This window comes from Eumetopias jubatus, unplaced genomic scaffold (genome assembly GCF_037043125.1).
Source record: "Eumetopias jubatus isolate StellerSeaLion01/CBP00866 unplaced genomic scaffold, mEumJub1_p1.0 scaffold_4, whole genome shotgun sequence".
Lineage (NCBI taxonomy): Eukaryota > Metazoa > Chordata > Mammalia > Carnivora > Otariidae > Eumetopias > Eumetopias jubatus.
The window spans coordinates 142,386,416-142,630,208 of NW_028274810.1; the positions used below are offsets into that span (position 1 = coordinate 142,386,416).

The 243,793-nt window shown below is 39.1% G+C and overlaps 2 protein-coding genes and 1 long non-coding RNA gene across 8 annotated transcripts; 2 read left to right on the plus strand and 1 right to left on the minus strand.

Moving 5' to 3' along the window:
• The first annotated feature begins 18,365 nt into the window (after nt 1–18,365).
• Nucleotides 18,366–150,732, plus strand: UBR5 (ubiquitin protein ligase E3 component n-recognin 5). Of its 2 annotated transcripts, none has more exons than XM_088022771.1 (59): nt 18,366–18,461; nt 58,401–58,445; nt 58,819–58,900; nt 59,360–59,436; nt 60,407–60,526; nt 71,189–71,378; nt 71,576–71,735; nt 72,537–72,686; nt 74,533–74,744; nt 85,053–85,169; nt 85,250–85,360; nt 86,192–86,346; nt 87,135–87,252; nt 90,481–90,665; nt 92,999–93,108; nt 93,953–94,065; nt 95,425–95,568; nt 95,665–95,776; nt 96,020–96,174; nt 96,425–96,622; nt 100,864–101,074; nt 102,047–102,173; nt 106,146–106,297; nt 106,729–106,824; nt 107,165–107,288; nt 110,797–110,894; nt 111,712–111,860; nt 112,373–112,464; nt 113,571–113,717; nt 113,814–113,932; nt 114,011–114,137; nt 114,227–114,356; nt 115,452–115,612; nt 115,734–115,973; nt 120,169–120,292; nt 120,883–120,994; nt 122,015–122,146; nt 122,546–122,803; nt 123,368–123,636; nt 123,794–124,005; nt 126,958–127,188; nt 127,644–127,717; nt 128,917–129,089; nt 129,191–129,304; nt 130,294–130,514; nt 131,780–131,900; nt 131,993–132,097; nt 134,781–135,024; nt 136,495–136,606; nt 137,372–137,516; nt 138,361–138,491; nt 140,091–140,151; nt 142,348–142,523; nt 142,746–142,830; nt 144,052–144,207; nt 144,680–144,793; nt 145,544–145,688; nt 146,898–146,983; nt 150,122–150,732. In XM_088022771.1, the coding sequence occupies exons 1-59, from the start codon at nt 18,400–18,402 to the stop codon at nt 150,332–150,334; spliced, it is 8,403 nt and encodes a 2,800-aa protein (XP_087878897.1). In that variant the 5' UTR covers nt 18,366–18,399; the 3' UTR covers nt 150,335–150,732. The 2 variants fall into 2 exon arrangements, with proteins under 2 accessions (XP_087878897.1, XP_027966454.1); XM_028110653.2 differs by having other exon boundaries at nt 131,993–132,091.
• Nucleotides 71,526–195,056, minus strand: LOC114214842 (uncharacterized). 2 transcript variants are annotated; one of them, XR_003610489.2, is made up of 4 exons: nt 194,872–195,056; nt 93,934–95,734; nt 83,735–83,898; nt 71,526–72,723 (listed from the first exon to the last, which is right to left on the minus strand). It is a non-coding gene; the product is annotated as an uncharacterized LOC114214842 (long non-coding RNA). The 2 variants fall into 2 exon arrangements; XR_003610492.2 differs by lacking the exon at nt 71,526–72,723 and adding an exon at nt 81,537–81,815.
• On the plus strand, nt 194,835–231,803 carry RRM2B (ribonucleotide reductase regulatory TP53 inducible subunit M2B). Of its 4 annotated transcripts, none has more exons than XM_028110710.2 (10): nt 194,835–194,954; nt 195,480–195,555; nt 205,243–205,398; nt 210,710–210,826; nt 211,595–211,728; nt 212,353–212,447; nt 216,150–216,283; nt 220,649–220,753; nt 222,473–222,586; nt 229,041–231,803. In XM_028110710.2, the coding sequence occupies exons 2-10, from the start codon at nt 195,508–195,510 to the stop codon at nt 229,191–229,193; spliced, it is 1,056 nt and encodes a 351-aa protein (XP_027966511.1). In that variant the 5' UTR covers nt 194,835–194,954; nt 195,480–195,507; the 3' UTR covers nt 229,194–231,803. The 4 variants fall into 4 exon arrangements, with proteins under 4 accessions (XP_027966511.1, XP_027966515.1, XP_027966483.1 ...); XM_028110682.2 differs by lacking the exon at nt 194,835–194,954 and adding an exon at nt 199,808–199,946 and having other exon boundaries at nt 195,369–195,555; XM_028110701.2 differs by lacking the exon at nt 194,835–194,954 and adding an exon at nt 203,580–203,643 and having other exon boundaries at nt 195,369–195,555.
• Nucleotides 231,804–243,793: the final 11,990 nt, after the last annotated feature.

Here is a 243,793-nt window from a genome sequence, read left to right on the forward strand (position 1 = left end):
TTGAAGACCCACTCTGGATGCATTGTTTCTTCTCATCTTGGGCCTGGACTTGTCCATGATCACTGGCCAGTGTGGGTAGGGGATTCCTTCCAGATCTGCCCTGGTGCAATTGCCTTTCTCCTCTCTGGGAACACTGTCCATTTTCTTCTCTCCTGGTTTAGGAGTCATTCATTCAATTTCTTTTTTTTTTTTTAAGATTTTATTTATTTTAGAGTGAGAGAGGAAGAGCACAAGCTGGGGGGAGGGCCGGGGGGAGAGGGAGAAAGAGAGAATCTCAAGCAGACTCTGCACTGAGGGCAGAGCCCCACGCGGGGCTTCATCTCACAACCCTGAGATCACGACCTGAACTGAAACCAAGAGTCCCATGCTTAACCGACTGAGCCACCCAGGCGCCCCCGTTCAATTTCTATTATTATCCTGGTTACCCTTAAGTCTTTAGTTAAGCATGTGTAATTTGACAAAGTTTAAGTTAATCTACATTGCCACATCTGTACCCTCTCTCAAACCAGACTAGGACTGTAGAGTGACTTTGCCCTTCTAAACATACTTTTTTGTAGTCCCTTCCATAAGGTCCTCTTGGTGGGGAGCTCTCTCTTATGCCTGAAAATGTCTCTATTTCATTGTTTCTCTACCATGGTAGGTTGGCAGTTATTTTCTCTTGGTGCTTTGAAAATATTATTCCATGAGTTTCTAGTTTCTCCTGTTGCTTTTGCTGTCAGCCTAAGTGTTGCTCTTATGTGGGTAACCTGTTCTCTCGCTCTCACTCTCTCTGGTGTTGTGATGTTGTGAAATTTCCTGCGACGAGTCAAGGTGTGAATGTAATTGTTATTTATTCTGCTTGGGACTCGGTGTGAATATTGAATTTTCTATTGTAATGTCACCTTCAGGCTTTTACCAGGAGAGCCCCTGTGCAACGCGGGCTGAAGACATGCTTTTCAGAGGTTATGTGCGGGAGTGAGTGTGTGTGTGTGTTTGCTTCTGCTAGAGGGCTAGGAGAATCATTGGCCTAGAACCACATTATGTGTTAATATCTTAGCCTGAAGATTTGTAAATCACAAAAGTAGAATACAGTGGAGCCCTGAACTCGTGTGAGGATTAAGCCATGGAGACAAATAACCAGCTCTGACTCTTTTTTATTTCCACCGGGAGCCTGGACTGAAACAGACATGCTTCCTTGTGGTCTCCCTAGGAAGGTGGGTGGATAATTTCTAGTTCTTCCCCTCCTCAAGGACTTAACGCTTCAAGGGGTGTAGCTGCAGGCCCGGCTCTCAGTTCCAACTCTCTGCCCACTCTACTGTCCCCTTGTGGCCAGAAAACCCCGAGTGCCCTGATGACCTGTATAGGGGCAGACACCGCCATCCAAACTGCTGTGGTTGCAACCCTGGCCCTCATCTCGCCAGTTTTCAGTCCCGTCTTTCATTTGGACCTTTGGATTTCGCTTGCTTTCTTAGCAAGTTGCTTTCTCAACTACACATTTAAAGGGATGTTTGTTGTGTTTTATCTAGGATTTAAAGGAGTTTGTGGGGGTGACTGGGTGGCTCAGTCTGTTAAGTGTCTACCTTAGGCTTGGGTCATGATCCAGGGGTCCTGGGATCCAGCCCCACATCAGGGAGGGGCCTGCTTCTCCCTCTCCCCGACCCCTGCTTGTGCTCTCTGTCAATTAAAAAGGAAGGAAGGAAGGAAGGAGTTTGTGGAGGGAAGGGTTTTATGCTCTGACCCCCTGAAAGTTGTGGAAATGGAAGTTCACGTGGTTCCTCTACACTCTCTTTCTTTTTTTTTTTCTCTTCCTCCATTGGAGCTCTCAGACCAGACAAAGACTCCTGCATCCAGAATGTGGACAAGGAGTTCCAGACTTGGTGTATCATTCTTCTTACACAATAAATCCCACCCCAGTCTCTGGGATTAAATATTTTATTGCGACAGTTCATTAGAGAGCACAGGAAGCTACCCAGGAGAGAAGCTTCCATGGAAAGACCCCAGGTCTTCTCTTTTTATTCTGATTTTTGCAGATTCATTGAGAATGGGGAAAAAAATCTTTTTTTCTAAATTCAAATGATGCCCATTAAGGTAACATCTCATCCACATCTTTGAGATTCCCAGCAGCTGGGGAGGCAAACCCCTTTAATCGGTGGTGTGCTAAAATGAATGGGAGGGCCTAGTTCACCAAGCAACTCTGATTCACTTTCCATTTATTTGGAATGAAATTTCACTGTAACAGCCCGATAGTCTTGTTTGTTAGAGAGGTTTTTTTTGTTTTTGTTTTTGGTTCAGGTCAAGAAACAGTGCCTTAGGGTCTGTTCCTTTCATGTAGATTGATTGGAATGATGCAGATGAACAGTAAAGGAATGGGAGGGGGTGGGGGGAGATTAGGAGCTTTGAATTTGTAAAGTGAGAATCAGAGTTAAGGAAGAGGGAAATGCTGGAGACTTTCTGTGAAGGGGATGGAAAGGAGACAGGTTGAAACCTTAGGAGGAGCAAGCTTTCAGCTGGTGTACTGGTTAGAGGTCTGCCTGAAGTCAGATGGCCCTCTCCAAAGAGGCGATTTAATAAAATGTAATGAAGGGACTATGTAGAAAAACCAACAAGTGTTGGTGAAGCACCTGGGGGAGAGCAGCCCCAGGTTCTCAGCCCCAGTCCGAAGAGGAAAGGAAAGGGAACAGTGACTGAAACCTGGGGAGAGCTGTAGGAGACAGCTGAGCCTGTCAGTCAGGAATGCGCATTCCTCTGAAACCTTGACCTTATAGGGAGGGAGCTGGGGGTGGGGAGATAAATATGGATCATTCTCCATCCTCCAACGCTTTGATCGCCCCTAGCGCCACCACTGACTTAAGACAAATAGAGGCCAGAGGGCAAGGGAGCCCCATTGATGCATCAACAGAAGTCAGCCTCTGAGGATCAGAGCGCTGTGGAGGGTGTGGAGGATCCGGAGACGCAGACAGACCAGGACAAACACAGAAAGCAATAGCACCCTCTGACTGCCTTCCTTTCATTTTTTCTAATCTTGCTTTTTCACAGCTTCTAATGGCTTTTCATGTCAAAATAGTACCTAAATAATTGTGAAAAGTTACCACTTTTGGAGACCCCCTCTTCAGGGGGTAGAAAGGCTGTTTTCCTGTTCCCCACTTGCCCTTCTGAGCTACGCTTGTTCAGGGAAAGGTGACAAAAATCAAGCCCATCCATTAAGGCGGGCACGTGATGTGATGAGCACTGGGTGTTCTACACAACTAATGAATCATTGAACACAACATCAAAAACTAATGATGTACTATATGTTGGCTAACTGAATTAAAAAAAAAAAAAAATCAAGCCCACCCCCTGGCAGGTTTCCAGGATCTCCTAGCAGTCAGAATGGCACAGAACAAAGGCAGCGGGGGTGAGTTACCCTCCTGTGGAGGAAAATATCAGGGCAAATCTACAACTCCACCAACCTTGTTATTTCCCCAGTGGAAATGACAGTCTCCCCAGTCTCCCCTGGCTACCAGGTCTGGTCTACCCTCTCCAGTTTAGCCTCTTCTGTCTTCATTGGGTAGCTATAGAAAAAGCGTAAAAAGAGGAGAAGGAAGAAGTGAAGAAAAGATAGCACGTGGCCTTGGCCCTCTTCCTCTCTTAAGTCATTGAAATGAGACACCGCTGATTTTCCTAATGCATGGGGCCGTGAGCACTTGAACCCGGTCAAGGGAGGGCTCCAGAGCCAACCTTGAATCATTTGTTGATTCAATAACCATGGCCTCTAATATTATTCTCAGCATCTGATGATGACATTACTCATAATGATTGCTATCTTTGTGTGCGAACAGGGCTTGTAGACCAAAGCTAGGCTCATGTTTCTTTTTAGGCTGCGCATACAAAATCTATTTTCTAGTCTGTAGGAACAGCCACTAATTGAAGCATCTGGTGCCATTTGCGAGCCTGCTTTTTTTGCCCTATGGCAGGTGACTTCCCTTCTGTAAAACTAGTCACCCCGTCTCTGTTGACAAAATACGAGGTTGGTCTTTCTGCCCCTGTCACTTCTCAGCTAATCATAAATATGATGTCCCAGTTCTGGTAACAGGGCAAACTACGTAAGCCCTGCCCACAGTAACCAGCGCAGCGTCTTACACATAGGTGCTCAAAAACATCTGTTGAATGAATAAATGAATGTTCTTGAGAACTGCTTTTATGACTCCAAGGTGAAAGGGTATAATAATAATACAGCTGGGAATTTAAAAGCAATATTGGGATAATTAATAACAGTGTCTACCTACAGGGGTTGTTGAAGATTAAATGAATATATGTGAAAATAAAACTTTAAAGCCCTTAACACATGTTAAGTATTGCCATTATATATATTGTCGATAACTAGTCTCTCTAGAAGAAAATAAGATTGACACTCAGAAGATACTCCCCCCACCCTTCACAGTCCTCAATTGCGTGACCTTGGAAAGTTGCTCACAGTTGCTCTCTGAGACTTGTTGTGTCATCTGTAAAGTGGGGATATTAATATTGTTTTTTTCCTTCCATATGAAACTCGGAGGATTGTTGGGAAATGCTTTGGAAGCTGTAAAGCCCAATGTAAACATTGATTTTTGTTTGTCTGGGTGATTAGTACACTGTGATCTAGTGGACAGAATGTCGATGGGATACACATATTACTCCAGAATGACAATAAATGTGAAAATGTACACAGCTCGAAAAGTGTATCTGTCTGGGGCCAAGACCATATGGTTGTTGAAGCGGTGGGCCGCGGGACATCTGGGTGGCTCAGTTGTCAAGCGTCTGCCTTCGGCTCAGGTCATGATCTCAGGGTCCTGGGATCGAGCCCCACATTGGGCTCCCTGCTCAGCGGGGAGCCTGCTTCTCCCTCTGCTTGTGCCTCTCCCTATTTGTGCTCTCTCTCTCTTTCTCTGACAAATAAATAAATAAAATCTTTAAAAGAAAGAAAGAAACTGTGGGCTGCTCAAGCAAGGGTGGACGCCACAGCCTCACTGCCAAAGTGGATGTGCCAGCCAGCCAGACTGCCGGAATTCAACCTGTGGGAAACTCTTCCTCATGGTATCAGGAAACCACTCTCCCATCCAGCTCTTTCCATGACTTCTAATGGATAGCAAAGTGAGAAATTTGCATTCCCTGATGGTTTAAGGGTAACGACACTGGACAGAGAATCAGAAGCTGGGTTCAAGACCCAATTGTACTTTCTGGCTGTGTGATCACAGACAAGTCATTTATCATTGCTTAGCTGGAAAAGGAGAATAATGAAATCTATTGCATAGGACTGTTAGGAGGCTAAAATAAGTTTGTATGTGTAATGTCATTGTGTAGACTGCAAAGCACTGAACAAATGGAAGTATTAGTATTCTTCCCAGACACCGAGGAAGATGTTACTGAGCAGTAAAATTTTCTCACACGTAAATAGCAGAAGTGGAGAGGAAAAAAAGCAAAAGGGCTGGATAATTCACAAACTGGAATAACCAGCTCCTGAATCATATGGACTTGGCTAGGCTGGGTCCAATATAGAGCCCTGGTAGCAACTTCAGTGGTGGGAACATGGGGCTTATGAGGAAAAGCCAAAGAGATGAGACAGATTGGAGGGAACCTGATGATTTCCAAGTACAGGCAAAGCAGGCAGCTGGGCCCCATTCCACAGAAAACAGGGCTTATGGGCAGCGGGGATGAGGACCTGTTGGGTCAGTTGTTGGGAGTTTTCCGTACGTGCAATGGAACGATGGTGCAGGCCAAAGCCAGCACCACAGCTGTTGTGACCAGGATATGTACTCGGCCAGACTGCCCCTTCCAGACCTAAACTGTACTTTAATCCCTACATTGGTTACGTGGGACAACTGACTACAGACTTTCATAACCTTAAATAGAAAACAAAATTTGGAGATAGTCGTCATTCATTCACGCACACACCCATGCATTAATTTTTTTTTTTTTTTAACCCATTGAGCCAATACTGGTGACAGTTACTCACGGGCAGAAAACCCAAGTGAACACGAAAGAGTCATTTCCATGAGGGAGTGCCCTCGCTGCCTACAGAAGGGAGTTAAGGCCACAAATAACAGGGACAGTACATGGTGGGAGGAGAAGTGTGAAGAGTGAATCCTGGAGGTTCAGGGGAGGGAGCAATCCCACCTTCCCATCTGGGAAGAAGTGGCCTTTGGGACTTCGGACTGGGGCTGAGAATGCGGGGGCTGCTCTCCCCCAGGTGCTTCACCAACACTTGTTGGTTTTTCTACATAGTCCCTTCATTACATTTTATTAAATCACCTCTTTTGAGAGGGCCATCTGACTTCAGGCAGACCTCTAACCAGTAAACCAACTGTTCCCTTTCCTTGGCCAGGGACTGAGGATGGGCCACTTTGGGCAGGATATTTGTGGCAGTGGCTACAGCATGAATTTTTGAGTGGAAGTGAGGACTTGATTTTTTTACTCATGGGTTTTATAGACTGTGTGTTTACTCAAAGCATAAATAACTTTGTTAAGACTGGTGATTGTACGTTACACCTCGTTTACAACTATGCTGCTTCTACTCAGTGCTTCGTACATATCCAGAACTCATGTCCCTTCTTTCCACAGTTTCTCCTTGGAGACTCCTCTAACAAGACCCTTCCCCGAGGCTTTTATCTGTCATTCTTGTGTTCAAATCATATCCACTTTGTGAGACCACCTCCCCCCTTTTTTTTCCTGGGGAGAAAGGACTCAGCTGCTTTCTAACACCTGTTTATAAAGCTGAACCACATGCAACTGTTGTTTCTGTAGGTCAAAAATGGTCAAATACTGACAATTTTATATGGTTCAACCTAATGTATTCTCTTGCACTGAATTGGCACTCACTTGGTCCCACTTTATAGTACTTCCCATTATTAGAGTTTAAGTTACCTTGTTTCTTTCTTTCTTGGCTTTCCCTGTGTCTCCCACCCCTACTCCTACCAAATATAAGTACTAAGAGAGTAAGAAAGATACTGTCTTACCTTCACTGTATCCATAGCTCCCAGCAACTGTAGGTTCTTGATATTTGTTTAATGACAAATACCCCAGGGTTTGGGTATTAAACAGATTTTTTTTTTAAGATTTTATTTATTTATTTGTCAGAGAGAGAGAGAGAAAGAGGGGGGGAGAGAGGCAGGCACAGGGAGATGCTGGCTACCCGCTGAGCAGGGAACCAGACATGGGGCTCAATCCCAGGACCCTGGGATCATGACCTCAGGTGAAGGCAGACACTTAACCGGCTGAGCCACCCAGGTACCCCAGGCATTAAACAGATTTTATCTGGCTGTGGGATTGGGTGAGTCTTTCCAGGTCTCACTGAGCTCCAAAAGCTAAGTTGTGGATTATACTAGGTCAGCGGTTCCCAAAGCTGGCTGCTCACCAGAGTGGCCTTGGGAGAGTGTTAAAAATACAGATTCCAAGGCCCACTCCAGACCAAGGGAATCACAATAGTGGGGAGGGGCCCAGAAACCTCAGGTATCTTTGCCTCCCAAGATGACTCTTACATAGCCCCTGAACAGCTGTCTGCCTGCACTTGGGTACTGCCAGACCCCACAGAGTCACGGAGAGAGGTCTGCATCTGCCTTGCTCACTGCCCGGTTCCCAGCACATCGCACAACGTCTAACGCGTGGCAGACTGCAACAATCAATTGTTGAAGGCATGTTGGAGGACTTTTCCATTTCTGAGGGGCATCTTAAGCTGCCAAGGCCCATTAGGTTAGCTGAAAGAGGTCTTACGTGGAATGACCCTGAGAGTTTTTGAAGGTCTCCTTGGGCTCCCAAACTCAAGATGCTCGTATATTTGTGATATTTGTTTAACGACATGTAACACGCCACATGTCATTGGTGGGTCGCACCTCTCTGAGCCTTAGATTCCTCTGTGAAATAAGGGTATTGGGTTAAAAAAAAGACCACTAGGGTCCAATAGGACTTTACCTTGCTTTCCTTAATGACTCTCCTACTTACTAACTCTGTGACTTTGGGCAAGTGACTTACCTCTTGCTAAAGCATCTATAGCCCCATTCTCTCAGCCCTCACTGCAGGATTGTAAGCACCACCCCCTCACTACCCCCAACCCCCACCCCAGCAGAAACCTTGCCCATTCCATGGCAGCCATCCACAATACTTAGTGCTTGGCATGTACTCGTCACTCAGGATATCATTCTTTGGATGAATGATAGAGACTTTTAAAAAATGCAACAAGTAGGTAGAAGCTAGCTTACTTAGTTAGAAATTGTATATATCACCCTGAACTCAGGGCACTCCTAGTGGAATTAAGATATATTAAGATATAATCATTAAAGTGTAGTCAGTGGTTTTTAGTATTTCACAGAGTTGCACAACCATCACCACTATCTAATTCCAGAACATTTCCGCACACATCCCCCAATAACCCCATGTCCATTAGCTGTCATTTTCCCTTTACTCCCCCAGCCCCTGGCAAACACTAATCTACTTTCTGTCTTTATGGTTTGCCTCTTCTGGACGCATCGTATGAATAGAAATGTACTATATTTTTGGCCTTTTGTGTCTGGCTTCTTTCACTTACCATATGTTTTCAAGGTTCATTCATGCTGTGGCATGCATCAGTATTCCACCCCTTTTTATGGTAAATAATATTCCATTGTATTGATATACCACATTGAATGTATCCATTTATCAGTTGAGAGACATTTGGGTTGTTTCCACTTTTTCTCAATTAGGAATAATGGTACTATGACCATTCGTGTACAAGTTTTTATGGGGACCTAAGTTTTCAGTTCTCTTGGGTATACACCTAGGAGTAGTCTTATGACTACCACTCTGGCTTTTTGAGTAACTGTCAAAACTGTCAAAAAACTGTTTTCCAAAGTAGCTGCTCCATTTTGGAATCCCATCAACGGTGTCTGAGGGTTTCAGTTTCTCCCCATCCTCTCGGATGTTCCCCCGTTGTCACTCTCAAAATCTTATTTTCACTGTCCAAGTAGATGAGAAGTGCTATCTCTTTGCGGGTTTGATTTGCATTTCTCTAATGACAAAAGATGTTGAGCATCTTTTCATGTGCTTATTGGCCATTTGTATATTTTCTTTGGAGAAATGTTACTTAAATCCTTGGCCTATTTTTTTTCCTCAAGATTTTAAAACTTTGATTTGGCAGTGTGGTGTATGGTTTATCTGGCTCTGGAGGCTTGACTTCATTTAAGACAACTCAGTGCTCTCGGATAGTCTTTTTCCACTAATCTGAGATTTAATTGTTCACCTTCAAAATCTTTATTTTCCTATATAGGCCAGACTGCGCTCTTTGATGGAGCAATCAGGAGTAAAACACTCTGCCTTTTGTCGGCTGCTTGTTAACATTTCTACACCTTCACAAACCAGTGCTTTACCTTTTCTTATTCATCTTCTTTCATAAACGTTAGCTCATCATCAGCCTTTTCTGCCCCCCCTTCACCTATTTCTAAATTGGATTTTTGTCTTTTGATTGTTGGGTTGTAAGAGTTTTTCATATAATCTAGATGCTGGCCTCATATCAGATACATGATTTGCAAACACTATTTCCCATTCCATGGATTGCCCTCCTACTTTTTTGCTTGGTGTCCTTTGAAGCATAAAAGTGTTAAATTTTGATGAAGTCCAGTTTACCTATTTTTAATAATTGTTTGTGTTTTTGTCCCTAAGGAACAATCGCCTTATCTGAGGTTATGAAGATTCACTCCTGTCTTTTCTTTTAAGACTCTTAAGTCTTTAGCTCTTCTATTTGGGTCTGTGATACATTTTGAGTTAGTGTATCTCTATGGTGGGGGCACCTGGCTGGCTCAGTCAGCAGAGCATGCCGCTCTTGATCTCAGGGTCATGAGTTCACTCTTGATCTCAGGGTCCTGAGGCCAAGTCCCACGTGGAGCATAGAGCTTACTTAAAAATAAATAAATAAATACGTAAGATTAAAACAAAATTTTTTTAAATTCTATATGGTATGAAATAGAGCCATCTTTTTTCTTCTAATTTTTTTGTTTTTATTTTTTATTTTTGCTGGGGGGACAGAGAGAGAGAAAGAGAGAGAGAAAGAATGGTGGGAAGGGGCAGAGGGAGAGGGAGAGAGGGAATCTTAGGCAGGCTCCATGCCCAGCGAGGAGCCTGATGTGGGGCTCGATCTCAGGACCCTGATATCATGACCTGAGCCAGAATCAAGAGTCAGACGCTTATCTGACTGAGCCATCCAGGCGCCCCGAGCCATCTTTCCTTTTATTTATTTACTTAAAGATTTTATTTATTTATTTGTCAGAGAGAGCACAAGCAGGGGGACAGGCAGGCAGGCAGAGGGAGAAGCAGGCTCCCTGCTGAACAAGGAGCCTGACGTGGGACTCCATCCCAGGACCCTGGGATCATGACTGAGCCGAAGGCAGACACTTAACCAACTGAGCCACCCAGGTGTCCCTCATCTTTCCTTTTACAAAATCTTTTTCTATAGTGAAATGTAGCACACATAGAAAAACACACAAAATAAAAATGTATAGCTAAATAGATTACCATAAAATGAACATACTGTAACCAATATCCAGGTCAGGAAATAGAACACTGTTAACATTCCAGAAGGTCCCCTTGTGCTGCTTCCCAATCAATATCCTCCCATCCCCATGAAGTACCTGCTGCCTGTTAAGGTAACCTCTTGTTTGCTTTTCTTAGTTTTACTACCCAAACGAACATCCCCAACCATGTAGCCCACTTTGCTGATTTTTGAAGTTCATATCAGCAGAACTGTACCATCTCTGGCTTTTACTCAACATTATTTTTTTGAGATTCATTCAAGTTTTGCAAGTAACTGTAGCTCATTCATGTTTATTGCTGTACTGTGTTACTTTGTGTGAACAAACCATAATGTTTTATTTTTGATGGTCATTGGAATTGTTAACAGTTTGGAGCTTTTATAAAGTGTGATATTATGAACATTATTTTTCTTGTCTCTTGGCGCACTGTGCATGCACATGTATTGGGTATATACCTTGGAGTGGAATTATTAGACACGTGTATATTTCACCCATGCAGAGAATGACAAACCTTTTTCCAAGGTGATTGTCAGTTTCAGCTCTCACCAGCTGTAAAAAAGAGACCTTGTTCCAAGCTTCCCCCTCACCAATACTTTTTATTGTCAGTTTGTTTGATTATAGCCATCTTGGGGGGTGTTTAGTAGTATCTCATTGTGGTTTTAATTTGCTTTCCCCTGATGACTAATGAGGTTGAGCACCTTTTCATATGTTTATTGCTCATTTGTGTATTTCTTTGGAGGAGTGCCTATTCTAGTGTTTTGCCCATTGAAAAAAATTTCGTTCTCTTTTACTTTACTATGTAATTTCTAAGAATTTTAAAATATATTCTGGATGTGAGTCCTCTGTCAATAATATGTATTGCAAATATCTTCTTTCATTCTGTGGCTTATTTTTTTCAATCTCTTAATGTTGTCTTTTTGATAAACAGAAATTCTTATTTATAATATAATCTAACATAATGATCTTTTCTCTTTTTGATCAGAGCTTATATGTCTAGTTTAGGAAGTCTTCCCCTATCCTAAGGTCATATACATATCCTTTTATATTCTTAGAGATGTTATTATTTGCCATTTATTTATTTTTATTTATTTCTTTTTTTAAGTAGGCTCCACACCCAGCATGAAGCCCAATGCAGAGCCCAGTGCAGGCTTGAACCCACGACCCTGAGATCAAGAACTAAGGGAGATCAAGAGTTGGATGCTTGGGGTGCCTTGGTGGCTCAGTTGTTGGTCAGCTCAGGTCATGATCCCGGGGTCCTGGGATCCAGCCCTGCGTTGGACTCCCTCCTCAGCGGGGAGTCTGCTTCTCCCTCTTCCTCTGTCCCTACCCCTGCTCCTGCTCTGTCAAATAAACAAATAAAATCTTAAAAAAAAAAAAAAGAGTTGGATGCTTTACTGACTGAACCATCCAGGCGCCCCTATTATTTGCCTGATACATTCAGATCTACAATCTACCTGGATTTTTGTGTATGATGTGGGTAAGGGTTAAGTTTAATTTCTTAAAATAATGATATCCAATCATCCTGGCACGACTTATTGCAAACACCTTTCTTTCCCAACTGCCCTGAAGTGCCTATGGTGTTAAAGTTGTGTGTTTATTAACCTTTGGTCTGTGTCTGAGCTGTTTATTATTTCATTGATCTCTTTGTCTCTCCTATACATTTCTGCTTGGGTGGAGGAGCAGTGTCAGAATTTTGATTGAGATGATGCTAAATATATAGATTAGGCAGAATTTACAACTTCACCATATTAGTTGTACTAGCCCATGAGCATGCTACATTCCTCCATTTATTTAGATCATCTTTGACTTCTCTCAAAAATATTTTAAGTTTTCTGTGTAGGGGCATCTGGGTAGCTCAGTCAGTTAAGCATTAGACTCTTGATTTTGGCTCAGGTCAGGATCTTGGGGTTGTGAGATTGAGCCCCACATTGGGCTCTGCACTCAGGGTGGAGTCTGCTTGGGATTCTCTCTCTCCCTCTGCCCCTCCCCCTGCTTGCTCTCTCTAAAAATAAATAAAATCTTTAAAAAAATAAAGTTTTCTGTGTAGAGGTTTTATACATATTTTATTGAATTTGCTCTTAGATATTAGATATTTTTAGTTTTTATATTAAGTGGTATTTTAAATATTTCATTTTCTAATTCTTTTCGGTTTATAAAAAAAGTTGATTTTTGGTGGACATTAACCCTATTTCTGGTTATTTTGCTAAACTTGCTTACTAATTCTAATTTTGTAGACATATTAAAATATGTCTTATGAAAATAATGATGCTTTTATATCTTATTTTCTAAAACCTATTCATATCTTTTTTTTTTCTTAAAGATTTTATTTATTTGTCAGAGAGCACAGAAGCAGGCTCCCCACTGAGCAAGGAGCCTGATGTGGAACTCAATTCCAGGACCCTGGGATCATGACCTGAGCTGAAGGCGGATGCTTAACTGACTGAGCCACCCAGGTGTCCCATAAAACCTACATATCTTTTGAGGGATGAACAATTTTTATTTGGTTCAGATCAGGGGTCTATGAGTCTTGAAGACCTCTGTTCATTTGTTGGTTTTCTTCTCCGTGTTCTCCTTGGCTTGTTGGAGCAACTCCTCCATGTAGTGAATCTTGGTCCCATTCTACTTTTTGTCCTCCAGGGTGGCTGTCAACATCTGGTACTTCTGGCCAGCCTCATAAGTCAGGTGCCTCAAGTAGACAAACTTATGTGTGGGCTTCAGACACACAAATTTGAGGAGAAATAATCACTTGCTCTTTCTTGTTAAATATCTTGAGGTGCTCTAAAGTGGCCTAGCAATGCTTGATCTTGCAGGGTAGCATGCATCACACATTCTACCTGAAGATGTGCTTGGAGACCCAGAAATGGTAGGGACCATGGGATGAGTTGGTGTCTGTGTGCTTGTGGAAGAAGTCCAAAGCTTGGTACCTCTAATTAATTCTGTAGAAGTTGGCAGAAATGTTGTTATCCTTATAGTACATGACCACCACTTTCCACTACCTGCCTGGTCACTCTGGCCTCCAGGTGCCCCTATAGATGGTATTAACCATTGATTACCAGGACTATCCCTCTGCTAACTTTGGCAGCTGCTTTGGAAAATTAACCCATATGCTTTAAAATTGTTTTTCTTGTCTTATTGCACTAGCTAGAACCCTAGTGCAATATTGAAAAGTTGTGGTGAGAACAGACATTTCTTGTTTCCAGTGTTAGGGGGAAATCTGTCAACATTTTGCCATTGCAAAAGATGTTTTCTGTAGGGTTTTCAGAAATACCTTTTATCAAATTAAAGAAGTCTCCTTCTATTCATAGTTTACTAAGGAATTTTCTTCATGAATAGTTATACGATTTTATAACATTCTTTTTCTTACTCCTTTGGAATGATTTATGTCCTTCTTTCTGGTAATATGGTGAATTACATTTGTTGATTTCCATGTTAAATTACCCAACTTATTTATGATCTACTATTCTTGCTATATCCTGTTGAATTTGTTTTGCTAATATTTTTTAATAGACTTTATTTTTTAGAGCAGTTTTAGGTTCACAGAAAAATTGAGAGGATGGTACAGAATTTCTCATATACTCGCTGCCTCCACCCATGTATAGTCTTGTCCATTATCAACATCCCTTACCAGAGTAGTCTGTTTGTTAAAACTTATGAATGTACACTGACACATCATTATCACCCAGGATTCATAGAGTACATTAGGATTCACTCTAGGTGTTGTAAATTCTGTGGGGTTAGACAAATTTATAATGAAATGTGTCCATCATTAGAGCATCATACAGAGTAGTTTTACTACCTTAAAAATTTTTTGTGCTTTGCCTGTCCATCCCTCTCTCTACTAATCTCTGGCAAACACTGATCTTTTTACTGTCTCCACAGTTTTGCCTTTTCCAAAATGTCATATAGTTGGAATCATAGAGTATGTAGCCTTTCAGATTGGCTTCTTTCACTTAGTAATATGCATTTAACATTCCTCCATATCTTTTCATGCTTGGTAGCTCATTTCTTTTTAGTGCTGAGTAATATCCCATTGTGCAGATATATAACAGTTTACTTATGCATTCACCTACTAAAGGATATCTTGGTTGCTTAAAAGTTTTGGCAACTATGAATAAAGCTTCTATAACACCCGTGTGCAGATTTTTGTGTGGACATAAATTTTCAAGTCCTTTGGGTAAATATCAAGAAGTATGATTACTGGATCATATGTTAAGAGTTGAGAAACCATCAAACTGTCTTCTAAGAGGGGCCATACCATTTTACATTCCCATTCCTGTCGCTGTACGTTTTTGCCAGCATTTGGTGTCCGTGTTTTGGATTTTTAAGCCTCATTGTTTTATGCAGTCAACTTTTACATACCTACATATTTTCTTCCCTTTTCATTCTTCTTCATACCTTTATGCCTCTCTGAGCTTATACTGGGGCATCATTTTCCTTCTGCTTAAAGAATACCCTTTAATATGGGTTGACTGTCAAAAAACTCTCCATTTCTTTTTCTTTCTCTTTCCTTCTTTTGGGAATGTCTTTTATTTCATTCTTTGGCCTTAGGAGTATGCTTTACCCACAAGTGGGGAAAGTGTAAAGTGTCAGAGAACTAACCCAGGAACAATCCTCAACCACTGAGGGATGGAGTTGATGGAATAGATACCTCCAGCTTCCTCCCCACTCATTGAGATAATTCTGAGGTGTGTCCCCCCCCCAGTCTGTCAGATGGGCCCCAGTGGGATTGCATTCCAATTGCCCACAGTGTTAAAACATGCATCAGCCCATCTTTCATTAAGCTTCTTCCCATTCCTGTCTCATTTCTCCATTCATTTGTTTTCAAAGGGAGAATGAGTTCACATTATTAGAAGAGAACCCTCCGTCCTCCAGTCTTCTTTTCTAGGCTTGTATTGTACTTTGATACTTCAAAGAGGTTCTGCTTGAACACTGCTTATCTCCATTCTTTATCTGTATTCCCTCCTCCCCTGTCTTTGTGATGGGCTTGCACAACTCCATGCCTTTATTCTTGTTTTTCTCTGTGTAAAGTGTGACCCACCAAAGTGTTGGGGATCTAGAAGAGGAAAATTCTCCCTAACAAGTCAGCCTGGGACAACAAAAAGGTTGCAATTCCAAAATGGTCATCAAAGACCAGATGTTTAGTTTGAATGGGCTGCCTAGAGTGAGAAGACTGGCCTTCAACCAGGGGAGAAAGTCTCAGAACTTGGAAACTAGGAGTGGATAAGTCAAGGGAACAGGGTGGAAGCACAATGAAAAGATGAAGAAAAACAGATTTGGAAGAAAGAAGCAATGGATGGGTGTGGTGTGGAGTTTGTTTGGGGGCAAATATAAAATAAATAAGTTTAAGCTAGATATTCTATTTGCCCTGAACATTCTTTTTTTTTTTTTTAAAGATTTTATTTATTTATTTGACAGAAAGAGACACAGTGAGAGAGGAAACACAAGCAGGGGGAGTGGGAGAGGGAGAAGCAGGCTTCGGAGCGGGTAGCCTGATGCGGGGCTCGATCCCAGGACCCTGGGATCATGACTTGAGCCGAAGGCAGACGCTTAACAACTGAGCCACCCAGGCACCCCTGCCCTGGACATTCTTGAAAGCTCAGTTTAAATGACTTTTCTTAATTGTCTTGGCTTGAATCACTTCCTCTGTTAACTTCCATAGCACTCTTACTGCATCTGTCATATCACATTTTTCCTATGGCTTTGAATAAACTGTTCCTTTTAAATTATTAACTAGATGGCAGCTGTGGTATAGTGGAAAGAGCAGTGTAATCAGAATTAGATGACCTGGGTTTCAGTCTCAGCTTCAACACCTACCTAAAGTGCTTGAGCCTCAGTGTTCTCATCTATATAATGGGGATTATATTAATTACCCCAGAGGATGATTTGGGTATCAAAAGACATAGGTATATCAAGTGGTTCGTAGTGAGCACTGTTGAGCCTTACCTTTTACATTTACATTTACATTTACGTTACCTTACATTTGCTGAGCCTACCGAGTGTTATGAAATGCTCCAGGTGCTTGACAAACATTATCTTATTTAGACTTCACCATAACCCTATGTAGATCTGCAATTACGGAATATTTTACAAATGAGAAAAAAGACATTGTGATAGGCTAAATAATTTAATCAAGGTCACATAGTTAAGTAGCAGAAACAGGACAGAAATCCAGTTCTGTCTGGTTCTACAACCAGCAGTGTCTGTTGGTCTACCCTGCCTCCCTATGGCTTTGGAGGACTAAATACCAGCCTTGAAATCACTTTTTAGTCTAAACTAATCTGGGCCAATTTTGGAGCTGGTGACCTACAAAACTGTTCCATTATCTGTCTCAAGGGGGTACCTACTCCATCCTGATTTATAAATAAATGTTCATCTATTTTGCTCAGAAGAACTTCCTAAGCAAAAGTGTTTACATATGTAATGCATTAACAGAAGAAAAGAGATATTTAACATTAAGAACGTTTCCCAGGACCCCTGATTTAACAAACATCCACACAAACTGGAGAAGCAGCTTAGTTTTCACTCTTTGCCTTGAAAGGGGTACTTAGTTTTTTTGAAGGAGCCATGGAAGGCTTTGAGAAGAAAGCTATGAACTGCTTCCCTAGAAAAAAGTTCCTTAGAAAAAAGATCCATTCAAAAATTTGCCGTTTTGATCCCACTGATCATGAGTTGAAGAACGCCTTTGTAGAAGAGATATATCATCTTTCATTTAAAAGTAGTTAAAAAACCCCATGAATCATTTAAATCAGGAAATTAGTGGAAATTTCCACACTTGGTCTTTGTGCGGGTATATGATGGTGTTGCTGGAGACATGGGGGAGAGTAGGGTGATTAAAGAAGTTGCTGCAAAGTCAGCTCTTTGATCCTACTATAGGACCTTCTGGAAAGGTCCTTACATAACTACCTTACTTCTCCAATAAAAAGCTGTGTATTTCTCGCCCCTTAACTGATTTTGCACTTCCACTTTAAATATAACTGCGGATGAAGGGCAAGAAACAGCAACAAAAACCCCCTAAAGATCCGCAGAATAATTAGGGCTGCCCCAGGGAAATCAGAGCGAGAAGCGCAGGAGCCCCTCTTCCTTCCCACCTCCCCGGGGACACACACTTAGCCTCCCTCCCAGACTTCTTCCCCGCCCCAGCGGGCTCCCCTCCACCTCCTCCTTCCCTAACACGTGCTCTCCGGAACACTCACTCGGGAGCTATCCCACCCCCCGGGGGGGCTGGGCTCGGGGCCGAACGGACCAATCCGCACGCGCCTTACAGCGCCGTGGCCCGACAACGTTGAGCCGCCCAATCGAAAGGGCCTTACCGCCCGTTTCCCGGAGCCCCGCCCCCTCGCAGTCGTGCCCCCGCCCGCCGGTCTCCTCCCTCCTTCTCCTCCTCCCGTTCGCCCCTCCCCCGCCGCTCGGGAGCGGAGCCTGCGAGACGGAGAAACTGGGGCAGAAGTGAAGATGGCGGCGGCGGTGCTGGCGGCGGCGGCGGCTTCTCGCCAGTGACGCGCGGTGCGGGCTCATCTCCCTTCCCACCTCCCTAGTCCGGACCCCGTCCGCCGCCGGGACCACACCGTCCCCGCAGCCCGCCCCTCTCCTCCCTCCCCAGTCGCCCCCTCTCCCGACGCCCGGCCGCCGCTGGCGGCGGCGCGCCCCGGGTCCCGGCCTCGCACTCCTGCGCGCTGTCGCCGGGGGGAGCGGGTGGCGTGTTGATCCGCCTCTGCCCGCCCCGCCGGACCGCGGACACACGCCCGGCAGGGAGGCGGCGGCGGCCCCTGCGCATTTGCTTCCCTCCATTTGGGGACTGGGAGGCGGCGGCGGCGGCGGCAGCGGGTTTTGGGGAGGGGAAGGGGATTCGGGGGGGGTGGGCGAGAGCGGGAGGGGGCCGTCCTCGGGAGGAGGACGAGAAGGAAGCACCATGACGTCCATCCATTTCGTGGTTCACCCGCTGCCGGGCACCGAGGACCAGCTCAATGACAGGTAATAGGGCCGGCGGGCGGGCGGGCGGGGGGAGGGGCGCCTCCCCTCCCCCACGGGGCCGCGCCGGGGCGGGCGCCCGTGTTTACGCGTCGGCCGGCAGGCCAGCGAGGGGGGGGCGTCCTCACTGCCCCCGGCTAGGCCCCTTCCGGGGCAAACTTCTGGTCCCGGGGGTCCGGGGCTGCGGGGGGAGCGCGGTGTAGACGGTGTCCGTGGTGTAGACGGGAAAGCGCGCTGCAACCTCTTTCCTCCCCCCCCCCCACCCGTCTCCCTCCGAGGAGCCGCGTTGAACTCGGCGGAGATGGGGGGGGAATCCGGCTCCCGGGGGGGGGGGGCGGGCTGTAATTACCACCCGGCCCAGGCCCGAGGAATCCATATTAGTCAAAGTTGAATTGAGACAGACAATGCGGATGGGGGATGGTGGAGGTAAAAAGAGAGGGAAGAGGAGAAGCGGGGAGAGGGGCCCCGGGGTAGACCGGGCTCGCCCGGGCCCCCGGGAGCTTGTCCGGTGGGGTGGTCTGGACCTGCCAAGCCTGGAGATCCCAGGGGAGGGGGAGGCTGATTCCCGGCAGATCGTGTTGGGGGGGGGGAAGCGCCATGATTATTGTTATTATTATTAAATTTGAGCTCCTGCAGTGAGGTTTGCCTGCCCGGGAGGGGATGAATTCAGGCGGGGGTGGGGAAGTGGATTGGATTCCCTTTGCTCTCCTTCCGAAACGGGGCTGGTAAGCTCCTTCTCCCAGCCCCTATGGTGGGAGCTTTTTTTGTTTCCTTTTTTATTCTAATGATAGTGTTTTCCTGAGTTGTAATTTGACAGCTGAAAACCGTGCGTAGAGTCAAAGGAAAACTCTTACGTTTGCAGTTCGCAATGCTGCTTTCTTAACAAGCTGTAAATTTCTGGGATGGGTTTGCTATGGGCGGAGGAGGAATTATGATTTTTTTTTTGTCTTTAATAAGAAGGCTATTTTGGCTGTGGATTCCTCCCTTTGCCTCCTCCACCGTTCCCTGCCAGTTTAGGATATTGAATTGCAGGGCCGCATGCTCTCAGGGAACTAAGATAAAGCAGGAAAAGTTCCTTCACTGTTGCAAAACAGACTCGGAGAAGGTTGAGGGAGGCCTCCATTAAAGTAAGTCTTAGAATTTAGGACTCCGATCTACTAATGATGGGCTAAATATTTACAGGGCCAGAAAGTGGGGCATTTTCAGCCTCCCTCTCCCCCAATGATATAGTTGCTTTCTATTTCTTTTGATTATAAATGGCCATCAGGACCCAAGTTTGGAAGTTAGATACGATTTTTGCTAAGTGACCGGGTGACATAAGTTGCATGACGCCGTTTGTCATGCGCTTCCCGGAGGGAGGAAGAGGCCTAACTTGCTGCTAAGATATTGGCCTCGGTCTCCGAGTATCTTAACCGCCTCAGGTGGTGCGGACAGCTGCTCAATGCGAAAGCTGTCCGCTTAGTTTGTGGCAGTGAGTTCAGATTTGTCTAATCTTTGCTTTAGCTGTATTGTATTTAACATGTTCGTGAAACTTTTGAAATACTTTCTGAAAATACTGAAATAAGTTTTGTCATTTTAACATTTTGTTAGGTGATCCTTACTCTGATTTTTATTTCATTAGAGATAGAGATCTCTGAGACTTTAACATAAGGTGTTTTTTTTTTTTTTTGTAAATTTTGGAACTAGGCTCTTGGTGAGGATAACTCTACCCATTCATAGAACCAAGTTAGTAGTGCTTGTCGTGTAACTTAGAACTTAAGAAAATTGCACCAGGCAGGAGAGAGGTGGCCATGTTTTCTATATTAGTCCTACTTTATATATACCAAGAATCCTGACTAGCTTACTCAATTGACTGTGGATGCCAAAACCTATTTTGCCAGTTGTCTTGAGCGCTTTGATTCATTTTTGAACATTCCTTTTACTTCAACTAGTCCTGGGAATTTACAAGAAATGTATCCTTTTTTAAGCTACCTTTTTTCATTCCTAATGTAAACAAGTAATCAGTTTTGGTTTTGATTCTTGTAGTGTCAGTGCACAATATTAAGGATATTTAAACCGTCTTGAGTTTTTATGAAACAGAAGTGGATCTGATTCATATTATAAAATGTGTGTATCGAGGTGGCAGATATTTGAGAAAATAGAAATACTGTAGGTAAAATTTTTGGGACAGAGTTAAGCTGGTAGCAGTAAAGAATGGTCTGTTGAAATTTGTGAGGACAGCATTTGAGACAGCCATGCACCCTGTTTTGATGTAGCTGACTTATGGTGGAGCTGTTCTGTGTCTCCCCTTCAAAGGGAAAGATCCTTTTTGCATACCTCATTGCAGAGTTACAGGATCAACCTATTGCTGCATTGCTTGACAAAAATCTGTGTATAAAACAGACTGACTTTCTGGAGCCTTTTAAATGGAACAAGAAGCCTGGAATATTTTCATCTTCAGATAAAAACTTTACCAAGATTTAGTAAGTTTTGGTAATCGAAAAGGGTTGCCCCTATAGCTTGACTTTTATATGAGAAATGTGTCCGTGCCAGGAATGAAATGATAAATGATACTTTTGGATGAAAAGTGGTGTAAATAAGTAGACTTTATTCTTTACATGAAAAGCAGTAAGATTGGACAGGCAGTATGGTATTGCAAATAAATTGCTGAGTTAAAACATAGGGGGCCTCAAAACATCAATATTTTCTTCTCCAAATAAGTTTTCTTTTTAAAATAGCCACATCCTGTTAAAAGTCAGATATTTTGTTGAGTGTAATGGTGTGATGTCTCAAATATCTAAAATATACTCAGTATGAAAAGTTTGTGTTTTTTTTCCTTTGTGCTTTCAGAGTTGCTAATTCCGTAATAATCTTTGTATATTGGGTTAAAATCTTTAATCATTGCCCTGGGAGACCAAATAATGAATGCAGTTGATGAATATAGGTGGGGGTGGTGGCCAGGGCAGAGGAGAGGAATTCAGAGAGCCTAGGATGTTGGTTGTGGCTTCCCAGAGTGATTAAAAGGTCCTTAGTGCTGAGTGGCTGGCCCTGTGCAAATATTCACTGTGTTGAATTGAAACTATCCCTGCTCAGATACTTTTGTGACGTTTTGATTTTCTTTCTAGTGAATTTCTTGAGTTAGTATTCTGTTCCTGCTTGAATCATTGTCTCAGAGAAACAGCAAAAGGATATCAAGAACATGGGAAGAGCTGGAAGTGCCTGCTCACTAAGATCTGGAAAGTGCCAAAGAAGTCCTGTAGACCAGTCTTTTCACTAATGAGTTGAAAAAAACAGGCCTGGAGCTTTGTGGAATTTATCCAGGGGTACACAGTGAGCTACTGACAGATGAGGTCCACATGATGGGTCCCCCCCCGCCTCTCCCCCCCGGCCCCCCGGTCCAGGTCTCTTTCCACTGTTCCACATGGCCTGTGTTCAGAGATATCCTTGCCTTTTGAGGCATGGCAGCCTTAGAGCAGCCACCTGTCTTAGAGTTTTGATTTCTTCTTCCCCTCACCTCCTCCTTCCACTTAGGCCTTTTGTCAGGGGCCTGACCCTCTTAACCCTTTCCTAGAACTGGCCTAGGAGAGGCCTTTTTAAGGTGATGTGGGTATGCCGTGACTTGTCCCTGGCCTGAATTATTCCTCACGGTGCAGGTTGGTTACAGCAGGAACCAGGTCTCACTGTTTGTCTATATGTGGAATTTTCCCATGAGCTTTGCTTTTTGGCATTGTAATGTGTTGTGCAGTCAAACAGTCTGGGTTGAGATTGTCATATCAAAAGGTTTTTTCTCTAAGGAGCTTCCCCTTTAGGTACTGTAAGGCTCCCAGGTAAGATAATATGGAGAGGAGTTAGAAATTTGGGATATCTAAGTCTGGGTTTGTCTCAGTCCTGCTACTTACTATGTGCTGGTAGGCAAGTCACTTAACCACTTAGAGCCTTACTCCCTTGTCTCCCCCCTGCTCCCCCTCCCCATCTCTAAATCGGGCATAGTACCCATCTCAAGGTTGGTAGGGAACAACTGAGATAGTGGGTAGGAAAACACAAATAATATAATGTGGGTAATGTGGAAAATATGAAGAGATGGTTACTTTTGACTGCTTTTATGTGTTGTCTGATTTTCAAATCAAAAAGCAGGAAATCAAAGAGATTGCTCTAGACTATCCTTACCATTGAGTGCAGAATCCAGACAGTCTTAGATCAGTGGTTCTCAACTGGGTGCAGTTTTGTGTCGTGTGTGTGTCCCCCACCCTGGGTATATTTGGCAGTGTTTGGAGATACTTTTTTGATTGTCACAGCGGGAGCATTGCTACTGGCCTCTAGTGGATAGAGGCCAGGGAAGCTGCTAAACATCCTACAACGCATAGTACAGCTCCCACATGAAAAGAATTATCCTGTCCAAAATTCTAGTTGTGCTGGGGTTGAGAAACTCTGTCCTAGCTTATCTTGAATATATACAGATGTAAAAATAAATGTAAGTGACTTTTGTGAAGAAAAATTCCAGCAATATAAGTTGTTAGTTTCATAATGTGACTATTTAACATTAAAATTATAAAGTCCGTTCCTTGGCAACACTAGCCACATTTCAAGTGCTCTGTAGCCCCATATAGCTAGTGGCCACCATATAGGACAGTGCAGATAACATGTCAGTGTCGTCACTGAAAGTGCTGTTGGACAACAATGATGTAGAAAGTGCTTTTTTGCACAGGGCATGGCATTCAGTAAGTGGTCCTGATTTTTATTAGGAACTGTTGGGTTTTAAAGACTCAGGGATGATATCCTTGCCCTCTCAGTAGGCGCCTGAACACATGCCAGGGATTACATGGAACTGAACCAAGGTTGTGGTGGGTAGATGTTATAATAGTGGAAAGCTGCCTGAAATTTCAGTATGCTACACCAAAAAACACAAGTATTAGTCTGTGTGGGATAGAGCATCACATCACCAAGCCAGAGGGAAATCTCACTGATGATTGAGATTGTTACCCGAGCACAGTAATACTAGAGGACTGTACTGGAAAGGTACAGGCAAGTTTAACTGAAATGACTAAATGAAGCTGATTAAGGAAAGTCAGCTTAAAGACAGGGTATGAAATAGCCAAACAAAAAATTGAAAATCAAAACAAAGCATATCAGTTTTATAAATCAAGAAATCAGGGACTAAATTGTAGGCTTAGGAGTGAACACTTGTGAAGGAAGTTACGCTGTATACGGAAGTGCAACTAGGAATAATGGGGTGAATTTGAAGAAAAATAAGGATTTTTCCCTAGCAGTTAGGTTATTTAGGAACTGGTCTTTAAAGGAAAGTGGAATCACTGAAGGCTGCATCAAATTGCACTGCAGTAGGGGCGCCTGGCTGGCTCAGTCGGTGGAGCATGGGACAGTTGATCTCTGGATTAGAAGTTTGAGCCTCATGTTGGGTATAAGTGTACTTAAAAAAATAAAATCTTTAAAAAATAATTACACTTCAGTAGCTCCTATGGGGTGTAGGAGTGGCTTTGTTTCTTGTCCAGAAGTAATTTGAACTAGTCCATTTATTGCTCTGTATCATCATCTGCATATAGAAACCCTACATTGTCTTTAAAAGAAGCACCAATCAAGTGATTTTTCTTAAATTGTGTGCATATTTAGTTTAAAAGTTCAATCTTGTAGCATGCTTGTATTTCTAGTGGTGTTTAACCTGGTCTTCATCTATCAGAAATCCCTTGTTGTTTTCCTTAAGTGGTGATTGTGTTTTTCTTCTTACCAGGTGTTCTGATTATTGTATGTAGATGGAGAATAATTGAGGGGGAGTGAGTACTTTGATGCTGTGGACAGTGTGCTCTCCCCTTTCTGTGGTTGCTCTTCTGGGGGAGGTATAGGAACTACTTTTTCTCTGCCTCCTGCAGTTTCCGGCAAGGGATGAAGCCAAATTACTGCCACATGTTCCTCCTGATTCCCTGTTAGGTTTCTGTCACTTCTGAAGGGATCCAGAACCAGGACCGGGTATCTTCCATTGGGCAGCTTGGCAGCTCATGATCTGTAGGGCAGAGAGGACATGTGGGCTGATTTTGCTGGCAGCAGCTGCTCATCTTTCTGCCACTTCGGAGAGCTGGAAGCTACTGAAGAATGTGCACAACACCTGCATCCAGAGACAGGAGTCATATGTGGTTAGCAGCCACCCCATACCATTCCAGAACGTTTTTGGTTTCACAAAACTCTTCTTGAGTGGAGGGGCTAGGGCAGTTGGTCTTTTTCTTTTCTTCTCTAGGGCCTCTTGATTCCTCAAAAGACTTTGTAAAAAGCTTTTTCAGCTTTCATGAAGATTTGATCATTTGGTGAATTCTAGGACATTCTTGAGGGGTGATAGCATTGGTTTTTGGGCGTGGTATGTTTAAACCATTTGTTTTTTCTTTGGAATGGAGTTTTTCTGACAACACTGAATTTATAAGAGTAACATAACCTAACCAAATTGTAGTAAAAACATTTACTGTGGCTTTTCTGATTAAGAGGTTCTTTGATTTAAAGTAGTACTTCTTATAGTGTCTAAATGGACCACCATCATCAGGCGCACAAAAGCTTAAGGATTACTGTATAAAAGGTTCTTGTTCACATTCCTTTTATTACAATTAAAATAATTGATGACAGCAGATAGAGCTGTGCTTGCCAGGGCCTCACTGGCCCCAGACTTCCTCTCCCCCTTAGACTACAGGTTCTGTATAGGCTGTTGGCTTGAGAATAGAGTATTTTCCTGCTCCTCGAAGCTAGAGTAATTTTTGTTTTTTCTACAAATGAGATTTTAAAAGTTTGAGTAAAGTTCCATAAATATTAGGTCCTCCCTAGAACTCTTAAGACACTGAGAGGGTAGCTTTTTAATAACACACGTCAGTACTCATAGGGTTACAGTCCAGCTGGGGGAGTGAAGCTGATCCAGACCACTAGCAAACTTTGAAAGACTGGTGCAAGAGGTAGTGGAGTTTAGCCTGTACAAATATTTGCCATGTGTTGCCAGCACAGAGTTGGAAAACTGTGTTAGATTCGTTTTCCTTATTCAGTAAACGTTTGTGTGCTTCTCACCCGCAAACATTGTGCTAACCCAGCAGTGGGTTTCACTTGTTGCACTAACTGTGATTCACCTGTTGCACCAACCCTTTCTGGAACTTTGGGTTGAGAGGCAGTTGGAACATTTTCTGCCTCGTTGGGCAAGTTTGGAGAATAGTGAGGTGATAGATTAGTGGGCCCAGGGAGCGGCATCAGGTGGGTGTGCCATGTATTTTTTTTAACTTTTTTTTTAAAGGATTTTTTAAATTTATTTGCGAGAGAGAGAATGAGAGATAGAGAGCATGAGAGGGAGGAGGATCAGAGGGAGAAGCAGACTCCCCGCCGAGCTGGGAGCCTGATGTGGGACTTGATCCTGGGACTCCAGGACCATGACCTGAGCTGAAGGCAGTTGCTTAACCAAGTGAGCCACCCAGGCGCCCTTTTTTTTAACTGTTTACTTTGAAATGATTATAGACTCACAAGTAGTTGCAAAAATAGTGCAGAGGGCCTGTGTCCCCATAATCTGGCTTACCCTAATGGTAACATCTTGATTTTACCAAGTATTTTTGATATCCTTGCAAAGTGCTAGAGATTTAAAGGAGCATTTCCCCATATGCATTTTTTGAAAATTGCTTATTTCTCTGCTAAGATAACATAGATTAGAAGACACAGATTTAGAGAAGACTTGGTATTCTTAGACGAGTTTGAATTGATGAGATATATTCTAGGTAGTGAGTAAGTTTTTAGTCATTCGGTCTTTGACATGATGGTGAGTGGAATCTAAATTGGGGGCAGTCAGTGGTCAGGGATTTGTTTTTTTTTGTATCTGACGCTAATTGGCTATGTGACCATGAGTCAGTGGTACAACTATTATTTGTAAGTGAACGAATTGGGCCGGATCATGTAGGTTTTCTCTGTTCAGTTTCTATGCTCTTGGGATTGTGCTAAGGAAAGGATTTTTGTATTGTAGAATGGTTCAGCGGGAGAAGGAACTGCATCTACGGTTGTCTATGATTTCTTTCACTTAAATTTCATCGTTGAATGGAAAATGAACAAAAAGTGGGAGAATAAATTTTTACTTTTACTCAACTCAGTAACTATTTTGCCAACTAAATTATATACATTGGGATACAAAGATGATGGCCTCTGCCCTCATGGGGCATTCATTTTACAGGAGAGGCAAACAGGTAACAGGGAATTAAGTGCTACTAGGTAGTATAAATGACAGGGAAACGGAGCTGATAATTAAACCTGGTGCTTATGAAGGGCTTTGAAGACAGGGTTTTGCAGGGTGTGGAGACTGGTTGGTTCATTCTCTTATTTCTGTTCTCTTGAGCGTGACGAATTTTCTTTTAGAGGCGTGGAAGATACTGTCAGCAATCAGGGCTTCACCAGGGGGTGCTGTTGATAATCAGAGTTCTGTGATAATGTGTTGTGTGAGAGCAGTGTGTGAGAGCAGTTTACATATGGACAGTGGGTTTGTTGTTGTTGTTGTTTGTTTTTGTTCCTTTGCTTTTTGTTTGCGAAAGGTACTGTCCAGGCATAAGACAAGAAGGTAGGTCTCAGCGGGGTGTGAAAACAGGTTGCTTCTTCCTAATGCTTAGACTGGCTTATTGTTGGAGTTGGCAAGGAAGGGAGAGGGGATACTTGAAGAGCTTAGGGGGGGTGTCTGTGCTCCTTTCTGCTCACTCGTGTTGCGCAGGCTGGGATTGACCCTGTGACCACCTTGAATACTACCAGGAAAGAGACCCTTAAATGTGCGGCTGTGTGTCCTGATTCCTTCATTGTTATTGTCTTCATTTAAAATACTTAATTTCAGGGGCACCTGGGTGGTTAAGCATCCTACTCTTGATCTCGGCTCAGGTCCTGATCTCAGGGTTGTGAAATCGAGCCCCACTCTGCATCCAGCCCTGAGCTGGGTGTGCAGCCTTCTTGAGATTCTCTTTCCCTCTGTTCCTCCCCCCCTTAATAGATAAAATAAGATATTTAATTTTATATAGTACTCTGCCAGAAATATTTCAAGATTATTTGTGGTTATAGGTATTCATGGGATAGAACTGTTTTAATGGACATGGAATTTCACATCAGATTTAAGAGCCGAAGGTGAGATGAAATAGTCAAAAATATGTGGGGGCACCTGGCTGGTTCAGTCTATAGAACATCCAACTTTTTTTTTTTTTTGAGCATTCAACTTTTGATCCCGGGGTCATGAGTTCGAGCTCCAGTTTGGGTTTAGAGATTACTTAAATACATGTCTGAATTTAGATGTATCTGCTTAATCCTTTAAGTTTTGCACTAAGTTTTCATCTGTCTTCAGGTTTATGATACTGACATTCAATATCAAGTATTAAAATTCCTACAGAATTTGAGCGTGTTACTGTATATCTGTAGGATTTTATGTACCATAGATGGGTCCTGATGGGAAGAGCTGTGAGAACTAAAAAGCTACCAGACTCGGTGTCAGGAGACTTGGTCCTTTTGCTAACTAGTTGTGTAGTCTTGGGCAAGTCATTGCCCTGCAGTGAGTCTTAGTTTATTCATTTATAAGATGGGGGGATGTGTTTGATGTCTGAAAGTTCATTTCAGCTTGGAGTCTCTGTGAACTGTAGGGATGTACCTACTCTTTTATGAGCCGTAGTTGATGTATGTTCCTCAGCTTTGCCACTTTAAGATTTAATTTTTATTTCCTGCCTTAGACCTGCTCTTCTTCCTTCTTGGACTCATTCTAATAGGTATGTAAAAGCAGTGGACATTCTAAATTCTTACCACCTTGTTGGGTTAAGTGGAGGGGAGCTCTTAAAAACCATCTCAACTCTTCTATATCTTTTTAAAATATTTTAAACTGTCAGAGCCAATGTATTTAACTTGACATGAATGAATTCATTGCAGTTATATTATTTTTTAATTATATTTTCCATGTAAACCTAATGGGGAAGTTTCCGTGTGGCAAAAGTTTATTTGAAGTAAGGGGTGATAGCAAAAGCACATTGACAGTGTAACGTCTCCTGGGATTGGGAGTTTTTGTTCCCCTTTGGTTTCCAGTGAGTTGAGACTGTTTTTTTTGGAAGACTATTTAGTAGGTCCCAGTACTGTCAGGTGCTCATCAGGAATTTGTTCAATTTTTCAGGATACCTATTATCATTCTGTATATTAGTCTGTAATAGTTGACGTTAGTTTTTAACTTGAGTAGCCTGCAAGTCTACTTGACATTGACTGCTGAGTCATTTTTGAGATGTTCAGAATTTTACACCACAAGGGGGATTTTAGGGTTTTTCATATTTTACAGCTGATGAAATTGAGGGCGGGGGGGGGGGCCCAAGTGATTAGTTAAGTGGCAAAGACTAGACTCTGCGTAAGTCAGCTTTTTTTTTTTTTATTTTATTTATTTGAGAGAGAGAGACACAGAGAGGGAACACAAGCAGGGGGAGTGGGAGAGGGAAAAGCAGGCTTCCCGCTGAGCAGGGAGCCCGATGCAGGGCTCGATCCCAGGACCCTGGGATCATGACCTGAGCCGAAGGCAGACGCTTAACGACTGAGCCACCCAGGCGTCCCTTTTTTTTCTTTTTAAAGATTTTATTTATTTGAGAGCGTGAGAGAGAGAGAGAGCGCGCACAAGCAGGAGGGAGCAGCAGAGGGAGAGGGAGAAGCATACCTTCCCACTGAGCAGGGAGCCTGTCGCAGGGTTCAAGCCAGGGACCTCGGGATCATGACCTGAGCTGAACGCAGACGCTTAACGAATTGAGCCACCCAGGTGCCCCTGCACTAACTCAGCTTTATTTCTTTTCCTTTTCTTTCTGGAATGGGCGTGGGAAATTACTTGTTTTTCTAATGCATATTTATTACTATATATAAATGCAATTAAATATTGATATATACACTTTGTGTACACACATGCCATTAAAGGAGCAAATTTGGGGGGCTTCTGCTACATTATCAGTTCTAGTCTTGGGTGCACGGTGGTGGAGCTTAGTTGGTGGTACGGTGAAAGAAATTTTGGATTCTTCCCCAGAGGCACATAGCCTGGTCTTGTGAAGAAGGGAAGCTTTCCAGAAGAGTCAAACGGAGGATCGGGATTCTGAGTAGGAGGTAGGCTGAGAGGACCCTGGTCGCCAGAGGTGTGGTGCAGGGCAGGGCGTTGGGGACTGGAAGAGCTTTGTAGGCAGAAGGAACTGCATGTGTGAAGACCCTACGGTGAGAGAGGGCAGTACATTTGAGGAACTGTACGAAGCCCAGAGTGCTTAGAGCAATGAGTACATAGGGTTTCCAATCAGTTGAATAGCTCTTGTAGAAAGGAATACAGTGTTAACTGTCTTCAAAAATGAGCTCGGTATTATCATGAAAAATAAATTTGACGTGCTAGGTTATGTATTGGCTGTAGCTGATTAATTTAGTGGGTTAGACTTAGCAACTGAACCAGCGCAGTAAAGAGTGTGAATTCCATCCCAGTTTAGGACAGTTGCTTGATTTCATGGCTACAAATAGCATCCTTTACCTCCATCCAGCCTAGTTGTTGGAATTTGCTACTGTTAATGAAGATGAACCAGCTTGGATGGGTGGTTCAGTTCGGATGCTTCATTGCTGTTGGGAAAACACTGCAGATGCTACAGATGAGCTAGTAATGTCACTGAGATGAAGAATAATGCATTTTTCTAAGAGAGAAAATAGTCTGTGATCTTAACCATGTTAAGGACAAAAGTTTCATAAGAAGTGCTTGAGGAAAATGACAGTGCACTTGTCTGGGTTATGGATGAATTACTTTTGATGTCTCTGTTTTAGCATTTTATATGCTTCTGTGTGAGTATGTGTTTTTTAAATAATAGAAACAATAAATCCCTAACAAAGTGTTTTAGTTTAGTTAGCTATTCACATGTACTATCACAGATGTACTAACTATGATACCTCAGGTACTAGGAATGCAAAGACCACACACAATAAGCTTGTCTTCAAAGAGGCAACCTCTCAGCATTCCCATGAAACATGAAAAGCATTGAATAAAGAACACTTAATTTCATTAAAAAATTTTTTTTCTCTAAAAACCTCTTAAATGAAATATAATTCTTTGTGTAAAACTGAGGGGTGATTCTATAAATAAATTTATTATTTAAAAATTTTTATTTTGAGCTTTGATATTGAACAGAGTTCTAAATTAGGATTAGATATTTGAGCATAATTTTTTATTTGAGCTTATGGAAATTTGTTCACAGCCTGCCCCCAAAGGAATGGTGTGTAATGAAAGCCTGTTGGATTTTGGACAAGAACTTACCATTTCCATTTTACATTCATAGTTCACCCAGGGAGAAGATAGCTTGTAAAAAACATTGCGGTAAAATTTAAGCACTTATTTTTTTCTAGTAAACTGACAGAATTTTTATCATAACAAATATAAATGAACACTATGAGAAAGCATTTTTAAAAAATGCGACCTAAAGTTTGTCTGATTCATTCATTCATTGTTAGTCAACAAATATTTATTGAGGGCTTGTTTTGGGCCAGACTCTTGAGCTACAACAATGAATATAGGAGGCACAAATTCCTTCCCTTGTGGAGCTTACATTGTAGTGACATGCTTTTTGTGTGTTAATTATTAGGAAACACTTCTTTTAAATGTGAGTTGTTTAATTTCCATGTTACATCTATTTGAAATGTATTCTTATTAAAAATTGTATTCAGGGGCACCTGGGTGGCTCAGTCATTGAGCGTCTGCCTTCGGCTCAGGTCATGATCCCAGCTGGGATGAGTCCCGCATCATGCTCCCTGCTCAGCGGGAGACCTGCTTCTCCCTCTCCCACTCTTCCTGCTTGTGTTCCTGCTCTCGCTGTGTCTCTCTCTGTCAAATAAATAAATAAAATCTTTAAAAAAAAAATTGTATTCAGGGGCACCTGGGTGGCTCAGTCGTTAAGTGTGTCTGCCTTTGGCTCAGGTCAGGATCACAGGGTCCTGGGATGGAGCCCCGCATTGGGCTCCCTTCTCCGTGGGAAGCCTGCCTCTCCCTCTCCCACTCCCCCTACTTGTGTTCCCTCTCTCTCTGTGTCTCTCTCTGTCAAATAAATAAGTAGAATCTTAAAAAAAAAAAAATAGTATTCAGTTAGAAATGATGGGAAAGCCCACTGAATTTAAGTGTTCTTTGTAATATCCCTAAGTGGTTTATTAAACATTTTCATCACTATGCAGGGCCATTCTTTAGACTTGATTTTCTTTTACTTTGAGCCTGTGAATGCCATCTGGGAATGCTGAGATGTGGCCTCTTTGAAGACAGGCTTATTGTGCGTGGTCTTTGCATTCATAGTACCTGAGGTATCATAGTTAGTACATATTTTTATTAGATTAATTTGAACTTCAAAAAACAAAATATTTTAATAAAAATTGAATCTTAAAACTGTATTTTGATCTTTAGAATAAGGAATGAATTAAGTGTATGGATTTTTTTTTTTGCATGTACTATTCCAATAATATTGAAAGATACCATGGTTTAACTTCACTGCCCCCTCCCATATTTCTTTTTTTATTTTTTTAAAAGATTTTATTTATTTATTTTACAGAGAGAGACACAGCGAGAGGAACACAAGCGGGGGGAGTGGGAGAGGGAGAAGCAGGCTTCCCACTGAGCAGGGAGCCCGATGTGCGACTCAATCCTAGGTCCCTGGGATCATGACCTGAGCTGAAGGCAGACGCTTAACGACTGAGTCACCCAGGTGCCTGCCTTCCTTAAATCCTTACATCCTTGACTGTGTGTGCATGTGTGTGTTTTTGGTTAGGTTGATTTCCCCCTCAACATTCTATTATAAACATTTTCAAACTGCAGAAAAATTGAAAGAATAAACAATAAATTACTTGGGGGGCGCCTGGGTGGCTCAGTCGTTAAGCATCTGCCTTTGGCTCAGGTCATGATCACAGGGTCCTGGGATGGAGCCCTGCATCGGGCTCCCTGCTCAGCGGGAAGCCTGCTTCTCCCTCTCCCCTGCTTTGTGTTCCCTCTCGCGCTGTGTCTCTCTCTGTCAAGTAAATAAAATAAATCTTTAAAAAAAGAACAATAAATTACTTGGTTATACTTCTTCTAGATTCAGTAATTGTTACCATTTTGCCAAATTTGCAAAGTGTGTTTGTGTGTGTGTGTGTATATATATATACACACACACAAGATAAATATAAAAACTTTGGACTGTTTGGAAGTTGCAGTCCTCATGATGCTTTATCTTTTAAATACATGTATCTCCTAAAAACCTGGACTTTCTTCTGTACAACCACCATACCATTATCACACCTTAGAAAATGAACAGGAATTCCTTAATACCATCCAATAGCTGGTATATATTCAAGTTTTCCCAACTTGTCTTTTTTTTTTTTTTTAAGAAATCTTACAAAAGATTTTTGACAGAGAGAGACACAGTGAGAGAGGGAACACAAATGGGGGGAGTGGGAGAGGGAGAAGCAGGCTTCCCACTGAGCAGGGAGTTCGATGTGGGGCTCGATCCCAGGACCCTGGGATCATGACCTGAGCCGAAGGCAGACGCTTAACGGCTGAGCCACCCAGGTGCCCCCAACTTGTCTTTAAAATATCTATATATGGGGCGCCTGGGTGGCGCAGTCAGTTGGGCTTCTGCCTTCAGCTCAGGTCATGATCCCAGAGTCCTGGGATTGAGTCCCACATCAGGCTCCTTGCTCAGTGGGAAGCCTGCTGCTCCCCCTGCTTGTGCTCTCAATCTCTCTCTCTCTCTGATAAATAAATAAAATCTTAAAAAAAACTATAATAATTGGGTTTATCAAATCAGAATTCAGTCAAGGTTCACACATTGCATTTGGTTTCATTTGAATTTTGTCTTGGAGTCATTTTTACAAAAATGTTTGCAATTTTTACAAGGGTCACCCTTAGTGATTGAAATATGGAAATCATTCTATTTGAAAGTGCAATTGTTGTTTTTAATTTCATGAACGTTTCATTGGTCTGTATATACAGTTTTCATTTGTCAGTCGTGTATGGGTATTTTGATGAATTTTCTAGTGTTTCTTTTCCTAGACCTCATGAAATCTTGCATCTCTTGGAAGATTTGCAATTTCACTTTGGGTTGGATTTGCATTGGATTACATTGTATTGTCAGATAATATCCCATAATCAGCAACAGCTTGACTCCAAAAGATGTGGAAATGATAGCCAGGTTGTGCAGGGTTGTTTGAGACCATTTTAATAAGAGATAAGTGGTTGGTGAACGTTTTGGTCTTGTCGGTTTTTGTTTCCTTATGCAGTCTCCTGACTGCAGGGCTGAGGAAACGAGAACAGTCTATTGGTATATATTTCATGGTGTGATTGACAGGAGAGCTGGCTTGTCAGTGTTCTGTTAGTTACTAGGGAATATAGAAGTGAGGGGTTTTGTTGATGTTACATAAAAATTGGTTTTTATTTTGAGCAAAGATTTGCTCTTCAGATAAGTCTATGGTTAAATAGATTTGTTAAATAAGCGACTTGTTAAGGAAGTTCGAGGGTGTAGATAACACAAAGTTTTGTTTTTAAACTTAGCACAGTTAAAGGAAACTGGTAAGAAAGGTATCAAAGATGAAGTATAAATGAGGCTTTATTCATAGACCATTGGAACTAGTACCAAAGAAAATGGTGAGGTTGTCTTTGATCTTCTGTTTTTTTATTGCTGTGTCAGAAACCACTCCAAGTTGAATGGTGTAAAGCAACAGTCATTTATTATTTCTGGAGATTGACAGTACTGGGCTGGGGGGTTCTTACTGTAGGTTTCTTATGCAGTGGCAGTCAGGTGGTAGCTGGGAAGACTCAAACGGCTGGGACCTGGAATTGGGCAGGTCCTCCAGCATCTCCAGCTTGGGTAGTCTCTCTGTGTGGTCTCTGCAGCATGGAGGCTTCCACATTGTTAGACTCCTTAGGTGGCATCTCAGAGTTTCAAAAGCATGTGTCCCTGTCCTAAGAGAGAGTGCCAAGCTGGACTGCCTTTTTATACCATGGCTTTAGAAAGTCCTGCAGAGTCACTTTTGCCTCATGCCCTTCTCAAGAAGTAAGTCATAAGGCCTGTATTAAAGGGGAGGGTAATTAGAGTCCATATTTTGGTGGGAGGAGTGTCAAAGGATTTATAGATTTTTTTTTTTTTTTTTAAATCCACCTTGACCATTAAAAAAGATGATAAACAGGGGCACCTGGGTGGCTCAGTCGGTTAAGCATCTGCCTTAGGCTCGGGTCCTGGGATTGAGCCCCATGTTGGGCTCCCTGCTCAGCTTGGAGTCTGCTTCTCCCTCTCCCTCTGTTCTTCCCCCCCCCCCCGCTTGTGCGTTCACTCTCAAATAAATAAAATCATTAAAAAAGATGATAAACTAATACTTATCAGAAGGAGATTTGGATGCCATGAAAGTTTTAGAAAAGATTGATACCATGTATTTGAAAATAGAAAAAATGCAGACTTGAAATTTATGGCACTGGACATAATGCATTTTGTGGTAGTAGTAACAATTAATATAATATTTCCAGACAGAAGTACTGAACTTGACAGTTCAACAGTTTAACATTGCAAAGGCCCCACCCCCACCCCCCTAAAGCATCCAGGTCCGAATCACAAGGAAATCAGTATAATGTGTTCTTTTGACATCACTGGTATTACTCATACAGTCAGGTGGTTGATTGGGTGCCTTATTTAGGAAATAATGAAACATTTGATATGTTCTGAGACTTAAAAGTTTGCCACGTGGGCTAGTGGTTATTAGTTCTTTACTATAACTGTACTCAGGTGCAGGATGTATTTCCTGTGAACCAGAATTTTCTTTGGACAGGAGCTTCTCAGCTTCATCATCCATTTGATTAGTCAGCTTTAGGACTGAATGTTTCCTATTTGCAGAGACCCATCTGCCCTGAAATGACTAGGTTTTGATGATGAGTCTGTTTATTTTAATACTCACTTGTATGCCTACTATGTGCCATCCATTGTACTAGCTATGGTTATGCAGTGGCATTCAAAATAAACCTTAAAACCAGTTCCAGAAGGAGAGTTGCAAACATTTTTGGGGCAGGGTCGTTATGATTGAAATAAAGGCGTTGCTTAACAGTATGATTAATAGGAAGATGATGTCTTTTCGCACGGGAAGTTTGTTAGAAGTGGGCCTTCATATTATTTCATAGCTTTGCCTGAGGTGGTATTTTGATATTATTTGTGGTCAATTTTAAAGGGACGTTAAGTCATGTGTTGTTTTTCTTGGTGTTTTTGCAGTTTTTGTTAGAGTATGTGATGAAATTGCAGCATCTTTTGTGTCAGTGTGAAAAAGAACTCTATTTATTTTGTACATTCAGTACCTTCTGTCATTTTGTCTCTTTCTAATCAAAAGAGGCCTTACTGTTGTCATTAGAAAATGAGGATGCGGGACCGGACGGTTACTAAGGGCCTTCCCAGGTCTAACATTCAAAGCTGGGGAAGAGAGTAGAAGTTCTGGTTGGTAAAGAGGGTGGGAGGTGTCAGCAAAGTGTCTGTTGAGGTTGATTCATATTTTAGACTTCCTAGAAGCAGAGACAAAAAAGCAATGGCTGAAAAATAACATTGCTTATTATGTTATAGCAGAGTGAAACTTTTTCTTAATCATGCTCTGAGAAATTCCCAGTGAATCTTTTTTTTTTTTTAAGATTTTATTTATTTGACAGAGACACAGCGAGAGAGGGAACACAAGCAGTGGGAGTGGGAGAGGGAGAAGCAGGCTCCCCATCGAGCAGGGAGCCCCACGCGGGGCTCGATCCCAAGACCCTGAGATCATGACCTGAGCCGAAGGCAGACGCTTAATGACTGAGCCACCCAGGTGCCCCCCAGTGAATCTTTTTTACGTTTAGAGACATTAAAAAGCCCAGTGGACACCGGGGTTTATATTTGCCATGCAAGTTTTCTTTATGTGATTATATTAGGCACCGGTAAAAACTGAAGTTATAATAAGTCCTTGTTTTGTTGAGGCCCTTCTTTAAGGATTGAAGAGTGTAACTTTCTGGGTTAGAATTCAAATGTTTAGAAGCTGATCCTGTACATCATGAGGTTTGCGTATTTTATTTTATTTTAGGATTTTATTTATTTGAAAGAGAGAGAGCAGGAGCAGGGAGGAGGGGCAGAGGCAGAGGGAGAGGGAGAAGCCGACTCCCCACTGAGCAGGAGCCCGCCCCTGATGCCAGCGGCTGGGGACTCTGAGATCAAGACCTGAGCCAAAGGCACGTGGTTCACTGACTGAGCCACCCAGGTGCCCCTGAGGTTTGCTCATTTTAAACATTCTTTTTAGCGTTGTTATTTCTTACTATGTACAAAGCACTATGGTTTCCAGACATCTCGTTTAGCACTCCGGCAGCACTGTGAAGAAAGTTGAGTTGCCGGAGGTTAAGCATGCTTCCCAGGCTGCACAGCAGGGGAGTGTTAGGTGGGTCTCCAAGCCCAGGACCTTAGTTATTAGTTACTAAGTTGGATCAACAGGCTCTGTGGCTCAGGCTCATGGGTAGTTTTTATGTGAGCTGAAGTTTTAAACGTTCGCAGATAAAAACAAATGTCATGGTAAAGACCTGTGCTGTAGCCTTCAAAAAGCAGTACATTAGCAATTATCTTGTGCCTACAGGAATACATTTTTTTATTGCTTTAAAATGTTGATCTGTTTGTGGAGGACAGGACAGGGTCATCATTGTGTGTCTTTTCTTCCTTCTTGCCTGGGGCTTGTTGGAGGAGAGGGGACCACCGTATGAAGTGATGCATAGTCTCGGTGTTCAGTTGAATGTTGAAACTAGCACCATGGTTCATTCCTGAAGCCAGTATGCCAGTACCTATTCATTAAGCTCTTGCTGCGTCTGTCCTGACATGCTAGTGTGTGGGAGGGTGGGCTTGGGGCCTGCAGTAGCGTCATTGAAGTAGTGACACCGAATTGTTCCTATCCCTTTTGTGGTGTTTGGGTGAGAAAGGTTGTGAACAGTTGGTCTCTGGTTTTGTATAACAGTTTAGTATTTTTAATCTCTGCAGTACCTACAGTGTACTAAATACACAGATGTGCAAAAGTAATCATAGGTCATATCCTTAAGGAGTTTACCTGTATAGTTGGGAAAATAAAATAGATCTGTAAAAAGTAGGATGGCAGTATCGGAGAGAACAGTTCAAAGCAGTAAATGACTAATTGCAAAATTGAATAAATTGATGAGAAATTCTGGAGGAGGTCAAAAGAGGAAGTGCCCACTGGACCATAGTATCTTAATTATACTTTTTTTTTAAAAGATTTTATTTATTTGTCAGAAAGAGAGAGAGAGAAAATGGGTGGAGGGGGGCAGAGGGAGAAGCAGACTCCCTGCAGGACCCTGGGATCATGACCTGAGCCAAAGGCAGACGCTTAACCAAATGAGCCACCCAGGCGCCTTTAATTATACTTTTTGTAGATATTTCATATGTAACTTGGGTAAGATAGAAGTAATTTCAAATGTAATTTGGAGAAGTTGAGATAACCAGGATTTTAACAGATGCCATAGCATCACATGTGTACATACATATGAACTGAGAAGTCCAGTTTTCTCCATGAGCTTCAGTTATGTCTAGTTGGTATTGTTATCCGTCAGGAGATCTTCGGATGTCTTTCAGTGCTTTTTTAAAAAGGGTATGACAGTAGATATTTGGAGTTGCTCTTTGCTGGCTTCATCCAAAGTAGCTGCCCATCAGTTAATAGAGTTCTCCCCAATTTCCTTTTTTACCAGTTCCCATTTAGCAGTTTTTTTTTTTTTTTAATTTGGTCAGAAGTGGTAATGACTGTAATAAGCAGGAGCAGCTAACATTTTGTACCCGACTGTGTACTAAGCATATTGTGTGCTACAATACCCTGTTGGTTCAAATGTGTAAGTAAAATTTGCCATGATAGGAGTAAATTTGTGGTCTAAATTATTTGTTGAGTGTGTCGAGGAACTCAACAGCCCTTTGTGGGTATTTCAGATCCAAAGCTTGATTAAGTTTAAAGGTCAGGCTTTTAAGTCCTGATTGTTGTGGTTAGAGTTTTTCTGGCTTGTCTGCTTTATAGACTGGTCAAGCCAATAACTCACTAAGAGAGTTTAAAAATAAAGAAGTGTAGGGGTCAAGGTGCTCTCTAGACTTGCTAATTTCAGGGAACATTTGCAAGGAACTTCTCTAGTTTTGTAAAGAGACCTTTGTCCCTAGGGTTTGTTTGGTTTGTTTGGCTCTGTTCCTTGCTCTTGTCCCTTACCCCAGGCTCTTGGCTTTGGTGATATTCAGTCGTCTTGAGAGTATTTTTGAGAGTATTTTAAGGCTGTCGAAAAGTTGCACATATACATTTAAACACAAATAGTACCTTTACTTTTCTATCACTTTTGTAGATGAGACCACAATCACTGCTGTGAGGTTGGTTGAACAAGTGAATCTATTTAATTTCTGTGTCTAAAAAGGGAGGAGGATGGAAGTTTTTTTGTTTCTCACTTAGCTGTTTGGGTGACATTTTAAGGAATTTTGGATCTAGTTTTGATAGTTTTAAAGAGGTTTTGTTTTAAAGCTCGTACGTATTCTGTTATTGTGCCATTTTGTTACTTTAGGTGAAAACAAATCAATTTTTGTCTGTATACTGTTCTTGACTAAGTATATAATTTCTGGTTGGGAATAATTTTTCCTGAAAATTTGAAGGCATTCCATCATTGTCACATAGCTTACAGTATTTCTTTTGAGGAGTTCAGTGCCATTTTGACAATCCTTTCTACACACCCCCAAAGCTTTTAGGGTCTTCCCTCGATCTCTGTTGCTGAGAAGTTTCATGCTTGATGTAGGTCTTTTCCCCATTCGCTGTATTTTGGGCCCCAAACAATTGGTAGGTCTCTTTATTCTGGAAGCTTGTATCTGAGCTTCAGTTCCTGGAAATTTTGTTATATTATTTCTTTAATATCTTTTTTCCCCATTTTCTCATTTTTCTTTTTTCCGGGGGCGGGGGGAGAGAACTCCTAGTATTTAGATGTTTGACACCTCCTTTGCTTCTCTGATTTACTTATCTTTTCTCCCCTAATTTCCATTGCTTTGATTTTTTTTGCTTTACATTATGTTGAAGCTTTTTTTCTTCTCTTGGGCCAGTTTCTGCACAGAGGAATCCTGGAAGGTAAGTGTGTGGCTGCAAGCATCTGGGATGGGGGCTGGCTTACTCCTCATTTCCATAAATAGTTTTCACTTCTTCCAGTATGCCCATACCTGCCCAGCTAGATATCCCCAGGCCATTGTTCTGGTTGAATTTCTGTAGTGGGAACAGTTCTGGCAGAGTCTGGAAGGGACAGTCTCCTCATAGGGTGAGGATTTTTATTGCTCCTTATGCAAACTCACAACAGCCTTCCTGTTTGGGTACTCCCAGACTTCATAAGTTCTTGGTGCCTCCAATTAAAATTGCAGAGTTGGTCTGTTCGTTTTGGATCCCCCCCCTCGCCCCCTCCCCACCCCGCAGGCTTTAGGTTTCTGTTTTTGTTTTTTTTTAAGATTTTATTTATTTATTCATAAGAGACAGAGAGGGAGGCAGAGGGAGAAGCAGGCTCCCCGCTGAGCAGGGAACCCCATGCAGGACTCCGTCCCAGGACCCTGGGATCATGACCTGAGCCTAAGGCAGACGCTTCACCGACTGAGCCACCCAGGTGTCCCGTGTCAGTTTTCTCTTATCTGCTGGGTCCTTTGCCACTTCCCTGTCTGCTTTCCAGCTTCCAGAATTTTGTTGGCGTCTCTTGCTGGAATGCACTAGCCTTTTCTTTCTCTTTGTCCTTGTAACTTTAAAATTCATTTGTTGTCCTTTTAGAGGATTCCAGGAGGTAGTGGAAAGAAACAAGTTTAATTAGAAGTCCTATACAAGAAAATGATTCCTCTTTACTCTTAAGTACACTAACTCTCCATACCCAGTGTCTTAGTCTGCTGGTGCCGCTGTAAGGCAATACCCTAGACTGGGGGCCTTAAACAACAACATTGATTACTCACGGCTCTGGAGGCTGGAAGTCTGAGATGAAGGTGTGGTGGTGGTCCAGTTTTGGTCAAGGCCTGCTTCTTGGCTTGTGGACGACTGCCTTTGCATTGTATCCCCACATCGCCAGAGAGCACAGAGTGAGAAGCCCCTCTCTCCTGTCTTCTTATAAGAGCACTAATCCTATCATGAGGATGCACCCTCATGACCTAATTACTACCCAATGGCTCCATCTCCACCTGCCCTCACTTGGGCATTAGAGTTTTACCATATGAATCTGGGGTGGGGGAGGGCACTAATATTCCCTCCATAGCAGCCGGTGTGATTGTTTTAGGGCACTCTCTCTTCAGCTTGTACACATTCCTGTAACCTCTGCTTACACGTCTGTGGTTCTTGGCCGTGGCCCTCTTCGCTCTCAGGAGTGGCTTGAGGTGTGCTGTTGGCTTCCCTGCAACCCTTTGTTCGCCTCCTGGAAATGAATATCCCAGGGTGTGCGGGCTTAATAATTTTTCAAAATGTACTCAAGCCTGACTCTATTTAATTTTGGGAGGCCTCTGTTGGTCTTTGCAGATGTGAAAAAGGTCCTTCAAAATATATTGTAATCAGGGCTTGTTTTCTCTTTTACTACCTTCTTTTGAAATGTTTTCTTATTCTTCATCCGGTGAGGAGCAGGAAGAATGATTTTCTTTTACTATGTCTTCTTTTATTAAGGTTCTCTTCAGACCACTCAACGTTGTTCTATATAGCCTTCATTTTGTGTGATTTCACATCCACACCAGGTAGCCAAGTGCAAGGAGTCTTGTATTTGTGCCCTTTGTATGGGCTGTGTGAACGGTGCCCGCATCTGTGCGGTACATTCATCTTTCTTATTTGTGTTTCCGTCCTGTCAGCTGCCTTCAAGTAGTCTGTTTTGATATTTATTCAGTTTTATTCAGAGAGATTTTGATTCCTAAAAGAGTAATTATTTGAACACAGGAAGGTTGTATATAGTTTGCCTTTGATTCTTGTAGTGGTATGTTGAGTAGCAGATTGCTCTAGCACTATCCACTGTTTAGATGACTTGTAAGAAAAATGAAGTTAAGTCAGATCTTAAAATTCTCTTCTTGGCTTCCTGAAGTGTTTTGGAGAACTTTAATTTTTTTTTAGTTGTGTAAGAGCCAAACAGTTTTTGTTGTTGTTTAATAGATAAATCATCATAAATGTTTTCACTTGAATATGTCCCTTTTGTGATGAATCCCAGCACCCTTTATGGCCTATTTCAAAATCCTGATGCCCCTGAAAGCCCTGGGCGCTGCTTCATGAAATCTTCTCCCCTTCCCCCCTTTTAAAACTAATCTCTACACCCAACATGGGGCTTGAACTCGACCCCAAGATCAAGAGTCACATGCTCTACTAAGCCAGCCTGGAGTTCCCCTCACGAAATCTAACCCCAGATGAATCCTAGTAAATTCTTCTCTTAGTGATTCATGCTTAGAGCACTCCTCTCAGCACCTGGTTATTTTTTATTTGTCTTTCTGTGTGTATAGCTTGTTTTTACAAGTAGATCATAAACTACTTAAGATGTGTGGATTGAATCAGTGGGTTTTCAGTGTTCCTTTTTTCCTCAGGGTTCCCAAGTGGTAGATCTGTTTTCTGTGGCTGTGGTTCCTGGTTAGGGGCAGTACCCCCAAGCATGGAGAAAGCTCCCTCAGGGGGATTGGTTTGGCTCCTGTCCCTCCCTAGGGTATTCTCTAGTGCAGTTTATTTCCTGTACTACTTCACACCAGGCCTTAGACTCTGGGTGTTCAGGAAGCATTGTTGATTGAACGGGACCCTTGGCAGAAGTGTTACGATGGCAGGAATAGAGGCCTGGACAGGTTTTGTCTCACACTCTCCCTCCCATCTGTAAATTGACAATTACAGGTAAATTGATCTCTACAGTCTGCTGTTTTCTCAAATGGAAAATACGGACATTATCACATCAAGGACTTGATATTAAATACAAAAATCTGTATGTGTTTGTTTTCCTGAAATCAAATTAAGTACAATTATGTGCTGGTGCAGTTTCTAAGAAAATTTTCATTCAGAGTCCATGACAATTTAACCAGTCCATGGTTAGAAAGAAATACGTAGATTGTTTTTACTACTTCTTAAATTTTAAATTAACCTTTTTATGAAGTATTGGTAATAGTGGCTTTTCCCCTGAATCTTACTTGGCAGAGTGAAAAGTTGGCAACCTTATCTTTGTCTTTATAATTTTTTTTTTAAGATTTTATTTATGTATTTGTCCAGAGAGAGAGAGAGAGAGCACAAGCAGGGGGAGCAGCAGGCAGAGGCAGAGGGAGAGGGAGAGGGAGAAGCAGGCTTCCCGCTGAGCAGGGAGCCCAATGCGGGACTCGATCCCAGGACTCTGGGATTATGACCTGAGGCCGAAGGCAGCCGCTTAACCGACTGAGCCACCCAGGCGTCCCTGACTTTATAACTTGAAGAAAGTTTTATTTATCTGTTAAATCCAGAAGTCAGAGATAACATATGCTTTATACCTTAAAAAGAAAATCTGTGACACCCCTTTGGGGACAATTTTCTATATATTTATTTGTTAGCTCAAGCTTGTTAATGTATCTTTTCAAAGTTTCTGGCTTTACTAGTATTTTATCTGCTTGAACTATCAGCTTCTGATAGAGGTATGTTAAATTTCTCATGGCAGTTGACCATTTCTCAAACGGTCAGTTTTTACTGGGTATATTTTTGAGGTTATGGTATTAGGAGCATTCGATTTTATGAATGTTAAATGTTCTTGGTGGATTATTCCTTTGATTGTTATATAGTATGTCTCTTCATTCCTGTTTAATACTTTCTTTCCTTTACTCTGATAATTTTTGACTTAATTGTGAAATGAACAATTTGATTAAGTAGATTTATTTCTCCTGCTTGAATTTCATATCTTCTGAGCCTTTTTTCTGCTGCTTTTTTCCCCTTCTGTTAGAGTCCTAGTTTTCTGCATTCCCTTCCCTCTTTCCTCCCTCTTGGTTTGGAAGCCATAGATTGTATTTCTGTTCTTTTAGTGGTTACCATTAAAATTTTCAAGTGCAACATTTTCGAACGAAACAGACAGCCCAGTTCCAGCTTCCACGAGGAATCTGGCTGTGGTACCCGTTCTCTCACTGGGGAGTACTTTTAGCTTTCTTTCCCTCCGGAGAAGATGTTGATCTTGTGTGTGGTCTCCGCTGAGTCTTTCGGTTTCCTCTTTTCTGCAGTTGTCTTTCATGGCTGTATATTTAGAGGAGGGGAGGTTTTTCCCGGAGTGAACTCACTGTATGTACCAGCTCTGCCCTACTCATTTTCCTCCCCTCTGGTCTGCGTACCTGTACATCATAGTCACCAGATACTTGTTACACGTTGTGTTATACTTTGTTTGTTTTGGTTTTAGCTACTTTCCTTTTTTCAGCTTCAGATGGAAAGGAGAGAAGGAACAGGACCACCCAAATCAGTGGAAGGCCTTCTCACTGACTGTCCACCTCAGGCTGGGTGGAGCGCTCAGTGTTAGGAGGAGGGAGGTCTAGAGAACTTAGTCCAGGACAGAGCAACTGTGTAGGGTCCGAGTGTGAAGTGTTCATCTTTCCGAACTGTATTCTCCTTGTAGGCTGGCTCCATTTTGTTAAGCTTGTTAGCTGTTTTGCTCTGTCAGCATTCAAGTAGTATAAAGATGCCCCTTACATTTGTGGGAAACAGGAAGGTTGTACTACATGTTGTAGCTGTGATGATGGCCACTGAGTTTTGCAGGCTTCCCTGCTCTAGCCCAGTGCTTGCTAGGGCAGGTCTGCAACGAGATGGGAGTGACTCTGAAGAGCGCCAGGCTGGAGGGGGGTTTTGTGTCCAGATATACTCACTCGTCACTCCGCCATCTTCTCCTGTCGTGGGATCGACGCTCAGTATGCAGAGAGGAGGTAGCTGATTAAACCAGTCAGCCTGCTAGGGCCTGGTGCTGCAAGATTGAGAACTTAGTTCTCTGTCTGGTATACAATTTTCAGGCATTAAACAAAAGCACGGGGAAAGAGTTTAGCAGTTTGGGGATGAATTTACCGTTTGCGGATGATAATTAGGGCTTGGTAGGAGGAGGCTGATGTCCTTCATAATCTTCCCCGGGGTTAGCCCTTTTCAAGTATCATTATCCACACACTGTCTAAAAGCACTAAGTGTGCATGTGTGTGTGTGTGTGTGCGCGTGTGCGTGCGTGCGCGTGCGTGCGTGTGTTGAGAGGTGAACAGAGTCGGGACTGAGATGGGATGCAGACCTCTCTGTCAGTGATGTCAGTCTGGAAATTGGAGACTGCCTGTTGGGTCAACTTACATTAGTTGGAGTGTTTATTGTAAGACAAAGAATGGGAAGCATTTACTGGTGGATTTCTGAAGGCCAGACTTGGGAGCTAGGCCTTCGCGGTGGTGGCTGTGTTGCCAGAGAGAACTTTGTATTCATTTGTGCTCCGTAGTGAGAAAACAAAAGGGATCTGGTAGAGCTCTTTAATGTGACCCTGCGGGGTTTTGTAGTTTTGACATTTGTGTGACTCTTTCGGTTTAGCTCTCCGACTTATACCTAAAGAAAGGCTTTCTTGATGAGAGGTCCAGTGTTAAGAACCCTTAGTAGGTGCAGATTTCAAAGAAGCCGTTTGATACAGCTTTCGGACCTCCTCTGGGTACACTGATGAACACGCTCTTGTTAATAAGTGGGGTTGTTGGGCAGTTTGATTGTAAAGCTTACTTGATAAGTCTGGCTTCCCCAGCAATGTCTGCTTATATTGTAAAAGGAAAATGATACTGAAATCTATTACTGTCTCTTAAAAGTAGAGAATTTCGAATCATAGAGATCTTTTGTTTTTCCACTTTTAAGGAATAAAAGTGCCTATTGCCATATTATTTGGATTTAAAAATGATCTGCTGGGGGCGCCTGGGTGGGTCAGTCGTTGAGCGTCTGCCTTTGGCTCAAGTTGTGATCCCAGGTCCTGGGATCCAGCCCCGCATCGGGCTCCCTGCTCCCCGGGAAGCCTGCTTCTCCCTCTCCCGCTCTCCCTGCTTGTGTTCCTTCTCTTGCTCTCTCTCTCTCTGTCAAAATAAATAAATAAAATCTTAAAAAAAAAATGATCTGCTGTAGGTAGTTGTATTTTTTAACAATATAATTTTAGGCAGAGTAGGATTGTTTATGCTATTTACTTTTTTTTTAATCCTTGAAGCTGATTAAACAGTAAGAAAATTGGGACATAGTTTTGGTTTAGGTAAAGAGAAAAGACAGTAAAGACAGCCTGTCACAGGCTTTTCGTGTGCTAGGTACTCTCTGGGGTTCTGGGGTAGAGACATGGCCTTTGCCTCAGGGAACTTGGATCTTAAACCAGTGTCTTCTGGTTCCGCAAGATCTTACTAGAAAAAATGACCTGATCATGTTCAATTTCAATGTGGGAAGCACAAGATTAAGCATAGTTAAATGGGTTTCTTTATTGTAGGACTTAGAAAACTCTAATAGACTTACGTGAATTGTGAATTTCTGAGAGGGAGCTATCCTAAGCAACATTTCAAGTTTCTAATACTTGAAATAGTAGGGTTATTAATGTCTCCCTAAATGGACTACTGATCTTATGACTATTTTAAGCAATCCTTACTTACAATGTATTTAAGAGTAGTGTTTTTCAAAGTTAGTTAATCACCAGAATCACTTTGGGTACTTAGAAATTAAAAAAAAAAACCCAAAAACATTTGAATTGATAATACGTTTATGTGGTTTAAGATTCAAAAGTGTACATTGGCACACAGTGAAAAGTTCCCTCTCTGCTCTGTTCCCTAGCTGCCTACTTCCTTTTCTCATAGGTGACTAATGTTAGGCCTTTCTGAACTGTTTCATATGTGTGCCATAACTTACTTAGCCAGAATATCAATCACTGAGCCTTGTATCTGGAGAGCTCCGATTTAGTAGGTTTGGGTGGGGACTGAGAATATGTCTTTAAAAATGTTTCCTAGAGATTGTGATGATTAGCTAGATTTAGACACTATTATTTAAGATGGTACACATTACTTTTACATGTGGCGTATTATCCGATTCTTAAAACTTTGAAACTGATAGGGTGATGACCATTTTTAGCAGAGGTGGAAACACGAGAGCAAATGTTAAATGACCTACTCAAGGTCATGCTCTTTTAATGGTGGAGCTGACTCAAAACCCAGGGCTGTTTGCTGGTATCTAGGTAGGACTGGGCTGACACTAAGTTTAACTTCATGGCTACGATGCTGGTGATTGGCTAAATAAACAACAAAACCAGACAAAACATTAATATGGGCATTTATATCTGATTCTTCCTATTTTGATACCACATTACATGTTAGGATATTTTATTGGATTACTTGCCAATAGATGTCCAGTGACCAGACTTTCTCTGGTTTGCATTTCAAGGCCCTTAGCCTGTTAGACTCATGTTATCAGTTTCAGGCACCTAAACAGGAGGCTGCACACAGACTTTTATCTGTAATGTTGCTTCCTGATGAGCTCTCTTTCTCTCTTCCCTTTGCTTCCAACTTCCTTTGGGCCCCTTCAGCCCTTTTCCCTAACACCAACCCAGATGAAACCACAGAGGAGGGAAGGAGGAAAAAAAGAGACCCTCCTCTAGGTGGAGGGTACTGAGAGTATACCAGGCTGTGAAGTATTGCAAGGTTTTCCTCACTGGTAAACTCTTTCTGTAGAATGAATGAATCCTGAAGAAAGAGTTTTACAAGTTTCTTATGGTATTGCAGGAGCATTTGAATTAGGGCAGAGCCTCCAGGGGGTTATTTTGTAGGACAACATTCCTTTGGTGTATTTTAAAAAACCTAGCCTCAATATTGGTCACATAAGAGAACATCTAAAAATCTTTAAAAATAGCTATGAATCCATCATTTTGAGGCAGTGTAGGACTTAGAGCCAAGACACATGAATGTCCATTCATTTGGTCAGCCACCCGTCCATCGGCACATGGGTAGGAAGGATTTACTGTGTGCCAGGTCGTAGGGATTTAGAAGTAAGTAAAACATGTTTCTTGCCTTCTTAGAATTTGTCAGGCGGTGAAAGAGACAAGTATTTCATCAAACGAATAGTCACATCATATGAAGTGCTCTGGAGGAAGTGTGCCCCAGGTCTAAAGTGGGATTCAGAGAAAGGCCTAGGTTAGCCTAGAGTGAACGGTGTTTAAGGTTTCCCACAGGTTGTTTCAGCCTAGCTTTGAGGGCCTAGTAGCTAGATGTGTAGAAGGCAGTGGGGTATAATTACTCTAGGCTGAGGGAATAGATATGTTCAAAAAAAAATAAAGAGTAGTTTATGAGTATAATCTAGTTAAGGAATTGTGAGAGTATAGTGATGTTTGGAGTATAGAATGCTCTGGAAGAGTGAAGAGACAGATTGGAGAGGTAGGGGCAAGAAGAGGAATCTCTCCTGCTTTGTGAAATAAGAACCTGTACACAAGAAACAAAGGAAGTACTGTGCATATACATACAGATTTCTAATACCAGGAATTCCCAGACTTAGCTCTCATTCCCTGGATCCCATTCCCTGGATCCTCAGGTTCCTACCCCAGGATTTGAATTGGGCCCTGTTTAGTTTGGCAACCAGTTAAGCCAGAACTTGGTGGATTTGAGCAGCAAAATATAGCAAGCCTTCCAAGGATGAAGAATATAAATACAGTTCAGTGATGTTCATGGCTGCCATTTATTGAGCATTTAAGTGCTTGGCTCTTTCCAAGGTACATCACAAAATTACCTTTAATCCTTACAGCAACACTACCAGACAAGGGGTTTTATCCCCATTTTAACAGACCAAGAGACCTTCCAAGTTCTGGGAGGTTTGAGTACGCTTGCCCAAGGTTCCAGAGCCAGTTAATGGCAGGGATGGAATCAAACCCAGGTTGGTTTGTCTGACACCACCGCTCACTCTTTCCCGGGCCCGCGCCCCTCACAAGACTGCAGCTGTGGTTCCTAGGGCAGATGGAATGGCGGCTCAGGAATGTCAAATGACCATTTCAAAAGCAGTAAAACTGCAATTTCATCTTTGATGTTAATGTTATCAAGATCCCTTGGTTAGGAATATAACCTAATTGTCTTGTTTCTGTGGGAAAGTTAGATTTCATTACAGGTGTTTTACTTCAGTTTACAATTCTATCTCAAGGATCGTGTAACTTGCCAAATGGCAGTAGTTCTACTAGGACGAGTATCTGTTATCTCATGACAAGTTCAGTTTCTTTGTAGACTTGAAGTTGGGATTATAATGATTTGAATACATTACCTGCATCTGGCAGATACTTTTAATGAGTGATGTTGCAGATATTCAGAATGTAGATATGGCCTAAGGGTGAAGAAAACCAAGAATTTTCTCTTGAATTTTTGGCTGGGTGCTAGCAACACTTTTTGGATGGTAGCTCAAAAGGAGTCTCATCCTGTTAGCATACTTTGATTCTTGTCTGTGTGTATAGTCTTACTGTTACCAAGATAGAATTAGACAGAAGGACTAAAGAAATTGTTGAGAAAAATTAATGTATAAAGGCCATATCTTGTATCTTTTTCTACCAAATTTCTTGTCCATTTGGCATGTGTATTTCCCTTTTCCTGTTTTGAATGGAGCTGAAAATAACGTGGTATTTTGGCCTTAAAGGAAAATGACTCATTTTGTTGTGTTCGGCATTTAGTTTCTCAGACGTGTTTGGCTTTTCAAATGGCACAGGAGTTTGGAATTTTGGTCTCCTTTTCATTTTATTAGGAAAAATGTTATTTATGACACTACATAGGAGTTTGTAAGCAGGATATTTTCCAGGTTAGGGGAAGAAATTATTTGTGAGTGGGATGCCATTTTTTTTTTTCCCCGTGCTAATTTACAGAGCATTTCTGTAAAATGAATTTCCTTATTTTAATTTTATAGAACTCTTAATGGTTTTAACTGAAAACCATTTTAGGGGAAATAGTTTAAAGAATTTCCCATTTAAAAAATGTGTATCATTTCATGAATTTATAGTATTTATTTAGAAACTTCTTTTCTTTTTGGTCTTGAGTGCATCTTGAAGGTGAATGTCCTGTATCATTTACTTAAAGTGAATACATTAGCGTTTGTCGTCTCCATAAGCATGAGATACATATATATATATAAGTCCTATCTATAATTGTCATTCAGGAAGCTGACAGGTGGATTTTCCCTCGATAAAAGCCATCATTTGTGTGATTTGGGGTCTTTTAATAGTAAAGTCAGATGTTTGCTGCTAGGCTTAGTTCTCTTTGGGTAGGCAAAAAGTGAGAAAAGTCAGACCACTATTTTAGAAATTGCAAAGTCAATTTAAAGAAATAAAATGTGCTTATGACTTATGGCTGAGCAAAGATATATTAGGGATCACTGTACATGCTGAGATTTGAATTATAAAACTGAGCAGATTCCTCTTCACCAAGCAGATACCTTTTTCAGGGGTTGGGAGGAGTAATCCTTCCGTATCACTGGCCTCAAACCCAGATGCCTACAGGTGCTTGGTACCTCTAGGTAAGGGTACCTCTAGTCACCATACGGGGAAGGTAAGTGCAGTTGCTCGATCTCCTCTTTCAAAAGAAGCTAAAAACCTGAAATTCTGTGCAAAATTCTCCCCAAGTTTCAATGTTGGCCAAGACTCGTTAAAAATCTTTAAAAAATTTAAAATGCTGTGTGATTCAATATCATGTGTACATCTGTAGGCTGGCAGTTTGTGACATCTTGGGGCTCCTCCTGCCCCCTTCTAGTAATTAACTGTAGCTTTTGCATTCAAATCTTAAAGAGATTCTTCTGTATACTTGCCCCCACTGCCTTCTCTTCCTGTGTTGAAAACCACTGGTAAGGGGGGCACCGGGGTGGCTTAGTCCGTTAAGCGTCTGCCTTCGGCCCAAGTCATGATACCACTGGGATGGAGCCCCGCATTGGATTCCCTGCTCAGCAGGGGTCTGCTCCCTCTCCCTCTGCCCTTCCTCCCTGCTTGTTTTCTCTCTCTCTCAAATAAGTAAATAGAAAACCGCTGCTAAGTCAATTACAGTCACTTAAATGTCTTTCATGGGATTTTAATAAGGGAGGCACTATTAAAAATGTTAATATGCTTTATGCTACTTCATGCTACTTTATGGTGCCATTTTATTTTATTTTATTTTTTAAGCTTTTATTTATTTGAGAGAGAGAGAGCACATGCGAGCACAAGCAGGGGGAATGGCAGGCAGAGGGAGAAGCAGGCTTCCTGCTGAGCAAGGAGCCTTATGGGGGACTCCATCCCAGGACCCTGGGATCATGACCTGAGCCAAAGGCTACAGTGCCATTTTGTATCTAAACAGAATCATGCATGAGTAAATCAGAGTACAAGACAAACCAGTGGGTTTTAGTATAACAGTATGGGAAGTTCATTGATAGGGTTTCAGATTCCATATTGCAACCAACCTTTAAGAAACTATCACTTGCTAAGTTTTGGTGTAGTATCAAAGAATAGCTATAATTTTAAAACTATTTTAAAAGTATATAATTATTTGGTTATTATTTGGTTGACATAGTGGCTGTGTTAGTGAGACGAATGAAGTTATTTTTTCCGACATTGATTTCGTATTGGCTACTTTAATGGCACTGTGCATTTTTTATTACTTTTATATTTTTATAGCATATTTTATAGTATATTTATTACTGTTTATATTTTAGAGGAGAGTACTGCCATTCTCAGAGTGTGGTCTGCAGACTCTGGATCTCTAAGACCTTCTCATGGGCTCTGACGTCAAAACTGTCTTCATAATAAGGGTGCCTGGGTGGCTCAGTGGGTTAAGCATCTGCCTTCAGCTCAGGTCATGATCCCAGAGTCCTGGGATTGAGCCCCATTTTGGCTCCCTGCTCAGAGGGGCGCCTGCCTCTCCCTCTCCATTTGTCCCTCCCCCCCTGCCTTGTGCACTTGCTCTCTCTTTCTCAGATAAATAAATAAAATCTTCAAGAAAAAACTATCTTCATAATAATACTGAGACTTTGTCTTTTTCACTGTTTGGAAATTTGTGCTATTGTTCAAAAGCAATGGCAGGTAAAATACTGGCTTCGTAGCACAAATCAAAGTAGTGGCACAAAACTGTATTGAAAATTATTGTATTCACTTTTTTGCACTTGTAGGAACAGCCAGTTTTCATTCAAGGGTGTCTTTGATGAAGTGGTAAAAATTACTAAATTTTCTTAAATCTTAACCTTTGAGTGTATATTACTTTAATATGCACTGTGACAAAATGAAAAGGACATTGGTTGTCTGGAAGAAAAACACTTCTGCAGTTGTTTTAGATGAAAGCTGAACTAGCTGCTTTCTTCAGGAACACTTATTTTGCTTAAAAGACTTGGGTTATTTCACAGAGATTTCCTCAAAAATGACCATAGTGAGCCTGTCACTTCAAGGGAAACAACTGAAGCTGTTTGTTGCTAGTGATAAAATTAAACTTTCAAGCAAAAATTAGAATTTTGGGAAATTTGTATCCATCATTGTGAGTTTAACAGACATGATTTTGTAAGCCGGCAAACCATTATTTTCCATATGAGCAGCGCATGCTGTTATAGACTTGCAGGTGGGCAAAAGATTTGATAGGTTTCAGCAGGTTTCACATTGCTCCCAACCTTTAAGGAACGATCACTTGTCAAGTTTTGGTGTAATATCACAGAATATCCACAGTGATCTGTAAGGGGTATTAAAATATCGCTCCCTTTTCCAACAACTGATTTATATAAGGGCCAGCTCTTCTTCACATACTTCAACCAAAACAATGTACTGTGACGTACAGAATGCAGAAGCAGATCTGAGAATTTGGCTCTCTCATATTAAGACCAATAATAAAGAGGTCTGCAAAAATGTAAAACAGTCCCCCATCACAAATAGTTTTGGGAAAATAGTTACTTTTCATAAGGTAATTTTTGTCTATGTAATGAGTTTATTATTTTTTAAATAAATATTAAAAAGTTTTCTTGGTACTTAATATTATAAATATCAGTGTTTGTGGGGTCCTCAGTTTTTTTAAAGATTTTATTTAAGAGAGAACACAAGTGGGGGGGCAGAGAGAGAGAGGGAGAAGCACGCTCCCCACTGAGCAGAGAGCCTGGTGCAGGGCTGGATCCCAGGACCCTAGGATCATGACCTGAGCCGAAGGAAGCCGCTTAACTGAGCCATCCAGGCGCCCCTGGGGTCCTCAATTTTTAAGAGTGTGAAGTGGTTCTGAGATAAAATTTAAAATTTTAAAATATATTTTGAGGGGTTGAGAAGAGAGGCTGTTGGGAAGACTCTTAAGGAATATTTGGGGAGGTAAAAAATATGCATCTAGAGATTCTGATTTACTTTTAGAGAAAGTCCTTTTATAGGAGATACAAAGAAATAAACTTAATGGTCTCAGTGTTCTTGAGGCCTAAAATCTTTTGTTTCTGGTAAATTTTTAGTCTCTCTTTGGCCTTTACCATAATCTTATTCCTTGGTTACTTAGTGCTAAACTTTGAAGTTTTCTCTGGTCAGCTGTGACATGAGAAAAATTAAGGACAAAATAGTTTTTAATATAGCTAAATTTATTTAGTTTATATTGAATCTAAAATTATGGCCTCCTTACATTTTTGCTGTGAAAATGAGGTGTAGTGAATTTTTTTTTTTTTTTTTAAATGTGTGTGTTGTCCAAATAGCTACCTTGCTTCTCATTATTCATCCAGCCCCACTCCCATTTACTGTTCTGGAAATCCCAAAGCTGGGGAACCCATGATCAGGGTTAAATTCAGATAGAGGCAGTACAAAATGGATTTCAAAAAATGTATCTGAAAGTTGAATGTCTCGAAGTCAAATTTCAGACATACAATGAGTCTTTCATAATCACACAAAGATGGAGAAAACTATCCCTAATGTGTTGGTGCTTCTTGCTTGTCAAGACAGCCCTAATCTTTTCAGGTTCTTCCCAGTCATCCTCAGTCCCATGGGTCAAGGTAGCTCTTAATATTTAAGTCATAACACAGAGTTGGGTGGGTAGCAAGAAAGGTTTTATCCCCTTCATAGAAAAACAGATCTCCCGTGTAGCATGAGAAGACTCAGTTGACCCCTTCCATTTTATACCCAAGACCTCCTAAAGAGGATTCCCTGTAAACATGCCTCAGATGGTTTGCTGTTGGCTTGCTCCAGGACTGTGTGAAAAGGGGTTTTGGGTTGGATGCTCTCCGGACTAGATTGAATAAGGCAGCACCAGATTTTCATTTATCTGCCGGGGCTGGGAATGTGCCTACTAGATGCTGGCACAAGTAAATGACCATTTCAAAACATACCCTCTGCAGCTTTGCCCAAAAGCAAGGCCTCTTCTTCTCCCAGTGACAATGGCTGGCAGGTGGGACCACCACATGATAACTTGAATTTATTGATGTCAGTGATAATGTTGAAGATGACATGCAAAGAGACAGTTCAGTGGTGGCAGTGTAGATGGTATGGTGTGACGACACTCGTACTAAAGAACAACGTGAAAGTTAAGGACTGAGAGCCTGTACTTAGGAAAGTGCAGGGTGATAGAGCAGAAAAGACTGGAAGCTTGACTCCTACCTCGGCCATCTATCTAGCAACATAGTTGCTCAAAAAAAAAAAAAAGTAATTTCATTGCTTCTTGAGTTTTAGGCTTTAAGATTTAGAATTTTCTTTGGGGGAAATGCCAGAAATATTCTTACAGTATTTCTTTCTCTAAAAGAAAATAATCTGGGCACAGATTTTTAATGTATGATTTAGTGTTTTAGGTAAGCTTTACTGTTGGCTGCCGTTTCTTTATATGGATTATTAAGCTCTTTGTTAAAAAGTAAAGTGATACGGATATGTAAAAGTTTTATTCCGTGGATGGATAGGTAGAGGTTGGAGTGAGGTCATTTTAAAGGCAGGCCGCTAATACTATTGGGTAAGTGGTGAGTTACTAAATGTTCTCCTTATGGTAACTGTTCTGTTTATGAGAGCTAATATGGGCAACTATCCTAAAAGAAACCTGTATGTTCGTACTTTCCTTGCCTGTTTTAAACTTTAGTTTGAGGTGGAAGACCTGGGGAGTTAATTTTGTTGAGATTAGATCAGGAACCTTTTCTTCCTCTGAAATGGATTGTATACAAGTATTATCCTACATTTGTCACTGTTGGAACTGTATCTAAAGACGTGGAAGAATGGGGAAAGACTTGGTTTTCTTACTGTCTCTGAAGCCAGTTCAGATGGAAACAAATGAACGCAAAGTAGACACGAAGGTCCTCTAGGAGGGAGAAGCTGTCCACTTCAGTAGGAAGAAAAGTAGGGTTATCAGGACAAATTCATGGAGGATGTAACACTTGAGCTGGGCCTGAAATAAGTAGGAATGAGACTGGAAGAAATGTACTTGTGGCAGATTGTCACTTTTCCACCATTAGGGTGATTGTTACAAACATGAAACATGGGCAGGTGTACCTGGTCCTACACTTCCGGATACATGAAGACTGTCATCTTGTAGAAGGTGGGGTGTCAGGAATATCTTTCTGTCCTGGAGAATTGAAACCTTTTCAGGATCTAAATAATAACCTAAATTTTTTTTCATTTTAGAAATACAGCTAGAGATCCATCAGGTTTCATTCAGTTTAGGGGTATGTATGTATGAACATGCAGTTGTGGTACGTGACGGGTAGACAGAGAATTCGAAAACCGACGGACCTGCACTGATGCTATTCCCATTTGAGGATCAGTGAGAAGATGAATTATATTTGAAATTATAATGTTAAGTTTGGGGAAAAGGAGACTGAACTTACAGGGGATTTTCAGAGCAGCAGTGAAGTACGTTAGATTCCAGCAGGTTATACTTTGATTTCTTGTCTCTTTTTAAACATCAGTTTGCTGTTACCCTACCTTGGTGCTTTAAGAAAAAGAAAATCCAGCATCTGAATCTGTAAAATGCCTATAAATTTAAAGGAATGAAATAGGTTATTGAATTGGAATATAGAATAAATCTTTGGTGTAGGAGTACTAAGGATTGTCAGAAGCTTATTGTTAACCTATGTGTTACAGCCACCTCACAAAGACTTTCGTACCTGTCCCTGAATGAGATTGAATGCTGAGTTATGAGGTTATTTTGTAATGTTATGCTGTACTCTTCACATTGTTTTCCATCACAGCCACATGTAAAGATTTATTCTGAAACGGAATTTGGTGAGTTCTAGGGTACTTTTCCTTTTATTTTAAAAACAAGGGAGACTTGTTCATGTTGCTCCTAGAGGAAATATAGTTAATGACTTTAAGCATTGTGAGCTTTTGGAGAAAGATCCTTTAAAGTAGATGAGTGCCTAATAATTATGTAGAGATTTTCAGTAACTTAGTAATTGAATGTGATCTTTGGTCTGCAGCGATTCTGTGATTTCCGTGTCTGCTAAGGACTCTATAATGTAAAAGGAGGAACTCAATACTCTTTTTATTTTATAGTTTTTTGTCTGTTTGTAGGTTTTTTGTCATTATGGTCTGGGATTCATGCTTAGGGTGCCAATTTAGCCCTGATAACTGTTTTGAGATTTGCGAGCATGATATATTTTGTGTAAATTTTGGGGACTGGATTTAAGAAATTTAAAAAATTTGGTATTTGGGGAAACATCCTAAATGACCGTGTAAAATCAGTTTGTATGTGAAAGTTTCAGATGGGTTAGATGAAATGGAATATGACAGTAAGTGCTAGTCCCATATAAACATTATATATGTATCCCCACTGATAATATTTGCTTTTCAAACATTCATAAGAATTCCAGGACTAAAAAGAACAAGAGATGACTATTAGTTTTCCCTTACATAGATGAGAACCTGAGACTTAATGGGCTCAAATGAGCCCAGTTAGTAGTAGATGAGCTGGGAGTAAGCTCCAGATTTGTTACCCAGTGGGCATTGTTTCCAGTACAAATGGGTGTACATTTCAGATGTGGTTAGGAGTCCACCATGATTTTTGAGATTAGAAAATTGAATTGATGGCAGTGACCATTTCCTCTGTCCCCGTGGCCTGAAATTTGCTGTCGAGTTCTTGACTTCATACCTTTAGCATTTTTATGTTTTCAAAGCTTATTTTGGTGTTAAAAATATTGTGTACGTGGAATGGTATTTGAAACCATGAGAGCAGCATTTAATATTTAATCAACATTATTTCCTGGTTTTGAAAAGGCTTTGACAAATTTTATCTGCCCCCAGCTCCCTCCCCTCCCTGTAACTTTATACTTTGTGAAAGCTCTCAAGACCTTTTTGGGCTAAGAGAAAGGAATGGGAATGAAGGGGTGTAGTTGTCTGCAGGAGAAATGTACCTTCTTGGAGTAGTACTGTGGTTTTGGGGAAGTAAACCTTTCTTAGCCTTTTCCCTCCAGCTCTACTCCTGCGTCTGCTCCAGGATTCTAAAGGCCATTGTTTGGAGCCTCCCAGTTTATTTTATCCCCATTTTCTAGTCGGTCTTCTCTCAGAGCTTATGAATCCCACACATCATGGTCGGTCAGGTGCTCTTCTTTGGGAGTCAGAATAAAGTCACTAGTGGGTGGGAGAGAAATTAAGTATGGCATCATTTGAAAGTTATTGCTTAGGAGTAAGATTCAGAATTGGCAAAAAAACCCTGTATATGTGTTAGTGTTTGAAAGATGCTCCTCAGCATTAAACAAAGGATAGAATTTGTAGGATAAAATAAAAGTTGAGAGACAGTTGGGTCCTCCTAGAATCTCTTACTGAAATAATTAGGTCATTTGCCCATTTATATAATAAATGATTTATGGTCTTTGAATCCTAAACTGGCTTTAAGCTGTGATTTATTTTTGGAGTATGTATATCACTTTCATCTGTTAGTACAAATGATTGAAATTTGATTTTATGTATTTTTGTCACTTTTTAGAAAGCAAAATTCATGGAATTTCCTGTTTAAGAAAATGTTTTTTTAAAGATTTTATTTATTTGACAGAGCATGCACGCACACAAGCAGGGGGAGCTGCAGGCAGAGGGAGAGGGAGAAGCAGGCTCCCCGCTGAGCAGGGAGCCCGCCCTGGGGCTCCATCCCAGTACCCTGGGACCATGACCTGAGCTGAAGACAGACGCTTAACTGACCGAGCCACCCAGGCACCCCCATGGAATTTCCTATTGATTGAATGTCTTAATTTTTTTCTATTGCTTTCTAAAATTCTGTTTATTTTTAAGAGAATCATCTATGAAAAAATTTTGAAAGATTAGGCAGTTGTTTTGGTAACTTGATAGACTCAAACTCTTAAAATCTCTGCATTTGATTACATCTTTACATTATAAAATGAGTTCCTTAAGTTGACCGAAGGGTCTAGTTTCAATGAGTATTACAATATTTTGTATTAATTCAAGACTGTTTTCTTGAGATAAGCAGCAAAGTCATAATAGATAATGAGTTAATATCTTTTAGTTATGCAGCCTCTTGATTTTTTGAAGCATATTTGATACTCTTTTAGAAATGGGGGGGAGGTGTTATCCTTGTTTTGTAGACACGGACATAGAGGTCTTCATTTGTATAGTTTTGTGTCAGAAAGCCCTTCAGGAACTGAGACTGTGTTATGTCAGTTAAGCTTTCAGGCTTTTTCTGCTGCATTTTGTTAAATTCTTAGTAGATTTATGCTACCCTAATATCTTCATTTTATGATATACTTGTACATTATGTACATTTAAGAATCTCTTTTGGCATATATAGCACAGTGTTTAAAAAAAAAGTGGCTTCCATTGGTGTTGGTTCAAGTACCAGCTCTGTTGCCACTTTGTGTATTACAAATACTAGAAGCCTCAGTTTCCTCATCTGTAAAATGGGATTAATATTATTATCAAAGTCGCTAATGGGGTGGTGAGGGAAGGGAATTGTAGAGTTGACCAGGGATCGCTTTTGGGACAAAAATCAAAGATAATATAAAAAACATTCTTGCCTTAGCAGATTTTTTGTATACTACTGTTAGGAATCACCAAATAATGATACAAGTACCTATCAGAACTATTTTGTTTAAAAAGAATTTGTACACGTGGTTTATTCATATTTCATTTTGTTTTTAAAGGTTACGGGAAGTTTCAGAAAAACTGAACAAATACAATTTAAACAGGTAAGAGTTTTAAGATCTTATAAATTTTCTGAAAAGAGCATTTTTTTCTTTATTAGGAAAAATAACTCCTATTTAGGCAGAAGCAACCGGGAATATTTTAATCTGTCAACTGTTTATGACTTGGATTCGTTTGAATAATAGGTTCTGTTCATACTGATTTTTGAAAAATCTGGCATACCAAGGACATGTAATAACTATAAAGGATATCATAATTATTGTTTTCAATTACTCCTTATAATATGTAAATATTAATTTTTAAAAACAGGTTTTTCCACCCATTTTTTCCTTTGGTTACTCAGATAAAAAACAAACATACCAACCCTAGAATGTATTTGCCATTTTAAAAAATAATTTGACTTTTTTTATTCCTTAGCCACCCCCCTTTGAATGTATTGGAACAGGCTACTATCAAACAGTGTGTGGTAGGACCAAATCATGCTGCCTTTCTTCTTGAGGTAAATTCTTTACTGTAAGATATAGAAATGAAAAGGAACTTAAATTAAAATACAATCGTGCATTATCATGTATCTTCCTTTTTAACTAGGCAAAATAGAAGTTTTTTGCTAGAGATCACCCACTTCCATTTCCTTGTGTGAAACAGTCTCTGGCTCAGAGAAAGGTTAAGTGATTTACTACAGCTTGAAACCATAGTAATGGAGGAGTTCCTGATACCCATCCCAGTCATTTCCTTACTCTGAATTCTGTTAAAGATACGTCAAATTATTTTTACTGCTATGCTGATAATGTAATATAAAACATACTTCCCCACGTCAGCTGTGAGTGCCTTCTGAAAAGGAACTTATTTGTTGTTTTCTGAATTGACAGTGATGGGGACATAATCTGTTTATTGAATAAATTCATATTTTAATACACATTTTTACTTTGGCGATTTCTTCTATTTTCTTGGCTTTTAGGATGGTAGAGTTTGCAGGATCGGTTTCTCAGTACAGCCAGACAGATTGGAGTTGGGCAAACCTGATAACAACGATGGGTAAGACATTAATGCCGTTTCTACTTAATAAGTATTTAGCTCTTCAAAGGTATTATATTAAACCTGTGTTTTGATTTTGATAGCCTTCAAGTTTAACAAAAAAAAAAAGCATTGTAGAAAATGAGGCACTTAAAATAGTGGAGTGGTTATCTTGTAGTTTAATTTTCATTTTTCTGCAAGTAGTGATTTATGGCTAAAATATTAGTATTGAAAATAGCAGAGAAGTTGGTCACTTCACAGAAATTGGTTATCAGAGGAGTGATTTATGTATGTGGTAGGTCCCAGGTCAGATCTGTTCTTTGATTGAAATGACTTTTTAGATCTTCCCCCCCCCCCCAAGATTTTATTTTTAAGTAATCTCTATACCCAGTGTGGGGCTTGAACTCCCAACCCTGAGATCAAGGGTCACATGCTCTACCAACTGAGCCAGCCAGGCCCCCTTCCCCGCCCTTTTTAAAGTAATATCTATACCCAGTGTGGATCTCGAACTCAGAATCCCCCAGATTGAGTCTCATGCTCTACCGACTGAGCCAGCTAGGCCCCTCATGTTCTTTCCTTTTTAATATTTCCAAATCAAGTAACTCGGTTTGAAATTGACAAGGGTCTTTAAAATTGTGGTCTTTATAAATGATTACATATAAAAAGCACTGCTAGATAATGTATGATGAATTTCAGTTGCCTGCCTCTAAGGAAAGCATGATTACTTTAAAAAGTCTAAAGAATAATTCATTTGCAGTTAAACCATGCAGACACTTTGAACCAGGAGGGAGTGCTGGATTGCTGGGAGGCTGTAGGTTGTGAGGCTTGCTCATTGACAGGAAGGACACATTCCAGGAGGGGCAGTCACAGAAGAGCGAGGCTGGTGTTTCACCACAGTCACTCCCAGAATAGTGAGGCCGGGAGTCCCAGGCTTGTGCTTAGCGAGTTTGGGACTGTTCTGTGACTGTTGCACCTCCTGTTTTTTTCCCAGGTCAAAGTTGAACAGCAGCTCGGGGGCAGGGAGGACATCGAGGCCCGGGAGGACAAGTGACTCCCCGTGGTTTCTCTCCGGTTCTGAGACTCTGGGCAGGCTGGCAGGCAACACTCTGGGGTAAGTTGTGGCCAGGTGATGGCTTCCACTGGTCCGGGCCCGCGCTCTGTGTGTGCTCTCACTCTGAGAAATTGCCTTCTGTGTTACCCAGCGGAGCAGGGAGGAAACTACTGAACTCTGGGCAGGTGCTCTGGTTGCTCACGGCGAGGCACCATGATAAAAATAACCCATGCAGGCTAATTACAATTAACCCAGGCTCTTGACCTCTTAAAAGTATCTAATGTTGAGATGTGTTTAATATATCACTTACCAGGTCGCTTATGTTACTTCAGTTTTTTAGTGGTGTTGACTTTGGTCTTATTTATGCTAATTCTTGGGTAAAAAAATAGAACATTTATTTCTTTCTAGGTTCCAAATTTGGTAGTTCTTTCTGAATTAATTTAGTGAGGTTTGAAAATCATGTAACTAAACTTGACAGCCTTTAATTATTTTTATTTTATTTTTTAATATTTTATTTATTTATTTATTTATTTGAAAGAGAGACAGCAGGAACGACAGAGGGAACACAAGCAGGGGGAGTGGGAGAGGGAGAAGCAGGCTTCCCGCTGAGCAGGGAGCCCAGTGTGGGGCTCGATCCCAGGACCCTGGGATCACGATCTGAGCCGAAGGCAGACGCTTAACGACTGAGCCACCCAGGCGCCCCAAGTTATTTTTATTTTTAAAGATGTATTTATTTCTAGAGAGAGTGCAAGCGGTGGGTTGAGGGGGGGGCGGGAGGGGCAGAGAAAGGGGGAGACAAGCAGACTCCCTTCACTGAGCAGGGAGCCCCATGTGGGTCCGATCCTAGGACTCTGAGATCATGACTGAGCCAAAACCGCGAGTCCGAAGCTCAACTGACTGAACCACCCAGGCGCCCTAAGTTTTTTTTTTTTATCAAGATACAGTTGACGTATAACATTATATTAGTTTCAGATGTACAGCATGATTTGCTATTTATGTATTGTGAAATGATCACCACAGTAAGTCTACTTAACATCCATCACCATACAGTTTTTTTTTTTTTTTTTTTAAGATTTTACTTATTTATTTGACAGAGAGCACACGTAGGCAGACCGGTAGGCAGAGGCAGAGGCAGAGGGAGAGGGAGAAGCAGGCTGCCTGCTGAGCAGGGAGCCTGAGACAGGGCTTGATCCCAGGACCCTGGGATCAGGACCTGAGCCAAAGGCAGACACTTAACTGACTGAGCCACCCAGGCGCCCCCTTCATTACCATACATAGTTACGATATATTTTTTTTTCTTGTGATGAGCACTTTTAAGATCTACTTTTTTAGCAACTTTCAAATATGCAGTGTTGTACATTACATCCTCATGACTTATTTTATAACTGGAAGTTTGTACCTTCTTTTTACTTTTAAATTATTTATAACATGTATACCTCTTAAACTAGATAATCAACTTTCATTTTATCTAAAGTTGATAAGCTGTTAAATTAACGAAATCATATACAAATTATAAGCCAGATGATTTTACTCATTTTATACCTTGATCTTGAAAACCTAGATTTTCTGAAATTACCTGATGAATGATTAGATAATGCCAAATCAGTCAAGTCAGCAAATGTGTTCAAAGGCTGATCAGAGAAATATAACTAGAAGCAATTTTTAAATTGTTTCAAAATACGGTAAGAGGAGGAGGAAGGTTTTAAACATTTTAAAAATATTTTGACACTGAATTTCTAGGTAAGATTATATTTGAAAATTGAGAGCCCCAAATGCTTATTGTTTCTTTGCCTTTTTGTTTTTATGCTGAACTACGTTTATTTTGAGGTCAGAGGAAGGTCATTTAGTGGAGTACCTTCTTTAGCTGATTCTGTGCTAGAACTGTTAATGGGAAACATAGCTCTGGTCAAAATATTAAGTACCTCCTTTTCCTGGTCCTGTGCACACAACTAACATAACAACAGTATATGATAAAGAATTCTGAAAATGATGTAATAACAAATGCAATTGTCATTTCGTTTAATAAACCTAGAAAAAGTTTGATTATATTTACTTAAAAAAGAATAACTATTATGTGTTACACCATGTCAAACTATACCTTCTTTAAAAAATTTGTTTAATTGCAGGGTCAGCAAACCACAGCCTATGGGCTAAATCCATTCTTTCTTGTTTTTATTGAAACACAGGCATGCTTGATACTTAGTTACGTCTGTGGCTGCTTTGTGCTAAGATGGGAGAGATGAGTAGTCTTGACAAAGACTTTAGCTCACAAGGCCTAAATAAACTATTTACTTGTCTGCTCTTTACAGAAAAGTTTGCTGATCCTTGTTTTAGTTTATCCGTTTATGTGGTGGCATTTGTTAACTAATTTGTACTCTGTATGTATTTTTAAATTAAAATTTTTATTTTGAAATAATCTGACTTCCTTTTGTTCTTCAAGTACATCACTGAAGTAATTTGCCTTTTAAAAAGTTGTAAAAACTTTCACCTGGTTCCCCCAAATGTTAACATTTTACATAACCATAGAACAGTGATCAAAACCAGGAAATTAATAGTGATCAGTGCTTAATCTACAGAGTTTACTCACATTCCACTAATTGTCCCACTAACACCCTTTTCTCTGGTCCAGGAGTCAATCCAGGATCCCAAATTGCATTTAGTTGTCATGCTTCCGTAGGTTCCTCTAGCCTGGGGCAGTTTCTCAATCTCCTTACTTTCTGGACCCTGATGAGTTTGAAAAATGTCTGATTATTTTGTAGAATGTTTGAATTTGTCTATTTCCTCATGATTAAACCCAGGTGATGCTTTTTTTTTTTTTTAAGTCTTTTTTAGAGTGGTTTTCAGGTTCACAGCAAAAATGGAAGAAAGATACAGAGATTTCCTGTATACTCCATCTCTACACATGTATGGTCTCATACTATCAGCAGTCCATTTGTTCAAATTGATGAAACTGCATTGATACATACATTATCACCCAGAGTCCATGGTTCTCATTATGGTTTACCCTAGATGTTGTACATTCTGTATATAAATGTATAATGACATGTATCCTCCATTATAGTATCAAACAGAGTAGTTTAATTTCCTTAAAAATCATCTGCACTCTGCCTATTTATCCCTCTCTCCCCTCTAATCCCTGGCAATGACTGATGTTGTTGCTGTCTCCATAGTTTTGTCTTTTCCAGAATTTTGTATAGTTGGAATCATGTCTGGATGTACTACAGGTTATTTATGCATTCACCTACTGGAGGACATCTTGGTTGCTTCCAAGTTTTGGCAATTATGATTAAAACTGTTAATAAACATTGTGTTCAGGTTTTTTTGTGGATATAAGTTTTCAACTCCAATACCAGGGAGCACATTGCTGGAACATATGTTAGGAGTATGTTTAGTTTTCTAAGAACCTGGCTACTGTTTTCCAAAGTGGCTGTACCATTTTGTTTTCCCACCAGCAGTGAGTGAGAGTTCTTATTGGTCACATGCTCCCCAGCAAAATTGGTGTTGTCAGTGTTTTGGATTTTGCCTGTTCTCATTGTTTTAGGTTGCATTTCTGTAGTTATATATGATGTGGAATGTCTTTCTATATGCTACTTGCTATCTGTATATCTTCTCTGGTGAAGTGTCTTTTAAGGTCTTTGGCCCATTGTTTGACTGTTCTCCTTCCTTCCTTCCCTCCCTCCCTCAGGGTGAGTGTGCGTACGCACAAGCAGGGGGAGCTGCAGGCAGAGGGAGAGGGAGAAGCAGGCTTCCTGCTGAGCATGGAGCCCGATGTGGGGCTCCATCCCAGGACCCTGGGATCATGACCCAAGCTGAAGGCAGGCACTTTTAACCGACTGAGCCACCCAGGCGCCACTCCATATAAACTTTAGAATCAGTTTATTGGTACCCACAAAATAATTTGCTAGATTTTTGATTGGGATTGCAGGTGGTGCATTTTTGTCAAGAACACAGCAGAGGTGGTGATGTTCTCTTCTCAGTGCATCATATCAGGAGGCACATGATGTGGATACGTCTCATCTGGCGATGAGATTACCCCTGATTAGTTAGGTAAGGTGGTGGTTGCTAGGTTTTGCAACTATAAAGTTACTATTTCCTCCTTTGTAATTAACATGTATTCTGTGGGGAGATTCTTTGACTTATGTAAATATATTTTTATGCTTGATTTTAGCATCCATTGATGATATTTTGCCTTAAGTATTTCTGTGGTGTTGGCCAAATAGTTATTTTTTAAAATTTCTGTCATTCCTTTTATACTTTTATTAGTTGGAATTCAAGCATAAGGAAGAATTTTTCTCCTTATACATTTATTTCTTGTTTATGCCATTCTGTTGCTCTTAAGTTATTTATATCATTATAGTTTCATGGATATTTTATTCTATAGTTTATAATTCATCACTATTATGTTGCTCAAACTGTCTTAGATTTAAGTTCTCTTTATACATAAAATTTGGATATAACCAGTTATAATAGAATGACAAATAGAGCTGGAATTCTCTGATTTTGCTAATAAAATATGTAACAAATAACAATAATGAACTGTAGTACATTTGATCTTGACTAAAACCTCTGTAGATCTACTCCAAAGAAGATTAGGGCTAATCTTAAGGCTTTAAAATGCAGAGAGAAGCAATTTTTGAGTCCCCTTACGCATCCTTGCCCACTGCCTTTCTGTCCCTCACTCTCTTATCCACACACACACCCCGGAATTAACTCAGCGTGAGCTTTCTTTGGCATTTGATTCATGAGTTGCAGTATTGAGAAATGTCACAAATGTCACAGTGTCCACTGACTTAAGTCATTGCTAGTCTTTTGTTTACTTTTATTTGGTCTTGCAGATGTCCACAAAGTATAAGCACTTGAGGACTGATTGTTTCTCTTGGCCTCAATGAAAATTTTGTTTGTTGATGGTGAAATTGTGATCAAGTTATTTTGTAAATTAAGCAATTTTATAGAGTCAAAAATATTTTTCTTCATGATACATTTTTTCCCCCCATGAGTTGCATAGTGGGTGTTTATTCCTCTTTCTGTGTTGATTACAGGGAACTTTAAAGAAGTTTGCTTTATAGCATGTAATAGAGAATCTAGAACAAGCAGATCTTGAGACCCCAGAGGGGATTCTTAGCCACAAATTTACCAAATGCGGTCAAATATGAAAAAGCCCATCCCCATAGACTGTGGTCCCCTACCCCCTTCCTTCAGACTCCAGGCTTGCTCCCTTTGGGTTGTGAATCAGCAAGTGGTCTCTGTATTTGAGAGCTGCATTTGAAAGATTTTGGAATAATTGGTTTTTCTTTCCCGTCAGCATAGATAATTGATCATTTATTTTGACTCATCATTCTTAGGAATGCATAGCAGACAAAATTTATGGGACTTTTAATATTTTTCCCTTTGGCCTTCTCACTGTTCAGCAGGTGTTGTGCTAAAGATTTCTGGTTGCTCCTGTTTCCTCCCTTTCATAATTACTCATATTTATCCTGGGAGATATTTTAGAAATCTCCTAGGTATTTTGGTTAAACTCATTTCAGACCAGGTTAAGGGTAAAACCACCGAATTTACTTGGGGAAGAGAGTTAATTGTGCTCAATAGTAAGTTTAAAATGGAGATAATATCTAAAGTCTCTTTATTCTGTTTGTTGTCACTGGATATAATTGATGATAGATACAAGCTGCTTTTCCTTCATTTGAGCTACCATATTTCCTTTGGAGTCTCATCTGAGCTAATAATTAGCCCTGGATTTGGAATCTTTTGTAAAAGCCAAGCAGGTCACTGTAATTGTAAACAGTTGAAGCTGGCAAGGTGGGTAAGGTGGTAGGTAGTAGGGCTGTGACAAACTAAGTGGATGCCCCTTTTTCAAGGAGGCAGCTGATCAGCTGATTATTACCATAGGAGACTACAGGGCTATTGTTGCCAAATACAAACTTCCATGCCTCAACTCCACTTTTTTTTTTTTTTTTTTTTAAGTGAGCTCTCTGCCTGATGTGGGGCTTAAACTCACGACCCTGAGATCGAGAGTCACGTGCTCTACTGACTGAACCAGCCAGGTGTACCTCACCCCATCCCCTTTTTTGTCCCCAAGAAGCTGTAATTTTGGATCTTCATGTGAATATCTTGACTTATATGTTGGAACTGGGAAATAAATAGATACACCGGGCCGCATACCAATCTCATATGCACACACACACACACACACACACAGTGTGTGTGTGTGTGTGTGTGTGTGCATGCTCTTTTGAAGAAATTGTTTATTTGTTTTAAATAAAGATTTTATTTTTTTTGACAGAGAGAGACACAGCGAGAGAGGGAACACAAGCAGGGGGAGTAGGAGAGGGAGAAGCAGGCCTCCCGCGGAGCAGGGAGCCCGATGCGGGGCTTGATCCCAGGACCCTGGGATCATGATCTGAGCTGAAGGCAGACGCTCAACAACTGAGCCACCCAGGCGCCCAAGAAACTTTTTATTTTAAAACAGTTTTAGATTGACAGAAAAATTGCAAAGATAGTACTGAGAGTTCTCCTATATCCTGTGCCCATTTTCTACTGTTATTAATATCTAACATTGGTATGGTAAATTTTTTATAGTTAATGTATATTGATAGATTTTTATTCACTGAAGGCTGAAGGTTATTCATATTTCCTTAGTTTTCTCCTATTGTCTTTTTTTCTGTTCCAGGATCCCATCCAGGATATCACATTACATTCAGTCATCTCCTTTGGCTCCTCTTGATTGTGATAGTTTCTCAGATTTGCCTTATTTTTGATGATGATGTTTTTTTTTTTTAAACCAACCAACTGGGTTTATGGGCAAGATTTGGTCCATGGGCTTTAAGTTTGGAAGCTGTGGACTAATTCCTATGGTGTGATTTCCTCAGTTGATTTTGAATCATTCTGTTACTTTGAGTGTACTGTGTAATGGGATTAAAATTGTAGGATTAATTTTGATTAACAAAGTACAGTTAGGAGAAACTGGTTTTCCTAGTACTTTTGAGTTTAATATTAAAAATTACATAGCTCACTAAAATTATAGATTAAAGGAATCACCCATTCCCATACTGTATTTTTTGACCACTACTAAATCTCTATTAGTGTGTGCTTGGTTCAATATCTTATTCTCTCTAGATAGCAAGTTGCTTAGAGGAAGGAATGTTGGGGAGCACTTGAAGCAGAGAGACTGGTAGTTGTTTGGATTGTGATAGAAGAAACACACTGCACAGTGGGTCTAAGTGGGAAAACATGGTATGTTCCTTGGCAACAGGTTAATGGGCAAACCAGAGCTATTTTGACATACGTCTTTCAACTAACCTCTGTTGGGGGTTTGTATAGCAGAGATTGTGAATTGGCAGCCATTGGTGTTTTGATGGAAGAATCCAGCAGTGAATTTGGGTATTTTGGGTAGGCTGATACTCTCTAGTCTTCCCTGTTATCTTAACTTCACTTACTTGTGTAATATATGCACTCCTCATGGAGATTTGAGTTTATGATACCTGTAAGGTCTAGGTATTCAAGATCAAGGTATAAAATGAGTAAAATCATCTGGCTTACAATTTGTATATGATTTCGTTAATTTAACCCTCTCCTTAACCCCTGGCAGCTGCCATTCTACTTTCTGTGTCTATGAATTTGACTACTTTATAGATACCTCATATAACTGGAATCACATGGTATTTCTCTTTTTGTGACTGGGTTCATTCACTAGCATAGTGTCTTCAGGGTTCATCCATGTTGTAACCTGTGACAGGACTTTCTTTTTAAGGCTGAATAATATTCCAATGTATGTATATGCCACATTTTGTTTATCCATTCATCCTTTAGACATTTGGTTGCTTCCACCTCTTGGCTTCTATGAATAATGTTGCTATGAATAATGTTGCTGTGAATAATGTATACAGATATCTCTTGAGATGGTTTTCAGTTTTTTTGCACGTATATCCAGAAGTGGCTTGCCTGGGTCATATGATAGTTCTATTTTTAATTTTTAATTTTTGATGCACCTCCATACTGTTTTCCATAGCATTCCATCACTTTACATTCCCACCAACAGTGCATGAGTGTTCCAGTTTCTACACATCTTTGCTGCTAACACTTGTAATTTTCTAGTTTGTTTTGTTTTTGTTTTTATTTCAGTAATAGCCATTCTAATGGGTGTAAAGGGATATCTTACTTGGTTCTGATGATTAGTGATATGGAACATCTTTTCATATGCTTGTTGGCCATTTGTGTATCATCTTCGGAGAAATGTTTATTCACATCTTTCACCCAGTTTTTAATTGGGCTACTTTTTGTTGTTGAATGTAGGAGCTCTTTATATATTCTGGATCCTAACCTATTATCAGATATATGATTTGCAGATATTTTCTCCCATTTTAGGTTGCCTTTTCACTCTGTTGATTATGTCCTTTGAGGCACAAAGTTTTTAGGTTTGATATAGTTCATTTTGTCTATTTTTGCTTTTAGTGCGTGTGCTTTTGGTGTCATATCTTAAGATCATTGCCAGGTCTTACATGGAGCTTTTCCGCTATGTTTTCTTCTTAGGAATTTTAAATTTTTTGGTCTTATGTTTAGGTCTTTAATTATTTTAAATTAATTGCTGCCTATGGTATAACATAAGGGTCCAGTTTTATTCTTTTGCATAGAGATATCTAATTTTCCCAGCATCATTTGTTGAAGACACTCTCCTTTCCCCATTGAGTGGTTTTGGCACCCTTGTCAAAGGTCATTTGACCATACATGCAAGATTTTATTTCTGGGCTCTCTATTCTGTTCCACTGGATTATTTGTCCTTATGCCAGACCACAGTGTTTTAATTACAGTAGTTTTTTTTTTTTTTTAAAGATTTTATTTATTTGGGAGAGAGAGAATGAGAGATAGAGAGCATGAGAGGGAAGAGGGTCAGAGGGAGAAGCAAACTCCCTGCCGAGCAGGGAGCCCGACGTGGGATTTGATCCCAGGACTCCAGGATCATGACCTTGAGCCAAAGGCAGTCAGTCGCTTAACCAGCTGAGCCACCCAGGCGCCCCTTAATTATAGTAGTTCTGTAATGATGTTTCAAAATCACAAAGTATTCTCTAGAATTTTATTTTTCTTCTTTTTCAAAATTGTGTTGGCCCTTGAGGGTCTCTCAAGACTCCACATGAATTTTAGGATGAACTTTTCTATTTTTGTAAAAAATGCCATTTGGGATTTTGATAGGGATTGTGATGAATCTGTTGCTTTGAGTAATATGGGCATCTTGATAATATTAAGTCTTCCAGTTCATGAACATGAGATTTGTTTCCTTTTAATTGTGCCTTTTTTAAATTTTCTAAGCTGTGTTTGGTAGCTTTCAGTATATAAGTCTCACCTCCTTGGTTAGGTATATCCTTAGGTATTGTTTTTTGTGTGTTTTTTTTTTATTATAAATGGAATTGTTTTATTTTCCTTTTTGTTAATGTAATATACTTTTAATGCTCCTTTGTTTTTCTTTTGGTCTGTAAATGGTTCATTACCACTACATTTATGAAATCTGGTGCACAGCTGAGATGAAGCGATGGTTCATACCGTAGCTCTGAGAATGCAAAATATTGTTTTTCTCTAAAATTATCTTGGGCGGTTCTTAGGCTATAGATACAGAAACACAGACACAATTGATAGAGTGCAATCAACAAGGGTAGAAAGCCATCAAAAAGGGTGACACCAGGTTTTCTGGAGATTTTTTTTCCCCCATTTTACTGCGGAAACTATTTTAAAAGTTTTGTTGTTTAGACAAGAGATTGGGCTTTCCAGTTAAGTGAGAAGATCAAGTAGTTGTATGTTCATTTGAGAATTGTTATGATTAATATAGTCAAACATTTTTAAGGGGAAAAAAAGGCTTGGAAAATCAAATTTAAACTAAATCTGTTCTCAATGGGAGGTTGAAGGTTTCAGTTTTAGGTGAGTGCAATGAAGAGTAGTTGAGAGTAAAGTAGCTTTCTCTAGATTGAATGATCTCTAAGTATTAGATTCATTTTAAAGAGGCATCAACTATACTAAAAAAAATTTTTAAAGAAAAGAGACTGGCACTGTCATGATTTCTAAGGCTAATGTGATTTGGGGGAACATTTTCTTTAAGATCCAGTTGAATGCAGAAAAGCAATTGTTTATGGTTATCTAGCTTAGTTGATTTGAAAATCCTTAATGCTCATGTTGGGGGCAGAAAGTGAAGATGGAAATGTCATGCTAAGTTTTCTCATACTTAAGAAAAAATTAATGATTATTTTAAAATAGTAGCTTCTTTTTGGTCTAGGTAGTTAATAGAACTAAATATTAATGGACAGATATCTTTGCAAATGAATATTTCATTTCATGCAAAGCAGTTTTTGAGTCCTAAACTCTGAATTACACTTTTTGTGTAACACATTGTTGGTAGTTATGTCCGATGAGTCTTTCATGTAGAGGCAAGGTGTATCCTATAACTCATTCTAGAATTGTGACTGGAAATACTTGGTATGTGGAGCTTTAAAACATGATTTTAAAAGATGCAAAAGTGTGATATGTATCTTTCTAAAGAGTGAATTTATTTGTAAGCATTTAAAAAATGGCAACCGTTTTATTTTAAGGCTCAGTTATATTACCTTGTTCTATTAAAATACTGTAAAATATATGTCAGTTAGACAAAATAGCTTTGTCTTCACAGTTAAGAGAATGAATGTGAGACACAAGTTGATCTTTTATTGTTTAAAATGCTAATTCTCAAAATTGTCTACTCTTTAGAAGTCGGTGGAGTTCCGGAGTCGGTGGAAGTGGAGGAGGCTCCTCTGGTAGGTCATCAGCCGGAGCTCGAGATTCCCGCCGACAGACCCGAGTTATTCGGACAGGCCGGGACCGAGGATCTGGGCTTTTGGGCAGTCAGCCACAGCCAGTTATCCCTGCATCCGTCATCCCGGAGGAGCTGATCTCACAGGTAGAGTCTGGGAGAACACTTCACATAAGGCAGCAGAGCAAGAGGAAGTTTAACTGAATGGCCTGGGCTGTAGTCATGACTCACAGCATGGATTGTGAAATACTGCTTTTCTGGAGCTGTCCTGGAAAGCTGATTTTGATAAAAGTGTGTAAGCAAAAGAGATTTAGCATAGCACTCTTCTTTATTTTCTATTTCAGGCCCAAGTTGTTTTACAAGGCAAATCCAGAAGTGTCATTATTCGGGAACTTCAACGAACAAATCTTGATGTAAACCTTGCTGTAAATAATTTACTTAGCCGGGATGATGAAGATGGAGATGATGGGGATGATACAGCCAGTGAATCTTATTTGCCTGGAGGTTGGTGGATCACCATCATGGTTTTCTCATCTCTAGAGGGAGAGACTTTTTTGACTAGGGAATAGAATTTTAAAGTACAATGGATTTTCTGATGGTTCTTTCCAAAGTGGTAGATATTTCTCACTGGAGTGTTTAATTTGATTGTAAAATACTTCCCCCCCCCCCAAAAGACTTTATTTATTTATATGACAGAAAGAGACAGAGTGAGAAAGGGAACACAAGCAGGGGGAGTGGGAGAGGGAGGAGCAGGCTTCCCATGGAGCAGGGAGCCCGATGCGGGACTCGATCCCAGGACCCTGGGATCATGACCTGAGCCGAAGGCAGATGCTTAACAACTGAGCCACCCAGGCGCCCCTGTAAAATACTTTTAAGGGAAAATGGGAAATGTTTTTGCTCAGTAGACTTGTGTTTGGTTCCAGTAAAGACATGGATGTATGTGCGTGTCTTTGTCACTGTCTGACAAGATGACTCTGGAATGTTGTTTTTTGATGCCCTTATTACCAAATATGTAAAAACCCTATTTAGATTTTGACTGCATTATCTCTGTGATGTTACAAATATGTTAAATAGAGATCTTTTTTTCTTGTGATTATTTAGTAGGTAGCCCAAGTGGCAGTCATGTCTTTCCTGTTCCTTAAAATCTTTGTTAATAATATTATTTCCTGGGTAGTTATTACTTTTTTTCTCAGGGTCTATCAGTGGTTAGTGTCTCATTTTTATCTGATTTAATTTTCAGAGACCTTTCAGTGGTCTACAGATATTTTCGGTGTCTGCTTTATTTATATATGTTTCTGTTTATAGAGGATCTTATGTCTCTTCTTGATGCTGACATTCATTCTGCCCACCCAAGTGTCATTATTGATGCGGATGCCATGTTTTCTGAGGACATTAGCTATTTTGGTTACCCTTCTTTTCGTCGTTCATCACTTTCCAGGCTAGGCTCATCTCGAGGTAATTTTGCATTTATTTCTTTGTGATCATTGGCTGGCTGTATGGAGAGAGAGTGGTACAATTCATTGTGTTTGAACTTTTAATATTACAGTAATTAATATAATAATACAATACAATAATAAATTATTACTTATTAGTGTTTTTGAATGCTTTGGTATTAAACTAGTTATTTTTGATCTTGACGAGCCACAAATAGTACTTTACTTTAGAGATTGTCTTATCAACATTGTGGAATACTTATCAAGGGTTACGACTTACCTACCTGTATCTTTAATTAGGAATATGGATTCTGAACTAAAAGCAGAATTCTACTTTACAGTGACATGCAGCATTCAGAAAACAAGTCTCTTTAGTTTATTTGATTAAAGTGATTATTCTGTTCATTTTAAATCTTGGTTAGACGGAAGAGTGAAATGTGAAAAAACCTAATAGAATGGGATTGGCCAATAATAAATATATAGAAACGATTATCTTATTAAAATGTTATTTTCAAAAGTTTGAAATCCTTCAAAGGTATAGTACATAATAGAGGTTAGAAGATTTTGAAATCATACAAATGTAAGACTTTCTCTTTGTATGTTGGTATAGATTTAGCTTGCATTTTAACCTTACTAAGTCAGTATTTTTACTCCAGAATGTAAAACTGCTTGAGTCAAATAATGTACAAGAATCGGTTATATATTATTTACTGATCATTAGTACTGGAAAAGATGCCATGTTATATTAGAACCTTGCTGCAAATATCTAGTACTTAAAAGCAAAGTTTAAAAATAACAAATCTATAATGATCTTGTAATATACTGAACCTATTATGTAATAGCTTTAAACATTTTTAAATTAAGTCCACACTGTATTGCCTTAAATATATCAAGTATTGCATTTTCAAATATTCAATATCGAGCACAAATAACTCCTCCTAAATTTCTCTCTTTTCCTTTTCCGTAGGTCATTCTGTGTAGGCATTACTTTTTATCTGAACCATATGAAATTGCTGGTGCTTGACCATTCTTGACCTGCATGGATGGCAATTTCATATGCTTCAGTTTAATATTGTTTCTAGTCCTTATCCAAGTCCTGGAAAGTATATTTTGATTACCTATTTAAAAAAAGAATAATGTATGAGCAAACAAAAAAGCAAAACCAAAAAACAAACCCAAAACAACAAAACTGGTTTTAGAGAGTTTGTAGGCCAATTGCAGGGGAAGAATTTTTGTAAGGGAATCTTTCTGTAAAGATGATTAAAAGAAAAAAAGAAGCTTGTCTGGTTTCTCAGAAATGTGTAAACGAGGCTGATATGAAGATCCAGACTGTAAAATTACTCTAAAAAAGGCTTGAATTACAAACATTTTTTTGGTTAATGGATTTGTATTTTAGCTTTTTCAAGTTTTTCCCCTGTATGTGTAGGGTTTTGTTTTTGTTTTGTTTTTTAACAACTGAAGACATTCTAACAAATACTCTTTTTTGGTTTACATATGTATCTAATATGTTGAAATTCTAATTTATGCACATTTTCTAATAAAGTTATGGTAAGCGTTTTAAATGAAAGCCAAAAATTTTAAAATCCATTTTAAAAATCCAATTACAATAAAGTAATTCTGCTCTAAAAACATGTAGTTGGAATTCAAAAAAGTCTGCCTCTACATAGTTCTTAAAAATACTAGTTTATAATTTTCATACCTTCACTTGAAAGAGTTGATGTTTTGAATGTTGCATGTCAGACTTATTAGATATACATTTACATTAAATTTTTGTTGAGTAGATAAACTGCTGTTAGTTGCATCCTGAAGGGTCTTTACTAGAGAGTGGCTTACTTTTATCCCACTGGTGTGACCCAATTGCATACCAGTTCTCCTTCTTCCCTTAGAGAGAGACTCTGAGCTGTTGCGTGAACGTGAATCTGTTTTACGTTTACGTGAACGAAGGTGGCTTGATGGAGCCTCATTTGATAATGAAAGGGGCTCCACCAGCAAGGAAGGAGAGCCAAACCTGGATAAGAAGAATACACCCGTTCAAAGTCCAGTGTCTTTAGGAGAAGATTTGCAGTGGTGGCCTGATAAGGTATTTGGAAAAATTTCCACCCTTTCCATTTAAATGGATTCCTGGCAAACCCCACCCCCTCAAAAAGGTTTCTGTTTTACTTCAGATATTTGTATTATCATTAAACACACAGCACGCACAGACTTGAAGTGATATTTTTGTTTTGTTCTAAAATATACATAGAATATCTTTATTTGGCACTAGATGAGTCATCTTAGTGAGATATGCTCATTGGTGCTATTTTTTGTTTTTCCTACTTGATAAAGTAAATCAGAGAAATCAGAGAAACAGTAGTTCCAGATAACCCATCAGCATTCTGTTTCAGGACTTCTTTTCTGGTGATAATTTTGCCAGTAACTGATGGCCCTTTGTAGAAATTTGTTTTGTAATGTCACGTGGACCCCAGTTACTGTGGGGTAAGTTCATGGTCATTGATAAAAGCATGCACATCAGGGCAAGGTTAGGGATCTGTGTTTCTTTGATTAGTTAGCTGTCCTGTTTTATGGCAATGAATTCCAACAGATCCTTTGCTCTAAATGCTGTGGGAGACAAAGCATTCTGAACAGGAATGGACTAGGGGAGTTCTGCTCTGCATCCTGAGGGAGAAGTACAATGACTGGCTTCTAGAAAGCATCCAGGATTTGTTAAGTTGATTTGAATCTTTAAAAATACATTACTGCTAAAAAAAAAAAATTAAAAAAGAATACATTACTGCTGTATATGAAGCAGAGTGTCTACATCCTATTGATGCTGTCTAGGTCTCACTCTTGTAAGTCCTTGGTAATGGCTCTTGTAGGAAGCCATGTTTTCTATCTCTCTTTTGACGTGCCTTTTTCTTATTTCCAGAGCCAGTGGGTAGGAAATTTTCTTAAGGAGAATTAAAGTAAAAGAACATAAGAACTTTGAGGTTAATCTCTAGCAGATAAGGAGATTCTGATAGGGATTTCTTTTCTTTCTTTGAGGTTGAATTTGAATTTGGGATATTAAAGGAAAATATTGTTTAGCTTTCTGGATTTGTTTATTTTTCATAGTAATTGTGAATCTCGATGTAGTTCATTTATTTTCCTCAGTATTCAGCTCATGTGGAAAGCTTGAATGCAAGAAGGAACATGAATTTTAATCAGTCTCTTTGTAAGCAAAAGGTTATTCTGTTTTCTTTGGCAGCTGACAAACTTTCCCTGAATTGGCATTCTCTTACTTATTTCCATAAAACTAGACATGTCCTAAGTTCTGCTTTCATTCCATATGGTAGAAGGTGATTTAAGCCTAGGCCTCCCCCTCTTTTTCCCCTTTTTTCCGTACATTGTTCTGTGTTTCCTATTTCTCTTGCCTGGATCATATTAGGCTGTGTCTACTTTGTGTTGGCAGGAAGTAATAGAGGATTCATGAATCTTGTTTTAATAGTGCCATCACATATATATTAGTCTGGGCTGCTGTTTTTTTTTTTTTTAATTTTATTTATTTATTTGACAGAGACACAGTGGGAGCAGGAACACAAGCAGGGGGAGTGGGAGAAGGAGAAACAGGCTTCCCGCCGAGCAGGGAGCCCTATACGGGGCTCGATCCCAGGGCCCTGGGATCATGACCTGAGCCGAAGGCAGATGTGTAACGATTGAGCCACCCAGGCACTCCTAGTCTGGGCTTCTTTATCATGTATTATTTTTGATGAATGATAGTGTTTTAAACAGTACAAATTTAGCAAGCTTCTTCCCTGGCCAGTGTATGCTCTGATAGATTTAGCCAGTCTTTATTGGTCTTTACTGATGGGCATGTTTTTAGTACATCTTGTTTTCAGAGACAGTTTAATAAGTACCTCATGAAACACACTTAGTGTGTTATTTCTTTGATGTTTAGATATTGAATGAAGGAGGAATAGGAGTGTGTGAAACAAAGTATATTCTACCTATAGCTTTTTTTTCCTATTAAACACCTAATTTAAAATATTGTCACTGAAATAGAGGATCATAGGGGAAGAGAGGGAAAAATAAAACAAGATGAAATCAGAGAGGGAGACAAACCATAAGAGACTCTTAATTACAGAAAACAAACGGAGGGTTGCTGGAGGGGTGGAGGGTGGGGATGGGGTAACTGGGTGATGGACATGAAGGCGGGCACATGATGTGATGAGCACTGGGTATTATATAAGGCTGATGAATCACTGAACTCTACCTCTGAAACCAATAATACATCACATGTTAATGAATTGAATTTAAATAAGAAAAAAATAAAATATTGTCACTGGAAAAGATCCACTTTTTATTAGCTTATGAATGAAATTTAGACATCAAAAATTTCAAGTTAGGGAAAGAAAATAGCTTAAGCCTAATCAAACTCTTAAGCACTGTCACAGTTTTCAACAAATACCAGTAAGTGATGTGAGGCTGACTGCTACCCTCAGAGAATGCAGAGAGCTAACTAACTATTAAAGGGGAAAAGACCTGGCCTGCAGATAACTTTCAGACAACACGCAGAACTATCATGAAGGCACATAGGATCAATGTTACACTCAGAAATAGGTAATATGTAGGACCATATTGGTCCCCCCAAATTGGGGGTAGTGATCCCTGGGAAGTACAAGGGTTTTGGGGGAAAGCTTGATAGGTGATCGAGAATCAGGTGGTGAGTGCAGGGAGATGGAGCATTGTCAGCACACACTACTTAAAAGTAGTGTTTTTTCTTTCTTTTTCGGGGGAGTGAGGGTCAAAGAATGCCTCCCAGCGTTAATTTCAGAAATGACCCAATCCAGTATTTTTAAATTGTAAGTTTGGGTAGTAACCATAGTATTTTCACTCTTCGTTTTGTTAGGGTTCATGAGAAATTACATTGGTAAATTATCTGGATTAGTACTGACTTCCTACCACCTATTTAGAGAAACAGCAACTTCTTCAAAATTTTGCCATTTTGTAGGCTAATAAATTAGTTCCTTTAATAGTGGAATGAGTGTTCTCGTTTCTTTAAGCCTTTTGCAGTATGATCTTGAACTGAAAATACTTTAGGTGACCTTAAGTTTAAATATTTTCTTGAGTTATTCTTTGAGCTAAATGTCAAAGCTAGTATATATGTAAGAGCATACTTGGGAACTCTTAGGCACTGTTGGTGGGAATGCAAACTGGTGCAGCCACTATGGAAAATGGTATGGAGGTTCCTTAAAATATTAAAAATAGAACTACCATATTATCCAGCAGTTCCACTTCTGGGTGTTTATACAAAGAAAATGAAAACACCCATAAAGATACATGCACCCCCTTGTTCATTGCAGCATTATGTACAATAGCCAATATATGGAAATAACCTTAAATATCCATCAATGGGTCATGGATAAAGAAGATGTTCATACATAAATATACTCAAATATACACCTGAATATTATTCCGCCATAAAAAAGAAGGAAGTCTTGTCATTTTTGACAACATGGATGGTACCTCAAGGGCATTATGCTGGGTGAAATAAGTCAGAGAAAGACGAATACTGTATGGTCACTCTTATATCTGGAATCATCAAAATGAAACAAAACAAAACACCAAATTCATAGATACATAGAACAGATTGGTGGGTACTAGAGGCAGGGCATCAAAAGGGAAAAAGAAAAAAATTTTAAAAATTGTTTAAAAAAATAGGCATAAAAGTTTTTTTCCCTTACTAATTTTTCAACATCTTAAAAAATACAAAAATTGGAAATTATCATAGGGATGTTGAAAGCTCCATGAAGACAGAAGTGAGGGTCATTCAGTCAGTGTTAATTAATTAATTTATTTTTTAAAGATTTATTTATTTGTGTATTTATTTGTCAGAGAGAGAGAGAGTGAGAGAGGCAGTGAGAGAGGGAACACAAGCAGGGGAAGTGGGAGAGGGAGATGCAGGCCTCCCGTGGAGCAGGGAGCCTGATGTGGGACTCCATCCTAGGACCCTGGGATCATGACCTGAGCCGAAGGCAGACGCTTAATGACTGAGCCACCCAGACACCCCAGTCAGTGTTAATTTAGTAATCTTGATTCAATGTGTACTTTCTTTTAGGCCTTTTGCTCAGATGTTAAGGTAAGGGTTTTGTAGAAGGCAGAACAATTATGTTAATGCTTTGGAGTAAGAACCATTATAGAATTAGGTATAAGAGGCTCTGGGGTATCATAGGAGGCCAGAGCAGTTGCTAAGAGTGTGGACTCTATAGCTAGACTACTGGAGTGTTCGTATCCTGGCCCTGCCACTTAACAGCTGTGTGGCCTTGGTCAAGTCCTTTAACCTCCCTGGGCCTTTGTTTCTCAACTGTAAGATGGGGAGAATAATGGTTTTTACCTTGCGAGATTGTCATGAGAACTAAATAACTTGGTATATGTAAAGTGTAAAGAGCAAGGAAAAGCAGGATCCTATGCCACAAAGAGAACAGGCAGTTTCTGTAGGTCATAGAAGGGTAAGAAGAGCCCAGTGGGTTTGGGTATTCCAAGTGGGACCATGTGGCAGTAGTATTTTGTGTGCCAGATTCTCTGCTGGTACAGAGTTGGGCACAAGCTGAAAGAGATAACGGACTATGTCCTTAGTCTGGCCTATAAAATGCAAGAAATGAAAACATTTCATTACAATAATAATATAGCATAATAGGAAATTTACGGGTAGTCTGTATCTACCTAAGGGAGAAATGGAGGGAGGGCCTTTAAGTCCAAGATCCTGATCACAGTTGAACTAGCCAAGTTCGTACTAGTTTCTGAATAGTTTTACCTGAGAATGTCAACATTCTTATTAGGCTGCCCTGTCTCTTCATTTGTCATTCCTCCCTCCCTCCCTCCCCAACACTCAGCTGTCCCCCATTTCTGTCCCTCCTCCCCTTTGTTTTTTATACTTTATATTTCTGGAAGTAGCTGTGATACTTCAGTTACTTTGGTAAGAAGATGCAATCTTCCCATTAGGTGATTATCTCACATGGCTTCATTTCACTTCTCAGTCAGTTCTGAAATTTACTTTTCTCAGACTGGAAATTTAGTTTTATGTTGCTGAATGTCTACATGCAAAATGTAACTATATATATATTTATGCAGCTACAGTCACGAAAGACTGTTACCAAGAGAATGCCTGGATAAGAGTGAAGTAAGGGACGTGGGAGGGAGAGGAAGGAGTAAAGTTACACAGAAATCTGAGCTGAGTAAATCTGCTGAAACTGAACATAAAAATAAAAACTTCGCTTTGTGCCCCATAACAGACGCTTTCAGTTAAAAGCACGCACATATCCTTTATTTTCAGCAAGTTGTGAGAGAAGAGGGTGGTGAGAGTTGTGTGGTGGGCGATGAAGGAAAAGGCTGATGGGCCAAGTCTGTGCTGTTAATTTGCAGCCCCATCCCTTACCATCGTGCACTCATTTTCTTACGGTCTAAGGGAAATAAGGAAATTACATTCACACTGGTCTTTTGAATTGTAGAGTTGCATGTGATTCTCAGTTTCTTTGAATGGTATTAAGAGCAAATAGCCCCATGACATTTGGCTCCTTACTTAAGCTATTAAGCCTCACTTTTGGAACCAGTTGATCCAACTTGTTGATCATACTACTTTACCTTCAGGCTTCTAGAAGGGCAAGTTGAGTGGGGAGAGGTCTTTGTTGTTGTTTTATTGACACTTGGAAACTTCCAGGTAGTACCTGTTAAGAATTAGCTAGATGTGTCACAGATGAAATGGTCATAAAAAGGAAAAGAAGGCAGGTATAAGGAGACTAGGGAAAAGTAGATAGGCAAGGAGAAATGAAGTGTGGATAAATAGAGTTGACCAAAGTCCACAGAGTGACCTGTGGTTCTAGTCCATCCACTTCAAGCATAATACACAGTATGTTGCTCTTGGTGCTGGTACTTACTGGGAAAGCTAGTGTTGGCTGATGGTAGGCAAATTAAAAAAAAAAAAAAAGATGAAAATCCAAGTTTTATGGGAGAAGTTTAGGAATGGAAAGACCAACTGTTTTAAAATAGAAGTCATTAAATGTAGATGTGGTCAGCAGGAATTCATGCTGCTGGACTTAACACGCTTTTCAAGTTTTGGCCCGTAGGTAATTTCTTTCATATTTTTGACAGTTCCCATCTCCTTTTGGGGAGGGATTTCTAGTTTGATTGATGACCTCAGTTCAGTTATTTATTTAGTGTCCTTCAGACAGTTGGAAATTTATTGAGTATTTCAACCACTAATGACTTGATTTTTGTAAAAAAAAAAAAAGGGGGGCTGCAAACTACTATCTTTAAGGAAACATGCACATCTACTTTTTCCAGTTGGGTTGAAGCAGGCCCCAACTTGCTCAGAGGCAGCCATTATTATTTCATTAAAATAATAAAAACAATTCAGTGACATTATGAAATGAGTTATCTAAAATACTGTTCTTTTGTGTTGTGTTTGTTTTTTTCTTTAAATTTTTTTATTGTTAATCACCATACATTACATCATTAGTTTTTGATGTAGTGTTCCATGATTCATTGTTTCTGCATAACACCCAGTGCTCCACGCAGAACGTGCCCTCTTTAATACCCATCACCAGGCTCACCCATCCCCCCTTCCCCCTCCCCTCTAGAACCCCCTCCCCTCTAGAACCCTCAGTTTGTGTTTCAGAGTCCATTGTCTCTCATGATTCGTCTCCCCCTCCGATTTACTCCCCTTCATTCTTCCCCTCCTGCTATCATCTTCTTTTTTTTCTTTTCTTAACATATATTGCATTATTTGTTTCAGAGGTACAGGTCTGTGATTCAACAGTCTTGCACAATTCACAGCGCTCACCATAGCACACACCCTCCCCAATGCCTGTCACCCAGCCACCCCATTCCTCCCACCCCCCACCACTCCAGCAACCCTCAGTTTGTCTCCTGAGATTAAGAATTCCTCATATCAGTGAGGTCATATGATACATGTCTTTCTCTGATTGACTTATTTCGCTCAGCATAACACCCTCCAGTTCCATCCATGTCGTTGCAAATGGCAAGATCTCATTCCTTTTGATGGCTGCGTAATATTCCATTGTGTATATATACCACATCTTCTTTATCCATTCATCTGTCGATGGACATCTTGGCTCTTTCCACAGTGTGGCTATTGTGGACCATGTTTGATTGTTTTATATTTCTTTACATAACGAATCTAAATAAGGCCAGAAGCAATAGGTTATTATTCCATCATCTTCCTATGGTTGGACACACAAATTTTCCACATTTGTCCATTATGGATTTTCAGGGCCTTTCGGGTTCAGTTAGCTCGTTCAGGACTTACCTGGGGAACATTGGCCTATCTTGGGAGGATATAGGTAAGTCACTTCTAAGGGGCCTCGTGCACCATGCTGTTTGCTATAGGGATGATTTGTTCAGGATTGTACTGCTCTGGCAAGGCATTTTAGTTAAAATTCATTTGTTCATTCATTTATCAGGGTGCTCCTGTTGTGTGCCGAGTGCCAAGCTGGCCTGTGGCAATATAGAGGTGAATACAATATGGACCCCCGCCCCCGCCGGGGATTCTGTGGGGAAGACAGACATTCACATACAATATAATGTGTTCACAGTATGTGATCAGTGACAGACTTGATGGTGTGACTGCAGTGCGTAGGGGTTCATGGTGGGGAATGACTAATACTACCTGAGAGATTTGGCAGAGACTTCACAGAGGAGATGATATCTGAGCAGCATTTTTAGGGAAGGTTAAGTAGGCATTGACCAAGATGCAGAGGCATTCCAAACATACCAAGCATGAGCCTCGAGTCATGAAAGGGCACGGTGTATTTGTGGAACAATGAGAAATTCAGACTTGCTGCATGTAGTAGGGAGTAGGAGAAGAGCAAGATGGAGCAAGACTGTGAGTGCCCCAGGCAACTTGCCACACGGTTAAGATGTTTTGTAGTCTCTAGGAAGCAAACAGTTCTTAGAGAGGTGACATGATGAGATTTGTGGGGTCCTGTTCTATTTTTTTTACGAGGTGAGCATTGTTGGTGTTGTGGGAGAAAGATAGGAATAGGAAAAATCTGGAGTCGGTTCAGAGACTGGTAGAATCGGGGAAAGGAATTGTGAGCATTTCAATCAGAGTAATGGCAGCAGGGACAGAGGAAGGGAAGAATCTGAGGAATGTGAGGCGAAGGCAGCACTGGTTTACTAGTCACTACCTTGTTGAGAAAAGGAGGAGGCCACAGGAGTGCCCAGGTTTTCACGTCTCTCCTGTTACAGGGTGGGTGATGGATGTCATTCATGGAGAGGGACTGCAAGGGGCGTGTGGCTTTGGAGGATATGATAAATTCACTTTATAGATGTTAGGGTGCTTTAAGACATCCAGGTAGGTAACTCTTGCAGGTTAGTGTGGCAGTAGATTTACATGTTTAAAATAAAGCATTGCGCCCCAGTGGCTGCAGTCCATTAGGCTGAGGGTGGAGTGTAATTTGAATAAGGGACAAGGGCAGAATCTGGGGCAGGGAGTGCATGATGGTAGGAGGGAGATGGAAAAAGCCGTGAAAATAGGAAGAAGACTACTAGGGAGTAGTGACCTGTGAACGAGAGACAGGAGAGGTTCCAGAGCAGATGAACAGGGTCAGACGGTTCAAAGAGTTTAAAGAGAAGATGGATTAATTAAATGCGTGGGGCTGATATGGTGCAATTCTGGCTCTGAGTGAAAGCTGGTAAAGTGAAGCATATGCCAAGCAATTCACTTTACCATGAGTAGGATTGAGAGAAAGATTAGTTTGGATGGTTGTTGGGGTTATGAGAGAGGCTTACAGCCCGTGTGTGGAGGTTACCTTTAAATAAGAGAAGCATACTTCTTTTTCTGAGATGAAGGTGAGGAGAAGAGGAGAATGGTGTTTTTTTGTTAAATAAATCAAAAATAGGAATATTCAGCAAGCTTGTGCTTTTCTGGGTGAGTAGGAGGTGAAGTTGGGGCAGAGTAATCATAGTTGAATTTGATTGAGCCCTTATTGGCACTGGGCTCTGTGCTTGTGTACTTTATAAACGTTAATGGTCTTTGGTTTTTCATCTTCTACCCCTCAGAGATGAAAGGGGCTTCAGGGAAATTATAAAACTTACCCAGAGTCACATACTTGTTAAGTGTTGGATCCTAGTTTGGGGGCTCACTTGGTCTGATTCCATCATCCTTTAACCAAAGGAAGGAGAAGGGAGTGTGAGAGAGAGATGTTAGGATTTGATGCAGCAGGCAGCCTTGGAGAGAGTAGATGAGGGTTTCCAGACACCTATGGAGAAGGGAAGAGAGGAATTGCTAACTTGCAGAATTTCAAATTTGGTCTCCCATCCCTCTATGGAATGACTTGAAAATAGGGCTGGCTGATACTGGTAAAATAGATTAAAATGCATGTTCTTTCATATACCTCTGCAGCATAATCTGTTGTTAAATTTTAAATTGTGGCAGACCTTATAGGCTTTAGCTGAGCACTATAACCCATTGACCAAATAAGATTGGAATTTGACAGAAAAGCAAAATGACACCATTAGTTTAGCATACTTCAGAGCCAGAATTCCAAAGAGAAGCAGTATGTAGACCAATAGCAAAAGTACAACCAAAAATCTCTTACCTGGCAAGTTTTGCTGTGTGATTTCTGGGTAGCTTCACGACTCCGATCATATTAACATATTATGTTAAAAATTAGTATTGATACTCATTTACATTTATTGTCCCAAGATTATTGGAATTTAATTGCATTGAACTTCTGGCATTTGCATCACCTTAAAACTAAATAAACTTCTGCCTTAAAAATAACAAAACAGTGTAGACCTTTTTTTCAGCAGCTTGGAAGAGCTTAGAGGGAAGCAGTCATCTGTCTTGACACTTGACTTTCCTAGCTTCAGCTTCTTTTTTCTTCATTTATGTGGCAATTTATTGAGCGCCTACTCTGTGCACTGTTCTGTGAAGTGGGGATATGGTGGTGGACAAGACAAAGCTTATAGTCAAGTGAATGGACTATCCATGAGTAATATATTGTATGTCAAGTTGTGAAATGCAGTCACCTAAAAAGTCGAGTAAGGAGATGGAATATGAGAGTGGTGGTTTTGTAGGTAGTGTGGCCAGATGTCTCATTTGAGCAGGCTTGATTAGGGAGAGAGATTAAGTCACCCAAGAAACAAGGCAAGAGAGTACCCAGGGACATGGCAGGATCCTACGGGCGTGGTCCAAGAGCTGAAAGAAGGCTGATGTGCTTGGGGGCCAGGGAGTGAGTTCAGGAAGGAGCCAAGGCTGCTGTACAGAGGGCCTTGCAGGCTGTCCTGAAGACTTTGCATATAGCTGTGATTTATATGTTCACAGAACTAATGCAGGTTTGATGAAGTGATTAAAACCATTAGGTTTGGCAATTGTTATATTTATACTCTTGTGTTATTTTTTACTTTATAGGATGGAACAAAATTCATCTGTATTGGGGCTCTATATTCTGAGCTTTTGGCTGTCAGCAGTAAAGGGGAACTTTATCAGTGGAAGTGGAGTGAATCTGAGCCTTACAGAAATGCACAGGTATGTTCTGTTAAACTCGCACTGAATAGCTGTACATATTGACACACAAAATGGTAATCGTGTTTCTTATGCTTTTAAAGAATCCTTCACTGCATCATCCACGAGCAACATTTTTGGGGCTAACCAATGAAAAGATAGTCCTGCTGTCTGCAAATAGCATAAGAGCGACTGTAGCTACAGAAAATAACAAGGTACAGAATACTGTGCATTGATTGAGAAACATTTCATGCCTAAATTCTTGGTTTTCTTCCTCTCCCTGCCCCTTTTCCATCTTTTCACTTTCTGTCTTTCTAACTAGATCCACAAACACAAAGCATCTCAAACCTAAGAGAGTAATCCAGTGTATAATCTTTTTGTTGCTGGTTTATCCCTGTATTATAATCCAGCTTTTAGAGGGGGCTTTTTCCTTTAAGGGAAGGAAACAGTATTCAAGATAAGGGCTGACAAAAGAGGAGCTATTGAAGAGCCGGAAGAGATGGACTGGGAAAGTATGGGGTATTATACCTCGGGTTATCAGTTTGGCTTTTGAGTGACTAAATTGTTTGGAAAATTGTTGAAGCAGATGTTTAATTTTGGATTAATTTCTTACAGATGGCTTTAGACATTCATTTCAACCATAACTGCTACTTTGTGTGAAGAAAATATTTTAGGTTCTAGTCTTAATTAAGAATCTTTTTTTTTTTAAAGATTTTATTTGTTTCGCAGAGAGAGACAACAGCGAGAGAGGGAACACAAGCAGGGGGAGCGGGAGAGGGAGAAGCAGGCTTCCTGCTGAGCAGGGAGCCCGATGTGGGGCTTGATCCCAGGACCCTGGGATCATGACCTGAGCCGAAGGCAGACGTTTATCCACCCAGGTGCCCCAAGAATCTTTCCTAAATTACTTATTTTTCTGACATTTAACTCAAAGCATTTTAGAATTCCAGTCCATAGAGTATGTATGCCTTTTCCTAGTTTTGGCCATAATCCTTTTAAAAGATTACTTGTATTTTATTTATTTAAGCCCTTACTATTTTACTCTTTAGGTTGCCACATGGGTGGATGAAACTTTAAGTTCTGTGGCTTCTAAATTAGAGCACACTGCACAGACTTACTCAGAACTTCAAGGTGAACGGATTGTGTCTTTACATTGCTGTGCCCTTTACACCTGTGCCCAGCTAGAGAACAGTTTATATTGGTGGTGAGTATCACAGGGAGGGGCAATTCCTTATCAGTGAATACTTTTAGGTGCATAGATAGGTTATTTCAACATGAGAAGGTTGGTTAAAGGATAATGCTTTAAAGGGAGGGAAATTTCACTTTGGAGTAAAGTAATATTAAAAAAAAAAAAAACCTTAAAAGAAAGAAAGCCTTATACGAGTAATGCATACTTAGTAGTGACTACAATTGTGGAATTTTACAGAAGTATAAAGTAGAAACAGACATCACCTACCGTCCTACAACCTAAAGATAACTGCTGTTAGCATTTGGGAGTATTTAAATCTTATTTTCCTATACGTAAATGTGTACTTTGCTTTTACATAATTGGAAGCATAGGCTATAGGGTATTTTTTCATACTTTTTTTCATTCAACAGTATTGCTTAAAATACAATTTTAAAGGTATTTCATTGGATGAATATTCTGTGCCTTCCTTAATCTTTTACTGTTAGGGATTTTAAATGTATTTTCTATTGTGTTTTAAGGAGTTATTAGTAAATTTGCATTGGCAGAAATATAGGGGAATCTACTAATGAGATATAATTATTTGGAAGAGAATTTTAGGTGATCAATTTTCTGTAAATTTTAATCCCTAAAGGCTTAATAAAAACGGATCCAGTTATGTATTAAACCTATGATCAAGTTATGATTAAGAAGTTGTACATGTTAATACTATTCTGAAGCAAAAATACTATAATGTGTGTAATTTCAGATTACTTTAATAGACTTCTTTGCTGCTTGCTTGACCAATTTATACTTTTTCTTTTCAGGGGTGTAGTCCCTTTTAGTCAAAGGAAAAAAATGTTAGAGAAAGCTAGAGCAAAAAATAAAAAGCCCAAATCTAGTGCTGGTATTTCTTCAATGCCGAACATCACTGTTGGTACCCAGGTAAGTGATTAGAATGAAACCTGTCCTAAGGGCCATTGTTTCTCTTCAAAATCGCTTTCTTCCCCTGTAAGCAGTTTTACAAATGAATGTCATTCGGAGGATCAGGTTCCAGTAGCATGTATGTCCTCTTTATTTAGTAGTTGAGTAACAGAGATTTCTGCCCCAGTGTCAGTAGGTTTCCCTATGGGGCAAGGTTTCCAAATTTTCCTAATTTTAAGAATCACTTGGTACTTAAATGCAGAACCTGGAGCTCCTTACCTGAAACGTTCCTTCAGTTTGTCTGGGGTTATGGCCCAAGCATCATAGTGTTTAAGACACACTGCAGGTGAGAAACAGCCAGGCAGTTTGAAAGATACTGCTCTTGGGGATGCTGTCAGCATAAGGCAGGAGGCTTCATCAGATCCCTGTTTCTACCAGTTTCTGTTTTTTTGACTCTGAGATGGTTTTATGCTCCTATCTTATAAATAGGTAATTTTTCTGATACCTCAGTGGATCAAAGTGTGGTCCGAGGACTTCTGCTGGCTTCTCCACTCTTTCATGGAGTTTGCAGAGTCCTGTCTCTTCTTGCAGTTTACGTATGTGTGTGAGGCTGGATTGTTTTCTACACTTAAGTCAAAGTAATGTATCACAACAGATGGAATGCAGAAGCAGACATGGGAATGTCTTCTGTTAAATCAGACATTAAGAGGTTTGCAAAAATGTAAATAATGCCACTTTTCTTGCTATTTTTGAAAATGTCATATTTCATAAAATTGTTTATATTAACTTGGGGTTTATTACTGTTAAATATTTAAAAATTTCTCAGTTTTAATTAATAATACATTAAATACCAACTAGATAGGATCCAAATAAACAAAAGATTTTTGGGTCCTCAGTAATATTTAATAGGGAAAAAGGGTTCTGAGACCAAAAGAGTTTGAGAACTGTTGTTCTACTTCTCATTCATTAGACTCTCTAGAAGTTCATCTTCAGGACAAAACTTGATGCATGTATTATTACAGCAAATGCTGCAATAAATGTTTAAGGGCTTTAAAAGCCCTGTCACTTAGACAGTTATTATTTTTTTACACAATTTTTATTACACAATGTGCTAATTTTGTCATCTTGCACTTCAGTTGTTTTTTTCTCATCACAAGGTGGTATTACTTATATTCCCTGTGTCTTAAAAAATAGTCATCATTTTTGCTGTTACTTTTCTACAAAGCCCAGCTTAAATGTACCCGTTTTTGTTCTTGTTCGTGGCTCTTTTTTTTTTTTTTTTTCTTTTTTTGCGGGGGGCAGGTGGTCATATTCATGGTTGTCTTGTTCGGACTCCTTTCTTGGCCTCCTAGCTAGGAAGTTTTTAATGATTACCCACTATTTTGAATATTATTGTTCAGCCTTTATTATTTATGTCAGTTGCTTTGGACAGATCTGTCTCTTCAGGGAGCTCTCCTTTTCCTGTTTAGTCCAAATTCTGATTTCTGATGTTCTCAAAGTTCCTTGTTCACTGGACTCACATAATAGCAGGATATCCTAGCATTTGCCTTATTAGCTTGTAGGATGACGTTACTATAGACAGGGAGGGTAGAAAAAATACTTCAAAGGTGCAATGATAAAAAGTTTTAAACAAAACAGCTTCACACTAAATTGCTGAGAGGTAGTGGTGTATTAAAATATTTTGGTTGTAGAGCTAAGATTTTGTTTTAAAGCTGTAAAAAACTAGAGATTAAAGACAGTGACAGCCACAGAATAAAGAAAGTATTCATATGTTAACTGTTGATCGCTTAGAGTTTTCAGCTACACTTGCACTCTCGGATCATAATTATTGAGAGGGATGTATTTAGCAGTTACTCATTGGCATGTCTTGTTATATGCTGGATCCTGAATACACACCTTGTTGTTTTTAAGGTGCATTTATTTTTTTTTATAAGAAGGCATTAATAACTAACCTATCTTCTAATATAACGTCTTATCACTGTCTTATCACATTTCTCTTTAAAATACAGACTTTTTTTTTTTAAGGTTTTATCTATTTATTTGATAGAGAGAGCGCCCGAGCACAAGCAGGGGGAGTGGCAGGCAGAGGGAGAGGGAGAAGCAGGCTCCCAGTTGAGCAGGGAGCCCGATGCGGGGTTCAGTCCCAGGATCTTGGGATCATAACCCGAGCCAAAGGCAGTTGCTTAACCGACTGAGCCACCCAGGCACCCCCAAAATACAGACTTTCTTATTAAAGATTTTTATTTATTTTTTTGAGAGTGAGTGATGAGAGAGAGAGCGCGCGCACACGAGCGGGGAGGGGGGCAAAGGGAGAGGGAGAAGCAGATTCCCCACTGAGCTGGGAGCCCAACGTGGGACTCGATCCCAGGACCCTGGGATCATGACCTGAGCCGAAGGCAGACGCTTAACCGACTGAGCCACCCATTGCCCTGTGTCACCTTGTTTTATGTCACTTACAGTTAATTATAAACCACCAAACACATGATCTTCACATATGCCACTGTCAAGTACAACATAATCATTAGTTACTAGATGACTGAACAGAATGTCAGTAAGACTGAGCTATTGGAAAAATAAGAGATTTCCAGAAATAATGTTTATCTCTCATTTGGAACTATTGTTGTTGTGTTTGACAGTGCCACCTTGCAGGTTATTAGTTTCAGAGTATGACCTGAGGGTGCTCCCTGACAGAAGTTTTAGGTTATTCAGTCCTGGACTCAGTTAACTTCTAACACTGATGTTAGCATATTCCTTTTTAATGTAAGAAAAAACATTATCCAGTGAAGCTTCTGGTTTGTAGAAAACTGCAGTCTTCTGGGGGAAAGAAATACCCGTAGAGATGAAATTATAGAGCCTGTATACTGTATAGCATCATGAATTAGGAAAGTAATTTCGAATTAAACTGACAAAAAGTGTAATTTTTTTCATGCCAACCTTTAAAAAAGGTTTCTTCTCTATTTCTGTTCTATTTCCTTAGAGCAGAATGGTCAGGATATTTGTTGCATGATATATTAAAGTTATTTTTTAGCAGATGTGCTAAAATTATTAGTGCTCCATAATTTTGGGAACAAATTCTTGATGGAGGAGACCTTTAAGACAATGCTTCATCAGCATTATTGTTGGTGTAAGACTGTTTTTGGGAAACCTAGGAAACAGTACTTTTATATATTGTACTTTCATACATTTGAAGCAACTCTTATAGTTTTAAAGTTACGTCATTTTGATGGTGATTTTTCTTCTGTATGATAGGTATGCTTAAGAAATAATCCTCTTTATCATGCTGGAGCAGTTGCATTTTCAATTAGTGCTGGGATTCCTAAAGTTGGTGTCTTAATGGAGTCAGTTTGGAATATGAACGATAGCTGTAGATTTCAACTTCGATCTCCTGAGAGCTTGAAAAGCATGGACAAAGCTAGCAAAACTGCTGAAGCTAAGTAAGTACTATACTCTGACTGATCATGGTTTTATACCAGTTTCTAGTTTGCTCTGTATATGAGTCAAGGCTGACTTAGAGGTGCACAGTGACATAGAAAGGTGCTCCCGTGGTGGGTCTCAGGAGGATGCCTAAGAGTTTTGAAAGGAATTGGTCAAATTTAAAACTATTAGCAGCTTGGTTAATATTTGTATGTTATAGTTCTTGATGTTTAGCCGCTGGAGTGACCATGTAGAGATCTCTTTTTGTGTCTTTGTTTTGTCTTTAGAGTGTGTCCTTTGCCATGGTTGTGTGGCAGTAATAATGTGTTCAGCCTTACCTGTATCAGGCCAAAACTTTGCCCTTCTCTATCCCTGTGTTATCATCTTAATTTCTACCTAATGTCTTACCTGCATCTTGATCCTTGGAAGGGTTTTACAAGTTAACGTGCTGGGAAATTCTATTAAGGATTTGTAGATTTTTGGATGGGAGGGATATTGCAAACAGAGATACCAGGGAATTGTGTGGAGCCCACACACAGAGTCTGGCTTATTGTTTGGGAGCCGGATACAAGATCTTACTTAACACTTGTACTTTTAGAAGCATCTACTTCTCTCTAAAAATACTGATGTGTGATGTAATTTGGTTGTTTGTTATATGAACTTAAGAAACTTTAATAAAGTTTATAAATAACCTTTTTTCTTAATCTTATAAAAATGTGTGACCATTATAGACACATGGATGAGTAATGTTACATTTCAGAAATATAATTTTAAATGTTTTTATGTATTTCCTTTTTTAAAAAATGTATACAGGCATTGAAAAGAATTGCTGGGGATTGTACTATACATACAGATTTTAAAAGTGCTGGAATTTTTTCGTTTGCTCAAACGCACGTAATGAATGTAAATTTGCTGTTTTTATTGCTGCTCTTCCTCTTAATGCAAATTGAAGTTCAGAAAACACAAGGATTACTGTTAAATAAGTTAAAAAATAATCTTTAATAAACCAAAGCTATTGTAACTTATGCCAAATTAAGACTTCTTGCTTTGTTGTAGTGCTCTCTCTTTCTCTCTCTCCCCCTGCCTTGTTTTACAAGATAGATTTGTAGACTTCCTCTCTAATTACAGTGATTTTTATCCTAAAAATAAAAGTGACAAAACACATTTTCATTATTTATGAAATTTTGTAAAGGATGGTTAAAATAGTTTTGGTGTGCACAAGTATAAATGAGTTTGAAATAGAATATGCTATTGAGATTGTGTAATTTATGAAGTTTTTCATGTCTTCCTTGAAATTTGCCATCTTTATTAATAAACTTAGTAGAAGAGCTTAGTGAAATGAAACGTTAAGAACATAGTCGTTTTCACGTGAACAGACTCTTCTTTGCTAAGTCCTTGAAATGCATTCACTTTAAAGGCATGCTAGTGATTAGTCAGCATCAGCCCGTCTCCACCATCACAAGCTTTGCGGAGTGGCCATGAGTGAGTGTTCATGTGTGCTTGTGCTGAGCACTTTGCCAAGGTGCTGGTGAAAATAATACTGGTTTTCTGTGGACTTTTTCTAAACTCGGGTGAAATTCCTGGTGGAGGTAATAGGAGACAAGGGGGTTAAGATGATGGCCTTGATTATAAAATATACCAGGTTGATCTGTATATAAGAAATTTCTTAGTAATAGGTGACTTTTCTGACTAAAAATTGACTTCTGCCTTTTAATGCCTAAAAATATTTGTTTTTACTACCTGTAGAATATCGTGTTGTTGTTGACTGCAGTTACCGTCTTAGGTATAGTTAATGAAATAACTCAGTGCAGAGGAATAGCTTATTAATTCTGTAATTTCTCATTTCGGTTATAACAGATGATGGTTCATCAGCAGATGGTTCAAGAATAAATTTTTGTAAACCATTGTGAGTAGAGTTCCTTCTTTGAACTCTAAGGAACTAAAGATCTAGTTGGCATTTTATTTATTTTCCTTTACCATTTTCTCAGTTAAATTGCTATGTCCAAGTCAGGGTTCACTGAAGTGTGAAACTTGTTTGCTCAAGAGGCTTAGGCTAAATTGAGTATAGTTTTTATTGTTATTCCTAGGTAAGGCTTATCTGAATCATTGTTTCATGTTGTTGATAGCTTTATATGGTGTATTTTTCTTTCCTTTCTTTTAAAACATTACTGAGAATTTGAAGTATGCACTGTGTACCTTTTTCAGTATCTTGAGTCCTAGAAATAGACCACTTTGTATAAGTTTTTATTATTTCATTCCCTTACAAGAATAAACTTGAGTCTTAAAAATCATCTGACAAGTTCCTAATATTTCATTTTCCTAATAACGAGGAGAATCTTATTTCTAATCTCAGGCCTGAAAGTAAGCAGGAACCAGTGAAAACGGAAATGGGTCCCCCCCCCTCTCCAGCCTCCACATGCAGTGATGCGTCCTCAATTGCCAGCAGTGCATCAATGCCGTATAGTAAGTTTTATGTGTAGTGTGTGTGCATTGGTCAAAATCAGGCCCCAGGCGGACAGCTGTGTTCAGTCTGTGTATGATTTGAGGCAGCTCATACACCATTTTTAATATCTTTTCGTATAAATTGTATTTCTACCAGTTTCATTTGTGTGTGTGTGTGTGTGCAGCTTTATTTAAGTGAAAAAAAATGGTATTTACAGTGTTGCTATTTCTTTTGTTTTTGAGAGTTACAGTGTTTTATAATTTGTAAAATGCTTCACAGTAATAGTGGGAAATAACTGCCACTAATTAGACTATCTGCCCACCTTTTTTGAGACTGTTTTTATTGTAAATTGGTTATGGCTCGGTCACAGTTTTTGCTCAGAATTTGTAGAATTTAGGAACCTAGACTCACTATTGCACCTTGGATTTAAAGAGTTTTTTGAAAGGTCCTCAAAATAAATTTATTTTATAATATATTTACTTTGTACCTGAGGAAACCGAAAGTTAGACTTTCAATAGTTAATGTGATAGTTTTAAGAATAGCCTAACATCTTTTATTTTAAACCTTGGTCAGATAAATCTAATTTTAAGGGTTCAAAATAAGTTTTTTATTTCTTCTCTGTGGTGTTTGCAGTAGTGTTAGTCTCGGTAGGCATTTACAGATACGGTTATTTTTCACTATGAAGTCATTTGAAGTGGAAATTGGTTATAAAACATCATAAAGCAGTAGTTCACAGAATTGTTATTTAGATATCTCAGTTATGTATCCCTTTACAGATGATTTTTTTTTCATATATTTAGATGAAATCTATAAAGTCTCTTTTACATTTTCTTTTTGGTACTTACCATTTTGTTGTTGTCTAAGAACGACGACGGTCCACCCCTGCCCCGAAAGAGGAGGAAAAGGTGAACGAAGAGCAGTGGTCTCTTCGGGAGGTCGTTTTTGTGGAAGATGTTAAGAATGTTCCCGTTGGCAAGGTTTGTTTAAGATGTCTAAGAATGATTTACTACAAGAATTAGAACACTATTGGTTGTCCAAGAATTTATGGTTGGTGAGTGAGCGTTCAGCCCTTTCTCAGAGCCGCTCCGTCTGTCACTTTCGGTGAGCCCTTAGCCTGCTGCAGATAGCTTCTCCATCATCTCTGTCCCTGAAGATGAACAGATGACTGGGGGCCCCTTCAGCATTTATGGTGATAGATTGCTTTTCTTTAAAGAAAGGTGTTAATTTTGGAATAATTTTAGATTTGCTGAAAAGTTGCAAAGAGATTATATATGTATTTTTTGAGATTATATTACTCCATTCTTTGGAACTATTAGACAGTTCTGAAGGAGGGATCATCTTCCATAACATTTAAAAATCTTTATTGTCTTCAAGTCCCCTTCTAGTTTCTTTTCCCTGCTTTCTGGAGAGGGTCTCGCTTTCTTAGAAAACAAGTGGGTAGAGCCCATCAGCTGGAATGCCATTAATTTCACCTTTCCCTCCACACGTACTGAAAAACAAAATGGCTCTCTAGCTGCAGAATATCTGCAAAGTAAAGGTTTTTCTGACCGCTCATTTGTTTCTGAAAGTGATGGTCTTTCATTTGTACTTATGGGGAAGAGTAGGTATGCCATCCCTTGTAGTTTACAAAGGCCTTTTCCACACGCTATTCCATTTGATTCTCAAAGTAGAACTGTAGGTTCTGGGCAGGCGTTTCCTCGAAGAAGATGATCACACTGGCTCACAGTCAGAAACAGCAAGTAGCAGAGGTAGGACTCAGTATTCTGGTCTCAAGTCCGGTGCTTATCTTTCTGTATATTGCTGACTCTCTACCTGTGTTGTCCAAAATGGTAGCCACTAACTACATATGTGACCAGTTAAGTTTATTAAAATTAAATAACATAAAAAAGCTCTTTAGTCACATTAGCTCCATTTCAGGTGCTCAGTAGCCACTTCTGGCTATCATACCTACCATATTAGGCTGTGCACATATAGAACATTACCGTCATCACGAAAGTTCTTTCACACAGCAGGACTCTGAACTAATAAAGAGGAAGGATGGGAGAATTTCAAGGGTTATACTTCATGTTTTCAGCCAATTGCTAAACATCTACTGACAGTAAGCACTGTCAGTTCTCTAGTAAGCCTCAAATATAGACATCAACAACAAAGCTTTGGTGAGTCTGTTTAGGTTAATTTTTTTCCCCAAGTTCAGGTTAATTTTATAACTTGATGATTATTAAAGAAATAAAAGAAATTAAATGCCTTCAATGTTAAGTTAGTTCAATGGATATAATTTGCATATTAATTTCATACAAGTTGGTGTTAATATCCAGCATATTTGCCTATACTTCTAGGTGCTAAAAGTGGATGGTGCCTATGTTGCTGTAAAATTTCCAGGAACGTCCAGTAATACAAACTGTCAGAGCAGCTCTGGTTCAGATGCTGACCCTTCTTCTCTCCTGCAGGATTGTAGGTTACTTAGAATTGATGAACTTCAGGTAGGTGTAGAGGGATCACTCAGCAGGTAAATGTGGGGACTGACTACTTGAGTGTATTACGGAGTTTGAGAGCAAGTTTCCTTTTCTGTCATGTAGGTTGTCAAAACTGGTGGAACACCAAAAGTTCCTGACTGTTTCCAAAGGACTCCTAAAAAGCTTTGTATACCTGAAAAAACAGAAATATTAGCAGTGAATGTGGATTCCAAAGGTAAAGATTTTGTAACTTTTTCAACTGGCATACTTTATATCCTATTAATACTTGTGTAGTAAATGGGTATAGGATAAAGTGGTTTGAGGTGTTTGGCAGTTTTTGTCCCTTGAATGTAATGTTATAGAATAAAATGAATCTACATTTCAAATGTGACCAGAGGTGTTAAAATTTGGTAGTAGGCACTAATTAGAGATTACTAAAGAGGTATAACATTTTTTCTTACATTTATGTTTTCTGAAGGTGTGCATGCTGTTTTGAAGACTGGAAATTGGGTACGGTACTGTATCTTTGATCTTGCTACAGGAAAAGCAGAACAGGAGAATAATTTCCCTACGAGCAGCATTGCTTTCCTTGGTCAAAATGAGAGGAATGTAGCCATTTTCACTGCTGGACAGGTATAGAGCTTATTTTTGCTTTTAAAATTTGGTAGGACAACATTGACATTTTTTGTAAAGCCTAGGGCTGGGCTCTGATTTGCTTATTATTAAACTATTGAAGAATTTAGAATATCAAGCACAATTAATACTGCGTTTCTTATTTGGTCAATATAAACTAATCTGATTTGAAAATAAATATACCTCTTGTAAAAGGCAAAGATGCATTTTTGATTGGGAGCCAAATTTTATTATTTTCCTTCTTTTGTAGGAGTCTCCTATTATTCTTCGAGATGGAAATGGTACTATCTACCCAATGGCCAAAGATTGCATGGGAGGAATAAGGGATCCTGATTGGCTTGATCTTCCACCTATTAGTAGTCTTGGAATGGGTGTACATTCTTTAATAAATCTTCCTGCCAATTCAACAATCAAAAAGAAAGCTGCTATTATCATCATGGCTGTAGAGGTAACTTGACTTTTGAAACTATGTGGCATTTTAATCACAGGATACTGCTAGAATCTAGGGAAAACAGTCTTGAATAGATTATTTGTTAACCCTCTATATAGGTGGTAGTAGTCTGTGAGGACAAGAGAGATGAGTGAACCAAAGATGACAGTGTAAGTGTTTAAGGCATGCACAGTGTTGTAGGAGCATGGGGGGCGGGTGCATATAAATCAAACTGTGACTGGAGAGAAGCCTTCTCTGAGGAGGTGATGCCTGAATACAGCTTTGAATTGTCAGACAGGAGTCTCCTAGACTGAAGGTGGGAGGTGTTATCCCTAGCACCAAGAACAGCCTTTATGAATCTCAGTGTGTTGGGAGACCGTGTACATTCTGTTGATATAACCAGAAGATAGGGCGCATATGGGTCAGTAAGTAACAAGTGCAAAGTCTGGAGAAAGGCATTAGGGTGCCTTGTGTGTTAACCTAAGGGGTGTGAGCTTTCCCCTGACAGCTAGGAGGAGAAGGATTTTAAACTGGCTGTAGAGACCAGATAAAAAGGCTCACGAAGTTGTCCAGGTTAGAAACAAAATAAGCTTGAACTCTTGGAAATGAGGAAGAGGGGATGGATTCAAAGAGATCTTCAGGAAGTAGAAGCTCTAAAGCTTGGTGCTGGTCATCAGCAGTAAATGGCAGGAAGGAATTACAAAGCTCTTGATTTTGGTGTGGTTGGTGGGGAGAGGAAAAAATAGGAGGAGGAACAAAGGGGATGACGGAAGAGGCTGAGTTTAGTTTTGGACGTGTTACAGATGAGGTGTGTGTTAGATGAAAATGCCTCCCCCTCCTCCTGCACCTCTCCGCGGTGTCTCTCCGCAGCTGTCTGGAGGTTGGGGCTGGGCGCTGGCCGGCAGAACACTCCCTGTTAGCTGAAGAGAGTTCACCGACGGACATAGGTCGGGACAGGTCGTCTTTCTTTCCTGAATTCCAAAATGCCATCCAAACGTCTTGGTCGGGTAGGAAAGCTAATAGAGCTGCAGTTTACAAATCAAAACCAGAACTTATTGGAGCGATTTGAGCAGAGTTTGACCTGATTTGACTTGAATTTTCAAAGGATCGGAAGTCGGGAGGCCTGTGAAGGGGGGCTGTTCAAATGGTCCAGGTGGGAGGGGATGGTGGCTTGGCCCAGGAGGTGGAGTTGTGAGGGAGAAGGGATTTGATTCTAGGTATACTAGGTATGGCTGATGGTAGAGCCAACAGGATTTGCTTATGGCTCAATATAGGTGTCAAATAGAGGAAGCAAGAGGGCCAAAGGTTTTGGAGGAATGAAGTTGGCATTTATAGAGATGGAGACTAGGGCTGGAGCAGGTTTGGGAGGGGGGGCAGACAGCAGGAGTTTGGTTTTAGACATGCAGAGTTTGAGTTGCCTATCAGATATCCAAGAGGAGGTGGTGAATGGCAAGTTAGATCTGTTAAGTCTGAGGACCTGGAGCAAGATGGAGAATTAGACTCAGGAGCTGGCAGTACATCTCTGATATGAGAGGAATTACACCAAATGAGATTATCGAGGTCATGGAGAAGAAAAGAGGCCTAAGGACCGAGCCATGAGATTAGTATCAGCATTTAAATGTCCAGGGAGATAAAAAGGAACCGCATAAGAGACTGAGAAGGAGCAGCATCCACAGGGGTTGGAGGAAAACTAGAATGAGTGTTGTGTTGGAAGCCAGGTGACAAGTGTGTGTCAAGCAGGATGCAGCGATCAACCACGTCCAGTGATACTGTAGGCCAGGCAAGGCGAGTACTGAACGTGATGGGATTTGGCTCCATCTGGGTCATTCTTGACAGCAGGGATGAAAGCCTGATTAGAGTAGGCCAAGGAGAAAATAGACAACTCTTGTGAGGAGATTTTCTATAAGGAATGGAAATAGAACTTGGTATGGGGCTTACCCTCCATTAGGTTGGAGGTGAAAGCAAACTTGTTAGAATTGCATCTAAAATAGTCTGAATCCAGGTACTCCTGAGAGCTACCTGTAAGCTTGTTTAGAGACGTGGTATTCATATTCTTGGTTTAGTTTTGATTGTAACCTGTTAGACTAGAGGTTCCAAACTGGTAGGGGTGTGGTTAAGGAGGTGGCTGTGGCCTGAACTTGACCCCTAGAAATAACCTTCGTGTCATTTTAAAATTCTTGATTGGCTGCCAACATTAAAAAATCACTGGATTTTTCTTTAAAATCCAGATTTTCAGTTGTTCTTAAAAAATGGGAAGATCTGGAAACATTGGGCCATCAAAAAGCCATTAGCATGCCCCCGTTAGAGGCTGTATGTGGTCTCTCCAACTTATTGCAGATCCCCATACTTAATTGCTCTGAATGTTGCCCTTTATTTATGATACAGTTTGTGTTATCTCTTTACCCCCAGCCTCCTCCATTCATTTGTATTACTTCGGATACTTATGCCGGCATTTGATTCTGTGACCCCTGCACTCTGTCAGCATCTCAGGGGTAAAGATAAAATGTGTCATCATCCCATGGGTAGGGATAAAGTGTACCATCATTTATCTTTGTACCTCAGTGAGCTGGGCTTGGTGCACAGTAGACCTGCAAGAAACGTTTCACTGAATTCACTCTGCCCTTTGCTATAAATAACGAATACAACATATAGTGATGCCAAGTAAACTCTTGCTTGTAACACAATAAGTGTGGTATTGATAACTCTCAGAGTGAGAGCCCGTGTAGAGCAGGTTGGAGATGAGAGTTCCCTGTAGCTGCTTCCAACCAGCTGACTGGCTGATTGCTTGAAAACCTTTTATGTCACAGAGTACGCAGCAGAATATCTTGACTTTACTTTCAATAGTAATGTGCTTTTTATTCTTTGGAGAGCCTTTGACATATTCTCTCAACATACTAATGTCATTGGACTTTGGAAAGTTTAATCTTACGTGTTTTACCTCGTACGCTTGAACTGGAGCTTAAAATGTAAGGGCTCACCTCAGTGTCTTAGTGCCACAGTCAAAATGGCCTGTCTCACATGTGGCAGGTACTGAAGATGGTTTTTTAACTGTATTTTTTTGTCCTTCCTCCCCTGCCAACCCTCACTTTTACCTTTCCTCCTCTCCATACGATTGGGGGGAAGGAATAGGTTATTTAAGTAGTTTCGGGGAGAGGTGGTAAGTTGTTCAAATACATCTTTCTTCTTCCCTTTGTATTCCACATACTCTTTTCCCAGTTCTTAATTCTAGTTAAAATGAACAAATTTACTTGTTTTCCAAAACTAATGCATTATATTTAGTCCATAAAAATCCCTTAACTACAGTTTTACATTCTGAAAGAACTGCATTTGAACTCCTTGATTTATTCATGCTGTGTATTTGTTCAAGTTGCTATATATTACACTGGCTTATAAACAACAGAAATTTCTTAGAGTTCTGGAGGCTGGAAGCCCAAGATCAAGGTGTGGGCAGATGTGGTGTCTGGTGAGGGCCCACTACTGTTGCATAGAGAGCCATGTATTCTCATGTGGTGGGACGGGAGAAGTCTTATCTCTTTTCTCAAAGGTCTCACCTCCAAATCCCATTACACTGGAGATTAGCTTTCAACATACGAATTTTGGGGGCCATAGATCTTCAGTCTCTTGCAGGCTGTTTCTCAGGTAGTTAATGAAATGTTCTGTAAATTATTAATATTACCATGTCTTTGACAGTGAAGTACATTAGTTGTCACCTCTGAGGGATTGCATCTGTCATGATTTCTGGGGGAGGTGAAGGTTTTGGTTTTCATGTACCACATGTGTTATAACTTTCATGACCATAAGAGGGTATGAGTAAGCCTATATAAACTATATAGAATGTATACCCTTTGCTTAATTGATTAACAATACTAATAGGATTCTAATTCAATAGTTACATAAGATCTAATATAAACCAGGAGTTGGCAAACTGAACTGTAGGCCAGATCCAGTCACTGTCATTCATTTGTATATTGTATATGGTGGCTTTCCTGCCACAGCCAGAGTTGAGTTAGTTGCAAAAGCTGAAAATACTTACTGGTTCTTTACAGAAAATCTATCCACCCTTTTCTGTTCCTGTCAGTTGTATACTGTGCTTAAAGGGTACCCTTAATTTTAACTCCTTTGACAGGCTACCTTGTCTCTACTTACTTTCAGAACTGATTATATTATTGTGTGAAATTATAAAATGAGGAATTTTTGACACGTGTAATATGCTATTCCCAAATTCATCGAAGTTTTTTCCCTAATTTGTCTGAGCACAGAAACAAACCTTAATGCAGCACATTCTACGCTGTGACTATGAGGCCTGTCGACAATATCTCATGAATCTTGAGCAAGCGGTTGTTTTAGAGCAGAATCTACAGATGCTACAGACATTCATCAGCCACAGATGTGATGGAAACCGAAATATTTTGCATGCTTGTGTATCAGTTTGTTTTCCAACCAGCAATAAGGAAACTAAAGAAGAAGAGGGTGAGAATAAGAACTATAACAAGGTCTTTAAAAGGAATTTTAGGCAGTTTTGAAAATGTAGCAGCTATTAAAGGAAAGAAAAGGAAATCACTATGAAGAATTTGTGTGTACTTTTTCTTTGTTTTGTAAAACCTAGGAGTTTCAACATTCTTAGAAGGTAAAGATGTCTGTCCTCTTGTTAGGATGAGTATGTAACATAAGCAGATACCTTTGTAATCGGTGTGTTGTCTTGAGTTATATTATCTGATACATATGAACCATATGTCTAATACTTAATGAGATTTACTGATTTTATAATAGCAGATGACTTTTATTACCATGAGAATTATTTAGCTAGTTAAGGCAAGTTATACTGAAGCAACTTTTATCCCAATTTTCAGAATGTAGAGGGAAAAACAACCTAGTGAGTTATGAGATGTTTTTGGAAAAAATGCTTTTTTGCCCTAAAGGTTTTAATTGGTTAAATGAAGGGGAAATCTGCAAGCCTAAAGTGCAGTTGTGTGGTTCATAATGTTTTTCCTGATTCTAAATTCCGCTGATGATACTCTGGTAGCTACATTTTTGAGTAGTAGTGGTTTTGCAGGTTTTTCTTTCTTTCTTTCTTTCTTTCTTTCTTTCTTTCTTTTTTGGTACGCAAGTTTCTAACCTTTATTTCCTTGTCGTTAAAGGAGGATGAGTAGTATATAAGCCACGACTGAGGAACTGAATTGTGGGTCTTTTTCTTTCTTGGTAGTGAAAGCTAGATTTCAGTCTGCTTATGAATAATTTTATTTTTTAAACTTTAGGGGTTGAAAAGTAAGGCAGAATAAGGAAATAATTCACATATTAAAGGTCATAGTTAAATCTAAGTGTCTTATTTCTCCAAGGAGGAAAAAATTAAGCTATTCATTATCTCTAGTATGTAAATTAAAGTACTAAAATACATAGCAGTTAGTATTTAAATTGATCCTAATTTCTTCTCTTATGTTTCAGAAGCAGAGCGCTCTGAAAGAAATACATTTGCAGAAAGGCTTTCTGCTGTTGAGGCCATAGCAAATGCAATATCTGTTGTTTCAAGTAATGGCCCAGGTAATCGGGCTGGATCATCAAGTAGTCGAAGGTAATGTGATTTTTACCAGGAAAGTTTAATTGGCGGAAACAGAATCCAAGTACAGAAAAATGTATCTCTTACCTATCATATGCATGAATTGTTGGGTCCTTTTGCTTTGTTTTTGTTCCTTCCAATATCACCCTGGGCAAAAGATCTGATAATATCTAATTAGATTTTAAGTGTAAGACAGAAGGATCTAGGAGCTTCAAAAATTTGAGATAATTTAGATAAGTAGTTCAACCTTGGTTCTTTGAATGTGTTTTAAGTTTATCATTCTTATTTCCTAGGAAGTTATTTTCTTTAATTGGAGAACAAGTAATAATAATCGAAAGAACTTCAATCTTTTATTTTCAGATTACTTATTTAGGTCAATTTCTCAGATGTATTAATGATATGGGAAGAAATGAAAGGCTGGTGTGTATTATAAATGCTGCTATTTTAAATTTTCAGGCTCTCTGGGTTGTGGGATGGACAAACCTTAATAACACATAAAAAATTACTAGGTGTTTGAGTAGATGAAGAATACAAAGAATTCAGGATATAGTTGTTTTGTTTTTTGTTTTTTGTTTTCCTGAAGGAAATATTAGACACGAGAGCCAGAGTTCTTGGACACTTGACAGAGCATTGACGGAAGCGCACTGCTCACTGCTAATGTGATAGCTTGTAAAGTCTGCTTAAAATGAAGACTCTCTTTGCCTATTTTCTGTTCCATATCCAGCTTTCCCTTTAAAAATGATGCTCCTAAAATTGATAGCTTCCCAGGTTCAAAAATGTCCTGAAGTGAGATTTATCAGTAACTATTTATGGGTGACCAAATTATAATTTAAAAAACAGTACAAAGACCTTATGTAGACTATACAAAACGGAAATTACCACCAGCTATTTGTTTAGGACTACACTAGGCAGACAAAGCGTTTGGTCTAAAATGGAATACAACTTAAATTCTTCATGAAGAAATTAGTTTCTGAATTATTTCAGGTATTTCATTTCCTCAGGGAAAATACGGGTGCAGATCAAGTTGGACTCTGATATGGTTGGTCCAATGCCAGTGCTGCCATCTTTTTTTCATGTAAGGATTATTTTGAAGGCAAAGACTAAAAGGAGCTTCAAGAGTGGGTGATGTGTTGCTCACAGAAATAATTTGCAGAGTAAGCTCCTTTGAGGCATTTGCCGAAGATTTCACTGCAGTGCTCTTAACCAGTTCAAACTCAGGGCTGCCGGTTGAACAGATGAAAGCACAGGAGTCTTATTATCCACGCCGGGCAGTAGGAAGTCCACAGACTCTGCTTCATTGAAGTGAAACCCTCCTCTAGCCTACAATGGATTTTCTAGGCGATGCCCCTTGATGAGTATGCAGGCTGGGATTCATGAGCTGTAAGCTCAAAACTGATGCAATTTCAATATTGAATGGAGTACTGTTAAATGTCTTCAGATGGTGATTTGACTCAGAAGTTTTGTTATGTGACTCATAGTTCCTGAGTACAAAGGGCAGATTTAGTGGAAAGCTTGATTGATGCATCTGATTGCAGGTGTATGTACTCTAGAGATTGTTAATCTGGAAGACACATGACCTTCGCTTTTTTGTCACAGTGGTATGTTTGAACATGACTGGATTCTAAGGCTTCTGTAGCATGGATATAACGTGCTTACAAAGAGGAAATTACATCATCCTTGAATTCTTCCATATTGTCAGAAAATACGATGACTCCAGGCAAGCCTATACGAAGAAATGTCAAAACTCTGAATCTTAGCAGCCAAGGTGGTATCTCCTCAGTATTGTCCTCAGCCACTGAGGATACAGGTGAATCTTCATGAATTGTGTACAACATCTTGAAGAATAATTTTCTTTTTTTTTGTTTTTGTTTTTTGTTTTTAAAGAATCTATATGAGGAGCTGGGCATTGTACTTAAAAATGTTCCCAACACCTAATGAAGAAAAGTGGTTAAGGACAATTTTTTAAAATGACAAAGGAATGACCCCCTCATTTAATATTGAATTGACTACATCACAGCAACAGAGTTGGGAGTTTGCAAGTTCAAGATGAGACTATGGTCTCAATTTATCTTCATTTTATTCTTAGTCTCCTCTAAGCTAGAGGTTGGAGAATAGCCCACATACGTTTTCTTTGGCCTGTGCACTGTTAAAATTTTTTTTCTTTAAAATTTGAATGCCTTTAGATAAGCATGTATGCCTCTAGTTTGCCATTACTCCCTACTTCTTAGACCCGACTGCCCTTTCCTCAGTTGATACTGCCTTCTGGGCCCAGTAGGCATTGAGTTTGTGACCCTGATGTAAGCATTCTTCTTAATAGGCCCCGAACATGCATTTATTTTCAGGTTATTTGCAGTGCCTCCCACTAAACTGCTGACTCTCTCTCTCTCTCTCTCTCTCTCTCTCTGTTTTGAGTGAGATACACTAGGATACCAAGTGTCTGTGTTGAGCTTAATTAAGATTATTTAGGAACATCACAGTGTGAACAGTCACCCTGGTGTGTGCTGTTACCTGGTAAGGAGCCTGCCTTTCTCTCTGGGTGAGGTCTTCGGACAGAGAAGTGACCTCGACTGAAAGAATCCCTGTGCCCTGCTCCCCTCCATATTCTAAAAACTCTTAAGCTCAGATTTCTAAATTGGGAGAGGGAAGACATCGATACCATAAAAAAAATTAACTGTAGGTAATTTTTGATAGTGAATACTGTAATAACTAATATATTATTTGAGACATTAAAATTTACTTTGCAGAATCTTCCAAAGAATGTTTCTGTTCCTAGAGGTACATCATCATACATAAGCTTTATAAAATAGATGTGTTCCTGAAAGTAGCCTCTAAAAGAAATTTTTGTAAAAGCTTTTAAAAGAATTCCTTATAAGTGGAAAGCGTATCGATAAGGAAAACCACATTTACCCTCGGATTATACAACAATTATAATTAGAAGATTCAAACATTAATAAAAATCTTTCTAAATTACTTATTTGTAGATATATAATGCTCACCTGGTAAGGTGGTAGGTCTTTCACATCAGAGAAATGTCATGTCTTTGGGACTAAATCTGCATGGGAGAATGAAGTCCCTTATGTGGTACCTGGCCCTTATAATTGAATTTTTAGTCTTTATTCATATAGAGACTCTAAAATTGTGGCTGGTGGAAGGGATTTGCCTTATGTGCTCTCTCTTAATTGCTGTTAGTTTGTAACGTTAATTTTGTAGGTTTTGTAAGCTTTTGTTCAGAGGTATAGATTTTATACAGGGGGTCACCAGTTCCCCTAACAAGGCCTGTGTTTATGATTATTTCCTTTTCTTTTTAGTGATGTGCACACCTGTGCAGTATTTTTTTTTTTTCTTGTGTAGCAGGAGAAAAAAAAATCACGCCCAGACATTAATCTAACAACACATTTTACAAGCTCCAGTTTCTTTAATTTCCTTGGGATGCAAGTTGTACTGTTAAAAAAAAATTTTTTTTTGATACTAAAAAAATAAATCTAAATTGGTCTTTGTTTTAAAATTACTCATTGTGTGGACATTACTTCAATTGCTTTTGAGATCACAGCAAAGGGATTTTATTTAGTGAGTTAACAATATTGGTTTTGTGCTAATCAGTATGTTTGCTGATGTCTATTATTAAACTTAATTCTTACTGATTATAAACAGGGGACAGATTTATTTTGTCTTAATGTTCAGCTGTTCATTTACCTTAACTGTATGAAAGATTATTTTCTAATCTTTACTGCAAGTTTTGTTCCCTGTGCTTAAGTTTGTGTGGGAGCTTAATATAGTGGTTTTAGTGCTGAACTGGGTGCCCCCAGTTTCATTTCTATCCCTCACTGACTTTACTCTGTGATTCCAGAATTGGCATTTGTACTTCACTTCCCTTGCCTGGAGTATTTGCTTATAGAACAAACTTTGATCTCTGATGAGAAGTTCTGTACACCTTTTCATCACATTTAGCCATGGTAGTGAGCTCTAATTTTGTCCATGTTCTTCTAGTTTGAGATTACGGGAAATGATGAGACGTTCGTTGAGAGCGGCTGGTTTGGGTAGACATGAAGCTGGGGCTTCATCCAGTGACCACCAGGATCCAGTTTCACCCCCCATAGCCCCCCCTAGTTGGGTTCCTGACCCTCCTGCGATGGACCCTGGTAAGATCTGTTATTTTATTTAGTGTTTAACAAAAAAAACAAGGCCCTAAAAGAAAGGAAATTGAACATTTTAATGGGTTATTTAGAAATCTGAAGTATTTAAAAGTAACATAAGGAGCAAACTGTAACTAATTTAGTTGTAGAGATTTGGTTTAGGGGGGTATATAACTTAAAAATTAAAAGTCTAGAAGCTCTTTCATTGACATAGATATTTCCATACTGGCAAGAAGCTAATTATTAATACACCACAAGAAATCAGTAATTGGTCTAGTGGATTCCTTCTCTTATAGTTTGGGAAACAAATTTCCACTTAAATCTCTGTCCAGTTTGATGTTTGGCTTGCAGAGAAAAGCCTTAAGGCCAGTTAAGAGAACATGTTAGGGATATGTTGCCTGTAATGATGTACATCCTGCTGTTCTGTTTACTGAAAGATGGTGACATTGATTTTATCCTGGCCCCTGCTGTGGGATCTCTTACCACAGCCGCGACTGGCACTGGTCAAGGACCAAGCACCTCCACCATTCCAGGTGAGAATCTGTACTATTTTATCTGCCTAGGCATTTGGGTTTCTGCAGATCCACACTTCTCTCAAGGAGACTTCCTTGCCTTGAAAAACATCTAATTCTCTGAATTAGATCTTCCATTATGTCAGTGAGATTGTGATATGTATGAACATACATTTCCTCAATTGGGAGTTGTAAAATGTGTTAATGTGTTTAAATTCTCTATAATGAAGTTATTAATTTATTACTGATAGTAGAATATTTTTTCGGTGCTTATTTAATAGATACTTGGTATGTTACTCCAGAATATTCTTTTACTCTGTCTTGTTTACTCTTGTCACCAAATGGATCTGCTTAATTACAGGTCCTTCCACAGAGCCATCTGTAGTAGAATCCAAGGATCGAAAGGCCAATGCTCATTTTATATTAAAATTGTTATGCGACAGTGTTGTATTGCAGCCCTATTTACGAGAACTCCTCTCTGCCAAGTAAGAAGTTTAATATACTTTTGATACAAAGATTTAGCTTAGCTCCTTTTACTATTTAAGTTGATCTTGCAATGTATGGACAACAGTTACCTAATGTGAATTTAAAATAATTGATCAGGATCTAGCATTGTATTCCCTCTGTAATTAACCAAGCTCTCTTCAATGAAAGGCCTTTCTTAGTATAATTCAATGTACACTAAATGAATACAAACCAATTTTATGGAGCTTGATTAGGAGAGAGATATATATATATATGTTTAAAAGATCACAGTATAGTTATTCTCAAATGTGAATTCATAAATTCTATCACTGTCACCTGGAGAACTTTAAAAATGACACAGATTCATCCCCAAGCTTTGCACTAGAAGTATGACTGAGTAGGTCTTGAGGGGGGGGCCTGGAATCTGTATTCTAAAACTCTGTGGATGATTCTGATGGTTTCTTTGGACATCTTTTTTGGCTTGCAAAATAATAATGAGATTATGCAGAGTTTTTGGTAAGTGTTGTGTGGCAAATGCTCATTAGCCATGGACAGATTATAGCTCTGCTTTCAGCCTGATTGTTTATGTTCCTTTACAAACTCATAATAATAAGCATTTTTATAAAAGTTAGCTCTTACCTGTGCCAAACTCTACTTGTATTAACTCTTCTACTTCTAGCAATAGCAGCGTGGAGTAGGTAATATTAGTTCCATTTTCTATTTGAAGTAATGGTCTCAGAGGTTAATTAACCTGCCCAGGGTCACGAAGCTAGTGTGTGGCACTGCTGGAATTTCCGCTGTAGTCTGTCTCTTGATTCCAGAACTGAGACTCACAGCCACCACTCTTATGCTACCTCTTCCTGTTTAAGAACAGGAAGGTGTTTTGAGTTTTTTATTATTGAGGGCAAGGGAATTTTTGTTTTAAGGCTTATTGGCCTTAGGCCATAATGATCCAATGTATGAACTTTTGATTACTTTAATGAAGGCTGCCCCACTAGTAAAATAAGTCACTGAATTGGAAATAAATTATTACTCCAGAAGCAGCTTACTAATTTATTAGTGGTTTGAGGCATAGATAAAAATGATATATATAAAAATACAGTTTTTTCTCTTTTTATTTTCTCACCAGTTTTAGTTTCTGTTGTGTTTTTAAGGATATTATTTTGTATCATTTCCTGTCATTTGGTGTTATCTAAAAATTTATTGTATGTTTTCTTTCCTTCCTTCCTTCCTTTTATTCTTTCCTTTTCTTTCTTTTTCTTTCTTTCTCTTTTCTTCTCTTTGTTTTGTTTTGTTTTCTTTTCTTTTATTAGAGGGACGCCTAGGTGGCTTAGTCGGTTAAGTGTCTGCCTTCAGCTCAGGTCATGATCCCAGGGTCCTGGGATCAAGCCCCGCATCGGGCTCCCTGCTCAGCGGGGAGTCTGCTTCTCCCTCTCCCTCTGCCTCCCACCCTTCGTGTATTCTCTCTCTCTCTCTCTCTGACAAATAAATACACTGTCTTAAAAGTTTTTTTTAATTAGAGTGAGTGTGCACGAATTGGGGGGGGGCGCAGGGGGAGAGGTAAAGGGGCAAGCAGGGTCCCCCGCACTGAGCACGGAGCCCTACACGGGGCTTGATCCCAGAACTCCGAGATCATGACCTGAGCCGAAGTCAGATGCTTAACCCACTGAGCCACCCAGGCCCCCCGCCTTGCTCTTTTTAACCCATTTTGCATTTCTACAGTGCCTTTCTAGTTCGCTAGTCCTTTTTAGTGCCCTCAACAGCAGTTGCTCTCCCCCAGCCCTTTATCTGAGAAAATACATAAACTATCTGGGAAAACAGTCAATATGCTGTTCTATTAATAAGCTTGTATTATTGATGACAGCTTTGAAACAAATTAGAGGAAAGGCAAAGTTCTTTTTCGTTTTAGGTGGTAAGTGTAGGAATTCTCACACTGGTCCTTTGTTTCCTTTTTATATTTCTAATATAGGAGAATTAATTGATTATTTCCAATTTAAGGATCCCCCCCCCCCCCACCTCCCTCCAGTCCCAGGTTTGGGTGGTTGGATTTTGCTTTCATAATGTAAGCTAAAGAAAGTAAATTTTGGTAAAATTATCCTGGTTAGTAAAGATGCAGAGGATTTCATTCTCAACCAGCTCATTTTTATCTGAGCAGAGAGGTATACCGTATGAAGCTTGGGGAATAGGTAGGGAGAAGAGTGAGCAACAACATAGAAATGGAGAGGTATAAATACTGGAGGAAACCGTGATGCACCTGGTTAAAAGCGGAAGATACAAGAGGAGAGCAGTAGCCAGTGAATGTGAAAAACTAGGTTAAAGCCACCACTTTGTTCTCTATTCTTTGGGCTTGAACCCTCACAATAATGGCTTTGGTTAGACTAATACTATCAAAGTGGGTTTATAAGAATAATAATGTGATGGTTGCATAAAAAACGATTAAATAGGCAAGGGTAGAGACGAGTTGAGGCTTTGGTTTTCACGTCCACCTATTGTATGTGTGTTACAATAAACCGAGCTGGAAAATGGAAAAGAAGGATTAGGTGCAAGAGCAAAAAATTGATTTAGAAGGGAAGACTTCATGAAGAATCCAAATTTTTTATCTTAGTTCCTAGAAACAGTGATGCTGTTGGCTGATGTAAGCCAGGTAGAGAGCAGGTTTGGGGAGAAAGGGGATTTTAGTTGTTAGACATGTTGACTGTGAGGTATCACCGGGAAATCCTACGTAGACTTACCAAGTAAGCAAGTGCAGGTGTTGGTAACTGTGTTAGCGTCATAGAAGGGGTACTTGCTTTGGTGGATCAGAGAGGGAAGCACAGGTGGTTGAGGACTAAATTTTGGGAAATGTGGGATCCAGGAGGGAATAGAAATTCAGGGAAGAATATTGAAAGTACATTTTTAAGAGAAAATACATCATAATAACAAGTAACATTTATTGAATACATTTTATTTGCTAAGCATTGTGTTAAAAGCTTTTAAGTAATAAGTGATTTAATCCTCATCATAGTTGTATGAGATAGAGGCTATTACTATCCCCACATCTAGAAAATATTAGTTTGACTCTAGAGCCCTTGATGACCTATTCTTTAGTGTCACTAAGGCCAAGAAAGGAGAGCATGGTTGAGAGAGACAAGGATTCTTAGAGAGGTGGCTTTCTTTCTTAAATGAGATAGTAGGAAACTAGAAAATACCACCAGTGATTTTCTTTGACTGGTAGGACATTATTATTTAATACAGCAGAACTACTATTTTGTTTCATCATGAACATCCATTTCTTTTATCAAGGAGGAAAATAATTTTTTTTTTCAAGATTTTATTTATTTGAGAGAGAGTGATTGAGAGAGAGAACACAAGCAGGGGGAGCAGCAGAGGGAGAGGGAGAAGCAGGCTCCCCGCTGAGCAGGGAGCCCGATGTGGGGCTCGATCCCAGGACCCTGGGATCATGACCTTAGCCGAAGGCAGATGCTTAACCAATTGAGCCACCTAGGCGCCCCTGATTAATATTTTTATGCATAATTTTTCTCATTTTAGGGATGCAAGAGGGATGACCCCATTTATGTCAGCTGTAAGTGGCCGAGCTTATCCTGCTGCAATTACCATCTTAGAAACAGCCCAGAAAATTGCAAAAGGTAATTTATTTCAGGTCCTAAAAGAGTTGCTTATTTTTTAATTTGAATAGATTCTCTTCTACATATATAATATTATTCAAACCTTATTTCTGTGTCTTGAAATGATATAATTGAGTAGAAACTATCAATTTATTCTTTTGTGCATGTGTGTGTGTAAAATTCATGTTTGCATTTTTTCCAAGTATTGTGTCTTCTAGCTTTCCACCAAAAAAGCTGGTATAATTTTTTAAATTAAAAAAAAAAATTGCATAGTGGATAATGTAGTGACTAATATTTTGAAAATAAAGATGGATTACTGATAGAACCTGTCAGTGGTTAATTGGTGGTAGTGATAAAATTTTATAGAAATAATAGGCCACGTGCCTTACTGTTCTTCCTTCTGACTTGTAATTCCTGCTTAATAGAATGCAGTAAGGAATATCATTTCCTGCTGTCCAGCCTTTAAAAAACTAAACATGGTTAAAATCAATCAATCAGTCAGTGAAAGACTAACATAGTTTACAATACTGGCTATAAAGTTTTTGTGATTATAATTTGCTAAATAGAGCTAATACTTTAATAACAGAGCTATGTATTCAGCTGATATGTGGTGTATTATTGTCATGTGGTTATATAATTACACTTTGCTTTTTCTTTGTACGGGAATTGACTGAAATTCTTGCACATTGACTTGTATATCAATTTTTAAAATTAATATATAGTAGTTTTTTATTTATACTGTGTAAATGTCAGAGCTTTTGCATTTGAGTAAAGTAGTAGATGGCTGTGATTAAGGCCTTTCGTGATACCTGAACTACTGTGCTCTTAATCTTTTTAGCTGAAGTATCCTCAAGTGAAAAAGAGGAAGATGTATTTATGGGAATGGTTTGCCCATCAGGTACCAACCCTGACGACTCACCCTTATATGTGTTATGTTGTAATGACACCTGCAGTTTTACATGGACTGGGGCAGAGCACATTAACCAGGTAAGCTGTTTTTTACTGCCCTGTGTTTATGCTGTCTTCAGGTGTTCTTTTCCTTTTCTCCTTTCACCATCACTGCATTATAGTTCTTAGCCCTGGAGTTCTAACTCTAGTATTTCCTTTTATTCTAAGTTATAAAATTCTCTAAAGAAAATTAATTTTTATTTAATTCCTAAATAAGTGAGGCAAAGGAAGTGATCGTTAAATTAGGAGATACCTCAAAAATTAGAAATCTTTAGTATAACCTGATCCATGGCTCTTGATATAGACTTTATAACTATAATACCTTTTTGGGGGGATGATGAGTTATTTTTGCCCTACCGGTAATATTTGATGTCCACTTATAATATTATAAAATGCGTATTCACTGTACCCGTTTATTACTCTTTGTTTACAGAGCACATTAGTTTTGCTCTGTTTTCGTTGTGATTGACTTGTTTCAGAAAATACCAGAAATGATTATGATGATATGTACATATATTCTTCTTTAAAAAAATAAATCCTTCAAATTTTAGGATATTTTTGAGTGTCGAACTTGTGGCTTGCTGGAGTCACTCTGTTGTTGTACAGAATGTGCAAGGGTTTGTCATAAAGGTCATGATTGCAAGTGAGTACAATTCTAGTTTTCTTTAATATTACAAATTGCTTAGACTCATACTGCTGTATTAAAATAATCTTTAACAATATAATGTTCTGTTTCTTAATTAAGGAAGCATGAGGTTTTGTCAAGTTGTTCTCTTTAAGCTACTTTATGTATTAAAATAGGGTTGTTGATTTAGAATGTACTTTGAAATGTTTTTCATTTGCTTTTGTCTGTATCCTCCAGCCAAAGTCTCAGGCCCCTGTAGTAGGGTTTGCTAGCAGGAGATCACTGCAGGTATTAAGTGAATCATGGTGTATGTTTATTTACTCCTTAAAGTGAATGTAATAACCTTTCATCCAGCAGTAGAGTTACCACGGCTAGTTTGTTAATTTTCACAGACTTAGGAAGCAGTGAAATTCTCCAGCATGAACATCTGCAGCGCCTGAGTCTCAGCAGGGACACCAGCTATAACTGTGCTACAGATGTGTAGATGTTATGGTTAACAGAGAATTGGTTTGTAAAAAAACCATCTTTTTTGCTTTGAAATAAATTATATAGGACAAGTAGAAAATGTTTATAGATATTGCATTGGTACTTATTTATGATTTTTATTAAAAGAACTTGGGCTAATATGTTTGTTTTCCTTATTTTAAACTGTTTATTGTGCTAAAAAGTGATAATCTGTTTATTCATTGATTGCTTACTAGGTGCTTTCACACACTAGATGCTCGGGTAGTGGTGGACAAGAGAGTCTTTGTCCTAACAGGGTCCTTTGAGAGGACACAAGCAAGAAACACCTGCCCCTAAGGGTTTTAGGGTTTATTAGATGCCCATAGAAGGACCACCTACACTGAATGGGGGCTATGGGGAATTAAGGAAGACATTCCAAAGGGGGTGACTATACCCAAGTCATTACAAGATCCCTCTTCTCATGAGAGTTGCTTTATCCACTTCATGCCACTAGGTAATCCTTCTAATTAAGTATGCTTTAAGAATTACACTTTGCACTTAAAAACTAACAAGGGTTCTGTCTGGTGTCACTAAGTTATACTTCTGTAATTTCAATAGAGATCTTTGTGTTTTTTTTTTTTAAATTTCAGTTTTTATACTTGTGTATGAATTCTTTCTAGACTCAAACGGACGTCACCAACAGCCTATTGTGATTGTTGGGAAAAATGTAAATGTAAAACTCTAATTGCTGGACAGAAATCTGCTCGTCTTGATCTCCTTTATCGCCTGCTCACTGCTACTAATCTGGTCACTCTGCCGAACAGCAGGCAAGTGGGATTTTTTTAGGACATAAATTGAAATAGCACAGCCCATCTAAGTAGCCCTCCACATCTCCCTGCTCACGACGATGTTCCATTTTGCAGGGGAGAGCACCTCTTACTGTTTTTAGTGCAGACAGTTGCAAGGCAGACGGTAGAGCACTGCCAGTACAGACCTCCTCGGATCAGGGAGGATCGTAACCGAAAAACAGCCAATCCTGAAGGTGGGTGAGTCTGACAATTAAGACGCATACGAAAAGCATTATATTTATTTCTTACTCACTAGTTCTCTTTCTTTTTAGATTCAGATATGCCTGATCATGATTTAGAGCCCCCAAGGTTTGCCCAGCTTGCATTGGAGCGTGTTCTACAGGATTGGAATGCTTTGAAATCTATGATTATGTTTGGGTCACAGGAGAATAAAGACCCGTATGTATTCGTTAAAAATGTTTTAAATTTATGTATTTCCCGTGTTAATATAGGTGACTACAGTGCATTGTCTTTCCTTCCCCCTCAAGTCTCAGTGCCAGCAGTAGGATAGGCCATCTTTTGCCAGAAGAGCAAGTTTACCTCAATCAGCAAAGTGGCACCATTCGGCTGGACTGTTTCACTCATTGCCTTATAGTCAAGTGTACAGCAGATATTTTGGTAAGTTCTTTCGATGTTTATATACAAGTACATGAAAAGAATGTTTTCTGACTTAGTTTCCCATAATTTTATTGACCCAAACTCCTAAGTACTGATGAGCTTTAATTAAACAGTACACTAAGGGGCATGGAATTTTGGGGGTGATTTAAATGACTCCGTTAACAACAGAAACTTCTTTCATTCTAAACAAAAATTCAGAAATGTGGTAAAAAGACAATAGTATACAAATATATGGAACAGTGTTCAAAATTAATAGTAATGCAGTGCAAATTTTTTTTAAGTACTCCTTTTTGCTGTGAAATGAGAAAAGAATATAAACCATAAAACCTAGTGCTGGTGAGGTTATGGTAAAAAGAACAACTTCAGACACTGATGGGGTGGCATTGCATTTGGTATTCTTTTAGAAAACAACTTGTCAGTAATATCACGAGCCATAAAAATATCAGTGCCCTCAGAACTTAACGTAAATAAATTTTGATATGAGAAAGAAAAAATCATGTCACAGAATAATAAATTAAAAGATGAAATACTTGATGGATCCACTAGTAGTGGATTATTGAATCAAGTTACAACCCAGCCACTTGTTGAAATGTAGTGTAGCCATTTAGAAATAAAGGTTATTTTAAGGAACACTAAAAAAAAAAAAAAACCCAAATAACGTGAAATTGGGTGTTCTCTGTAATTAATATGTATATGATAGACCATGCATAGAAATGAGACGAGAAAGTAACGAGAGGGATGGGATTTTGAATTTATTAATATAAATATTTGAATCTACTTTGCTTTTTCAGTATGTACCCTATAGTGAGTTAAATATATTCTTTCTTTGATTTTATTTTTCTTCTAAATATTGATATACATAGAACTATAAGACTAAAAAGGGAAATCAAACATTTGAGACCCAGTGTAGGTCAAAGACATGGTAAGCATGTGGCATAAATTAGTCACTGACATTAGAAATATTTTGGTTAAATTTGAGATTCTTATGAAATGTTAATATTGAACAAGTGTTAGAACTTTTTACTTTATAAATATTTATCTAAACATCTTAAGAGCTGTCTCAACATTAATAGAGTGATTACCATTTTTTTAAAGCTTTTAGATACTCTACTAGGTACACTAGTGAAAGAACTCCAAAACAAATACACACCTGGACGTAGAGAAGAAGCTATTGCTGTAACAATGAGGTTTTTGCGTTCAGTGGCAAGAGTTTTTGTCATTCTTAGTGTGGAAATGGCTTCATCCAAAAAGAAAAAGTAAGATCTCCTTCTTGATTTGGGCTTTTGTATCCTTTTACACACATTTTTTTGTGATAATGATAACATTGTATATATGAAAAAATACATAAAAGATTCCTGGGTTTTCCTTTTGCTCTAGCAACTTTATCCCACAGCCAATTGGAAAATGCAAGCGTGTATTCCAAGCACTACTACCTTATGCTGTAGAAGAATTATGCAATGTAGCAGAGTCGCTGATTGTTCCTGTCAGAATGGGGATCGCTCGCCCTACTGCACCTTTTACTTTGGCTAGTACTAGCATAGATGCCATGCAGGGCAGTGAAGAATTGTTTTCCGTGGAACCACTGCCACCACGACCTTCATCTGATCAGTCTAGCAGGTAAATTTCTACCTGGTAACAGATTCTGATTAATTCTTTCTCTGGAAATACCATGTTTGGCTTACTAAACCTTTGCATAAGCACTCAGGTGGTGTCCATGATCATTTATGCAATAAGTGGTAGAGATTTTATTGTGTTTGGAACCTGTGAGAGCACTTTAAAAATTATACATTGTGTCTACACATCTAAGATAAGAGATACATAGTTGTGGGTTTTATTTTTGGTTTGGAAAAACGCTGCTTTTATTATGCCAGTAAAGTAATCTGGTAAGAAAGTTCAGACTTCTGTAGGCATCATTACTTCCTGTCTTTTCTTACTTTAAATAAAGCCTGCTATAAGGCCAACTTAAGGAATGAAAAGACCTATAACTTTCTCTGTGTCCAAAGGCTCGGGCTAGGGGGCAGCTTGTTCTTGTACAGTATAAATAACCAGAATGCTGGAATTTAAAAATATTCTCTACAACAACCATATATCTAAGATAGGCCTAAAACAACTCAGTAACTAACTGGTTCTAGGTATAAGATTATTCTTAAATCTCATTCATCTTTTCCATTTGTAACTAGACTGTAAGCTTGTTGAGTCAGAATGTTTAGAAACTAAAATGTTCTGGTGTCGTTTAGCACAGTGCTTCTCAAAATTAAATATGCATGCAAATCACTTGGTGGTCTTATTAAAATGCAGAGGCTGATTTTGAAGGTGTGGGTGGGCCTTGAGGTTCTGATTCCTTACAAACTCTCAGGTTGTTCCAGTGGTGTTGGTTTAGGGGCCACACTTGAGTTGCAGGGCTATAGTGATCTTTAGCAAGTATTTGTATCTTTGGTTTTCTCAAGTCTGATTTTGTCACTGTGTGTAAGTATAATGATGTTTGATAAAGATCTTTGGGATTTAAAGACCCTCTTCTTTTCCTGGAAAACATCACTGTGTTAGTAAGGAAGTCCTGCATTAGTATTTGACACAGTTCCCAAGACTTTCATCTCTGGGTTTCATGTGGGTTACCACGTTGAGTATCTGCTCTCTCACTGTGTTCTCCCCGTATCCCATGTGCTGGTGTGTGTCCCAGCTTTCCCTTTATTGTTAGGTCTCCTAGGATACCCTGGAATCTAAATCCAGGTTTGTCTGCCAAAGCCTTCCTGCAGTAGCCTTGTCACTGATATACTTCCAGGATTTGCTGAAAATGGTTACACATCAAACTATGTATTTTCAGACTCGCTAAATATACTTCATTATCCAGTGATTCTGTTAGCAAAATCTACTTGGGCTCCATATGATGCTCCTGATCCTGATAACCCTGTGAGGAGCCCTCTAGTTACTTAAGTGGTATTATTTCGTGAATTCTTTGTACCCTCTCCTTGGTTTTGTTCCAGAACATAAATGTTTTTTTTATCTGCTGAACAGACTTTGGAGTGATCTCATCTTTAAACAGTGCCGATGAGCCTGTTCTTACTAAGTATCAAGACTTTGTGTCCCCTTGCCAACTGCTTCTTAGGCTCTTTTTTTTATTGTGCACTCTTCAGCTCTCCTCTTCACTCCATTCGCCTTGATTGATTGTTGAGTCGAAAGTCTTGCCAGAAGGAGATCTGATTTGATAATCGAGAGAGATAATAGTGTAATGTTTTCTACAACTGTTGATATAATGTAGAAATCTTTCATTATAATACAGTACAATCACTCCTTCTTGTAAGGGTGTATTTTGATCAGTGTTCCAAGCATGTCTTAAATAAAAAGTATACACTTGACTAGTCTCTGTGATTTCCCTTGTGTTTGGATGGGGTAGATGGCATATATCACTCCACTGAGCATAAAGTTTTAAGTTTAGTATTTTTGCTTTTTCTGTTGCTGCCCTTCACCTCTTTAAAACTCTTAATGTCCTTATTAATAAACCTTTTCCTCTATCTCCATGCCTCGTACAAAAACCGTTAGCTGAAATTTTATTACGAACTAGGAACTTTAAGCATTGTAAATGTATTACCTGTCTTAAGCTACCCAATAACTCTCATAACCACAATCATCCTAATTTTAAAAAATGAGAAATCTGAGGCTCAGAGAGGTTAGGTAACTTGTCCAAAGTTTAGTAACTATTAAAGTTTAGATACTTAAAGATAATTCTGGACAGATTTTTTTTCCTTCTTCCTATACTCCTGAATATTAGATGGCAGAGTAGGGAGGAGATACTCCTTTTTGGTGCCTTTTTTAAAGATTTTATTTATTTGAGAGAGAGAGAGAGAGCATGAGCAGGGGGAGTGGGAGAGGGAGAAGCAGACTACCCACTGAGCAGGGAGCCCACCTCAGGGCTCCGTCCTAGGACCCTGGGATCATGACCTGAGCTGAAGGTAGACACTTAACTGACTGAGCCACTTAGGCACCCCTGTTTGGTGCTTATTGATAGTGTTGAGGCACTGGATGAATCATCACTGAAGCCCACCCTACCTCACAGCACAAATTGTAGTCTGAAACTGTCATGAGTGCAGGTTTGTAATTAGAAGTTCTTTGAAAAGACGTTTTTCCTGTCCCCATCCAGCCATGGCTGGTTATAGGCAGGTCACTTGAAATCAGTCTGATTTATGTTTGGCTTTATGTATGTGAGGGGGACAGAAGAGGGAATTTCTATGATATAACTTCCTATTTTGCTTACATTGTAGACTGTCTCCTGTGAAATCTGTGGCTCCTTGAAACCCTTCTAGCCTAAGAGACATGAACAGATGCCTTTGGTGTAAATGGTGGCACCACTGCTCTTAAGCTTAATGATAGGATTGTTTCCCTTTATCACCAGGATAGTTGTGCTTTGTTTTTTTTTTACTATTTTATCTAGCATATTTAGGTAATCTACTCCAAGAGGGATTTCTCTGCAGTTTGGCAAATTGCCGGAACTAGAAGTTCCCAAAACTTAGAAGTATTTTAACGCCTCCTGTTAGACTGGGTTTCAGGACTGTGGTTGTACCATGAAGTCTAGTGGGAAAAAAGTTGAATCGTGGTATGAAGAAAACAGAAGCTCCATTTCTGATTGGGGAGTTGTAATGTATTTTGGGAATTAGTATCATACATACTTAGTGCATGACTCCTCTGAGGGGATGATAGATCTTATGGATGTTCCAGGATTTTTTTTTTTTTTAAAGAAATACTAAGTACTTGTGGCTTCACCAATGTTGACTTTTTTAATATTGGAAATGTTGAAATCTTAGGTTGGAAATACCCTTTTCATCTTTTCAAGATTTTCTTTTAGCATTCTCAGATGCTTTGTAATTTACTATCTCTGTGAAGAACGAGTTACTGAAATTTCTAGTACTAAACACCATATTGAGGCTGCTTGTGTGTTGGAAGGCAGAGTGTCTCAGTTGACTCTTCATGTGTAACTGGTTTCTCATTTCTAAGAGCCGCTGAGGTGAGGAAAGAACACTACCATGTAAACACGTTTAAAGGTCCTTTAACTTTAACCTCTCTTAGACTGTGTTTCTTAATCTGTAAATAAAGGATAATAGTAGGTCACAGGGTTGTTTTAACAACCGTCTTTTGATCTCTGACCTGCATTTTAAGCTGCATTCTCCCATTCTCCCCTTCCTTTTATAAGGGACGCACCTGTCCTTTCTTGGCTGTTTGCAAGGCAGATTTTTAGGGAAGTGGAACTATTTGGCCATCCACCTTTTCTGTTAGGATTCTGTTTTCAAATTAATACTTTCGAACTGACGTTTTTCCTCTACACACAAGTCAGTGGTTAATAAGCTGATACAAAGTACGTCATGTCAGGTCTCTTAAAAGAGTAGATCACTTGTAATAAGCACACTTACTGCCATGCTTTGTTGATGGAGGGATGCCGAAGGTGGAAGCTTTGCAAGTTGAGGACCGTTCGCATTGAAAGCAGCGGAGAGGGAGAAATACTTCCCGTAGAGCATTTCAATGGGAAGGACTCATAAAAGGATGTGCATTAACAAATTTTTTCACTAATGACTTACTGAAAAGTAAAAACAGTTCTGAGATTTCTAAGTTAAATAAGTGTCTGTGGTAAAATTAATTTCTTTGGGCTTTGTATTTTCTGATACACTATAGATTAATTATTGTTGGTTTCCAAGAAGTTTTAGGTCAGATTTAAAATAGCATCCTAGCAAGTGGGTCACACTGAGTGACACTGAGAAACCTAAAAAGTGTGCTGTGTGGCAGAGGCGTGGCAGCAGCGCCCTCAGAAGCTCCTGTTTCTCCGCAGCTCCAGTCAGTCTCAGTCGTCCTACATCATCCGGAACCCCCAGCAGAGGCGCATCAGCCAGTCGCAGCCTGTTCGGGGCAGAGATGAAGAACAGGATGACATTGTTTCAGCGGACGTGGAGGAGGTGGTTGTAATCGTCTTCATTGTGGTAGACGAGAGGCTCTTCTGGGAGGGAAGGAGTTTTAGTAGTCGTAGCTTACTGCCATTATATATATTTGCTTCCAGGTTTTAGACTTTTGTTACATCTTCTTATTTGTGGTTGTACCTGTTAAAAATACTTTAATAATCCTCGATTTAGTGGATAATACAAAACTGAAACATAAGCTTGTTTTTACTCAGGGTTAATGGAGAAGATAGCCTCAGTGTTTAAAAAAAAAGTTTTAGTAGTTTTGGGCAATGTATTTGAAGGCAGAGAGGATACTGCGTCTTCATTAGGTAAATTTTATAACGAAGTTTAAAAAACAGTCTCTACACAATTGTTATACTTCTAATTTTAAGGTTCTGTATATGGATAATAGCTACAAACTTTAAGATATGTTGATATAATTTTTGAGAGCAAGTTGTCACTAGCCAGTGATTCAAACTCCTTAGTGTTAAAATTCTCTGTAGTTAGGGATCTTTGTATTGTAGTTACTGACTGCTGCGGAGGGATACTGGTAGAGATACGGGTTTATTGTGTACTTTGATTGTCTACAAATAAGATTCTGGATTTAGGTTGAGGTGGTGGAGGGTGTGGCTGGAGAAGAGGATCATCATGATGAACAGGAAGAACATGGGGAAGAAAATGCTGAGGCAGAGGGACAACACGATGAGCATGATGAAGACGGTATGCAGGTTATTTGAGAAATTATTCAGTATGAATAAATCAGGTATCTTTAAGGATATTAATATAATACAGAGAAAAGCCCCATTTGATGTATAGTGAACATAATGTTCAGCATGTTTTCAGCCTAGGGATTCTGTAGCATCTGTTTAAAAATTTTAGGAAGCAGCTGTACACATAGACACATACAAATATACACGTATATGCTTATATATATTTATATATATAAAATAATCTATCTTCTTCCTCCTTTACCTTTTGGTTTTGACATAAAGGTTTTTGGCTTTTTCTTTTCCTAAAAGCCTTTTTAGAAGGTAAACTAATCATAACCACATTAGGAAACATTTACAAATTAGAGAAAAGGAAAAAAAAAATGACCCATAATCCCACCCAGACGCTAATAGTTTGCATTTTTACTTTCAGTCCTCCCCTGTGTTGCCCCATTCCCATACATGTCTTACATATTATATGTGTAATTTTTGTGCCTTTTTTCACTAACAATCATTTTGGCCTTTTTGCTACCTAGTCATCGTAACTGTTCTTACTAGTAGCATCAGATAGACTTTCTGGAGGTCACCTTTATTGAGGTATAACTGACATACAATAAACTGCACATTTAAAATTTACAGTTTTACATGTTTTGACATGTATATACTGTGAAATTCTAGATAAATCTTTTTAGCTTTCGTCCCCTTTTGGAATCCCTGTATGTAAAACATGAGAATAGGGCAGTGGACCTAGCCCAGAGCTCTGCCCACTGGTGGAGGTTCCCCTGCCCAACCCTTTTTACCTCAGGCTGTGCAGAACGAATTTTGAATTGGAGTCTAATAGTCTGCTGAGTACCATAATGTGCCTAGTCATTTTTCTCCTACGAAGCAGGCAGTTATGCTTATTGTAGTAGTAATCCCTCCTTTCTGCCCTTTCTGCCCTCCTGTTACCTTATGATATTCTGGCTTATTGCACCCTTTGTTCCACAATGAGTTTGTACTCCCCCCCCCCCCCTTATTTAAATGTATTTCCTAGGGAGTGACATGGAGCTAGACTTGTTAGCAGCAGCTGAAACAGAAAGTGACAGTGAAAGTAACCATAGCAACCAGGATAATGCCAGTGGGCGTAGAAGTGTTGTCACTGCAGCAACTGCCGGCTCAGAAGCAGGTATGTTACCTTACTTGGATCCGGCTTTCTTGCTTATGCTAAGGCTAAGTGTATATTCAGCATGAATTGGTTAAACTGTACTCGTTACGATTTGCACAAGAGTGGCTAAGTCTTTTTTTTTTTTTTTTTAATAATTTAATCCTTTTTCCCTGTGGATATTAGGAAGATATTTTAATGGCTTTTTTTCTTTTCTGCTTTTTAAATAATGGATAAATTTTAAGGTTCATTTAGAAGAGCTGTTTTGTAATTAAACTATTTTAATGATGGGTTTTGTGGACTATTGACTATAGCCTGGCTTTCTGTTTAATATATGTTTATTTTCCTGAATGAGGGAGTACACCGTAGTTTTAAATATCAACCAACTGACAATGGTTTCGGTTTTAAAAACAAAAAATTTAGGTGCGAGCAGTGTTCCTGCCTTCTTTTCTGAAGATGATTCGCAGTCAAATGACTCAAGTGATTCTGATAGCAGCAGTAGTCAGAGTGACGACATAGAACAGGAGACCTTTATGCTTGATGAACCATTAGAGAGAACCACAAACAGCTCCCATGCCAATGGTGCTGCGCAAGCTCCCCGGTCCATGCAGTGGGCCGTCCGCAACACCCAGCATCAGCGGGCAGCCAGCACAGCCCCGTCCAGCACATCCACACCAGCAGGCAAGTCTGAAAGCTTTGTAGTCTTAAAAGACTTCAATAGGTTTTTAAAATTATGTATGTTCATCTAGACCAGTTAAGTAGTTTCATAATCGTTCTTCAGTGTTTTGCTCCGTTCACATACAAAAAATATTTACATATGCCTATATCGAGGTTTCTCAGTCTCTGTACGATTGCTGCTTTGGGCTGAATAATCCTTTATTTGTGATTGTGCATTGTAGGATGTTTAGCAGCATCCTTGACTTCTATGTACCAGATGCCAGCAGCAGCACCACCCCCCACACCCCCTTGTGACAACCAAAAATGTCTGTAGACATTGTCAAACGTCCCCTATTTGGGGCGGGGGCAATAGCAAAATTGCCTCTAGTTGAGAACGTTACAGTAATTCTTGTCCCCCTCCCCTCATCATCACCCTCCTTAATTTAGTGTGGTTTAAGAAAAAGTTTTTTGTTCAGTTGCCGCATTTGCCAGTGCAATTGATCTTTTAGCTTGTTTAAATATGTACAGTGCTAGAGAAACACAATTAGCATCTGACAACTTGTTGTGGTTGTCCTTTTTTCTTTATAGCAAGTTCAGCGGGTTTGATTTATATTGATCCTTCAAATTTGCGCCGGAGTGGTACCATCAGCACGAGTGCTGCAGCTGCGGCAGCTGCTTTGGAAGCTAGCAATGCCAGCAGCTACTTAACATCTGCAAGCAGTTTAGCCAGGGCTTACAGCATTGTTATCAGACAAATCTCGGACTTGATGGGCCTTATTCCTAAGTATAATCACCTAGTGTACTCTCAGATTCCAGCAGCTGTGAAATTGACTTACCAAGATGCAGTAAACTTACAGGTATGGAAACATTGAAAAGTTACTCATTCAAATAAATTTATGAGAATTCCAGTATATGGGAATTAATGTTACAAATATTTAAATGTTTACATACTACTTCTACATCAAATTTAACTTTATTTGGATAGTTTTAACTATTTTAGTTTGGTCTTCATAGAACTATGTAGAAGAAAAGCTTATTCCCACTTGGAACTGGATGGTCAGTATTATGGATTCTACTGAAGCTCAATTACGTTATGGTTCTGCATTAGCATCTGCTGGTGATCCGGGACATCCAAATCATCCTCTTCACGCTTCTCAGAATTCAGCTCGAAGAGAGAGGATGACTGCACGAGAAGAGGCTAGCTTACGAACCCTGGAAGGCAGACGGTATGAAATTCTTCATGTAGGCTTCTATGTTCAGACAGAACCCTTAGGTCCTAGAACATTCGAGCTTTTAGATTGCTGCTACATAAGACCTCACTCTGTTTTGAAGGATGGAGGTACCTTGTGTTACTTCTTTTTAAATTATTGTATAGTTGAAGCAAAAAAGTTATAATCCAAGCTGTTTTTTAAAAATTCATTCGTATTGTAGGAATCTGATGCTAAATATTCTCATTTTTGAAGCAGTTGATCTCCATCCTTGTGCCCTTATCCCCCAGGCTTCCCCGCCTCCCCCTTGAAAGACACGTGTTCACGGGAAGACTGACTTTGACCGTGGTTAAACAGGAATGCGCGGTGCACTTGGGAAGGGTGGAGTGTGTGCAGCTACCGAAGCTGCTCTCTGATTCCCTCAAATCAAATTTCATTTTCTACTTCTCCCGGTCTGTTGAATTGTGTTTAAAGTATATTTCTGTGTGTGTGTGTTTAAGATTTTACTCATTTTTAGAGAGAGTGAGCACATGCAAGAGAGTGAGTGGGGTGCAGAGGGAGAGGCTCTTCAGACTCCCTGCTGAGCACAGAGTCTGACACAGGGCTCGATCTCATGACCCAGATATCATAACCTGAGCCAAAAGGCAAGAGTCAGACGTTTAGCTGACTGAGCCACCCAGGCACCCCTGTATTTGTTTTCTTTCTGTTCAGTTATAAAATGACCTTTTTCAGGATGAGGAATTAGCCCAAAACTGTACACTAGAGCAGTGAGGCAGTGCCACACAGTGAAAGCGCCCCATACCTGAAGTCACAGTCCTAGGATCTGGTTCTAGTTTTGGCTTAGGTGAAACAGCCTTGCTACTTTGGGAGGAAGACAAGGGGCTTGGGAGACTGCTTAGGAGCCTTAACAAGAGTATGGTTGGAGTCTACCATTGACAAGTAATAGTTATTAAGTAGGGCAAGTGAAGACCAGGAATGTGGAGAGAGAGAAGCACTGAAATCATATAAACAGAATTGAGGGCTTTGTTGAAGGATGGAGCAGGAGGAGGCAGAATTTACACCGAGACTTTGATTCTGAATAAACTAGTAGGAAAATTGAGAGGAAAATCTAGAGGAGTATAGAATGGACATACGTGCTTTTGAAAATACTGAGAACTGGGAGAGGATTTGGTGGAAATGTCTAGAATACAAAATTAAATGTTTGGCAGAGAGATGTGGACTTGGGAGGCCTCTGCTCTCTTGTCCTAGGTGGGAAGCCTGCTCCACAAAAAGACACATTGTCTTTGTTAGGCTTAGTCACTCCCTGAAGAACAGCGTTCTGATAATAGATCTAGATTGGTTACAGGGTTCTCCCTTTATCTCACTGTAGCTCTCACTCTAATAGAATAGCCTTATTGAGATATAATTCACATACTATACAATTCACCCATATAAATGTACAGTTCCATACTTTTGAGTATATTCAGAGCTATGCAACCATCACAGTTAATTTTGGAATATTTTTATCATTCCACGAGAATATCTGTTAGTCACGTTCTATTTTCCTCTACCTTCCCACCCTAAGTACCCACTGATCTACACTCTTTCTTTGTAGTTTTGCCTATTCTGGACATTAGATACAGATGGAATCATACAATATGTGGTATTCTAGCTTCTTTTACCTAGCATAATTTTTTTAAGGTTCATCCAGGTTTAGCATTATCAATCAGTATATTACTTCCTAGTAATATTTCTTTGTATGGATGTGCCACATTTTTTTTTTATCCATTCATAAGTTGGGTTTTTCAACCTTTTTGGCTCTTGCAAATAATGCAGCTGTTAATATTTGTGTTCAGGTTTTTGTATAGACGTGGGTAAACACGTAACTGTGGAATTGCTCGATCATATGATGATTCTCTCTTGTTAACCTTTTGAGGAGCTGCCAGACTTTTCCAGAGTGTTGCACTATTTTACATGCCCAGTAGCAGTGGATGAGGCTTCCTTGATTTCTCTGTGTCCTTGCTAACTCTCGTTCCTAACTTTGTTACTGTAGCCATCCTAGCGGACGTGAAGTGGGATCTCATTGTGGTTTCGATTTGCGTTTCCCTAATGGCTAAATGATGAGCATTGTGTCATGGACTTATTGGTCATTTGTGTATCTTCTTTGGGGAAATGTCTGTTTAGATTCTTCGCCCATTTTTTAATTGTCTTTTTGTTATTGAGTTGTATGAGTTACTTACATTTTCTGAATATAAGTTCCTTAATCAGATACATGACTTGCAGAAATTTTGTCCCATCCTGTGTGTGTTTTCTTTTCATTTTTTTTTTTTTTTTGATGGTGTCCTTTGAAGGACTTAAGTTTTTAATTTTGATAAAGTCTAATGCTGTGTGTGTTTTCTTGTTGCCTGGGTTTTGGTGTCATGTTAGGCAGTAGTTCTCAGCATGTAATACCCCAGAATAGCAGCGTCAACATCACCTAGGAACTTGTTAGAAATAGAAAACTGGGGGCCCTACTCCAGACCTACTAAAACTTAGGGAGATGGGGCCACAATCTGTCTCAACAAGGCCTCCAGGAGATTTTACTAAGACACTGAAGTTTGAGAACCATTGTCTTGAGGGAAGAAGTTCCTTTTCCCATTCCAAAGGACCCTGGAAATCCTTTCCCAAATGGAAAGCACAGGACAGCGGGGTGCCTGAGTGGCTCAGTCACTAAGTGACTCTTAATTTTGGCTCAGGTCATGATCTTTGGGTCATGAGAGTCCCGCATTGGGCTCTGAGCTCAGCGGGGAGTCTGCTTGGATTTCTCTCTCTCCCTCTGCTCACCAGCCGCCCCCCTCAAATAAATAAATCTTAAAAAGTACAGGACCACACGGTTAATGAGTTTTGACTTATGGGTACTCTCAGTTCCTAATTTTGCATATTTATGATAGTGGTAAGTTTCACATCTGTGTCCTTTTAAAAAAGCATTTTCATTTCTTTTTCTTCCTACAGACGTGCCACATTGCTTAGCGCCCGTCAAGGAATGATGTCTGCCCGAGGGGACTTCCTAAATTACGCTCTGTCTTTAATGCGGTCTCATAATGATGAGCATTCTGATGTTCTTCCAGTTTTGGATGTTTGCTCACTGAAGCATGTGGCGTATGTTTTTCAAGCCCTTATATATTGGATTAAAGCAATGAATCAGCAGACAACATTGGATACACCTCAACTGGAACGCAAAAGGTATCCATACTTGCCATGAGGTTGGTTTAGGAAATATTTAATTGCTCAATATGGTCTCTATTAGTATATCGTCCGATTTTTGGAGCGAGAAGAGCGTTGCAAAAGAGAAATAGTACAGGAACATTTCATGTGGGAAAGAGGGCTTGAGTCTCCATAGCTACTCAAAACAGGAAACCTGAGAATCCACTTAAGTTTTATGTTTGATGTAGTCTGTCATGTTTTCTATTAGAGTTTGTGTAAGTACTCACTATTTCTTAATGTGATTATCCTTTTGCTTCTTTGGAGCCTATTTTGTAATTGTAGTACATTTGGCTTGGTCATTCTACCATTCCCAGAGTCTAAAACTTGATCACAATGTTTGCAATTGCCTAGATACTTAACTGACTTTTTCACTTATAGTTCCCATCACCTTTGCTCCATACTTCATGTAAAATGACTCACTTGTCTTTTTGAAGGACACGAGAACTCTTGGAACTGGGTATTGATAATGAAGATTCAGAACATGAAAATGATGATGACACCAATCAAAGTTAGTGTACAGAAAATCTGCTAATCTACTTCAAGAAATGGCTGCCTCAGTATTTCCCCTTCAAGCTTTTTAACTTCATTATTTTCTGTCTGGGTGGGAATTTCTCTTTTCTTCTCTATGTCCCATTTCTTGCATTTTCTGTCCATTTTTCCTTATATATCCTTGAGTTATTTGCTTCATAAATAAGGATGAATTAAAAAATGTTATAAACTTTTTAACAGTTGGTATTTTTTCTATTTTATCTTTGTATCCTTTGGTTTACCTTTATTTTTAAGTGTGTAACTACAACATTTTTAAAAGTCTTAGTAGAACCTTTATTAATGCTGATGCAAAATTGGTTTAGTCAAGAAAATGAGAAATACCAATTATAACTCCCAAATATCAAAACTCTTAAGAGTTAATGCAATAAAAAGAAAATATTCCAAACTCAAGAAATTTTGGGATCTTCTGCAGTCTCCTTGTAGTTTTTAGCTATTATTTCAAGTGGAATTTAAAAATTTTTTTAAAGTGGGGTCAAATAGCCCATCCTCTTGCCTATTTCTTAACAGCTGGTACTTTTATTCAGCCCAGGGAAAGACAACTGACCTAACTGCTGTTGTTTGAAAACCCAGCCGTAGCTCACTATTTTCAGAGCATACTGTACACTGCCCAAAGTTTTATTCCCCATGAAGGGGACATGGTGTTCTTGTGCTGACTTACTATTGAGATGAATGAGATGCCCAGACATTTTTGTCTTGTAGAGAAAGCAGAACTTCAAAGTAAGCAAATGCTCAAATCTCAGCTCCTGACCATCTCCTCCTTTTAGAGTCATCAGTGAGCCATGTCCTGAATATGCTTAGGAAGCTAGCTATATTCAGGTCTGAATCCCTAAAGAGAGAAAGAGAAAGATATGGGAAATGTTTGTCCAATACAAAAATGGAACAGTATTTGATACTGCTAATACTTTTTTTTCCAAGCTTTTATTGTTGTGTTTAAATACACATCATAGAATTTACCATTGTAACCATTTTAAATTGCTAATATTTTGAATCATCACCTAAAATAGTATCAAATTTTGGACAATAAACTTGTTTTTGGGTGACATTGAAATTGCATAAAGAGGTTACAGGAATTTTGGATTGAGCAGATTAAGATTCTTTTACCCTTCCCCAGTAATTAATATTTTCTAAAAAACAAACACTTTATCTCTTTATGTTTAGGTGCTACTTTGAATGATAAGGATGATGACTCTCTTCCTGCAGAAACTGGTCAAAACCATCCATTTTTCCGACGCTCAGACTCCATGACGTTCCTTGGATGTATACCCCCGAATCCATTTGAAGTGCCTCTGGCTGAAGCCATCCCCTTGGCTGATCAGCCACATCTGTTGCAGGTGATTTAGATAAAACTAGTTTTACAAGGTTTCTTTTTAAGTGACTTCATTTTTTTTTTTAAGTGTTCAGTGTAACTAGAATATTTCTGTTAAAATTCCAGCCAAACGCTAGAAAGGAGGATCTTTTTGGCCGACCAAGTCAGGGTCTTTATTCTTCATCTGCCAGTAGTGGGAAATGCTTAATGGAGGTTACAGTGGATAGAAACTGCCTTGAGGTAAGAGAGTAAAAATCTTCACAATATAATATTTGTGAATGAGAACTTGTACCAGTATCTAGAGTTTTAGAAATGCATTAATCTAGAATATTGTATTGCCTCAAATGATGGAAGTATCAGAAATTCCTGCCTTGTGACATAATTCCATATAATTTCTTAATTCCATCAGTGTCACTAACCTGCTTTGAGACTATAACTTGTTTTATGTCAGGTGACTTCATCTATGAAATGGCAGTTTCATTATGTGTTTTGCCTATTTCAGAGTTGAATGCTGTAATGCTTCTGGAAATTAAATCTTTATATGTATAATGCATATATACCTATCATATATATGAGCATATATAGTATTGGCTTAACTTTTCTTTTTGACTGTAGAATGTGAATAATAAGGTAGAATTATCCAACAAGTCATTATTAATATTATCTACTAGGCACAGTCTCAATCTTTATAACCACATTGAATAGAAAGCATTTTTTATCCTGATTTTATGGGTAAAAAGTTGAGGCTTGCAGAGATTACATAAATTTCTTGTGGGAATGTCTGTTGTTATACAACTAGTTAAGTAGTAGATCTAGTTTTTAGATAAAAGTCTGATGTGAGCGCCTAAAATTCTATAGTCCGTACCGTTCCTCCAATGAAAACGTAATAAACATGTTTAAGAGCAGAATTTTCTTTATTATCTAAGTGATAAAAGAGAATGCAGTCTTTGAAATATTGAAAATAAAAGGACATTATAGTAACCACAGATACTATAAAGAATCCTTTAAAAGTTCTGTGAGGCTCCTGTGGTAAATGCACATTGGTGCAGTTTCGTTGGTAGTCAGCAAGGGGAAATCAGAGAAAAGAAACAGGCTGCATCTTTGTAGTTGAAGCGCTAGAAAGGAATTACTTAACTTCCATGTGATTTCTGTGGAATATTAGTAAGTTGAAAAGGAAATCTAGTCAGTTTTTTTTTTAATGTATAACTTTTATGTGTAAAAATTCATAGGTTCTCCCAACTAAAATGTCTTATGCTGCCAATTTAAAAAATGTAATGAACATGCAAAATCGACAAAAAAAGGAAGGGGAAGAACAGAATGTGGTGCCAGAAGAAGCTGAAAGTTCAAAACCAGGGCCATCTGCTCATGATCTTGCTGCACAGTTGAAAAGCAGTTTACTAGCAGAAATAGGACTGACTGAAAGTGAAGGGCCACCTCTTACATCTTTCAGGTATTTGCTAAGTGGAGATAGTTTTTCTGTTCCATTACTTTATGGGTATTATAATTCTAAGAATTTTTATTTAGGAATTTTATAATTTTATTTCATTTGTATGTAAATAATAGAATTAAATGTTTGAGTTTTCTGGATTTTGGGGTGACTATATAGTCACTGATTGGCATTCTGATTTTTCTCCTTACTTCATTGAGGAAATTTTAAGCCTCTGTTTTTTAATGTTCAGTACTGAGTTAAAGTATGTCCATGTCAGGTTGCCAATTATAGACGTGTTACCAGCAGCTCAGCAAAGGAAAATATGTGAATGACTAGAAAGAGCTTTCTAGACTTGTGACTCTCACACTTGCTTGGGCTCCTTTGCCAGGTTCACAGTTTATTATTATCTTATAAGAAAGAGTAGGTTCTTTGCTTTCCCAGTAAGAATTTGCTAGTGTACACGGTGGCTCAGTATGGCTAATCATCAATTGATTCGTTGAGTACAAATGGTTTACAGAATGTCAATTATTTTTGCTTAGGAAACTATATACATTTTATATATATATATATAGTCCAACAACCATAAAAGGCAAGGAAGAATTGTGGACTGGGGGGGGCCCAAGCTTTTCAGAGACAATATGGCTTGAGCTGAGATGGTTAGAATGTGTAGAAGCAAACGTTGAAGGAGAGAAGAATTGGAGGTAGAGAGACAAGTTAGAAAGCTGTTAACTAGTCCAGGCTAGTGGTAGAAAGAGAGAAACTCATGAAGGACTTAATCACTCTGGAGGAACAGGGAAAAGAGACATTAAAATTTGTTTCAGGTTTGTGCAATAGGGAAATAGATGGTACTACTGAAAGAAAGCAAGAGGCAGCGTCATTGAAGTGAAGAAGCTGTATTCAGTTTTCCTATGTTGAACTGGACTTGTGTGTCACTGACATGGATATATTTAACACAGTGGAAATTCTGGTCTGTTGTGAAAATTTGAACTGGAGAGGGATCTAGGAGTCACCCAAACGGAGAGGGATGATGGACTTTAAGGAGAAGAGGTAAAAATGAAGATGAAGGTAGGCAGCCAGGAGACGTATCCTTATATAAAGGATGGAAGGAATAATGGAATAAAAATGAGAAGTTCTATGAGGAATGAGTAGTTCTAGAAAAATTCTGTTACGAGAGGATGTGGTTTGAAGTACTTCAGAACCAAGAAAATTACTGTCATTGACCAAAAATCAGGGAATTTTTATAGTTGGCTAAATTGCTTCCCACTCTCCCCTTAAATCTCTTGCAGGCCACAGTGTAGCTTCATGGGAATGGTTATTTCCCACGATATGCTGTTAGGACGTTGGCGCCTTTCTTTGGAACTATTTGGCAGGGTGTTCATGGAAGATGTTGGAGCAGAACCTGGATCAGTATGTATTTTGAGCACTTTTAATTCTGTTCTGCCTGATAAGTACTTAAGTCAGAGAATAATTATGTTTTGGATTTTTTTTTTTTTTTAAAGATCCTAACTGAATTGGGTGGTTTTGAGGTAAAAGAATCAAAATTCCGTAGAGAAATGGAAAAACTGAGGAACCAGCAGTCAAGAGATTTATCACTAGAGGTAAAGGTATTTAGATTTTCTTATACTATACATATAGTGTGCCATTTATATTAAGTTTAAAAACGAAAAATAACAGTCTTGTTAAGGGATGTTTTGAGTAACTAAAACTTTAATAAATGGTAATCACCATATTTAGAGTAGTGGTTATCTCTGGCAACTGGTTTCCTAACATCTTCTCATGATCAGTGAATATTTTCAGGTGTTTTTTTTTTTTTATGTTTTTGATGTCCTTTATTCCATTAAGGTTATTATATCCCACTGATGCTCAGATCGTCTCTTTGGCTAGTGGGAGGCCTGAGTCCTCTTCGGCTCTTCAGTCCTTTTGACAGGACTCTCAACAATCTTTGATAACTTCTTTACTTTTTGGTCTGTCTCATCTTGTATATTTCCTGTCACAGACCTTAAATCAACCATTTCTTCAAGAAGCCTTGGTTCCTTTTAAGAAAAGTATTTCAAGATTATAATCTGGGCTATAGGGTTGCTCCCTGCCTACTAGGTTGGTCATGGTTTCTAGGTCTTTTCAATGGATAGAGCTGGGAAATTTTCCTTTAAAAAACAAAAGATATTTAAGTGCGTACTTGATATTTCCAATTCAAATTCGAGACTTAGGATCACGTAATTGTTTTATTTCCACCCCTTAGTCTTTATCTCCTTTCTTCCAAACCAAAAATCCAACTTTCCAACACCACTAAGAAAATTACTCATTTGTTTTTATCTTACAGCATATATACATGGCAGTTGTAGAATCACAACGTCCACATGACCACCCAAAACAATGATCGAAAATAGCTTAAGATATATTTGCAGTTTTTTGCCCTTAGAACTTATCCAATTAGAGATACCGTCAAATTGCTTCAAGTCACTTGAAATAATTTTTCTTTGTGTGGTTTTGCTACTAATCTGCATACAGTCAGAGCCTTTAGTTTCATTTTACTTGCAGTTTCTAGGGATTGCTTTCTCTCCTTTTTTGGCTTGGCTTTGTCATTAATGTAAAATATCTATAATAGTGCAAGGCCAACTCTACAGAAGAAGTTATATTTAGGGAAATCTAGTTTCTATTTCTGTCTCTTTTACCATGCCCCCACTTTTCCCCTTCAGGTTTTTTTTTTTTTTTTGTCTTCCTTCCTTTAAAAAAAAAAATGTAATCGTGCCTGTGTGTATATGTATTCATTAGCCATCTCCTCTCCCCTATTCCTGACACTGGGTGTGCTATGCATTTTACTCCATCTTGCTTTTCCCAGTTAACAGTATATCCCAGAGGTAAAGCCATTGCTGCATAGAGCAGTGTTCTGCCTTCCTTTTACAGCTGCTTTGTCTTAGTACTGCATTTTATGGTTGTATCACAGTTTTGTTTTTGTGTGGTTTTTTTTTTTTTAGTTAAACATTTTTTTTTTTTTTATATTTATTTGAGAGAGAGAGAGACAGAGATAGTGACAGAGAGCACAGGTGGGGAGGAGAGGGAGAAGCGGGCTCCCCGCTGAGCAGGGCACCCGACGTGGTGCTTGATGCTAGGACCCTGGGATTATGACCTGAGCCGAATGCACACACTTGACTGGCTGAGCCACCCAGGCACCCCCACCAATCTCCTATTGGTAGATATTGGGGTTTATTTCTAATCTTTTGCTGTTACAAATAGTGGTGTGTGTTTTTCTTTTTTGGCTAGTGGTGTATGTCTTTGAGATAGATTCTTAGACATAGAACCTAGACATAGGTCAAAGGGCATATGCACATGTAATTTTGGCAAATACTGGAAAATACTTATGCATGATGATTATGTATTTTTGCACTTGCAACATTAATCTGAGATGCCTCTATAGTCCTGCCAGCAGTTTGTCAAATGTTTAGATTTTTCCCAATGTGATAGGTAAGAAATGGCATCTTGTGTAGTTTTAATTTGCATTTCTCTTATGAGCCAAGTTAAACATTGTTTCATATATTTAAGTATTTTAGTTTTTTCTGTGAACCGTTTGGTATATCTTGCCCATTTTTTTCTGTTGTTTTTTTCCTCAATTTTTTAGAAGCACATTATCTTACAGTGCTGTGTATACTATTCATAAATATATATCTTTGTAACAGAACGCACTCACCATTGTCCCAGCTTATCATTTTTCTTTTACTTCACTTGTGGTTTTCTGTCACCAAAGGAATATCCTGTGTTTTCTAGTATTTGCTCGCAGTTTTTTTGGTTTGTGTTTGTTTGGTTTTAAAGCACACTTTTGATTTATTTGGAATTATCCTGGTATATTCCAAAATTGAACAAATTGTTGTTTTCCAACAGACTTAAGAAAATATTAGATTGAGTTAAATTCCATTATCCTGATTTGATGTGCAAGACATTTTTATATCCTTCAGAATGTGTTTTATTTGGGGCCGGGGGTGGCGACTTAAGTGTCCGAATCTTGATTTTGGCTCGGGTCATGATCTTAGGGTCGTGATATTGAACCCAGTGCAGAGCCTGCTTAAGATTTTTCTCTCTCCCTCTGTGCCCGCCCACACCCCCATGCTCACTTTCTCTCTTTCAAAAAAAAAAAGAAACTTTTTAATTTGGAATATATAAGCTCCCAAGAACTCAGATTACTTTGTAGTTAAACCCCTGAGAAACTAATATTACAGTTTCATATTTTATGGAGAAAAATTTCAAAGTGGTTTCTAACACTGAACTTTATTACTTTTTGGTGCATTTTAATAGGTTGATCGGGATCGAGATCTTCTTATTCAGCAGACCATGAGGCAGCTTAACAATCACTTTGGTCGAAGATGTGCTACTACGCCAATGGCTGTACACAGAGTGAAAGTTACGTTTAAGGATGAGCCAGGAGAGGGCAGTGGTGTAGCACGAAGTTTTTATACAGCCATTGCACAGGCATTTTTGTCAAATGAAAAACTGCCAAATTTAGATTGTATCCAAAATGCCAACAAAGGCACTCATACAAGTAAGTACTCTACAGATAAAAAGCATCACAAAAATCATTTGGATGGATGAAATTGGTAAAGGGGATTAAGAGGAGAAAAATTCTTGTTTCAATTCTCGTTTCATCAAAACAATTAAAATTACAGTTACAAGTATTTATAGTGGGAGAACTTTAGTGTACATTCACATTTTTATACAATTTTATTCTAGGTTAATCTTTAATCTAATTTAATTCTAGGATTTAATCTTGTTTAAACTACTCTAATCAACAGTTTAGCACTTTGCTCTTTTACCGACCCATTTATTTTCATAAATGTGACTGTGGTAGTGAGTTTCTCATCTCAGTTGTTACGTGTTTGGGGAGTGGGAAGTTTTAAGCTCTACAGTAATAGAAAAATTCAGTGAGCACATTACAGTATTTCTACCACCTTTGTATTTAATTAGCACAGATACTTAAGAAAATACTATTCTCTAGAGCAGTGCTATTCAGAGTACAGTTTGCAGAGTTGCTGCCGGTCCCCAATGAGATGAGGAGCTTGCAACCAAATATAGATTGGTTGACCGTATTATTAACCTCACTGTATAATTTAGGCAAGACTTTGTTTTTTTGGTAATAAGATGTGTTTTAACATCCTGGCTCAAGCTTTACGTCCTTGAGGACCAGCACTTAAGGATTAGGATTCTTATGTAATTTTCAAATTAAAAAAAAAAAATCTGTGAAAATTACAAATGCTTTAAGTAGCTTATAATTGGGGATTCATGTAAAGTGGGGGCAGAAATTGTCATATTGTAGGTGGATAATTCAGGGGGAGGGAATTACTAGGAAAATCCTGTATTTCATCTAGGCCGTAGTGGTACTGTATTGGGGTTCTGTAAACTGCCACCATAGAGGCTGAATGAGCTCCAAGAAGGATTGAGGATGAAAAGATGGTGTAGAGTACTCCAGCCTTTCATCATTAGTTTTACCATTTGACTTTCTGTAGTCTTAATAATAAAAAGAAATTGGTAAATGTGAATGAGGGAACCTGGGAAGTCATAACATTGCAGAAGTAACTTTTCTGCACTCTCTTTAGGAAACCATACTTTGGCTTATTATGCAGGTTTTGAAAATAATAGCTAATGTTTTAGGTATCCTATAATGCTTAATGCCCAAAACTAAGAATAAAGAAAATAGATGGGGCTCTAATCACATAAGAAATCTTAGCATTATTTATGGTGAAAATAGCAGCCCCAGTTGCTACATATTATTTCACGATTGTGACATAATTCATTACTGAGTGAACATCTATTATGCCAGGTGCATTCTATACAATTACCCCCAACCTTCAAAACAGAGGGAGAATCAGAGAAAGGCACTGACACAAATGCTAAGAGAGAGAACCTTCACCTGTCATGTTCTTCTATTTGTCTCAAGTCCTCACATCGACTTTCAAAGTTAAAGTAGTTGCATTTACATGTATCTAAACAAAGTGTGTTTCATGTTTTCTTCCAGGTTTAATGCAGAGATTAAGGAACAGAGGAGAGAGGGATCGGGAAAGGGAGAGAGAAAGGGAAATGAGAAGGAGTAGTGGCTTGCGAGCAGGTTCTCGGAGAGATCGAGATAGGTGAGATCCTTTTGTATCTTTTACTGAATACCACCTTTTTGAATGAAACTGAAGGTAGACCTGTAATGGGAGGGTCTCAATTATGGACTATTTTTTAGAAAAAGTTTTAATATTTGGGTAAATGAATAGTAACTGTACTGTTATTAAAATGTTCTGCTTTAAAAAATCCTGGGGCAGTTGAAATTACATAATATTCTTTCCCAAATTTGTCTTAAAATTTTAATTGCGGAAATTGCGTTATATTTAAGCCTCTTTAATTTTTCTCCTATTAGGGTGGGTGGCATTTTACTTTGGACTAAAATTTCCAGGAAATGTGGGTGGATTTTTGATTTCTGGTATTTGATGGTCCTGCTCTCTTAGAATCAAATTGAACTATGCATTGCAAATTTATAGATTTTTAAGTAACAACATCTAGAAAATCTTTTTTTTTTAAGATTTTATTTATTTATTTTTATTTATCCATGAGAGACAGAGCAGGAGAGAGAGAGAGAGAGAAGCAGAGGGAGAAGCAGGCTCCTTGATGCGGGACTCGATCCCAGGACCCTGGGATCATGACCTGAGCCGAAGGCAGACGCTTAACCATCTGAGCCACCCAGGCGCCCCTAGAAAATCTTTATTTCCCAACCATCATCTATTAGGCATTCCACCGCCTTTCACATAACTGGAGCTACCTATGTGCTCTGGTTTTTCATCTTTGTTAGCAGTTGTGCTGATGTTTTTTGCAGACAAGGGAAATAAGTTACAATAGCTTTGTTCTTCTTACAGAGACTTTAGAAGACAGCTTTCCATTGACACTAGGCCCTTCAGACCAGCCTCTGAAGGGAATCCTAGTGATGATCCTGATCCTCTGCCAGCACATCGTCAGGCTCTTGGAGAGAGACTTTATCCCCGTGTACAAGCAATGCAGCCAGTATGTATGGTGCACTTAGCTTCCTCTTAACTGACTGTGCCATTTTTGTTTTTGAATTAAAGTTGGCATTGTAAAAATGTTAGCTACTGGCAAGTTATGTGGTTGAGGACTGTAGTAAAAAGGAAGCTTAAGAGGGAAAGCAACAAAATTTGCTGGAGGATATCTTGAGAGGGAGGTTTGTTTTTTCTACCTATGCTAAGTTGGCATTCTACCTAGTAAGTTCCTTGTGTGCTAAAGTAATTATCTGTGCATTTAATTTGTACCTTTATTTGTACAAATTGTTACTTTTTGAAGCAGACTTTTTAATCTGTTAAGTGTTGCCAGAAGATTTTTATATTGAATGTTCTGTCAAAGGTTTCTTTCATACAATATGAAACATATAAACTAGTTGTTTGTTTTCCTTTATATATGACTTAAATATATGTGTTATAGCAAGAGAAAATAAAACAAAACCAGTTATAGTTCTTTCAGTAAATCCTTAGCCTTAATTATAGGCATCTTTCTTCTCCCTCTTTCACTTCTTCTCTCCCTTTCTTCTACCCTACATGAAAGAAATGTTTTGGCTCTCTGAGGGGGAAAATGGAAACTGAGTATTTGTATGTTTACTCATGGATAGCAAAAATCTTAAAAGGCTTGCCATACAAATTTTAAACTAGCTTTAACAAGACTACCAAAGTTCTCTATAATTAAGCTTCCAGTTTAATAAAATACCTTACTAGTTCAGAAATTTTTTTGTTATCCAAGTGTCTATATTTTCTTCATTTTTTTTTTTGGATAAAAGATTGTTGATTTAGACAAGAGGTTTCAGAGAGTAGGGGCAACTAACTTTGTTCATTGTTTACAGGCGTTTGCAAGTAAAATCACTGGCATGCTGTTGGAATTATCCCCAGCTCAGCTGCTGCTGCTTCTAGCAAGTGAAGATTCTCTGAGAGCAAGAGTGGATGAAGCCATGGAACTCATTATAGCACATGGACGGTAATGTGTATAATTGGGAAGGCATTTCAGTTTAAACATCAACTACTTTATTTTTAGGATGTAGGTGCTACCATATCTTAAAATTTATACTATAAAGTACACAACATCAAATGGTTTTATAAGAGATGGCTTATAAAATCCATGAGTGAGACAGTTGAGTTTCACATGTATTAGAAAGTTAGAATTTTAGCAGTGACTTAAGTTCTAAAAATCTTTTATATACCCGATACTTAGACATTACTTGTAAAAAGTACATCTCAAATTCTCTACCAGAATACCCCTAATGGCAGAGGCCAGCTATTTCAAGGAATTACGGTATAGTTCCTGAGTTCTTACCATAAGCATGAAGCTTCTTTTAGATACACTGATTTATCTTAAAAATCCATGCAAGTTTTTGCTTTCTGTTGTGTAATATATTTGTTTTAATATAAAACTTAAAAAATACCTAATAGTTAAATTATTCTTTTCCCAAGGTGACAAGTAAAAGTGACATCAGGAAGATAAGCCAAACTTACCCTGTGCCTTCTATCCTGAGGCTACTCTAATACCCAGTTTGAGGCTTTTTAGATGCAAATTTCTCTCTTTTCTTCCTAGTCTTGATTTTGCATGAGGAACTTAGATCGTATATCCTCCCAGAAATGGATAAGTGGGTAGGCTAAGCACTGAAATGTAACACCACTTGCCTGTTTCATAGCCTTTGAATGATGCAAGCCAAAAGACTATTGCTGGGGGGCGGGGGGGGGGAGGCGAGGAGACTATTGCTAGAAGTTTATTTTCTTTCCTGGTTATTACTATTTTTCTTCTATGGACTTTTATGTACTGTTTCTTCATTCCTTTTTCCTATCTCTCGAGGTAATCAGCACCCCAAAAGAGCTCAGTCCATTATAGAAAAGGTTATGAGGAATGTGCATTTTGATAAAAAGGTTTTGATATGTAAGGATTGCTAATTTAGTAATATTTTCTATTGAATGCAAGTAATGTATTATATATTGATTCCTTTCAGCTGGCTATATAAAGTGAATAGTGGGGCACCTGGGTGGCTCAGATGGTTAAGCATCTGCCTTCGGCTCAGGTCACGATCCCGGGGTCCTGGGATCGAGTCCCGCATCGGGCTCCCTGCTCCTCGGGAGCCTGTTTCTCCCTCTGCATCCCCCCCCCCCCCCCTCTCTCATGAATAAATAAAATCTTAAAAAAATATATTTAAAAAAAATAGTGAATTAGTATTCTAAAATAATTAAACACACTAAAGAATTTGATTCCTATTGTGTTTGCCTTCTGAACATTCTCTGTTCTTTTACAATGCTCCCTGTGAGCTTGAACTTCGGTACCCCTATGAAGACTGCATTATTTTGTCTTAAATCGGTAGCCCTTAGCTCATTATCTTGAATCACACATGTAGCATCTAATGTTTTTTTTTGTGTATATAATATTGACTTCTCTGTTTCCTATAATTGCACTGACTTACAGAGTCCTGGATATTTTTTAAAATCTTTAATAAATGTATTTATAAGTCTTTATAAATTCAAATGCATGTTTCTCTACACTAAATTCTAGAAGTCTCAATTATCTGGAATGTGAAAGGCTTTTGGTTTGTTTTAGGGAAAATGGAGCTGATAGTATCCTGGATCTTGGATTATTAGACTCCTCAGAAAAGGTACAGGTAAGAGATGTTTTGTACATATGCTAATAAGCACTTGGAACTCCAATTTAGCACAGCCTGAATTAAGCTTTAACTTAGAGATGTCATGAATTTCTTGGGGCTTGTTCCTCAAGGAAGAAGTGAGTGCCAAAGATGCAGAGAAAATGAGACATGTGGAGGAGCAGTGAGGAAGGCTTTTTTAGTTCCCCGAGAGCTTCAGTGCCAGCCATGGTGGAGCAAACCCAGCATAATCTTATCTCTTGCACTGATTACAACTAAAAACTGAAAAAAAAAACGTGAAAAGGAGGAACTGCCTGGGGATTCTGAAAGGTAGACAGTAGCACCCAGATTATACAGGGAGGTCAAATCGATAAAACAGCTGGTATGGCATTGTTTCAGGTGGAGAGTAAAGCTGATCTCTTTTACTCCCATCTTAGTTGGAAGATAGAAAAGGCTTTGAGAACTAAACTGTAGTATTAAACCATTGCCCAGGTCCCAGACTATCCATGGTGCATATATGCAGGGCAGACCCAAAATATATAATAAAAGGCTTTGAAAATTTGTTATCGGAACCATTGCACACAGGTGGTGATATTTCCAATCTGAATCTAACCAGGTTGTCTACTAAACCCCCAAAACATCAACATTCTCCCTATCATTTTAACAGGACCCAGAGTTTCACAACTTAATATTCAGAAGGCCAGGATATACTCCAAAATTACTCAACATACAAAGAACCAGAAAAGACCCACCAGTTCTCCTGGCAAAAGAACCAGTAGATGCTAACTTCAAGATGACCTACTTGTTGTAATTATCAAAGACTTCATCTCCTATTCTATGAGATGGGGGTATCTTTATCTGATAGAATATGAGATAAAGTTAGGCACTAGTGAACTGAAAGAGGTTCACAGCAGAGAAATATAAACTTTAAAATTAAAAGTGCAACGTCTAGGGATGCCTAGGTGGCTCATTCAGGTAAGCATCGGCCTTTGGCTCAGGTCATGATGCCAGAGTCCTGGGGTCAAGTCCCACATTGGGTTCCCTGCTCAGCGGGGAGCCTGCTTCTCCCTCTCCCCGCCCCCCTGCTTGTCCTCTCTCTCAAATAAAATAAAATCTTAAAAAAGTACATCTAAAAAAAATTCAGTAGATAGGTCAATAGCAGAATGAAGATGATAGGAAAGTGTCAGTTTGAAGATAGAAATTATCTACTCTGAAGAACAGAAGATTTTGAACAAAAGAACAATTTCAGGAATCTGTGGGACCATAATGAAAGATCAAACATCCATGTCATTGAAGTATCCGGAAGAAAAGGAGAGACTACTACATGAAAATACTTGAAGAAATAGCAGCTGAGAGCCTTCCAAATTTGGTACAAGACCTAGATTTAAAGATTCAGTGAGCCCTAAATAGGATAAAGGGAAAGAAAACTATGTCTATATATATTATAATTGAATTGCTGTAAAACTAAGCAGCAAAGAATAGTGCCTTACATATAGAGAAACAGTGATTTGAAAGACAGTGGATTTCTCATCAGAAAGGTACAGCCCAGAAGATAGTATCTAGTAAAAACATCTTTAAGGAGTTAGGGTGAAAGAAGCTACCAGTTTCATTAGTGATTTTAAATGGAGAAAGATTTAATAGGCATGAGCTTTATTTTTTTTCTCAGATTTTATTTTTTATTTGATACAGAGGGAGAGAGCACAAGCAGGGGGAGCAGCAGAGGGAGAGGGATCCCCACAGAGCAGGGAGCCCAATAATGGGGCTCGATCCCAGGACCCTGGGATCAAGACCTTAGCTGAAGATAGTTGCTCAACCAACTGAACCACCCAGGCACGCTGGCATGAGCTTTGTAGTATCACAGTTCTAAAAGGATGAGTTAGAGTTTATTTAACATTTAAATATAAATGTTGCTTTACCTACCTGACTTCACGTTGAGTGATTTTAGACAACTAGTTCATATGTTTTGTTTTTAAAATCAGTCTTGGGGCACACCTGGGTGGCTTGGTCAGGAAAGTGTCCAACTCTTGATTTAGGCTCAGGTCATGGTCTCAGGGTCCTGAGATTGAGCCCAGCATCGGGCTCCACGCTCAGTGCAGAGTCTGCTTGTTCCTGACCCTCCCTACTCCCCTGGCATGCACGCGTGCTCTCTCTCAAATAAATAAAAGCTTAAAAAAAATAAAATCAATCTTGGGACTTAATCTGATATTCTATTACTAGGAAAACCGAAAGCGTCATGGCTCTAGTCGAAGTGTTGTAGATATGGATTTAGATGATACAGACGATGGTGATGATAATGCCCCTTTGTTTTACCAACCTGGAAAAAGAGGATTTTATACTCCAAGGCCTGGCAAAAACACAGAAGCAAGGTTGAATTGTTTCAGAAACATTGGCAGGTAAAATAACGCTAATCTTATATTTGAATTTTTAAAAAAAATTCAGTTTGAGACTTCTAAAGCATTAGTTTTTAAAATGTGTATGTTCTTCATACGGATTAGAAATGAGGCTGTAGAAAATTTCTCAAGAGACTGTGTGTATATTATGTATGTATGTGTGGGGTTATATGTGTTTTAGAATTATTTTCAAATTTAAATATATTTCCCTGTTTTTATTTTTAGGATTCTTGGACTATGTCTGTTACAGAATGAACTATGTCCTATTACATTGAATAGACATGTAATTAAAGTGTTGCTTGGTAGGAAAGTAAGTGATTTTAATGAACCTAACTGCTTTTACAATTGCAAAAATTTCCTTTTATAGCCGTTATAAATCATTTTCAGACATTTAATGACATGGGAAAAAAAAAATCTCAATACATGGAGGAGATAGCCTGGCAGAGTGGGTGACACTGGTGGGTTTGGGGGTGTCTGACAGACCTGGATCTTGATGCAGACAAATCCCCTCACACCTATGGCATATTTTCCCATTTGCAAAATGGTAACACTGTAGTGCCTGGTAAGTGCTTAATAGATTTTAACTATTATTATTTGTTCAAACAGGTGGTAGTGGAAGTAGAAGTAGTATTTTATTGAAGAGTGTTGTTGGCTTCAAAAATATATGTAAGATGTACAGGAGGGAGAGGGGACAAAAGAATGTGAGAAAATACAGCATAGCATGCTTGATATTTTTCTCTGGGTGATAGAATTAGTTTAATTTCTTTATGCACTTTGATAGTCTGACTGCCTGCCCATTCTTTTTATATGGGGGGGGACCACATCCTTTAAAATTAATGTATAATACTAATTATGCAGCTTTTGATTTAAAACACAACTGCCAGTGTTCCTAAAGGTATTATAACGAAATTACTTGACACAATGAAATATTTTAGTCTTTTCCAGCAATGTATAAATGTGTGTGTGTACATATGTATGCATGTACACATATAATGATGTAAACTCTGACCCTATTGAATTCCTAAAGTATTCCAGCTAAAATGTTCTTGTGCAAAGAAGAACTGGATTTAAAGCATAGCAACAGCTCAGAAATGTTGAGGCATTGCCTTTTTAACAAGGCTTATGGGAAAGATGGAATCAAATAGACTCAAGTTTAATCCAATGATACGACCTTCACTAAGTTACTGAATTTCTTCGAGCAGATTCATCATCTAGAATAATCTATATTTTATGATTATAATCAAGACTAAATAGGATATATACTAAGGACCGGCTGCTCAGCATAATCACTGTTTAATAATTAGGTTTTTGCAAATAAATTATTTTGTAACTTAAACTCCTCCTCTTATTGGCTTTAAATTTTTTTCAAAATATATATTACACTTACTATATTTTGAAAGTTAAATAATTATCAGAGCCAAAGATTAACATTTTACCTCTTTAAACCAATTATATTTAGTGGAATATTATTCTTTATATCTTCAAATTAGATAAAATTCAGTAAAGATGTTTCATATGATTACTTTCTTAGGTCAATTGGCATGATTTTGCTTTTTTTGACCCTGTGATGTATGAGAGTTTACGGCAACTTATCCTCGCTTCTCAGAGTTCAGATGCTGATGCTGTTTTCTCTGCAATGGATTTGGCATTTGCAATTGACTTGTGTAAAGAAGAGGGTGGAGGACAGGTAAAGCAAATATGTAATTTTCTGATTCTGGCAAGAGAATTTAGTCTGTTTTGCTTGTCTTATATAGAAATAATTTAGATGGGGAACAAGAGAGACAAACATACGGAAAAAACAGTAGATATCTGGACAGGCACAGAGAGAGATGGAGAGTTAATGAGACAGACTGAAAGGTAGAAGAGTTTTTTGTACTTATTTTTTTTCATTTTAGAGACAGTGAGGGGTGGGCAGAGGGAGAAACTCTAAGTAGACTCTGCGTATTTAGCGCAGAGCCCGACACACAGCTCGATCTCACTACCCTGAGATCATGACCTGAGCTGAAACCAAAAGGTGGACGCGTAACCAACTGTACCAGCCAGAGGCCCCCAGAATTGTCTTTAGATTTTAGAATTTTAGGAAATTGTTTTATGAACTGTGGACTTATTACTGCTTTGACAAAATTGCTTTTAAATTGCAAGGCTAAATTTTTTTACAGGTTGAACTTATTCCTAATGGTGTAAATATACCAGTGACTCCCCAAAATGTGTATGAGTATGTGCGGAAATACGCAGAACACAGAATGTTGGTAGTTGCAGAGCAGCCATTACACGTGAGTACTTTCTCGAAAGTGTTCTTTGATCTGATGAGGCTCTTTGTGTCATGTGTGGTAAACTAGTTCAGAGTATATTCAGCTTGCCTATCAAAGGTTAAAACTTTTAAACCAAATTAAATTACATACAGTGTAAATTATACCTGATTCCAGTCCAAGCACTCTCTCTTCAGTAAAACTATTTGGAAAAACTATGTAATCATCAGAAAGTCAATTTGGTGAGTAAAAGTTGGGAAAGGATTCTTGTGGAACTGAAATGACTACTGTTTTGGGGTCCTACCACCACCCACGTCTAGGTGACTGACTAGAAGGGACTCCAAAGCAATTATAGTCATGGTTTATTATAGCAAAAGGACTCAGCAAGGGAGAAATTTCTCAGTAAGCTTCTAGATTTCAGATTTGTGGGGTTTTGTCATTATGATACCTTTCATAGGATGTGACAGGATAGCATGTTTGACACATTGAAGCATTTTTAATGACTAGTCTGTTAACATAATTAAATTTTCAGTTAAATCCTGCTGTATAACAATACTATTTCACTTTAGAACCTGTAGCCTATTCCTGATGCCTTCCCCCCCCTTTTGAATCTGTTCAATTCAAAATACAGAACTTAATTTCTTTCTTTCTGGTTTAAAATGAGAACTACTATTCTTAGTCTGCTAAAATTAGATATTGGGCTTTAACAATAATGCTACATGGAAAATAAAGTACTGAGACTAATAAAAAGGTAATTTTTAAAATATTCTGTAGGCAATGAGGAAAGGTCTACTGGATGTGCTTCCAAAAAATTCATTAGAGGATTTAACAGCAGAAGATTTTAGGCTTTTGGTAAACGGCTGTGGTGAAGTTAATGTGCAGATGTTGATCAGTTTCACCTCTTTCAATGATGAATCAGGTATGAAATTTTTTGAATGTTTATGGAATAAACTAGATAGATATATTTACGGGGCTTAGAAATGCTGTGTTACTCAGATGTTTAAAAAGTTTTTTGTCTACATTTTTAAGATGATTGAACTATGATGACTTAGCATTAGGTTATTCTTAATTCTTTAATTTTTCTAGGTTTTAAAGAATATATGGTTTAGTATAAATACAAGTAAAAATTCTTCGTGGTGAGCAACTACATAAAAGGATTTTTATATACTAAGAAAAAATAATCCACGTAACAGTTCTATTGGCCTTTCCCAATTTGTTTCTCTTAGACTGTCTAATTGAAGAATTTGACTGTATGGTGTTTGCTTTGTAGAACTGGACCCAAGCTCACTTACAGAGGTGTAACAGCACACAAACACATGGAGAATCTAGAAAGAATAACAAGAGGTAGTAACAGTCCTCCTAGAATAACATATACCCTCAGGGCTTGATTTGCAGCAACTCTGTTTTCAAAGCCCCATAAGCCTAAGAATAGGATTTTTGCTGTGGCTGTATAATAAAACACTGGAGGCGCCAAGAAATGATTCCATGTGTAGTTCAAAATTACTGTGTACATGAAGGTACCAGTTTCTTCCCCTTTTTTACATTTTGCAAACAGGTATTTGGATAAATTTTCTTGTTTCTCTTCTTTGTGCTCGGCAACATATAGATTCATTGTATAATAGTTTTCAAAACTTGTGAGGTAAGAATTTATCTCATTTCCAAACCAAAAACGTAAGAGGGGAAAATAAATACCTAAAAGCCCCTCCAAATATGATCCTCAGATAAGCCGCATCAGCATCATCTAGAAGTTTTTTAGGAATGCAGAATCTCCGTTCCTTTCCTCCCTCCCCTCAGACCTAGTAAATGAGAATCTGCATTTTAAAAAGATCCCCCAAGTGATTTGTAAACTCAGTAAAATTTGTGAAGCACTGGTTTAAGTTCATGAGAAGAATCATGAATTTTAGATGGCATTAAAGTCATGTGATTATCATTTTTGAGGCTGGTGGTTCATTTTTCTTGGTCATCTAAAGTCAGGATTGACTAATGAACTATATAGGTTTTACACTATGCAAATGGTCCTAATTTCCTGACCTCTGATCCTAAAATTTCGATTTTAACCTGTTTTTATAAGAAGCAGTATTTTAAAATAACTAACATAGTATACTGGATTTATATACTTCATTCTTAGGAGAAAATGCCGAGAAGCTCTTGCAGTTCAAGCGTTGGTTCTGGTCAATAGTAGAGAAGATGAGCATGACAGAACGACAAGATCTTGTAAGTTAAAAATTTCACGGAATTTCTAGAAGAAGATACGAAATTTTAAAACACTGTATGATAGCCTTTTAAGTTTGTAAACAGTGGTTGGTCATTTTAATTTTGGCTAAGGAATTATAGAAAGGTCAGAAATACAAGGCAGTTTTAGTTTTTCTACTCTAGAACTAAAAACCGGAAGTATTAATAAAGCCTGTAAGCAAGAGTAAAATGCATTTAGCTATTGATATGCTGTCCTTAGTCCCAGAAGATAATACCAGTTAATTGTTGAGACAGGTTTCTTTCTCCCTATAGTAGTGCTTAAATATGCTGGCTGCTCCTTTTATATATCCTTAATCCTTTTGACCAGTGGCAAGTCTTGGCAAAATTTTTGAATAGTACCTTGATGCTATCTGTATACTAGGAATAGAATAGCTTGTGATATGTGGGTATCAAGTCTATGATTTTATCTTACCTACTTACTAGAATCATAAACTAGATAATAAAAACTTTAGTCATAGTGAAAAGCCTACCAACTCAGTGGAATCCATGTCTAGCCTTGAGTATATAACCAAATCAACCTGCTGTCCATTAATCTTGAAAGGGAATTGTCACCAGACTTTTAGAAATTTGAGGGAAAATCCTAGAGGTCCTTTTTACTCATATTCCTCCTGTCGAGCCAGCCTTGGTTCTCAGTAACTAAAACCAGACTCCTTGTGGAATATATAAAAATGATCCAATTTCTAGAAATATCCTCCAATTTTGAGAGGGAAAATGCAGTGTCCCCTTTACCTTCACTTGAGTCAGTAACTTATTTTTGGGAGGGGGTTATGCATTTAGGACTCCTTAATTTTTACACGGTTCCAGGAGCCTTCCAATATTTCTTTCTGTGCTACAGTGAGACAGGTTTTTCGGTAGTCCTAGCTGTCAGCTGGTTCTATTCTTGGTTTTAGCCACTCTGGGAATTTCTACTTAGGTTGTTCCCTAGGTATTTCCAGGAATTTTGCTTGGTTCCATGTAATTCAGCTTTCCCAATCTTGTGGATCCTAAAGTCTCTGCCAGTGCTAATACCACATCTGTCCTTTTTGGTTTTCATTGTTAGAGTTCTACCACCTATATAGTCAGTTTTTTGACTCAGGTACCTTGTTTCCTTAAGAAAGGGGCCATATCAGTTCTGTAAGACATACCAGAAACAGAAATGATTGGCGATCTGGTGTAAATTCTAAGGTTTTAATGGACTATTTTTTTATCCCCTAGTTTTAATGTTCTGTTTTTAAACCAATAAATCCTCAGTTCTCGCAGTCCAGTTAAATTTCACTGCAGTTTCTGCCTTCTACTGGAAGATAAATTTGCTAACTATTCAGTTTTTTTAAAATGAAAGAAAGAAGATCTCCCTTTATAAAGGGCCTCAGAATTTCCTATAAACAGCTTTAATTTGTGAGCGTCACTCCTCTATTTGTAGGGCTTAAGCAGTATGTCAAGGGGTAACTCTCCTCTTTTGGGAAGAATGCTTCACAGTTGTTGGTTTTATCCTGAGGTGTCTGAGAAGAGCTGAAGAACATAACAGACTATTCAGAGCAAACTGTTCTCCCTTGAATTATTAGTCCTGCAAATTACAGGGTATTTTGCGCTACTGGGTAAGACTACATAGTTTATTCCCCTCTTAGTCACAGTTCACTAGTAAAAGTTCTGAAAAGTCTTGTAGTATATTTCTCTTCTTCCAACTTTTGGGATGTCCAGCAATGGTAGCTATCTACCCTGGCTAACCATATCCATCTTTGGAGAAACACTTTAAGTTTGTTCTTCACTTGGAAAATGAGTGGATTGGACCAGCTTTAATCTCTAGACATCTTTATAAAGTTCTTTGAAGAGACACTTAGCAGGGATTCTTTTTCTGCCCCCTTCTGTAGAAGTTAGAGGAGATTTCTCATAAAGTCCTTCTTTAGTTTTCTGCCCCCTTCTGTAGAAGTTAGAGGAGATTTCTCATAAAGTCCTTCTTTAGGGAAGCAGATTACAGTTGACCCTTGAACGGTGTGGGGGTTAAGGGCACCAACCAACCCACTATGCAGTTGAAAATCTGAGTATGACTTTTGACTCGCCCCAAAACTTTACTAATAGTCTGCTATTGACCAGAAGCCTACCAATAACAGTCCATTACACGTATTTTGTATGTTATATGTATTACATAACTGTATTTTTAAGCTAAAGAAAATGTTAAAATCATAAGGAAAATACATTTATAGTACTGTATGTGGTATATTTATAAAAAAATTTGCATGTGGTAGAGTATGCAACTCTTGATCTTGGGATTTTGAATTTGAGCCCCATATTGGGTGTAGAGATGACTTTAAAAAAAAAAAATCCACATGTAAGTGGACTCAGTGTAGTTCAAACCCATGTTGTTCAAGGGTCACCTGTAGTTCATTTAGGTTTTCTAGTCACTCTGGGATATTGGATATATTTGTCTTTTTAGTTGTGCATTTTGGAATGCATTAGATTTAAAAAGCCTTACCTTTAAGAAATAGGAACTGGGCACTGTAAGAATGTAATGTGTATCATTCCTCATTGATCTGTACAAAGTACAGAAGTTAACATTTATTTATACGGTGTCACACAAAATAGATGTGTAGTGAAATTCAGCGTTAATATGGCTTATTGCATGGATTTTTTGTACGTAGATACTCCCCAACACTTTAATTATTCCTGTATCACAATATAGCACTGAAACTAATTATTTTGCTGGTTAGATAAAATGCAAAACAACTTTTTTGATAGCCTGTGTGAATTTTAAAAACTTTTTTGGAGACCTTGTGCCCTATTTCCACTAAAAAACACTTTGTAGAGAAACTGAGGCCCTTGAAACCGTCACTTTTCTACATATTTGACACTTTTTTCTTTTCAGTACAAGAAATAAATTTAAACCCCAGTTCAAAATAATATCCCTCTGTAGGTTTTAACATAAGAATGGGCTTCTCTGTATATATTGCCAGAATTAATGTTAATCTGTTAAAAGCCAAAACTGTAATTATTTTATTCCTGTCCCAGTTCAAAATAATATCCCTCTGTAGGTTTTAACATAAGAATGGGCTTCTCTGTATATATTGCCAGAATTAATGTTAATCTGTTAAAAGCCAAAATTGTAATTATTTTATTCCTGTTTAGGTTTACTTTTGGACATCAAGCCCATCTTTACCAGCGAGTGAAGAAGGATTCCAGCCTATGCCCTCAATCACAATAAGACCACCAGATGACCAACATCTTCCTACTGCAAACACTTGTATTTCTCGACTTTACGTCCCACTCTATTCCTCTAAACAGATTCTCAAACAGAAGTTGCTACTCGCCATTAAGACCAAGAATTTTGGTTTTGTGTAGAGTATAAAAAGTGTGTATTGCTGTGTAATATTACTAGCTAATTTTGTAGATTTTTTTCCATTTGTCTATAAAAGTTTATGGAAGTTAATGCTGTCACACCCCCTGGTGGTACCTTCAAGAGATTAAATGCAAACAAACATTCCTTGCTGAGTTTGTAGCTTAAAGGCCTGAGGAGCACTAGCAACATTTGACTAATGGTTTGCTAGTCGACAACTTCTGGGTCTAACCCCAGCCAAAGATGACAGCAGAACAACATAATTTACACTGTGATTTATCTTTTTGCTGAGGGGAAAAATGTAAAATGTTCTGAAAATTCACTGCTGCCTTTGTGGAAAGTGTTTCAGCAAAGGTTCTTGTATAGAAGGAATAGGGAATTTCAAAATAAAAAATTAAGTATGTTCTGTGTTTTCATTTTAACTTTTTTTTATGGTGTTTAATTTGTGGTTGGCTGCAATTGTGTATCATGTATATGGAACTTGTAAAAAGTTCTGGACATTCAGATCTTAGAGATGAAATCACTTTTACCTATGAAAACCACTTTTATTGCGGTTTATTTTAGCTGCATTGAGCTCTAGGATATTAAATGATATCACTAATATTTTGCATGTAATTTGTTCATTTGAGTAAGGGCACTTTTTTGTACATATGATGGGGCCAATGCACAGTACTTTATCACAATCAACTTTTTTTTCTTTGTATCCCTATTTCAATGAGCAGTCAGTCAGGAGGTTACTGCACTTCAGTTCTAATTAGACATTTGTACTAAGGTATTTCAGTTATGTAAACTCAGCCTGGGCACTTTCTGATAACTGTAAAATGTTTTATAAGATCATGATTATTGAAGATACATTTTGGAAAATTTTAAATGTTCGTGAGCAGCTTAACTACTTTTGTATCTAGCCTTTTTTAAGTATCTTGTTACATTTACTTTTTTAAATAAATTACAGAAGAAATGTCAAGTAATATTGAAGAAACAATAGTTTTTATTTATGTAGTTGTACATTTTTAAACTAAGGGTAATACACCAACATGGTTATGTGCATAAAAATTTTTGATTTAAAGAACTGAAAGTTTATATACACATGGACTATAAGAAAGAGAAGAAAATCAGTCCACATTTTACAGTTAGCAGAGACTCCTGAATGGCACTGGCCAGGCCACCTTTTCTTTTTACAAATGAGGGAAGTGAAGTGTGACCCTTACTTGGCATAGGAAGTTAATTCACTTATACTTAGTAACTAAGTGACAGGTTCTTTTTTGATGACCCATTAATTATGTAGCCTAGGACCAGTATCTCTAAATTCTTGTGGTTTTAGTAGCTTTATTCAATGGCATAAGGAACACTGTTTTCTCACTAAGTCTTCAAAAAGTGACTTAAACTAGTCACTTTACATATTGAAAATGAGAGAAATTCTCTGAAATCTCCTCTACCTTTCAATTCCTTTAAGAGGACTCCTGGCCTTTGGGATGTTTTTCATATTCAAAGGCACTATGCTTTTATTATATAACTTCCTGCAGAAGACTGAACCATGTGATATTCTCAGCCCTGCTGACACAATAAATATTAAAAACTAAAATGATAGTAGTGAAACTCATTGTATTACTTAAAAGTTATACAACATGCTGTATTAGATTTGTGTAAATTAACCAAAGGTTATTTTACAAAGTGAGATATTGGTTTTTATGTCTAAATGCTATTTCTGAATAAATGAAATAGTAGTTAGATTAAGAGCTAATTATCATCAATGTGTCTGGAAGAGATAAAATTTATATATCACCTTAACTTCTGTATGCACATGATGGGATTGATAAAATATTAAATGAAAACAAACTAGATATGATTAGGACATTTGAAACCCTAATTGTGAACTTATTTTTAATAGTTACTGAAAGAATGAAAATATTTAAAATAATGCACAATGTCTTAAGTCTTCCTAAATCAAGATTTTGGTTAAAATGCTTTTAGGACTATTAAAAGCAGAGTGAGTTTTTTTTTTTTTTTTTTTTTTAAGTAAAGCATAAAATGGTTCTAAATGGAAAATAAAGTCATGTAAAATAAAGTTCTCTTTTGGTCTTGTTTAGTGATTAAATCTAATAGAATTGAAAACAAATTTAGGAAGAGAAGACCAAGAATGAACTTTACTGGGGGGTTTTCAAAGTTTTGCTACTTTTACCCTTTCCCCCTACCTAAACCATCTGTATCTTGACTATCCAGTACAGACTTGAGGTTTTTAATAGTATGATATCACTATTTAATACTTGCCCCTGAATATTTCTCTTCTAAAGATGATTGTTTTAACGGTAGCCAGTGATTTCTAGGTATGAACTCAAACCAGATCTTCCCATGAGGTAGTAGTTCTTATGCTACTCTATGCATAAGATTCCCTGGTAGAGCTTGTTAGTGCACATTTCCTAATCTTTGCCCATTCTTTCAATCCCATTCTGATTCAGTAAGTCTTCAGTGGAGTACGGAAATCTTTATTCTTAAAACAGCATCCCAGGTGATTCTGAAACAGTGCCCAAAGAACATTCTTTTTCATGAATGTAAATCCCCCTGTGTCCTTAGAGCCAAACTTTTCCTATCTAAAGCCTATGGAAAATTATTTGTCAATCATCTAGTCCTGATTAGGTTCTTTCTCCTAATAAAGGACTTACTGGAAGTGTCTTCAATAGGCTGGTTGAAAATATTTTCAGTGTTTACATTAACCTAAGCAGGTAAGGCATGGACAGAGATTAATTCTTCTCTAAACATCATTTGATTAATGTAGAGATGTATTTAAAATGTGACTTGTTTATTCATCTCAAGATACTTTATAAGCAAATTATCTTGTTACCTCCCTTCAAATTAAAAATCACTGCATTGCTATGACTGTGCAACATGAAGTTTCTCTTACTTTTATTCAGTACTTACTATGTGCCAGGCACTTTGTCAAGTGCTTTACAATATAGTGTCTCCTTTTATCCTATGAGATGGGGGCTGTTGCCATCCTCACAGACAGGAAACTAGACATAGGTTAAACAACTTGCTCAAGTTTACACAGTTAATAAGTCTTGAAGTGAGATATGATACTAGGCATTCTGGAGCTTGCATTCCTAAATGTTGGGCTATACTATTTTGTGGAAGGTATGATTATAACCAAGTTGAGTTAGTCATTAAGGGTTCGCGGGGTGGGTGGGTGTGTGTTTGTGATTTCCTCCATACCATCAAGCAATGCACCAATACTAGCACAATTTAACTCATTCTGACACTATCTACCTGGAAATAGCATCTGATTCTACAGGTCAAGGGCTCAGTGCCACAAAGACTGCCCTTCACTTCAGATATCAACTGCAAGCCCAGGTTGTTACCGATACTTCTGACTGACAAGCTGTAAATCAGAGGTTCCTGTGAACCCCGCCCTTGGGTTTGAATGATTTGCTAGAGTGGATCACCAAATTCAGAGGAACATTTTGCTTACTAGATCACTAGTTTATCATAAAACAATCTAACTCTGGAACAACCAGATCAAAGATAAGCATAGGACAAAACATGATTAAAGGGTGTGGCGCTTCCATGCCCTCTCTAAGCATACGATTTTTCCTGCATCTCTACATGTTCACCAACCCAGAAGCTCGCTGAACCCTGTCCTTTGTGTTTTTATGGAAGCTTCATTACATAGATTAAAAATCATTGGCCTTGATGATTGACTTCAACCTCCCACCACCTTTCCCCTCTCCCGACGTGTGTGTGCACACACATACACGGTGTGTATGGGACTGAAAGTTCAAACCCTGTCATTACATGGGATTCCCCCTGGCAACCAGCTTCCACTTTGAGGTGTAGTCCAGAAGTTACCTCATTAATATAACAAAAGACAACTTTACCACTTTCATCATTTAAATTCCAAGGGTTTTAGGAGCTCTTTGCCAGAAAGGAGGACAGAGACCAAATACATATTTCTCACTATAAATCAATACCACAGTCCACTCTTGGGTCTTCAAACATGGATACTTTTATAGCAAAACAAAAAGGTCAGAAGATATCAGCATATTAGCCAGAATCCCATTCAGTCATTAATAACTCTACAGTCTATCATCCTATCATATGAAAAATGTCTCCCAGGCGAGGCCATTCATGGTCTGCAAGCTTACATTGTATCTTGTCAGGTTCCAAGAGCAGGAGTGGTGTCAAATATATGCCGTCACCATTTCAGGCAGCTGGTGTCATCAAGCTATGAGACAATACAGTCTCTTGCTCTGAGCCTCTTTCTAGGTGTTAATGTAATATTGGATTTCCCTCATTACATAACCCATTTATTCATTCTTTTACCCATAGCTACTGTTTTTCCTTTTCTCCATTTATACCAAACTTTTCCACCTTTGGAAGGGACATTAGGTTTGGCCACCGTGCTTGTCTAGATTGCAGGCACCAGGACTAGTCTAGCAAGTCTCTCCCCTTCAAGTCCACTTCTGTTCAGATAAAGTAAGGTTACACAGGTGTAAAGTTAATGGACTATTTTTACTATCAGGCAATACAGCTGAATTTGGTTACCTGGAATTTGGCAGATGGGGTGAAGGTAAATCCTGCCTCATCAGGCCCTTAGAAACTGTGACAAAGGTTAAAAACAGTCACAGTTTCTTGCTTAAGAATCACCCCTGCTTCCAGCCCTTGCAGTTTCAATAGCCTGGATCTATGACCAATGCATCAAGTAGGAGGGGACAAAAAAATGGAAGTGATGTGGGGAAGAAAGAATATTCACACCTTCCCCCAGCCTCTCTTCCCCAGATTCAACAAAAAATAACAAATCTATCTAGTAGGGACACTTCTTTACCCCCACTCGTGTTAATGTTGAGCATCAGCACACACTCATAAAGGCATAAAAGCCAGCCCTTCATCCCTTTATATCCCCATTTTAGACAACCAATGTTTGTTTGGTTTTTTGTTTTTTTTTTTTTAAGATTTTATTTATTTATTTGACAGAGAGAGAGAGCACAAGCACGGGGAGCTGCAGGCAGAGGGAGAGGGAGAAGCAGGCTCCAGGGAGCTCAACATGGCACTCCATCCCAGGACCCTGAGATCATGAGCTGAGCCGAAGGCAGACACTTAACCAACTGAGCCACCCAGGTGCCCCCATTCCTCAAATTTCCACAGGACTATACTCCATATGAGCATCTCTTTAATGGGCCAGTGGTCATTGGCCACTGCCAGGAAGTCAGTAAAAACCCAAACATATGGACTTTTTACCACTGTTCAATTCTTCTATCACTGCACAACCAGACTGATCTATTTTTACTTTCTTTAATCAGAGCGGTGGCTTCCAAACAATGTCATCCATTCACCTTGGAACTGCCATCCACAGACCAAGCAGCTCTTTTTTGATCAGTCAAAAGGTGTTTATAGGGCACTATCCAAGTGACAATAACATTCAGCAGCTTCTCACATAGTTCGAGTCAGTCCTATGGGGTAAGAGCCTCCTTCCTTGTAAGTATCTCCTCCTTGCATTCCCCAGACAGCCTAATCCCGCATACACCATTTCCATTTTGTTATGGAATCCTTCTGGCCACTGTCATCTCCCATCAGAGAATTTCCTGGACATCACCCAAGACATGTGGGTATTTCAGATTTTAATATCATGTTATGTCCTTCAGTCATAGGAACAGTTTCAATAAATGTCAGATAGCAAGGTGGTAAATGCTCCTCAAATGGAAATTCTCTTGTCCAAAATCCCAGTGGTCATCTCTAGGAGGCACTCATGGGCTCTTGCCATAAGCCCCAGTCTACACTCCACATAGGGCTATTGCACAGATAATTTGACCCTACCAGCACTATAGCTTTCATTCCACACTCTGTGGGCTCAGGCAATCTTACTGATTCCCACTTTAGCATTGCTTGAAGGGTGGATTTACAGGTCTTCCATTTTATAGTACTAGGTAGGGAGAGCATTCTCATTGAGATACACTGTCCATCTCCACATACAATCAAGTAAAAGAGATGCAACCACTTCTCCTAAAGCCTGTTCAAACATACAAATTCTACAAACTTTTACTGTAATTCCATCAACTCCTATATTCCTAACTATAGTCTCCATTAGGATTTCATTGACAGGTTTTGTTTTTACAATACTAGATGGAAGAAGTGTTCCCCAGTTGGACATAATATCCATTCCCATAAAACATCCAGGTAAGGGAGACACAACTTCTTTACAAGTAGTCCCCAACTTAACAACAGTTTGACTTACAGTTTTTCAACTTTATGATGGTGCAAGAACGCTATGCTTAAAGTAGAAACTGTACTTTGAATTTTGAATTTGGATCTTTTCCTGGGCTAGTGGTATATGGTAATGATACTCCCTTGTGATGGTGGGTAGTGGCAGCGAGCGCGGCTTCCAGTCAGCCATGTGATCACAAGGGTAAATAACCAATACGCTTACAGTCATTCTGTACCCATATAACCATTCTGTTTTTCATTTTCAGTACGGTATTCATTAAATTGCATGAGATAATCAACAGTATTATAAAATAATAGATGATTTTGCCCAACTGTAGGCTAATATAAGTGTTCTAAGCATATTTAGGGCAGGCTAGGTTGAGCTATGATATTTGGTAGGTTAGACCTATTAAATGCATTTTTACTTATGACATTTTCAACTTAGGACAGCTTAATCAGGACACAACCCCACTGTAAGTTGTAAGTTAAGAAAGATCTGTACCTGCCTAAACATTCCAACTTTCATAATCCTATCAACCAAGAGTCAGGGCTCCACCAATGGGTTTTCGTATCACAGTTCGAGGAGTCCCAGAAACTCTTCATCTCCTGACCAAATTACTCACTCTTGTACAAAAGATACTGGATCTCTACTGAGGTATGAAGCTAAGGAACCCTGGCCCTTTTGTCAGTCTTTAACTTAATTAACCTCCCTAATCCCTGCCTCAAGCGATTCCTGATCAGGTTTCCCCATAGTAATCTGTACCTTCCAGTTTTTAAAATTTCTCTGAACAGGGATAAATAGATTAGACTTCTTTGGGGCCCTTTAATTTGGGGGCACCAATAGGAGCTCCCTTTGGCCCACCCAACCCTGGGTAGTGCTGTATTAAAAGCTTTGTTTTAACCCCATCAATGTCTGTTTTATTCATTCTATTTTTTAAGAAACATTTGAAGATTCCCCTTGACTCCTCTTTGTTTTGCCCCTATTGATACTTGCTTTATTCACTTTATTTTTTAATAATCATTTAAGAATTTCCACCTAGTTGGGAAGAGTCTTTTGATGTTCTCTTGGGCTTTTTGCCATTCTCTTGTTAATTAATCTAATATTTTTTAAAAAATATTTTATTTATTTTATTTTAAAAGAGCAAGTGAGCGGGGTGAGAGGCAGAGGGAGAGGGAGAAAATCTCAAGCAGGCTCTGCAGCAAGCACAGAGTCCGATGCAGGGCTTGATCCCACAACCCTGAGATCACGACCTGAGCCAAAACCAAGAGTTGGACGCTAAACCGACTGAGCCACCCAGGCGCTCCTTAACCTAGTGTTTTTATTAGCATCTGTAAAACCCATGAGGGGAAGCTGGGACAGTAAATTTGATAAGGCTTCCTTAACTGTTTTTTGGTTTTGTAGCAATAGGGTTATATGGGGTGCCCAGTGAAAGGATCCTTTTGAACCACAGCATTAACCATGACCTGGGTAACAGGCATATTTAGTAGGTAAATATCCCAGGCATCATAAAGCCAGTCCCACATGGCTTGCATATGAAGCATATTAGCTGCTTCATCTGGGGTGTTCCACTTGGCAATCTTAGGGGGAGAAGGACAGTCCCCCTTCTCAAGGTAAAGGGACCTTACAGTGGCTTTCATCCAGTTCACCAGGCTGGCTATTCTTTCAGGAATAACCCCTGTGTATCTGGTGCATATATGGCCATCTGTGATTGTTCCATAGTGAGCTGTGGGTCCTGTATCAACCCAAACATGCTCTTCCATTCTGCAGCATTCAAAACCAAAGATGCAGCCCCCAAATTAGTTACTCTTACAATCCATTTCAATAAAGATCCCTTAGGAAACCAATGATAACAATTCACAAAGTGAAACAACTCCTTTACACTATACTCCCTGGTTTTAAGACTTCTTGGTTTTGCCTTCCTGAAACTGACACATTAAGTTAACAAATGCTTGGCAATTCTACCGTAAGGAAACTCTGGCTAACTTGATCGATGTATGAACCTGTTTTGCAGATGCTGACTGATGAGACTAGCTAACACTGGAGCAAATGAATTTTTAAAAAAATTTTTTTAAAGATTTTCTTTATTTATTTGACAGAGAGAGACACAGCGAGAGAGGGAACACAAGCAGGGGGAGTGGGAGAGGGAGAAACAGGCTTCCCGCGGAGCAGGGAGCCCGATGCGGGGCTCGGTCCCAGGACCCTGGGATCATGACCTGAGCCGAAGGCAGATGCTTAACGACTGAGCCACCCAGGCGCCCCACAAATGAAGAATTCTTGAGCTACAAAGACGGGACCAAGGGTGAATGAAAGGAACCTCTGTGATGACACATCCCAAGATCTCCACTCTGTTTGCTATGCTTATGCTGCCATTTTTGAACCTATGTCCCACCAAGAGACATGATTCCTGAATGCACATGCTCAGAAAGGAGGATACCTTCCATTTTTCCCTCTATCCAATCAGCATATTCCACATCCTGACCTCGTATCCTTGAATACTCCAAAAGCCCTTTGAGGGGGTTGGACTTGAGGCTTGCTCTCCTGTCACGTTTGTCTGCCTCCCGAATAAACTTTCCTTGCTGTGTACTCAATGTCTCAGTGATTGGCTTTGCTGAACATCAAGTAGACAAACTTAGGTTTGGTTACACTACCCCCTACACCGACTACCTTCTTGGTGACCACAGTCTTAGAGGTACTTTCTGTTGCCTCTGAATAGTTTTTTCTTCTCTCAGTGGCTCTGAGTTGAGTGGCAAAGCACAGAGCCAAATCTGAGCTTGGTTGACCACCCGATGCTCTACTCAATACTTGGTTAATTTCATTTTAGCTATCATAGATAACAATAACCAAAAGATTATATAGGCTAAAAACAAAACACAACGAAGTCCAAAAACAAGTCACTTGTGCTAAGCCCACATCACCAAACGAAGGCTTAATACCTAATCTACTTGTAGTTTCAACCTTCTCTAGGAATGTAACACTCAGTATAGAATTTTTTTGTCAGTACCAATGAGGTAATCTGACACATAAACCCTCAAAAGAAGAGGAGGTAATCTGATCTTTCTTTATCCCTTCCCCCTTCCACCTATAAAAGCCTTCTACCTAGTACAGCTCCTTGGAGCTCCTTTCGATTTGCTAGATGGTATACTGCCCAATTAATAAATCATTGAATAAAGCCAATTAGATCTTCAAATTTACTCAGCTGGATTTTTGTTATTTTACAGATATGGTGGCAGTGACAATTTCTGAGGCAAACTGCTGATAGCATTCAGGAAAATAAGAAACACAGGTGTGGTACTTGTGAACTCCTTTTAGAGTTCTCTTTCTCGGTGTTTCTGAGGGCCATGGGTAAGTTCTTCTAGGTTCTGAGCTCCTCTCTCTGCACTGAGCTCCTGATCTAATTGGCTTCCCAGTGCTGGGCAAGTCAACTTAAGATGGCAGATGGTTCTGCCTGAAGGTAAACCTCTAGCCTTTTAGACCACAATTTCCAGGTTTTTTAAGGGGAGAACTTCCAGCCCTAATTCTGTCCTGAGATCCATGTGGGAACTGTTAATGATGGCGTGTAGTTCCCCATCCATGAAGAGCCCCTAGTTCAAAGTGCCCAGTTGTTGAGGTCTGCTGGTTCAATCTTTTCCCTAATCCCAAGATTCCACACAGGGAACTGTTGGTAGTTACTGGCTAGAGCTGGACTGGGTCCAACTTAAAAACCAGACTGAATTCAGAATTAGACTGGGTCTGATTTAAGCCGGACTGGATCCAGTGTGAGGCTGCAAGAGAATATAATTTTATTTTATGTAAAGGCTTTGCTAATGAGAATCTCAGAAGTAAACAAAACTCACAAAACTGGTGAGCACAGGTCAAGCATTTAAAAACTGTTAAGAGTAATTGCCACCTAACCCAAAGACTTCATGGAATGGGTTAGACTGACACTAGGTCAACTGCCGACTTCAAGAAAATTTCTGTGAAATGAAGTACACGGTAAAATCACACAATTCCCAACCCAGCAGCACATCCCTTTCAGATATTAGTTTGACTCCAACTGACCCAACTTAGCTAAACAAATAAATAAATAATAAAAATGGGATTCTTAAAATCCAAAGAGTCAAGTGTGCCACCTTCTGACAACCTGATTATTTTATGTCTAAGAATTGGTCCTGGAAGTTGTAAACATCTACAAAAATGGCAAAATCTTACAAAGCTTGTTGTGTGTTCTAAGAACTTGGCTTGGTAACCATCAGGTTGAGGTCCCAAAATATTGCTGTACAGAAATGTGGGTTATATCCTATTTGCAACTAGATATGGCTGGACAGAAAATATAGGTTAAACTCTATTTGTAGGTGGGGTCCTACCAAAATGCTGCCAACCCTCAAGGGAATTACAACCTAGAATTACAATGGCCATTATGGGGAACATTCCAAGTAGACAAGAACGTTTAGAAGTGCACTTGAAAGTAAGGGTTCCCAAATCAAACAGAATGAAAACCTATTTTAATTGGCACACAGAAGACTCCAAAAGGTTTCAAAATTCCAAAAGAGCTTCATTGAAAGAATCATTGCAAAAGGCTAATGAAAAATTAAAGATTAGTTATTATTTTAAAAAATTAAAGAGGTACCTAAAACAAAAAGACTCTAAGATTGATGAACTTCTACTGCTCCCCCACTTCCTCCTTTACTTGAGTACTCATTCTAGTAATCCTCTGTCTGAACTATCCTTACATTTTGTAAAGACTACATGAGCATAAACAAAAAACTGAGACGGGGAAAAAAAGCTGTTTTTTCCTTCGCTCCTTTTCCTGCTAGGACCTACACCCCTGCCTTGCATGTGCCTTATTGTATTTCCTCCTTGTAAAGGTCAAGAAGTTACTGATTCTTTGGAGTCTTTCGGCACAATAGATAATGTCAAAGGAGTGACCTGGTGAAGGTCATCATGTACTTCCAAGGCCACTGACTCTAGACACCTTCACACCAAGATCCCTGGCTCCAGGGCATAAATGACTTATGGAGGACACCTGAGTACTCCACCTTGTTCAACCAGTTCCTGGATGCCTGCGAGGACACATAACACTAGACCACTGTCCTCCATAAAAACCCCAGACCCCAAGCAAAGACAAGACCCATTCTCTTTTTCCTGAGTCTGCCAAACACTCTGTCTATATATGCTCTCTCTGTATCTTCAATAAACTAGTCTTACCTTCTGCTGGCTCACGTTTGATTCCCATCCTGCATGAAGCCAAGGACCCTGCTGGCTCATCCTACAGGACCCTCTTCTGGTCCTCAACCCAGCCTGTCTGCATCAAAACCACCTAGTTAATGGCCCATATCTACCTTCAAAGGAGCGCCCCCCCTCACCACCACACAGTTGATGGGACTCTAGGGGAATAATGTAGCAGTTTATCAGAAAAATCCCTCCAACAGCCTAAGTAAAACTAAAATTAAAAATTAATGAAAACTGCCAAATTCTGATAAATACGGAAGCTATCCACTTTAAAGTCCACTCAGAACCTACAAATGGGATCCTGGGAAAACTAGCAGAAGCTGGCTAAGGGTAAGAATTCTTACCAGAGTCAGCTCTCCCAATTCTCTGGCTATAGTATAAGGTAGAGAAAGGAAAAGAAAATATCTTCTACACCCTCTTTGGGGATGCCTCTTAAGTCCAAGGAGTTGTCAATACTACTAGAAATATCATTTGTCCTGACTGAAAACTGGTAAGATACCTAAAAGAAATTTTTAAGTAGCTCTACAATCAAAAACTGGGTAAACTGGAAAGTGATATTCAGAGCCTGATATGAGTTTTTTTTTTTTTTTTTTTTTAGGCCTTCTCCTAAGCTAATTGAAGATAAAGTAGTTAGACGGGTGGATCAACCTATAAGTTTCAACCCAATTCTTTGAAGAATTATAAGCAACTATATTTATCCTATAATCCTTGCAAAACTAGAAATGCAGCTCTAGAGGCAGTTCAAAGTTCACCTATTCCTTTTTTTTTTAACCAACCCCCAATTCTCCCCTATTTATCTTATAGGGCTTGTAACTTGCATTCTTCCCTGTGCCTTTGAGATGCAAATGTTCAAGTACAAACTTCAGGGAGGTAATTCTGATTTTTATTTTTTAGGGAGGTAATTTTTTAAAAAATATTTTTTATTTATTTGAGAGAGAGCAAGCACAAGCAGGGGGCAGGAACAGAGGGAGAGGGAGAAGCAGACTCCCCACTGAGCAGAGAGCCTGATTCAGAGCTTGATCCCAGGACCCTGAGATCATGACCTGAGCTGAAGGCAGAGGCATAGCTGACTGAGCCACCCAGGCACCCCTTTAGGGAGGTAATTCTTATCAGAAGAACAACAAAAGAAGGAAAGGCCATTTGGAACTTGGGCTAATAGAAAATCTCAAGTGTACAGAAGCTATAAGGTCTCTGTGTCTGACTATATTTGCATGTATCCATATATACGTTACGGATGTGGTATTTTCTACCTCTGGATGATATTGCCAAAATTAATTGGCTTAAAGAAAATCAAGTGCTTATATGAATTAAGTACTCATAAAAATTCTCAAAAATATAACAGGAAGTCCCCAACAATTTTTCAGGTTCACGTGATCTGGGGTAATCTTTGGCAAATAAAAGCTGGTTTAAGTTTGGTTTAATTAAAATAGGCATGTCTTCAGAGTTACCAGCATTAAATGTAATGCAGACATACAACTTCTATTCTAACTGGGTTTACTGGTCAAATACATTCTTGTTATCTCTCATGAAATTTGTCAGCAAGAAAAATAGCTTAGGGGGTGCCTGGGTGGCACAGTTGGTCATGTCCCACTCTTGATATTAGCTGAGTTCTTGATCTCAGAGTCATGCAAGCCCCACGTTGAGCTCCATGCTGGGTGTGGAGCCTACTTAAATTAAAAAAAAAAAGAAAAAGAAGAAAAATAGCTTGGGAACATGGCTGACTTCGTGTAATGTCTCATCAAGTTTTAGTGGATAACCTAAATATAATTATTAAGAACAAGTAAAGTAAGTAGGACCAAAAGGTTGTAGGTGTAAGTAGTTGTAAGTAGTTTTCCCAAATCTTTTGGGTAAACTGAAAACAAAATTTTGCTAACTTAAATTCATTAAATGTCCAGATCTTTTCCAAATAAAATACTGAAAAGTATGTTTTCAAAAACTAAAGAGTATTTATATATTTGCCAAGCCACAAAATGCTAAAAGTTCACAAGTGATTACTTCTTTATTTTCACTAAAATTAAGGATTTTTAGGGTGAAAATTCTCATGTAATTAAAACTACTAGAAATAATAAAGAAAAGAAATTATATGTGTGGTCAGGACTGGCTACAACTGAAATGAATTTAATTAAGTGAATGAGTTTCAATATCAAAAGTAAGCTGGTACAAAATTTGGTTTTTCTCGCTCTTAAAAAGACAAAGTCTTCTTGGACTATTGGTCTGCTCTTGATAAGAGATTGTAAAGGTTGGGCGCCTGGGTGGCTCAGTCGTTAAGCATCTGCCTTCAGCTCAGGTCATGATCCCAGGGTCCTGGGATCGAGCCCTGCATCAAGTCCTGCATCGAGCTCCCTGTTCAGCGGAGAGCCAGCTTCTCCCTCTCCCACTCCCCCTGCTTGTGTTCCCTCTCTCACTGTGTCTCTCTCTGTCAAATAAATAAATAAAATCTTTAAAAAAAAAAAAGATTGTAAAGGCTTTTATTTTTTTAAGTAATCTGCCTAGAAAGTAAAAATTTTGTGTTTTAGCAAAATCATCTCCCATGCTTCATGTTATTTTTATTATCAGGTCTTTGATTATTTAACAAAGTTGTATCTACACTATTAAAAGAGCTAAGGGTTTTTGTGTTTTTTTTTTTAACAACTATTTAACTTTCTATATTTGCCTGTGAAATCTTTGTCACTACCATTAAATGGATAACTAAGTATTGTTTCACAGTGACCTATGCTATTTGACCAAGTATCCTAAAATCCTTTGATATATCTGACAAACTTCCCCGCATCAAATTTTAAGTAGTTTTTTTGACCTCAAACTAATTTTGGAATTTCCAAAGAGTACTGAAACATCTCATTAGATTTGTTCACTCTCCTTACAAAAAAAAGAGATGTTAAACTAATTAGGCTTGCGATGTTAGGTTACATGGGAAGCATTGTCAAATAAGTAATGTCAAACCTTCCTAGATGATATTTGTGTAGGTGTTCTAAAATTATGTGAAATTCCTAGAAATCTGACATGTCCTGGTATAATGATTATTAGACATAATTCTACTTTTTATCTTAAAATGCTTTCTGTTACAGAAATAACCAAATTTCCTTGTTGATTCCATTATAATGAACTCTCATTAGATCTTTAACAATGGGCATTTTTATCATTTTTGTCATTTACAGTTATTTTTCTCTGATGCTTTGTAAAAGCGTTCTTGTAAAAGTACTTTATCTTCAAGAAGAAGGACAGGATTTTTGACAAGTACATGTTTCTGATAACGTCGAGATTATAAACCTAAATGGGGTAAGAATTTCCAGAACTAACTGAAAAAGTGGATTCAAGAATAAGAATTACCTGGGCCTGAAATAACTTGAGGGTAATTACAATTTTTATGACTTTTTGTCTGAAAGGCTGCCAGTTCTTTAAAGTGCTCCTTCCAGAAAAAGAAAACTTTTTCTGTTAAGCTATTAATGACATGCAACAATTTGGTAAAAACATACCTTTGTAAACAAAGATGAAACATTCACGTTTACTACCTCCCTGATCCTTCTGGAATTTGGAAAACCTTGAGTGTTCTTTTCCTGGCAAAACAGTTATGTAAGTTCAATAAGAATCTGCTCTTGTAACAGGACACAATCGGAAACACTGGTTTTGTTACCAAGGCTTTAACTGGAATGTCATATGTGAGAGAGATGGGTATAGACTCAGACATGACCAATTTTGGGGAACTAAGGTTGACTTAATGGAGCCAATAAAGCCTGCTGGAAAATATACCTGTGTACCTTGCTTAGAGGTTCCAGCAAAGCAGTGTTAGAAAGAGCTTATATGGTCAATCACTATTCCTACTGTACTTCTATAAACAATCAGGCCAAGGTTAATGCAAACAAGTTAGTTTTATGATGATTATCTTTGGTAAAAAAACAAAAACAGGGGCAACAGCAGAGACAAAAATTTTATTTGCATCTTTGTCTATATTAGATTATGAGCCTGTTAATTGTCTTTGACCTTCTGTTACATACCTGTAAATTGAACTGGATCCTGAATTCTAGCGTCCTCAAATATCTGGCTACCAAGACTCACCAAACTTATGTTTCCAATTTTCCTTTCACCTTCCTGATTTGCAATTGCTAAGAACAAAGACTGCCCTTGAATCTTCTCGGAAGGGACATACCAGGTCCTTCTCACTACCCAGATGACAATAAAACTTAAGGCACTTGAACCCTGGATACACATCTCATCTGGATATCTGGTCCTGTGCAAAAGCTGGAGATCTCCAAATCAAATTGACTTGGAAGAGAAGTAGCTGACAGGGAGGTAGACTGCTTCCTCCTGAGACACCAGATCAAGACTTCATATTTTTTTTTTTTAAATCAAGAGTTGGATGCTTAAACAACTGAGCCACCCAGGCACCCCAAGACTTCATACTTTAACTAAACATATGTTCCTTCCTTTACTCTGGTACTGACCTGAAAAGATATCTCTTATCATTGTCTATATCTCCTAGGCCATTGCTAAGGGGGGTAACCTCTGGAATTTAGAACTTTTTAAAATATTTTTTATTTTATTTTATTATGTCATGTTAATCACCATGCTAGAACTTTTTTTTTTTTTTAAAGACTTATTTGTCATAGAGAGAGAAATAGGGAGGGAGAGAGCGTGCATAAGGAGGGGAGTGGCAAGCAGAGGGAGAAACAGGCTCCCTGCTGAGCAAGGAGCCCGATGCAGAACTTGATCCCAGGACCCCAGGATCACGACCTGAGCCGAAGGCACACGCTTAACCGACTGAGCTACCCAGGCATCCCTAGAACAACTTTTTATTTCTAGTAGAAAACCTAACTGATCCCTGGTTTGAATGGGCAAATGCAACAATCCTTGTGAATGAATCCATTAACAGTGCCACCTTGGTGGAAGTGGTTTGCCCAACAGAATTTCTTTGTAGTGGTTATCATTCTCCTTGGGTCTATGAATACCTAGATGGCTGTTGCATAACAAGACAATGCCTCTTAGGTTATTCAATTATGCCCCTGTTACACCTCATTGGTCAACTCCCCTGAATTTACACTGTCAAATTAGAAAGGAAGTACCAGGTTGGCTGGGAAGATGGCAGAATAGGACCCTAAGCTCACCTCTTCCCACAGATACAACTAGATGACACCCATATCAGTATAAATAACTCAGGAAACAATGCAAAAATTAGCAGAACAAACTCCACAACTAAAAGGCAGGGAAGAGGCCATATTGAAGAAGATAGGAAGGGTGAAGATGCAGTCTGGGAACAAAGTGGATCATGGCCATCTACAGTAGGGAGGGAGCTAGTGGCATGGAGAAGGGCAGAAAATAGACTTCCACACCAGGGAGCCCACGGAGGGGGAAGATGACTCTCCGTAGTATAGAACTTTGAAAGTGAGAGGTGCTGAATTTCATGAGTTTTCAAAAACAAGTGGGACTTAAAGCCTGGAATTTTAAAAATCAGCAGGCTCAGCTCTGGGAGAGCCTGGAAGGCATTAGGAAGCCAAGTCCCTGCCCTTAAAGGCAAATAGCCCATGTAGATAGAGCATAGAACCAGCAGTTTGAAAAATGCCAGGGGCAGATGGGAGGAAGAATGATTTGTTCATCTCAGAGTATGGCCAGAGAGAGAGATCACAAAGACCCCCTCCAGGAAGAAAGAAGTTGGCAGGTGCCATTTCCCTTCCCTATCACCCAGCATAAACATCCACCTGTGGAAACCAGTGCAGTGCCAACACTGGTTACCTAACTTGCTTGTACGAAGCCCCTGCCTTCCACTGCTTCCTTGGAATCATTCTTCCCAGTCACACTTGCCTGAGTCCCAGCACTGTGGGCTCCTCCTCCAGAAGACCAGGGTAAACCCTGCCAGCACCACATCTCCTGACCTGACAGATTTGAGGGACCTCACTTCTGGCAATGGTGGGGACAGTTCTCATTTTGCAGGCAGACCACCACACACCTTGCTGCCCACAACAGGCAAAGAAAACCTCTGTAGACAACTGAAGAGAAAAAGAGGCCAAGACAACAGCAGAGCACATACAACACATAGGAGACACCCACTGAAGTGCCAGGCCCTGGGGAACAGGGCCATTGCACTGCAGGGCACTACAGGACCTCTTCTTTATAAAGATATTATTGTTAAGAACAAGAGAAGTGGCTGACTTTCCCAACACAGAGAAACAGATGCAGAAAGCCAGGCAAAATGAGACGGAGAAACATCTCCCAAATGAAAGAATAGGACCAAATCACAACAAGAGACCAAGGTGAAACAGATATAAGTAATATGCCTGATAGAGAATTTAAAGTAATGACCATAAAAATGCTCACTGGACTGTAGAAGAGAGTGGAGGACATCAGTGGGACTCTTAACACAGAGGAAAAAAAGAACCAATTGGAGATCAAGAACACAATAAGTGAAATTAAAAAATACACTTGATGGAATGAACAGCAAGACAGAAGAAGCAAAGAAACGAATTAATGACCTGGAAGACACAGTAATGGAAAGCAACCAAGCAGAGCAAAGGAGAGGAAAGAAAATTATGCAAAATAAGACTAGTCTTAGGGAACTCAGAGCCTCCATCAGGCATAGTAACATCTGCATTGCAGGGATCTCAACAGAAGAAGACAGGGATAAAGGGGCAGGAAATTTATTTGAAAAAATAATAGCCAAAAACGTCCCTAATCTGGGGAAGGGAACAGATCCAGATCCAGGAGGCAAAGAGATCCCCCCAAAAGAGCTCCAAACCAAGACAGAGAGTAATTAAAATAGCAAAAAGTAGCAACAAAAAATTTTTAAAGCACCAAGAAAAAAGAAGACAGTTACATACCAGGGAAACCCCATCAGTGGATTTTTCAGCAAAAACTGTAGGCCAGAAGGGAGTGGCATGATATATTGAAAGTGCTGAAAGGGAAAAACCTGCAGCCAAGAATAGTTTCATTCAGGATAGAAAGAGAGATGAGTTTCTCAGACAAACAGAAACTAAAGGAGTTCATGACCACTAAACTAGCCCTGCAAGAAATATTAAAGGGGACTCTCAGTGGAAAGGAAAGACTGTAAGTGAAAATATGAAAAAACATAAAAGCAATAAAAATGAATATTTCTGTTAAAAAATCAGTAAAAGAACTCATAAAATAAAAGGATGTAAACTACAACACCATATATCTAAAACATGAGAGGGAGAAGAGTAAAGAATGGGTTCAAACTTAAGTGACCATTAAGTTAATATAGACTGCTATATGCAGATGTTATATACAAGCCTAATGGTAACCATAAATCAAAAGCCAATAATATATACATAAAGAATAGAGAGATGGGGATCCAAGTATATCACTAAAGAAAGCCAACAAAGCATGAAAGTGAACAAGAAAGGATCAGGAAAAAAATCTTTAGAAACAACCACAAAACAAGTAACAAAATGGCAATAAATACATATCAATCAATAAATACTGTGAGTGGTAAAAAGACATAGGGTGACAACATGGGGGATGTCTTAAAAAAAAAGACTCCTCTATATGCTGCTTGCAAGAGACTCATTTTATTTTATTTTTAGAAAGAGAGATGGAGGGGCACCTGGGTGGCTCAGTCGTTAAACATCTGCCTTCAGCTCAGGTCATGATCCCAGGGTCCTGGGATCAAGCCCCACATCAGGCTCCCTGCTCCATGGGAAGCCTGCTTCTCCCTCTCCCACTCCCCCTGCTTGTGTTCCCTTTCTTGCTGTGTCTCTCTCTGTCAAACAAATAAATAAAATCTTAAAAAAAAAAAAAAAAGACAGAGGGATGGGTGGGGAGGGAGAGAATCTTAGGAAGGCTCCATACCTAGAGTGGAGCCTGACGCAGGGCTTGATCTCACGACCCTGAGATTATGAGCTGAGCTGAAATCAAGAGTCGGATGCTTAACCAACTCAGCAACCTAGGCGCTCATTTTAGACTGAAAGACACCTGCAGATGGAAAGTGAGGGAATGAAGAAACATTTATCATGCAAATGGATGCCAAAAGAAAGTCAAGGTAGCAATACTTATATTGGACAAAACAGACTTTAAAACAAAGACTGTAACAAGACACAAAGAAGGACAGTATATAATAATAAAGGGGACAGAGAAGATGGTGGCTGCAAGGACCACCCCAGGCTCACCTCATCCCATGAATACAACTAGATAACTATCAAATCATCCTAAATACCCCAGAAATAATTTGAAGACTGGCAGAACAAACTCCACAACTAAAGTTAAAGAGGCCACATCGAAGAAGGCAGAAGGTGGGGATGTGGTCTGGGAAAGAAACAGATTGTGGCTGCTGCAGTGGGGAGAGATCCGCAGTCACAGAGAAGGGTGAGAGACAGACTCACACACAGGGGAGAACACGGGGAAAATGAATCCCCATAGCAACTGGCTTAGAAAATGAGAGGGCCTGAATTTTGTGAGTTCTTGAAACCAGCAAGCCTTAAAGCCTGGAGTTTTAAAGGTCAGCATGCTTTAAAGGTCTGGGAGAGCTTGGAGGACATTGGGGTTCCTCTTGGAGAAGAGGCAGGGCAAAGAGCCTGCAGACACACAGCATGGAAACAGCAATCTGAAGAGCGCCTGGGGCACACAGTGGGGAGGTTATCTGCTCATCTCAGAGTGTGTCCCAAAGAAGCAGCATTCACAGAAAGACCCCTCCTGGAACAAAGGAACAGGCAGATGCCATTTCCTCCCCCACCCCTCAGCGTAAGAACAGAGCCACCTGTGGAAACCAGCAGAGCGTGGACACTTGCCACCTAATTTGCTTGCACCAAGCCCCTCCCCCCATGCTGTAGTGGAGCTGCCCTTCCTAGTCATGCTTGCCTCAGTCCCAGCTTGGCAGGTCCCCTACCACAGAAGACCAATCCAAACCCCTACTAATATTGGGTCTCCCAACTTGGGAGTTTTTCGAGGCCTTGGTTCTGGTGGCAGTGACAGGTCTCATTTCACAAGCAGACCAGAGCACATCTAGTTAATATGTACCACATTCAGACCAGAAACCAAATGCCCTCAACAGGCAGAGAGCCTCTGCAGATGACTGGCCTGAAGGATAAAGCAGCCAGTGCAGCACACACTGGAGACACTCCAGGAAGTGCCAGTCCCTGGGGAACAGGGGACACTTCACTGCAGGGCACTATAGGCCCTCTTCTTCATAAAGCCTTTATCCTCAAGAATTGGAGATGGAGCTTTCCTAACACAGAGAAACAGGCACAAACTTAGACAAAATGAGAAGACAGAGGAGTTTGTCCCAAATGAAAGAACAAGACAAGGCCACAGCCAGAGATATAAGTGAAACAGATGTAAGTAACATGCCTGATGGAGAATTTATTTACTTATTTTTTTAAAGATTTGAGAGAGAGAGAGAGAGGGCACACGAGTGTGCAAGCATGCTTGTGGGAGAGGGGCAGGAGAGGGAAAAGTAGAGAATCTCAAGACTCCCCACTGAGTGGGGAGCCTGACATGGGGCTCAATCTCATGACCCCAAGATCATGACCTGAGCCAAAACCAAGAGTTGGACGCTCAGCTGACTGAGCCACCCAGGCGCCACTTCTAATGGAGAATTTAAAGCAATGATCGTTAAGGATACTCAATGGACTTGAGAAAAGAGTGGAAGACATTAGTGAGACCATTGCATAGAAATAAGGAATAACATAGCAGAGATAAAGGGCTCAATAAACAAAATGAGAAACACGCTTGATGAAATGAATAGCAGGCTGGAAGAAGAAATAAATTAATGACCTAGAAGAAAGAGTAATGGAAAATAATCAAGCTGAACAAAGGAGAGAAAAAGAATTAGGCACAACAAGAATAAACTTAGGGAGCTCAGTGACTCCATCAAACATAATAACATTTGTTTTATAGGAGTCCCAGAAGAGGGAGAAAAGGAGGCAGAGAATTTATCTGAAGAAATAATAGCTGAAAACTTCCTTAATCGGGGGAAGGAAACAAATATCCAGACACAGGAGGCACACAGAACCCCCAACAAAATCAAGAGAAGCAGACCCACACCAAAACATATTGTAATTAAAATAGCAAAATATAGTGATAAAGAAAAAATATTAAAAGCATCAAGACAGACTCTTAACTATAGAGAACAAATTGAAGGTTGCTGGAGGGAAGGAGGGCAGAGGGAATGGGCTAAATGGGTGATGGGTATTAAGGAGGGCACCTGCTGTGATGAGCACTGGGTGTTACTTAGCGATGAATCTCAAATTCAGCCCTTGAAACTAATATTACACTACGTGTTAACTAACTAGAATTTAAATAAAACTTTAAACAAACAAAAAGCAGCAAGACAAAAGAAGACAGTTACATACAAAGGAAATATCATAAGGCTATCGGCAGAAACTTTCCAAGCCAGAAAGGAGTGGCTTGATATATTCAAAATGCTGAAAGGGAAAAACCTGCAGCCAAGAATACTCTATCCAGCAAGGCTTTCATTCAGAATAGAAGAAGAGATAGAGTTTTTCAGACAAACAAAAACTAAAGGACTTCATGACCACTAAACCAGCCTTGCAAGAAATATTAAAGGGGACTCTTCAAGTGGAACAGAAAGACCAAAAAGAAAAAGAAAAAAAAAAAAGATAGTATGAAGGTAGGAAAAACAAAAGCAGTAAAAATGACTATTTCTGTTAAAAAAAAATCAGTCAAGGAACTCGTAAAAAAAAAAAAAGGGATATGAAATATGACAGCATATACCTAAAACAAGTATGGGGAGGAGAGGAGTAAAGAATGAGTTTAAACTTAAACACCATCAACTTAATATAGACTGCTGCATGCAGAATATGTTATATGCAAACCTAATAGTAACCACAAATCAAAAACCATTAATAAATATGCAAGGAATAAATAGAAATCCAAATATATCAATAAAGAAAACCAGCAAACCATGAAAGAGTGAAAGACAATAAAGGATCAGAGTAAGTCTTCAGAAACAACAAAACAAGCAATAAATAAATAGCAATAAATACATATCTGTCAATAATTTTAGTTCAAATGTAAATATACTAAATACTCCACTCAAAAGACATAAGGTGATAGAATGGATAAAAAAACAAGACCCATCTATATGTTGCCTATAAGAGACTCATTTTAGACCGAAAGACACCTGCAGACTGAAAGTGAAGGGATGAAGAAACATTTATTACACAAATGGATGTCAAAAGAAAGCCAGAGTAACAATACTTATATCAAACAAAATAGACTAAAACAAAGACCGTAAATTGGAGCACCAGGGTGGCTCAGTCAGTTAAGCGTCTGACTCTTGATTTCAGCTCAGGTCATGATCTTAGGGTTGTGGAATTGAGCCCTGCATTGGGCTCTGTGCTAGGCATAGAGCCTGATTGAGATTCTCTCTCCCTCTCCTGTTCTAAAAACAAAAAAACAAAAATAAAATAAAACAAAACAAAACCCAAACACTGTAACAAGAGACAAAGAAGGACATTATATAATAAAGGGGACAATCCAACAAGAAGATATAACAATTGTAAATATTTATGCACCCCACATGGGAGCACCCAAATACATAAAAACAGCTAATAACAAACATAAAGGAACTAATTGATAATAATACAATAGTAGTAGGGGACTTAACACCTCACTTACATCAATGGACAAATCACCTAAGCAGAAAATCAACAAGGAAACAATGGCTGTGAATGATACACTGGACTAGATGGATTTAACAGATATATTCAGAACATTCCATCCTACAACAGAATATACATTCTTTTCAAGTGCACATGAAACATTCTCCAGAACAGATTACATATTAGGCCACAAAAGCAGCCTCAAAAAATTCAAGAAGGTCGAAGTCATACGATGCATCTTTTCTGACCATAACACTATGAAACTAGAAGTCAACCACAAGAAAAAAATCTGGAAGACCACAAATAAATGGAGGTTAAACAGCATGTTACAATGAATGGGTCAATTGGAAAATAAAAGAAAAAAATACATGGAAATGAATGAAAATGAAAACAATGGTTCAAAACCTTTGACACACAATGAAAGTGGTTCTAAAAGGGAAGTCCATAGCAACACAGGCCTACCTCAAGAAGCAAAAAAAAAAAAAAAAAAAAAAAAAAATCTCAAACAACCTAACCATACACCTAAAGAAGCTACAAGAACAACAAACAAAACCCAAACTGAGCAAAAGTAAGGAAATACTAAAGACTGGAGCAAAAATTAAACAAAAAACAACAGAACACTGATCAATGAAACCAGGAGCTGTTCTTTGAACAGGCCAATAAAATTAATAAACCTATAGCAAGACTCATAAAGAAAAAAAAAAGGACTGAAATAAACAAAATTACTAATGAAAGAGGAGAAATAACAATCAACACCATAGAAATACAGTTAGAATATTATGAAAACCTACATGCCAACTGGACAACTTAGAAGAAATGGATGAATTCCCAGAAAAATACAACCTACCAAAACTAAAGCAGTAAGAAATAGAAAATTTGAACAGACCAATCACCAGCAATGAAATTAGATCAGTAATCAAAAAACTCCCCAAAAACAAAAGTCCAGGACCAGAAGCTTCACAGGCAAATGCTACCAAACATTTAAAAAAGAGTTTATACCCATTTTTCTTAATCTACTCCAAAAAATACAAAAGGAAGGAGAACTTCAAAATTCATTGTATGAGGCCAGTATCACCCTGATACCAAAACCTGATAAAGACACCACAAAAAAGGAGGAGAACTATAGGCCAATATCTCTCATGAATAGATGCAAAAGTTTTCACAAAATATTAGCAAACCAAATCCAACAATATAATTAAAAAATCGGGGGTGGGGGCGCCTGGGTGGCTCAGTCAGTTAAGCATCTGCCTTAGGTTTGGGTCATGATCCCAGAATCTTGGGATTGAGCCCCATGTCAGGCTCCTTACTCAGCAGGGAGTCCGCTTCTCCCTCTCTCTTCTCCCCTCTTCTTGTTCTCTCTCTCTCTCAAGTAAATAAGTAAGATCTTTATAAAAAGAAAAAAAAATAAAGCTTTATATTTTTTAAACATTTTATTTATTTATTTGATAGAGAGACAGTGAGAGAGGGAGCACAAGCAGGGGGAGTAGCAGAGGGAGAGGGAGAAGCAGGCTTCCCGTTGAGCAGAGAGCCCGATGCGGAGCTCAATCCCAGGACCCTGAGATCAGGACCTGAGCCGAAGGCAGGCGCTTAACGACTGAGCCACGCAGGTGCCCCCCAAAAATAAAGCTTTAAAAAAAATTGGGGGCGCCTGGGTGGCTCAGTTGGTTAAGTGTTTCTTAACACTTCTCCCTCCCCCTGCTCTTGTGCAGAAGGTGAAATTAAGAAACCAATACCCCCACGAAAAAAGAAAACAATCCCATTTACACCAAAACAATATCTAGTAATAAACTTAACCAAAGAGGTGAAAGACCTGTACTCTAAAAACTATAAAACACTGATGAAAGAAATTCAAGATGATGCAAAGAAATGGAAAGAGATTCCATGCTCACGGACTGGAAGAACATTGTTAAAATGTCTACCACCCAAAGCAAGCTACACACTTGATGCAATACCTATCAAAATACCAAAGCATTTTTCACAGAACTAAAACAAACAATCCTAAAAGTTGTATGAAACCACAAAAGACCCCAAATAGCTAAAGCAATCTTGAAAAAGAAAAACAAAACTGGAGGTATCACAATTCCAGATTTCAAGTTATATTACAAAGCAGCAGTAATTCAAGCAGTATGTTACTGGCACAAAAAATAGAAACATAGATCCTTAGACTAGAACAGAAATTAACCCACAATTATATGGTTAATTAATCTTTGACAAAGCAGGAAAGAATATCCAAAGGGAAAAACTCAGTCTCTTTAACAAATGGTGTTGGGAAAACTGGACAGCCACATGCAAAAGACTGAAACTGGACCACTCTCACCATACACAAAAATAAACTCAAAATGGATTAAAGACCTAAACGTGAGACCTGAAACCAGAAAAATCCTTGAAGAAAGCACAGGCAGCAATCTCTGACATTGGCCATAGCAACATTTTTCTAGATATGTCTCCTGAGGCAAGGGAAATAAAAGCAAAAGTAAACTCTTGGGACCACATCAAACTAAAAAGCTTCTGCACAGCAAAGTAAACAATCAACCTAAAAGGGAACCTATGGAATGGGAGAAGACATTTGCAAGTGACATATCTGATAAAGGGTTAGTATCCAAAATATATAAAGAACTCATACAACGGGGCACCTGGGTGGCTCAGTTGGTTAAGTGTCTGCCTTCGGCTCCAGTCATGATCCCAGGGTCCTGGGTTTGAGTCCCATGTCAGGTTCTCTGCTCAGCGGGAAGCCTGCTTCTCTCTCTCCCTCTGCCTGTTACTCCCCTTGCTTGTGCGCTCTCTCAAATAAATAAAATCTTAAAAAATAAAGAACTCCTACAACTCAATATGCAAAAAAACAACTAAAAAATGGGCAGAAGATATGAAGAGACATTTCTCCAAAGAAGCCAGATGGCTAACAGACTCACGAAAAGATGCTCAACATCACTCATCATCAGAGAAATATTAAAAACCAAAAAAAAACAAAAAACCCTATAATGAAATATTATCTTACACCTGTTAAAATGGCTAAAATCAAAAACACAGAAAGAATAAGTGTTGACAAATTTGTGGAGAAAGGGGAAACCTCTTGCACAGTTGGTGATAAGGCAAATTGGTACAGCCATTACGGAAAACAGTATGGAGATTACTCAAAAAGTTAAAAATAGAACTATCCTATGATCCAGTAATCACACTACTGGGTATTTATTCCCCTAAATACAAAAACACTAATTCAAATGGAGACATGCACCCCTGTTTATTGCATTATTTAATAGCCAAACTATGGAAGCAGCCCAGGTGTCCATCAATAGATGAATGGGTAAAGATGTGACACACACACACACACCATGGAATATTATTTAGCCATAAAAAGGATGAAATCTTGCCATCTGTAACAACATGGATAGAGCTAGAGAGTATAATGTGAAGTGAAATAAGTCAGAGAAAAACAAATATAATATGATGTCACCCATATGTGGAATTTAGGAAACAAAATGAGCAAAGGAAAAAAGAGACAAATCAAGAAACAGACTCTTAACTATAGAGAACAAACTGATGGTTACTAAAGGGAGGTGGGTGGGAGGATGGGGGAGACAGGGGATGAAGATTAAAAAGTACACTTATGATAAAACAAAATGATAAAAAATAAAAATGTAACAAAAAACAAAAGAAGAAAAGAAAGGAATTACCAGGAGCTTTCATGATTCAGAATTCACTTCCTTTAGCAAGGCCCTACTTCCATGGTTAGGAGTAAATGAGCCTATGATTAGAAACCTCTTTTTAACTCTAAGATATTGTAGAATCCACTGACAAGACAACAGATGCCCAACAAAAATCTTTAGACTCTCTGGCCAAAAGTTGTTCTTGGAGATAGGATAGTCTTTTTTTTTCCCCCCTAGTTTTTATTTTTTTGTCTTTTTTTTCATCTTTTTTTATTGTTATGTTAATCACCATACATTACATCATTAGTTTTTGATGGAGATAGGATAGTCTTAATATCTTTTAGTTGAACAAAGAAGTGTCTGTTCTGTGGCCAACATCACCTGCTGCACCTGCATTAACACTTCTGGGGAAGTTGAAACTCAGTTACAGAAGATCACTGAGCAAGAAGGCACTAGGGTGACTCCTCCATCAGTGTCTTTATTTTCGATTGGTTTGGGTCTTTGGTACCATGTTCCAAAGTGCACTCCAAACACTCGTTATTACCCTGCTTATTATAATTAAAATAACTCCCTTGTGCATTATATTCTCTCAAAAGAGTTAAATGCATGTTTACAGCTGCTAACGAAGAAAATGATCTCCCTAACACTGGGACATCAGAAAAGGGATGAAGAGAATGACCAATTTAAAGGCTGTGAATCTAAAGCCATCACCTATGCATCTCACAGGGATTAAGCAAAAATGCCATGACCTATGGACACCACACAAAGAACCAAGAAAAGCTGTAAGCAATAGCTAAGAGGGGTGCTAATGCCTTACATTTTGATCACATCTCTCAGTTAAACTGAGTCTTATCAAAAGGGGAAAACTATTAAAAAGAAACAAGAGGCCCAAAAAGGAGTCACTTGTACTAAGCCCACATTGCATAACCAAGGCTTAATGTCCAACCTAAGTGCAGTTTCAACTTTCTCCAGGAATGCAGTCTTAACCGTCAGTCTGGAATTTTCTGGTCAGCAACAATGAGGTAATCTGCCACATCCTTTTCCTGCTTATAAAAGCCTTCCATCTGGTACAGGTCCTTGGAGCTCCTATTTTCTAGAAATGGAATTCATGAGATACTGAATAATGCCAATTAGATCTTCAAATTTACTCAGTTGGACTTCTGTTATTTACTGGCTATTTCTCCTTTTTCTTATTAGCTTGCATTGCCTTATGCATCCAGTGAATCAACTCTGCAGGAGTGGGATCCACCTCTGGATTCCATTGGTAAATTTTACCCTTAGTCACTTAGTATAGTACAGTTACTACTCCATACTTTGTGTGACCACAGGGTCACCTGAGAAACAAAGGTTCTTCATGCCCTGTTTTTTTACCTTTTCTCTTTCCAAACATTTTCATGACCAGGACCAAGCTAGGAAATCCCACTTCTGACACCAATGAAGGGTTCTTATTGCCCAATTCCAGTGTGTGGGTGGGGGTATTCCCCCACATCACCAAACAATCCATGGACGCTGAGTGTCCTACAATTAAACTCAATTCTGATACTATCTATCTGGAGATAGGATCATATTCCACAGGTATAGGGCTCAGTCCCCCAAGACTGCTTTCACTTCAGATGCTGTTACCTGTATTTCTGACGCACCAGCTGTAAATCAGAGGTTTCTGCAAACCCCTGCTTGGGTTCAAATGATTTGCTAGAGTGGCTCACTAAACTCAGAGGAATATTTTGCTTACTAGATCACTGGTTTGTTATAAAAAGATAACTCAGGAACAGCCAGGTAGAAGATAAGCATAGGACAGAGTATGGGGAAAGGGTACAGAATTTTCAAGCCCTCTCCAAGCATGTGATTCTTCCTGCATCTCCACATGTTCACCAGCCTGGAAGCTCTCAGAACCCTGTCCTTTTGAGTTTCTATGGTGGATTCATTGGATAGGTATGGTTGATTAAATCATTGAACATTGGTGGTTGATTCAACCTTCCAGCCTTTCTCCCCCCCTAGGGGGTGGAAGTTGGAGAATGGGACTGAAATTTCCATTCCGCTAATCAGATGGTGTCCCTTGGCAACTGACCCATCCTCCTTAGGTGCAGTCCAAAGGTGACCACATTAACATAACAAAAGACATCTTGATCACTCTCATCACTTAGGGAATTCCAAGGGCTTTAGGAACTCTGTGCCAGAAACAGGACAAATATCAAATATATGTTTCTTTTTTTTCTCAAATATATATGTATTATAAATCACAGTAGCATAGTCATAGAATACTACAGTGTTCCAATGTGAGTCTTCTTCCACTTTTATGAAAAAACAGTGATTCATATGTTTTTTGCTTAAGACTTTAAGATTTTATTTATTTATTTGAGAGAGAGGGAGCGAGCAAGAGAGCACACAAGTGCAAGGCGGGGGGGGGGGGTAGGGGCTAGAGAGAGAGGGAGAGTAAGGGAGCCTGCTGAGCAAGAGCCCGATGCAGGGTTCGATCCCAGGACCCCGGGATCATGACCTAAGCTGAAAGCAGATGCTCAATCAACTGAGTCACCCAGGTGCCCCTGCTAAAGATTTCTAAAAAATATATTTGTCATTCAGTAACTTTCCCTAAGGATAATAATGATTCTGGAGATTGAGAATTTTCTAAAATCAACCTTGGCACCTACTTTTAAGTCTAAGTGTCTTAAAGTGAAAAACACTATACACAATGAAAAGCTAACTGTTTTTAAGTTTTCTCATAAATTATAGAGTTGCTTGCTTTTAAAGATCAAATATCTTTCATTAGTAAAATAACTGAATTTCCTGAATATATTTTCAGAATGTATCTTTGATTTCTAGTTGAACTAGATTGAGTCTTTGAATCAATAGTTTGCATTTTTACTTAGTAACTTTGATGCATGTAAAAACTCTTCAGGAAAAACATACCAGGCCATATATTTCTATTTAAAATGCTTTCTTCACGAGAGGATGAAATGTGGCTATTTATGAAGATTAAATGCACTATCATTCTGTTGCAAACTTATGGCATGGTTTTGTTTATATATGTTTTCAGTATTAGGAGTTAGGTCTAAGAAAGTAATTTGGTAAACAAAGTGCCTCAAGTTCTCAGAAAGCCAATTACACTTAAATATTTTGTTTGTGTAATGAAATCACAGGTACTGTCATGACCTATAGAAATGGAAAGCTTATGTGATGATCACTTTTGAGGCACTCCTTTAAGTAAAACCTAATTTTGTGTCATGTTTCCTTAAGAATTCTGCCCACATTAAAAACATAATAAACCTCTCAATTACCAAGAAATAGATTAGGGTGGGAGAGTGAAAAGCAGAAATAACAGGGACTGAAAAAACAGGTATCCAAGTCCAACTACAATAATGAAAGCAGAGGCTTTGATTCTTAGAGTGATCAAGTTCCTGCTTCATGACAGATTAGAAGTGGCAAATTAAAATCAAGGAAGAGATCAAACATTCAAAAACACAGCAGAATGGAATCATTTAATGTAGAAACATCTGGTAGTATTGGTGAAGGTCACTGAGAAGAACCTCAGTTGACCCGTGAGTGGGACCTGGGCACTGAGAGGCTTCTTACTCCCTCCCCTGTTAGAATGTGGGTTCCACTTGCTTTTCCCACCTCTAGACGATGTTCCAAGGACATAGCCTTGAGATAGTGCTGTGATGTTGAGAACACTTGCAGGTATATGTGACTGAACCTAGTTAAAGCCTCTATATAAACTTCTAAGATCTGGCAGGTGGGTGTGGGAATCCACTCTTCTTGCTGGGCGGCAGCCCAAGACAAGCTTTCTATGTAAGTTCCCTTTGCAGACTAAAACTGCCTCCTACTAACCTGGAGTGCCTTGCCTTTTTCTTTAGTCTCTCTCTGTCCTCAGTAGAGGGGTCGGTTTCAGATTTTACCTGGGAAGCTCCCAAGGTGGTTGCCAACCAACAGGTAATGCCAGGTCTACAAGTCTGAATACTGCAAACATCAATGTGTCTGCTACACAAGGATGACACGCTGGCAGCCCTACCAATTCAAAATCAGCCCTCAAGACTAATAATTATTTCAACTCATAATAATTATTCATTTTACTAAAAACTATGTATGTTGGAAGAAGCCAGAGAAGCATACATTTAAAAAGGTATATCCAAAGTTGATTAGGTTTAGGATATTAAAAAAAAATTCTGTAAGCTAAAATATAGGCCCTCAAACAAAGCACTCACATGTTTTGAATGAAAGAAATAATTTATTTCTTAAAGGTGTCGAATAGATAATTTATTGTAAATAATATAGTAGTTCCTTAAGTAGTAAAGTACAATAGAGAAAAACTTGTGGTCCTTGGCTTGGATAACTAATGTAAGTTTTCTTGATTATATGAAATTTTTGGAAGCACCCTAAAGATCGAAAAACACATTTATTTTCTCAAGTTTTAAATAAAATTTTAACAGAACTATCTTGGAACATTAAATAAGGGCAGAAAAAACTTGCCAATGTTATTTTTTAGGTAGTGCAGCTGAAAGTTGAAGTGATTTGAGGAAGTGAAAGAGGAGAATCAAGATTTTCATGCCTTTTTTTTTTTTTTTCTTGGGTCATTCTGCACTTTCCCCCACCACTATGCCTTAGACCTCTGGGAGCCCGTAAGAGTAACAAAGGACTAGCAGTTTCTGCCCCACAGCTATGACTTGAAAGTTTCAAAGTCATAGGCACAATTCCCACCACCCTTGGTCCAAGCACTACCTGAAACTAGTTCACTTGCTTATTGTTTTAACTTCTCCAGTGACCCTCAAGAGTAAACACTATCAGAAACTCTATTCTTGTTCACTTATTTTAAGCCCAGTACTTAGAATGATAGCTGGCTCAAAAATAATTTATAAATAAGTTATCTAGTTCCCAAGTCAGAAACATAGAATCATGCTTAATTTCTTCTTCTTTACCTCCACATTCAAATTAACCATCCAAACCCTATAGTTATTAAATCCATATTTCTTGACTTTGCCCACTTCCCTCCGGTCTACAGTTCTTATCTAATTTGCCTACATTACTAGCCTACATTACTTCAACTATCTGGTTTCTCTGTTCTTTTGCTCCCCTTCAATATGCAGAGATACAGCAATCTTTCTAAAATGCTTATCATGGGACGCCTGGGTGGCTCAGTTGGTTAAGCATCTGTCTTCGCTCAGGTCATGATCCCAGGGTCCTGGGATTGAGCCCCACGTTGGACTCCCTGCTCCACGAGGAGCCGGCTTCTCCCTCTCCTTTTGCCCCTCCCCCTGCTTGTGTTCTCTCTTGCTATCTCTGTCACTATCTGTCTCTATCAAATAAATAAAATCTTTAAAAAAAATAAAATGCTTATCATGTCACTCACCTGTTTAAAATATATTGACTTCCCATGGCCCTTAAGGTAAAGTCCAGACTCCTTAACACAACATACAAGTCTCTTCATGACTGGAATCCTGTTTTACAGCCTTATCTTTACTTGCTCCCTTATTATATTGAAAGATTTGCAGTCCCCTGATGGGCTATGTCCTCTGTCACCTTGGGGCCTGTCCACATACTGCTTGATGTTACTGCCTTTTCTTCATCTTAGAATGGTTAATTCCTAGTCATACTTCAGAATGTGATTTACCCACCTCCCCAAGCAGCTCTCCCTGACCTGCCCTCCACCTGCCCTCCTGACAAAGCTGGTTTAGATGCTCCTTTTACTCTCCCAGAACAATGTATTTGCTTGATTTCCCCCTCTAGCCTTTAAGTTCCTTAAGAGTAAGCACTGTGGCTCATTTACCTTTGCCTCTCCAGTGCCCAGTATGTTTATATTAAATGAATTAATAAATTTAATGACCAACTTCACTGCAATTTAGGCACATGTTGTCATCTCAGTGTTCATTTTTATCACCTAGAGTTCTGCACCTCTGAAATATTAAGTTTATTGTATCATCCTTTGACCAAAAACTACTATCCTTCCAGTGCTCTCACACTTATGAGTAAAAGAAAGTGGCTTTGCTTCCTTTATTCTGCATTCAGCCTAAACAGGTCAACAACTTACTCTTAAGTAGTTAAGGGCGGGGAATAATTTTTTATACCGCACTTAAAACTTAAACACACAGACACACACACACAAAACACTTGCCAATTCTTTTGAGACACATGCTTTATTTATGATGAATGTCAAATATGGCTAAGTATGGCTTTGAGGTTGGCAGAGCTAGATCAGATCTATGGGCTGAGCCTGTCACTTCTGGGCCACATTACTAGATACCTCCAGTTGGATTCGTCACAGGCACCATGGTCTCAACATGTCCAAAACTGATACGAAATTTTTTCTATTAAACCTGCATGGATCAAAGGCTTACTAACTGCCTCGTCTCTTGACCAGAAACTTGTAGTTATCCTAGAATCACCCCTCTACCATACACTCCATATCCAATGGCTGATCAAATCATCCTGAGTTTATCTATTTAACTCACATGTACATCTCCTTCTTGCATTCCCCACTGCCACAGTCATATTTCAGATTTGCATTATCCTGAACCTGGCCTATTCCAATTGCTCTAAACTGATAACCTCTGCCTCCAAATTTGCCTTTTCCCCCCACACTGAAGGACTTCTGCATGATAAACAAATGGCTCATTAAATATAGAACCATCTACTCTAGTGATTTTCAAGCTAAGGTTCAGGATCTGCCAATTTTGTGCACGCATTTTATTTTGATTTTTAATAAGTATCTTAGATTATCAGGATGACCATTTATGATGCCATTGATGTCAAGCAATATTCCTTTTAATGACTAAAGCTAGGTAGGCAAATTTAATATATAAATGATGCATTTGAGGGGCTCCTGGGTGGTACAGTTGGTTGAGCATCAGACTCGGTTTCTGCTCAGTTGTGGTCTTAGGGTCATGGGATTGAGCTCAGCATGGAGTTTGCTTGAGACTCTCTCTGCCCCTCTCCTCCACTCTCTCTCAAAAATAAATAAATCTTAGGGCGCCTGGGTGGCTCAGTTGGTTAAGCGACTGCCTTCGGCTCAGGTCATGATCCTGGAGTCCTGGGATCGAGTCCCACATCGGGCTCCCTGCTTGGCGAAGAGTCTGCTTCTCCCTCTGACCCTCCCCCCTCTCGTGTGCTCTCTCTCTCTCTCATTCTCTCGGTCTCAAATCAATAAATAAAATCTTTAAAAAAAAAAATAAATAAATAAAAAATAAATAAATCTTAAAAAATATAAATAAACGATGCATTTGCTCCTGGTGAAAGGCAAGTAATCTATAGAGCTGCTGTTGTGGGAAAATGGAGTCCTCTATCCCATGACTGGAATGCAAAAGACCACACTTCATTAATGGTTACTATAAAGTTCACTCTAATGCAACATAGTTTCTGCAAAACATCATCCAACTCTTAATGTCATAAATTTGAGTTCTACCATTCCTACAGTTTTGCTTGCATTTATTTTTACTTTTTAGTCATCTTAAAGCTCTAAGAATAGGAAGTTTATAACTGGTACTTAAGTATTTACAAACTTAAGACAACATATATAGCTTAAGTCAATACTGAATGGCTGTGAGAACTTTTTTCTTTAAAAGAGTTTGAGATATAAAGTTTGAGAAATGAAGATCTACTCATTGAAGGATACACAATAAGAATAGCTTGAAATTACACATTTTCTGTACCATAGGCTAAGTTGCCTTCTTAGGCCATTACCACACGAATCTTTGTGAGTGGAATGGAGGCTGTTCCAGTTACTATGGTTGCAAAACAAATTATCCCCAAATTTAGCAGCATAAAACAACCCTTTATTATGCCCATAAATTCTGTGGGGTAGGAATTTAGACACAACACAGTCATGACATCTTATCTCTGCTCCAAGATGTATGGGGTTTCAAGTAGAAGACTTGATGACTAGGGGCTAGAATCCTCTAACAGTTCCTTCATTCACACATCTAGAAGTTGATGCTACCTGGTGGTTGGGTGACTCAGGTCCTTCCCACATAGACATCTCCATGTCATCTCTCTTTGTGGGCTAGTTTTTGGCTTCCTTAGAATGTTACCTAAGTTCCAAGGGCAAGAGAGAGAGAAAGAACCAGGCAAACACTGTCTGTATTGTATACTTTATGAGCTAGACTTGGAAGTCATGTATTTGTTAAAAGTCGCTCAACTCCAATGGAACAGAGTGAAAAGACCAGAAATAAACTAATGCATATACAGTCAACTAATATTTGACAAGGGATCCAAGAATACTGAATGGAAAAAAAATAGCCTCTTGAATAAATGCTGCTGGGAAGATTGGATATTCACATGTAAAAAAAATTAAACTAGACTTCTATCTTACACCACTCACAAAAATTACCTTGAAACAGATTAAAGACTTAAATATAAGACTTGAAACCATAAAACTCCTAGAAGAAAATATAGGAAAAGAGTTCTTTGACATGAGTCTTGGCAATGATTTTTTTGATCGGACACCTAAGTACAAGCAACAAAATACAAAATAAACAGGTGGGGGGGCGCCTGGGTGGCTCAGTCGTTAAGCATCTGCCTTCAGCTCAGGTTATGATCCCAGGGTCCTGGGATTGAGCCCCGCATCTGGCTCCCTGCTCCGCGGGAAGCCTGCTTCTCCCTCTCCCACTCCCCCTGCTTGTGTTCCTTCTCTCGCTGTCTCTCTGTCAAATAAATAAATAAAATCTTTAAAAAATATATAAATAAATAAACAAGTCGGACTATATCAAACAAAAAAGCTTCTGCACAGCAAAAGGAACAATCAACAAAATGAAAAGACAACCTAGAGAATGGGGAAAAATATTTGCAAACCGAAAATCTGATACAAGGTTAATATCCCAAATACATAAAGAACTCATACAACTCAATAAGAAAGCAAATAATTCAATTTAAAAATGGTCAAAGGACCTGAATAGACATTTTTCTAAAGAAGATATAGGAATGGCCAACAGATGCTCAACATCACTAATCATCAGGGAAATGAAAATCAAAACCACAATAAGCCATTATGTGACACCATTTAAAACAGCTAGCATCAAAAGGACAAGAGATAACACTGGAAAGGATGTAGAAAAAATGGGAATCCTTGTGCCCTTTTGGTGCAACTGTAAATTGGTACAGTCATGGTGAAAAACACTATGGAGGTTCCTCAAAAAGTGAAAAATAGAATTACCATGTGATCCAGCAATTCCACTTCTGGGAATATATATATGAAGGAAGTGAAAACACTATGCCATGTCGAAGAGATATCTCCATCTCCATGTTCACAGAAGCATTGTTTACAACAACCAGGGAAGGCATGGAAACTTAAGTGTCCATTACCAGATGAATGGATAAAGTGTGATATATATATTATATACATATATAATGGAATATTATTCAGCCATAAAAAGGAGAAAATCTTGACATTTACAACAACATGAATGGACCCTGAGGCCATTATGTTAGGTGAAAGAAGTCAGACAGAGAAAGACAAATACAAAATGATCTCACTTATATGTGAAATCTTAAAACAAACTCATGGAAAAAGAGATCAGATTTCTGGTTACCAGAAGTGAAGGGTAGGAGGAGAAGGAATTGGATAAAGGTGGTCAAAAGGTACAAATTTTCAATTTGGAGATAAATAAATATTAGAGGTGTAACATACAACATGATGACTGTAGTTAATACTGCTGTATGATATATATAAAAGAGTATAAATCTGTTCTCAACTGAAGGAAAAATACTTTCTTTTTTGTATCAATAGAAGATGTTAACTAAACTTGAAGTAATAATTTCACAACTTACGCAAGCCAAATCATTATGTTATATACCTTAAACTCATACAGTGGTGTATGTCTATTATATCTTAATAAAACCAGGAAAAAAAAAAGAGTCACTAAGGACAGCTTACATTCAAAGGGAAGTATCTTAGTCTGTTATGGTTGCTATCACAAAATACCACAGATTGGGTGGCTTATAATCAACAAACAATAAACAACAAATATTTATTTCTCACTGTTCTGCAGTCTGGAAATCAGAGCAGCGGAGGCCAGTGTGAGGGAATGAGTGTGCCCACTTCTCACAGACTTCTCACTGTACCCTCACATGGCTGAAAGGGCCAGGGAGCTCTCTGGAGCCTCTTTCATAAGGAAACTAATACACCAAATTCTCCAACAAAAAGACACAGGATATCTGAATGGATTAAAAAAAAATAAGACCCATTTATATATTACTTACAACAAGTCAGATGTAAAGACATACACAGACTAAAAGTGAAAAGATGGAAAAAGATATTCCAAGCAAACTGAAACCAAAAGAAAGCTGGGGTAGATATACTTTTTTGTAAATTTTTTTTTAAGATTTTATTTATTTGTCAGAGAGAGAGAGAGAGCACAAGTGGGGTGGGGGGCAGCAGGCAGAGGGAGGAGCAGGCTTTGCAAATATTTTGCAAGTTTGCAAATATTTTTCCCCATTCTATAGGCTGTCTTTTCATTTTGTTGATTGGTCCTTTTGCTGATGCGGGACTTGATCCCAGGACCCTGGGATCATGACCTGAGCTGAAGGCAGATGCTTAACCGACTGAGCCACCCAGGTGTCCCTAGCTATACTTTTAATAGAAAAAATAGACTTTATTGAAGACTAATAAGACAAAGAAGGGCATTACATAATGAAAGCAGGGGTTAATCCAACAGGAGGATATAATATTTGTAAATATTTATGCACCCAATATAGCAGCACCTAAATATATAAAGCAAATATTAACATATCTAAAGGAAGACACAGCAATACAGTAATAGTAGGGGCCTTTAATACCCTGCTTATATCAATGGATAAATCATCCAGACAGAAAAATCAAGAAGGAAACATTGGCCTTAAATGACATGTTAGACCAGATGGACTTAACAGATATATACAGATTAGAACATGCAAAAGCAACAGACTACATGTTCTTCTCAAGTACACATGGAACGCTCCTCGGGACAGATCATATGTTAGGCCACCAAACACATCTTAAATTTATTTTTTTTAAAGATTTTTATTTATTTATTTGACAGAGAGAGACACAGCAAGAGAGGGAACACAACCAGGGGGAGTGGGAGAGGGAGAAGCAGGCTTCCTGCGGAGCAGGGAGCCCGATGCGGGGCTCGATCCCAAGACCCTGGGATCATGACCTGAGCCGAAGGCAGACGCTTAACGACTGAGCCACCCAGGCGCCCCACACATCTTAAATTTAAAAAGACTGAAGTCATATCAAGCATCTTTTCTGATGACAGTGGTATAAAACTAGAAATCAATTACAAGTAGAAAATGGAAAAATTCATAAATAAGTGGAGGTTAAACAACATGCCACTGAATAATCGATGGATCAAAGGAAAAAATCAAAAGAAATAAAAATACCTTGATTGTAGAGTGAAGGAAACCATCAACAAAATGAAAAAGCAACCTACTGAATGGGAGAAGAGATCTGCAAATGATATATCCAATAAAGTGTTAATTCAAAATATATTTCTGCATCCAACACCAAAAGAAACAAAACATGATTTAAAAATGGGCAGAGGATCTAAACAGACATTTTCCCAAAGAAGACATACAGATGGTCAAAATGAAAAGATGCTCAACATTACTAATCATCAGGGAGATGCAAGTCAAAACCACAATGAGCCAGCACCTCATACCTGTCTGAGTGGCTAGTGTCAAAAGACAAGAACAAGTGTTGGAAAGGAAGTGGAGAAAAGGGAAAAAGCGAACCCTCGTGCAATGTTGGTGGGATGTAAATTGGTATAGCCATTATGTAAAACAATATGGACTTTCCTCAAAAAATTAAAAATAAAAATGCCATACAATACAGCAGTTCCACTTCTGGGTATTTACCTAAAGAAAACAAAAACACTAATTTGAAAAGATATATGCACCCCTATGTTCACTACAGCATTATTTACAATAGCCAAGATATGGAAGCAGCCCAAGTGTCCATCAATAAATGAATGGATAAAGGTGTGGTATATATATACACGATGGAATAGTACTCGGCCATAAAAAAAGAATGACATCTTGCCATTTGTGACAACATGGGTGGACCTAGAGGGTATTATGCTAAGTGCAGTAAGTCAGACTGAGAAAGACAAATACCATATGATTTCACTTATATGTGGAATCCAAAAACAAAACAAAACAAAACAAAAAAACAAACAGACTCAAATACAGAGAATAAACTGGTGGTTGCTGGGGGATAGAGGGATGGGCGAAATAGGTAAAGGGGATTAAGAGGTACAAGTTTCCAGTTATAAGTCACAGGAATGTAAAATACACCATAGGGAATATAGTCAATAATAATGAATAACTTTGTATGGTGATAGATGGTAACTATATTTATTGTTCTGAGTGTTTCATAATGTTATATAAATGTTGAATCACTATGTTGTACACCTGAAACTAATATTGTATGTCAACTATATTTCAATTAAAAATAAATTAATTTAAAAATATCTTGAGACAAATGAAAATACAACATGAAAATTTATGGGAGGTAGGAAAAGCACTTTTTAAAAAAAGATTTTATTTATTTGAGAGAGAGAAAGACAGTATGCAACCAGAGGGAAGGAGAGAGACAAGCAGACTCCCCACTGAGCACAGAGCCTGACATGGGGCTCAATCTCACAACCCTGAAATCATGACCCGAGCCAAAATTCAAGAGCCAAAGTCAAGCGTAGGACACTTAACTGACTGACCCACCCAGGCAACCTAGCAAAAGCACTTCTAAGAGGTAAGTTCAATAGTGATAAATGCCTACATCAAGAAATGAATTATCTTAAATAAACGACTCACACCTAATAAGTTCACACCTCAAGGAACTAGAAAAAGAACAAAGTTGGCAGAAGGAAGGAAATAAGAAAAATTAGAGCAGAAATAAATGAAACAGAGACTAAGAAGACAATAGAGAAGATCAATGAAACTAAGAACTGGTCTTTGAAAAGTTAAATAAAATTGACTTTAGCTAGACTTCCCAAGCAAAAAAAGAGGACTCAAAATCAGAAATGAAAGAGATGTTATAACTGGTCTCACAGAAATACAAAAGATCTTAAGAGACTACTATGAACAATTGTATGCCAACAAATTTGACCATCTAGAAGAAATGAATAAATTCCTAGACACACCCTACCAAGCCTGAATCATGAACAAATATAAAATCTGAACAGACCAATCACTAGTAAGGAGGTTGGCTCAGTAATTAAAAACCTCCCAACAAACAAATGTCCTGGACTGCAGTTTCACTGGAGAATTCTACCAACATTCAAAGAAAAATTATACCAGTCCTTCTCAAACTCTACCAAAAAAGGGTCCTTCTCAAACTCTACCAAACTCATTTTATGAGACTAGCATTACCGGGACAATAAAATAAGACAGAGACACCACAAGAATATTACAGGCCAGTATCTCTGCTGAACATAAATGGAAAAATCCTCAACAAAATATTAGCAAACCAAATTCAACAATACATTAAAAAGAGCATACCCTAAGATCAAGTGGGATCTATTCCAGGGATGCAAGGGTGGCTCAACATCTGCAAATCAATGTGATACAACAAATTAACAAAATGAAATATAAAAAATCATGATCTCAGATAACACAGATGTAGAGAAAGCATTTGACAAAAAAACTCAACATCCACTTATGATAAAACTCTCAAAGTGAGTATAAAGGAAATATACCTCAATATAGTAAAGGCAATATATGACAAGCCCACAGCTAACATCATATCAACACTAAGAAGTTGAAAGCTTTCCTTCTAAGATCAGGAACAAAACAAGGATGCTTGCTCTTGCCACTTATTAAACATAGTACTGGAAGGCCTACCTGGAACAATTAATCAAGAAAAAAAATAAATGGCATCCATATTGGAAAGGAAGAAATAAAACTGTCACTATTTGCAGATGACATATTATATATAGAAAACACTAAAATCTCCACCAGAAAAGTATTAAAATAAACATTCAATGAAGTTACAGGATACAAAATATAAAGAAATCTGTTGTTTTTTTTTAAGATTTTATTATTTGACAGAAAGAGACAAAGCGAGAGAGGGAACACAAGTAGGGGGAGTGGGAGAGGGAGAAGCAGGCTTCCCACCGAGCCGGGAGCCCGATGCGGGGCTTGATCCCAGGACCCCGGGACCATGACCTAAGCTGAAGGCAGACGCTTAATGACTGAGCCACCCAGGTGCCCCAAGAAATCTGTTGATTTCTATACAATAATGAACTACAAGGGAAATTAGGAAATAGTCCCATTTACAATTGCATCAAAAAGAATAAAAACCTAGGAATAAATTTAACCAAGGGGGCGAAAGACCTGTACAATGAAAACTATAAGACATTAATAAAAGAAACTGAAAACACAAATAAGTGGAAAGATAGTCTGCCCTCGTGGGTTGGAAGAATATTGTTAAAATGTCCATACTACTCAGAGCAATCTATAGATTCTATGCAACCTGTACCAAAATTCCAATAGCACATTTTACAGAAATAGAACAAACAATCCTAAAATCTGTATAGAACTACAAAAGACCATGAATAGCCAAAGCAACCTTGAGAAAGAACTGGAGGCATCACACTCCCTGACTTCAAACTAAACTACAAAGGTGTAATAATCAAAAGAGTATGGTATTCTCATAAAACAGACACACAGATCAATGGAAAGAATAGAGTCCAGAAATAAAACCATGCATATATAGTTAATTAATTTACAACAAAAGATCCAAGAACATATAATGGGGAAAGGTCACTCCAATAAATGGTGTTGGAATACCTGGACAGCCACATGCAAATGAATGACACTGGCCCACTATCTTAACACCATACACAAAAATTACCTCTAAATGGATTAAAGATTAAAGACTGAAACCATAAAACTCTAGAACAAAACTTAAGTGGTAAGCTCCTAAACATCAGTCTTAGTGATGATTTTTTTACTGGATCTGATACTAAAAACAAAGGCAACAAACCCCAACATAAACAAGCTAAAAAGCTGCACAGCAAAAGAATCCAACAACTAGATGAAAAGGCAACCTATTGGATGAGAAAAAATATTTGCAATCATATCCTTTTTAATGGGTTAATATCCAAAATATACCAAAAAACTCCTATAACTCAATATCAAAAAAAAATCAAAAACACACAAACAAAAAAAAAACCATAACAATCTAGGGCACGAATTCCATTCATGAAGACTCAACTCTCGTGACTTAATTAATCACTTCCCAAAGGCCCTACCTCCTAAAACCATTACCTTGGGCATTACGTTTTCAACACACGGATTTTGGGAGACACAAACATGTAGACCACCAGTAGAAGAGGAATGAGACTCCACCTTCTTCTTCTTTTTTTTTTTTTAAGATTTTATTTATTTACTTCAGAGAGCACAAGCAAGCATGAACGGGGGGGGGGGTGCAGAGAGGGAGAAGCAGGCTCACCACTGAGCAGGGATCCAGATGAGGGGCTCGAACCCAGGACTCTGAGATCATGACCTGAGCGGAAAGCAGACGCTTAACTGACTGAGCCACCCAAGTGCCCCCCAAGACTCCACCTTTTGACGAGGGGGATATATCAAGTTTCTGGAACAGCACGTGGGATCAAAAGTGTTGAGGGTATTCTTGGAAAATATGCTACAGAGGCTATATGAAGATAGAGAATCTCTTACTCCCAGAGATCTTCCAGTTACACATTTTATATCTGCCCTATTAACTTTAAACATCTTGGAGGGAAACTAATACATACTACCTATTATGCACCAGGCACTGTTAAAAGCACTGTAATGTGTTTTTGCTATATTAAGATTATTCAATTCTGCTGTAAAAATTGAAAGAAACTAAGTGTGGGAGCAATTGGATTGTAAGACCTAAAGAGATTCATAAGATATGTTAAGTATAAATAGTAAATAAGTTATTAACCTCTGAGGCATGTTAAAGACAATAAATGGAACATTATGTTGAACATAGATGAAAATAATGGAATAAATGAATGTCACAGACAGAAATGGCTGGAAGGAATAAGTAGGTCTTAAATATTCATAAGGTAAAGATCATGTCACTTCCAGATTGACAACTATGTTATTCCTAACTCAGCCACCAACTGGTGACATCCATTTTGGCCCCACATCTGCTCTTCCCAGGAAACACAGATAAAACTCACAGCAGGTTAATTTATGGCAAGTTAACACCTGTGAGCAGGTCGCCTTGATTCTGCATCTCCAAAAGAGCCAGTTGGCTTCACCTTCTGTCTGTTGAGACCCCTTGCTAATCCTTAGCTGTTTTTTTTTTTTTTCTTAAGATTTTATTTGAGAGAGAGCACATGTGGGGGGTGGGCGCCAGGGAGAAGCAGACTCCCTGCTGAGTGCAGAGCCCTGTGAGGGACTCGATCCAAGGATCCTGAGATCATGACCCAAGCCGAAGTCAGACGCTTAACCGACTGAGCCACTCAGGCGCCCCTTAACTCTTAATAACTATACCACCGGTCAGGAAAGCTGACGCAGCAAGGGCAGCATATATGAATGTTGAGTAACATTGAGATTTGGAGTAGGGTCCTTCCTTCCAGTCCCTCCCCTCCCCATACCCTGTCTTAAATATGTTAGCTGCCCCAACTCTTTCCCTTGATGTAGGTTCTAAATTAACTTAGTAAACTGTGTAATTCAAGCAACTGAATTTGATCCGAACCTCCCTGTTCCATGACCTTTAGGATGGCCTGACTCGTAGCACAAGTGTACTTGGAAGCTACCATCGTAATTTCCCACCCCAGTAAGTGCTTTACAAGTAATCTATTATTAAATCTACACAATAATCTTTTTAGGAAGGCATTATTATGCTTATCCTACAGGTGAGGAAACTGAATCTTGCAGAGGCTAAGTAACTTGTCCACGGTAGCACAGCTAATAAATGGGGGAGCTGGAATTCATGCCCATGATGATATGGCTCCAGGATCCATGTTCTTTTTCACTAAATTCATTCATTTTTGTTTCTTCAATAGCAAATATGATGCCTGACATATAGTAGACATATTGTTTCATAACTTTAAATGACGTAATCCTTGCTCTTAGTTTATTTGCCATGTGGCCAATAAATTATCTAACTTCTTTAAGACTCAGTTTCCTCACAGAATTTAGCCATTACTTAAAGTCAATATATGTAAAACATTTCCCTCAGCACTTGACCCCTAGTAGTTGCCTTAAGAAAGATAACTCTCATCCCCCATTCGAGGGCAGGTTTTAGAAAGAGCTGTTGGGCATTTTCAAAGCTTAATTTTCGATCCTATTTTACCATACCTCACACGGCTAGCCACAGAACAGGTGCATGTTATTCGAGGCCTAACAAGGCTCTCCCAATATTTCAGCTTTTTCAGCTTCAAGCTACTGAATCTCTTTCACCTCATTTTTATTTGCTAAACTTTTTTTTTTCTTTCTGTTGTCGTTATCTTCAGATCAGTCCCCCCACCCCGAGAGATGGGTAGCAGTCATTCAATCACATTATTGTGACTCTCGGCACCGCCTCCTGCCATGACACGGGGGGAATCTCTCTGCTGCTCCCTAGTTAATCCTAGTGATTTATCCTCACACAGGTGTCCTGAAGATGAAACGCCTCGCTCCCACAGGCGCTCAGTAACTACTTCCAAAAACCTAGTTTGTCGAAACAATTTCACAGAGCTTCCACAACATCTTCCTGAATTTAGTCCTTTCTGCCTCTCCTCCTCACTCTGGGAGCCCCACCTACCCCATTCACACCCACACTTTGCCCTCAACCACTTCTTGTCGGGTACCGAAATACAAAACAAGGCAGCCTTTTCTCCTCATTAATTTTTTAACAGTGCGGTTTTCTTTTTTCACCAATCGTGTGGCTTTTCCCACCACCACTTCACACGCGAAGAGCGCTTTCTCCTCATCTCCTCCAGTGTCTCCTCCCCCCGGGGCAGTGTCTCAGGTCAGGCCGAGTGAGCGCGACATACCGTGTTCCTGAGGCACGGCGAGAGCTGGCTGGGGAATCTCGACTCGGAGAGGTGACCAGGCGTGGCCGGAGACCCCCGGACCAGTGAGTAGAGCCCGGAGCCAGCCAAGCGGGCGGGGCCGAAAGCCGCAGGTCGAATCTCTCACGCAGCAAGCGGGGAGGCGAGGCCCGCGGGTTCCGGGCGAGTTCTTCTGGGGGCCGGCGGGAGGCGGGGTCGGGGTCCGGGTAGCGGTAGCGGGGTGGGGCGGGGCCTCCCGGGGTGGGCGGGGTCCTGAGACCGGGGAGGCGGGGCCGGAAGGCGCGGGGAGTCCCTCACTGGGCAGGCGGGAGGCGGGGTCCGCACGACGGAGGGTGCGGGTTGGCGGAGGCCGAGAGACGTCCTCAGGCCGCAGGCGAGAGGCGGGGCCGGCCGGAGTAGGCGGGTCCCTGAGGCGGGGGAGGCGGGGCCAGGCCGGCGCAGGGGGAGTTGCTCAATCCGCTGGCGAGAAAGCCGGGCCGGCAGGAGTAGGAGGGGTCTGTGCAGCTGGAGGCGGGGCGGACTCAGTGGACTCGTGGGGCACCTGGGTCCTAGCATAGTTGGAGGTGGCCTGAGGCTTTCGGTTCCTTCAGTTCCCGTAGCTCTGGCGGAGTCTGCGCGATGGGTGACCCGGAAAGGCCAGAAGCGGCCAGGCCCGAGCTGGATGAGGTAAATATTGCTGCCGTTCCCTGTCCCGCCCCATAGTCACGCCTGGCCTTTAGGCTGCACGTTGCAGCCGGGACCTGGGAGTTGCAGGACTGCTGTAGGAAATTTTACCCGTTGTGGTCGGCAACCCAATGCAGGCCCAACCGCGAGCCCTCGCCGCAGCCTGGTTTCGTGGTTGTAGGTGCCCGGGAGGCCGTCCCTGGGGAAGGTTGACGAGGGAGCCGCGTTTCTGCTCCGTTGCTCTGCTCCGGGGCCAGCCGAGGGCGACGCTCTGAGGTTTCGGGCCGAGCGGAGAAGCAACCCCCCCCCCCGCATAGTCCGCCCCATACTCTCCTCCCGTCTTTGCGCGTTTGGAGCCCTGGCTCCTGACAGGTGGGTTTACTGGAGAAATGCATCCCATCTCTGAGATGGTTAAAAGGAGTTGGAGACCGTGTGTGGAAATTGACACAGGTGGATGGGGACGGGAAGTCCTCACAACAATGAAAAACATCAGGTTAGGAGGCCAGATTTGCTCAGACTGGGCCACTTATCTAGCTGTGACTCTGGGGTGTCACTTTCTTCATTTATACAGTGGAAGGGATACTTTTCTCAAAGAGGATTAAGTCAAAGCCTTTATGCAAAGTGCCACGGAAGTTGTGGCTGCCTCCTAAAACCCAAGTTAACATGTTTATCTTCCGCTTCTATAATAGAAGTACCTAATAACAGCAACTCAAATTATGAGACTGTTGTAGGGTAGTTCAAATTGTTGCTCTATAATTTTCATACCGTTATTTCACAAATACTTCTGAATCATTTGTGTACAAGAGAAATACTTTTTGTATTTATCTTGAATCTGTTGGCTGTGTGTGAGTATCTTTGTTTTAACAGTTTCAGCTTACAGAGACTCATACTTAGCGCTACATTTCTTTAGAAAGTTGTAGAGTCCAGATTTGGGGTTTTATATTATTTGATTTTGATTTTGTAAACATTTAGTAACTAATTAACAAGTCGTAAATATCCCTCAAACTTTTTCTCCCCTTTTGGAAACAAATACATTGAGGACCAATTTCCTCACTCAAAAAGGACAATTTGGATTTTTCTTTTTGTGCTACAACCATTCAGACTTAAGACCTAGAAGTTAACTTTTATTATCCCCTTCTCAATGACATAGGCCCACAAAGACAGAGGCAGAATTTTACTTTAGCTGTAGAATGAATTCTAGTGAGCATCTGGTCCAAAAGTTTTTAACTTGAGTTGCAAGGATGCTTCAAGCACTTTATCTAGATATGATGGTGCAGCATGGGCCACCTGCATTAGAATCACCTGGAGCTGTAAAAAAATGTAAATTACTGGGCCTACATTCCAGACACAGTAAGTCAAAATCTCTTGGGAGGGTCTGGGACTGCATTTTTAGCAAAGACTTCAGGTGATTCTGATTCACATATTTTAAGAAACACTGCCTGGAAGCGTTCATAGATGGGCTCGAAGGGTGTTCATGAATCTCCTGAAGTTTATAGATTTTGTATGTGCATATGTGAATCTCCTGAGAAAGGGGTCCTTAGCTTTCATCAGTTTCTTCAAGTTAACTATCATTAATCTAATTCACAGTCCCTATTTTCAAGGTTAGAAATTTTAGGCCAGAAAAGATAAAATGACATGCCCAGGACCACATGATTCAATAGCAGAGCTGGGCTTAAAATCAAGTTCTTGCTTGTGGACCAGTATTCTGTTTTATCATATTTGGTGGGAATGGAAAAATGAAAATGAAAGTGACACCTGGGCAAATACAAATAGTGTATGACTGTAGCAGCATCCAAATAGTCTTCTTCACCCAAGAGGCCAAGGCAAACAAATGAAAGTGGTGGAATTGGGGCTAGATTGAGAGGGACGTCCAGGCTGTAGCATGCCAGCCTAGCTAACCAGGGAATGGTGAGTGCTAGCTGGGGGATCTGCCCGGGCATATCATCTTGGGATGAGGCGACCAGAAACTAAGGCAGGCAGAACTAGAGGCACCATTCTGGAAGACACAGTGGAATGTTGGCAAAGAATGCTTGTGTGTTCTGAACTTTTTTTCAGAGTCTCATCACTTTACACCTGTGCAGCTACAACAACTTGTCTCTCTACCTCCAGTCTTACCCTCTGTTTAATCCTTTTTTACCATTCCTAAATTAATCCTTCACTAAACCAGTGCCTTTATGTCACTCCTCCCTAAAAACTCTTGAGATGGTCTCAGTTCCCACCAAAAATACCCAGTTCTGTAGGCTGGCAAAGCCCTCTTGAAGCAGCTTTTTCATGCTAACCACCACATCTTAATTCAGGCTGCCCTGACATTTTTCTAAAGAAGACATGCAGATGGCCAACAAACACATGAAAAGGTGCTCAGCATCACTCATCAGGGAAATACAAATCAAAACTACAATGAGATATCACCTCACACCTGTCAGAATGGCTAAAATCAACAACACAGGAAACAACAGATGTTGGAGAGGATGTGGAGAAAGGGGAACCGTCTTACACTATTGGTGAGATGCAAACTGGTGCAGGCACTCTGGAAAACAGTATGGAGGTTCCTCAAAAAAGTTAAAAATAGAACTACCCAATGACCCAGCAATTGCACTACTTGTTATTTACCCAAGGGATACAAAAATACTGATTCGAAGGGACACATGCACCCTGATATTTATAGCAGCATTATCAATCATAGCCAAATTATGGAAAGAGCCCAAATGTCCATCAACTAATGAATGGATAAAGAAGATGTGGTGTGTGTGTGTGTGTAGGTATGTATTTATACATAGTGTGTGTATACACACACTATATACACACATATAGAGGGGAATATTAGCCATCCAAAAGAATGAAATCTTGCCATTTGCAATGACATGAATGGAGCTAGAGTGTATTATGCTAAGTAAAATAAGTCAGAGAAAGACAAATACCGTATGATTTCACTCATATGTGGAATTTAAGAAATAAAACAACATAGGGGAAGGGGGAAATAAGAGGGGGAGGAAAAGCATAAGAGACTCAACTATACAGAACAAACTGAGGGTTGATGGAGGGGAGGTGGGCAGGGGATGGGCTAAATGGATAATGGGTATTAAGGAGGGTACTTGTGATGAACACTGGGTGCTGTAGGTAAGTGATGAATCACTAAGTTCTACTTCTGAAACCAATATTAAACTATATGTTAACTCACTAGAATTTTAAATAAAAACTTCAAAAAAACTAAGAAAATTCAGGCTGCCATTTGTACCTTTGAGATCAATACCATGGTTGCTACCAAAATCTAGGCTTTTTTCTTTTTCCAATTCATGCTGTATAGTTATGCAATGAATCCTCCTGACGCCACCCCTATTCCTATTACTTCATATTCAGAAACTCTCCATGACTATCCACAGGAATGATTTTCAAATTGCCCTACAGTGAATGCCAGTACCTCGGGGTTGAGGGCAAATGGTGAGAGTTGGAGTATGAGCCTCTCAATCCCCCAGATGTTTAAAAATCTTTGGCCCACAGAATTAATTCCTAACCTCTTACCCTGATTGATATCCAGAGTGTGGATCCTTTACAGAATTCTTCCTGTGTTTCATCTGTTGACAGATGGCTTTAGCCAAATCAGATCACTTCTGCCTTTACTTTTGATTGTCCTACATCCATTTCAGCCACTCTTATTTTTTTTTAAAGACTTTATTTATTTTAGAGAGAGCACAAGTCACAAGTAGGAGGAGCGGCAGAAGGAGAGGGAGAAGCAGGCTCCCCATTGAGTTAGGAGCCCAATACGGGGCTCAATCCCAGGACCCTGGGATCGGGGCCTGAGCCAAAGTCAGACACTTAACCAACTGAACCACCCAGGTGCCCCTATTTCAGCCACTTTTAATCCCAGCTGGCTCCTCTTCTTCCATCTGCCCTTCCAATGTCAGCATTTTGTCGGCTGCATCCTCAGCTGTGCTGCTTTTCTATATTTTCTCCCTGGATAACCCCTTTGGTGACTACTAACGGGACGGATCGCCACCACTTCTCTGCCTTAGTGTTATATTTTTAGCTACTTACTGGATATCTGAACAGATTACGTTTTTTATTGACCAAGTTGACTTTTTAAAGACTTTTGTGTTTTTCTAACTATTGTGGCTTGGGTTGGTGGGGGAGTTCATTCAGATTAAGCTTTTGTTAAACATCTAATGTGAGAAGCAAGAGATTTGTCTGATTTATCCAGTTATTCTCCCGATGCTGAGCACTTTATCTGTGTCTCTTATTTCTTGATATGATCATCCAGTTGCTGGACACCTCAAGGGCATCTTCAACTCTTATCCTGTTCTCCAAAATACAAGTTTTTAACAAGAATGATTAATTCCACTTCTGAATCTCTTAAAGCAGTCTTCTTTTGTGTTTCTACTGCTGGTACCCTAGTTCAGGTGAGATTTGGGTAGGGTAATGATTTTTTAATTGTTCTCTCCACCTGTAATCTCTCTTCTAATCTGACCATATTTCTGGATAAGTGATTTTTAAAAAGATATATTTATTTATTTGGGGGGAGTAGGCAAAGGGAAAGAATCTTCAAGCAGACTCCCCACTGAGTGTGAAGCCCCATGTGGGGCTCCATCCCACAACCCATGAGATCACTGACCTGAGCTGAAACCAAGAGTCTGATGCTCAACCAACTGAGCCACCCAGGTGCTCCTGGAAAAGGGATCTTAAAACAGATCTGGTTATATTTCTTCCCTAATTTAAAACTTTCAAAATCTCCCAGTAGTCCATGTGATAGAGGCCAGATGCTAAAGTGTTATATATCAAAACAGACCACTTTGACTTCTGAAATTTTTTTAAATATCACCATCTTAATATCTATTTAATACGCAAAATACAAAAAAAAAATACATATCCACCTTAACCTCAGATAAAGCTTAGAGATGGAGTATATATTTTAAAAGCTAAAAGTTAAAAATCTTTGCTTGTTTCATTTCATCAGAATGATGACATTGAGGTAAAAAAGTGTCAAAACAGTTGTATTGGAATGGCTACAGGAAAATAGCTGTGGCAAAATTCATATATATTTACACTGAAGGCCCTCCTCCCATGGTTTTAACACATGAACCTATTTTTCAAACCAACTTATAAGTGTAACACTAATTGATAAAACCCACCTTTGTTTTATTAGTATAATTTTACTTAATATAACATTCCTTATAAAATCAATTAATGGAATAGAGAGGCTGTTTTGATGAAACCATCATTTTGAATTGGGGTATGGATGATTAGTGAAGATTTATATCAAACTTAGGAAACAATTTCTTTGTATATTCGTCAGAAGTTTTCTTAATCAATTTACTACTAGCCAGGTCTGTGGATTTATCCTACCCTGTAAAATATGTAGATACCCATTGGCTTTAGAATGCATGGGTAGTAGGTTCTTCTCTGATGTACCCACATATTTCTGTTCCCACTGATTGAGTTATCCCTTACCAAATCAGTTGTCTTATTTCTAATCTTATTTATACCTATTGTATTTCTATTGTAATTATTGTAATTTAATTGTGTAAACCAATATATGAGAATGAGAAGAAAGTCATTTCTATAAAAATTTTAAGATTTTATTTATTTGATGGCCAACAGACACATGAAAAAGTGCTCAACATCACTCGGCATCAGGGAAATCCAAATCAAAACCCCAATGAGATACCACCTCACACCAGTCAGAATGGCTAAAATTAACAAGTCAGGAAATGACAGATGTTGGCGAGGATGCGGAGAAAGGGGAACCCTCCTACACTGTTGGTGGGAATGCAAGCTGGTGCAGCCACTCTGGAAAACAGTATGGAGGTTCCTCAAAAAGTTGAAATTAGAGCTACCATCCGATCCAGCAATTGCAGTACTGGGTATTTACCACAAAGATACAAATGTAGGGATCTGAAGGGGTACACGCACCCCAATGTTTATAGCAGCAATGTCCACAATAGCCAACTATGGAAAGAACCAATATGTCCATCAACAGATGAATAGATAAAGAAGATGTGGTATATATATACAATGGAATATTATGCAGCCATCAAAAAACACAAAATCTTGCCATTTGCAACGACATGGATGGAACTAGAGGGTATTATGCTAAGTGAAATAAGTCAATCAGAGAAAGACAAGTATCATATGATCTCACTGATATGAGGAATTTGAGAAACAAGACAGAGGATCACAGGGAAAGGGGGTGGGGAATGAAACAAGATGAAACCGGAAAGGGAGACAAACCATAAGAGACTCTTAACCTCAGGAAACAAACTGAGGGTTGCTGGAGTGGTGGGGGGTGGGAGGGATGGGGTGGCTGGGTGATGGACATTGGGGAGGGTATGTGCTATGGTGAGTGCTGTGAATTGTGTAAGACTGATGAATCACAGACCTGTACCCCTGAAACAAATCATACATTATATGTTAATTAAATATTTTTAAAAAGATTTTATTTATTTGAGAGAGAGAGCACATGAGTGGGGATGGGGGCAGAGAGAGAAGGAGAAGCAGACTCCCCGCTGAGCAGGGAGCTGGGATCATGACCTGAGCCGAAGGCAGACGCTTAACTGACTGAGCCACCCAGGCGCCCCTGTTTCTATAAAAACTTAAATTGAAAGCTTTGGAAAACTCAGTTAGATGAGTTGTTAAAAAATTCCGGGGCACCTGGGTGGCTCAGTCAGTTAAGCATCTGCCTTCAGCTCAGGTCATGATCTTGGGGTCCTGGGACTGAGCCCCACATAGGGCTCCCTGCTCAGCGGGGAGCCTGCTCCCTCTGCCCCTCCCTCTGCTCGTGTTCTCTCTCAAATAAATAAATAAATTCTAAAAAAAAATTCTGTATAATTAGGTGTAAGCAAGACAAGTATAATAAGATTGGGAGGGAATCCTACAAGAGATAAGGACTCTGCACTCAGACTGTTCTACCTTAAGTATGTTAAAACTAGAAACTAGAACGTGTAAGTGGTACATTATGTCGTGTTTATGTCCGAAAGACTTGAGACTTGAAAGTCCAATCAAATAAATAAAAAATTTTAAAAAGTCACATACCATCATGCCTTTTTTCACATTGTTTTCTCTTCTAAAATATGGGTTCTTAGCCCAGGTCCATAGAGGATATTCTAGAGATCCTAGAGCTTTGGGATGTATGACCCTCCTGACATTGTATTAAAATGTGTGTGGACTTTTTTAAACATCATGAAAATAAGCAATGTATCATCTTTGACTCAATTCAGAGGTTTATGTTGGTTAAGCCCTCCTTTCTTCATGTTGCAGACTCTTTCTTAATGCTCTTCTAATCCAGCTTCTTTTCTTAATAATGCACGTTATCAGAATGGAACAGGAAGAATATAGGTACAAAAGTGACTTTCATTCTAATTGAAAGGTGCTAGTCTTCAGCAGTTTTCATAGATCCTGACTTTGCTCAATTATTTAATCAACACTTAAAAACTCCCTCAGGGCCAGGGTGCTTGGTACCAAAGAGTTACTGCTTATGAAGGTTCACGTAGCAAATACTGCGAAGGTAAGGAATTCCAGCTCTGAATCCATATCTGTACCCCAGGGACAAAATATATAAAGGCAACACAAACAAAAAACTTGACAGCCTCCATTTTAAAAATTTGTTTGAATATTTGGGGAATGAACATCAACTAAATGCCTGGTACTATGCTGGGTTCTAGGGATTCCACAAAAGTAAAGTTAGTTTTTACTCTCAAGGAGCATAGTCTAGAGGGGACTATAGACGAATAACAAGGAATTAATTGCAGTGAGCTATGTGCTATGTTAGGGACCTAATCCAGGCCTTTAGGGTGATGGGGGAAAGAGAGATGTGGGAGCGCTCAGAAAAGGCTTGATTTGAGAGGTTATCAGGTCATCTCACTGATGTATTGTGGCCTTATTGTTAAATTAAATTCAAAAGGTGTCCAGTAACCCAATCATAAGATAAAGAGAAATTAGCGGCCCATTCACTTACTTAGCTAACATTTATTGGTGTTATGCTTGACACAGTACTCTGGGAGCTCCATAATAAATAAAAAGTGGTTTCTACTCTCCAGGGCTCAAGTGCTTTATCTGGGGAGGTCTACACCTTCAAATAAGACAGTCTCTACTACAATGCCGGTATGTGTGCAGTGTGCAAGCACTACCTGTATTTGCATAGCCTCATGCTTTGATTTTTAGTCTTTTTCTCATCTTGCCTTGCCTTAGTACACTTGCTTTAGAGAGATGTGGTTGGTGGCAGCAATGATAAGGATGAAGGAACATGATGGGCGGGGCACTGGAGAGAGAAGAGACAGTTTGAGTTAGGAGTCCAGAATTTAAATGTATCCCAGTAATCTTAATGTATACATTATAAGCTTAGCTTAACTGTATATACTTTGTATATATTCTCATGCAAAGTACAACTCTTCTGATGCTTTTGCTGACTATTAAAATATACGCTGTGAATTGTGCAAGACTGTTGAATCACAGATCTGTACCTCTGAAACAAATAATGCAATATATGTTAAGAAAAAAAAAGATAGCAGGAGGGGAAGAATGAAGGGGGGAAATTGGAGGGGGAGATGAACCATGAGAGATGATGGACTCTGAAAAACAAACTGAGGGTTCTAGAGGGGAGGGGGGGTGGGAGGATGGGTTAACCTGGTGATGGGTATTAAAGAGGGCACGTTCTGCGTGGAGCACTGGGCGTTATACGCAAACAATGAATCATGGATCACTACATCAAAAACTAATGATGTAATGTATGGTGATTAACATAATAAAAAATTAAAAAAAATAAAAAATATATATACCTGGCACTGTCCCTTGTTGGAATGCCATCATTTCCAAGTTGTAGGTATACAGGTATGTGCTTCTCACTTGATCCACAAGACTTTAAGCCAGCCCATAGTGAGACCATCTGTAGTAATGTTAACAAGTAAATAGTAATAACAAATTGGTATATGGGAAGGTTCAGATGAACGAAGGTTGATAAATTGTTGGTAAGGAGTTTTCAGGTAAGTATTATGATAGTTCAGCTTAGAAAAGAAAACATCAAAATAAGTAGGGAAAAAAAGTAGGGGCACCTGGGTGGCTCAATTGGTTGAGCATCAGCCTTCAGCTTAGATCATGATCCCAGGGTCCTGGGGTCGGGCACCCTGCTCAGTGGGGACTCTGCTTCTCCCTCTCCCTCTGACCTTTCCCTCCTGCTTGTGCTCTCGCATGTGCGCTCTCTCTCTGAAATGAATACATTTAAAAAATCTTTAAAACTAAAATAAGAAAGTAGTTTATAATAGTATCCTATTCATGCCAGCATCCTATCTCTGAGAAAGGCAGGGAAGGGACATTTAGTGCACAAACCTAGAAATTTGCACACCATGACATTTATGGATCAAGTTTTGCGCTTATTCTTAAAGTAGCAATAATGACAAATTTGTTGCATGCTTATTATGCAACAGGCTCTTTTGAAAGCCCTTTTAATCATCAAGATTAACCTACGAGGCGAGTGTTATTTTACTGATAAGGAAAAACCAAGGCTCAGCGAAGTTAAGCAGCTTTCCATGGTCACACAACTAACCAAACACTATTGACTAGGAACAGATAACGGTAAAGGATTCAACACAGGCAGACGGGCTCCTCAACCTGTGCTGTCTCTCTAACCTCCCCTAGTGTGTGTTTAGATATGACTAAAGAGGGAATGTCTACACAAAATGGGTGTTTGTACTTTATTTCCCAAAGAGATTATCTTCGGATACCAGCGAAAATGAAGTGAAGTCAGATGAAGAGCCACTCCTACGAAAGAGTTCTCGCCGATTTGTCATCTTTCCAATCCAATACCCTGATATTTGGAAAATGTATAAACAGGCACAGGCATCCTTCTGGACAGCCGAGGAGGTGAGTGGCATCACCTTTGCCAACAGGCACGTTCCGTAATGCAGTGTCACACCTGTCATGGGACATTCCCCAAAAATGTCAACTTCTTTTTTTTTCCTAAAGATTTTATTTATTTATTTGAGAGAGAGAATGAGAGATAGCACGAGAGGGAAGAGGGTCAGAGGGAGAAGCAGACTCCCCGCTGAGCAGGCAGCCCGATGTGGGACTCGATCCCAGGACTCCAGGATCATGACCTGAGCCGAAGGCAGTTGCTTAACCAACTGAGCCATCCAGGTGCCCCAAAAATGTCAACTTCTATTGTAAGATACATTGAATCAGATCAGTTGTATAGGGCGCCTGGGTGGCTCAGTCGTTAAGCGTCTGCCTTCGGCTCAGGTCATGATCCCAGGGTCCAGGGATCGAGTCCCACATCGGGCTCCCTGCTCAGCGGGAAGCCTGCTTCTCCCTCTCTCCTTCCCCCTGCTTGTGTTCCCTCTCTTGATGTGTCTCTCTCTGTCAAATAAATAAAATCTTTAAAAAAAAAAAGATCAGTTGTATAAGGCAATGTTGGAAACTACTGAAACTAAAGACAGTGTTCTCCAATGTTTTATGTTTAGACTGCTGTCTGTAAACATGTTTCCTGCTGCAAAAATGGCCTCTCCATCAGCCAGGTTTTTACTTCCAATATATTTTAGAACATTTTCAATTTTTAGATAGACTTTTGATTTGCTATGACCAAATAAGACTAGTCTTTACTTATGGCCAGCAGAATAAATAAAATTGCGGCATGGCCAAAAAAGGAGAGTGAACTCTTTAGGGATCCTGCTTTCCATTGAGAGACTTAGCTGCTCGTGCAGAAGGAGCTGGTGGCGAATTTCACGGCTCAGGCAGTGCATCTCACTGCAGGGCTGCCCTCAGAGCTCCTCCGAGGCCGGCCCCGCCCTCAGTCACATCACACCTGGCCCTGCTGCCCCAGCGGTCGGCACGGCTTTAGATGCTGTGTGTTAGCGTGGCATTTTCCTCCTAGCAAATGAGTCGATTAGAAAATACTTGCTGGTTTGGCAAGGACAGTTGGTCATGTAAGTGGTTGCTCTGTAGTCTACATGAACCCACAGATAGTCATTGTCTTCCTCTTTGAATGTGATGGATGATACCTGCATTGCATAGTTGTTCTGTGTGTATGTGTTTATTTATCTATCTAAATAGATAAGTGGATATATCTATTTAGATAGATATATTTGGACCTGTCTATTTTTCAGAAGATTGTTTTTATACACATAAACATGCACTGTTAAGAATGCAGGCTCTGGAGCCAGATTGCCTAGGTACATATTCTTTTTTTTTTTTTTTCAATTTTTTTCCTTTTTTTTTATTGTGTTAATCACCATACATTACATCATTAGTTTTTGATGTAGCGTTCCATGATTCATTGTTTACGTATAACACCCAGTGCTCCATGCAGAACGTGCCCTCTTTAATACCCATCACCAGGCTAACCCATCCCCCCACCCCCCTCCCCTTTAGAACCCTCAGTTTGTTTCTCAGAGTCCATAGTCTCTCATGGTTCGTCTCCCCCTCCAATTTCCCCCCCTTCATTCTTCCCCTCCTGCTATCTTCTTTTTTTTGACATATAATGTATTATTTGTTTCAGAGGTACAGGTCTGTGATTCATCAGTCTTACACAATTCACAGCGCTCACCATAGCATGTACCTTCCCCAATGTCTATCACCCAGCCACCCCATCCCTCCCACCCCCACCACTCCAGCAACCCTCAGTTTGTTTCCTGAGATTAAGAATTCCTCATATCGGTGAGATCATATGATACATGTCTTTCTCTGATTGACTTATTTCACTCAGCATAATACCCTCAAGTTCTATCCACGTCGTTGCAAGTGGCAAGATTTCATTCCTTTTGATGGCTGCATAATATTCCATTGTATATATATACACCACATCTTCTTTATCCATTCATCTGTCGATGGACATCTTGGCTCTTTCCACAGTTTGGCTATTGTGGACATTGCTGCTATAAACATTGGGGTGCATGTAACCCTTCAGATCCCTACATTTGTATCTTTGGGGTAAATACCCAATAGTGCAATTGCTGGATTGTATGGTGGCTCTATTTTCAATGTTTGGAGGAACCTCCATACTGTTTTCCAGAGTGGCTGCACCAGCTTGCATTCCCGCCTAGGTACATATTCTGACTCTCCCACTTACTAGCTATAACCTCTCTGTGCATCCTCATTGGAAAACTGAGCTAAGGGTACCTGGTTCATTGGGTTATCATAAGGATTAATGAGATGAGTCATGGATGAGATAAATGAGATGTTTAGAATGCCACATGGCACTTAGTAAGCCCTAAATAAATGTAAGCTATTTTATACAGAATGAGGGAGATTTACATTAGAAATTAGAACGCATCAATTGTTGAAGCTTTGATGACACTGATTTTACCCATTTATCCACCTGTGTTATATTGTTAAAAATCTTTGTTATACTGTAGTTAACATACAGAGCAAAAAACCCCCAAACAAAATAAAAACCCAGTATTATCTAATTGGGTCATACTGCTTGGCACACCTGACCGTTCTTAACTGTGGTTTTCTAGGATGTGTCTTTTAGATATAGTTAACAGAACAAATGGAGTACACAGGTGGCTTTTTCATTCATCATGTTAAAAAGCTACTGTGATACCTGGGTTTCTTAAAATTCATTTGAAAATTACTTGCATCTTTTAGCAAATGTAATACATGTTGTATTATGACTAAGAAACACTAATTAAAAAATTAAAATACACAGGCTGGTACATATTTTGTTTATTTAAATATACATTTTAAAAGAAAGTCAAACACATATAGTTCCACATGTTTTTCCTTTAAATAAATTATGTCAGCTTTAGACTCCATTGTTTTATCTGTGGTTTAGCTTTATTCCTAAATTTGCTGGTCATCAGAAAGCTTGATTCAGAAGAAAAAGTCTAGGGTTTTGGATTTTTCTTTTAAAGCTACCAGACAATTCTAATAACCAGCAGTTTGGAATCAATATTTAGGAAGTGAAATTGAGGATTTGTTCAAAGGAAGTAAAACTGGAAAGGAAGGTTTACGTTTTAAGAATGGGAGATGACCAATGTAGTATAAATGAAATTTATAAGACTTTTTGTTTGAAGTTGAGTGTTCGAAGAGGTAAGTTTAATATTTGAGTGAGCATATTATAATACAAAATTTAATATCAGGAGTATAACACATAAAAACTAGGAAGCTGTGCTTCAGTTAACCCTGAGTTGAGCTCTTAAGGGAATAGGACCTGATATTTAGCTTGCATGTTTTAAAAGATACATACATATACCCCCTAACCCCACTGTATCTCCAACACTTATTTTTTTTAAAGATTTATTTATTTATTTGAGAGAGGGAGAGTGGGGGATCGGTGGGTGACAGAGGGAGAGGGAGAATCTCAAGCATACTCCCCACTGAGAGCCCAATGTGGGGCTTGATCTCACCACCCTGAGATCATGACCTGAGCCAAAATCAAGAGTCGGACACTTAACCGGTTGAGCCACCCAGGTGCCTCTCCAACACTTATTACAGTGTCTGGCATGTAATAGGTACTCAGGAAACATTTAAAGAATAAAGAGGAAGAATAACAGGAAAAAGAATTTCAAAAAAGAACACAAATAAATATTAATCCTTTTTGGAATGGTTAAAGAGATTAAGGCTTTGTTAGAATAAATAAAAGGACAAAGGACAGCTATATATTTCAAATGTTTATGAAGTTATTGTGAAAAATACTTCAGAGATCTTCCTAAGACAATATGTATAAGGTACATTTAAATACTATTTTAAATTGTAGATTCCATCAAACTCTAGAGTGCCTTACTCTTTTAATTCCAAGGACTAGTTCTAAACTAGTTCTAAACATTTTTTTAAAGATTTTATTTATTTATTTGACAGAGACACAGCAAGAGAGGGAACACAAGCAGGGGGAGTGGGAGAGGGAGAAGCAGGCTTCCCGCGGAGCAGGGAGCCCGACGCGGGGCTTGATCCCAGGACCCCGGGATCATGGCCTGAGCTGAAGGCAGACGCTTAACGACTGAGCCACCCAGGCGCCCCCTAATAAACATTTTTAAAAATATTTCTTTTTTTTTTAAAGATTGTATTTATATGAGAGAGCACAAGCAGGGGGAGGGGTAAAGGAAGGGGGAGAATAGACTCCCCACTGAGTTTGGAGCCCACGTGGGGGCTCCATCCCAGGACCCTGGGATCATGACCTGAGCTGAAGTCAGATGCCCAACTGACTGAGCCACCCATAGGCTCCCCATTCTCAAAAATAATTTCTATTCCCAGAGGAAGCCATACCTGTAAAGTGCTTTAAAACCTAGTTTGTTGGGGCACCTGGGTGGCTCAGTCGTTAAGCATCTGCCTTCAGCTCAGGTCATGATCCCAGGGTCCTGGGATCGAGCCCCACATAGTGCTCCCTGCTCCGTGGGAGGCCTGCTTCTCCCTCTCCCACTCTCTCTGCTTGTGTTCCCTCTCTTGCTGTGTCTCTCTCTGTCAAATAAATAAAATCTTTAAAAAATAAAAATAAAACCTAGTTTGTTACATGCCTGATATTATTTTCTGGGTATAAAAGTAGATTAGCTGGCAGTAAAGTAGCAGCTACTATTGCTTAACAGGTAGCTAATCTAACACTACAGTAAGTATTATATGTCGTGTTAAAGCCATGGTTGCTGAAAGTCATTAGTTTATTCTGCCTCAGTTAGCCAGAATATAGAGTCCTTCAAAATGCTTTTATTTTATTGTGTTCCTTTGTATAGTCTTAGTCAGTTATAGGTTGCTACAATAACACCTTAGACTGGATGGCTTATAAACAACAGAATTTTATTTCTCACAGTTCTAGAGGCTGGGAATTCCAAGATCAAGTCTCTGGCAGATTTGGTATTGGGTGAGGTCCCTGTTCCTGGTTCAGAGATAGCTGTTTACTTTCTGTGTTTTCACATGGCAGAAGGGGTGAAGAAGCTCTCTGAGGACTCTTTTATAAGGGTACTAATCCCATTCATGAGGGCTCCACCCTCATCTAATCACCTTCCAAAGACTCCATCTACCTCCAAGTACCATCACATTAGGCATTAGTTTCGAATATATGAATTTGGTGGGGGTGGGGGCGGGACATGAACATTCAGTCTGTAGCAGTTATGTTAACATTTTCTCCTCTTTCACATTTTACTGCTAATGAGTTGTCCATCCCTAACTTTGAGATGGAAGTTAGTTTTCCAAACACTGAGAAGAATTAAACACCAAGTTAAAATTTTTGAAAATCTTTTTATTTCAGGTTGACTTATCAAAGGATCTCCCTCACTGGAACAAGCTTAAATCGGATGAGAAGTATTTTATCTCTCACATATTAGCCTTTTTTGCAGCCAGTGATGGAATTGTGAATGAAAATTTGGTAAGATTTTTGTTGTATTTCTGTTCCCTTTCAGCAGCTAAATGATGATAATGGCAGTAAGATGATTAGACTAAGCCTGAAAAATGACTTCTAGGAAATGAACTAGATATAGCTTAACTTTCAAAGATATTTTTCTGGTGAAGTGTCAGAGAAAAGGATACATTTCTCCCATTTGACCGGCAAAATATCATGAAATCAAGCATATTGTGCCAATCAAAATTACTTACAATGCAAAGACATGAGTTTGATTTTTACCCTTAGATAGATAGTAATCTTAATAGAATGCCTGCACCTTAATAACCCTTCTGGAGCTCTGTAATAAAGCACTGCATTCTGGCTCCCCATTTTTAAACTTGTATTATGGTTGGCCAGGAGGCATACTTTCTTGTTAAAGAGAGAAAGATACAAACTTTCATCATGAATTAGAAGGGGCTTCAATCGATCTGTCTGCTGGTAGGGAAAATAAAGACTTAAGGTCAATTTTACAAAGCAAAGGAATTTTTGATAGCCGTTCTGAAATTTACTTGGCTTTATAGGAAGTATCCCCACCTATTAGGTCAATTCATTTAATTGCCTAAGAATACATTATGTAACTAATTTATTGTGGAGGATTGATAGATAATACTGCTTAAAATAATCCATAAATTCTGTGTAACCTCTTTGTGGCATGACAGGTAATTTTTAAGTGATAATTCTGGTGTCCAGGTTCTGATTTGCAGTGTTTAATGAGAGTCCACAGAATTGGATATGTTTCCCTTATTTTTGTAGGTGGAGCGCTTTAGTCAGGAGGTACAGGTTCCGGAGGCTCGCTGTTTCTATGGCTTTCAAATCCTCATCGAGAATGTTCACTCAGAGATGTACAGTTTGCTAATAGACACTTACATCAGAGATCCCAAGAAAAGGTATTACCACTGGGATTTTATTTACAAAGGTTTATGCTATTGCTTATGTTAAGAGCAGAATTTACTCCAAAACCAAATGTTAGGGGAAAATTATTCAAATGTTTTCTATCGTCTAATAATGTGTTGGGTTAAAAAGGCTTGTATAGAACCAGTTCATCTTTGGATATTATAGTATAAAAACTTTTTTTTTTAAAGATTTTATTTATTTATTCATGAGAGACAGAGAGAGAGAGAGAGAGAGAGGCAGAGGGAGAAGCAGGCTCCCAAGGAGCAGGGAGCCCGATGTGGGACTCGATCCTAGGACCCTGGGATCATGACCTGAGCCGAAGGCAGACGCTTAACCATCTGAGCCACCCAGGCGCCCAGTATAAAAACTGTTTATTAGCACATTCTGTTTAGAAATTGAATACTGACTTTAGTCAATTTTGTATCAAACTAGATCCAAATCACTAATTTGAATTTTAGTTTTATTTCTATACTTTCTGGACATGCAAAAATACAGAAAAACAGCAGATCTGATAGCATATCATAGGGTTGCAATTATTACTGATGATTAAACTAATGAAAATTTATTCTGATTAAGAAAAACAAGTGAATAGCTTTGCCATTCTTTTGTTTTTACAGGGAATTTTTATTTAATGCAATTGAAACAATGCCATACGTTAAGAAAAAAGCAGACTGGGCCTTACGATGGATAGAAGATAGAAAATCTACTTTTGGTAAATAGCTTTAATTTAAAAATGATCAAATTTGCCTCAGTTGACATAACACTTTTTATGTGGTGTGACTGTCAGGTACTAATCAAAGTGCCAGAATGGAAAGGGAGTACAAATGTCTCCTCGTCCACCTTTAGTAGAATCATTATTCCTAAAATAATCTAAAGTTGTTATCTATTTTGTTTAATAAGTTGAAAGTTGAAAGGTTAAGATGTCAGTACATAATTATAGGTAAATAAAAGTCACTTAGAATCTGACAAGAATATTGTAGCAATCACAGTTTGTCTCTGCTTTCATGAATGTTTATTTAAGGGAGTTAAAGCAAGTCAAAGTCACATTTTTTCAGAGAACAAATATGTAATTTCTGAAAAATTATACATAGTAGTTGCTCAATAAATATTTAATTTAATTAAAATATTCAGATACTTCATTTGAATAGCTCTAAGTACCTGTCTCATACTTATCTATTTCATAATTAGTGGTCTTTACTTTCTGGTTTTATTCATTATGGGGGAAGCAAGTCTCAAAATTTTTGGTCTCAGGACTTCTTTGTACGCAAAAATTATTGAGGACTCTCCTATTGGTGTGGGTTATTGATATTTCCATATTAGAAATTAAAACAAACTTAAAAAATTATTTATTAATGCATTTAAAAGTATAGTAAAAACCCATTATATTTTATTATAAATAACACTATTTATGAAAAAGCACTACATCCCCCCCCCCCAAATTTTGCTTTTAAATGTCTGACTTAATAGAAGACAACTGGATTGTATCTGCTTCCACATTCAATTTATTGCAGAATATTGTTGTAGTTTCTTGTATAGTTATGAAGAAAATCCAGTCTTATTCAGATGTGTAGTTAGAAAAGGGAAGACTGTTTCACCAGGCTTCTCAGATTATTGTGGATATGTCATGTAGCCTCTGGAAATCACCACTGTACACTCATGTGAGAAATGTAGTAAAAAAAAATAAATAGTGCCTTAGCATTATTATGAAAATAGTTTTGACCCCATAGACCTCCTCAGTCTGTGGATTTGCAGGGACCCACTGGAGCACACGTTGAGAACCAGTGATGTAGAGTAAGGTATGGGGCAAGCCTGTTATATATCAGGGAAGAAATAGATATGTTTGCATTGCATTCAGTTCATTTCAAGAATGAGAAAAGTGATGGCTCTCAATACGCATAAAAATTATCTGGGAGTTGCAGAAAACCCCTGCAGAATCCTGGTCCTCACCAGAGAGTGATTTCGGAGGACCAGGTAGGACCGAGGAATCTGCATTTTATACCCAGCTGATTTTCTCACAAGTGGTGTGAGAAACACTGGCTTTAAGGAAAAAAGGAGAGAAATATAAAGGTGTTCAGTATGCATTGAAAATAGTATGGATAGGTACTGATGGAAAATGATCAATAGGCTTGCAGCTAGCATGTATTTTGTAACTACAAAAGAAAGCTAGAGAGAAAATAGAGGAGGGTGGCGGTCACCATGGGACAACAGCGGGGCTCCAGGTGAATTCTCCATATTGCTTGCTCTCAAGGGAAACCCATGCTGCAGATGCAGAAAAAGCATTGGACAAAATTCAGTATCCAATTATGATAAAAACTCTCAAAAAAGCAAGTATAGTGGAAATATACCTCAACATGATAAAGGCCATATATGACAAACTCACAGCTAATATTATACTCAATTATGAAAAGCTGAACGTCTTTCCTCAAGATCAGGAGCAAGACAAGGATGCCCACTCTCACCACTTTTATTCAACATAGTATTGGAAGTTAGCTGGAGCTATTAGGCAAAAAAAAAAAAAAAAAAAAAAAAAAAAGGCATCCAAATTGGAAAGGAAGAAGTAAAACTCACTATTTGCAGATGACATGATATATATAGAAAACCCTAAAGACTCCATAAAAAAAACTATTCAGTGAAGTTGCAGGATACAAAATTAGTATACAGAAACCTGTTGTGTTTCTATATAAGAATAATGATGAACTATCAGAAAGAGAAATTAACCAATCCCATTTACAATTGCATCAACAAGAATAAAATTCCTAGGAGTAAATTTAATCAAGGAGATGAAAGACCTGTATACTGGAAACTCTAAGACATTAATGAAAGAAATTGAAGACACAAATAAATGGAAAGATATTCCATGCTCATAGATGGAAAGAATCAATATTGCTAATACAGTGTAAAATATAGTAATCTATATGTTAAAATAAGGACAGACCTTCATCTTAAAAAATATAATCTAAAGAGCCATTTTTATTTTCAAGAATCAGCAGACCATAGTGATTTATTATATTTTGTATTTAGTATATAGTACACTAAAGATTCTTCTCTTAAGAATTCCTTCTACGCAGTATATACTCAATAAGTATTTATTTAATTTACATTTCTTCTGTTATTTTTTTCAATGTGACTTTTAAAATTGTGTCTGTAAAAAAATAAAATGCCACAGAAGTTTTCCTGATGTTTTGGGCTACTAATAAGCAAGAATTTAATATAATTGATCTGATTTGATTTATTTAAGATAATCAGGGAAAAGAGTGAGGACAAACCAGAGCACTATTTGGAGATTGCCAGAAATATTTAAGAAATATTTAAATTTAAGTCATCTTTCTTTTTGAAATTTAAATATAATTACCTTTGTTCTGGAAGTTATAAGTATTCTGGATCAGATTTTAGCAGTTTTCATAGAATGAATAGTAATGTCTTTTATCATCTAGTGCTTAGATATTTTTCATTGATTCAGTTCAGAACACATTTATTAGGCACCTGCTCTGTGTTTGGTCCTGAAACAGTACTGGGATACAAGCTATGATGTTATTGACGAAACAGGCCTGTAGTTGGTTCAAGCACTCAGCTGCCTTTATCCTGTAGTCTTGGAGACCAAACATTTCTCCCTAGACAGACATGTATATAAATATTTCTCTTGAGCATATGCAATGTGGTGACATTTGTTTGGGTTAGACTTACAATCAACCCCTAGAGACAGTGTTACAGATGTGGTTCCATTATAGACCTTTTAGGAGATGGGTTTCTGAAAAGTCCTTGCCTAACAGTGAGTAACCTTTGAAATTGGGCCTTATATATTTAGCAGAAGATAGTATTTTTGCTTATGTGATGGGATATTTTATCCAACAGATATTCTCTTTAGCTGGGGTCATATTTTTTTTAATTGCAGATGCATGGCAATGTTTTTTGAAATGTTTACTGCTAATCTGTAAGATATCTTAGGTTTCTAAAAATAAAAACCTCAGCAACTTCCCTTTCCACAACCATAAAGAGGGAGACATTTGTCATAAAATCTTATCTTCTACTCTCTATTCCAATACATGCACACACTTACGTGCACATACTACACTCATAGGCATGTGTGGTGTACAGATAAATCACTTTTTTTTTTTCTTTCTTTTTTGAGTAGGGAAAGATCTCCTTTGTCCAGATACCAAGACCAATAGGAGTCCAATGTCTGATATAAGATTTGAAGTAGACATACCTACATACCTAGTAGATAGAGGTGGCGTATTTCCTCCTCTGAAGACCCTTGGCCACGGCACTAATTTGTTGATTTTGTTTCTTGGTAAAATAGTTGTGACATTGGTATAAATATATATGTAAAAATATGTGTATTTTATAGATGAGTGTTTGAAAATGTCGACAGGGTGTGATATTTCAGGAAATAAAATTATTTTATGTCTCCCAGGGGAAAGAGTTGTGGCTTTTGCTGCTGTAGAAGGAATTTTCTTCTCAGGATCTTTTGCTGCTATATTCTGGCTAAAGAAAAGAGGTCTCATGCCCGGACTCACGTTTTCCAATGAACTCATCAGCAGAGATGAAGTAAGGAATGAAGTATTCTTCTAGTTATATTTGTATTCATATTTGGTGTTCATTTATTTTTCTTTCCCCTGGAAAATGCTGATGATGACACAGATATCCTGGTAATCAAAACAAAGTAGAAAGTAATTTCTTCCTCGGTTTTTAAGAATTGTGTTTTTCTCCTGACTCTTACTGTCCCTCCTCAGTCTCCCCTGCTCATCCTTAAATATCATCAAATCCTGGGTTCCCACCTTGGCCTCTTCCTCACTGTACATGACCTCCTGGCTGATCTTATCTATTTCCCTGGGATCAGCTACCATGTAGATGCTCGTAAACAACCCAAACCTGAGCGCAGACATTCTTTCCTGAGCTCCAAAGCCAGGTGTTCAAGTGCATGTTAGTTTCTCCTGAAAGGCTCCACAGGTATCTCAAACCTAATATTTTAAAAATCAAACTCATCATCTTTCTCCCCAAATTTGTTCTTCCGTTTTCCCTGTCTCATTCAGTGATGCTACCTTCTAACCAATCATCCAAATTTGAAATCTGGGTGTCATTTTAGATTGCTTTTTTCTTTCTCAGCCACATCCAGCCAGTAACTAAATCTTGTCTCCCTTTGCCTGCGATAATGTTTCCATCTTCCTGCCTTTTTTTTTTAATCTGTTGATCACCTTCTTAAAAGTGGCAACTCAAAACTTCCCTGACTCAATTAGATAGAATTGACCCCTCTTTCCTTTATGTATCCCTTTGAAACGGGAATCTGCCCCTGTCTGAGAGTCCATAACACGTACTGCACTTCTTAACCTCTCTCCTCTGCTGGACTCTAGGCTCCCTGTGTGCAGGCACCTTGTCTTATTTTTCTTCCTGTTCTCAGGGTTTAGGCCATCACAGCCTTCAGTTCACATGTATGGACTACACTAATCCTGGCCCCTCAGCTTATTTCTAAGTGACCTTGTCAAGTTATTAACTTCTTGGAGCCTCAGTTTCTTCAACTATAAATCTTGACAGGGTTTTGTTATAATAAAATGAACCGGTATGTGTGAAAATAGTTTATAAGTGCCATAAAATGCTTTGTATAATTTTGGTTGTTTCCTGACTTTCAGTTTCTAATAATTTTTATCATAAATGTCATATGTGGTGATAATAGAGAATTAAGAGAATAAAATCACTCAATCTTAACAGAGATAATCACTTTTAGTATTTCATTGTATTTCTTTTTAGACAGTTTTCTACATTTAAACCTATGTAGATATATATGAACATCGTAATTTTATAATTTGAAATATTCTGCTTTTTTCATATTTTTGTGAGCTGAGTTTTTTTAACAGAACATTGTGAGCATTTTTCTATGAAATCAAGCATTTTTTGGAAAGAGTAGTTTTAAAAAAGTGGTTTGTTAGATAATATTTTAATGAAACAATCTATCATTTGACTATTCTATACTTGAAAATTTAGTTTTTTTCCAGGTTTTTTGTTTATTCCTCTTGCTATAATGTAAAATGAGTATCTTTTGTGTATAAGCTTTATCCCAATTTCATATTATTTTCCTTAGCTAGATTGCCTAGAAGTAGAATTACTATGTTATTAGGTATGAACATTTTGAAGGTTATTCATACTAATTTGTAGATTTCTTCCCAGAAATTTGATAGAAAGCCCCACCCAGGAACATGTGAACATGTCTTTTCTTACCATAACCTTACCAGAATTTGGATTTATGTTTTAAATATTTGACAAAGTTGATATGGGTAAATGGTTTCTCATTGCTGGTTTTATTTGCATTTATTTGATTACTACTTAGAGTGAACTTTTTTCATAATGGCATTAGTCATTTGTATCTTTTTCTGTATTTACCTATTCTTGTCTCTTGCCTCTGTTTCTGTTGATATATATTCCTAGTGCATAGAGACTGATAGGGCTCTTTCAGTAAGTGTTTATTTATTGAATTTGTTATATTTATTGTATGAATATAATATAAAATATTTTTGTCATATTTTTGCAAATATTTTCCCAGTTTGTCCTTTGCGTTTTTTTTTTTTTTACTCTTATTTATTTATTTGACAGAGAGAGACACAACGAGAGAGGGAACACAAGCAGGGAGAGTGGGAGAGGGTGAAGCAGGCTTCCCATGGAGCAGGGAGCCCGAAGCGGGGCTCGATCCCAGGACCCTGGGATCATGCCCTGAGCCAAAGGCAGACACTTAATGACTGAACCATCCAGGCACCCCAGTCTTTTGCTTTTTAATTTTATTTTTTCTTGTAACATACAAAAATCTGAAGTTGATGTGATCCACTTTTAGAGATTAGTTAAGTAATCACACCTATTTTCCTCTTGACTTTATAACATCTAGCTCTGTAATACAATTGGACTTTGTTTAGTATAAGTATAGAATTTAATATAAATGTAGTATAGGATAAGTGAGAATTTAATTTTATTTCATACCCTCAGGAAATTTTTCTAGTTCTCTTTGTTAAGTAATCCATCCTTCTCCGTTGACTTGTGATGTCTTCTTTATTATTTATTAAGGTTTTTAAATGTACTAAAATCTGTTTTGGGGCTATTTTTTTCTTTTCATTAACCTATATGTCAAATTTAGTGCCAAACATTTTTTTTTAAGGAGGGGGAGGGGCAGAGGGAGAGGGAGAGAGAATCTCAAGCAGGCTCCATGCCTGGCACAGAGCCTGACACATGGCTTGATCTCACAACCCTGAGATTATGACTTGAGCCAAAATCAAGAGTGGGACGCTTAACCAACTGAGCCACCCAGGAGCCCCCAAACACTTTTAATTATTGTAGTTTTTTATGTTTTGATAACTAGTAGGATATATCTCATAACTTTCCTATTAAAACTGTTTTTACAAGATTCTGTCCATTTATACTTCCAGATTGATTTTTTAATTGAAATACATTTGACATAATATCATGCCAATTTAAGATATATAACATGTTAATTTTCTACATTTATATATTGTGATATGATTGTTGATTTTGTTTTATATTATAGCGATAATTGGCACCTCTATGACGTTACTTAATTATCCTATTATCCTTTCTTTTTAGTTGTTCAAATAATTAAGTTCTAGTCTCCGATTCTTTTAACTAAAAACAATCCTATTGAGATTTTGATTGGAATTGCTTTGAACCTCAAAATTAATTTTATTCACTTATTGATTTAACAATATGAGTGCCTACCTTTGATTTACTCATCTCTGTAATAGGTAGCTGGCTGTCAGTTCTAATCAACACTTTCTTTAACAGCTTTCATGGTTTATTTGAAATTCAGCCTTTGGTAATTTGAAGTATCCTCTTGAGTCCAGTCTGGGAAAAATGTTTGCCTACAAATCTACTAAAGATTAGCTGTTCAAAGAGGTTTTTCTCTGATGGTTTCTTCTGGGAATGATAACTAGGAAAATAATCCTCGGAATACAACCATTGATTTGAGTCTTATCTTTCATTTGGCTTTGGTTTTTGTTGATTTATTTAGAAAAACCCAAGCGTACACTGATTTGTAATCCTTTAAGTTGCACATTCCTTCATCCTCCTTATCCCTTGGTGGCTTACAAAATTATTTCTTTTTCTTTGTAGTTAGAAATGTTCATTGATTCTGCCTTGCTTAATTTTACAGTCTCTAGCTTAATTTTGTTTGGCATGGCATCATCTTTCTCTGTCTCTAGCCTCTTTTCTTTTTTTGTTTTGACTTTTTGCAATTACTTCTGTTGTTTTCAGCTTTATACCATCTGTTCTGTGTTTTGGAATCCTGATTAATGTAGGTTGGATCTCCTTGCTCTGTTCTGTATTTAACGCTCTATCCCATTTCTTGCATTTGCATAACCATTCTGTTCTCAAGGTGCTTCACAAGTTTATTTTCTTCTTTGGTTATCTGCAGTGTCATTTCTGCTGTGTACAGCTTCAGATAGCATTCTTAATTCTTCCCATTTTCATTGCACTGAATTTATTTTTATCTTGAGCCATTCTTATTTAATATAAATGTTGTCTTTTTTGAAATCTGAATTTCACCCTTTCTTTACACACTTACTGTTTTCAATCATTTCTTAATATTTTTAGACATTAGAAATGAAAGAATTTTCATTTCAGCCCTTGCCTTGTTTTCCTTTCCAAAATGATTTTGGTTGCAGATTTGTTAATAATTCATCTTTCATGTTGACAAATTAAGATTTGCTGGCACTGAAAAATTTTCATGATAGGTTATTATAACTGGCATTTTAATAAGATTTGAGGGAAAGTAGTTCCTGGTACTATGACTCCCTCTTCTAGCTTCCAGAAATTCTGTGTTGCATTCCTAGAGCCTACTTTCTATGATGCCTGACACATGACAGAGTAAAAATAGGTGATTAAACATTCTTTGACAATGGTATTTTTCTTCTCTTTTAGGGGCTTCACTGTGACTTTGCTTGCCTGATGTTTCAATACTTAGTAAATAAGCCTTCAGAAGAAAGGGTCAGGGAGATCATTGTTAATGCTGTTGAAATTGAGCAGGTAAGCAGGGAAGCTGGTATGATTAGCATATTCTCTTTTTTCTCTGATGTTTATACCATTATTGTATTGGGTTGACTCAAGAAATTGCCACTTATAGGGTCAAAGCAAATATCCACAATTATATAGTCAACCTGACAGTATCAACAGATGATGCATTTCAATTATTATGTCAGTTTATAATTTGGTTTGTAAGTAAATGTTATATGTTAAAATTTTATGTATACTAAAATCTATTTCAGGACTGTTTTTTTCTGTCTCGTTGATCTGTCACATTCTATGCCATAGCAAACTATTTGAATTACTTTAGCTTTAAATTTTTTTTTTAGATTTTCAGCTACTGAAGGGCAGTGATGGTTTCTTGTTTGTTTTGTATGTTCAAAACCGAGCAAGGTATCTAGCTTGAAGCGTGAACTAAATGTTTATAGAATTCGTAAATCAATGAATTAGCAAATAGTAAAACTTAATATATAGAATGTAAAATCTCTAACTACAAAGACCTAGATGTTCCACTTAGGATGTTTTTTTATCATTTGAAGGAACTAGTTCAAAAGTAAAATTTAAAAAAAAAATTTATTATGTTCAGTTAGCCAACATATAGTACATCATTAGTTTTTGATGTAGTGTTCAACAATTCATTAGTTGCTTATTAACACCCAGTGCTCATCACAACACATGCCCTCCTTAATGCCCATCACGCACTTACCCCATTCCCTACCCCCCTCCCTTCTGTAACCCTCAGTTTGTTTCCCGGAGTCCAGAGTCTCTCATGGTTTGTCTCCCTCTCTGATTTCTTCACAATTTTCCCTCCCTTCCCCTGTGGTCCTCCACTCTATTCCGTACGTTCCGCATATGAGTGAAACCATATGATAATTGTCTTTCTGCTTGACTTATTTAGTAAAAAATAAGTTTTCTAAACTCTTTTAAAAAATACTGTATAGTTCAATAGCTGTGGTTTTCATATTGGGAAGGAGAAAATGCATAAAATGCATTTTGGTATTTTTAATCATTTTGAGAATTAAATTCAAATGGTTAATGTTTTTATTTTAATTTTTTTTTATTTTTAAAAGTGGGGAAGAGGGGCAGAGGGAAAAGCAGTCTCCCCACTGAGCAGGGAGCCCGATGTGGGACTCGATTTGGGACTTAATCCCAGGATCCTGAGATCATGACCTGAGCTGAAGGCAGATGCTTAACCGACTGAGCCACCCAGGCACCCTAATGTTTTTATTTTTCTCCTATTAACACTTTACCAGTGTCTTTCAATATAGATGGAGTTCAATTTATCTCCCAACCCCCACATCCATTTTTATTTTTTTCTCATTTTCTTTGTTAAGTGTGTTTCTGTCTTTCCCAATTCCCTTCCATAATCATGTTCCCCACAGTGATCATCTTTGGTGAATCTTTTTCCAGATATTTCAGAACAAAGTATCTCACTTTTTTTTTGATGGAGAAAGCCTTAGGGTCCCATAATGCTACTGTGTAAAATACCAATAGTTTGATAGTTTCAATTTGCTTAGGCTATTTGGGAATGTGAAATACTGTGAATAGTAATACCGCAAACATTTTTAAACAAGTGGACATTGCCATGTTGAAAGAATTTACTTTTAGTATACTTTCCTCAGGGACTTAGAAGATTAAAAAACTAAAATCCTATTTTTATTTGGAAAATATGTATTTATTGTTCTATCTCTGTATTTTATTCTGTTTTTGTTCATATCTCAGGAGTTTTTAACAGAAGCCTTGCCAGTTGGCCTCATTGGAATGAACTGTGTTTTGATGAAACAGTATATTGAGTTTGTAGCTGACAGATTACTTGTGGAACTTGGATTCTCAAAGGTAAGGTATTTAAAAATGTATTACTACTAGCTAAAATGTTATGGCAAGGCCACTAAAATACTGTATTTCATTGAAAACATTTGTTACATACCAGTTTACTTTTAAAATGTCTGTGACAGCCTTGTTTTGCATGATCAGATTGGTCTTATGAAATCCTTTGAAACTTGGGAGTTCATAACAGAAGTAGGAGGCTGATAAATCTTAGAATTAATAAGCTCAATAAATTACTTGTAATAATTATAGGTATTTAATAGGATTATCTTTAAATAAATTAGGTTTATTATGCATATATATATGTTTACCCTCATAAATCCCCATGGGTCTATGTTGTAATTTTTATGTTAATATTTTTTAAAGGATTTATTTATTTTAGAGAGAGAGAGAGAGAGAGCTTGAGTGGGGGGAAGGGCAGAGAAAGAGGGAGAGAGAGAACATCCTCAAGCAGACTCCCTGCTGAGCGTGGAGGCCGCCATGGGGCTCAATCCCAGGACCCTGAGATCATGACCTGAGTTGAAATCAGGAGTCTGCCTCTTAACTGACTGAGCCATCCAGGTACCCCATATTAGTATTTCTTTTAAGGCCTGTTTATCTTTTATTTGTTTAGTAAGATTAGTCTATGAGAAATTAATATTTGTATTTTTTTATTTTTTTTAAAGATTTATTTATTTATTTGAGAGAGAGAGAGAGCTTGGTGGGGAGAGGCAGAGGGAGAGGGAAAGAATCTTAAGCAGACTCCAAACTGAGCGCAGAGCCCCATACAGGCTCCATCTCATGACCCTGAGATCATAACCTGAGCTAAAACTAAGAGTCAGATGCTTAACTGACTGAGCAACCTGGGCACCCCTGAACTTTTAAATATGAATAGTTACTAGGAAGACATTAACTCTCATAATTTGACCCTTTGAACTCAGTTGTCTTTTAAGTTATTTTTTATTTTGTTTATCAGAGATAATATACCTGAATTTCATAAAGAGGTATGCTTCTCACATAACAGATGGAGGTTGCAGCCAGTCTACCTGGGTTCCAATCCTGGTGCTGCCACCTTCTTGCTATATGATCTTAAGCAAGTTGCTTAACCTCTTATCCCCATTTCCTCATCCATAAGAGGGAGATGATAATAATAATACTTACCACAAAGGATTGTTGATGAGTTGGTATACTTAAAGCACTTCAAATAGTATCAGACATACAGTAAATTCACACTAAGTGGTCATGTTGTATTCACCGTAATTGGAACATTCATAGAACTTTACTATGTACTCTAATACGATGGTAATTAGAAATTATAGGTTTTAACTTCTTAGCATGGAAATGTAAGTTTAAATTGTATTTAATGAGACGCCTTATGAAATCCATGATGCTGGAGTAAATCATTACCTTTCTCAGTAATGCATTTATATTCTGGTAACCACAGAAATACCGTCATGAAAGAGTCAGGTAGGACAAAGCTTTTTGTAAGATGAACTATATTTTATTATTTTAGTTATAAAATTCTGTGTTTACTGATAATTGGAGAAATCAAGATTATAATTGCATTAGTGTGATCTCTTAAATTTATAAACTGTATATTTTTAAAAATTGTGTTTGTTCAGGCTCCTGGGTGGCTCAGTCGTTAAGCGTCTGCCTAGAGCTCAGGTCATGATTCCAGGGTCCTGGGATCGAGTCCCACGTTGGGCTCCCTCCTCGGGGGGAAGCCTGCTTCTCCCTCTCCCACTCCTGCTTGTGTTCCTGCTCTCGCTATCTCTGTTTCTGTCAAATGAATAAATAAAACCTTTAAAAAAATTAAAAAAAAATAAAAATTGTGTTTGTTCTTAAGTTATACCAATATGTTTGTTACAGGAAAATTAATTTGCTCACTTGAGCCTTACAGTGAGCTCACTGTCCTTTAACTGACCACCATATCCTTACACTCTTACATCCATGTTCTCCTGACTTTTAGAAAACTGTGGGCTCCTGGGCCTAATTTTCCCTTTGGGAACTTGATCACTGTAGATCTATAAAACATCCCGCCTACAGAAGAAAATCTAAACATAGTATGAAATGTCATTTTTCCACAGGCCTTCAACATATCTCAATAAATTCCAAAAAGCAGAAATTATATAGACCTTTTAGATTTTAATGCAGTAAAATTAGAAATTAACAATGAAAGATTGCCAAAAACTTCTGTCAATTGAGAAGATATCCTTTAAAATGAGATTAAAATGAAAATATAAATAGAAAATATGAACTAAATGATGGTAAAGTTACTGTATATCAAAACTTGTAGAATGCAGCTAAATAGATCCTCAAAGGAAAAGTTATAGCCTTGAATGTGTATGTTAAGAAAACAAGACAGTTTAAAATACATGAACTACACTTTGAAATCAAGGAACTAGAAAAAGAACTGTTCTTTTTTTTTGTACATAGATTTTTTCTTTTTTTTTAAATTTTTATTGTTATGTTAATCACCATACATTACATCATTAGTTTTTAATGTAGTGTTCCATGATTCATTGGTTGTGCATAATACCCAGTGCTCCACGCAGAAAAAGAACTGTTCTTATAATGACAGTTTTTGGCAAAATAAGAGATTCAATTAACAAATGGTTGTCATTTATACAGAATTCTAAGTAGGAGCCATATTAATGATGTTTTCAACTTCTTTTTTAGTTTGGGATACTTCTGTGTGTCAAAAACAAGCCACTAAATTTATTTTTTGGTATTAGTGAAATGTAGTTGACATACGGTGTGATACTAGTTTCAGGTGTGCAACTGACTGACAATTCTATACATTACCCAGTGCTTCCCATGATAAGGGTGGTTACCACTTGTCACCATACAATGTTATTACAATATTATTGGCTATATTTCCTGTGCTGTACTTTTCATCTCCGGACTGACTTATTTTATAGCTGAAAGTTTGTACTTTTAATTCCCTTCACATATTTCACCCATCCTTCCCCCTCCCCCTCCCCGGCTGTTACCAGTTCATTCTCTGTATTTAGGAGTCTGTTTCTGGTTTTTTGTTTGTTCATATGTTTTGGGGTTTTTTTAGATTCCACGTAGAAATGAAATCATATGGTATTTCTCTGACTTATTCCACTTATGATAATTCCCTCTAGGTCCATCCATTTTGTCACAGATGGCAGGATCTCATTCATTTTTTTAAAGATTTTACTTATTTGAGAGAGAGCACAAGTCAGGGGGGGAAGGGCAGAGGGAGCAGGAGAAGCAGGCTTCCCGCTGAGCAGGGAGCCCGACGTGGACTCGATCCAAGGACCTGGGATCATAACCTGAGTCAAAGGTAGACACTTAACCGACTGAGCCACCCAGGAGCCCGGATCTCATTCTTTTTTATGCTCAGTAATATTTCAGTGTGTGTGTGTGTGTGTGTGTGTGTGTGTGTGTGTGTGTGTGTGTGTGTGTACATACATATCTTCTTTATCCATTCTTCTGTTGATGGACACTTGGGATAGATTCACATATCTACTGCTGTTGTAAATAATGCAGTAAACATAGGGTGCATATATCTTTTCAAATTTGTGTTTTTGTTTTCTTTGGGTAAATACTCAGTAGTGGAATTACTGGATCATATGGTATTTCTGTTTTTAAGCTTTTGAGGAAACTCCATATGGTTTTCCACAGTGGGCTACAACAGTTTACATTCTCCAGCTACAGTGCATGAGGGTTCCCTTTCTCCACATCCTCACCAATGCTTGTTATTCCTTGTCATTTTTTTTTTAAAAAGATTATATTTATGTATTTGAGAGAGAGTGAGCAATGAGAGCAAGAGAGCATGAGCCGGGGTGGGGGGTGGGGGGACAAGGGAGAAGGAAAAGCAGACTCCCAGTGGAGCAGGGAGCTGGGTGCGGGACTCGATCCCAGGACCCTGGGATCATGACCTGAGCCGAAGGCAGACACTTAACCGACTGAACCACCCAGGCGCCCCTACCCTTTTTTTTTTTTAAGGAGTTTTATAGTTTCAGGTCTCACATTTAGATCTTTCGTCCATTTTGAGTTTATTTTTGTGTTTGGTGAAGGAAAGTAGTTCAATTTCATTCTTTTGCATGCAGCTGTCCAGTTTTCCCAGCACTCTTTATTGAAAAGACTATCTTTTCCTCATTGTATGTTCTTGCCTCCTTTGTCGCAGATTACTTGAGCATATAAACGTGGGTTTATTTCTTGGCTCCCTTTCCTGTACTTTTGATCAAAGTGTCTATTTTCTATGCCAGTACCATATTGTTTTGATTACTGTAGCTTTCTAGTATATGTTGAAATCTGAGATTGTGGTACCTCCAGCTTTGTTTTTCTTTCTCAAGATTGCTTTAGCTATTCAGGGCCTTTTGTGGATCCGTACAGATTTTGTGAAAAATATGTGCATTTAATTTAACTCTGTCCTAGTTACCTTGTCCATGTCATGGATGATTTAAATCAGGTTTTTTGGAAGGCCCCCACTTTTAAAGTCCAGTGAATCTGTAACTATTGGTTCAGTGCTTTTTTCACGATATTGTGCTAGTTCAAATTTTCACTCCGTCTTAGCATATCATTTCCGACAGGCAATGTCACTGAATTCTATGACTCAACCACACACAGCATATGATCTTTTGTTGAACCTATATATATATATATATATATGTGTGTGTGTATATATATAGTTTTTATAATATATTTTATTAAGATAATTAAGCTTTTTATTAAGATATAAGTCACAGAGCATGCAATTTACCTATTAACAAACGTACAGTTCAATGGTTTTTAGTAAATTCACAGAGTTGTACAACTATCACAACAGTCTGTTTTAGAATATTTTTAGCACCCCACAAAAAGAAACTCTATACCCATTAGCAATCAGTCACATTCCTTTCTTTCCCGCACCTCCGCCTCAGCCCTAGGCACCACTAATCTAATTTCTGTCTCTTTAGATTTGCCTATTCTATATATCCCATTTCATATAAATGCAATCATACAATATATGGTCTTTTGTGGCTGGCTTCTTTCCTTAGTATGTTTTCAGGGTTCGTTCATGCTGTGGCATGTGTCAGTACTTTATTCCTTTTTATAGCCAAATAGCATTGTATGACTATACCAAATTTTATTTATCCATTTATCGGTTGATGGACATTTCAGTAGTTTTGGCTCTTATGGCTATTATGAATAATGCAAATATGAACATTCACTTATAAGTTTTCTGTGTGGACGGATGTTTTCTTTTTTTTTTTAAGATTTTATTTATTTATTTGACAGAGAGAGACACAGCGAGAGAGGGAACACAAGCAGGGGGAGTGGGAGAGGGAGAAGCAGGCTTCCCGCGGAGCAGGGAGCCCAATGCGGGGCTCAATCCCAGGACCCTGAGATCATGACCTGAGCCGAAGGCAGAAGCTTAACGACTGAGCCACCCAGGCGCCCCTGGACAGATGTTTTCATTTCTTTTGGATATATAACTACAAGTGAAATTCTTGGGTCATAGGGTAACTCTTTTTAATTATTAGAGGAACTGCCAGACTATTTTTCAAAGCAACGGCGCCATTTTACATTCAGGAGTGTATGAGGGTGTCAGTTTCTCCACATCTTCACCAGCACCTGTGATCAGTCTTTTTTATTATAGCCATCCTAGTGGGTGTGCAGTAGTATCTCATTGCAGTCTTGATTTGCATCTCGCTAATGAGTAATGATTTTGAGCATCTTTTCATGTGTTTCTTGGCGTTTGTATACCTTCTTTAGAGAAATGTCTATTTGTCTATTCAGACCCTTTGCCCATTTTTAATTGGGTTATTTGAATATATTATCTGTGGTGTTCATAATCCCTGCTGGAATACTCCTAAATTCAAAAATCCTATTTTATTGTTCCTCATGGATCACTGAAATGTTTCATGGTTTTTCATCAAGCTGTATCACCGAGTCTGCTTCTTGAATTCAGAAGTAGTAAAAAAGCTTCTTGTTAACTAACCTATATTCCACTTTTTGTTTGGAAACACCTATGGATAGCATTTATTCTATTTTTTCTCATCATGATTCCTTAACATCAATGTGTTAATTATCTGTTATGAACTAAGGAGACATGTTTAGGTTCACAGTACATTATTGGTAATTCAGTATTTTGTAGTATCATGTATATGTGACTACCTAATGGTTATACCCACCTGTGTAAAGGTCTCTAATATATAGGTGTACTGGATCTCTCAAGCTGCAAAAACATTTTAGTTTGGTATTAAATTTTTCATTTCTGCAGTAATACATGTCTTCTTTCTCTTCTTAAAATACCAGAAATGCTAGTATAGTTTCTTAAGGAGGTTAGTGGGTGATCTCAGTTGTCTTACAATTTATCAGCCTTGAGTGCCTCTAGGACCTTCTGGAATAATGGATCCTATAGATGACTAGACAGGTGTTAGGAGACCTGAGCTTGTTAGTTATCTGTTGTCTTGTGGGTGTGATTAGGCTTCTTCAGAATGTCTAATGACATGTCTTTTCTTTTTAGGTTTTTCAGGCAGAAAATCCCTTTGATTTTATGGAGAACATTTCTTTAGAAGGGAAAACAAATTTCTTTGAGAAACGAGTTGCAGAGTATCAACGTTTTGCAGTCATGGCAGAAACTACAGATAATGTCTTCACCTTGGATGCAGATTTTTAAAACCCTTCCCATATATAAACCTACCACTGGTAAATAGCAGTCCATTTTTCTTTGCTTTAAAAAAACAAAAAAAAACAAAAAAACGAAAACTTGAAGTACCTCCTTTAGGGAATAGAAGTTTGCTCCAGAGGAAATCTAAAACCAAATTTCATTCAAGTTGGATTTATATAAATACACTCTAATTTTCCTGTTTAACAACCAGCGTGTGACTTAAATGCTTTTGTTTTGTCACTAAAATATAAGATGGTATTATGTAGCGGTTAAGACCATGAGGTGAGGGGCAGATATGAGTTCGACATTCTACCCTTACTACTTGTGTGATTCTTGGCAAGTCAGTTAATCTCTCTAAATCTCAGTGTGCGTATCTTTAAAATGAAAGTAATAGTAGGTCCTAAATTTATCACGTGGATATGAGGATTAAGCCACAAAATAAATGCTTAGCCAATATTAACACCACCACTACTATTACTATTTACTAATAGTGTTAATTATGGTGATGTTGTGATAAAATGCTCCCCTGTCCTCCAAGTAATTGTGATTCTAGGTCTTAAGATCTAGATTAAATCTTTGTATTTTTAATGTTTGAGGGAGAATATAAAGATTTCATTTAAAAGATTATAATTCTCATTAACTTGAGAATAACTTCTTTGAATGCCTCAGCATGTGGTAAAGGAAATTTCGTTCTTAGTTGCTTTGGGCAGGATACTTATGAAGTGGAATTCAGGAAGTTGTCCTGGTAGTTGACCTTGTAAGTAAAATGATTCTCCTCCTTTGGAAATCAAAATAGTCACTATTGCCAGACATAGCCCTGAAATGTTTAAAGCCCAGGTGAATTAGCTAGAATACCATTTCCCAAAGAGTATTCTAAGAGCTGTTAGCCCCTCTAGATATTTTGTGGGCGGGGGGGGAAGGGGATTCTGTGGTCAGATGAATCTGGGAAATGTTTATCCTCCCTTCCTCTTTAGAACATACAGTTCAGTACATCGAAGACAGAGAAATTCTGCAGTACGTAAGCTTATTCCCCCCTGCATGTCCCAGACTTAGTTTATACGAATCTGTTTTTCACCTGTTAACATCTTACCTACCTGGTATTCCTCAGAACATAGGTTGGAAAAAGTTGGCCTAGAACTATGGCCTTCAGAGGAAGGAGTTGGGGACTGAGTTAAGGAGACCTGGTGGGAATTACTGAACCATTCATATTTGTGCCAGCCTGAGTAATGTACCTGAGACTGACCTCAGCTGTGCTTCTTTAATACTCTTTAAACTCTTTTATGCTGTTACAAGGTATAAGTCCAAATAATGGAACTATGCCTCCAGTACAGTAGCACATAGACACAGGTCTCTGCAGAGGAGACTGGGTGAGGAGAGTCCGGGAACCCCTCATTATCATTAGGAAGAGTCAAGAGGTAGCCTGAGCCCCCAAAAACAGTGTGGTTCTCCACTTACAGCACATTTTTATAAAATTCTGCAACCTAGAATTTAGAGATTTTCACTGTGCATAAATGTTTGCTCCATTCATTCGGCAATTATCTAATTGACTTTATAAAACTGGGAGTTCTCGAGTGTGTGCAAGAGGAGCATGTCATAGCTTTGTTAGGGAGAAGGTCCGAAACTTGATATATTTCCACCTATGACAATGCCATTTATTTGTTCAGTTTGTTCTGTGCTGCAGAGTTGGCCAGCTGTTTTTATATTTTATGTCCTCTCGGGTGATCCCACAACAGCCTTTGGAGTTTGAAGAGCTGCTAGTATTGACATTTTACTGATGGGGGAGAGTGAGGCTCAGAGAAGTTAAATGACTTGGTCAAGATCTGCTCATAGCACTGTCCCTACAGGAGAATTCATTTTTCTTAGAGATTATCATCTTTCTTGTATTTAGTCCTTTACATCCATCTTGATGTGATTTTGTCTTTCCTCATTCAAGTATCATGTACTTTAATCAAGGTGTTATATAAATTATTTAACTATATTCAGGTAGTATGTTCAAAGATGTGTCTACTACTATACAAAAACTGAACGTTTAAAATTAACAATATCTGCAATGATATCAGAATGAAAGAAAAAAGATTTCAGTGCATATTCCCATTGTTTTGAATTCACATCTTTCTCATAGGTAATGGCAGGTGCCTTAATATGAAGCTTATTTATAGTAGCAATAAACCTAACTGTATTGAGATGAAGAAGTTTTATTACTGAAATACTGGATTTTTAATACACTGGTTTATTACATTCGGTGTTCTAGATCCTTTTCCAGGCCTCCAGGTTGCATATTTATTTATTATGTTTAGTATTTTGGTTCTTAGCTCTTAAGGAGTGACGCAATTATGGAATCTCTTTTTAACTTTCAGGTAAAGAAAAAATTCAGAGTATGTTTACAACTTTTTTTTTTAACAGCCACATGTATTTAGATCATTGTTACAGTAGTTAAGTTCATTATTTAGGAATATAAAAACTTGTAGTTCATGACAGATTGCACTTATTAAACATATTTCATTGTAGTATGTAGAATCGTGATTTGGAAAGATTTGGGAAGACAGACCCAGTGCTTTCAGACAAGACTGCTTTGTTGTTCAGTTACATACAATAATAAACAATTACTTTTACATACAAGCTTACTCGAGTCCTGTCTTAGTTGTCTCATTTTGGAACATCAAATTTTTCTGCTGCTTTTGCCATTTTATTTTTTATTCATAAAAACATGATTACAGTTGACCCTTGAACAACACGGAGTTAGGGACACCATCCCCCCTGTGCAGATGAAAATCTACATGTAGCCTTTGACTTCCCCAAAACTTAGCTACTAATAGCCTACTGTTGACCAGAAGCCTTACCAATAACACAGTTGACTAACACATATTTTGTGTTATATGTATTATATACTGTATTTTACAATAAAGTAAGCTAAAGAAAATGTTATTAAGAAAGTCATAAGAAAGAGAAAATACATTTACAGTCCTGTCTTCTATTTATTGAAAAAAATCTGCATTTAAGTGGACCCATGCAGGTCAAACCCATGTTGTTCAAGGGCCAACTGTATGGAGAAAACAGCAGTTTGCATATTAAAAAAAAAAAAACATTATTTGATACTCAGAATTTTGTATTTTACATTTAAATATGCTAACAGTGTCATGGAATCCCCAGATTGCATTTGTACAGATTAAGCTAAAGGCTAAATGTCACTAACTGATTTTCAGTGATAGAGAAATCTGCTCATGGGCTACGTGAAAGCCAGCTTAGTCCTATCATCAGGTATTATGTTTTTCAACTAAATTGAGTGATTTGGCAGCCAACTCAGGAACTCTTCCTTGGCGGAATCTGTATGAGTGGCACAGAAGGGAAATCTGTATATCTTTGTTTTTCCCGCCCTTTAAGTAATCTCCTTTTTAGACAATTACAAGTTTGCAGGAAAACTTGATATTCCTAGGGCCTTAGGAAGAAAGGATTTAAGCCTTCAAATTTGGGGCTTAATTCTGTTAAGGAAAATATAGGTGAAAATGGAAGGTTAGAGAATGGCTGTTTGTACAGAGAACGATGTAACAATTCAGGCTTTCTAAGTTCACAAGACTGTTAACTTATGCATTTGACTCTTATAAATATGTCTTGATATTTCCAAATGTATGGTAATTTAGCGAAGTTATTTGGTATCTACTGTGTATATAGAGAGCTTTATTAGGTGTGGTGTACCTAAGTCTTTTTGCTAAAATACATTATGGTCAATCAAGCCAATCCTGCCTATTTAGAATTTGGGTTTTTTTTTTTTTTTCCAAAGAAATAAGTTGTTATTTTTTTGGTTTAGTGTGTTGAAATAAACTATATCATAGCTACATCATTTTGTGTTTCTCCTTTTTGAGTAAGAGTATTTGTTTATAAGTGCAGGGGCTACCCTACTCAAGGAATGTGTATATTTTCTATTTGTGTATACAGATAAATACATATTGGTATTACTTTGTTCAGCTCTACCCCCCCCACACACAGTTCTTTGACATAAGCAGGATCCCCCAGTCCTCTCCCTCATCTACCTTCACCCAATCCATGAAACTTTCTTCATGTCTTTTTATATCCAGCTGAGATGGCGCAATCCATCATCTGACTAGTACTAACATTCTTTACCAGTACTCTGAACTCTGTTCCTCATCTGCATTTCTACCATTCATAGAAAAATCAAGGAAATTTCCCCACCCTGTTACAAACATGACAGTTTTTCCGTATTTGCCCTTTAGCAACCAAATGCTGCTAGAGAAAAAGGCATATAAGACAAATTGGATCCGTTTACTATAAATCCATGGTTACATACTGTCTTAGTCCACTGGGGCTGCTATTAAAAACTACCATAGCCTGGGTGGCTGAAACAAGGCATTTATTTCTCATAGTTCTGGAGGCTGGGAAGTCCACGATCCCGGTGCTGACAGATTCAATGTCCGGTGAGTCTTGCTTCCTCGTTCATAGACTGCTGTCTACCCACTATGTCCTCACATGGAGGAAGGTTGAGGGAACCCCCTGAGGTCTCTTTTGTAAGGGCACTAATCCCGGGGCTCCTGGGTGGCTCAGTCAGTTGTGGGATCGAGCCCCATGTCGTCAGGCTCCCTGCTCAGCGGGGAGTCTGCTTCTCCCTCTGCCCCTCTCCCCTACTCGTGCTCACTCACTCTCAAATAAATAAAATCTTATAAGGGCACTAATCCCATTCATGATCCAATCCCATCCTGCAGGCCTCACCTCCAAACATGATCACACTGGGGATAGATTTTAACATGAATCTGGGCGGGACCGAGGCATTCAGTTTATAGCACCTACCTCTGCACTGATAACCCTAGTACATTTTCCTGGTAAACTTGGTCTCCATTCTCCACCATTTCTTTTCCACACTGTCTCCGTCTTCTGCTACTACCCTCACTCCTCAAGAAGGTGCTTTTATCATCTGTTCTTTCTTTTGAACTGTGGCCCCACAAGAGATTCTCAGCAGAAAAATTTGACCACTAGAGGAGTCCTAAATCTAGAACCTGAGAAGCTGGCGGTAGAATGCAATACACAAACGTCTATGCATGACTTCTGTCCTGTGGAGTCGTTGCGCTCAGAGTGACTAAGGACAGGATCTGTTTTGCCTGCCCTTCTGGGAATTGGAGCCACTTATCTGTGGAAATCGCTGCTCTTCCTCCCGCCACATGGCTCTTGCAGGGCTGCCAACACTAGTACACACACCATCTGTCTGGGCCCACGGAAAGGCATGGGACCCAGGCGGGGGGGCCAGGCCCTTGCCTACATTGTTTCTAAAGGAAACTAAAGGAAGGGAATCACTTTTATTCTAATGACAAAGCTCGAGAAAATATCCGAGTTCCACTCCCCCCAAGGCCTGACCATATCCCTATTCTGGGCAACTTTTCATTATCAAGGTCATAAATGCCTACTTTTGGCCTAAAATAGCTTAAATTCCCTGATTTGCAACAAAAAGGACCCTCGGTAAAACAAAAATCGGCTCCTGGATACAAAAAGTGATTGGAAAGAACCAGGGTGTTCAGGTGTGTATCAAAGAGCGGGGAGCCCCGAGTTTGCTCCTGGGGTGGACCCTGAGAGCCAGGCGAAGTCTTCAGTGAAACTCAAGTGCTGTTTAAAGGGCGGGGTGAAGAGTAGGAGAGGTGGGTACGGCTGAGATGTGAGTTTTAGAAGAGCAGCGTTGTTAGACGTGAATGGGTTCCCTGGTCTGCATGGTCATCCAGCAATAAGAAAAACAGCTGTCCTTGTTTTATGTGACCTTTCTCGGTGCCTCATGCATCTGGGCTTTCTGCACTTTATGCTGGCTCTCACAACTACGTTTGCTCTGTCCATTCCATTTCTCCAGGTTAGCGTAGTGCCACACCATAGGAAACAAGAGCACCCTCCAGTTTGCCTGAGGAAGGGTCAAGGGTCAAGGTCAAGTTCTTGATAGTCTCTCATTGTTAATGATAGTGTCCAAATTCCGCAAGGAAAATTTAATGCCCAGTAAAATAGTAAGTATTTGTACATACTTCAGTGTTTATAAGGTGATCTTGCAAACTTGTTATTCTAATCACTTCATTGATCCACTCATTTTATGAGGAATTGCTATGTCCCAATAATTTTATTGATAAAGGACCAGAGGCTCAGACAAGCTAAGTTACTTGACCAAGGCCAGGCAACTAATAAAAGAGGCAGGTGTTATGGCTTTAAATCCCATCATCTTTTCACTGAGTGCACCCAAATTTCTACTCCTGCTGGTGGTATTCAAGAAGATTTTTCATGGGATGTGATCCCCTTGACCTTGACTCTCCCTAACCCACTCCATCAGCAGGTGTCAGCTTAGAGCTTCATGTGTCCTCCCCCAGAGCTTACTGAGAATTGTGTTTAAGCATCACGTCATGGAGCGGGGGAGAGAGGGCTGACCTGCTGTGGCCATATTCTTTGAAGACATCAGAGCTGCAAGGGTCATTGATACTTATTTTCTAATCATATTTGGGAAATATAGCTTCAAAAATATTGCTTGAAGTAAAAAGTAATGTAACTTTATTAGAAAAATCAATAGTACGGCTGGAACTCAGAAGGACATAACCTGGCAGTGGTTGGGTTGGACAGTTTTGGAAAGCTTACACCACATCTCTACTGTCTACAATGTTAAGAGCTGTCCAGGTGAGAGTTTCCCAAGCAGTCCTTCTCAGAACTCAGATTGTAACGTGGTAGCACATAAAGCTATACTTGCTTCGATTTGTCTACATTTCTGACGCTAGGGCAGCACCTGCCTCTAATTCCCAACCATCTGTTGGTTTGGGTCTCTAGGTTTAGAGCCCCAAAATCTCAGAGGACTCACACGGTCCTTCATGCGGCTCTCTCAAAGCAAGTCAAACCCACCGAAGGCAACATCCAGATACGATCAACCTTCACATTTCTGAGAAAATGTATTCCAGACACATCTCCTGTGTATGCTACAGTTGTCTTTATCTTTAGGGACTCAGCTTCATCAATGGGCCGCAGAGTTTGATGCAGAGGATTTTTCCCTTCCCAGATTTTTTCTCCACGCCTGCCTTTTTTTACTGGCTAGTCCCTGCTCATCCTCTGGGAAAGTCCTTTCTCTGTGTGCTCATGGCTCTCTATATCTGGCACACGATGTATTAACATTTGATTGAAACCCCCTTCAGGTGAGAACAGCACTCTTTACATTTGTATCGCCCGTGTGGTACCCAGCAGTTTCTCGGTATTTCCACCATGAATGAATGAATGAATGACAGTCACAACTAGTTGAATCCTGAAACCTGGTTTCATGTAATCAGCATAAGCTGGTAGCTAGAAACCATTATTTACAGAGCACACGTGCCCCCTATGCTTCACATAGATTATGTCATTTAATGCTCTGAATCCTATTGGGAAGGTATTTTTTCCTCCTTCCCTCCACAGATATTTATTGAGTGTATCCTAAGTGCCAGACACTGTGCGAGGTGCTGGAGATCAAACCATGGAAAAACAGATATGAGTCTGCCTCATGGAGCATAACGGGGTAGACACATAATGAGCAAAGAAAACGTTATCGCCTCTATTTTCAGGGTGACTTTCAGACAGGGCTCACTCCTTACTGACCCCTTACTTAAAGTGGTAGATTCCCTAGACTCTCCTGATCAAGACATCACTGCAGCTCTGATGGGCACAGAGTTCCAGGTCCCAGGCGTGGTGGGTACCAAACCACCTCAAAGGGCTGTGTGGCCTGAGGTGAGAGTCAGCCGCTGCAGGTGCTGCTCAGGCTCCAGGGGAGAGAAGCCGGTGGAGGCCAAGGTCAGACACCGCCGCATCCCACTGGTAGCTGGCAGACAGCCCTATTGCCATAGTGTGGGATTCGGTGGGCAGAGCTGATGGGAATTCAGCAAAGCTTCAGGATCTTACCAGCGGCTAACCCATGTAGAGCTCAGAGTTGCCAGCCCCCATGGATCCAGGCCCCATGGATCCAGCCCTGCCCCCATGGATCCAGCCCTACTTGGATCAGGAGAAAGCCAAAGGAGGCTGCTGTGGGCCCCAGCCTTCCCTGAGGTCAGCAAAGCAGAAGTGACTGGGTGGGAGTTGGGGGGGGCACACGGTGCCAAGTCCCCTTTCTTGCTAGACAACTGTGACCTGGCCACTCCACTGGCCTCCTGTTCCCCATCTCCACCCTTGACTTCCTGTAGGTGGTGGTACCTGCTCTGGAAGATCATGGAAATGTTTTGCCAGAGGTCTCATTTCCTGACTTCCTCATGATGGAGCCCTTGAGCCACTGGTTTCTCCACTCAGAGGCTGCTCCTTCACTGTGGGAGTTAAGGAGGTAGATTTTAAAGAAGGATGATTCTGTTTCCAGATGAGCTTGGGCTGCTGGACTGGAGGGAGGCCTCTGGACACACAGAAGAAATTCCTGCTCAGCACAAACTCCCTTGGGGAATTTCACCCCTGGCTGGCTGTCCAGAAATGAAAGTCGAGGTGACACTCCCATAGGGAAGCCCTGTATTTTGGTACCAACTGAAAGAGGGAAGGAAAGCTTCTTTCCATAGACAGATGCTGAGCACTTATGAGACAACTGACAAAGCTATGCATTTTTATGAAGCATCAGGAGTCCTGGACTAGTCAGAGTCACCTGTGATTTTGTTATTCACTTATCCATCAGTCTGGGGGAGGGGTGGCAGAGAGGGGAAGGTCAGAAATGGCAGAAAGATAACACTTACCCTCTGGCCCAGTCTGGGAAGATCTAAGGGTAGAGGGGAACGTCCTGGGTCTTGTCTGTTGTACTGGAATGGATCATGCCATTCCTTTGGCCCTGGATCCCTGAAGCTCCTGTCCACCTCAGTTTGAGGAGGGAGATGGAGATATCTATGGTCAGGGCAGGATATTTTCACAATTTAGATGTGGGGAGCAGGTTTCTTGAGAGCTAGGGGGTCCTTAAATGATACTCCATCCTATGAATACTAAATCTATCTTGACTCAGTCAGCTCACTTGCACCCCACAGGAAGCACCTCAAAATGCGGGACTTTGCTATGCTGAGATGTGGAAGAGCACAGGCTTTAGGGCCAAAACTACTCAGGTTCAAATCCTGGCTCTACCATTTACTGGCTGGATGACTTTGGCAAGTTAAATGTGCAACTAGGAAGAAGAGCAGTGTGGACTTCTGCTGTTGTATAAATATGAAGAACACTTAAAATAGCACCAAGCACATGGTAAGCACTCCATAATTGAAGCTATTATCTTAAAGCTTCCGTTTAGCATTAAAATTCCAGTGGTATGCCCGGAACATTTCCATTAGCTTAGAGTGATCTTAAAGTCAATAGCTCCTCGAAGGCTGAGCTATTGGCTTCTTGCTATGCCACCTTTAACAATTTCATCATTGTTTAGGTTTCAGTTCTCTCTTACAGATTGGGCATTCCAATTTTTAGCATAAATTTATAAATGGTCTTAGTATCTAGCATGTTAGTTGGCTAAGAAATAGAGTTTTGTGTCTCCTTAACAAATAAGATAGTTTTACTCTGGGGCGCCTGGGGGGCTCAGTCAGTTAAGCGTCTGCCTTCGGCTCGGGTCACGATCCCAGGGTCCTGGGATCGAGCCCCGCATCGGGCTCCCTTTTCGGCAGGAGGTCTGCTTCTCCCTCTCCCACTCCCCCTGCTTGTGTTCCCTCTCTCACTGTGTCTCTCTCTGTCAAAATAAATTTAAAAAAAAAAGATAGTTTTACTCTTCCTGCAACATTAGCAGTAAATGAAATTCAGTTCACCTTAATTATCTGTACAGGTTTAGCATCCTTCGTTGTTGTTCTCATTAGCCTTTTAAGGCTAACGAACACATCACAAGCCCTAAGAATGAATAATTCCTATTTGTTCTGTAAGTAACAAAGTGAAGTAACTTTAGTGCCACAACGTATCACTGCTCTAAGGAGAACCCTCAGTCCCGGTAGACGTGGTCCTGTTGTTCCCTCAACTAGATTGCGAGCTTGAGAGTAGAGAGTTGATGTTCCTCTGCCTTAAAAGCCCCTCCTTGCATCAGGTGGGATTCCGACTGATTATCATTTGCACTAGGGAGCTCAGTATGAGCCTTAAGGCCCACCACTGGGACTTAGGCATGGCTGGGTAGTGATGCACTCACAGGGTGGTTCAACTGAAGTTTCTTGGTGCGGGGTCTCCTGGGAGAGAATCGGCCCTGGGGCCAGGAGGGGACAGATCTGATGGGTTTGACCCAAGTGATGGGCTGGGCAGAGATTCTGAATGTAGCCCAGAAGCCACTACACACACCCTACCGGATCGACCAAGGGGGAAGGTAGACCTTGAAAGAGTGGTTTCACACAACCTTGCCCATGTTGGGATACGAACCACACAAAGGATAACACAAAGGGACACGTCCATTTTCCTTTCCAGGCCAATTAGGAATTGACTTTGATGCCTGGTGGAGCAGTGTGAAGTAGGGTTGCTCGGTTGTTCCAACTTCTTGCTCTTATAAACATAGGTGGTGAACATCCTTACACATATTTATACATATACATGTATATATACAACTTTATACAGATCCATGATTTTCTCTAGGATAAATTGGGTCAGAGGAAAGTAGCATTCTGACGTTGCCTCGCTTTTCTTTTAAATATTTATTTATTTGAGAGAGAACATGAGTGGGGGGAGGGGCAGAGGGCGAGAATCTTCAAGCAGACACCCCGCTGAGCATGGAGCCCGCCAGACACGGGCCTCCATCTCATGACCCATGAGATCATGACGATCATGACCTGAGCCAAAACCAAGAGTCAGACACTCAACCCACTGAGCCACTCAGGTGCCCCTCTCACTTTTTTTTTTTTTTTTAAACTGGATATGGAAGTAAAATATGCATATACAGCCAGGCCTGTCTTTTCTTCTTTTAAATAATACAGATGGTTACATACATTGTTTTAAACTAAAACTGTGGATACAATTCTAAAACTTTTTCTTTGGACTTAGGTAAAAATTTTTGTTTTTATTTTTATTTCTGGCCACACTTCTACTTATCCCTATGGCAGATACTCTCAGATGTCTACTCCAAAGCCATTCCCAACCCTTGCCCACTCCCAGTGATAGAAGTTGGGAAAGCTACATACTTGATTTCCCAGATTCCCTTGTAGCTAGAAGTGCCTAAGTGGCCCCGTCTGGCTAATGAAACATAAAATAAAGCCTGTTGGGTCTTATGGAGAAAAATTTTTTCCTCTTTGCTAAGAGTGAGGCTTCTGAAAAGAAAACCTCTGCCAGGAATACTCCTTTTGTGCCCTGCCTTCAAACAGTTGTGTGAGGATGTAATCCTTGCTACAGTGGCAGCCACCTTGTGATCATGAGGCAACATGCATGAGGAAGAACAAAAAAGCTAAGATATTGATGATAGAAAAGGTAAAAGGCAAAAGATGCCTGGGTGTTGAAGATACGGTCACATGGACCAGCCGTGGTAACTCCTACCTCCCATTTTCTGCTCCGTGAGATAATAAGTACCAAGATTCCCTAAGCCATCCTTACTCATGGCTTCTATTACTTATAACAAATACATCTTATTTGAAACAACCTCCCCTTTTTAAAACAATTCACAATGAGAGCGTTATCCCTTTCCTCTCCTCCTCCGTTCCTCCTCCTTGGGTGGCTTAAATACTCCCGCTCTGATTACATCCTGTACAAAATGTTTAAGAGTGTAAGACAGCTGGGTCCATTTCTCAGCAATTCTGGCATCCTTCACCAACATTCTTGCCCATCCAGCCCTGTTTCAGCCTGGCTTTTCCACATTTTGGCCAAGGCCCCAAGGTAGCCGTGAGCAGTCAGCCGCCTTCCCTGTGGCCTCTCCCTGCGGCCGCACCCCTCCGCCTCCGTGGCAGCCAAGGTGTCGGAGGCCGGCCCTGCCTGCTCCTCATCTTAGGACTGTACCCTCTGCCTGAGGAGGGGTTGCAGTGAGTGGGATCTCTGTGTTAGTGCCTTTTAACCGAGACCAAGTTGGAAAACCTTAATGTTCAAACCAGCACCTTTGTCCTGAAAATAGTACATGAGGTAATCTTGTGCCTGGAATTCAAAGGGCTCAGCGATTCCTTCAGACTTAGAGACGGCTGGGATCGGTTTCCCTTCTGCAGGTAGGTTAGGACTGAGCAAAGTGTTTGATTGCTTTACTCTTGAGTGGCTGGTTTCCTGTTGTGATTTAGCCAATATTCAAATTTCTTGCAGCAGGAATAAATGACAGGGCTCATTTCCACCCTGTGGCCCACACTTTCACAAACAGCCCGTCGGGGGTGCGGAAATGTGTGCTCATGCAAAGTGGCTGGGGTGGAAGGGGCAGGCAGTAATGAAGGCCCCCTGCCTGGTTCCGGGTTGGGAGGAGGGGTAGAAGCTCCAGTGGAAGGACTGCACGTGCAGTTGGCAGAGACCACGGCTGTCGGTGCATGGTGCAGTGAGAACAGGGCTGGGCTGGGAGTCCCAGCGAGCTGTAAAGTGCAAAGATGAAATACTTGAGTCAGACAGGAAAATGGGATGGGAAAATACTCAGCTCTACCATTTGTTAGCCATGTGACCTAGGGTGAGTGGCTCACACCCCTCCGAACTTCAGTTTTCCTATCTGCAAAATGGGAACGCATATTGACCCAGGGTTTAAAGGAGTTGCAGTGTAGAGCATGCACTTCACTGCAGTGAGTTTAGAGGAACACAGATCTGAGCTGAGGGTGGAAAGGGGAGAGCCCTGGGAGAGAGGGGAGGGGGTCAGGTCCGAGGTGTGGCTGAGCTGGTCCTGGTGGGTCTTAACTGTTAAAAGGTTTAAAGTGATTGCTGACTCTCATGTGGTCAGGCCAGGCCCTCCTAAAAGCTGTGTTATTCTCGGAATGCTACCTGATCATCTAGTGTAGTCTTATTCTGAAGGGGACCAAAGTCCAGAAAAGTCAAGAACTTCGCCTGAGGTCCCACAGCTATTGCAAGGTAGAGCAGACAGCAGTCACTGCAATTAGACTTAGGCTTGGGTCTTTCAACTTTCAATCTGGCTTGGTAACTTGGCTTTTAAAATTTTCAGCCTCAGGCCAGCCATGGGCAAATGAAAAATTGACAGGCTGTCTTCACTCTTCATGCCCTTTTACCCCTCCTCACCCTTCAGACTTTCTCAGCTATGAATTTTCCCACAGCTAACCTCACATTCAACAGAAAACTTTCCCCCAAGCTCGAGGATGAGACAAGAATGCCCACTGTCACCATTGCTATTCAGCGTAGTACTGGAAATTCTAGCCAGAATAATTAGGCAAGAAGAAGAAATAAAAGGCATCCAAATTGGAAAGGAAGAGGTAAAGCTGTCTCTTTTACAGATGATAATTTTACATAAAGATATGAATTTTAAAACTTGTTCAGAGTAAAGTGTAAATGACTGATAACCTTGAGATATTTACTTTCAAATCACTGCAGTAAATTCTGCATTTGAAATTTATTGCATCAATCAGCTGATACAAACTTTAAAAAAAATATCCTTAACTTTTTTCCATGGACACTGAAATCCCAGTATCCACAGACCGAACCTCCCACCCACATGGGCACACATTGTCTCTTGTCAGGCCTCTTCCTTCTGCCTCGGCCCAGCCGCCTCCCATCCTCCCCTTTCCACCTGCGTGAGGGAAGGGTGGGCTCTATCAGTGGTTCTTAAAGTGGTACCCACACCAGCAGCAGTAGCACCTGGGAGCTTGTGAGAATGCAGATTCTTGAGCCCTGCCCCCAGGTTTACTGAGTCAGAAGCCCTCGGTTGGGGCCCATGCATTAGAGTTTTCATCACCCCCTGGGTGATTCTGACACAAATAAATGTTTGAGGACCACTGGACTATAGAATGGAGTGAAACTGGTAATTTATTCCTGTCAGAGGATGTTGGGATATTAGCCAAATAACAGCGGGAAAGTTAACGGCAATACACTCAGACGTGTTGCACATAGAATATGCCAGTGCTGGCTAAGCATGGGATTTCAGCAAGGGCTGCCTGCTGGGCTGTCACCCCGGCTCCTGCCCAGCGCCGAGTGCTCCCTAGGCTCTGCCTGGCTCATCAGCCTGTCTCCCTCTTCCTCCCCCTGCTTCTTCATGCACTCTGGCTCTTTCCCAAGCCAAAGCAGATCCCAACCCTCTCAGTGTGGTAACCCTGTTTTCTAGATAGCCCCCTCCCATGCCACCCCAAATTTGGTCCTGGGGCTCTGAAATCTTGGAGGCTTGGCTTCTTGAACATTTGGTTCTCTCTCACAAGCTCTTGGAAACAATTGCACCGCAGTCTCCATCGCTGGGGATGGTTCCTTGTATCTTCCTTGTTATTGGGCAGCTCAACACATGTTCTTTACTCCAACCCTTGGAGCAAAACAATGGCAACCTCACTTATCTGCCTAATTCATTTTCAAGGACACTTTCACTACTGATCTCATTCTAATCAACATGCAATTACATGGGGGGGGGGGCCGGTGGCAGATGCTCTTAGATGAAAAGTTCCTGTTTTGAAAGGCCAACTCTTCACTTGGCAGCCAGATGGCCCTTTTGTCACCTTTGAGCCTCGAGGCAGCACGGCCATCTTCAAAGGTTATTCTTGCTGCCAATGGCAATTTGTTTAAGAAGAGGCACGTGGATAGTGAATGCTGGCTGTCATGGTGTGCTGATTTGT

Coding starts and splice junctions, on each gene's coding strand:
- UBR5 (XM_088022771.1), top strand. CDS start 18,400: ATGACGTCCATCCATTTCGTGGTTCACCCGCTGCCGGGCACCGAGGAC. Junction 90,666..92,998: donor AGCAAAACTGCTGAAGCTAA/GTAAGTACTATA, acceptor TTCTAATCTCAG/GCCTGAAAGTAAGCAGGAAC. Junction 113,718..113,813: donor GTCACTCTGCCGAACAGCAG/GCAAGTGGGATT, acceptor TCCATTTTGCAG/GGGAGAGCACCTCTTACTGT.
- RRM2B (XM_028110682.2), top strand. Junction 211,729..212,352: donor ATCAGAGATCCCAAGAAAAG/GTATTACCACTG, acceptor TTGTTTTTACAG/GGAATTTTTATTTAATGCAA. Junction 220,754..222,472: donor ATGCTGTTGAAATTGAGCAG/GTAAGCAGGGAA, acceptor TTCATATCTCAG/GAGTTTTTAACAGAAGCCTT.